The sequence below is a fragment of the Macaca nemestrina genome, chromosome 9 (assembly GCF_043159975.1).
Source record: "Macaca nemestrina isolate mMacNem1 chromosome 9, mMacNem.hap1, whole genome shotgun sequence".
Taxonomy (NCBI): Eukaryota; Metazoa; Chordata; class Mammalia; order Primates; family Cercopithecidae; genus Macaca; species Macaca nemestrina.
Genome location: NC_092133.1, coordinates 112,915,793 through 113,204,150, shown reverse-complemented (window position 1 = coordinate 113,204,150; position 288,358 = coordinate 112,915,793). Strand labels below are relative to the sequence as shown.

At 41.2% G+C, this 288,358-nt stretch overlaps 1 protein-coding gene and 3 long non-coding RNA genes across 34 annotated transcripts; 2 read left to right on the top strand and 2 right to left on the bottom strand.

Annotated features, from left to right (window-relative positions):
- Positions 1-63,862: 63,862 nt before the first annotated feature.
- On the bottom strand, positions 63,863-77,336 carry LOC105479947 (uncharacterized). The gene is made up of 4 exons (XR_986184.3): positions 76,757-77,336; positions 73,118-73,171; positions 64,882-65,246; positions 63,863-64,082 (listed from the first exon to the last, which is right to left on the bottom strand). It is a non-coding gene; the product is annotated as an uncharacterized lncRNA (long non-coding RNA).
- An 11,265-nt stretch (positions 77,337-88,601) lies between these two features.
- LOC105479944 (zinc finger protein 438) lies at positions 88,602-268,479 on the bottom strand. 27 transcript variants are annotated; one of them, XM_071070278.1, is made up of 10 exons: positions 247,510-251,459; positions 247,269-247,370; positions 220,668-220,725; positions 183,379-183,455; positions 153,490-153,570; positions 153,299-153,399; positions 152,067-152,149; positions 120,225-120,292; positions 92,427-94,263; positions 88,602-89,408 (listed from the first exon to the last, which is right to left on the bottom strand). In XM_071070278.1, the coding sequence occupies exons 8-10, from the start codon at positions 120,259-120,261 to the stop codon at positions 88,793-88,795; spliced, it is 2,490 nt and encodes an 829-aa protein (XP_070926379.1). In that variant the 5' UTR covers positions 120,262-120,292; positions 152,067-152,149; positions 153,299-153,399; positions 153,490-153,570; positions 183,379-183,455; positions 220,668-220,725; positions 247,269-247,370; positions 247,510-251,459; the 3' UTR covers positions 88,602-88,792. The 27 variants fall into 27 exon arrangements, with proteins under 27 accessions (XP_070926379.1, XP_070926363.1, XP_070926365.1 ...); XM_071070262.1 differs by lacking the exons at positions 153,299-153,399; positions 153,490-153,570 and adding an exon at positions 268,262-268,426 and having other exon boundaries at positions 247,510-247,603; XM_071070264.1 differs by lacking the exons at positions 153,299-153,399; positions 153,490-153,570 and adding an exon at positions 267,922-268,014 and having other exon boundaries at positions 247,510-247,603.
- On the top strand, positions 182,290-190,645 carry LOC105479946 (uncharacterized). Of its 4 annotated transcripts, none has more exons than XR_011608158.1 (5): positions 182,290-182,396; positions 184,659-184,806; positions 188,056-188,170; positions 189,541-189,746; positions 190,472-190,645. It is a non-coding gene; the product is annotated as an uncharacterized lncRNA (long non-coding RNA). The 4 variants fall into 4 exon arrangements; XR_011608159.1 differs by having other exon boundaries at positions 184,659-184,815; XR_011608160.1 differs by having other exon boundaries at positions 182,298-182,396; positions 184,662-184,806.
- A 109-nt stretch (positions 268,480-268,588) lies between the features above and the next one.
- On the top strand, positions 268,589-286,035 carry LOC112426384 (uncharacterized). 2 transcript variants are annotated; one of them, XR_011608161.1, is made up of 6 exons: positions 268,589-269,653; positions 271,457-271,546; positions 274,218-274,359; positions 278,537-278,616; positions 279,178-279,237; positions 285,178-286,035. It is a non-coding gene; the product is annotated as an uncharacterized lncRNA (long non-coding RNA). The 2 variants fall into 2 exon arrangements; XR_003017684.2 differs by lacking the exon at positions 278,537-278,616.
- The last annotated feature ends 2,323 nt before the right edge of the window (positions 286,036-288,358 follow it).

Genomic DNA, 288,358 nt, shown 5'->3' with positions numbered 1-288,358 from the left:
ATTTAGGAAGGTGCCTGCCCATCCGCTTATCAAACAGCAAGCAGTCCTTTATCACTCCAAACGCAACTCAAATGAGGCCCTGCCTCTTAGCCTGCAGGAGGCGCCTCAGAGATTGATTGGACGCTTGCTAGGAAGAGAGCCTGGCTTCTGCTAAGGCAAAAATGGGCGATTCCTTGGTACAGACTAGGGCTTTTTGTTTCCTCCTCCCAGAACAGATTTTGTGGCTGCGCCTTCCTCTGTGGGACTGGGAGGCGTGGGCAGAGCTGTCCCTGATAGGCAGGCTCAATGCCAATTACAGACCACAGAGAGCAGCACAGTGGTCATCACCCCTCTACCTGTTCAGTTAGACCCTGCCCATCCCAGCCAGGCCAGAAAGAAGCCAAGGCCCTGGCTGCCTGCATCCACAGCGTTCCCTGGTCTGGCTTTGTCGGGAAGCCCTGGAGCCACCACGGAGCACAAAGCGCCTGCAGCACCCAGCCCACCTCCCAGCACCCAGCCCACCTCCCACCTCCCACTCACTGCAGGACAGGGCTAGACTCGCTGCAGGCTGAGCCCTTTTTTGCAGAAGCAATGTGATGGATATTATAATCATTTATTCACCAGTCATAAAAATGATCCATGGCCCGTGAGAAATCAGAGCGGGCCTGGTAAGCATCTAGCAGTAGCTTAATCAGAAATTCAATATTCTCTACCTTTCCTTTGTATTCATGATCAGAGCAGCTCTCCGAACAGTGCCGGTGTCAAGTTCACAGGCTTTACCTGAAGCCGTGCGCTAAGCCTGGTGATGAGGGTGTGGGCCCGGTGTCTAATTTATCGACACTTGGGTGTCAGTGGTGAGGCCAGCCTTTCATCTTATGGGGAGTCTCCTCTGCTGTCTCGTGTCCCCACAGAGAGATGGAGTCCATCCCTGCAGGATTGGAGCAAAGCCCCCAACAGCGGCGACAACCTCTGATTTCCTCTGTGTCACTGGCAAGCCTGCTAGTTTCCTGCCTGCTTTTCTACCTCTTTATATATTATCCTGGTCTTCTAAATAAATCTAGGTTGTCTTTAAGGTGCTTATAAGCAAATGAAAGACAGATCTAAGGGCAAGAGCATTAGATTTCCTGCCTTCCTTTTCTTATTCACTTTTTTTTTTTAAAAAAAAACGGGTTTCCCATCTGCTCCCTGGGCTGCCCAGGGCATAAATGTACAGAAGATAAACTATGGCAGCACACTCTTCTTTCTCCTCTCTGTCCTCCTCCATATCAGCACCCCAGGGCTCCTGTTTCAGAGGAAATGGTCTTTAAACTCATCGGCCCTGATCACACACCCTCCCCAGGGAATTTGCAGTTCTCCCTCCTCCTTATCCCAGACTTGCAGCCAGAAGATGGGGTCACCACATTCCCCTTGGTCCTTATCTCCAGATAGCTGTGACCTCTCACACATGTGGGCACTGCAACCCTAAGACCCCAGAGAAGTGTCTAGAACACCATCCTTTGCGAGAGAACCACTCCTCCCCGACCCTCTTACTCCACAAGGCCAGTACTGTGGCCCCTGCTATAACCTGTCAAACCCTGGGTGCCACACCTGCTCTTCTGGACTTTGGAGGAGTGTCACCAGTGTCTCACAGGCAGCCCCTTTTAGCTGGTGAGCTTGCTGAAAACAGAGGCCTCGGACCTCCTGGACCAGGACAGGGATCCGCAGGAGATGAGGTAGAGTGGCCAGGAAAGCCACAGGGAAGTCAAAGGAGGCAACACAATTGTCTGTGTGCACAGGACTCTGCCCATGGAGCTCCGAGCCATATTCGCAACTTGCTGAGAAATGCCCGTGGGATTGTTCTCCAGCCATTTTACCAACCTGTATGCACCTTATGGGAGCTTTAGTAGGGAAATTTCTGCTGGAGATGCACATGTTTCTTCCTGGCTATGGGCACTGCCATGGCCTGGACCCCGTGCCCACACTGGATTGGGAGTGTCTGGTGTGTTCCCTCACTTACCCACCCCAGGGCCCCATGAGCCAGGGGTGCTATAGCTGTTTAGCAGATGTGGAAGCAGATTAACTGGTGAGGGTGGGAATTCACTTTCCACCTTGCTGAAGTTTAGTTTCCTTTTATATTCCCACCATCAGCAAGTACCTGGGATGAGCTCCACGCAGCTCTCTGAAGAGGGGGCAAGAGGAACATTAGGCCGACGGAGACAGGGGATTAGAAGTCCACCTGCTATGTTCTGGACTATTCTAACACCCAGCCCTACAGCCCACCCCCAGCCCATGCACCCACTGACTCTTGTTCCTCTGCCGTGGCCTGTGCTGGGCCCATCTGAAAGCGGAACTTCGCTCTCCTGGTACCTCCATCCTTGTGCCCCTCCTAGGAGACAGGGAATATCACCTCTCCAGGCCAAGATCCCCCTGTCTATTTCATCCCTTCAAGGAGGGATGATGAGGGTCGATGTTATTCAGGGTTTTGTTTTCCAAAGGCTAGAAGCAAAGTTAGGACCAGAGAGGCCTCCTTCTGTGAGCCAGGAACAATACACAAGTGGGCTGTTCTAATTTCATTTTTCTTTCTCTCCCAGCTCCTAAGTTCACTCACAAAGCACATGGAAAGGTAATCTGTTGCTACCCAGATCGACCTCTCTGCCCACACACATTCCCTGCTTCCTTAAAAGATGGAAAGGAAAGGTAAAAAATTGCAAAATTACTGCTTTGGGTTCAGGAAATCCCAGCTCCTGGAATCAATGGGTTAATATGGGGTCCACTTATAAATTCCAGCTGTTGAGTCTGTGCTACACGGTTCATGCTCCACATCCCAGCGGGAGGCCGTGTAATCAGCGTTGGAATGGACAAAAAGGATAATATCTTGGGCTGTTTAAGTTTTGTACCTGCTTCCCAGTGGGCCTATCCTAAGATTTCAACTCCTTGCCTCAGCTTGGATGGGCTAATGTAAAGTTACTTTCCAAAGAAACCGAGAGAACATTTCGTGTAAAGAAGGTGTGGGGCAGATGCCATTGGCTTGTATTTGACAGAGAACAAGTTTCCACTTAGGGTGGGGCCCACCCGCCTCAGGCTCCGGCTGAATGGATCCCAGCTGTGCAGCGCTGGTCACTGACTGCCTCTATCCCACTTTGGGGGAAGAACTCCTCCCTCCTAATGCTAGGGCGTTTGGGAACCACCACAGACAGCAGGTGGGTTTTTGCCAGATGCAGAAATCTGACTGTACACCAAGAGGGCCCAGCCAAGTCTAGAGAGCCCTGTGGGACTCCTCAAAATGAAGGCAGCATTAGCGCATTATGGAAGAAGGCAATTGGTAAAGCAAACAGCGAGTCTAAAGGGAAGAAAGCACAGAGCCGTCAGAAAGGCTTGAGAACTCTCCAGGCTCTAGGCTTCAAAGAGGCCGCTCATGTTATTAATTTCCCAGTTACCTTGGCCAGAACCTACACCAACAGTCTTAGAGTTCTAAGAAGTGACGAATCTAAGTTCCAGTCCAGCAAAGGCCAGTAAGTAGCGTTACCTCAACTTCCTCTTTTTATCTTTTTTTTTCTTTTGAGACAGGGTCTTGCTCCATTGCCCAGCTAGAGTGCAGTGGTGTGACCACAGCTCACTGCAGCCTTGACATCCTGGGCTCAAGTGATCATCTTGCTTCAGCCACCCGAGTAGCTGGGACCACATGTGCACACCCCCATGCTTGGCTAATTTAAACAATTTTTTTTGTTTTTGTAAAGATGGTGTCTCACTATGTTGCCGAGGCTGCTCTCAAACTCCTGGTGTCAATTGATCTTCCCACTTTGCACTCCCACAGTGCTGGGATTATGGGTGTGAGCCACTCAGTATCCTCTTAAATGAAGACGTTGGAATGGATGATCTCTAAGGTCCCTGTATTAATCCGTCCTCATACTGCTATAAAGAACTGCTTGAGACTGGGCAATTTATAAAGGAAAGAGGTTTAATTGACTCATAGTCCAGCATGTCTGTGGAGGCCTCAGGAAACTTACAAGCATGGCAGAAAGCAAAGGGGAAGCAAGGTACCTTCTTCTCAAGGCGGCAGGAAGAAGTGCCGAGCAAATGGGGAGGAGCCCCTTATAAAACCATCAGACCTCATGGGATCTCACTCTCACGAGAGCGGCATGGGGGAAACTGTCCCCATGATCCAGTTACCTTCACCTGGTCTCTCCCTTGACACGTGGGGATTACCAGGATTATGGGGATTATAATTCAAGATGAGATTTGGGTGGGGACACAAAGCCTAAGTATATCATTCCCTTTCGGGTCATCTCTTTCTGAGACTCTCTAAATTTGGTTGTGATCCATTTGACCAATAAGCATCTTTCTATGGTGATGCGTTAACATATACTAACTCCCTTGAATAGTACTTGACTCACTGTCTCCCCAGAAATGAAGAAGTTGAGTAACAACAAATAAACTACTGTGAACGTTGTTTGAATTGTTAGTACTCAGTAGCAGACAAATAAATGTGTCTTCAGAACTGGTGGAATTTTGTTAGGATAATTTCTAAGCAATGCCCTGTAAATTCAGCAAAGACTCAACAAAACACTTCAGTCCATCATTTATCTACAAAAACTTCTAAGCAATGCCGTGCAAGTAATTGCTGTATCAAATACTCACAGACTTGAATCTTTTGGGGGTTTCAGTTGGTCACTCAGTGGACACAACTCAGTATGAAAAGTTTCTACCTGAGTGAACAGGCCCAGGCCATGCCTGAATCCACTTCACTGAGGACCAAGAAACCCAGATCATGGGACCTCTTTGCCCAAGTTAGCATGGATGGGTTCAAGCAATCAAATCCACCTTTTCTTTTATCACCTATATGAAGCAGTGGTGGGTCTAGACATTACAGCCAGGGATGGCTACTCTACGGCCTTTACCAGAGAACCATGGGTCCTGCTTGCCTATGATGCTACTGCTCCCTTAGAAGCTATATCTATGCCGGGTGCAATGGCTCCTGTCTGTAATCCCAGCACTTTGGGAGGCTGAGGCAAGCAGATTCCCTGAGGTCAGGAGTTCGAGACCAGCATGGCCAACATGGTGAAACCCCATCTCTACTGAAAATACAAAAATTAGCCAGACGTGGTGGCACGTACTTGTAGTCCTACCTACTCAGGAGGCTGAGGCTTGAGCCTGGGAGGTGAAGGTTACAGTGAGCTGAGATCGTGCCACTGCCCCCCAGACTGGTGACACAGCGAGACTTTGTCTCAAAAAAAAGAAAAAGAAAGAGAAGAAACTATATCTGTGCTCTTTGAGGCGGGGCTCAGTGGCTCATGACTGTAATCCCAGCACTTTGGGATGCTTAGGTGGGTGGATCACTTGAGTTCAGGAGTTCAAGACCAACCCGGCCAACATGGTGAAACCCTGTCTCTACTAAAAACACAAAAATTAGCAGGGTATGGTGGCACATACCTGTAGTCTCAGCTACTCAGGAGGCTGAGGTACAAGAATCACTTGAACCCAGGAGGCAGAGATTGCAGTGAGCTGAGATCGCACCACTGCACTCCAACCTGGGTGACAGAGTGAGAATCTGTCTCAAAAAATAAAAAAAAAGAAAGAAAAAAACAAACAAACTATGTATGTGCTTTTGATTTGGCTATACAAAGAGGATTTTAGAATTCCAGTAAATAATTTCCTAAGCTTAGTCCTGTGATGCAGAATGCTATTCAAATCATTTATTCAACACATTGATCAAATACCTATTGCTTGTCTCACAATATTCTAGCCAAAGGTACCACCCACACTAATGAACAAGACTGATAAACTTCCTGCCCCATGAAGTTCACAATCTAGCAGAAGAGACATTGCTAACTGTGAGTGGGCTGCCCATAACCAACTCCAGGGGAAAGCCAGACTGTTATCTGGCTGAGGGCAGAAAAATTCCCTTATGCTGAGATGGGATTCTGAAGTCCAGTGGGGAAATAGCTAGCTAAATTATGACCTGAGGTCATCTGAACTGAAGTGCTTATTGAGGGCAGGGCTTGGGGGACTGGGCTGAGTCTGCCAATGAATGATGTGCAGGGCACAAAGGATTTCAGGGATTCTAGGGTGAGGTGGCTGCCTGTAATAGAATTGGACAGTTTATGTGAGAGGAAAACAAAGTTAAATCACTAACGTTGCTCCTGTGTGTGTGTGTGTGTGTGTGTGTGTGTGTGTGTGTGTGTGTGTGTCAGAGTCTTGCTCTTGTTGCCCAGGCTGGAGTGCAATGGCACGATCTTGGCTCACTGCAACCTCCGCCTCCTGGGTTCAAGTGATTCTCCTGCCTTAGCCTCCTGAATAGCTGGGATTACAGGTGCTTCCGACCATGCCTGGCTAATTTTTTTTTTTTTTTTCTTTTAGTAGTGATGGGTTTTTACCATGTTGGCCAGGCTGATGTCGAACTCCTGACTTCAAGTAATCTGCCTGCCTTGGCCTTTCAAAGTGCTAGGATTACAGGCGTGAGCCACCGTGCCCGGCCACTAAGTTTGCTTCTGAAGGCATTGACTGAAGCCCCAGGTTTAACTCCTGAAGGGGTGAGCCCCACCGCTGAGCCAGTTGAGAAAGTGCTGTGGAAATGGCAGTTTTGTGACTCCAGGATGCCTACGACAAGGACCCGCTAGTGGAAATGAACACCCGCAACAGGACCAAGTCCCTGTGGAGTGAACTTGCTCCCCCAGCCCCTCATTGCTGCTTATTTCCAGAGTGTGGCTCTCAACGCCTCCCACAGATGCTGTCAGGCACCGCACATCTTCCCATTAAATGTATTTTCTTTATAAACTCACCAGAGTTAGTTTCTGCACTTGGAATCCAGATCCCTAACTGGTGCAGAAATTGGATATTCCATAAAACACTACAAACATTGTAAAAGACTTAAGGACATGCAGCAAGGGAGTGAGTAATGAAAACATTATAGTATTTCCTGTAACCTTTCTGGGCAACTTTTATTTTCAAGACAGGGCTTCCATCAGGCCAAAGGTTGGATTGCACACCTCCCGTAGGCCCAAGTTTTGGTGTGCCCTATGATGGATGCAAATGTAGCTCGCGACACCTCTCTAAGTGCTATATAAACAATCCAGTGAGTGAAAAAGATGCGCATGTATGAAACTGGAGAAAAACAAGCATCTCCATATAACCAAGTGTGCAGTGCCAGACCCTGGATCTTCTTTATTGCTAAAAATGCTCACAATCATCTGATCCTTCAGCAAGTTGTAATCTTCTTTCTGGTGGGGGTGTCTTGTCTCGATGTTGATGGCTGCTGAGTAATCAGGGTGGTGGCTGCTGAAGTTTGGGGTGGTTGTGGCAATTTCTTAAAATGAGACAATAATGAAGTTTGCCTCATCAATTGACTCTTCCTTTCGTGAAAGTTCTCCCTGTAGCATGTAACACTGTCTGATAGCATTTTACCCATGGTAGAGCTTCTTTCAACATCAGAGTCAATCATGTCAAACCCTGATGCTGTTCTGGTAATTGCATTTCTAAAATTTTTTATTTCAATAGTTTTTGGGGAACAGGTGGTTTGGGGCTACATGGAAAAATTATTTAGTGGTGATTTCTGAGATTTTGATGCACTCATGTGTGTATTTCTTTCTTGTTTTTTTTTTTTTTGAATTTTTTTCTTTAGATGGAAAGTCTTGCTCTGTCACCCAGGGTGGAGTACAGTGGTGCGATCTTGGCTCACTGCAGGCTCCGCCTCCCAGGTTCAAGTGATTCTCCTGCCTCAGGCTCCTGAATAGCTGGGACTACAGGTGCCTGCCACCACACTCACGTAATTCTTGTATTTTTTTGGTAGAGACAGGGTTTCACCATGTTGGCCAATTTGGTCTTGAACTGCTGACCTAAAGTGATCCACCTGCCTCAGCCTCCCAAAGTTTTGGGGTTACAGGCGTCAGCCCCTGTGCCCAGCCTCATGTGTGTATTTCTATGTAGAAGGCATCTTGTAGGCATCAACTCTTAGGTTCTCAGATCTAGAAAGAACTAGAATTTATTTAATCTGAAAATTATTTATCTCATCTCACTCTATTTTCTGTATCTTAGGAATCACCTTAAGTGCTTTCTAGAAGTGGGTATGCAGAAGACTGGACCAGGTCTTATGAGGTTGAGAAGCGAAGGTGAGGCAACAACAAAAAAATGAACAGGACATGGTCTCATAGAAAGATATGACAGTCCCCAGACAGTGCCAGATCCCATGAGAAAACTGTCCAAGTGGTAGCACCATGGTCTGAATGACTGTGTCTCCCCAAACTTCAAATGCTGACATTCAACCCCCAAGGGGATAGTATTAGGAAGGGGAGCCTTTGGGAGGGGACTGGGTCATGAGAACAGAAACCTCATGAAAGAGATTTGTTCTGTATCCATCTATATGCATTACTATAAGGGAATACCTGAGGCTAGGTAATTTATAAAGTGGTAGATCACCTGAGGTCAGGAGTTCCAGACCAACCTGAGCAATATGGTGAAACCCCGTTTCAAGTAAAAATACCAAAATTCTCTAGGCATGGTGACACATGCCCATAATCCCAGCTGCTCAGGAAGCTGAGGCAGGAGAATCACTTGAACCCAGGAGGCAGAGGTTGCAGTGAGCCTAGATCGCACCCCTGCACTCCAACCTGAGCAACAGAGCAAGACTCCATCTCAAAAAAAAGAGGTTGATTTGGGCCCATAGCTTTGCAGATTGTATGAGAAGCATTGTGCTGGTGTCTGCTTCTGGTGAGGCCTCAGCAAGCTTCCAATCATGGTGAAAGGCTCAGGAGGAGCCGGTGTGTCACACAGCTAGAGAGGGAGCGAGAGAGCGGGGAGGAGGCACCAGACTCTTTTAAACAATCAACTCTTGCATGAAGCAATAGAACAAGGACTCACTCATTACTGCAAGGAGGGCACTAAGTGATTCATGAGGGATCTGCTCCCAGGACCTACCACTTCCAACCAGGCCCTACCTTCAACACTGGGGATCACATTTCGATGTGAGGTTTGGAGGGGACAAACTATATCAGTTCTCTTATAAAAAGAGTGTTACCTCATCCTTTCCACCATGTGAGGACCCAACAAGAAGGCGGTAGCTGTCAATGAACCAGAGAGCAAACTCTCACCAGACATAGAATCTGCTGGGGCCTTGATCGGGACTTCCCAGGCTCCAGAATCATGAGAAATAAATTGTGTGTGTGTGTGCGTGTGGTGTGGTGTGTGTGTGTCCATGTGTGTGTGTGTGTTTTGTTTTGCTTTGTTTTTGAGACAGGATCTCACTCTGTTACCCAGGCTGGAGTGCAGTGGTGCAATCTTAGCTCACAATAACCTCCACCTCCCGGGTTCAAGCTATCCTCCCACCTCAGCTTCCCCAGTAGCTAGGACTACAGGTGCACACCACCACACCCAGCTAATTTTTGTATTTTTTGGTAGAGACGGGGTTTGTCCATGTTGGCCAGGCTGGTCTCAAACTCCTGACATCAAGTGATCCTCCCACCTCGGCCTCCCAAAGTGCTGGGATCACTGGCATGAGCCACCATGCAGGCCAGTTGTGTTGTTTACAAGCCATCCAGCCTATGGCATTTTGTTATAGAGCCCACTAAGACAGCTAGCTATGACAACAGACAAGGCAGGACTTGGAAGATGAGAGCTCTGGGATGGTCAAGGTGATGTCGTAGACACTGCAATGAGAGGGCCAAGGGACCATTTAGATCTCTCCGACCTGCCTAAGAGGTACATGCTGATGTGGAGTGACATTTATTAACCTCCTGTAGTACACAGAGCTTCCATGGAAGAGCTTTCTTCCATCACTTCCCGCCTTCTCAAGGTCTGGCTGAGGGCTGTGCAACTGTACTAATGTAGAAAAACAAAAGATAGGAATTCTAAAGAAATGGTAAATTTCTGCACTCGGGGAGCCATGCAGAGTTCAGTGTCTAGAAGACTCTGAGCCATAATCTCCCTCACATCACAAGGGCTTTGCATGCCTTCCATGGCCCCAGCAGACCCAGAGAGCTCTGCAGAGAGAATGAGTCTGCAAGGCCGTCCCGCTAGGGCAGCATCCAACGTCCGACAGGCATTAGGATCTGAGCCCCAGAAGGAGGCGGGGTGTCCATGGGGGTCACTGATGGAGTCAGATCAGAGAGCCAAAAACACGCTGGCAGTGAGCCAGACAGGGAGGCTGAAGGCACAGTGTCTACCCTGATCAGACCAACCCTAGTAAAAACTCTCCATCATTTGTTGTTTTTGTTTTGTTCTGAGACAGGGTCTTGCTCTGTCACCCAGGCTGGAATACAGAGGTACAATCGTGGCTAATCGCAGCCTTAACCTCCTAGCTCAAGTAACTCTCCCACCTCAGCCTCCCAAGTAGCTGGACCTACAGGTGTGCACCACCATGTCCGGCTAATTTTTATGGTTTTTGTACAGCCCAGGTTTTGCCACCTTGCCCAGGCCAATCTGGAACTCCTGGGCTCAAGCAATCCTCCTGCCTTGGCCTCCCAATGTGCTGGGATTACAGGCAAGGAGCCACTGCACCCAGCCACTCACTTTTTTTTTTTTTTTTTTTTTTTTGAGATGGAGTCTTGCTTTGTCGCCTAGACGGGAATGCAGTGGTGCAATCTCAGCTCACTGCAACCTCCAACTCCCGGGTTCAAGAGATTCTCCTGCTTCAGCGTCCCGAGTAGCTGGGATTACAGGCGCCTGCCACCACACCTGGCTAATTTTTGTATATTTGTAGAGATGAGGTTTCACCATGTTGGCCAGGCTGGTTTTGAACTCCTGACCTTAGGTGATCTGGCCACCTCGGCCTCCCAAAGTGCTGGGATTACAGGTGTGAGCCACTGCACCCGGCCACTCCCTTGTTTTTTAAGAGGTTCCACCAAAGGGAACACCCACCCAGGTTGGTAGGACGCATATCTGGAACCGGATCCTCACCACAACCATGTTAAATCCCCCTGAAGTGGGGTTAACCACCAGAAACTTCCTCCTAAACACGTGGCCTTTGGTAGCTTTGGATTATATGTGACTCTTACATTAAGACATTTAAAAATTTTTTTTTTCAGTGACTTTTTCCTCTTTGTAATTAGAGGTAAGGAGGAGGATTTTGTTCCCATTGTGGTGTCGCCGTCCTCCCCTGCCATCAGCAAGGTTTTCTCATGCCTCCTGCCAACACAAACTCACTCTGGTGTGATGCATTTTGCCGACCATCCAGGGACAGCCTTTGCCTCGTGGGGAGCCTGTGTGCACCCAGACACACCCCAGGAAAGAAAAGGTTGCAGAAAAATGGTTTCCAGCCCTGCTCAAAACTCTTCTCAGATTCAGCGGTTCACAGCAAAGGGACTTTTCCAGAGGTTCCCAAAGGCTCACAGGAGGTTTTATTTTGTTTTTTCACAATTACCAAGGAAAAGGAAAATAAATCAACTTGAGTGAAAGCAGAAACCCCTGCGCCCTGACACACTACACAAACCAAACCAAACCAAACAGGGAAGCGGTCACGCGTTTTCTTGTAGCCATGCCGTGCCCAGCACCGGAGCTGTCAAAGACGCAGCGTTGGTGCAGTGGGCCTGGTGGACACTTCTCTTTGGTCTGCTCAGTGGCCCGTACCTGTTCCTCAATGAATAAACTTTCTCATGAATTAAGGTCTTGAAATTAAATCTATCGATCCCAAAGGGCAGCTTTCAAATTAACTAGTCAGAGTCTTACACAACTACTGGTTTTCAACAAGCTGGATGAAGGCCACTCAGCCCCAGCCCCGTGTTATTAGTGGGGTTCAGGCCCGTAAATGGTCAGGGACACCCTGGATGCCTTTAATTTATAATTCAATTCCCCCAGATCGTTTTAACAATCACGGCTCCTAGACAACATGGAAGGGGCTCATTAGGAACACTCCATGGACTTCTTTAATCATCTATTATTGAAACAGTTCATGAAGTGTGTGTGTGTGTGTGTGTGTGTGTGTGTGTGTGTGTGTGTTTAAAGTTGGAAGGTTTCCCAATTTTCCAGCAATAAATTTCTCTTCCAAGTTATACCCGAAAAAATTACCTTTCATGGAAGCATCTGTCAATACAAAAATATATAATATGTGACTGGAGGAATCCTAAAAGACTAGCTGTGTGCTGATGATAAGTTCCAAATGACAGCTCCGAGTCAGGGTCAAGATGGGGAGGCTCAGAAGTAGAAGACAGCGGAGCACCAGGTGAGTGGGCCAAGTCACTTTGCACCCAGGCCTGAGATGAGACTGGGGCCACCTAGAGCAGAGCTGGACCCTGATGTCAGCTCTGCCATGGACAGACGTGGGTGCCTGGATGGGCTGTGGGACTTCCAAGAACAAAGTGTGCAGTGTCTGTGGCCCACCTTAACCTGCCTTCCAGATGAAGAGTGAGCCAAGAGGAGAGACACAGAGAGACAGAGAGGAGCTCTCCCGAAACGTTCTGCCGGGCATGGTGAGAGAAACACCTTTCCCTGGACTCATCTGCCACGTAGTCAAAGCACACATGGCAACTGGAAATTACTGAGAATCAAGCCTCAATATTTACAATTGAGGTAACTTCACGTTTGAACCCTGAGCGTTTCCTAAGCCATTTATCTTCCCCTACGATGACGAGGCATTCGGCCGGAGAGGGAGACAGAGAGGCGAGTTGCCACCTGGACCAAACTGCAGAGAAAGCTAAGAATACTAGGTAGGAGCCACGAAGGCTTCCAAGCCCTTAAATGGACCAGCTGGGTGAGATGACAGCTCAAAATGGGATCAAACAGTTGAAGCTGAAAATGAATGCTGTCATTTGCTAGATTTATTGTTAGCTCAACTTAAAAGCGTAAGAAAGACTAGGTTTTTACATTTTCAAACTTTAATAAATCAGATACTCCTTTGAACATATAATCCAGCTGAGTCATGTACCACCCCGTGGTCCTGCCGTGCTCACCAGCATCTGATGGGGGTAGTGAGAAACGGCTTCTTCCTTCCCCAGATCAGACCCCGGTCACCAATTGCAGGCCTAAGTAGAAAGCTCTTCTAGGGGCTCTCATTCAAATGAGCTCCAAGTGAGCCCAGAATCAGAGCTCCCCAGTGGGCACTCAGCTGCAGCCCAGGCCCTAACTGGAAGCCAAGAGCAGCCCCAAGTTCACGGCCCTGTCGGGGAGGAGCATGTCATAAAGCGCTCATCAGCCCTTGCGGTAACTGGCCCTGTACACCGTCCTGTGCCTGACCCTGGAACTGATTAGCAGGACATGAGTAATTTTCCCATTCGACCACCTCAGAAGCAGGTAGGGTGGAGAAACCAGTGGGCAGAGACAAATAAAAGTGTCCATGTTCACGATGTGAAGGCGGCACTTAGGCAAAATGAGGGGTGTTTTTTTTTAGACTTCTTTGAAATGCAACCAGGGAGAACCAAACTTCAGCCTTTCTGTTGGCAAACAAAAGGCCTGTGGTTGCTTTTCTGCTTCCACCCCTACAATTAGGGGAGAGGCCACGTTTCTTCCTGAAACGGGATCTACAGAGTGGCCCCTTGTTCCAGGCAGGATGTGCCCCCTGCCGGTAGCACTGTCAGGGGGACAGGACAGCCCATGGAGGCAGCCGGGGTTAAAATGTGAGCAGAGACACCAGGAGGCTGGGACCCTGGGTCTTCCCCAACCCAAGGTGACAGGTGACCATTTTGGGGCTCCACCACACATTCTGTCTGAGACCCAGTGATCCAGAGAGAATGATCGGAGCTTGAGGTCCCTGGACATCATCCAGATTTGGGAGACCAACCCAAGGGAGAGTGGCAGACATGGGCTCATCTGCTGTAGCCCAAGAGGGTCAATGCTCCATCAGCACAGAGCTGGCAGAGGGAGGGAAAGTTCTTGAGCAGTGGCAGCCTGGGATTATTTGTTTACCTGTTATAATGGGAGCTCACACCTAATTTTAAGTAAAAATGTGTGTTTTCAAGTTTATGGCCCTTCTTTCCCCAGCTTCCTTAACTGTGCTGGTGGTTTTAGGGGGAATGATGAACCGTGTTGCCTTCTGGCCTGTGCCAGCTCCCGCCCTGTCCCCTCCCCAGCGCCAGCTGCCACCTGCACCTTTAATCATGTCAGGAGGATCCAAAAGGCTGACATCTGCTTCTGAAGTTCGGTTTTAAGTGCTTTCTCAGAAATGCAGTTCAATGGACTCCACCTGAAATGTCATTTGGAAAATGCTTGACATTTCTATAGCAGGGCATTTGTTCATTTTAGGAAAAAATTATGAAGACAAAATAAAGACTAGACTTGTGGGCTAATTCTTAATGCGACCACTCACTAGCAGGAACAGCTCTCCTGCCTCCTCGTTCTCCTCCATCCTCCCTTTGTGGCCGCAGTCCTGGGCTGTCACACTTCCACAATAGGGAAAAACAGCCACCACTCGCATCTGCATATTTGACAGCTCCAGCTTTTGTCCCCATAAGGAACCTTAGTTCCAGGCACTTAAATTGGCACCCTTTACTTTACTTTCTTTATAATACCTAGGCTGTAGAAAAGCAGTAAAACGTGTTTATTGTTTAACTTGAAGCAATTATGATTGTGTGCAATAGAATCCATTTAGTTCAGTTACTTAAAAGAAGAGTTTAAACAAATGACCAAATTTCTGGCAAATGGAGAGTGTGCAACAGGGAATTTCTGGGCCAAAGTGGCTAAAACAGCATTTAGGGACTGTCTCCTACATATGATCACCCTCCTTCACAGTGGAATTCACATAGGCCGTGAGCTTGGAATCCCGGTGTAATCGTCATTTCTAAACAGTGGCTAGGACACAGAGATTAGCATGCCTTTAGAAGAACAGAAGAGCAGATAAAATTGGGTGCAGGGCTGGGCATGGTGGCTCACACCTGTAATCCCAGCACTTTGAGAGACCAAGGCAGAAGGAAAGCTTGAGGCCAGGAGTTCCAGACTAGTATAGACAACATAGCAAGGCTCCCATCTCTACGAACACACACATACACACACATCACACACAATTAGCAGGGAGAGGGGGTGCATACTGTGGTCCTAGCTATTCCAGAAGCTGAGGCAGGAGGATCACTTGAGCCCAGAAGTTTGAGGCTGCAGTGAGCTGTGATCGTATCACTGCACTCCAGCCTGGGTGACAGCAAGACCCTGTCTCAGAAAAAAAAAAAAAAAAAAAAAAAATGGTGCAGTCAGAGAGCTACAAGAAAAACATAAGGTGAGAGTACAGAGTGATGGAAGAGAAGAGGACTTTGAAGCAGGGTCACACAAAGGTCCCCAGCCCCGGGCCAACCTCTATGTGATGCTTCACATGTGGCCTCCCATGGGAAGAGCTCAGGGGCTGGAAACCCAGCCCATAGCAGGAGCCCCATCTCATTACCTGCTCCCCAGCTCTCTGCTTCCTGCCTGCATCTCTCAAGCCCCTGCTGCTGGACTTGTGGTTCCTCAAGAATCATATCTGGGTCTATTAGGTTGAGTCACCTTCCCCAGTGAGCAGCACCTCCTGGAGCCCCAGTGGAAAGCCGAGCTGGGCACACACAGACTTGGGGTTTGGTCACCCCTTTTTTTTTTAGATTTCATTTTATATTTTACCTTCACACCACAGTGAAGTCCATCAGTCACTCTTCTATTTGGTGATTCTCTCTCTCTCTCTTTTGTATGCAACGTTGTTGACTTATGACTCTCAGAGCCAGCTTGGGTTTTCTAGAACTGAAGTTCTAGATTATCAATAGACCTCAAGGATTAACCTATAATGCTTTCATTTGCATTTAAACTGGGCTATAAAGTCACCTCAAATGCAACCCCATCAAATCCAGTTAGTTTGGGATCCACACCCCGAGCATAGTGGGTGAGTGTCAGAGAACTCACTCTTCTATTTAATCCACCAAGGCCACTCTCTGTCAATAACGGAAAATTATTTACATTATTTCCACATATGAAATACAAACACTCTCTCTCCTTTCCAAGTCTCTTCCCATTACAGCTTCAGGCTCAGGCTCAAGGTCCAGGATCTTATTTCCTAAAGCAGGTCCAGGTCCATCTGGGTGTGTTTCTTCAGGAGCAGCTCCTCAAGTCTGGTTCTGCCTGTTCTGAAGACCTGTGAGGTAGATAAATAATGACATGTCCCTGCCACCCCACACTCCATTTAACTACAAGGGTAATATCTGGATAGGGAAACTCCAATTAACACTGTCTATTCAAAAGGGACAGGGAGAGGAGGTATTAGCCGTGATTGGTCCATAGCAATTTGGAAATCCGGTCAGCCCATGTCTCCAGTTCCTTGATTAAAGCAAAATCTTGCTTTCTGGGAGTGACTCCCAGTGGCTCCTGACTGTTTCTTCATAAGAAATGGCAGCTGAAATAAGAAATAAGAAGTGTTCACAGGGAAGTAGCCTTCTCAGACTGTTCTGAGCTGAGCTGGATTCCTGCTGGAAGGTTGTTAGCTGTGTGGTCAGGCGCATCATATGGCAGCTCATGGCTTCCAGAAAGAATGTTCCTAAAGAGTGTGGAAGCTGCCATTTTCTTAAGACTTGAGCTTGGAAACTGGTATAACATCACTTCTGCTGTCTTCCAGTGGATGAAGTAGTACAGATTCAAGAGGAGGGGACATAGACTCCTCTTGTCAATAGAAAAAGTGTCAAGGAATTGATGGCTCTCTTTAGTCTTCCATACTCCTTCTGCTTCATCCCTTCTTCCTTCTTGTTGCCTGAAATGGGAATGTGAAGACTGGAGTTGCAGCAGCCATCTTGGACCATGAAAAGCCATTGGGAATAAAAGGCTCAACAGCAGGATAAAATTCATTTTGTACTACATTTATCCTTTTAGTCCAAGCTAATACAATTCCCTTAAAAACTCTGTGGGTTACCCATATACCAATCAGTGGTCAATTCCATTAAACAAAAGTCACATTTCTTTCCATGTCAGATCTTTCTCCACCTTTAGCAATAGGCGAAGCTATTGTGAGCAATGTTATTAAAATACTTTAAAGCTGTATTGTCTGAGAAAGTCTATAAAGCATGACTTTAAGACTATTAGAAGCCCCCACCTTCCAATATCCAGGCATATCATATCCTTAAATATTTTGGCAGTTATTAAAGTCTTACAGTCATGCTCAATGAAATCTTCACTCCAAGGTCATTCTGTACAAATATTTGATCTTTCTTCTGAAGCCATTTCTTACTGTGACACTTTTGCTGAGAAGGAATGGAGATGAGAAACAGGTTTGTTATCACGCCCAGAAGGTCCTGGCTCCTTTGCACTCCCTCTGAGCTCAGCTCTGCACCCTGGTAGTTCTTTCCTTAGTTCACTCTTAGTTCCTATAGTTTATCATAGGCAGCTACGAGAAGCCAGCAGTGTCTTCTATCTCTGCCTGGATTCTTCTCCGAAGATCCCTGAGTTCATCAGGTACTTTCCTGCTTTCCAGTTTACTACAGGTGACAGTGTGTCCAAGCTTTCTGTTCAGCCTCCAGTAATGTTTTCCTCACTCTCCTCTAAGCTCTCATCAACAGAGTCCTCTAGCTTTTATTAGCAATCTTTGGCCAGGCATGGTGGCTCACACCTGCAATTCCAGCACTTTGGGAGGCAGAGGCAGGTGGATCATCTGAAGTCAGGAGTTTGAGACCAGCCTGGGCAACATGGTGAAGCCCTGTCTGTACTAAAAATACAAAAAAAAAAAAAATTAGCCAGGTAATAGTGGCACACGCCTGTAATCCCAGCTACTTGGGAAGCTGAGGCAGGTGAATCGCTTGAACCTGGGAGATGGTGGTTGCACTGAGCCAAGATTGCATCACTGCATGCCAGTCCGGGCAATAGAGTGAGACCCTGTCTCAAAACAAAAAAACAAAAAACAATCTTCATAAGGTCCTCTCAGCTTTTGCCCAGTGCCTCATCTCAAAACCAAGGCCATGTGTTAGGTTTCTGTTATGTCAGCAATCCACTTCCATCTAGCAAATTCTCTTCAAATTTTTGAAGCTTGCTGCAAAGCTGAATATTCCAAATTCCATTACTTAGTGGTTTAAAATGCCAATCGTTTTTACTGTTTTTCACAATTTTCTGGGTCAGACACTTGGTTAGGGCTCAAAGAGATGATATGATTTTTTTCCTCCACTGAGGTCACTTGGTGACAGATGATGGATGGGCTGGTCTACAAGGGCCAAGATGGCTTCATGCACATCCCAGGCACTTTAATGGGGATGGCTGGAAGGGTGGTCAGGTGCATCACGCGGCACCTCATGGTTTCCAGAGAGAATGTTCCTAAAGAGTGTGGAAGCTGCCATTTTCTTAAGACTTGAGGTTAGAAACTGGTATAACATCATTTCTGCCATCTTCCAGTGAACCAAATAGTCACAGACAGATTCAAGAGGAGGAGACATAGCCTCCACTTGTCAATGGAAAAAGTGTCAAGGAATTGATGGCCCTGTTTAGTCTCCCATACTCTTCCTGCTTCATCCCTTCCTCCTTCCTGTTGCCTGGAATGGGAATGTGAAGGCTGGAATTGCAGCAGCTGTCGTGGACCATGAGAAACTGTTGGGAATAAAAGACATGCACTACAGACCCACAAGCCGGAAGTATCTGGCTCTCCAGTGCCACAGAATACCATATCATCTCTAAACTGCCTACCCCTGAACTTTCAGAATGTGAGAACAAATAAACCTTAAGGCATTATTATTTTAGGCTTTTATGTCATCAGTAGCGTAATACCAAACAGTAGCTTTTGGGGGTGCAGTGTGTCCTCCAGTAGCTCAGAATTGCAGACTGAGGAGACTGTTGTGCATCTCAATAATCCATCCTGCACCCCGTAACCAGAGTTCCCTGATGCATCACACATCAGACTAGCAGACGCTTCTCTATGGTCCCTTCCATTGAAAGAGCCCTGGAATCACACCCTGATCTCATCATTCCTTCCACACAAGGTTTCCATCAGATCAGAGTCCACCCTCCAAGGACCTCCATGGGCTGGCCCTGACCCACCTCTCCAGCCGGATTCCCACCATTCCTCACACCCCCCACAGGTGAACCCACTGCCCTGACACACCTGTGCTCTCCCCATGGGCATTTATACTTGCCTCTCTATCCCTGTCACACACACACACACATATATTAACACACACACATATATACAGAAGCACACACATATACATAGACACAGACACACACAAACACACACACACAGACACACATCCATACAGACACACACACATACACACATAGACACACACACATACACACATGCATATGCATACACACAGACACACATGCACACAGACACACACATGCACACAGACACAGAAACATACACACACACACACACACAGACACATACACCTATAGACACACACTTTCACACAGACACACACACATACAGACACATGCATACACATACAGGCATACACATATACACACACACACATACACATACACATATACACACATACACATACACATATACATACACATACACACACACATACACATATACATACACATACACACACACATACACATATACACACATACACATACACATACACATATACACACACAGACACACACACATACACATACACATATGCACACACAGACACACACACACATTCTTCCAAATCCTACCATGCTTTTAGGACAAAGCTCAAATCTGATTTCCTGCGTGAAGAATTTCCAGGACCACAAGGTACGGGCTTTCTTCCTCTCCTGAACTTTTACCAGAATCCAAACCCCTCACGGGACGTCATAATGGGTGTCCTCAGTGGAGGGCTTTTGTTGTTTACATTCCTCACATATGCATACATCTTATTTCTCCAGCTGGACCAGGAGCTGCCTAAGCGGCGGGCCTGTGTCACAGCTCTTTGGGTCTCTGGGTTCTCGCTAGTGACAGTGGCTTTGCTCCCAGGAGGCACAGCAGAGTCCGGCACGAGCACTTGGCGATGTAAGTCCATCCTCAGAGGATCACTGTCCTGCCAGAAACTTCCAGAGGACAGAAGCCCAGAGCCCAGCCTGCCGGGCGGACCACAGACCCCAGAGAGCATCGGCTGCCACTTTAAGCATGGGCTGATGCTGAACGACTGGAAAGCTGCCCCGGCTGCTTGGATTTTTATTCTCACATCAGCATTTTGCCCAACAATTAACAGAGACCAGGAGGACACACGCATAGAAATGAGAATTTCTCAGCTTTGCTTTGAATCTCTGAAGGAGAGACACAAACCCTTCCCCCAACTCCTTCTGAGAATCCTCCCCTACCTCACCCCACAATCCCAGCCTGTAGGTTCTCTGCAGAGTCCAGACTCTGCTGGGACATCAGATGGCCCAGGGATCACAAAAGTAGCCGGAGATGGCAAGAATTCCGACTGGAAGCTTTGATCAAAGTCAGCATCCTTTTCCCCAGCGCTGAAAGCCTGACAGTGAGCAGAACTGGCACCAGGGAGATTCCATTTAATGAGTTATTTGGCAAGGGCTATTTCTGAAATTAATTATCAATCACTTCTAATTATTTTTAAATGGCAGTTACTAATCTGAAAAGGCTTGGGAAAATGCTTGTGTTAGGGTGTATTCCCTCAGCTGCCCTCAGGACCCACGCCGAGAGGCTGATGGGGCCCTGGGTAACGCTGGTGTTTGGTAAGAGATCAAGAAGGGGCACTGCAGCTCTAGGCCCGCGGTGCGGCCCCGGGGTGAGGCCAGGGGCCAGGAGGGCAGCTCCAATACTCATGTGTCTTCCCAGAGCAGAGCAGTCAGCAAGAGCCAGGAGAGGAAGCTTCTGGCTTAAGCCAATCCATGCCCAGCACCAAAACCTTGATCTCCCCTCAAGCCCAGCCTTGGCCTCCGGTCTCACCAATAATTCCATCTCATTTAATCTAATAAACCTGAAAGCTTGGAATCCCCAATGCATGCCTCACCTGAGGCAGAGGTGCTCAGGAGGGAGGAAGAGGTGCTGCCTTGAGGATGCACCACCTGCTTAGCACACCTGCCCAGATGAGGGGGCAGGCCTCCAGGTGCTGCACCTGTCTTCTGAGAACTCAGGAGGTGACACCTTGGGAACTCTACAGGGCCTGAAAATACCTCAACGAGTGCTAAGAAAACAGGCAGGCACACGCACATATGGGAATCTGGTCAAAGATCAGAGGGACAAGAAGCCCAGGCCAACACCTCTGCCCCTGATCCCCTGTTCTCTCCTGAGTGGCCCAGAGGAAGAGGCTGGAGTGCAGTGGCGCAATCTCAGCTTACTGCAACCTCCACCTCCTAGGTTTAAGTGATTCTTGTGCCTCAGCCACCCAAGTAGCTGGGACTACAGGCTTCCACTGTGCCCAGCTAATTTTTGTATCTTTAGTAGAGACAGGGTTTCACCATGTTGGCCAGACTGGTCTGGAGCTCCTAACTTCAAGTGATCTGCCTGCCTCAGTCTCCTAAACTGCTATCATTACAGGCGTCAGCCACTATGCCCTGCCAGGAGTTACTGCTTTTAAACTGGCTGCAGCCAGCCTACAACATCTGGAGCTGAGGACAGCGTGAGCCGCTTCAGAAACCAGCACTTGCAGAGTTATATCTTTAGACAGACAAACACTAGAGGGTGGGCTCAGGGCTTGGGAACCACAAATTGTGGGGTTTAGGTATAGCACTAGGCTCTGGGCACCCTTCTCAAAGAGCAAACTGACCATTGAGCACTCAGATCCGAGCCTGGGCCAGGCAGCCCTTAGTGCTCCCATCACAGCATGCTCTGAAATTGGGCATCCTGCGTGGGGAGGAAGGGGCTCCCTCTCAGCCCTGGGTCTCACTCCATTTCCCTGCAAATGGTCTTCATGGCTCTTGTTATCACCATTTCTAGCTCTACTCTCACGTTTTATGTCTCAGAGGTGGTGTTTATTGATACTGAACAATGCTCCTGCCACTATGCAGAACATCTGTGCCGCAGCTGCCACGGCCCGGCTGAGATTTTTGTAATAGTTTTGGGATGATTCGCTAGCACAGCACATACAGTGCTGAGAGGGCTGTGTTCTGCTAGTCAAGAGGATTTGGGATAATTGGAAATTTCGGGGTTTTTAAGGTTGTTACTGGGTTTGGTTCCAGCGGGGAGGTTTTGCTTGTTTAGGTATATAAATATTAATTGGAAACATTTGTTTGTAAATGTCAGAAAGAAGACTTTGTAGAGACTGACCCTCCCACTGCCCCCACAAAATAAGAATTATGCTGGAAAAGTGTAGCTCAAGGCTGGGGGCAGTGGCTCACACCTATAATTCCAGTGCTTTGAGAGGTTGATGCGAGAGGATCGTTTGAGGCCAGGCATTCGAGACCAGCCTTGGCAACATAGTGAGACCTTGTCTCTACCAAAAAATTAAAAAATAAAAACAATAATGGGCATTGGTTGTATGACTTGTAATCCTAGCTACGTGGAAGGCTGAGATAGGAGGATCGCTTGAACCCAGGAGTTCAAGGTTACAGTGAGCTAGGGTCAGACCACTGCACTCCATCCTGGGCAGTACAGTATGACCCTATCTCTAAAAATGAAACAAAAAACAAAAAACCCAAAAAAAAAAAAGAAAAGAAAAGAAAAATAAAGAAAGAAGAACGTAGGTCTCTGCAGCAGCTTAAGTCTGGCATGGGAGGGTACTTGTTCTCCCCCCGTCTCTATTGTCCAGCTTTTACCCCATCTCCACCACTGCCCTGGGGAAGGATTAAGATAGAGGCAGAATGGCAGCCACCTCAATAGGGCAATGAGGTTAGGCGAATACATGAGATCGTGCTTCCCAAAAGTAGCATCCCATAGAATGTTCACGCATCTTCCCTTTATCCATAAAGACCCAGAAAAAATGAAATAAATATTCCTTTAGTTTGCTGCTGGAGAAACAAGCTTAGAGAGATTCAGTGACTTGCTCAAGTCCACAGGGCAAATTACTTGTTCTAGTCTGTTTGGGCGGCTTTAACAAAATACCTTCAACTGAGTAATTTATAAACAACAGAAGTTTATTGGTAACAGTTCTGGAGACTGGGAAGTCCAAGATCAAGGCACCAGCAGATCTGGTGTCTGGAGAGGGCTTGCTCTCCACTGCATAGATGGTGCCTCTTGCTGTGTCCTCACATGGCAGAAGAGCCAGGAAGATCCCTTCAACCTCTTTTATCAGGGAACTAATCCCATTCATGCAGGCGGAGCCCTCATGATGTGACCAGTTCTCAAAAGGCCCTGCTTCTCAATACTATCACATTGAGCATTAGGTTCAAACATGAATTTTGGGGGGACACCAACATTTAGACCACAAGCAATACTGGAATGTTCTAGAACCAAATCCACTGATAACTAAATTACCAACAGGTGAGACTATCTCTTGAGTTAGACAACAAAAGCAAACCTTTTATGCTAAAGGATTTTCAAAAGCTACTCTGAGAGAAGAGCTGTTGAGGAAAGAAGTTCTGACCCATCCTTCCTTAGCATGTCTGCACATCACATTAGTTGTTAGGTTAACAGCCCTAAAAGATTGCTATGGTTTGAACAGCCCCTCCAAAACTCATGTTGAAACCTAATCCCCAATTTGGCAGTATTGAGGGGTGGGGCCTTTAAGAGGTAATGGGATCATAAGGGATCTGCTTTCATAATGGATTAATCCATTAATGGATTAATGGATTAATGGGTTATTATGGGAGTGGACCTGGAGGTTTTATAAGAAGAGGCAGAGAGACTTGAGCATAGCATGTTAGGACACCAGCCATATAATGAGCACACCATGGGATGCCCTGTGCTGCCTTGGGACTCTGCAGAGTCCCCATCAGCATGAAGACCACCATGGGGTGTGGCCTTGACTTTGGACTTATCAGAAGTAATGATGTTTTTCTCCGTAAATTATGCAGTTTCAGGTAGTCTGGTATAATCAATGAAAAAGAACTGATAAAGTTTTAGATAAGGAATACATACCTTCGGTGTGTGGTACCCTGTGTTTTCCTATTAGATTTGCCTAAGGCACCCAGGAGAGCAGAGTAGAAGGCTGCAAACACTCAGCACCCAATTATTTACATCTGAAAAGTTGCCAGGACCTTGCCCAGAACACTCAACTACTAAATCCTGGTGCTCCAGCTTTTGCAGGTCTTGCATTTGCACCTGCGTATGCCTGTGTTTGTGTGCCTGCTGTGTATTAAGAACTGTCTTAGGATCACAATGATAACAAGTCAGAGAAGGCCTCTGGTCTCAAAAGTGACATTGAATACACATATATGAAAAGGAGGAGGAGTGGGAGGATGGGGGGACAAGGATGAGGAGGAAAGGGAGAAGGAGAAGGAGGGGGGAAGGGGAAGAAGAAGAGGAGGAGAAAGAGGAAGGAGAAGATGAAGAAGAAGAGAAGGAGGAGGAGAAAGAAAGAAGGAGAAGGAGAAAGAAAAGGAGACGGAGGAGAAGGAGAAGAAGAGGAGATGAAGGAGAATAAGAAGGAGAGGAAGAAGGAGAGTAGGAAGAAGGAGAAGAAGAGGAGGAGGAGAGGGAAAAGAAGGAGCAAAAGAAGAAGGCAAAGAAGAAGGAGGAGGAAGGGGAATAGGGGAGGAGGAAGGGGAGGAGGGGAAGGAAGGAGGAGGAGGAAGAAGAAGAGGAGGAGGAATAAAATCAGATGATGATAAAGGCTCTACAAGACTGAAATAAGATGCTATGAAAGAGAATGATTGGGGGGGTGCATTAGAGTGGGAGATCCAGGGAAGGCCCTGCTGACACTGAACTAAGATCAGAATTGCAAGAAGAAGCCAGTCATTGGAGGAATAAGGAGATCAATGATCTAGACAGACAGAAAAGCCATAACACTGGGTAAAGTTTGGCTTGTTTGAGGATCTGGGGTTGGAGCACTGCCCCGCTGCAGGGCAGGGAAGGTGAGGGCACTAAGGTAGGCAGGACCTCTGTGAGCCAGGTTATATTGCCCCGAGGGCAAGGGGAACCCAATGGTGAATGTAGAAGCCACAGGGGCACTGCTCAGCTCCCACTTCAAGAGAGGACCTACTGGGACCAGAGCAGGCAGCGGACAGCCTCCAAGTGCAGTACCACCAAGATCCTCCTGCAGCGTTTGACCTGCAGCCACACTCTGCCCAAAGACCAACCTCTACAGGGGTACATGAGCCCAGACTCTGATGGGAAGCTCTTTGCTGGGCTGGCCGGGCTTTCTCAGAGCTGCACTGTGGCCTGAAGCTCTTCCTCCACCATCCTCTTTCCTTCAGCTCTCCCTTCTCAGGGGTCAGACCCGCATGCTGGTCTGAAGGCTCTCCCTGCCTACTTGTGCTTCCTCTCTCCTGCATACTCTGCAGGTCTCCCCTGGTAAACTCCTTTCCTTTCCAACTGCATCCTGCCTTCTGCTTCCCAGACAGCCTGGCCTGACAGAGCTGGTTTTAATTGGCATGCTCTGATTATAGGGCTTCAGGTGGAGAAAATGCATCAGCAGCTGCTCAGGAGCTGGAGAGAGTAAGGTGGCTTGAACCACACCGTGGTAGAGCAAGGGGAAGACGGTGAGTCGGGGGATGCAGCGTGCTTTTTGGGTGTAGAGTTGACAGGGCTTGCTGATGAGATTTGGTGTGGGGTAAAAGAAAGAATGAAAAAATGGCCTCCAATTTTTGGCTGAACATCAGGATAGATAGTAGGGCTATTTCCAGAGGTGGGACGACTCCATAAAAATGAATTGGGGCCAGATCCTCAAGTCTTGGCCATACTTGAGGGGCGTATTAGACACTTGGACAAAGTCCTAATTATCCTCAGGACCCACGGGGAAGCTGTTCTTCCCATGAAACTGTCTTGGACACTGCAGTCAGAATTAACAACCGCTGCCATTTAGTGAGCATGTGGCACATACCAGGCATGGTGCTAAGCACACCTATACCAGGATCCCAGACTCAGACTGGGTAACTGCGCCATGCTAACAGCTCTGTGGTGGAGCTACAGATGCTTAACCTGTCCTACAGCAGGGCATCTGTCTTTCCAGCTAGTTTATATCCAGCGGGGTCTCCTACTCTAAACTCTTTTCTAGTAGGTGGGGCATGGTGGTGCGCACCGGTAATCCCAGAGACTCAGGAGGCTGAGGTGGGAGGATCTCTTGAAGCCAGGAGCTCAAGACCAGCCTGGGCAACACAGTGTGACCCTCATCTCTAAAATAATTTTTTTAAAAATTAGCCAGGTATGGTGGCATGTAGCTGTAGTCCCTGCTATTTGGGAGGCTGAGGTGGGGAGTACTGCTTGAGCCCAGATGTGGAAGCCTGCAGCAAGCTATGATGGCACCACTACACTCCAGCCTGGGTGACAGAGTGAGACTTCATCTCTAAAAATAATAATAATGATGGTAAGCTCCTTTCTGCTGGAAACCATGTCTGGCCTATATCAGAACTCTCAAGTACGGACCATGGGGGCTTTGTCTGCAGCACTGCTCATGCAGCACAGGAATTCCCAGGAGCTTTTGGAGCCACACCCAAACTCCAGAAAGGGCTGCCCTTTCCAGAGCTCTGCCCTGGCATTCCAGTGCTGGGTGGGAGGGAGCCCTCAGCCCTCCTGCGGCGCGGTAGTGAGGTGGGTTTCTGAGCAGCAATCCTAACGTCATCTTTCTCATGAATCCCTGTTTCTGCCCTGCTTTGAGAAGGACAGGTTGAAATGCCATCGCCCATCGCTGGGGGCCACAGCCTTCACCTCTGCCCTGAGGAAAAATGCTCCTTCCCAGGGGGCTACTAACATGGACTATTTGCCTGGTAGAACCAGGGACCCCGGGGTCCTGATGTCAGGGATCTGCCGGCCCTATCCCCTCCAACCTGCGGAGTGAAATAAATCTGCAGCCCTCCTCTGCTTCCCAGGCACTGAGGCATCTTCTGCAAAAATAACATTTTCTTCTCTTTCCAGAGCTACAGGCGCATGAACCGAAAGGAGGGCCAAGGCCCACTGGCCCCCAATCCCACTGGGAAGCTCGCCTGCAGGATCCAGAGTGCCTCGGCACCATCCTCCCCGGAAGAAAGCTCCCTTGTTCCAGGCACACAAAGGATGGGCGCTGGGCAGGCGACAGGCCATGAATGCTAATGGCCCAGGCGCTTGCAGGCTCCAGCTCTGCCTGGCGGGAAGGCCAGCCTAGTGCCTCTGCCACTCTTCACCCTGAGCCAGCCCTGGCCTGGGGCTGCAATGCAAGCGGCAGCTCCCTTTCCTGGGGACCCCATTTCTCTGCAGTGAGGTGGCCCTGTCCCAGGCCAGAGGCGTGGAGCCCTCCCGTGCCTATCACGTGGGAGTGCCTGGGAACCCAGGCGAGCATCTGTTGCAGGCTGCATAAACGTCTAAACATCCGTGCAAACTTGGACCAACAGGTCCTGCCGAAATGTGCTAACCATCTGCTTTTCCTTAGCTGTTTTTGAGCAAATTATGTTTATTATGTTAATTTATTTTACTGTCAACAACACAGAATGACACAGTTGCTGCTAAATATCATTATATATCTCAGCCTGGCATATCACCAGCAGGGCTTTTTTATTTTTTATTTATTTATTGTTTGTATATACAACAAGAATAAATACATATTGAAATGTCGATCTATTTAAAATGGAGTCCGGGATGGTAAAGTCATCTGTACCGAAGGCCCTGGTTGCTCACCCTTCCAGGGAAGGCTTTTGCTAGGAGAGGCACCACAGCAGCTATCTGGGTGGGGGCCCAGGCCTGCAGCCCGCCCAGGTCCCTCTAGACAGTTCCATGTTTGGCCAGGAACATGGGGTTTCTCAGAAGTTTGTCGGGTTAGGAGAGAGAGGGAGAGAGAGAGAGAAAGAGAGAGAGAGAGGCTCCCAGGCGCCCGTTTTTTTCCCCAAACGTCCTCCTCCCTTAAAAAATCCTCCCATTTTCCAGATGGCCAAGCCTCGGGGACCCAGAGGAGCTGGGCAGAGAGAGGGTGTGCCCTAGTGACTCACTGGGAACCACCCTGAAACCCAAACAGCTGGCCAGGGGTTGCAGCTTATGATAATTACGTTTTTGATCATTTTCCCCCCTCAGAGACCAATATAACTCCACATTTCCAGAGAAAGAGAGAGGAGAAAAAATAAGGGCTGCTGAGCGGGAGGGAGAGAGCCTGACAAGGAGAAGATCCTTCTGGAAATGTACTGAATCATTGTGCAGGGCGTGAAGGTACTGCTCTCCACAACTTCCTTAATGCTCAGCTAGTGGCCAAGCTAAGGAAGCTCAAAGTAGCACCATGCAGACTCAAATAGTTCATCAATTAGGTAATAAGCAACAGAAGGTAAGTGCAGTTTCCTGGGAGGAAACCAGGGCCTCAGACAGAGACCAGAGTGCCTGCAGAAGGGAACAGACTTTCATTCTGCTCACAGGCCCGACTGAGATCTCATCTGCACACCCCAACTGGGGGGACACAGGAGAGGCTGGTGTGGGCTTCCCTGCATGGTGGAGGGGAAATTTGCCTGAAGACCCCTCGGAAGCTGAGAAAAATCCCTAGGCGGCGTTTTCACAGCACAAATGACCTGCCTGGTCAAAAGATGTGGTAGCCAGGTAGCTGCTGGCTGTCCCTGCAAATATTTGGTTTCAGAGAATGAGTCGCATTACACAGTTTCATCTTTGGAGGCTGAGACAGCAGCGACCGTAAGCCTCCATCCTGGCTTGTGTGCAGCCACCAGTAGACAGCCCATAAAAACATGGGGCTCATGTTCACACAGATGGCTGTTGGTTTTACAGGCTGGGGGAGAGGAGCAGAACATGGTCATGGTGCAGCTGCCTGGGACTCTCAAATGGGTCTCAGCTGCTGGGGACACAGTGACCATCGAGGGCCACCTGGGTCCTAGAGGCCCCACGAGGTCTGGACATTCTCAGAAGGCTCCCCCACACCCCCTGAAATGTGTTCAGGACTCTGTCACTACCCACCTCCCAGAGCCACCACCCGACCACCTCGCAGTCCCACCGAATGAATCACCAGGGCCCTGGCTTGAAGGATGGCCACAGTGCTGGCTCCTGTCCCTCTGGGTCTCAGGCTGGGCCTCTTCCTTTCTCTAGGAGCCCATTCAATCCTTGGGAAACAGTAATACACTGTTTCACCCTAAATTCGGTGCCTAAATTGTATCTCTGCAAGGGCATCTTCCGTTTCATTGGGAGCTAAGCCTTGAATCAAAGAAACGGATCTGTCATTGCAGAATGTCTTAGTAGATGGCATGAAGTGAGAGCGTCAGGTGCCCTGTGTGTTCAGCGCATTGCAGGGAAGAGAAGAAAACGGGCAGGGACCATCCCAGCCCCGCTAAATCCACACTACGGCCCAGGAGGATCCCAGAAAAGGGATGGGAAGAAGCTTGGAGAGGGAGGCAGGCCACACGGTGGTGCTATTGCCCACGGCGGTCTAGTTGCCCTCCGAACCAGGGGTGGAGGGTGGGAAGTGGCTAGAACCATCCCCAGCAGAGAGAAGAGAGTGCTGACTTCAACTCAGTGGCACCCCGGGGGCATAGATGAAAAAAACAAATAGCAAATTCTTCCACCTCGGCCTCAATCGCTGTGATAAAACCCTGCGGGTCTCTGATGATTTCTGGGGTGATGGGGTGGGGCTGGGTTAAGAAGAGACTTACACTGTGACTCCGGGGTGGGGGCGCGACGCTGCGACTCTAAGGTTGTAAGCAGTGGTCCCAGCAGGTTAACTGGGGCAGTAAGTGCTGTCTTTCTCGGGGAGGGAGTGAGTTCAACTCCAAAGGCGGCCTGGTTCGCAGGCTCCTTTCCCTAAGATCCTTTAGAAATCGTTCCCATCCCAGAAAGGAAGCTGCCGGCGCAGCTGTGGGCGCCCCCTGGCCGCCCCCACCCCCTCTGAGCTCCCCGCTTTGCTCTGAAAAAAAACCAAAGCATCTCTCGATGTTGGGGTTTCTTCACATAAAGTGATTACCACGTGTCAGAAATAAACTGCTGTCCCCTTTGGAGAACAGTGAGGTTGGATCAAAAAGGAGAACTATTTCAAAACATGCTGCCAGCTCGTCTTTTTAAAATTTCTTTCTTTTTTTTTTTTTTTTTTTGGATGTGGGAGGAGGATTTCAAAAACAAACAAGAAAAGTAAGTCAGTATCTTCTCACAACTGCAGCTGATTTCCTGTGTAAACGAAAACCATGTGATATTCCATAAATGCTTCCAGCTCTAAATTACAGGAAATGAAAACCATCATGGAAAAGGAAAGCTTTCAGAATAAATCCCCAGTTCGGATCCCGCCGCGGCGACGCTGCGCTGGGCCGCCAGCACACACCTGCGGATCCCCGAGCGCGCCCGGGCGCCCCCGCCACCGTCCCCGGAGAGCGCAGGGAGCGGGGCGCGCGATCACACCCTCCGCGCAGCGCCAGACAACTCGGGCTTTCAATTAGGAGCCGAGCTGAGAAAAGTAGGCTTTTCTTTATACACGCCTCGCCGAGGTCAGGTTACGACCTCTCAACCATCTTCAATCGGCGGTGGCATCCATATTCATGAAGGCTAATTAACTCTGAAAGGCCCTGCGGGGCTGGCCCTACCGGGGCCGCCCAGCACCGCCCCCCGCGGTGCAGGGGTGGGTGAGTGGGGGCACCGAGCCCAGTACCCTCTCCTCCCTCCCCCCACAACCCGCCAGGCATCTTCCCAGGGCCGCCCGGCCTCCGCAGCTGCTCCGGGGCCGGGCTTCTGAGCGCGCACTTGTGCGCGGGGACACGGGGTCCCAGGGCGCAGGGACCAGCCAGGCGAGGAGAATTAGCCGCGTCATTTGTCGCCAGCCTAGCAACTCGAGCTTACTTCTCCCAATAGCTCCCGCCTGGCCGCTGCTCCCTGGGGCCAAATGTGGGAAAGGGATGCTAATTCCAAGTGAGAGTTCAGGCTTGGGGTTTTAGGCAGCCTTGCAGCTGGGAGGCCCCGGGACCTGGGTTCTAGCCCTAAGCCAATGGACTGTGGGGACGCAGGGAAGTCACTCCACCTCTCTTGGCTCTTTGCGTTTGCTCTGAGATGACAAGAGTCTGTTAGGCTGGAGAAACTCCTTTCCACTTAGGGACGCGTACCAGGAGGTCTCTCCTGCAGCCTGATTTCCCCAGCTCTGCATGATAATTTTTAAGTTTCCCAGTTCTGCCGGAGCCAACAGGTTCTGGGGTTCCCAGGAGGTGCCAACGTGTAGGGCAACCTTTTCTACTTCTTCCTGTATCCATCAAGGTCCTTACATTTTAGATATTACGAATGGACTTGAACTAGTTTAAGCAAACTAGAAAACTCTGTTTTGTGGATAGACTTTGCTCATGGACCCATGGGCCTGAGATACCTCCAGGCTCAGAAAGTTCTTCCACCTTTCGCCTTTTCTTCTGTATACCTGCTGCTTTGTTTCTATTGGCCAACTGACTGCCTTGAGGCCTGTTTCTCAGTCCACACGGGACAGAAGATGGTCCTGCCACTGTTTATCAGTTTACATCTGCTCTATTCAACAGGGGAGCCCAGCCTGCAACTGCATCTCCAGAATTCAGGCACAAAATATGCGGCTGGCCCAGCTTAGATCACATGCCCAGCTCTGGTTCGGCCACTTGAGAGCAGAGGGCCAGCCACAGGATACTCACTGCCACCATAGGACTGCCCTGTGGGTAGGGGTGAATCAGGGGTGAGCTCGCCAGAAATGGCTAAGAGCATCTTCTGCACGAACTCAAGCCTGATTTCAAGCAGGTACAAGGTAATTTCTTTCAGAGATAGATAGCTCTCTGGGCTCCTGACCCAGAGTTGACTTCACCTTTTTTGATTTCTTTTGTTTCTTTTCAGAGATAGGCTCTCACTCCGCCACCCAGACTGGAGTGCAGTAGCGCAGGCCACAGCCTCGAACTCCTGGGCTCAAGGGATCCTGCAGCCTCAGCCTGCTGAGTAGCTGGGACTACAGATGAGTGCCACCACACTCGGCTTTTTTATTTTTATTTTTTGTGGAGATGAGGTCTTATTTTGTTGCCAGGCTGGAGTGCAGTCATGTGATCATAGCTCACGGCAGCCTTAAACTTCTGAGTTCGAGTGATTCCCCAGCCTCAGCCTCCTGAGTAGCTGGGGCTACATTTGGGCACCAACCACGCATGCTAATTTAAAACAATTCTTTTAGCAGTGGGGTCTCACTGTGTTGTCCGGGCTGGTCTTGAATGCCTGTCCTCAACTGATCCTCCCACCTTGGCCTCTCAAAATGCTGGGATTACGAGTATAAGCCACCACACCTGACCATGGCTTCACCTTATAAGAAAAAGGAGGGGGCTGGGAGCTGTTGCTTACGCCTGTAATCCCAGCACTTTGGGAGGCTGAGGTGTGTGGATCACGAGGTCAGGAGATGGAGACCATCCTGGCTAACACGGTGAAACCCCGTCTGTACTGAAAATATAAAAAATTAGCCGGGCGTGGTGGTGGGCACCTGTAGTCCCAGCTACTCAGGAGGCTGAGGCAGGAGAATGGTGCGAACCCAGGAGGCAGAGCTTGCAGTGAGCCGAGATCGTGCCACTGCATTCCAGCCTGGGCGAAAGAGCGAGACTCCGTCTCAAAAAAAAAAAAAAAAAAAAAGAAATCTACTTTAGTTAGTCCCTCAGAAAATGGATTTCAGTGTACTAGTAGAGATGCAGTAATCCTATAACAACTGCAAACTCCAAGTGGCTTAAGACAATAAGAGGTTTATTCCTTGTTCATGTCACCATGCAGGCTAGTGATCCAAGAGCCCAGGCTCCTGTCTTCTCATGGCTCCAGGGCTCTTGTCATCTCCCAGCGGATCCTCTGCGCCTCGCTAGGTGATAAGAGTGTGGGTGACTGCGAGAGGCTTTAGGGACCAGGCATGGGTCTGTCGCTTCTCTCCACGTTCCATTAGTTGGGACTTAGTCATGTGGCCACACCGAAGGGCAAGGAAGGCTGGGAAAGGTGGTTTGGCTCTGTGTGTGCCTGACAATGGGGACAAAATGGGACTGGTGAGCACTGAGCCATTCTCTTGGGAGATCGGAGCAGGCTCACAGAGTCGTGGGCAGCTGGGAGTCAGAGTTAAAGCTAAACGTCCAGGAGTGATCCCCAAATCCCGTCACAGAACTTGCTGAGAAAACGGTTGTGGCTCATAAGCACGAAATGCCACAAATCTGCTTCATCAGAAATGCCACATCTGCTAGATCTAATGATACTTTAGTCCTGGGACATGACCTTGCACTGTCTGGGAAACAGCCTAAAAGCCAATGCCTCTGCTGTCACTCAAAACAGAAAATTAATGCACCAGGCAGATTCCTTCCTGCACCTTTTTTCCCTTCAGGTTATTAACTCCCAAATTCAAGTCTTGCACAGGAGCATATGAAAGATAGACAGGTCACAAGACTTCCTCTTTCCTGCAAGGGAGCCTGGGATTTTGAGTTCTGACTTTTACTTTGGGAAGTCGGGACTCACATTGTGAGCTTGTCCTGTAGTCAGGTGATAGATGGCATCTGTGAGCAAGACAAATGTCCCCCATTGGAGGTGAGCAAAGAGGGAGGCCCCTGGCTATTGCAGGTCTGGTTGGGCCTAAGTAAAATGGTGTTGAGGATGAGTTATAAACTATGTCCAAGCTTGCACAAACAAAAGGCCAAGTGACAGAAACATAGGTCTTTAGAGTTAGGAGGAAAAGTGAAAGGTTATCAGTCCAGTTCCCAACCTCACACAGGCATCCCCTTTACCAAAAGTGCCCTGTGACGGGTCAGCCCCACTGAAACATTCACCAGGATGGGTGACTCAGCGCTGCCTTACAAGGCAGCCTCGTGGATCACTTTTTGTTCTTAGGAGTTGCTTTTTTTAGGTGAAGCAGAAACCTGGCTTTCTAGAACTTCTGCCTCTGGCCTGAGTTCTGTCCTGGGAAGCCACATAGAACGAATCTGCTTTGCATGCGTATGACAATTTTAATGTTCCACTCTTCTGTGGTTTTTCTCATCTTCTTGAGGCTGAACATCCCTTCTTCTCTCCACTCTGTTCCCCATATGGTGATCTCTTAAGAGAGACCCACAGGCAGAGGTTAGAGGGATGGATCCCCAAATGGCAGTGCTGTAAATTTCACTACTCCCTGAAACTGTCTCAGAGGGGTGCATGCACATTCCAATGTGATTGATGGGAAAACGGAGAAATCAAAGCAAGAGAAGAAATCCAGGGTCCAGATCAAGACTTGGAACCACTGTCCCTGAGTTTCTGCGGATGCCACTCCCGTGAGATCTGTCCTCCCTGGGCCCATTTAACGCACCACCTATCCTTGTGCTGGGAACCAAGCCTGGGGAGTTTCATGTTGACACCTTCAACAGTTAACTGTAAACAGTTACAGATGCTTCAGGTGGGACAGAGGTAAACAAGGCCTCTTGTAAGTGCCTCTAAGTTGTTGCTCTGAATGCGAGCGTGGTGACAGTGCAGAAAAGGGTTGTTTACCCTGAATTTTTCTGTTACAAAAAAGAAGGAAATTTATGTCGTCTTTATGAAATCCTACCTGTCATCTCTGCTGCGCTCAGCCTAATGGGTCCCCATGAGAAAGGAAGGGAGCTCTTATTAGAGGAATCACTGGCGATTGTGGAGAGCCGGTCTGGAAATGATGGCTATAGTAGATATCCATTGTGGCCAAGTTCAAATGGAGATATTTCACAGGATGGCCCGACCATCCAGACCTTAGACTTAAATCATGGTTCATTCCAGAAGTCCTGGATCCTTTGCTGTTTCCGTCTCTCTTCACTCACTGTTTTCACGATTATGAAGGAAATGGAAGTTTATTGTAAATATCTGGAAAATATATATGTGTATAATGAAAAAACTAAAATGGCCAGGACCAACCACTACTAACAATTTAGTGCCTCTGGTCTGGGTTTTTACATGTATTTGTGTATAGTCATGTTAATGTCATGCTGTGTATACAATTTTGCAGACTTTTTCTCATTTAATGTTGGGTTGTGAGCATTTTGCCATATGGATTCTTAGAGAATATGGTTTAAGACTGGATCACATCCGTTCTTTGATGTGCTTATTCTTCAGTCAGGGAATATGGTGTGCCAGGCACTGTTGTAGGTTTTGGGGACATTCTGGGGGACACAATAGTAAACAAGACAGCCGGCGCCCTAGCCCTCATGGGACTTATAATCTGGAGGGAGGGGCGGAAGTGGAGAAGCAGTCATGACACGGGGGTGAGTGGGGCGGAACAGGAAGAGTGTCACACCAGCGTGTAGCAGAGTCAGAAGCGGGCACGTGGGTGACTTCCCAGAGGAAATCACGCTGAAGCAGAGGCCTGAGGGATAAATGCAGAAAGCGGTCCGACTCCTGACAGAGGAGGTAGGAACAAGAAACTTGGATGTGAGGGGGAAACACCGGATGACTTCAAGGTTTCTTTTTCTTTTTCTTTTCTTTTCTTCTTTTTTTTTTTTGGAGACCGAGTTTTGTCCTTGTTGCCCAGGCTGGAGTGAAATGACGTGATCTTGGCTCACTGCAACCTCCACCTCCAGGGTTCAAGCAATTCTTCTGCCTTAGCCTCCCAAGTAGCTGGGATTACAGATGCCCGCCACAATGCCCTGCTAATTTTTCTTTTCTTTTTTTTTTTTTTTTTTTTTTTTTGTATTTTTAGCAGAGATGGGGTTTCACCATGTTGGCAAGGCTGGTCTCAAACTCCTGACCTCAGGTGATCTGCTCGCCTTGGCCTCCCAAAGTGCTGGGATTACAGGCATGAGCCATCACGCCCGACCTCAAGATTTCTTATTTGAGCAACCAGGCAGTTGATCTTTAACTAAGTTCCCGGTGTGGGAACTTTAGGTTGTTTCTACTTTTCCTTATTTTTCAATTTTAATTTAATTTTTTGTAGAAACAGGGTCTCACTCTGCCCAGGCTGGAGTGCAGTGGCACAGTCATAGCTCATGGCAGCCTCAAACTCCTGGGCTCAAGCAATCCTCCTGCCTCAGCCTCCTGACTAGCCTGGATTGCACCACTCCCAGCTAATTTTTAAATTTTTCTGTAGAGCTAGGATCTTACTATGTTGCCCAGGCTGGTATTGAACTCCTGGCCACAAATGATCCTCCCACCTTGGCCTCCCAAAGTGCTTGAATTACAGGTGTAAGCCACCACTCCTGGCCCACATTTTTTCTTTAAAAAGTACCCACCCTGTGGTCTTCCATTATAGCAGCAGAGAAGGGATTAAGACACACAGAAAACACTCAGTGAAAGCCACATATGATCACGAGTCCACATTCTCAGGACGCCTCATTGTCCCAGGGACTATCTCTCCATATTGAGTCCCACCTAGGGTCCTGGCAAAACTGGAGAGGGGGAGCCTTTGCACCGCTTGGCCTCCTGGAGTGTCACTTCCTGGATGGTAACTCACAGAAGACTTTCTGGCCAGGGCGCAGGGAAGGGTCACCTCTGATAGAAACTCTGGAGACTGCGGGGCATTGTCCTGCCTGGAGAAGGCTGATTCTTGAAATAGGCTCTGTCACTTCTGCCTCTGCTGGGGAGGGAGTGTAGGGAAGAGAACTTAGCCCTGGACAAAAAGTACAGTTGTAAATGGAGTGAATCTTTTTATTTTACCAGAACCAGATGTATAAATGTACCAGGAAAAAGAGAAGCCAAAGGTTAGAAAAACAGACTACTGCCATCAGGAACAATGAAGTTTTATTGCCATGCTTGTCAATGGTGTGGAGTTTACAAGTTAAAAGCCTGTGCTAGACACACTGTGGGACATTGGAGGGCAGAGGCGCCTCCTGCTGAGGACAGGAGAGCATGGACAGGAGAAGCATCTCCATGCCTGAGTCCAATGCCAGGGGTGGCCAGGGCTCCCTGTGTGCCTCTGGACATCTAGATCCCGCTTCATAGACCATCTGCAGTTTGGAAGGTCCTCTGTGACTTGGATTCTCCACCATCAGCCATGTCTCCTCTGTGACCAAAATCTCATCATTGTCTAAGCACCCAGATGATGACCCTCAGTATTGCATTCTGTGGTGGCTATGTTTGCTTACCACATCCATGGATGTCAAACCTGCAGAATATCAGACTCAGCCATGTGGGGACCTGGCTGTGTTCACGCTGATGTGTGAGTGTGTACACAATTCATGTATTAGTTTGGTGCAAAAGTAACTGTGGTCTTTGCTAGTTGGCAAAGACCGCAATTACTTTTGCATCAACCTACTTTAATTAATTCATTTTAATGGCAAAGACTGCAATTACTTTTGCACCAACCTAATACAGGGAGAATGTCACCTTTTCCTTTGCTCCAAACTCACCAGTGTGTGCCTTTCCCCTCCCTCCAAGTAAAAGCAGAGACATTCCTATGGTTCTCAGGTGCCACACGCCGTGGCCCTGCCAACCCTCTGGCTCAGATTCCTGTTCCACTTCAGCCACTGACCATTATGGCACTTTTCCGCCAGCAGGCAAGGGCCATGGCCCTTGGTCCTTGCATTTGCTATGACTCTGCCCAGAATGCTTTGTCTCCAGATATCTGTTTTTCTCCCCCTTCAAGTCTTTTCTCAAATGTCACCTTCTCAGGAGACCGTGCCTGAGCATCCTGTTTACAACATCGTCCCCTCCCACCTCTACTTCCTACCCTCTTCCTGCCTTAAGACCTCTCCATAGCATTTCTTACTTTCTAGTGTACCATTTAATTTACTTGTGTTATATATTGTCTCCATTACCCATATTATAAGCTCCCAAGAGACTTTTTTTTATTTTGTTCACTGCTGTAATCCTAGTGTCTAAAACAGTGCTTAGCTGTTGAATGAATGAATGAATGACATATGGATTTCTGTGCAGAGCATTTCAAATAGTGGGCTGGACTTTCCTTCCAACACCCATCCCGGCTGTCTGGGTGTATTTAGGGAATGCAATCTCATTCTGATATTAACCTGAGCTAAGCAGAATTTTAAAGGCAGAAGTTATAGAAAAATACTAAATCAAATACAATCAAATACACCAAAATCAAAACTGCACCAAATCAAATACAATATATTGTGATGGCGTATTTGCTCATGCTAATGGAGTTGTATCAGACATCCCTTGTGCATACTTCAAATTCTCCTGGCCCTGCTGCAGTGGCCAATTCCAGGTAGACTCTGACTAGCTTTGCCAGGAACCCACCTCGGCCTTCCAAAGTGCTGGGATTATAGGCGTGAGCCACCATGCCTGACCCTCACACTGCTATGAAGAACTATCTGAGACTGGGTAATTTATGGAGAAAAGAGGTCTAATTGGCTCACAGTTCTGCAGGCTGTACAGGTAGCATAGCTGGGGAGGCCTCAAGAAACTTATAGTTGGCCAGGCGTGGTGGCTGAAGCCTGTAATCCCAGCACTTTGGGAGGCCGAGACGGGCGGATCACGAGGTCAGCAGATCGAGACCATCCTGGCTAACACGGTGAAACCCCGTCTCTACTAAAAAATACAAAAAAAAAAACTAGCCGGGCGAGGTGGCGGGCGCCTGTAGTCCCAGCTACTCGGGAGGCTGAGGCAGGAGAATGGCGGGAACCCGGGAGGCGGAGCTTGCAGTGAGCTGAGATCCAGCCACTGCACTCCAGCCCGGGCAACAGAGCAAGACTCCGTCTCAAAAAAAAAAAAAAAAAAAAAAAGAAACTTACAGTCATACTGGAAGGCTAAGGGGAAGCACACACATCTTACGCTTTGGGAGCAGGAAGAAGAGAGAGTGAAGCGGGAGGTGCTACGCAGTTTTAAACAATCAGATCTCATGAGATCTCACTATCACAAGAACAGCAAGGGGGAAGTCCGCCCCCATGATCCAGTCACCTCCCACCAGACTCCTCCTCCAACATTGGGGATTACAATTTGACATGAAATAGATTTGGGTGGGGACACAAATCCAAACCATATCAGGTGGAGCATGATAGGATTCTGGAATGACAGAAACGAGGTGAATGTGGTGAATGTAAATCCCTTAACAGTCCATGAGGCCAGAGGCAGGCAGGGTAACTTGACCCACAAGCCAATAAGCCCTGGTATTCTGAGGTCAGCTACATGCATAGCTGCCTACGGGGTTGCCTGAGAGGTGGCAGTCAGGAAATTTACATCATCCAGCCCTTCCCAAGTCTCTGGATCTGAGTTGGTTCACAGATCCAAAGCCCAATAATTAAAATTGAGGCCAGGTACTTTTGAAATAGGTCATGGCACCACCACCCCAAGTATAAGCAATAAATATTCCCCTAAGCCTTTCCCAAAAGGGCTTTTACCAAGGTAACTGTGCACTGCGGAAGGGGACTCAGTCTTTCAAGGACTATTGGACTATCGGGTCTGGAAGCTGGGCTGATGCTGATACCAAGGAAAAAGGAGAGCCATCAAGTTCCTCCAACCAAGGAGGGGAGTTATGGAGGTCAGGCAATCAATGGAGTCCCAGCTCAGATTGACTCATATCCAGTGCACTCAACTATCCATCCTACAGTTACTTTCCCAGCCCTGAGTAGAGTGTCTCCTGCAATAAAGCCACATGTGTTGTTACAGCCTCTGACCCTTTGTTTGTTGCTCTTTCATCTGGCAAATTGCATTCTTTTCCATAATAACCAGTGAGGAAGAGCAAAATTGGAACTATGTGAACTCTCCATCTTTCTGACACAGCACAGGCCAAGGGGACTTTGAGCTTCTTGACATCCCACAGAACATCCTGAGGCTCCACCATGTTGATGACATCCTACTAACTGGACCCAGTGAGCAGGAAGATGCCAGAGAAACAAATATTCAGGATCCTTTCGCATTGGTGAGGCTTTCATAGTCCTTAAGTCCAGTGTATCTCCCACGAGAACATTCCTCTTAAGATAAAGGACAAATGGTGGCACATTGCACCCTTTACCATTAAGACGGGGCTCCATGCTTGATGAAGCATTTGGTGGGCCGCTTTGGATTTTGGAGATGGCATATATTGCATTTGCAAATCCTGTCTGCCCCTACAACTCACTCACAGGTTTGCAGCCAGCAGGTGTAATGCTGTTTAAGGTATCCGGGATGGAGAAAGATGCTGTTTGGAGCCTCCGCCAAGCGCCAGTAGGAAAGTCACAGCACAGACCACTAGGGTTCTGGAGAAAGGCAGTCTTCACATTATTCTCACATATCTTTATTTGTTTCCTCCCCAGAACCTACCAGTCCACTCCCTTACCCTCACCAGAACCTACCATTCCAGCCCTACCTCCAACCACCAAGAGCTATCTTCTGGTGTCAATGGTACACCCAATGACAGTCCATAAATTTGGTCTCCTATCCACAGGATAAGGACAAGTCCCTGTTGACACCCAGTATGCCTGGCACCTCTGACAAAGCTCTGAAGATCAGGGGGGCAATTTACTGGCCACAGTTGATCGAACAGTCTGTGATAGCAGAGAATGCAGTGCAAGAGGTAAAGAGGCTTCCGGGACCTCACTCAAAGACACCAAAAATATTCTAGCTTGCAGGGTGCCCTCAAATCCTTGGATCGTGACAACAGGATTACTGAAAGACTTGCACAGGCCCAGGGGGTGCAGGTGAGCCTCTCATATCATCTAGTCAATGAAACGCCTCCAGCCTGAATCCTCTAAGTCACAGGTTTTTCCAATATGGTAGTGATGACGCTTGTGTGTATACCATTGGATCATTTCCATGAATGCAAAGAAAAGCACCTGCCACTCTGACCGACAGGAGCAAAAAATGTAGCTCAGCATACAGTAATGCTAGAAGTAAGTGAATTGACACTGTGTGGGAGCCCAAACTCACCCTGCTCAGAGAGACAGGAGGTGGGAAGACGGATGGGGTCAGCCTCGAGAGAGGAGCACCCACAGCCTCTCCGTCGCCCCCTTACAGCACTTGGCTCTTTAGAGTGCACAGATTCCATAAGTAGCTACAGAGGACCTTACTTTATGTCTGTATTTATTTATTTTTGATGCAGGGTTTCGCTCTGTCATCTAGGCTGCAGTGCAGGGGCATGATCATAGCTCACTGCAGCCTCAAGCTCATAGGCTCAAGGGGTCCTCCCACCTCAGCCTCCCAATTAGTTGGGAATACAGGTGTGCACCACCACGACTGGTTGCTTTTTAAATTTTCATTTTTTGTAGAGACGGGGTCTTGCTATGTGGCCTAACCTGGTCTGGAACTCCTGGCCTCAAGAGCTCCTCCCGCCTCGGCCTCCCAAAGTGCTGGGATTACAGGTGTGAGCCATGGCACCTTCCCGAGGGCCTTACTTTAGAGCCAAGCAGGACTTTCATGCATCACGTCTTCTTGTTGAAGACTTGGCCACCGGATTTGACTCCAGGCTGATTATGGCGGGTGGACATGTCTGGAGTGTCCCCCACACAGTCCTTTAGTCCGCTGTGGTCCCCCTCAGGCAAGCAGAGGAAGGTGTGACGAATCACCCACATATGTGCAAGGCCTTGTGGTGAGACACAGGCCTTGCGGGGCCTGGCAGCTGCTGAATCCAGCTGCCCCTTATTTGCTCCCAGCCAGGCTGTGTACTGAGGAGAGCATGAGCCTCGAGGCCCTCTCCAATAACCCACATCTGAAATCCCCTCTCCACGGCCCCACTTCTCCCAGCCTGAACAGCCAAGACAAATGCAGGGCCCCATCCTGAACCTGAGACGGGGCTGGAGGTGAGCGTTGTGCATGGAATGGATCACTGAAGGCAGAGTCTGAATGTGCTGATGGAACATATTCTCATAACTTGGAAAGGAAAAATCCATATTGCAAATCACCTTACTTAGTTTGGCTTTACAAGAACTATTTATTCCAGGGGAACTGCAGCGCATTCATCATTCTCATTCTCCTCAAAGCAGCATGAAACAGCACATGGATGAATTAGAGAATTTTCGCCTCCTAACTATAAAAGGAAGCCAGGACAGAATGTGGATACCCTAGAATCCTGTTAAAATAATTGATTCAGACAGTGGCTTGGTCATTATGTCTGAGTACTCTCTGCCCTTGGTGACATTAAGCAGGGACCCCCTCCTCCCTGGGACAGGGGAGAAGGAGGTCATCTGTCACCTGGTGGCAGGAGGTCCCTGTCTATCCGCAGGGTGTGCAGGCTGTGCTGGGGGAGATGGAGAAGTCAGACCAGGAGGGGTTTCTGCCCACAGGGGCCTAGCCAATAATGAAAGAGAGTTGAAAGGCAATGTCCTCTGGAAATTCAGATGTCAGGGTAATTAATTACCTGTCTCTGAGAAATAAAGAGAAGAGGGGACGCACACAACACACCTGCCTCCCTGTGCCCGCAGTGCGCCCCTCCTCGGGTTTAGCCATGATCTAATGAGGTTGGCATTAGCATTCTCATCTAGGGTTAGGGTCCACAAGTGCCACTCCTGAGAGATTTGATAACTGGCTCAGAGTCATAGTGGCTGGAAAATGGGAGATTCAAACCCAACTCACTGAGCTTGGATCTACTTCCCTGTTGCTTGCCCTCCATGCTCTGGTGGGGAGAGAGGAGGAAGAAGATAATTTTAAGACAGACACACACAACATAAAGAAGGGAGATAAGATGGCTCCCAGCAAAGAGGAGACACCTGAGAGAGGCAGTGAGCGCCTCCTTCCCACAAGCGCTCCTGACTCCAGAAAAAAGGCAACAGTGCAGGGTCATCGTACACTGGCCCTGAGCATCATTAACTTCTTCTTTTTTTTTTTTTTTTTTTTTTTTTTTTTTTTTTTTAGACGGAGTCTCGCTCTGTTGTTCAGGCTGGAGTGCAGTGGTGTGATCTTGGCTCACTGCAAACTCCATCTCCTGGGCTCAAGTGATTCTCCTGCCTCAGCCTCCCAAGTAGCTGGGATTACAGGTGCTCGCCACCACGCCCAGATAATTGTTGTATTTTTGGTAGAGATGGGATTTCACAATGTTGGCCAGGCTAGTCTCAAACTCCTGACCTCAGGTGATCCACTCGCCTTGACCTCCCAAAGTGCTGGGATTACAGGTGTGAGCCACCACACCCAGCCGTATATGGAATATTTTGATACAGCCTGTAATAATCGTATCAGGGTAAATGGGGTATCTGTCACCTCAAGCATTTATTGGGTAATGATTTTAATTTGAATGATTCTCTTTTTCTTGAATGTGGAGAGAACAAGCAGGGTAACTCACAACAAGGCTTGCTTTGGGTTTTCCCATACAGACATCTCAACTTACCTGTCTCAAGGAGAAAGGTTTTTGGCATTTTAGAGAGACGACTCTGCCTTCTTCTAGCACCTCTTCAAAGAATCCACAAGATACCACCAACGTGGGTTGGAGACAGGGGAGTATGACAGGTGCTTCTCAGGGGCTGAGCCCCAAGAAGGATAACAAGAGGAGCCCCTGACAGCTGTGGTGCAAGTCAGGAGGTGCTCAGATTATGCCAGGAGCTTCTCAGGGGACAGGGGCTAAAAACTGCAGGGCCACATAATGGAGGATCACATTTGGCTGATGGATAAAAAATCAAGCCTCAATGGGGAACAGTGTCTGATGTTCACAGCAGTATGATTCAGAACAGCCCCAAAGTGGAAACGACCCAAATGTCTATCAACTGATGGATAAGGAAAATGCATGCAATAAACAGCCATAGACAGAAGCAAAGCGCTAATCCATGCTACGGTGTGGAGAAATCTTGAAAACACTAGGAAAGTGAAAGAAACCAGAAACAAAAGACCACCAGCTGGCCAGGCGTGGTGGCTCACGCCTGTAATCCCAGCACTTCGGGAGGCCGAGGTGGGCGGACCACAAGGTCAGGAGATCGGGACCATCCTGGCTAACATGGTGAAACCCCGTCTCTACTAAAAATGCAAAAAATTAGCCGGGCATTGTGGCAGGTGCCTGTAGTCCCAGCTACTCAGGAGGCTGAGGCAGGAGAATGGCGTGAACCCGGGAGGCAGACCTTGCAGGGAGCCGAGATCGCACCACTGTACTCCAGCCTGGGTGACAGAGTGAGACTGCATCTCAAAAAAACAAAACAAAACAAAACAAAACAAAACATCTGTCGTGTGATTCCATTTAGAGGAAATGTCCACAATAGGCGAATCCATAGAGATGGAAAGAGGAGTGGTGTCTCCTAGGACTGGAGGAGATGGAGGGCTGGGGAGGGGTGATGGCCACTGCTTGCAAGATTTCTCTCGGGAGGAAACAAAAGTGTTCTAAAATTGATTGATGTGGTGATGGTCTCATGACTCTGTGAATATACTAAAAGCCATTGAATTGTGTACTTTAACCAGGTATATTGTATGGAGTGTGGTTTATATTGCAATAAAACTTTTTTTTTTTTTGAGACAGAGTCTCCCTCTATCGCCCAGGCTGGAGTGCAGTGGCACGATCTTGGTTCCCTGCAACCTCCGCCTCCGGGGTTCAAGTCTTTCTCCTGCCTCAGCCTCCCGAGTAGCTGGGATTACAGGTGTGCACTGCCACGCCTGGCTAATTTTTGTATTTTTAGTAGAGACGGGTTTCACCATGTTGGCCAGGCTGGTGTCGAGTTCCTGACCTCAATTGATCTGCCCACCTTGGCCTCCCAAAGTGCTGGAATTACAAGTGTGAACCACTGTGCCTGGCCCACAAAGCTCCTTTTAAAGCAGGTTAACATTCTCTCTCTTCTACTATCCCTCCTCCTCACAGCTGCCTGCACCATCTTCCCCAAATGCAAGTCAAAGCTGGTGCGCTCCACCCGGTCCCTTTTGCCTAGAGAGAACCCTGCAGGCTTCAAGGCCCTCTTGGCATTGGGTGGACGTGGACTACTCTCCTTCCCAAATGTGCCAGACATGTTCATGCCATGTGCTGTATTCATGTTCATTCGTCAGCCTAGAATGTCTTCCTCTCCGGTTAAAAAAAATCACACCCAAGGCGTAAGTGAAATCACTCCCTGTCACGGTGACCCCAGATCTCCTGGTAGCCCTAGATCACACTTTCCTCTCTGACCCCACAGCATTTGCCTGGTGCCTCCATTATAGCATTTGTTTCATTTTGTGTTTTGGTATTTGTTTATATTTATTTGGCTAAAATATATGCCTCTTAATGGCGAGAATTGTTCCTTTAAATTCTTTGGATGTTTGTTGGGTGTTACATGCACAAGGCATAGAACTCAAAATTGTGGGAGAGACACATTTGAGAAGGCACAGGCCCTTTAAGAAGTTCGGAGTTCATATTTTTAACATGTATGATAGAAAGAGATTTAATACTCTAACTATATATAACAAGAGTTCTTAAAAATCAATAAGAAAAGAGAAAATATCTCTATAAAAAACAAAAGCAATTTCAGATGTCACTGGTATGAGTGTTCATTATCCCCACTTTCCTGGAGGGCAGTTTGATAAAACACGTGAAACTCTGTAAACTTTTGCTCAATAATTGCACCCTAAAGACTTCACCTCAGTATGTAATTAGAGATGTGCAGAAAGCTTGAGTACAATAATGTTAGCAACAGCGTGATTTGCAATACTAAAAATATGGAAATGGCTCATCCAGAGAATAGAATATTTTGCGAAAATATAAATTATGTTTTTGAAAAGTACTTAATGTCTACAAAAATATTTAGGAGAGAATACAGAAAAAGCAGAATATATATTTAAAATGCTTTGATACCAAACATATCAGTAAAAGTATTATTCTAGATTTTTTTTTTTTTTTTTTTTTTTTGAGACAGGGTCTCGCTCTGCTTCCCAGGCTGGAGTGCAGTGGCGCCATCTTGGCTCACTGCAGCCTTCATCTCCCAGGTTCAGGCGATTCTCCTGCCTCAGCCTCCCAAGTAGCTGGGACTACAGGTGCCCATCACCATGCCTGGCTAATTTTTGTGTTTTTAGTAGAGACAGCGTTTCACCATGTTGCCCAGGTTGGTCTCCAACTCCTGGGCTCAAGTCATCCACCCGCCTCAGCCTCCCTAAGTGCTGGATTACAGCTGTGAGCCACTGTGCCCAGCCTAGATTTTGATTTTATTCCTTAAAACCTTAAATAATAATTCCATATTTATTTTAAAATCAGAAAAAACTAATTTTTGAAGGAAGAATATTTAGTCTAAAAGGAGATCTAAGGCAAATACAAAAGTGACCAGGACTGGGATTCAGCCAGTACACACCAGGGGACTCCAACATGTCCCAAGGTGGCCAAAATGACCAGTAGCTATTTGATGAGCTGGACCCCTGACCAATCATTAAATATATTTAATATCACTCATGCAAATAACTATGGTCAAAGGCAGGAAATGACAAATTTCTTAAAGCCTGGATAAAGTGTTTTTAAAAATGACATTCCATGAAAAGAATTGTTTGGAGACCATTGACAGTGAGAATGAAATAGATCTTCAGGCTGGGGGCGGTGGCTCACGCCTGTAATCCCAGCACTTTGGGAGGCCAAGGCGGGTGGACCATGAGGTCAGGAGATCGAGACCATTCTGGCTAACATGGTGAAACCCCGTCTCTACTAAAAATACAAAAAAAGTAGCCAGGCATGGTGGTGGGCACCTGTTGTCCCAGCTACTTGGGAGGCTGAGGCAGGAGAATGGCGTGAACCCAGGAGGTGGAGCTTGCGGTGAACTGAGATCGCGCCACTGCACTCCAGCCTGGGTGACAGAGCGAGACTCTGTCTCAAAGAAAAAAAAAGAAATAGATGGTCATACTCTAAAGACTTTAAAAGTGACTGTGCTTAAGAACTAGAAAAGAATCTTAAAAATCAAAAATGTCACAGGTGGAGAAAAGAAATATTCACCCACTCGTCCAAGGTCTCATAGATAGGGTGGTGTTATGTAATTGCATCCCCCAAGTTCATATGTTGAAGTCCTAACCTCCAGTGCTTCAGAACATGACCTTATTTGGAAACAGGGTCACTGTTGGATGTAATTAATTAAGATGTCATTAGGACGGGCCCGAATCCAATTGACTGGCTGAATATGACTGGTGTCCTTACAAGAAGGGGAAGTTGGACACAGACACAGACATGCTTGCAGGGAGAACATGTGGTCCCGAAGCCAGAGGTTGGGTTGATGCTTCTACAAGCCAAGGAATACCAAAGATTGCCAGCAAAGTACCAGAATCTAGGACAGGGGCATGAAACAGATTGTCCCTCACGGCTCTCAGGAGGAACACACATGCAACACCTTGATCTCGGACTTCTGGCCTCCAGGATGCTGAGATGATCAATTTCTGTTGGTTAACACCCTGGTCCCTGGTGCTTTGTCATGACCGCCCTAGCAGATGAATACAGGTGGGAAGCAGAACTGGACTCAGGTGAGCTGACTCTTATTCCAGCATGGAGGTCTTCGAACATACTGCAATGTCTAGTAGACATTTCCTGAGTAAATAAATTCTTGAACCCTCTCCGGATGGAGATTTTTGTGGTTTTCATGTTCAGGACAGAACTTACTCTGAACTCCAAGCCAGGCTGAAATCGGAACTTGGAGTGGGATTCAAGGGTCCTGTGGGGCTTAGATCGCCAGGTTAACCCATGAGGGTGGAAATGGTGCTAAAGGTCCTCTCATCTGAGTGAGTGGCAGCAGGAGGGCAGCCCCTGAGGCTGTGGGATGCGGCCTTTGAAGCGTGCAGGGTGCAGGTTGCCCTCCAGTGTAGGGGTTTCTAATGAAGACTGAAACAGCAAGTGTTGACCACACTCTTCTCCCAGGCACTTGGCAGCTGTGCTTGCATTCCTCCTCCAGGCCCAGATGTCTCAGGCAGGAACGCTGGGTCCTGGACTTTTAATTCAATCCAAATTGTGTATCGAGTCCTCTTACCATTTGGGCATAAAAAGGAGATGGAAGGGACGGTGTCTGGCTTGGTAAAGCTGACCTTCTGCCTGTGAAGCAAGACCCATCGCCCAGCCTGATATGCAACAGCAACACATCACATACGGAAATCTCACCTCCCACAGAACAGGAAGAGGACGGGACGTGCAGAGGCGTGATATGTTGGCATCACCAACAGGAAATTGACGTTCCTGCCCTTGTGGCTTCCTGATACTGTACACCATGCTCCAAACTCCCTTCGAAGCAACTGGAGACCCAGAAGGTCAGAATCATTTATGAAGTTCATGTCTAAAGGCCACACTGGAAGGTTCACTTTTTAGGATGAAACAAAACCAAACCAAACCCTAGGACCCAAATTTCTTTAACTTGAAGCCAGGGAGGGAGATGCACCCAGCACATATGAGGGGCTGGAGCTCCATGATTTGCAGCCTCTGGGCCGCCCCCGGCAGGGCCCCGTCCCCATCAGGCAGCCTCCTGTCTGTGGTGAGGACTCCTCCGCAAAGAGCATGTGCTCTCCAGCGCTCAACCCACGCCTGCGTCACCCAGGGGACCCAGCCAGGACTCAGACCAACTGTTTTATGACCCACAGAAACGTTGAAAACAGAGTGTTTCTCCAGAGCAGCTTTAAATGCAAACAAAAGACTCTTCTAGAAACCACCGCCTCAAGCTATATGAGGCAAGAAAAAAAAAAAAAAAAAAAAAACAGAACAGCTCTCAAATTAAAATCCATGATACATTTTGTACATAGTTTGTGGTTTTATAGTCACTTTAATCTTCCTCCACACTAAACTCCTCCAAAGATTTGAACATCAGCTGAGCCAACACACAGTTGCACTTCTAAGCAACACACTTGTAAAACCAGACCCTGGATGGTGTCCATAACAGGTTTGTAACATCTCCAAAGCAAAGGGTGACATGATACATTGAAACAGACCCAAGTAGCCATTACTGTGTTTTGTGTCAAAGAGCTGCATCATTAAAGTCTTGCAACTATAAATCAGAACAGTTGCATGTTGGGGCTTCCTGCTCATCTTCATGTCCCAGGTCAGCACAAGTCATTCCAGGGGTCCAGGAGGCTGCCCTGGGTCCACCCAGCATCTGCTGGACAGCTGAGCCCACGGCCTGCATTGTTACTGCTGGGGTGGTTGGTGTGGAGCCGACTGTGGCTCTGGTGGATCAAGGTGGGCTCTGGTGGATCAAGGTGAGCGTTCTACAGTGCCCTGGCACTTGGTGCAGACTTCACAACACCAACACTTTCCAGATTCATCCAGTCCCCCGTACCAAACTCTCAGCATGCGGCTGACCTAAGACTGATGGGAAAAGGCATTTTTTGGGCCAGGCATGGTAGCTTGCATCTGTAATCCCAGCACTTTGGGAGGCTGAGGCAGGAGGATTGCTTGAGACCAGGAGCTGGAGACCAGCCTGGGCAACAAAACAAGACTTCATCTCTATAAAAACTAAAAAAAAAAAAAAAAAAAAAAAAAAAACTAGACAGGTGTGGTGGTGCGTACCTGTAGTCCTGGCTACTCGGGAGGCTAAGGCAGGAGGATGGCTTGAGCCCAGGAGCTCAAGGTTGCAGTGAGTTATGATCATACCACTGCACTCCAGCCTGGGAGACAGAGCAAGACCCCATATTCCCCCCCTCCAAAAAAAAAGGAGGGGGGGCATTATTATTATTTATTTTCAAAGTCTCGAGTTCAAAAGAACTGTGATTCTTGGTCTGACCTTTGCTCCTTCTCTTTTTTGAGGCAAGCCTGGGACCCATGGGCCAGGTCAGCTTAGCAAAGCACCTGTTGGACTAGGGAAATTGGAGTTCGTCTAATTGCTTGGCATCATAATCTAAGGGAATCGTGTTAGCATTTCACTAAGAGCTAAAACATGACCTGCAGGTGGAGTGAGTTTGTGTGCCCCTCAGTGAGAGAGCAGGGGCTTGGGAATCCAATGCTGGGGTGGAGGCCTGACTGTCAATTTGGGGAGTCACCTCCTCATTCTCTCAACAAGCCCCTGGGAGGCACACACCCTTCAGTAGCAAGGAGGGGTGGTCACTGTAAAGCGCTGTGGAAACACTTGTCCGAGGTCCTCCCATCGCCCCGGAGCTGACCTTTGTTTCATTTCTGTGCATCTCCCACTCTGAAAGGCCCAGGACATGGGTTCAAGCTTTCCCACCCATTTAAGCACGACACAATGAGGTCTCACTCGGGAGTGGGCCTAAGTGAAGTAGCGACATCACGTTTGTTGTCCCTGACAGAGCATGAAACCACCTGGGATACTGGAAGCACGTGTTTGCAAAGGGGCCTCCTCACCCCAGGAAGAGATCGGGGCAGGCAACAGCCCAGCCTGGCAGGGCCTCGGTGGGGTTCACGGCGAGGCACTGGGAATTTGAGGACAGAGGTCCCCTATGCTCAGCCAGCTGGAGACACAGAGGGCAGAGGGGGTGCTGCCTCAAGACAGTGACAGGTCACAGAGGGACAGATTGACCTGTCCCCTGACCGCCCGCTCCCACCGGGCAAGTAGAAAGCCTCACCTCGGAGTTCTTGAGCTGTTTCCAGAACATTCCCGGTTAAAAATCACATGAGGGCAGTGGGAGCTGTGGATGCTAAGACGCATGAAAACGGAGAACCTGAGAGCTGGTGTGTTTGCCTGAAGAGAACTCCCCACCTTGGGGAGGGAGCAGAAGACGGGACAGCACCTTTGTCTGTCCAGAGTCAACCTGTATAGGGCCTTGGGCCCTGCCAGGAGGGTACAGGCTCAGCTTCACCCTGAGAGGGTGGATGATCACTCGGGGAGCACGTCCTGGTAGTGAACAGGCATCTCCTATACCCTGGCCGACCACCGTGGCCAGCACAGGGAAGCAAGCAGCCAGGACAGCAAGGACTGGGATGCTGGGGAAACCAGTATCCCCAGCATTAGGAGTAGAAGGTGGGCCTCCAGGGACCCCGCATTCCTAATGAGACACAGCTCCCTCCTCAGTTCTCTTCCAGTCCCCCTGGTGACATCAGAGAAAAGCCTCTGTCTCATACTAGTGTGTCCCTGGCCAACCTTCCTCATCACTGGCAGGAGCAGATCCTGGGCCTCCAGGCTTCAGTCGACAACAGCCACATTTGAATGACATTGTTTTATCTTCACTGCATTTTTAAAAAGCTTGACTGAGGTGTAACTGACATATGAAAGAACTGCGCATATTTAATATGTGCAATGTGGTGAGTCAGAACATACACAAACACCCGCAAATCATCACACTCAAGGTCATAAACATCCATCACCTCCAAAGGGTTCCTCGTTTTGGGGGGCTGTGTCTTGTTCTGTGTGTGCAGTAAGAACATTTAACGAGAGTACTTTCTTAACAATTTTTTTTGACCGAATCTCACTCTGTCACCCAGGTTGGAGTGCAGTGGCACGATCTCAGTTAACTGCAACCACCGCCTCCCGGGTCCAAGCGATTCTTCTGCCTCAGCTTCCCGAGTAGCTGGGACTATAGGCACCTGCCACCGCGCCCGGCTAATTTTGTATTTTTAGTAGAGATGGGGTTTCACCGTGTTGGCCAGGCTGCTCTAGAACTCCTGACCTCAAGTGATCTGCCCGCCTTGGCCTCCCAATGTTCTGGGATTACAGGCATGAGCCAACGCGCCCAGCCTACTCTCAAGAATTTTTGTAAGTGCACAATGTATATTATTAACTCTAAGCACTATGTTGAACAGCAGATCTCTAGAATTTATGTTGCATTTGTAATGGTCTGACAAATGACATTACTTTTCACATTTAGCATATCATAGGAAACTTTTAAATAAATCTATTTAAGTAAAATGTCAGTCATTTTGTTTAAAGGTTGAATAAACTACAGACTATAGGTGGTAGTGGCCATGGCGAAAATTGTTAAGACTGTATGTGGTAGAATGAGGACAGGGCACAAATAATGACCCTGAATGAATGAGGTTTGGCAAAGCTCTGTTGAAGGAAGGTTCTGGAACTGGAGGCAAAAGGCCTGATGCAGCTCTTTTCTGCAAAGCCCCCACGGAAGGCCTGATTTCTCTGGGCCTGGAAGTTCATTGTAAGAATGAAACAGGAACGTGGCCTTTGCATTCTGCTGGCAGAATGACCAGCCTGCATCAGGAACTCCATCTATGTCATTTAATTTGAATTTATACCAGTTACTGGGGTCTTGGTAGCTGCTGATTGATAATAGGATGATATTGACAATATGAAGCGAAGTAATACAAACACCAATGTTGAACTGGTCCTCTGGTCTCCAGGGTGGCTGTCAGGCTGACCACCTTCTAGCTGGAAACTTCAGTCACACATGAACACCTTGGGTTGGCGAATTATCTCCCAAGGCACAAGCTGCAACACCAGTCGAGAAATACAAATAACTGTTATATCAGGTATACAAGCACAGAAACCCGACCAATGTCCCTCCCTTGAGTAAAGAATCTGAGGGAGAGGAGATAATGATCTAATCAAAGAAAACCAGCCAACAGCCACACTGTGCAGAAGGAAGCAGGATGCAGAGAGGTCTGTCTGCTTTCTTCTTTCTTGACCCCATAAAGAAAATAAAACACACGTGGGAAATCTAAGCGGGACTACCAAGTAGCCTGCGTTCCAATTAAGGATGTAAATCTAATGCTTTTTGGGTCTGGTATTGAAGAATTTACGATGTTCTGAAGACAAGATGTTGATCATTCCTGTTAATCCCTATTTCCCCCAGGAGAATCCAATGGTCGGTTACAGAACAATGTTCCCTGTTCCAAAGGGTCCTAGTGACTCCACCAAAGGAAAAAAAATGGTTGAAACAACAGGTGGCCTATGGGATTTGCCTTTAATTAAATACTCCAGAAGGCAGGAATTAACTTACGATTTGACCAAAATGAAAGAAGCTCTAGTTTAATTGGATCCACATGATGTGTGCCTTTCTTCTTTTTGTATGAGCCTTCTCTTGGTTTCTGCTGTCTTCGCTTCCTTTTTTTTTTTTTTTTTTTTGAGACAGAGTCTCACTCTGTCATCCAGGCTGGAGTCTGCACTGCTGGTGCCATCTCGGTTTGCTGCAACTTCCGCCTCTCAGGTTCAAGCAGTTCTCCTGTCTCAGCCTCCCAAAGTGTTGGGATTACAGGCGCATGCCACCACACCCAGCTAATTTTTGTATTTTTGGTAGAGATGGTGTTTCGATATTATGGCCAGGCTGGGATCGAACTCCTGACCTCAGGTGATCTACCTGACTCAGCCTCCCAAAGTGCTGGGATTACAGGCATGACCCACTGTGCCTGGCCTGCTTTCGTCTCTTCTTACCCTTTCCTTGTAGGCTTCAGTTTGGGTGCAGTTTCTTCTGGGAGTTCTCCAAGTCTGGTCTCAAAAAGTCCTGTCCAGATCCCTGGTCCTTCTTGGTCCCCTCCAGGACTATAAGCTCTGTGCAGGCAGGGCCAGGGCAAGGACAAGGCCTGCCAGCTTCATGTGCCGGGAGGGGTCCCTGAACTCAACACACTGAACACTTTACATGGGTGTAGTTTGCCTGGGCATAGCGGTTCATGTTTGTAATCCCAGCACTTCAGGAGGCTGAGGTGGGAGGATTGCTTGAGCCCCAGAGTTTGAAAACATCCTGGGCAACACAGTGATACCCCATCTCCACCAAAAAAGTTTTAAAAAATTACCCAGGCCTGGTGGCACACCTGTAGTCCCAGTTACTCGGGAAGGCTGAGGCAGGAGGATTGCTTCAGTCCTGGAGTTTGAGGCTGGAATGAGCTATAATCGCACCACTGCACTCCAGCCTGGGGAATGGAGCAAGACACTGCTTCTAAACAAAATTAAATTTTTTTTAAAGTATATAGTTTATTGTGTGTTAATTATATAGCTGTGCTTTAGTAAAGCTGAGAAGAGGGCAGGGAAGAGGAGGAGGAGAAGAAAGAAGCCCCTGTTCCACTTCAGGTGGCGAAGCAGACAGTAGGGTCGTGGAATGCCAAACCCCTCCCAGATATGACTCAGTCCTGATGCACTCATCAAATAGACAAATTTCACAGCCCATAGGAGCTGGAGTGTGAGCGAAAGACACAAGCTTTGGAGTCTGCCTGGATTTAGTTTCCAGCTCATTCACTTGTGGGCAAATCTCTCTCCTCTCTTGCTCTCTGCATTCCCCCACCCCCAATGCAGAAGGCACTCAATAAACCTGAAGTGGGCCCACACCCAGCCATGGAGCACAGGGGCCCAGCTGGTGGCTTTGCCCACTGCTTTCATGGGCTCTGCAAGGAAAAGCGTTGATAGAATTTCAGATAAGAATTTCAGATTTTCCAGGCTCCCTAGGAATTGGAGAAGTGGTGGGCGGGGGGTGGGAGGTGGTGGTCTGTAAATGCAGGTGAAGAATCAGCAACATGAGGTGACAACTAGGAAAAGTCTGTCTTCCTGCTGGGGTGACGGCTCCTGTGCCTGCAGCATCCCTCCCTCCCAGCTTCCCGCCACAGCTGAGCATCCTCACCTTTCAGGCGAGGCAGTGGAGGCTTAGAGAGGTTGGGTCATCTCTAGTGGCATGACTGGTGGGGATGGAGACTAGCCCCGGTGGTGAACAGGGCAAAGACAGGAGCCCTGGATGCAGGAGGGCACGTTCCCGCTGCAGAGGCTGTTCTTGGAGAATTTGGTCCCCTAAACCCCACAGACAGGGAAAGGGAGATTTCACTTAAAGGGGCCTGGATAGAGGTGGCTTTCTTAGCTCCTTACATGGAAAATGGGGGTGAGGCTGTCTTCAAGCTAAATACCTTTTTGGGAATGACTAAAGAATCATCACTGTGCCCAAGGGAGTGAGTGACCCTGGAATGGATGTGAGGGAGGCTTGTGATCTCCTCTCTGGAAATGCAGAGCCCCCAGGGAAGCTGGCTCCGTGCCAGGGGAAGCTTGTGTAGGGACCGAGTGAAGTGCCCTGTCCAAGTCTGAGCTCCCTGGTCCCATCTGAAGTCTAGCCAAGCCAGGAACAGTGGCTCTTGAAGGGCTTTTTCAAGTCAAGCTCATTGCCCTGGCTGGGGGCTAGCACAGGGAGCAATAGCAGAGCCTCTGATCACTCACAGGTGGAGGGCACTGGAGGCAGAGCAAAGAGCTGTGCAGAAGAGGACAGCATTCTGTAGACCCCGCTACTGTTCCTGTGGCACGTGGGCCTGTATCCCCAACAGTCACTAGAAAAGCACAGAATGAGCACGTCCTTCCCTAAAGCAAAGAACGCAGCCAGGCAGCTCCACCTTCAAAGCTCACCTTCTCAGGTACCAGCCATGGGCCCCGGGCATGTGAAATTAACTTGCCTGCTTTCCTCATCTGCAAAATGGGATGACAATCACGGCCTTCCTTTCAGCATTGCTGTAAACATGCAAAGAGGCAAGCGCTATAAAATCATGAGCACAGAGCCCATCTCGGGCTAGTGCAGGATGTGCGGTAGATGCTGAAGAAGGGGATCATCTGTATGTTCTGCTTTATGGATCTATTATGCGTTTCCATCCCTTCTCTTACTTCACCTTCCTCATGTTAGTAGATAAATATCATTATACCCATTTTACAGAAGAGGAAATAGAAAGGTTAAATAGCTTGCCTCCAAGCTAATCTTAAGACGAGTGCCCATTCTACAACATTACAACTCTTTTTTCCTTTTTTCCCTTTAGGTTAAATCCAGCTTCCACTAATAAGCCCCCTCCCCTTCCAGACCCTCAGCAGCCAGGCTACAGGCCACTAGCTGCATCTTCTCTCAAGGCGAACAAGATCCCTTTCCTTGCTGGTCTGGGCTCCCGGGAGACAGGCAGTCCTGTTGTCTAAGCTCCTGTAGCCACAGGATCTTGAGCACAAGCAACAGTCTTTAATTTTGTACTGAGTGAGTCTTTTGTCTTTAGTCCTATTCCAACTCTTATTAACACAATTAAAATGCATTCCATTGCCTAAGGTGTAAATGTGCTCCCCATGGTGGGGGATTGTCTGTGGAGAGACGCATGGAGAATGAACAGTCTTCTAAGTGGCTTCCAGGCTGCAGCCGAGCGGAAGGCTTGCTTTCATCAGTTGAGATGTTCTTGCCGCATAAATCTCCCGCGACTACTTGGTCTCCGGTAAACACCACGTTGGCATCAAGATCAAGGAAACGGAAGTGCAATGATGAAGTTCGCAAAGATGGGGGCGGCCTGTGTTCCCATGCAAACATCTTGGCTTGGTGCTCTGTAAGTTGGAGAGCTTGATGCTGAATTGCATGAAGAGGCCCACCCTGCTTCAGTTACTACATCAGGATCCAAAAGAACGTCCAGCAGCCCCTGCCTCCCACTCCCCGGTTCCAGCAGACCCATGCATCAGGACAAAAGCGGTCGGCGGCGCTTCCCCCACCTCCGAGCCAAGAATCACCTTAGCCTTCTTCGCGTCTGCTCCATTCAGTCTCCACTCTTACATTCTGCCTCCACCTTCAAGGCCTGGCTGTGGTCAGAGGTCGCTGAATGAATCATGCTAAACAAGAGCTTTGCTGATGTTTTAGAATTTCTAGGGTGACCTAATTCCCTGTATCTGTTTTTCACAACTTTTCTATTTTTTTTTTCTTCTCCTCTGTTGTTTATAGGAGCAAATCACTGGACGGAGATCAAGCAGTTTATTGTGCCAAGAAACCAGAGAGGCTGCAGAGGCTCAGAGCACCATGGAATAAAGCTTTCTGGCTGCCAGCACCATCCCCCACTGCCCCTGCTGAGGGGCTGCCTTTGGAGCTGGCACACAGGATCCCTGAGGTCAGCACAGGGTGGCCCATGCATGCACCCAGGCCCAACAGGACGCCTGGCTCAGTGCTGGCAACAACTGCCTCCCCAGGAACCCCTCTATGCCCTGGCCTGGCTGCCTCCCCAGCCTCGGCTCCAGTTGCGGGGGGGGGGGGGGGTTCCTTTTGTTTCAGCGTGCAGGTGACCTCATGCTGGTGTCCCATAGAATAAAGAGAACGTGTTCGTGGGAGAAACACTGGCAGGATAAGACTTCCTGCCTTGCACTGTGCTCTTCAGAGAGCATGTTCCTATTTTGAGCTCTTTCTTTCTCACCACTGCCCTGCCCCAGCAGGAAAGGACCTCTGCACGTTCTCACTCTCCAGTTCTGCAGAGGCTGAATCAGAGACTGGAAGGCTAGGGCACCGGTTGTGCTTCTATTTGCTTTTAATGTGAGCTCCAGAAATTTCCAGCCCTCGTATGCCCACTGTCTCCCGTGGCCCTTCTCCTAGATTCCCGCAAGTTAGACAGGGCAGGATTCCTACCCCACCCTGGATGAGGAAAGTGCAATCAAAGCTCTGAAGGACTTGCCCAAGGTCATGGAGCTCATCAGTAGAGCAGTCCAAGCAGAAGCAGATTTTTCTAAGTCTAAAACAAGTGACAATGTAAATCAGAAAGTTTAAATGGCATTCGTTCTTTCCATCACACTTTAAGTGTGGGATTATTTGCAAATCACCTATGGTGACTCTCTATTACTCCTATTTTATCTGTTTGATAGACCCAGATTTTCCTTTGTACATTCCTTGAAGTGAAGCTCTTGGATGAAGCTAGCGCCTACTGACTTGGGAATAAAACCTCTTACCAGGTACCTTGTGATTCTAAGTGCCTCTGGCCCATCCAGGTATTCAATGGGTACTGGTACCATAATCGCCACTATCATCATCATCATCATCATCATCACCACCACCACCACCACCACCATCATTTCATCTCCTACCCCTGTAGACCTATGAGGATAAACTGGCAGAGACTTCAATTAGCCTGTGCAAGGTCACCAGAGGAGAGGCAGGAATGTTGAGGCTCAAACCCATGGCCTCTGCTCACAGTCTCAGCTTTACTCTCTGCCTCGTCCCAAACACACCTTGCTGCTTCTCCCGCTGTGTCTGTGAAGGGAGAGGGAAGGATTAGATTTTACAGGCGAGAAGCACTGAGCCAATGACATGACGATCCTGGATTACCCTACTTAGAGGCGTAGATGGGTTGGAAGCCTAAAATTTTCAGACTAATTTTCAAGAAGCTTCATCCAAGTACTTAGGATGAGCCAATGGCGGAAGAAATATTCAGAAGTAAATCCCCTAGACCTGCTTCTTTAATTTTAATGTACATGCAAATCCCCTAGAGATGGTGTGGGAATGCAGATTCAGATTCAGCATGTCCGGGTGGGGCTGAGGCTCTGCATGGCTAATCAGGGTGATGCAGAAGTTTCTGGTCTGTGTGGACCGCACTTTGAGTAGCAGGGCCCTAGACCACAGGTTTCCTGACTAGATTCCTGGGTTTCCTGAAGATGACTCAGGTGCTGGCCTGGGGGGCTGTGCAAAGGGGTTTCTGAATCAGATTTCTCTTGGAAAAAAGGGTTTATCCTGCTTTGAAAGGAAGTTTGAAAGCCACAACCCTAAATATAATACCCCATGCACTTGGAGGTACTTATTTTAATGTGTGGCCAGAAATTTCTGTCCCCAAAGAGAAATTATTTTATATGCTTTGCTGACTCAGGGGAATCGGTGCCCATATTTGGACAGCTGGCCTTACAGTGACCTCACTGCTACCTAATGGGAAATGTTGAAGGTACTCTACTTAGAAATAATTATATCTACATAGCCTCTGTGTCCTCTCCCCCCAGTCTCTCTCTCTCTCTCTCTCTCTGTCTCTCTCATAGATTCTTGCAGAAAAAAAGAACACTTGCTTCTGGAATTCATCAGTTCCAGCTGTTTACTTCCACTGAGGCCAGAAACTTATTTTTTTCCCCTGTGTTTAAGTTTTTTATGGGAGGGAAGGGTAAGAAAGGCTTCCAAGATTGCAATCATGAAAAATTGGTCTATTGAGTGAGAGCTCACCACCAGACCAGAGAAAACAAGATATTGGGGCATTGAACTGGAAGGTCCTGAATATAATCCTGTGTTCTCCCTATGTGCTCTACAAGAAAAGAATTCTGTGATCAAGTGTGTTAGGAAAATGCAGTGTTAAACAAACTTCTCTTCTGTAGGATTTCTTAGAGCCTTTTATGAGATAATACGGTTACAACTCCCTCAAAGGTAATAAGCGTCTGAAGTGTTTCCCAAACTTCCTTAGAGTCCATTTTCATGGAACATCTTGAGAAACTCTGGAAGTTCATGGAATCTGACTTCTGCAAGCAGCTGATCAAACCCCAGCTCTAGAGCACTGGATTCAGACGAGATCGGGCACATTCAGGGTGGTATGACCAAAGACTAGAAGGCCTGATTCAATCCCTAAACCTGGGAAAACACCTTCCTTGTGGGCTGGTTCCCCAAATGATCAGACACCAAGACCTTCCATCTCTGGAATTACAGTTCTAGAAATTTCTAGAAAGTTCTGGAAAGGTTTTGGCTAAGACTTGGACCATCCCTGGGGGTTTGGTGCAGAGGTTGAGCTACAGAGTCACCTCAGTGGCCAAGACTGAGGAATCATCCCACAGTCCTGCAGGTGCATGGTGGGGACTCAGTTTCATTCTCCATGTGTCTCCAGAGTGACCCACAGGGAGTCGTCTACACATGTGGGTTCAGGTGAATGTGGGGAATCAGCAAGGAGGGGTTGCCCCTGTTAGAGGGTGTGCAGAGCTCCCAGGAGCCCTCTGCTTGTGTGGGAGGAAGGAGAGCTCATGGGGAAGGGCAATGCATGGATGTTCCATGCAGGCCCAGACTGGGCAAGACCTAGATGTGCATCTAGTCCCCTTCAGCTTCCCTCCTGCCTCAGTCTACCACTTCCCAAACAAGGTAGTGAGATGGCTCTAAGGACACTCCAGGTCTGACCGTCAAAGCCACTAGCACAGCATGTCCTAAGCGTGATGCCATCACATTAGAAGTCTAGGTGCACACACATTTTTTTTTTTAAATTTTAGTGGTTATGTACTTGTTTTACCATTTATAAGAAAACAAAAGTGAATGGTCCCCCGAGCCTCTGCTTTCGCAGATGTTTGTGCTTTGAGGGAGGCTAATGCAGGCAGACCTGGGGCTCCTGGCTATGTTCAGCTACAGAATCATGCCCAGGTGGGAGCAGAGGAGGCAAAAACTGTGAGCAGGTGTGTTACTCTGCTTGGCGTGGCTGTCAAGGCATAGCTGACACTGGGTAATTTACACAGAAAAGAGGTTTATTTAGCTCCTGGTTCAGCAAAGAGTATAAGAAGCATGGTGCTAGGGCTGGGTGCGGTGGCTCACGCCTGTAATCCCAGCACTTTGAGAGGCTGGGGCAAATGGATCACTTGAGGTCAGGAGTTCAAGAGCAGCCTGGCCAACATGGTGAAGCCCTGTCACTACTCAAAATCCAAAAATTAGCCTGGCATGGTTGCGGGCACCTGTAACTCAGCTACTCGGGAGGCTGAGGCAGAAGAATCACTTGAACCCAGGAGGCAGAGGTTGCAGTGAGCCGAGATCACGCCATTGCACTCCAGCCTGGGTGATAGAGTGAGTGAGACTCCACCTCCAAAAAAAAAAAAAAAAGAAGAAGCATGGTACCAGCACCTGCTTCTGGTGAGGCCTCAGGAAGCTTCTACCACTCATGGCAGAAGGGGAAGGGGGAACAGGCATGTCACATGACAGGAGAAGGAGTAAGAGAGACGAAAGGGGAGGTGTCAGGCTCCCTTAAACAGCCAGCCCTCATGTGAACTAATAGAGCGAGAACTCACTCATTACCGTGGGAGGGAGGCATCTGCCCCCATGATCCAAACACCTCCCATCAGGCCTTGCCTCCAGCATCAGGGATCGCATTTCTGCATGAGAACATCCAAACTGTATCAGCAGGTAAAGGAGGACGGAACTTATAGACTCAGGGAAATCCAGAATTCTTGGAAAGTACACCTCCTGACTGCCAGACAGCAGGTCGCTGGGGCTGGGAGATGGAACTGATGGTCCCCCAAAGTGACAGGCCTGCGGACATGTAAGAAAGTCAAAGGATGAAGAACAAATAGGCTGTGCGGAGCTCCCTGCCCAGCCTTCCCATCTGGCTTCTTTCTCCTTGCATTCCAAGGCCTGGATTTAATCCGCTAGATGAGATTATGTTAATACGTCCTGTTCCCAAGTACACCTTTGGCAGAAGCTGTATTTAAACTAAAATGTAAGAGAGAACTCCTTCAGTTAACTCAAAATAGGTCTCCCTTTGACCCCTTAATACTGCAGTTTGACACAAGACTCTGCATACGCAAGTGGCCAGGCTTAAATAATGTAAAACGTTCTATTTTCTGACTATGGCTCCAATCTGGTTTAGGCGAGAGGGCTGTGCACATTTATCACTCTCCTGCAGAGAGTAATAATAGTCCCTGGGACTTGGTGAGGGCTCATTATGTGTCAGGCACTATTCTAAGAACTTGACGTATTAACTCGTTTCTCCCTGGGAGCCAGGGACTTTACTACTCCCATTTTACAGAGAGGCTAAATCACACCCAAGGTCACACAGCCAGTGAAGTGTAGAGCTGGAGTTTCAAATCTTTAACAACTACACTGCCTCCTTGGGGGAAGGTTAAAGACCTGTATCCTTTCTGGTCATATGCTCAGAAAACAAAACAAAACAAAGCAAAAACAAAACACCAGATGTGTGGATTTTCAGTCAAATATTTTTCAGTATGGATTTATGGATTGAGATGACCAAAAAGTTCCCTCTAGAGGCCGGGTGTGGTGGTTCATGCCTGTAATCTCAGCACTTTGGGAGGCCGAGGTGGGTGGATCACCAGGTCAGGAGTTCAAGACCAGCCTGGCCAACATGGTGAAACTCCGTCTCTACTAAAAAAGACAAAAATATTAGCTGGGCGTGGTGGCAGGTGCCTGTAATCCCAGCTACTCAGGAGACTGAGGCAGAGAATTGCTTGAACCCGGGAGGTGGAGGTTGCAGTGAGCCGAGATTGTGCCACTGCACTCCAGCCTGGGCAACAGAGCAAGACTCCATCAAAAAACAAACAAACAAAGTTTCCTCTAGAATAACATGGGAATCTAAAAATCTAGAGGACTCTCCAGGTGGCTGGGTTTTAGGTATGTGACGATGGCCCTCAAAAAATGAGACTGAGGCATGTGTCTGTGATCCCTGAGCCCCCCACTGGGGAGAGGGCCGGGAGAGAGGGAGAAGGGAGCTCAGGAGTTGAGAAATCCCTTCTTCAATCTTCATCCTAGGGTTAGATGCTGGAGAGAGAACCAGTCCAAAGCTGTGTCCCGTGAGCAGCCAGGGAACCGCATGCGTGGTACTGGGGTATTGGAGGGAAGCTCGTTTGACCCGATCCTCAAAGTCAACCCAACCATGGTGCAGAGGGACCCATTTTGTGCGGAATTGCAGTGCTGTGAAGTTCTGGACTGGTCCTTTGAAATCAAGGCAGGCTGTAGAATCCACTCTGCAAGCTCTGGTGTCTGTTCCTTGAGTTATCGATAGTTTCCTGCCACTGGCCCGTGTAGCCCTTGGTCAATAGGCCATGACTAGAGCTACTGGCCTGCAGCCAGTGCTGTCGACAGGAGGAAGTGGGCTGAGGCCGGGCTTCTAAGGCCGTAGGAGCTGATAAGTGGCCAAGCAGGACCTTGCTCATGCAGCCTTGACCCAGAGGCATCCCTGCAGGCTGGCAGATGGAGGGGCTGGCCTGACTGCCCTCGGGACTCACCTGGCCTCCTCTGGCCTCGCGCTCTCTGGGGGGGTCCCCTTCCCTCTGGGTGCTCGAAGTGCTGGTGAATCCAACCTGCTCTCTCCAGCCAACCCCTCTCCTCTCACCTCCTGACATACAACTGTCCACCTGACACCTTCAAACATCACCAATGCACCAGGCCTGCTCACCCAGCAAACTCCCCAGCTCAGCTGATGTAGGCACTGCTTTGCTGACCTCAGCTGCAGAGGTGGCGGAGGAGGAGGGTCAGCTAGGGAAGCCCCAGCTGTGACAGAGACACTTTTTTCTCTTCTCTCTAGATCTCAGGAAAGCTCAGAGAGCCAGGAGCCACCTAGGAAGGTGGCTCTTTTCAAGGAAGAGGGGTGGTTAGTAATTTGCCAGTCACAGACTGGACTAGAGGGGAAAGGCTGGAAACTCCTGAGCGACGGGCAGGTGAGGGGTCCCTTGGCCTCCCCCAGCACACAGCAGACAGCCACCCTGGTGTCCTCTTGTGTCTCTCTGCAATACAGTGAGCTCCTGAGGGCAGGACCTGGGTCAGCTGAGCTTGGAACCTGGCACAGGGCAGATGCTCGTTAAGGGCTTGCAGGCAAGCTAGGCAATGGCCTCTGGGGACACTTCCTACACCTGCACTCTTTTAGCAATGAGGAAACACTCTGTAGGGGTGCCTGAGTAGAAGCTGTGGGCTCCCCAGATCTTGTCGCGTTTGGTTGGTTTCTTGGGATCCGCCAGTTCTGTTCGAGGGCAGTCAGCCGCGTCTGCCGCAAGGCTATTCCAGAGCCGCCCCACCGCTCCACCCACTCTGGGTAACCCATGGGCACACCCTGGAAACCAGAAAAACAGTGGAGCCCTGCCGATCCCCGAAGGAAAGAATTACATTGCCACAAGCAATTTGGAAAGGAGCAAGGAGCTTGGAAACTCGGAGCAAGCGGAATCATCTCCTACCGCCCCCCTTCTGCTCGGCTCAGGGGGCATGAGGAAAAAGCTGGATTTGTACATTTCCCCACACTCAGCCCCAACAGGCGATCCCAGTTGTCTCTCCCTCTGGAGGAGACCCCTTCCCCTTCACAGCTCCCTTGCAGCTCTCTTTTTTCCTGCTGACTTGCAGCTTTAAGGGGTTGGAGTCCGATTCTGAAGCTTGAAGCCTGGGCCACTTTTCCACATGGTGCTTGGCATTGCCGGGGACCAGAACTGTAAGCGCCCGGAGTTGTGTGAACCTGCACCGTCTCTGCCCAGCTGCCCAGAGTCCATCCCAGCCTTTCTCTCGGGTTTCCTCCCTTCGTGGTCCCAGGCTTTTTCCCCAAAATGAGAGCAGTCCCCAGCTTAGAATCCCAGAGACCTCCAAAGCCATGAGGAACTGCTCCATTTTGCATGACAGCTAGTTAGCGAACAGATCACTGGAAAACTCAACTACATTTCAAGCAAGCAAGTTGGAAAGAATGTCGAGCTTCACTGGGATTTAATATGACAGGTTTCTGGCTCTGTGAACTTGGATAAGATTAACTCTTCATTCTTAAGGAGAGAAAAAAAACCCCAGCTCTCTGCAGTATCAGTTTAGGGGGAAGATGTGCCGCTTTGAAAGCATCGAGGGCAGTCCGATTTGCACGCCCCCTCTTTCTGGGGCTGCATAATTTCTGTGTCTGATCATATGTTTGCTATACCTCGTCTCTGCCAGGGACACATACAGTAAATTGTCAGCTCAAACCATGTAATCTCTTAACCGTAAGGTTCCAACATCTGTTGGCCAGTTGTTGCATGGCTGAATCATTAACGTGGCTTCTAATTTTACTCTTTGAATTTAACATAAAACGTTTTAATGAGTATATGTAATTCATACTTTCCAACTTCAGAGAGTCCTGAAAGAGAAACCTATGCTTTTATAACCCAAGCCTCTGAAGTAAACAGTTTTATTTTTAAATCCCATTTCCTCCCCCGTTCCCCTTACACAAATGCATTATAAAACAGACCCATTGGACGTTATCTCCCTTTCCAAAAAAAAAAGTGCATTCAAACATTTGTCTAGGTTTCGGTGAAGAGTCCCCTAAGCTTTGTGCTCATAGGATATGTCAAATGGGCCCATTCTTCATCTGGAGATTAGATAAGGCTGTGAGACCCCATTCCTCCGTCTGTAAAAACAAATTGAAAACTGGCATAAGAAAGACAATCCCTGAGTCATGCTGGGAAAATTCGGTTTTAAAACTTGCTTTCACTCTCATGCCTGTTTTTACTGAAATGAGATGGATTTAGTCATGGTTCGTTCCTGCCAACTGAGTTCACTTTTCCCATTTCCCCCTTCTCTGGGTATACCTTCAACCTCCAGCCTCGAAAGTGACTGCGTTTGATTAAATGCAATTTTGGATTGACCTTTTTATTCAGAGACATGCCTCTATTACAATATTTTGAGGTACTTTTTTAGGAACAGACTCCAACAGGCCAGAGCAGAAATGTTCAATCCGATAACGTGTGTGACTGATAAAGCCTCCCTCTAACAACCCCTTGCTATAGCTGTGTTTATCATTCACCAACTCCTGGAGAATTTCAGAAGGAATCCCATGTTAGCATCTGCTTCCTGCTGGGGAATCTCCTTTATTTCTATTTTTTTATTTTTATAGAGACAGCATTTCACTCTAAGCTGGAGTGCAGTGGCATGATCACAGCTCACTGCAGCCTCGAACTCCTGGTCTCAAGTGATTCCCCCACCTCAGCCTCCTGAGTAGCTGGGACTACGGGTGTGCATCACTACATCTGGCTAGTTTTTAAATTTTTTTGTAGAGATGGGGGTCTCACTATATTGCCCAGGCTGGTCTCAAACTCCTGGGCTCAAGTGATCTTCCCGTGTCTTGGCCTCCCAAAGCACTGGGTTTACAGGTATGAGCCACCACGCCCAGCCCATGACACTTTCAAAGCAAAAGGCCTGGAACTAACCTTGCTAGTGTGACTTCTTAACTCCTGTTGGAAGTCTCTCGCTTAAGACACCTTCAACAGCGACGTCCCTGAAGCATGACCGGAGTGAAATGCCTTTTGCTTGTGACAGGAGATTAAAGACACAGCTTCCCTTTGAGTCTCTCAAGTTCAGGCAAGTTCAGAAGCAAGATCACAACACAGCATTTAGTGTGTGGCCAGAGATAAGGCGAGGCTGGACTTGACCCCAGTCAAGATAAGGCTCTTCCGTGAATTGGTGGCTTTGTAGTCAGTGCTACCAGTGACAGGGGTACTTTCTGGAGTGTTACGAGTGACATGGGTACCTTAGGAGCGAAGCAGAAGAGAAGCGCTACCTCCTCAGCTCTCGCCTAGCCAGGAAAGAAAAATGACAAGCAAGTAAATTGGGTGCCCATGGCAGTAAAATTATCCTACCAAAAAGCTGAAGAAACTTTTCTGGATATTTTAGGGGAACTAGGGATTTACTACGAATCTATAATTATTGGGGGACAGCACTTGTAAAACATAATTTTGGAGCTAGGGGCTAGCGAGGGGGCGGGGCTCCAGCAGGGGTTGGGTGATGGAACTGGGGAGGAATTTAGAGCTGATCTAGTCCAGAGGTTTGCTTTTAAGATGAGGAAATGGAGTGTGCATGAGACGTGTCACCCCCAGCAACTTTCCGTGTCAGAAATTCTCTAAAGAAGATTGGGCCGGGCGCGGTGGCTCACGCTTGTAACCCCAGCACTTTGGGAGGCTGAGGCGGGCGGATCACAAGGTCAGGAGATGGAGACCATCCTGGCTAACATGGTGAAACCCCGTCTCTAATAAAAATACAAAAAAATTAGCTGGGCGTGGTGGCGGGCGCCTGTAGTCCCAGCTACTCGGGAGGCTGAGGCAGGAGAATGGTGTGAACCCAGGAGGTGGAGCTTGCTGTGAGCTGAGATCGCACCACTGCACTCCAGCCTGGGCGACAGAGCGAGACTCCGTCTAAAAAAAAAAAAAAAAAGGAAGAAGATTGAGGGAGAGAAGAGAAGAAACAGGGTAGCCACAGGGGAAGGAGGAAGAGGGATTCAGAGAGGGGGCCAGGAGGAGAGAGGGGGGCAGGTGGGGAGAGAGGAACGAGCCAGGGATGCCGGCTGGGAGGGAAGGAGCCACTCCCACCCTCTGCAATCCATGGGCAAGCTTCAAGGTGGCGTGGGTTATTTCAGTTCTGTCGTTCCTGAGCTCTTTCCCCATCCCTGCCTGGTGGCAGCGCAGGCTTCCTCAGGAGGAGTTCTGTCTCCCTCCAGAGGAGCAGGCCTAATGCAGAAGCTAGAGCAGCGCATGTTTCAACAGAACACAAAAGCAAATCTCTGTGGAGATTGTACATGCACAACGACACAGCCCATAAACTGCTCCAGTGCCCTCCCTGCTGAAGGTATAAAGCCCCATCCTTGGAACAATTCACGTTTTTAAATAAACCCACGTTGGGTGCCACTGTGACCATCTGTTGCAGCCTCTGTGCTGTCCTCCCTGCTCTGCGGGACTCCTCAGCCACCCTCTGGTCCTGCTGGCCTCTCAGGGCTGGCCGGTGTGGGCACAGGGCTTCTCGGGGCAGGAGGAGCAAACAGTGGGTCCAGAAGGGGCCGCGGCGCTCATCACACTAGGAGGGTCCTGGGAGGCGCCCGTGGCATCCACACCAAGCCAGATAATGGAGTCCCCCTCACTCTGTACACCCATTGCCCCTTCTGAATCCCTCCAAGGGTGGCATTGACAAAAGGGTGACAGATGGATACTGGAAGGAAAGAGAATGCAAAGGAAAAAGACGATCTCTCCACCCAGATGACCACGGGCACCTCAACCTCATCATGTCACAGGCACTCTTGCCAGCCTGCTCCTTGCCCAGTAGCCTCTCGGACTGCGGGTCTTTGTTAATGGTGTCACTATCTGCATGGCTGGATATGGGGAAGTGGGACCCCTTTCCTTCCTCTCCTTAATTCCTGAAATTCAGCTGTCCCCAGGCCCTACCGAATCCACCTTCAACCCTTCCCACCTGTGTGTCCTTTTTGGTGTGCATGGCCCATGCCCAGGAATTGTTAATCGACAATGTGTCCAATTCACCTCTCAGTTTAGGCCTCTGTCATTTCTGGCTTGGACTAAAGTAGCTGCCTCCTAAAAGCTTTCCTTGCCTTTGATGATCCAACCTTAACATTGTCAAGGGCAAACAAACAAATTAATATATTTTGGGGTCAAAATATATTTTGGAACTGGAAAACTTTAAAAATCACAGAAGCGCAGGCCGAGTAGATCCAAGTCTCTGAGGTGGGACCAGGCTCAGTGTTTTGAAAGCTCCGCCGGAGATCCCCGTGTGCAGCAAGGCTGAGGGCCTGTGCTTGGAGCTGTCTGCAGAGCCTGCCTGCTGACCCAGACCCCAGGACCTCATGTACTTAGCTGCTGCTAACATGGGTGTTTAATTTCATTGATTGATCTTTTATTTCAATAGCTTTTGGGGTACAGGTGGGTTTTGGTTACATGAATGAATTTACAGTGGTGAAGTCTGAGATTTTAGTGCAGCTATCACCCATATAGTGTACATCATACCCAACAGGAAGTTTTTATCCCTCCCCTCCACCTCCGCCTGCTTCTGAGCCTCCAATGTCCATTATGTCACTGTATGTACCTGTGTACCCAGCGCTTAGCTCCCACTTAAAAGTGAGAATATGCGGTATTTGGTTTTCCACTCCTGAGTTACTTCACTTAGAATAAGGGCCTCCAGCTCCATCTAAGTTGCTGCAAAAGACATTACTTCGTTCATTTTTATGGCTGAGTAGTGTTCCATGGTGTATATACACCACATTTTCCTGATCCACCATTGAGCACTTAGGTGGGTTCAATATCTTCACAATGGTGAACTGTGCTGTGGGTGCTTTTGACCAGGGATCGACAGTGAACGTGCACTGCATGTTTGTGCGCATTTGTGTCTTTATGTGTGAAGGAGTGGTGTGGGACAAGGAATGAGGTCCGCACCTGCAGTTAGGAAACCTGCATTCTAGACCTGGCTGTGTGAACAAGGGCAGGAAAGATGAGCTCCTCTTGCAGGAAATCTGTGTTAGATCCAAGAAGGCAGGAGGACACGTAGGGGACTGTGCTATTGGAAAGGAGCTCTGGTTGCGTCTGTTCGGCCTGTCTTCCTTGAGGGAGCCCAAGCCCTCTCTCCATAGTGTGTATGTTCCCGTTGGCTTTGAGTGGGGCTCTCTTTGTTCTAGTGAACAAAATTTGAGTGAACCCAGGGTGGGCCTGTGACCTAGACTTGGACAAGAATGGGCACACCACCTGAACTCATGATCACCAACCCCATGTCCTCCCTAGAACTTTGCTGGCCACTGGGGATGCCATCTCCCCTTCTGTGTAGTTGTGAGATACAGGACATGCTTGGCACCGCCAGCATCCATCCCATCTCTGCATGCAGAGTCTGCTTGGAGAATAGACCTAACACAGCCCAAACTTTGTCCCAAAGACGTTTGGAACAAGAGATGGGACCTTGATAACATCGTTTGAGTGTGTAGAGGCAGTTGCCTAAACATTTTGGGTGGGGTGGACCAACCTCTTGCCCACCCCTACATTACTTTTGGCTTGAGATGGGCTGAATTGGTTTGTTGTCATTGATAACCTGTGTGGACTGATACACTGATCCTTCTTAAGAAGCTCATGGCAAGAGAGATCCCTTTATTTCTAGCCATGGGCAAATGATGACAGTCCCTTAAAAGATGCCAAAACAGACCACTGGGAAGGAGATTGAGATAAACAACTGTACATTACATCAGCCAGTGCAGGATGAGACAGAATCTGGAGTTAGGATCAGTGAGCAAATGGAAAACCTGGAAAGGAGGGATGGTGTCTAAATGGAGTGAGGAATGATGGAGTGGAGACAATATGGCAGCATTGAAAGAGGCAATATGGCGGCATTGAATAAGGCAATATGGCAGTATTGAAAGAGGCAATATGGCAGCATTGAAAGAGGTAGTAAAGAGATACTTTATTCTGACCTTTTAAATTGTGCATTACTTGTGGCTCCTGGGTTGATGGTTTAGGTCTGGGGATGATTATAAGAGAGAATTTTCCTTTTCTAAATATCTGCCGGTGACCCGTTTTCTGTCCTTTCCCATTCTGCCATTTTAATCTCAGATATCACGTAAAGCCTTATCTTCTGGTTAACAAGCACTTTCTGAGCACCTCCTCTGTACCAAGTTCAAAACCAGGTCACCAAGATGCAAAAAATGCATTTCCCGAAGGAGCTCATTGTCTTGCAGAAGAGGTCAACACACAAATGGCAACCATGACAAAGGACCCTAACTAAGCACAAGTCAATGTTTAAATAAATACACAGGCCAGTGTGGTGGTTCATGTCTGTAATCCCAGCACTTTGGGAGGCCGAGGCAGATGGATCACCTGAGGTCAGGAGTTTGAGACCAGCCTGGCCAATACGGTGAAACCCCATCTCTACTAAAAATACAAAAATTAGCCTGGCATGGTGGCACACACCTGTAATCCCAGATACTCAGGAGGCTGAGGCAGGAGAATCACTTGAACCCGGGAGGCGGAGGTTGCAGTGAGCCAAGATCACGCCATTGCACTCCAGCCTGGGCAACAAGAGTAAAACTCTGTCTGAAAAATAAATAAATACACAGAGAAACACAGAAAACTTATTTCGAAGTGTAGTCATCAAAAATGTAAATTGCACTACTCTAGAAAATTACTCAGGAAAGCTCAGCATTGTGCAGAACCAGCAGGAAGAGGACATTTCCCAGCTCCGTGATGCAAACAAGGAGCTGTTCCTACGCTGTGGTGCACCATCATAGGTTCACTGAGATTGCAACTGGAAGCTGGTAGGTCACTTTGCAAACACCTGCCTCCCCTTCTCACTCCCCACACCAGGTCATGGCAGGGTGCAAGCCCCTGCGGAGGGATGGATGAACAGATGATGACCTGGGAAAAAGACATGCAGGCCAATTTAGAGTTGTGTGTCTGTGATGTTGAGTAACTTCAGGTCGGGTGGCAGTGGGAGAAGGCAAGGAGGACATGTCCCCAGGTGGCAAGAACACAGTGACAGGCCTCTCAAACCCCGGTCAGGCTTTCCATCCCAAGATCCCTTCCCTGGCCCCTGCCTGCTTGGAGACTTAGACTTTGGAAACAGCTGCAGACCAGCAAGTATGCGGCATCAAGAGAGGGCGTTTTTGTTGGGGAGGCTTCACTATAATAACAGGCATATCTGTACAATGGGCTCTTGGGTTTGACTCTAGTAACAACTACGTAACCTCTCAGTGCTTCAGTTTCCTCATCTGTAAAGTGAACATAATAACAATAGCTACCTCCTTATAACTCCAAGAGACGTAGTGAGATGAAAGGAGTTACCATACACAAAAAGCTTAGTCCTGTGCTTCAGCACTCGTGAAGTGCTAACCAAGTTCTCTATAATGACCTCTGGGGCGCTCTTGGACCATGCAGAGTAATGACCACCCTCTTCTATTTTTGTTGTTGCTTATTTTTGAGACAGAGTCTTGCTCTGTTACCCAGGCTGGAGTGGTTCAATCATAGCTCACTGCAGCCTGAAACTCCTAGGCTCAAGTGATCCTCCTACCTCAGCCTCCCAAGTAGCACCGACTACGGGGGCGTGGCACCACACCCAGCTAGTTTTTAATTTTTCTGTAGAGATAGGCTTGTGCTATGTTACCCAGGTTGGTCTCAAACTTCTGGCTTCAAGCGATCTCCCACTTCAGCCTCCCAAAGTGCTGAGATTACAGGTGTGATCCACGCCCAGCCACCTTCATCTAGTATGAAGGGTGCGATGTGGTCATCCATTGTGAGCAAGAGTAGTCACTACATGTGCATTTGTGATGGCCACTCTGGACACTGGCCAAAGTGGGTGATTCCCTTCGTGTTTGTAAAAAAGCACTGAAATACCAACACCAAATGGTTAAACAAACCCAGATTGTTGTTGGGGATTTTGACGGAGAAAGGATTAAATCACTTTCAAGGGCCTTGGCTTCATACCAACATTATTTACTCAGCTGAGAACTGCCTTTCAACACCAGCCAGTGAGGAAGCCAGGCTGAGCGCCGGGGAGGCGCCAGGGGAAGAGAGGGGGCCGACACGGATGCAATGCACAGCCACGGCGAGGTTCTCGGAGGGGTCTCTTACCCGGCCAGCCCTCTAATTGGGGCATGAGAGATGGGGGGCTTCACTTGTATTCTGTACCTCATCAGGCACATAATCAGCAGCCAATGTTGCTCTTGGGCAGCAGAGGCTTCCACCTGCTTGCTTTTTCCAAATAGTTAATAGTGATTATTACGATTTAAATACTTTTCTTGCATCCCCAACAACTGAAGTGCAAATGTGTTAAGAAATGTTCTGGTGCCAGATCCCTGAGTTTCCAAAGAGGCTGAATGCGCTTCTTTTCATATGTGAAGCCAAAACATATGGAACTGGACGATTCTTTCTGCAAACTTGATAACATGCCCACCGTGGATGGACTTGCCCATGGTGTGTCTCCGTGAGCCTGGTCCAAGGACAGTTGTCACGGTACAGGCTCTACCACCCGTACAACAGTGACCCTGCAGATGTGACAGCCTGCAGGGAGCCTCCACAGTGCAACCTCGATGGTACTAAAGTGACAGGGGTGTGGCTGCGCCAAGCATTCAGTCCGGTTCATTATTCATCAGACTGTTAGTTAGTGGAGCTCACGTTGGGTGTTTCCTCTCAGCTCTTAAGAGGAGATAGTAAAATGCGAGGCTTTAATTTTTAGGAAAGATAGAGGAGCCCCAGAAAAACACAAAGTACCCTAGGATTATTGCCAGGGTTCACTGAGTACTGACTGTGGCCTTGAATGGTGTTTAGAGCTGGATATCCAAAGCTGAAACAGCCTTCATTCCTTGCCTTCAAGGAACCTGTAGTCTGTGGCACTAATAAATAATCTCAGCCAGAATGAGCACTGCTGGAAGGAGAGAAAAAAGCGTAACAAGTGTGGGGTGCCTGCCAAGGGCTGGGTTTCTCTCATCTCCCCACACAACAAACTCTGACTAGTGCAGCCTCACCCCAGCCTATGTGAAAAAGTGGAGGTGTACGAAGGAGAATGACTCCCAGTTCACATGGATAGTAAGTGGCAGAGCCAGAATGCAAATCCAGATCTGTCTGTCTGTCTCCTGGGCCAGTCAGCCTTGCACAGGAGTCAGGGTTCCCAGAGCAAGGGGAGACGGACTCCCTATCTAGGGAAGTTGGGGAAAGCCACAAAGAGAGGGTGATGGTTAAACTGCAACATGAACCGATTCCCTGTCTCCAGATTCCTTTCCACTCATTTCCCATCTCCTGGAGTCATAGTGGTCGCCCTCGGAGAAGGCGCTGGAGCACACGCCAATGGCCTGGTCTTGGATACTGAGGGACGCTGCTAGACAGGTGAGGTGCAAGAGATGCTCCTTAAAAGATCCATCCCTTCAGCCCAGAAAGAAAGGAAAGGCCATGAAACCTGGGCTTAAGCTCTGGAGAAGGAGGTTGGTGGCTGCTGGCTGGGCTGCTAGGCAGGGGAGATGAGGAGGGGTGACCCTCGTCGCCATGACTGCATTTCTGGGCACAGCAGATGTGTCAATCCAGAGATTCTGAAAATGATCAACAGCGTGTGCAAAGGGGTAAGGGCTTTCTTGCAGCTCTGACAAATGATTCTTGAGGGATATGGATCGGAGCATAATAAATTCCACACAGATCACTCTGATCCATATAAGGCAACTGCCATCATCCTGGTGGACAACATCTCTCCTGTGGGTGCTGAAATGTGCCAGGTGCTTTTCATGGCTCTTGACTGTGTTTTCCAGGCCTTAGCCATGGAGGACACTCAGCTAATTGGTTGCCTGAGCCCCTGAATGAGAAAATGGCATTTTTCCATGAGGAGCTGTCAGCACCTGAGAGAAGATGGAACACCCAGGTGGGTCACAGGGTGACTGCCTGCCAATAGCATCCTCTAGCAAGGATGGTGCAAGCTGCTCCCTTTGGTGGGCAAATGCCACCCAGGGTAGGGAGCGGTGGTACAGACCGAGTGACTAATGAGGAGAAACAAGCCAAAAAAAAAAAAAAAAAAAACCCGCTCCAAGAAGGTGACATTGGGGTTCACTGTCCTGGGCTTTAGCTCAGTGTCTTCTGAATGTCAACCAAAAATTAAAAAATAAGATAGCAAGCAGATATCCACCAGCACACAGAGCTACTAAACATGACTCACCTTTAGAATGCAACTCTAGAGCGTGTCCCATTTGAAGACTCTGTTGGTAGTTATCTGTGAGAGCAACAAAATATCTGGCCTGATGTTTGATGTTGAGAGCCCCAGAAGGAACAGAACAAGTCCATATTGGAAACGCATTTGAGGTCTGCCCTTAAAATTCCGTAAGGGAGGCCCCCCCTCGAAGGGTCTTCTTCGGTGGCGTTTCTGAAATGACCCAGTGGTCTCTTTCTCCCATCTTTCACCTTCAGTATTAATAACAGTACCATTCCTATCTGAAATGTCTTTTATAATTGTGTAATTACACACCTCATTTATCCAATTGTTAAGCCAAGAGACTGATTAAATATTAACAACTGCTTGGTTCTCGCGGTGTCATTAGTTGGAACACAACCCTGTAATCTCAGGTAACACACGATGGTAATTATCCTTCACATTCACACTTAGCTGAAAACCCGGAGCAGTCAATCCAGATAAGGTTGCCCAGTTGAAAATGCATTGCCTTTAAATCCTGTTTTATCTCCGCGGTCTCAGAGCAAGGTGCATTTCAGACCAGTTCAGGGGTTTTGAGAGTAAACCTGTCGTGACGGGGTGATGGCTGAGGGAGGGAGGCAGGGCAGGCATAACAAACAGCTCAATTCCCACACATGCAGCCCTCTCCAGTCATAAATCTGACGGGGCTTCAGAAGTTATAATGGAATTTTTACCCGAAGCACCACGATGGAGAATCTGGTTTAGCTCAAGCATCCCTTACATTCGAGAAGAGTACTGAGTGGAGCAGCATTTGCTTTTGTTATTTCCCTGGGTGGAGGAGGCGGGAGGGGCGTTTGCAAACCTAGCGGCCTCTGGCTCTGGCCATCAGCGCCTCTGCCTGAACCCGCCTAGGGCTGAGCCCATTGCAGGGCTTGGGGAGGGTCCCTCCTTCCAAACTGGTCTTTTCCTTTCAAGCCATCCCAGCTCTCTTCCAGGCAGAGACCCCCCAACATCTCTAACCATTTTTCTTTCTCTTTCACAGCCTCTGGCACCTCCCATCACATTCCCGCTGGCCCTGGGAGCTCTGGACACTGAAATTCTCAATGGTGCCTGCTCTCAGGCCTCAAGGCCTCTGCCTGGGTGGTGCCCCTGCTGGGGACGCCACTGTGGCCAGCAAGTTTGGACAGAATGGAGCTGGTTGATAAAGAGCCTCGGGTCTCGGGTCAGCCTGGGATCTCTAGGCTGGGAGGCCTGGGCCACTCCCACATTTTAAGATGCTGTGGTCTGGAAGCACAAAGCCAGAGCAAGGCCAGGCACTCCCCACTTGCCTAGGGCACCTGTGCAGGCACTGGCTTCCCCAACTTTCCTTCCCCATCCATTTGCTGAACTTTGGGGAAATGTCTACAAGGATTTGTGCTCATCTTAAAAATATGTGAGTATGTTAACAGATGTTGATGTGAACAGCAAACGGAGAAAGAAGAGTTGTTGATTCTGGGGAACAAACCTCCAAGCAGGGTGGGAGCCTGGATGTCAGGGCATGAATGCAGGGTCCACGGGCTCCTTCGGATTTCATCACAATGGTCTCTGACACTAAAACCTGAAGTTGGATTGCTTTATACATTAAGAATAAAAGATGTTGGCCTCTATATTACCTATCAAAGATCTCTTATTTTAGGTCAAAGAGGAAAATGCAAAATCTCTTGAGTAAGAAAAATAAATCTGCGTAGCAAATTCGGGGTTTGCATGTATTGCTCAGCAGGGAAGAGCTGTTTAAAATCCTCCAGAGCAAACAGGCTGGCACCAGTCCTCCTGGGAAGAACAGTTTTCTTTTGGTAACTCATTTGCTAGATCCTAATTTACTGTAGGTTTTGGTGGTGGTGGTTGTTTACTTAATAAAAATAAAAAGTCAGATGGAGCAAAATGACACAACATTCAATTCTCTACAGAAGACACTCAGGACAATAACATTGTTTCTCTGCATCATCTGGGGAATCATTCAAACTAACTTTAAACATACAGAGACTTGGTCAATGACTCCTGCTTGCTAATTTCTTATTTGATGGCTTACCTAAGGATATGCTCCGGCTTTTCATCAGCCCAAAGGCTAATTTTGTTGGAAGCCTTTCTCCCCTTCTGACGTTTAAGAATACAATAGTTTCATTTTTCTGCTCCACAACTTCCTAGCTATCCACCTCTTTCTGACCATCAGTCTCAGATTCTTATGCCCGTAGGCAGGGCTTCCAGACCAGGACCAGGCCACCCTGATGCTGAGTAATCGTTGCAGCTCAGAATTACCCACTGTGGCCCCTGCCTTTGTGGATTTATCATTTTCTTCCCTATTATGCGCCTGTACCTACAGAATACTCTTCACAGCTGGCAGCAGGCAGGCAGTGCCCAGGGGCGCTGAGCCCCAGAGACCTGACAAGCCTGTTTGAGCCATGCCTGAAAAATGTGGCTCATCCTCAGGCTGCAGTGGGGAAAATGGAAGAGTTTAATTGGTTCTGACTTCAGGATTCAGATCACAGTTTTCCCTGGAGGTGTGCATTGCAGGAAACAATATTACCAAAGCCAGGTCCTTTCTAAACGGCTGAAATTAATCAAGTTCCATGATCATTTGTAATGGGAAAACAGAAGAGAGCATTCGAACATTTAATTACAATATTTTGTAATTGTTAAATCACCAGTGACATTACAAAAACGCTCTTGGTGAGCAGATACGTGATGTATTTCTGTTGAGAAGGCAGAAATACTCAGCAGAAATGAAGAAATTGTAGCTATCTTTTCTCCTTCTTTATCTTCCCCTAAAGGGAACAATTCAAATACATCATTTGACTTGATTGTTTTTAATTACATTGTAAACATTTGAAAAAAAAAATCTGGGATAAAGATGAACACACAAGTCAGTTGGTAATAAAAACGCAGGCTCCAATTCTTCTTGGATGACAGATGAAATGAGTTTAATATATTCTTGTTTTGGGGAAAGCATGAACATTTAAAACTGCAAACAACTGAATTCAATTAGCAGGCCTTCTTCAAAATGGCTTGGAGAACTGGAGGGCAAGGAACTCCTATTTTCCGCCCATTGTAGAACTAGGGGGAGTATCACAGTTCATGGCTGGTACGAATTGGTGGAGAAACAATGTAAAATTGGTCCCCGTGTTTTTCCATACAGCCATATCTGGCAAGCAGATCTACTGAGAGATTCATCTGCTAGTGTTTTCAATCCCTCACCTCACATAAGCGCTTAATTCATCAGAAAGATATAAAAGCAGAGAAAATACATTCAGTGTTGAAAGATGGACTGCTAACTGCATTGCTTTCAAATGCAAGTAAATCCCAACGGTAAAGTCCAATTCCAAATTTTCCTCCACTAATAAATCACAATTGGCAATTGTCGCTGGGCCCCACGCACGGCTTACCTGCCTAGAGAGGCACTCCCTGCGAGAAACCCGTCCTGTGCTAGCTTTCTGAGGTAGTGGAGGTTTTGATTTTGGAGAGGAGAGTATCTGTTCATTTGACAGAAGAGGGTGTTTGCTGTGGTGTTCAAGGCATATATATTTTTGGTCTCTTAGCACAGACATGACTTTTACAGCCCTGGAAACTCATAAATAACACAGTTCACACATTTAATTGCTTTGACCAGTTTGGTAGGAAGAGCAGGAAACTGACCTGAACAGGAATCCCGTTGTCCCCTGAGCCACACACCCGGTCTGATCTTTCCTTTGTTTTAGTTGTTAATCATGTTCTGTGAAAGAAACAGTGCACGCTGACCCTCGACACCAAGGAGCACGATTCACTCCGACAATTAGAACCTTAGTAGTTTCTGCAACCTTGAGAGTGCAAGGACTGCAACAGAGACCATCGGGGGAGAACCATCGCCCCTGCCGTGTTTTCAGGAGAACTGAACTGCATGTGATTGGACAGCAAGAGAGTGGGCAAGCCAGGGACAGCCACCACAGTTAAAGTACTGTGGGCCATGCCTTTGTGCCCCACTCACCCATGGAACTTGTCTGGACTGAGCCAGAGCCTGGAGAGGTGGCGCGGCTGTTCCCTGAGTGGGGTCCCCCTACCTTTCACTCAGGGAATGTTTAATGTTTTCCTTTTACAGTTTCATTCTTCAGCCTCCCTCTCTCCTAATGATGAATCCTGTAAACTTCTGCTTTGCCTATGTTCTGCAGGAAACCATGTTACTGTGTACTTTGAAGACATTACTCTGTAGCAGGAGGCAGGGTGGGAGGTGCTCTGGGGAATGAGAGCAGGCGTTGGGTGGGAGAAACTGACACCAACTGGAGGAGACAGCCCCAGGCGGGGGATCCAGCTGCAGAGAGCTCGCCCCAAAGCGATGAAGGTTGCATGGAGCTTGCAGGCTGCTGGGGGAGGAATGTGGTCACAGGGCCTTCTCACCAAGCTCCTGTGGAGCTTAATTTTGGGCAGAAAAAGAGGGTAAACAAGGAACAAAAGGTTGTTGTAAGAAATTGAGGGCTACCTCCAAGTTTGGGGCCCAATAAAAAAACTGTCCCGGTTTGAAGGGGAGGACTCGGCCCCATGTGATTGAAGTGGAGAACAGCTGGGACCTCCAAGGGCCTGGGGCCTCCTAGGGAATGGGAAATGACAACACAAGTAAGCAAATGAACTGGGGACATGGGAGAGGTGAGGTGGCAGAGTGGGGCCAGGGTAGCCCCGTCTCCAGAGGAGAAAGCTGGCAGGACTGGGCTGGGAGCACAAAAGTGGACAGCTCCAAGGTGAGACCTCGGCACAAGAGGACTGCCATTTTCAGCCCTATTCCCTGGGCGACTCACATTCAGGATGGTGTGGCCGGTAGGGCTGTGGTTGCACCATAAATATTAGTTTAAAATCGGGGGAAATAAGATAGCCCTTGGAGTGGGTGGGGGGAGATTTTCTTCATGCTTCAGGGACAACTGACTTTTCAGCGGTTGCCCATCTTTTCTGTCTTATTTTAATCGTCTTCTAGAAGAATTGTCCATTTAAGACATTTTCACAATGCTGTTGATGAATCTGACAGAAAATATTGGGATGATCTAAGAAGCTTGCTCCTGGTGTACTGGCACCAATGTCAGCCTGCACTTAGTAGAAAATTGGCAGGTATTAGCTAATGATTGGATGTGATTCAGAATGCAGTGCTTCAGAGTGAAAGGTTTAATTCAAACCTCACAATGTGCCAGAGCCTGCTCCTTTACCTAGGACTAATGTGGTCCCTGCAAATCACACCTCCCAGCCACTTCATGTAGAAAGAGAGCAGCCAGCCTGTTTTCCTGAAAGGTAGTCAGTCTCACATAAGGAGAACGAGCTTCTCATCTACACCTCTATCTGGTTTGCCACCAACTGAAATTCAGCGGTTTCTTTCCTAAGTTAAAAGAATATTAATGCTGGAGTAGCTTAGGGTCTTGCCGAACATATTATAAGTTCCTTGTACTACGAGAAGGCCTTTTGCTATTTCTGAATCAATTACCTGCGACACTGACAGCCCTGCAGCCCAACACACTCTCCTTATCCCTGGAAAAGAGCAAACTTAGGGTTGCAGCAGCATGATTTCCTATCTACTGTCTCAACCCTTTAGCAAATCGCTCAGTTTTAGGGCTCTGGGCTTTGTCTTCTGGGACTGTCAACAAGGAGGCCAATTAGTGTCCATTATAGCAATGGATTTTGTGATGTGGAAATTTCCCCAATTGTGACTGGGCTGAAATCCCCAATTAATCCCACAGGACCCAGGAAAGCATTTGAGTTCTTTGTGATAATTGCCTAAGCTTGCTCTCTTCAGCAATAAAGGCCCTCGGAGTTATAACAATTATTATTACTATAATTATTATTTCCCATATAAGACGATGAACGTTTGAGGTAGTATTTCAGCACACTGATGAAAATCAAAGCAAAATGAAAACATTCAATTATTTGTTAATACCTGCCAATTTCCTTCTCCCATAGTGCCTTTTATTATCATTGCAAGAGCCAGATTCTATTCTCCCATCAATGTGCAAATGGAAAAGTACGGCTTAGCAGCAGCAGCTCCCAGGTAAAGCCATCTGCCCGGAAGCCTAGAGGACCCTCCCAAGGCCAGCGCGGCTCTGTGCCAGGCTGGCTCTTCACACCCGGGACCCCCAGGTGGGCACTCTAGTGATTCTCCACGTGACCGGGGCACCCAGGAGCTGCATGTGGATTTGGGGAGATCCCTGGAGGACCTGTGAGTCGTTTCATAAACAGTCTTTTGGCGACTTGGGATGGACTTAAGTTGCCATTAAAAGGGAAACCAGACCTACTTTCTTTAAGCCAACACACTAACATTGAAAAAGGGGGACCTCGGAGGAATCCACAGGGGAGAATGTGAATTAACTAGGTGTTACCTTTGACTGGTCTGGGCCAAGTGACAGCTAAATGAAAAGCGGAATTTTCTCTTCACAGTGGCCCTGGGCATCTGACCTGAGACAGTAGTGTCAGCTTCCCTCAGTCAAAGTTTCAGACTCATTTCAGAATCTGTCCCTGGAGAGATGATGGAAAGACAAAGATCACCTTGAAGCCTAAGAGCCCTTTTTGACCATGTTCTACCTTTGAGACCCAGCAGGCCTGGTGAACAGCAAAACATTCCACAGGAAAGTGAGGCCGGGAGAAGGAAGGGGTCCTATCCATACACCCAGAAAAACTGCTCAGATGTGGGCTTCGTAGGAAAGCGGAGGAGGAGAAGGTGGAGAGTAGAGGAAGGCTGCTGGCTCCAGTGCTGCCTGAATTTGCATCTTCTTCTGAGGACTTATTGTCTGCCATACCATTTGGTTTGAATTAGGATAAGAAATGAGAGACAAATTAGGCTGGGCACGGTGCCTCACACCTGTAATCCCAGCACTTTGGGAGGCTGAGGCGGGCAGATCACCTGAGGTCAGGAGTTCAAGACCAGTCTGGCCAACATAGTGAAACCCCATCTCTACTGAAAAAAAGACAAAACAATAATTAGCCAGGCATGGTGGCAAGAGCCTGTAGTCCCAGCTACATGGGAGGCTGACGCAGGAGAATCGCTTGAACCTAGGAGGTGGAGGTTGCAGTGAACTGAGATCCCGCCACTGTACTCCAGCGTGGGCGACAGAGCGAGACTCCATCTCAAAAAAAAAAAAAAAAAAAAAAAAGAAATGAGAAACTATTTCAAACCCAGCCCAACCCCAGAGAGTTGGCAACTCTAGTCAAGTAAAACTTTGAAAAGGATTTCAAGGCCTGGCAGCTTACTGGGGTGAGTCCCTAGATGGGTGGCAATGTCTCTTTTACAAAAGGGCAGAGGAGAACCACCAGGGCATTAACTGAAGTAGCCCCCAGAGGCCTTACAGTCGGCCACGGGATGTCTGAAGTTCCAGTTATCCCTTTGGCGTGAGGTCATCCTTCAGAAGGTCTATGAAATGTAAGTTTGTGGGGAGAGATGAGCGTCACTCATCAAGCCTCTGATAGCAGGGATCTGAGAGACTGGAAGGCCATGATGTAGGGGAAGGGTTAGAAAGTCAAAAGTCTGTAGCCGAATATTTCAGATTTTATTTGCTCATTAGTGGGTCATGAAATCAACTTAGTGCAAGGTATCCAGCCTTTAAAAACGAATTAGAATAGGACATACCAAAATACAATGTAAATTATTTTGAACACTGTATTATTTTTATAAAATAAAACCTTTTGTTTCCATTGCAGGTATCTACCTGTGTATAGTACATGTATGTATGAATGTGTGTCTTGGGTTGCAAATATATCTTTTTTATTTGTGGGTCGTCATCTTCCTGGGACTGTCAGGCAGTAGGGACTCAAGTGAGAAAATGCATGGGGGCACCACAATTGAGGGACTAGGACAGATGTTCCCTCCTTCACAATTTTGCTGAGGCCTACCCTAATGAAAACAGCATGACTTCAGCTTGATCTGGTAAAGCCAAGTCTGCACACCTACAACTTGCTGATCTTCGACAAAGCTGACAAAAACAAGCAATGGGGAAAGGACTCCCTATTCAAAAATGGTGCTGGGATAACTGGCTCGCCATATGCAGAAGATTGAAACTGGACCTCTTTCTTATATCATATATAAAAATCAACCCAAGATGGAGTAAAGACTTAAATGTAAATCCAAAAACTATAAAAACCCTGGAAGACAACCTAGGTAATACCATTCTGGACATAGGAATGGGCAAATATTTCATGACAAAGATGCCAAAAGCAACTGCAACAAAAGCAAAAGTTGACAAATGGATCCAATTAAACTAAAGAGCTTCTGCACAGCAGAAGAAACCATCAACAGAGTAGCAGACAACCTACATAATGGGAGGAAATATCTGCAAACCATGCATCTGATAAGGGTCTAATATCCAGCATTTCTAAGCAACTTAAACAAATTAGAAGAGAAACACAACCCCATTAAAGAGTGGGCAAAGGACATAAACAGACACTTTTCAAAAGACATACATGTGACCAGTAAGTATATGAAAAAAAGCTTAACATCACTGATCATTAGAGAAATGCAAATCAAATGAATGCCTTATGAAAACCACAATGAAATACCATCTCACACCAGTCAGAATGGCTATAATTAAAAAGTAAAAGAATAACAGGTGCTGGCAAGTTGCAAAGAAAAAGGAACGCTTATACATTGTCGGTGGGAATATGAATTAGTTCAACCATTGTGGAAAACGTATGGTATTCCTCAAAAACCTAAAAACAGAACTACCATTTGACACAGAAATCCCATCACTGGGAATATAAATTGTTCTATCATAGAGACACATGCACACATTCATTGTAGCACTAGTCACAACAGCAAAGACATGGAATCAACCTAAAATGCCCATCAATGGTAGACTGGATAAAGAAAATGTGGTACATGTATACCATGGAATACTATGCAACCACGCATACTAACACAGGAACCAACATACACAGGAACAGAAAACCAAATACCACATGTTCTCACTTGTAAGTGGGAGCTAAATGATGCCAGCACATGGACACATAGAGGGGAATAACACACACCGGGGTTTACTGGAGGGTGGGATGGAGGGTGGGAGGAGGGAGAGGATCAGGAAAAATAACTAACGAGTACTAGGCTTAATACCTGGGTGATGAAATAATCCGTACAACAGATGCCCATGACACTAGTTCACCTAAATAACAAACCTGCACATGTACCCCTGAACTTAAGGTTAAAAAAAATGAAGGAACTTGCCAGAATTACAGAACTAAATAGTTGGTAGAATCAGAAATGAAATCTAAAACCATAAGACAACAAAGCCAGCCCATGTTTCTAACCAACTGTGATATATAAAGGAGACCATAATGGGCTGGGCACGGTGGCTCATGCTTGTAATCCCAGAACTCTGGGAGGCTGAGGCAGGCAGATCACGTGAGGTCAGGAGTTCGAGACCAGCCTGGCCAACATGGCAAAACCCTGTCTCTACTAAAAATTCAAAAATTAGCTGGGCGTGGTGGCACATGCCTGTAGTCCCAGCTACTTGGGAGGCTGAGGCACGAGAATCACTTGAACCCAGGAGGTGGAGTGAGCTGAGATTGCGCCACTGCACTCTAGCCTGGGAGACACAGCAAGACTCTGCCCCCCCCCCAAAAAAAACAAAACTATAATGATACTAGACAAAAATAATTATAAACACTTGAGTAAGCATTGGAGTTTCTAAGCATATTACCAAATGCAAAGGCCATGCAATAAAATACTGCTAGATTTGATTGTAAATAATGTTAAAATTCTGCTATGTCAAGCATATATATGAAATATAAAGAAAAGTTTTTAAAGAAAATGCAACAAAACATTCCAATAGTGCAGTCACCTTCTGTAAATTTTCTGTGCATATAGGAGCACACATATATCCTTTCTCTCCCTCTTTCTTCCCCCTTTTTAAACAGCAAATGGGGACACAGTATACATTCTTCTGTACCTTGCTTCCTTCACACAATACTTATTCCAGCACATAAAGTGCCACTTCAGTCTTTTCGACCACACCATGGTACTCCATTATATGGTGTACTGTCATGTTTTTTACCAGCTCTGATAGACATTTCCGTTGGGTCTAGTCTTTTGCTAACTATAAACAATGCTGTAGTGAACATCCTTGTTCCTCTACCTGTGTCCTTGTGTGGTATTATCTATAGGATAAATTCTTAGAAGTAGAGATCCTGGGTCAAAATGTGCATTTTAGATTGTGATAAGCATTGTCAAATTTCTTTCCATTACAACAAAATATTAATGACATTGTGCTACCTGGACACTAGAGACATGTTCCCCCCTACCCTTACAGTGCCCCATTGGGCCTTCCATCATCAGAAAGCTCATGCCACATCTTGACACACTAGTCCCGTCCTCCTGCTTCTGTTTGCCCACCCTTTACTTCCAGAAGGAATAAAGACCATTTGAAAGACTCAGTTTTCGTGGACATTTTAGAATAACTTTCCTAGAGTGTAACCATTGTCAAAAAGGCTTGGTTCAAATGAATGCCTTATGAGAACGTGAACTGTGCTTTAATTTGCATTAGATTGGGAGAAGATAGTATGTTAGTTTCCTAAGCACAAAACCTTAAATATCTTTCCAAGACAGCCAGAGCTCTAGGGGTGGTTATGCAGTGCATGTGTTTGAGCTACTTGGATCTCTTCCATGGGTGAATTTCTGTAGTAAGATATGCATTACAATTCAGGCAGCAATCAGACTAAATTCGGTGCTTTGTCTCTGCAAAGACCTGGTGGTCTCCTTGCAACTCCTAGGCAGAGATTAAATTCATATTTAATGAAAGAAGGCACAATCTTTTTATTGAGGAGTGCTCAGTGGCTATTTATTAAAAAATATGATCTATTGTAATTCTAGTAAGTTGAGATTTTGTTTTTTGGAACATACTTAAAATGGCAAGAATTGCCATCCTATTGTTTCTTCTTAAGCTAAGGGGGTGGGGCAATTCTGAAGATATGAGCAAATTTAATTGAAAAAGAAAATTTAGCTTCACATTAAAATTAGAAGGAATAATGTGTACATCTCTTAGTTGTCACATTTGGTTTCCTTCAATGGGTAGCATTTTTCCTAGAGTTAAGCAATGCATTGAAATATTTTCACACTTCAGAGCATGGAAAATGTGATGTACTCCTAAGCCAAGGTCTGCATACTAAACACAAATTTAAAATGTGCTCCCAAAATTGTGGCTATAGTTTTATTATAGGAATAACCATGACCGTGACCGTGACCAAATATAAGACACAATAAACAGTTCACCTCTAGAAGTAATATTCCTGAAGAGGTGGATATTGTTCAAATATACATTAGGTTAAACCACAAGCCTAGATAAGCTTCTGATTGTCCAACGTCATAGAAGTCAGAATAAAGCTGAAGCTAAAAACCTGTTCTGCTAAATTCCAGGTCATACTCACCAGGACACTTTTTCTCAGGAGCCCAGTGAAAAGGGGAGATGCTATAAAATATGTACCTAACAAAGCTTGTCAGCGGCTTGAATGGAGCAAACCAGTCCAGATCTGAGAATTCTAGGAAATAAATGAAGTTGAACATTTACTGCCAACAACCATGTCACTGGGGCCACAGACAACTGGAGCCGCGCAGCTGGGGAGGGGAGGAGTCTGTAGCCAGAGAAGGCAGTGGAACGCACCCAGGTTGGATAATTTATGGTGTGCTGATGAAGAGGCAACCTTCCATATGAGGAACAGCTTAACAGAGGAACAGTCAAGCTAAACTAGGAAGAGGTCCAGTGAGAGAGAGAGAGAGCAACAAAAGCGGACGTGAATAAAAATGACAGGTAATAAAACAATACAAATCTAAAATGCTGTAACTTTCAGAAATAATTTAGGGCCAAAAGAAGAGGAAAAAAGAAACTAGTTTTGCTGGCGTTGGGACAATTTTCCAAGAAGCAAAAGACATGAAGCAAAATGAATGTGCTGAATTTAAGACCAAGTTTGCCTCCATGCCTTTCTAGCTACAAGTTTCGTTGCTTCTAAGGCTGGTTTATCCATAAAAAGTGTTAATTTTGTTTTTACTTAGCTGATGTATCTTTTTTTTTTTCCCCCCAACAAACATCTGCTGTGCACTATTCCATGTCAGCCACTGGACCCTCTGTGGCTCTGTGCTGAACCTCTGTTCACAGGCACAGTTCCTGCCCTCAAGAGGCTTATTATCTAGTGTGAGAGGTGGACAAGTCCACCCTCAGCTTCTGGACAGCAAGGTGGGTGCTATGACAGCTAGAACAGGGGTAAGGGAAGGGCAGAGGGACAGCCGCAGGAATGAGGTGCTGCCTGGGCTGAGACCTAAGGAATATAAGCCCCAAAGTGAAGCCTGGCATGGAAATAATTTAGTGAATGTTGCTTTCTATTCTGATTGAATAGACACTTACCAAACCTCCATGCAATCCAAACCCGTTTTTATTTAAAAATTAAAATGCATTTCATGGCCAGGTACAGTGGCTCATGTCTGTAATCCCAGCACTTTGGAAGGCCGAGATGGACCGATCATGAGGTCAGGAGTTCGAGACCAGCCTGTCCAACATGGTGAAACCCCATCTCTACTGAAAAAAAAAAAAAAAAAAAAAAATATATTAGCCAGGTGTGGTGGTGGTACATGCCTGTAATCCCAGCAACTCGGGAGGGTGAGGCAGGAGAACTGCTTGAACCGGGGAAGCAGAGGTTGCAGTGAGCCAAGATTGTGCCACTGCACTCCAGCCTGGGTGACAGAGCAAGACTCTTATCTCGAAAAAAATATATAAAATAAAAATAAAATGCATTTCATGCAAAAATACCAACTTCTGTGGTTCCTAGTAGTTTCCATCCTTGAATTCTGCACTTAAGATCTGTCTACTCGAGCTTTTTACAATCCTTTATATGGTACAAAATACCTCTTCTCCCAAGTCTGGCCAAAAGCCTATTAAATACCAGCTACCAGTTACCACACGGCCCACAGGTGCCAGGAATTTCATGTGTGTCTCTTTTACTCTTTGCAACAGTGCCTTGAGGTAGGACTGTCACCCCCATTTCACAGAGGAGAGAATGGAGTGTAACAGAGGGCACTCTCTCAAGGCCACACACAGTAAGTACTGGAGCACTTTGTTCCACACCACACCACCTCTGGCCTAAGTATACAGGTTGGGACTGTTCCAATAACATTTCTACACCCAAGAAAGGCTCTGAGCTGTTCCCAAAGTAACTTTAGCTAAGTACTTTCTCTTGTCTTCCCACCATTCTCGATAAAGCACTACTAGTAAGGGCCAGAAACTCCTTATTTTGGGTGGCACTGGGGATGTTTGCATTGTAATGCAGGGGAGTTTTCAAAAGCTGAGAACTGTAACATGGTACCACAAATGAATCCATACACACTGACATCCAGGGTGGGTCCTATGCCCCACTAACCTTCCTTATCTTAAAAAAAGAATTTTTGGCCAGGCGCAGTGGCTCACACCTGTAATCCCAGCACTTTGGGAGGCCAAGGTGGGTGGATCATGAGGTCAGGAGATTGAGACCATCCTGGCTAACACGGTGAAACCCCGTCTCTACTAAAAAAAAAAAAAAAAAAAAAATTAGCCGAGTGTGGTGGCAGGTGCCTGTAGTCCCCGCTACTCAGGAGGCTGAGGCGGAAGAATTGCTTGAACCCGGGAGGCAGTGCTTGCAGTGAGCCGAGATCACGCCACTGCACTCCAGCCTGGGCGACAGAGTGAGCTCCGTCTCAAAAAAAAAAAAAAAGAATTTTCTTAAAGATGAGCGTAACTTTTCCATGGCTCCCCACCTGCACCCTCCCTCTCCCCATGGATCAGTGTTCCATTGAGTCATCTAAATTTAGTTAGTACATTGGGGCCGCTGCTCTGAAATGCTCGGAAATGCAGCTGCTCTGAAATGGGGATCCAGCCAGAGTGCTGAATCATGAGCCAATCATATCATCTCTGTACCTTTGCTCTTTCCCCCATTCCTCACTGTACTTCTTTCCGGAGACTGCCTATGGCCTTGCTGTAAGAATATGTGGGGAGACACAGGCCACAGATGGGCTCCTCCACAACCTAGGGACTTCAGACTTTCCACGAGTGCTGGGTGGGTGTATTCTGTCCCCACACCTTTGTTTCCATACACACTCCACACCCACTACTCTACCTTGGCCAACTGGCTAGTATTTCTAAAACACGACTTCGTATCTGAGGATTGAGCAATCTATGAATTATTTCATAGTTTGAATTCAAGTTTCATGGTTTGAATTCAAGTAGTATTCTTTGTAGAAGTCATTTGGTAATGTCTTTGAGACCAGTCTTTCAAAAAAACAAACTGGGAACTGGTTTGAATGGTAAAGCCTTTTCATTATTAACCAAAAAGTTCTAAAACTATCAAACAGTAGAGGTCTGATATTCCCTATTTGAAACTGGGTAAAGTGTGATCAACTGACAAACCACAACACAATCTTTCAGATATTTCTATCCCTACTCTCTTATTCTCAAATTTACAAAACTATTTGCAAAAAGACAAATACTAGTTTTCTCTTTTACTATTTGAGGCAAATCATGTCTACGAACACTGGCTTTTAAAACCAGACATTAAAAACAGATGATGTAAGATCCACTAGCTTATCAATTAGAATTCCGTTCTTTCTCTGCTTAGGCAACTTCCTTGAGCACAAAATATTAATGCCTGGGCTGAGCTGGCCACATGCGTGGTGCTTTCATCCAAGGCTGAGATTATCAGTAGGATGAGTGCTGAAACTCCACTTTTCTAAGAAAATGATTTTGCAGCCAGGATGGCCAGAAACTTCAAATGACAACTTTACTGATTTGAGGTAATTTCCCAGGAATTTAAGAGGCAATCATTTACTCCTGGCTTTCAGAGAGAACCTGGGCTTGAAAAGCACAGTTCCATCTAAAATTGATCAGCTGGCGACAACCCTCTGAAGTCACTTGGGAGTGCGGGAACGCAGTTGAGACCCCTACACATCTGGACTGAACTATCAGTTCACTTTCCAGGTTGTAAATTTTCTGGCCCCAAAGACTACTTGAAAATAACTTTTGACCAAGCAAGTGGATTTTTTATTAGCTGAAGTACTAAATTTAAAAAAAAATTATTTTGATATGGAACACTACAGCTCTCAGACTTGCCAACAACTAATCTTCAAGGAAATGTGCATTTAAGAAAATAGCAAAATTACGAGAAACAAAAATCTGAGTCCTGAAAACATGGATTTTAAATTATTGTAGACGACAATCTTATTAAAATACTGCTCTATATCATATTCAAATAAACCAGAGAATTTAATAAATATCAGCACTTACCATCTAACGTGATACTATGGTTGAGACTAAAAGGGTTTTGCTGCCTGGACATTTTTGACATTTGTCAATCTACATAAGCAGAAAACATCTGAACAAAAGGAAGGACACACACACGTTTTCACTGAGAGCTATATTTGAAGAACAGCCTATATCCCTCTAAATTTCAATCTCCAAATTTTGATCTTTTTATTTATTCTGAAAGTCTAAGACATTAAGAATCAGTACATATGATTTTAAAATAAGACTGCATATAGTTAGAAAAATGTTTCGAGAACATATATTTTATTTCATAAGAAAATAAAACCATGTACAAAAATCATTTCTGTTCACTCACGCCAATCCTGTTGTTTGATCTTTGTGACTAAGCACCACCATAAAGCACGAAGCTCTGAAGGAAGGCGGCGGCAGAGCTCTCTCCTTAACCCCGGCCTGCCTTGGGGTCTCATTTCTCAGCTTCACTGGAAAGTTCAATCACTCCCTGGTTGGAGACCGTATTTAAAACAGCCCACAGTTTGGAAGGGTCCTCACAATTATGCTGGTGCTTCCAGTGGCGGAGGAGGTCCTCTTTCCGTCCCAGCATCTCTGCACAAAGCAGGCAGTTAAAGCCTGAACGGGACCACAAGAGAACTGTGTGGAGGCCAGGACACTCAGGGCCCTGGCAGGTTTCCCTTGGTTTGTTGGTTCCTGACTGGGGTCCTTCATTTTCCATGAGCATTTCCATGCCATTCTGATGATGAAGGTGGAGCTGCCTTTTCAGTCTCGGACATGCGTGTGAATCCTCCTCGGAGGAATGAAGCTTCTCCGGCTTCCCTCTCTCAGGATGCCTTTTCCAGTCAGGGCTAGTGTGCTGCACCAACTCTTCCTGAGTCCCCTTGCTTCCTAGGAAGGTCCCTTCTTGTAGCCTGCCCTGAATTTCCTCTCCGTGAACATAAAGTAAATGAAACTTTATTTCCGCAAAAGACTGAGCAGTAATCTGACAACGGCCACATTTGATTTGTAATTTGACTTCATCTGCCTGGTTTAGAAGGAAGTCTTCTTCCAGGTTGGACTTGTTTTCTCTGAAAAGGGCAAAAATAGTGTACATAAGTTTCATGGAAAAATGCAATTGGAACCGTTCCTCTTAGCTCTCAGCCTTCAGGGATCTAAAACATACACTGACGAGAAAGACAAGGGCTGGGGTAAACAGAGAGCGCCTGGGAAGACCTTCCGCAAGGACCGCGGTGAATACCAACTGTCACTCCTGCTTGCGGCCACACATTTCTCCAGCTACCAGGGTTCCTTTAATCAACAGTCCTTCTCTTCATGCATCTGTCCCAGGTGAGCTAACTTATCTTTGGTTACCACAGGGACAGGAGCAATCACGTGGAAGAGTCACGTAAGAGTGCGTGAAGGGCACAGGAACACCCTCAGTTCTGTTGAAGGTAACGGTCCCACCCTACCCACTGTGGCTCTCCCTAACCTTGAGCACCAATACCTTCTATTCAATTTTGGCTCACTCTGTTATGTTCAGTAAAAATAAAGGGTGCCTATCCTATTTCTTCCTTGCTTTTCTATAGTTTCTCCTTTTTCTCAGACGTTTCTGTCCCCTTTAAGACCTCTGTGCCTTTCACTAATGAACCATGAAACCTCACTTCTTCCTTCTTTTCCTATAGTTAGATTTTGATTTTTAGGTAAAATGTCCAAACTACATTTGGCAAGAGCGTCTGTTTTGATTTGGGGAAGGGGAAGATTTCACATTCAGAAAGGAGCCAGTGAGCACCCGCCTGAAGGTGCAGCGGGGACTTGTGGGGCTGGCCCTGAGTGTCGGGTTCATTTGTGCGGGGCTGGCCAGGGCCACTGCGCCACCTGCACCTTGCCTGCTGTTGCTGCTGGGGAAACGTGGAGAGGAGGTGGGCAGTCCCTGAAACCTGCCGCCCTGAGAGCCGCTGTGATGGGGCCAGGCTGAGTCACCTGCTGGCCGGGGAAACAGCACACTAGGGCATGCAGGAGCGGGTAGAGAGGGGCCCTGAGGCGGAGATGGGCCAGGGGCAGTGCCACGCTTCATGGAGCCGGGGAGCTGGGGACAAGCAGGAGCCCTGCCCTTTCCAAGTTGGCGGGGTGGGAGCTTCCCAAGCGCAACAGCCTGCAGCTGCCCAAGCCGCAGCTGCGACCCAGGCATCCCTGTGCTCTTGGAAGCTGGGAGCAGGCAGGAGCCCTCCTGCCCTCCCAGGCATCACTGTAGTTACCCTGCTGTGGCTGCAGATCCAGGCATCTCTGCACTCTCAGGGGTCCGGGAAGGCCCCTTCCTCCCACAGACTCAAGAAGCACCTGCTCCTGCTGACTGGCTTCTCCTTACTGTCAGCACCTGCTCCAATCTCAAAGCAAGGCTGGGGCTGAGCCTGGGCACTGTTGTAACCTGGCTGGGTGTGCACACGCTTGAGGCAGTGCTGATATGCCCACCCCCTACCACCCTGGCCCGCTCCAGACTTTGGGTGCCGATAAGCATGGGAGGGAGGCTGACGAAGGGGCGCTGAGGACAGCTCGGTGCCGGCCTGCAGGTGCCCCCTCAGCATGAACAGCCTGGGTGCCATAAACAGAAGCAGGAGGCAAAGAAGCTTCTGGGCAGAAAGGGGGAGGTCCCCGGTGAAGCCCCGCCATCAAGCTGGGGAAGCCCTGAATCCTGGGGGCCAGGCTGCCGGCCACGTGGACTGGAGTGGGAACTTGTGGTGCTTTTCTGGGTCTGTCCATGACCACCCATGGACCAACCGCACGCCACTTCCTCTCCTCTGAGGCACATAAAAGCCCCGGACTTAGCCAGACTTGAAGAGACAATGGGATGACCAGTGGCAGAGAGGGGCTACCCTCTCTGCTGAGAGCAGAAGAGATGACGGGGATGACTGGCCTGCAGAGAGGAGCTACCCTCTCTGCTAAGAGCTGAATGTTAGTTGGGACAACCTGGCTGCAAGGAACTGCCCCCTGCAGTTCAACTCTGAGCTGTTCTATCACTTGATAAAGTTCCTCTTTATCTTGCTCACCCTCTACTTCTCTGTGTAGCTCATTCTTCCTGAATGCAGGACAAGAACTCGGGACCTGCCAAATGGTGGGGCTAAGAGAGCTATAACACAAACAGGCTGAAACACGCCCTTTGCTTGCCACACTGCAGGTGAAGAGCTGTGGTCCTTTGGGGAGCTCTGACCTGGGAGCCCCCTGAGCCAGGGCAGTGACTCCCTCCTGGGGCCATGCAGTTCCTGGAGTCTCCAAGCTTCCGAGCAACATCATGTTCCCGGTGCCAGCTGTGGAAGCTGCTTGTGATGTGCCTGGTCCAGACACAGCCTTGCAGGGAGGTGGCATCTGGAGCTGCCTAGCCTGCAGCAGCAGCTGGCGTGCCTGCCTATGCGCAGTGGCCAGACCCCATGCTCGCTCACACATCCCTCACCACTCTGTGCCTGGCTTGCCCTTGGAAGGCATGGGATCTAGGCCAGTAGCATGAGTTGAGTGCAGCCTGCCAGGCCCAGTGCATGGAACGAGCCTAATGGGCCAGAGAAAAACTCACGCCAAGGTGCCACTGGCCACAGAGGTTTCCGGCTGATGAAATGACACCCCAAGGATCCTGTAACAGTAATACTAGGAAGCAGGGCTTGCAAAAAGGAATGACTCCAGAAAGAGAGAACCTGACCTGATGGGAAAAACATGGCAAACGAAGAGGGTGGGGTCTGGGCACCTTAAGGTAGGGCCAACATGACAGACACACCACTCTGAGTCCCCATCATGGGTCATGCCGCATTTTGGGGCAAATGATGCTGTTTAAAATAGTGCAAATTCTGTGGATGTGATTTTGGGGGAAATTACTTGTAAAGACCACTGGAACTATATACAATAATTTACTAGAGTGGTTAAGGTAATTCCAAATATGGATGATCAGAAACCAGAGAAAAACGAGATTATTCTTCACAGAACTAGGAGGTATAGATAACTACCTTATGAAATCTTAATCCAAGAGATGTTTTATAAACTCTCCTTTCTGAACATGAAATCTTCCCGTCTTCCCCAAATCAAAACAGACTCTCTTGCCGGGTTTCCATTCCATCGACACTCACCTCTCCAGTGATCCCTCCGTGCCTCGCACACTCATGTCTCTGTTCTTTGGTATGTCTCCTGGCTGCAGTTCACTGGCGGTGGGCTCAGTGCTGATCACAACCCTATGCACTTCTTTCAGATGGCCAAAATAGACTCGGACGTGGCCAAACACTTTTGCACAAAACTCACAACACATGGGTTTCTTCAGACGGTTCTCACTGTGATGAAGTTTCATGTGTGTGCTCAGGCTGCCAGGACGTACGTAGGACTTCCGACAAATCCGACAACTGTAAGGCCGTCTGTTGGTATGTGTATTCATGTGGTCTCGAAGGTGCTGTTTGAACTGGAAGTGGTGGTTGCAGACATGACATCTGTGCCAAGGCTTCTTAATGCCAGAGAATCCACTTCTGAACATGGAGCTGGGCTTAGGGGAAGAGCTGTTGTCTTGCTTACAGCCAAGATATTTAGGAGTGAGTGAATTATTTAACGAAACATCCTGTCCTAGGCCCCCAAGCATCTGGGATTGTAGTGTAGCTGGAGAAGCCAGGGGGGTCAAAGTGGGTATGACCATGATAGGTTTGGGCATAATGCTACGATATTTTTTCAGGGTCCCCGGCTTTTGGTCTCTGAATTCTTGGGGATCATTTTTTACTCTTTCTTTACCATCTCTACACTTATTAATGACACATTTCCTCCTTTTTCCCTGAAATGCCAAAATTTCATCTGGTACCTTCCGTTTCCTTCCTCTTCTCTTTGCGGTTCCACTGTTCAGTTTTGTTTTGTGGTTGAGATCAAGTTTGGTGGGTGGACAAAAGGCACTTTCACAGGGACTCTGCTGTGACACTTGTGGAACAGGCAGCTTGCTTGCCACCTTGGTGGCTGCATTAAAGCCTTCTGTGGTGGAGGATACCTTATCACAGTCGGCCTTAGGTCCTGGAAAAGAAAAACCTGCAATGCTAGCATCTGATTTGATTTTGTAAACCTCCATTGTCTTCATTCTTGAGTAGGGTGGGATTGGCAGTTTCCCTTTGGGGACTGAAGAGATCAACGGAACTGCATTGCCAAGAATGGTTGGTGATAAACTGGTCATGGTTTTTGCAAGATCAACTTGTTCTTTAAACTTTTCACTGGCAACAGCAGAAGGCTTACTAGATGTTACCTTGCTTACAAAGTGTGGTTTCCCTGAAAGACCTGTGAGGTCCTGCTTGGCAGGCCCCTCTGGTGTGGATGATGCTGGGGTGGCAGGAGGGTTCAGATTGCCATGGGTGTTGGTCACTGGTGGTCTCAAGTCCCCATGGTCACTTCCATTAGTCAGCGCAGCTGTGCCAATGCTGGCTGGGGCTTGCTCTAGTGATGGCACTTCCTCAAATGGGCTGGGTTTGTACAGGAGTTCAGGGTGGTGGGGTGGGGAAGGGGATACCTGAGGACACATTTGGGTTTGGGCAGGAGCTTTGCTACAGCCACTCTTAGGAAAGATCAGGATGGGTTTCTTTCTTGATCCTTTGCTATTTCTTGGGGGTTGATATCGAGGAATAGGAAGTTTCAGGTTTTCAGGTAGGGACATTCTGGGTTTCTGAATGGGCTGAGCTGACGCAACATGTGGCAAAGCAACAAGAGAAAATGTCCCCTCCTGGCCAGCAACCTGCATCAGAGCATAGTTCTGGGTGGACATCCCCAGTGGCTTAGAGTTGATGGAGGGTCCCAGATTCACCTGATCAGAGCGTGATGGTGAATGACATGGCAGCATTCTGGATGTTAGGACTTTGGGCACAATTTTTGGTGCGATGGTCCTAAACTGACTCTTATTCTGCAAACCTTTCCTACTCTGTCTTGTTCCAGAAGGGATGTTTGATTCACCTGCAATGACAATAAAATATAAAGAGTTATTGTATGTAACTGTCCTGTTAGTGATACTTCAAACAACATGCATCTTATTTACTCTGCCCAGAAGAGATTCCTTGACCTACCTCCAAACCTTCTGGACAAACTCTTGTGTCCCTCAAGACCAGCTTGAAGATCAATTCCTGCCTACCTTCCCCAAGGATTACTATACTCATCTATGGTTCCTTAGCTCCTATTATGTTATTTACAATTTTCCATAATAATTTTTGTGTTTATGTGTATCTCTACTACTCAACACTGCTTGACAGCGAAGATTCTGTCCTTCTCATCCATGTATTCTGCAAGTCTATCTTCTCCATTTAACCTATCCCCACTCATCTTCACATGATGTCTGGTGTGTTCTGCTATGTAGTTTATTATTTTATATTCATGTTCTGCTTTCCCTATTAAGCTTGAGCTTTGTGAGGGTACAGCCTATATTCAATTCATCTTGATACTTCCCACTGCATCCTTTGTATGAAACAAGCATTTCTTGTATCAAACTTATTTTTCACTCAATCTCAGGATACACCATTTGACCCACTAGCAGTTGAGTTTGTTTGGCACAGTGGATGCATTCCAGACTGAATGCTAGCTTTGTTGCTGTTTCCCCATGTGACTTGCGAATTTCTTCTCACACCTTTCAAACTGTTTATGTGTGCTTTTGCAATTAAATCACCAGTATTAAAAAAGCTGATGTGACACCTTTAAAAAATGTTGAACAAAAACCAAAAAGATACAAAGTGATAAGTAAAGATACAGAGACAACATGAAAAATATGTGAATGGCACAAAAAGCACCTTCTAGGATACTAACAAGAACAATTTTGACTGCTAGAATAACACTTCATTCTTTCTGGATTTATTAACCTGACCTAAGACCAATTACCACTACCTTAAGAGAACAATTGTGGTGTCCTGCTTCTAAAGACTGAATTATCTATTTTATTTTCTGAGGTCTCAAGGTCACAAGACCCAGGTGCAGAAATGTTTCTAATTTCTAAGTATCTCATATTAATCAAACTTCAATTCACATTTACTAGGCACCTACATTATTCCAATCATTATTATTCCAGGATTGGCTACTGCAAGCCCACGATCCCTTTTCTGAAATATTTGGAGGAAGACGTGGTTTGGAATTTATATTTTCAAATTTTGGAAAAGTAATAAGATGCATATACTAAATGTTACATAACTCCCAGCAGAATCTGCAGGGCACCCATAATTGAACCTATTACCACTTGTGTAGCAAAACATGCAAATATTCACAAGTAGGACAAACGAAGATTTTTAAATTGTCTTTATTTCAGTTCAAGTTTTTACTTCTGAATGAGTTTGGAACTTAACTTTTCATAAACTTCTGTTTTCAGAGTTTTTTAGATTTTAGAGTTGGAGGTAAGGGACTGAACACTGTGTTAGAGGATACAAGGTAGGTAGCAGACAATCTAGTGAAACAGACAATCGAAAATGTACAATCAGCTGGGTGCGGGGGCTCACGCCTATAATTCTAGCACTTTGGGAGGTTGAGACATGCGGATCACTTGAGGTCAGGAGCTCGAAACCAACCTGGCCACATGATGAAACTCCGTCTCCACTAAAAATACAAAAAAAATTAGCCAGGTATGGTGGCGGATGCCTGTAATCCCAGCTACTGGGGAGGCTGAGGCAGGAGAATCACTTGAACCCTGGAGGCAGGGGTTGTAGTGAGCTGAGATCATGCCACTATACTCCAGCCTGGGCAACAGTCTGAGCGAGACTCCGACTCAAAAAAAAAAAAAAAAAAAAAAGAAAATGTAACATCAACCTTGATTTTCTTTTTTCTTTTTTTTTCTTTTTTGAGATGGAGTTTTGCTCCTGTTGCTCAGGCAAGTGCAATGGTATGATCTCGGCTCATTGCAACCTCTGCCTCCTGGGTTCAAGCGATTCTCCTGCCTCAACCTGCCAAGTAACTGGGATTACAGGCATGCGCCACCACATCCGGCTAATTTTGTATTTTTAGTAGAGACAGGGTTTCTCCATGTTGGTCAGGCTGGTCTTGAACTCCCGACCTCAGGTGATCTGCCCACCTTGGCCGCCCAAAGTGCTGGGATTACAGGCATGAGCCACCGCGCCTGGCCCATCAACCTTGATTTTAATGCCTACAGTGAGTGAATTAACAATTTTAGCAGGAAGTTGGTTCTTTCAGCAGAAATGACACCCCCTAAATAAACAAGCCACTTAGTAGAAATAAGTTGACATTTACATTGACCACTTTATTTTTAGAAAGTAATTGTTTTGTGAAGAAAAAGGATGTTATGAAACATAGTTCACAGAATAGCCTGCACTAGAGTAAGAAGTATAAGGACTAGTGCTATGCTCTGGAAAAATCAGAAAAAGATAATTATTTGTTGTTTTCCTTCTGAGTCTGATTACCATGAATTCCGCTTGTGGGTAAACTGAGTGGTAAATCACTTCACAATAGTCATCTATATGGATTGCTACTTCTTCCTACACAATTTTAATTTTTTAAGTTTTATTTTCATAGCCTTTAAATGTTTTTCATTTTAAACCTCACCTTCTCATCTTTTTTTTTTTTTGGAAGAAGTACCAAAATAAGTTGTAAATAAATACTTTAAATCAGGATCGAGAGACTTTGCAGAAAGCCTGAAATTACTGATGGCTTTTGCTTACTTAGAGATGTGGCTTAATACATAATTACATTAGCAGTAATAATGTTCTTTGCATTTACACAACAGATCTGGGGTATGGAAGGGAGAGAAGAGAAAATATTGGGTCATTTATCACTAGTTCTTCCTCCTAATTGGGCAGAAAATATTTACTGCAAGAAGGGCTAGAACAAAGGCTTAGTAATACGCCCTCTTTAAAGAATATGTGACAATAACACATCATAGCCCAAGATCTATGACTCCCTCATCTCAAATCTGTCCAGTGGCTCTTCATCTCAGAGTAAAGCCAAAATCCCTGCAATGGTTTAAAAGGCCTCATGCTTTAAAAGGTCCCTGGCAGTCTCTCTGACCTATTTCCTCCACTTGCTCCACTCCAGCCATGGTGGCCTCTTTGCTCTTCTGGGCATGCACCTCCTGAGAGGTGGCTCCTGGCTGGGAGGAGCACTGGCTACTGCCACCTGCCCAAGACATTTTTCCCTTTTATGCCCAAGACAATAAATCCCCAGTACTTGCTGCACCATTTCCTTCAAGGTTTTGTACAAATGGCTTCTTCTCAACGAGCATCTTCTCTGACGACCTTATTTAAAACTATATCCCATTGTGAACTCCCTGCTCCCTCTTCCTGTTTCATTTTCTCTAGATCACATGTTCCATCTATGGCCAGATGCGGTGGCTCATGCCTGTAATCCCAGCACTTTGGGAGGCTAAGGCAGGCAGATCACTTGAGGTCAGGAGTTTGAGACCAGCCTGGTCAACATGATGAAACCCTGTTTCTACTAAAAATACAAAAATTAGCCGGGTGTGGTGGCAGGTGCCTGTAATCCCAGCTACTTGGGAGGCTGAGGCAGGGGAATTGCTTGAACCCGGGAAGTGGAGGTTGCAGTAAACTGAGATCATGCCACTGTACTCCAACCTGGGCAACACAGTGAGACTATGTCTCCAATGAATGAATGAATGAATGAATGAATGAATGAATAAATAAAGTATCACATATATCGCCTGCTTTCCCTAGAATTCCTAGAGGACAGGGAGTTGGTCTGTGTCTTCAGGGCCTACAGTATCCAGTACATGACAGAGATTTACTAAATATTTGTTGAATTTTTTAAGCAGTAATAAAGTGATCAAAGAGAAAAATAATTTAGAGGTTGAGCCTTGGAAATTTTGTAAACAGTGGGAAAAAACACAATGTAAAAATGACCTTTAACATTTCAATATTTTGAAAATTTAAAAGGAAACAGAGGATATTTCTCAGAAACATTTTTAAATGTAATTTTATTTATTGCCAGAATAAGGAGTGAATAATCAACTAACCACCTGAGGAAATAACAAAAGAGAATGGTAAATTATGCTGCTGGGGCATACACTGAAATAGTCAAAGAAACAAGCAAGCTCTACAGAAAACACACACACAGAGAGGAAGAGTGGGGGGATTAGAGCGAAGACAGAGGAACAACAGAAAGGGAAACCAAACCTCAGAGGCAGAGCATGGTAATGTCAACATGAAGAAAGGCAGAAATAACAGACAGCAGAAGATGCAGCTGAAGCAACAACAGTGGTCAAGGTCACCTTGAAGTCTCTAAAGACTTAAGTTGGGAAGGAGCTTCCTATTTTTTATGACCAAGTGTGAGAAAGCAACCTTCTGACAGTTAAGGTTTCCAGAAATGAAACCAGATATACTTCATACAGCCACACCAAAAGGGAGTGAGCTAATTATGATATATTTGAAGTTAATGTGCTTCAACTGATCTTCAAATGTCTCTACATTATAGCGGGAATAAAATCACATAGGAAGAGCAAGGGCATTCAAAGGAAAAGGAGGCCACTGTGGTCTGAAAACAAAAGGACACTCCTGAGCTCTGTCCCGGCTGCGAGAGCACCGATCAGTGTCAGCCGTGTGGGCAACCTGAAGTGACAGAGGCCCAGATGACTGATATGATGTCTGCCAAACTGAGTCCGTGCTCCTCAAGGTCCCTGCAACTTAAAGAAGTGGATGCTGGGGTTGAAAGGCTTATCAGGTGGTTCATGATCAATATCACAAGCTAATCACAAAGAGTTTGTGGGGTGAAAAGATAAGGTCTTGTTGAGTACATTTAACATACTATGCTTGTCTGGCTCTATCAGGAAGTACATACAAAGGTGATGGTCTCCATGAAAGTGGCGCTGAATCCAGTTTCTCAGAATCATTAAGGACAGGAAACGAAACCAATGTGTTAATAGAAATGCAAGGCAGAAGAAAGACAGCAAGGCCACAGAAACAGAAGGGAAAAAACCCTGGTAATTACTTAAGTGTCCACCAACAGGGTGCTAATAAGATAACCATCCAACCATACAATGTAATACCATGCAGTAATAAAAACAAAGAAAGAATCAGGGTGATCTGGAATACTCTCCAAGATGGGAGATGTACAGTATGCTATCACTTGTCTTAACAAAAATGAGAAGATACACACACAAATATATCCTGTATATGTGCAGAATATCTCTGAAATGAAACAAAAGAAATCAGGATTATGGTGGCCTTTGTTGGGTGGAGGGACCCAGGGGAACTAAGAAGTCAGGAATGGGATAAGTGCTAATTTCCCACTGAATACCCTCTGTGCCTGGCACACAGGAGGTTCTCAGACATATTTGTTTAATGAATGAAAGGAAAATGAAAGTTTCCCTAGTTGAATCCGTTTTAAAAAGCAGTATCTTTTGGGATATTTGTGATGAGTGTGTGTCTATGCATAAATGACTGTCTAGATGTACACACAGAGAATGGCTCATGTCTTTTATTTTCCTTGACTACTTAATGACAAGAATTGCTAACGATCAGGGAAGTAATCTAGTAAGTAATCCGACAGGCAGTGCATAACTACCCAAAAAAGTTAAGCACTGAGAAGTATTAGAGCTCATTACCTCCCAAGGACAAGTGGAGTTGTACGAATTGTTCCTCCAAACATTTGCTTTATAAGATAAAATGAGGCAATTTGCAATAAAGGTCAGTGATGCTAGAATAACACTTTTTTTTTTTTTTTTTTTTTTTTGAGTAGTCTGAACAACAGGAGTCCTTAGAGAAGCTGAAAATGCCATTAAGTTTTTAAAAGCTCTAACATACTAAGATAGTATGACTGCAGAAAGTCTTTCTTGGCAATATAGTTATACAACAGTGGTTTATTCCACTACACATTTACAAGGCCTTTCACAGATGGTGTGATCTAAAAACTCTCACCTGCACCCACTATATTACAGATCTTACAGAACTGTGCACTAACTAATGAGAAGTAAAAATTTCCACTGACATTCATAATTTCTGGAAATCCTGCAAAACTACCCGTAACACAGTTAAAGAGACTCACAGGACTCTTGGGTACTAAACATGGACTTTTATTAACTGAAGACATAAAAGGGTCGCTCAGTAAAATTAATTTTGTACAATTATTCAACAGGAACACTTAATATTAGGATCTTAAATATGGGCTGTTTTTAATATGTTAAGCATACTAAAATAATGATTTTGAAAAGTGACATTTACAGTTGGTGAGAAATTGATCTAACTGGGATTAAAGGGAAACTAGGAAGTGTTGAGCCCTTATTATGGTCTAGAATTGGTGCTAGGTCTTTTAATTAAATCTTCATCCAAACTCTGCAAATAGGTATTACTGTTCCCCTTATACAGATTAAGCAAAATGAGGTTTGAGGAAGTTAAATAATCTGCCAAAGTCCACACAACCCAGAACTGTCCCATTCCAATGCAAAGCAATGACCTTTTTCTTCATTTTCCTTCAAAGGGGCGGGGGGATTATACGTGAAGTTGTCCAAATTTATCACAAAATATAATACCATATCTAAATTTTAAATAGAAAAAAAAAAGAAATTTTGAAATAGAAATAGCTTGTCATATTCTAAACTTTTTTTTTTTTTGAGACAGAGTCTTGCTGTCACCCAGGCTGGAGTGCAGTGGTGCGATATTGGCTCACTGCCACTTCTACCTCCCAGGTTCAAGTGATTCTCCCGCCTTAGCCTCCCGAGTAGCTGGGATTATAGGCATGTGCCACCATGCCTGGCTAATTTTTCTATTTTTAGTAGAGACGGGTTTCACCATGTTGGCCAGGCTGGTTTCGAACTCCTGACCTAAAATGATTCACCCACCTTGGCCTCCCAAAGTGCTGGGATTACAGGAGTGAGTCACCGCGCCTGGCCTAAAATTTCTATTACCATTAAATTATACTAATTTTCTGAAAGCCCACTTATTAGAGATAACTCACAGAAAATTAATAGGCATTTGAAAGCAAAAGCACATTATATTTGAATTTGCCACTTACTATCCATAGGACTCTGAGAAATCCAGAAAGGCTGCTGGATATTTGGAGAATGTGTAACGTGTGTCCTCCTCCTCCTCCTCCATTGCCATCAAAGGATTAGAGATTAGATCTGATGGACATCATTTACATGTTAAAGGCAGTGGAGGAAAGAGTGAGGGCTCAATAGCACTAGGTGCCAATGTCTTACCCAGCTTTATTAAACTGTTTCACAATGCAGCTACCACAAATAGTATTAAGAGACAAGCACATGAGGCAATTCTCTAGATAGCCACAAACAGCTCACTTCCTGATTTCCACTGGCAGAACCAAGGCCTGCTTTGTTGCTTCTGAATAAAGTTGTTCAACCTCATCTGGTTGCTGGTTTGGGCAAAGTTCCATTATTCCATCTGAGGGGACCCACAGGCCTACTGCTAAGAGTGCAGAAGGGAGCAGGCAGAGAAAGAGAGGCGTATCCCTGCTCTTGAAACAGGCCCCTGGATCCAGGCTCATGAGGGAAGTTCTGCCAAGTCTTGGTCACTAAAGAGCCAAAAATTTTAGGTGTTGTTTTGGTTTTAATTTTATTAAACTGAAATACTCTATTTTCAGTTTTATTCGTTGTTATCCCTGTTTTCTCTGCCACTTGGCTTTCAAATAATAAATTCCAGTTGGGGTTCAAACTGTTTCCCAAGATGGTCTCTAGTTAAAATAAACATGGTAAAACCCTGGAGAGGTCTGGGATAAAAGCAATGTCTCATAACACAAGGGAGTGCAACTTAATTTTGTTGAAAAGCCTATAAACACCCTTAGCCATTACCTACCCTCTCCCCAAGCCACTGTCCAGGGTCTGCAGCAGCAGTCAGAGTCAACAAGAATTTATTGAGCATTGACTATAGAGTGTGCGCTGTAAAACGTGCTGGCAATAGGCACAAGTGTTCTTTTGTTTCTAAGGACTCAGGATGCCAAATGCATTTCTAGTCCACATATATGCAGCACGGAGACCTCCTAGAGTCATCATGTCTCAGACCTAAATTTCAGGAAATCTGAGACAATGCAAAGGAAACAAGCACATTCCTAACTGGAGATGTTGTATCCTGAGTCTAGTTTAGTCCATTCTCCTTGACAAGACTTGTAGTGTTCTGCTCAATTATTGCTCTTAGCTAACTCCCCTCTCCCTCCTTAACAATACCAGTGACATGCAGGCAACTTCCACTCAGCACAGGCCTTTGAGATTTGTCTTGTCAAACAGTCCATCCATCACCTCACTTAGCGGGGAAGAAATTCTCATTTTCTGAGGAGCTGAGCTTCTTTATCAATACTGTTTCTTTAATATTATCCCAACGATAAGTAGATTTTATGGGTTAGGTACTGTGCAAAATATATAACATGCATTATCTCACTTAATACCCAAAAAACCTGAATTAGGAACCACTGTTGTATCTGTTTGTTTTTGAGACAGGGTCTCACTTTGTCACTCAGGCTGGAGTGCAGTGGTGCAATCACGGCTCACTGCAGCCTCGAACTCCCCAACCTCAGGTGATCCTCCTACGTCAGCCTCCCAAGTAGCTGGGACTACAGGTGCACACCAACATGCTGGGCTAATTTTTGTATTTTTTATGTATTGTTTTGCCAGGTTATCCTGGCTGGTCTCGAACTCCTGTGCTTAAGCGATCCACCTACCTCAGCCTCCCAAAGTGCTGTGATTACAGGCGTGAGCCACCGTGCCTGGCCAAGTCTGTTTTACAAGGATTTCTAAGCTGGTAAGTAACAGTGCTGGAACTCAAATCCTAGCCCATTTTATTCCAAGAGCTCTTTCTACCTCTGCACGCTGACTGTAAGCTACTACATGTGGTTATGGCCAGCATCTGATCTTCAGTAGAAAGACTGTGTGTTTTGGGGTTTAGACAGATTTGGTGTCAACTCCTGGCTCTGTCATGTACCTGTGGCTTTGGCACTTCACTCTCTGTGCCTAAATGTTAGGATCTATGAAATGGGCATAGTAATAATCTGCCTACAAAGGTCCCCGTCAGGATTAAATGAGAAAAATACCCACGATGGTGCAGGTAGTTCCTGCTACATGTTAGATGCTCAGCTGATATACTAGTTTTCCACTTTCTCTTGCTAGAGAGTATCAGATTGTTGACATTTATTTTTGGTGGGAAAAAAGGGCACAAATTTTGAATGCTCAGCATATGGAAGTAGTTCTGAATTCTTAGTGTTTCTATTTTGAAAGGTCAATGAGGGAAAGAGAAAAGAAATGGTATTACTTGTGCTGGCCTCAAAAGATAATTCCCCAAAATGAAGGCCTCAGAAGCAAAAATCTCTCTCTGCCCTTCTGTCTCTGGCCCTTCATTGCCCCCTGAGACTGGGCATAGACTCTAGAATCCCTCTTTCCCAAGGTGAGTCATAGAAACCAGAACCACTTTTCCCCAAAGCCAGCCATAAAACCTAAAGTTATTACTCTAACCCTGGCCATAAAGAAATGATCTGACTTACTTGTTTGATTGTAGGTCATCGGACCCCCATTCCAGAGAGGGTCCTACCTCATACCCAGAAGGAAGGGATGCTGTGCAGAGAGGTCAGACAAGCCTTGCTGGGTTTCCTCACTCACTCCATTAGCATCAGATCACATCCCTTTTGTTCAGTTATATTTCTCCACAGCTGTCCATATTTTGTTGAACCTCAGCATGAAAATGGACAGTTTCCCATCTTTGGGTCTGCATTCTGAAGGTTCTCTTGTCATGTAACACACAACTGATTCAATGTATATGCCTTTTCTCCAATTAATCTGCTGATCTGTCAGCTCATTATCAGTGAACCTTCAGAGGGGTGAAGAGGAAGTTTTCCTTTGCCTCTATGCTTGTAAATAATGAAACTGTATTTTAAATCTTGTGCCTCTCTCCTGACACTCACGCTGGTAGCTCAATCTTTCCTAACATCTGATCCAATCTGTCTTGCCAGGCTCTCTGATTCCCTATCCACACCCCACTCCCACTTGCCCTTCTGTAAATTTTTGTATCCCAATTGATAAAGTGCTAATTGGATTAACAATTTGATGTGAATAGGGTTAACATACATGCATTTTAAAGAGCTACTTTATGGAGACTCTCCTTTCCACTTTAGTTTATACCTAGTAAGTAGTGAGGCCAATTGTTGCTCTTAAACCTAGTAGGGAAGAAAGCAACTACCCTAGTAGTTGTTCAGAAAGTGGGGGTAAGTACAGGTCTCAGTGGCCCTGTGATGGGGGATGGGGCCCAGAGTGGGGTGAGGGACACTTGCCTTGTAGACTTTAGTATTTTGCCAAATAAATCATTGTAAGTTTTAAAACAGCCTGAGTACAGAAAGAAAAGTGAGGCACCGAAAGAACTATAGCCCCTAAAATAGACTAAATGATATATATAAACACAGTTGTCCCTTACCATCTGTGGGGAACTGGTTCCTCCAAGGGGCAGTGACCACCTTCGGACACTCAAATCCACAGATGCTCAAATCCCTGATGTAAAATGGTACAGTGTTTGCATATAACCTATGCATATCTCCTCTTGTATACCCCAAATCATCTCTAGACTGCTTTTAATACCTAGTGCAATGTAAATACTATGTAAATAGTTGTTTTACCATATTGTTCAGGGAATGATGACAAGGAAAAAAAAGTCTATACATGTTCAATACAGATGCAAATAAAAAATTTTGTTTCAATCCGTGGTTAGTTGAATCCATGGATGCAGAACCCACAGATGCAGAACCCAGGATGTGGAGGGCTGACTATATCATGCTGCAAGAGGAAACAAGCATTCTTTATGAAAGAATTTAAAAGCCAATTACCTAGAATATTAGTGGCAATTAAAAAAAAAAACCACAATATGGTTGATAAACTGAAGTAACTAATTACACTTTCAGGGCCATGTAATTAATATCCCAAGTGAAAAGTACATTTAAAAAGCTCTACCATTTAAAATATATTTTAATGATTCTCAATTTCAAATAATTTCTTCTTCATTCTAATTATGAAGCTTTTATTGGTTCTTATTTCTGGAAGGAATTGTTTTTTATTTGGAATGATTCTGATAAAACATGAAAGCTATATGAAATATGTTTGCTTTTAATACATTTAGAAAGATAAAGTTGTTTATTTTTTGGCAAAATAATTTTGTAGCAAACATAAGATTTTATTCATTATTACAAAACATTCAAGCCAGTATCTTTACTCAAATCTAAGAATGACTGAGGAGCATAAGAAGTTAACTAAGAGCTAATGACCTTCCAAGGACACTAAGCTAGACAAACGGAAACTTCTGAAATGCTTTGTTAACGCCATTCTCTCAATATTCTTTTTGTTATTATTATCACTAAAACTGTTAATATTCAGTTGAGTCACACAGTTGAAATTTGGACCTTGATAACTGAACTCCAACATGGTGAAAAGCAGCAGGTCGTTTCATTTAACCTTCTATCACCATCACAAATACTTGTGCACACTCTCTTTCCACGACATTCTGACATTCACCGAGTCAGCTGTTACTCAATAGAGCTGGTGAACAGGGAAATATCCCGCAAAAGAGGTTTAGTGACCTGCACAGATAGGGCATGGCAAGAAATCTTCCACAACAAATTAAAAATGGGCCCTTCTTCTTTATAAATTTTCTTTTTCTTTTGAGACAGGGACTCGCTCTGCCACTCAGACTGGAGGGCAATGGTATGATCATAGCTCACCCTGCAGCCTCAAACTCCTGGGTTCAAGTGATCCTCCTGCCTCAGCCTCCCAAGTAGCTGGGACGACACAGGCACACCACCATGCGTGGCTAGTTTTCAAACATTTTTTTGTAGAGTTGAAGTCTCACCATGTTGCCCAGGTTGGTCTCAAACTCCTGGGCTCAAGAGGTCCTCCTACCTCAGTTCCCTAAGTGTTGGAATTACAAGCATGAACCATAAATGGCGCCCGGCCTACTTTTATTTTTCAATAGCAGTTGGAACAGTTAAGTATCTGGGATGACTAACAAGATGACAGTTGGTGAAGAAAACCTTTTCCTCAGTGGGATAAACAGAAAGATAGGGTTTCAACATCAGAATGTAAAGTCAGTTGGGAACAATTAAACCAGGACACACGCAAAAAGATGGAAGTTTCTTGCCTTTAGTCAAAACACTATGATTATGAGACTAAAGTGGTAAAGATCACAATGTTTCAAAAAGCAGGGAACCAAAATTACAAAGGTATCATTTTTATACTGTAATTTCAAAAGTAAGTTCACTTTATCTAAAAGAGGTATTTCTGAGGAATGTGCAAACTACATTTTAAAAAATGAATTGTTTCACTGCTTTATAGTAGAGTTTTACAGATGCTTTACCTTCACTGCTGATTTATCTTTAACTCACAGTGATTTATAATTTTTTTGCTGCACGTTTTTCTACACCTCAGCTTTTATGTCAAATAGTTCATGATTTGTAAGTACAAATGCATAAGGTTGGACAGCCACAGATCTTTAAGAAGTCAAGTATTCCCTTGTTATGCAGATAATTATTCCCTAACATTTCTGCTGGTAAGTCTTGACTGTTCCTTGTTTCTTTAATGAAGACACACCTTTCCTGAACATAGAGGGACCATCTACAATACTGACACTTCGAAGAAAATAATAAAAAAGAACACGAAGTCCCAGGCACTGGCAGGTACTGAGGTGACTGGTTTGTGCTGGTCACCTTTGAGGAGCTGACCAGATTAGCTGTCTGTGAGTTAGCTGGCATCTACAGATCCTGTCGTGTGACTGATGCCATCAGATTCTGACCTGAGCCAGTACCAGGAGTGAAGGCAGCGGAGTTTGAAAGCTGTGGTGACTACTTTGGATTCCTTTGCCTTTGAATTCTGCCATCCTTCTTCTCCACCAATATGTTTATTGTCTTTTGGTGATGACTACGAAACCTGGGTTGAAGGGAATATCTACTCTCATCCACAGATGAAGAGTATGTCAGTTATCTTTCCCATCTCCCTGGAGATGGGGTCATAACACAGCCCACTGCTTCTCCCTGCCTCGAGGCTATGTGTGCCTGTGAGCGGTCTCCTTAGGCAGATCCTCCCATTCCAGAGCCGGCCTCCTGGCTGACCATCCACACACACTCCCCTCAGATTGTAGGTTCACCCACTTGCTGTCTTCCTACAGAACCTTGCCCAGCTGGCCCCACCCTGTGCTCTCTACTTCCACCTCCTGTTATTTGGTGCTGGAGAAATCCAACCATTGTGAACGCTGGACAATGTTGTAAGTTCAAAGTTTCTAGTTCAAAACCGATTCCACAGTCTATTTACTTGTCCCTAAGAGACTCTTGGTGGCCCAGGTTCCTTCCCCTGCTCTTCTGAGGCACTCTCCTTCTGCCGCACCCCTGCCCTATCCCCAGGGCCATCTCTCTCTTACCAATGATTTTTGACACTGACTTCATGGAAAAAAGAGAGGCTATTATGTGGGAACTCATTCATTATCCCTTTTATATGTAAACTCCCTTTTTGTCTTTGATTATGCCACACAAATGAGTTTATAAAAACCTTTTCTGTAGTGGGGAAAAGGAGGAGAAGTACTATAACTCTAAATATACAATGCTCAAGTCTTGATACATTAAAATGTACAAAAAGGTGCATCTGAAAATAAGGAAATGGAGTATTCCCAAACCTTGTCTGGAGGCTACCCTTCCTTCCAGGCCCCTTGTGCCTCGGGGATCCTGCACCACTGGTGAGCTCCCCAGCTCTCAGAGAGGCTGGCCTGTGACCACCCTATCTAAAAGGAGCTGCTCAGCCCCATACGATCACTTGCTGTTTTCTTTTTCTGCTTCATTGTCCTTCGTGGTACTTACCTTCATGATGATATTACATTATCTGTCTCCTCCCTAAAATGTCAACTCCAAAAGAGCAGGGGCTTGTTTTGTTACCGCCAGGGCCACAGTCTCCTGATCAGCAGCTGGCAGTTGTACAACATATTTTTTACCAAAGGAGCGAACTATTAACTCTCAACCATATTGACATGCCTTCTTTCTGCTATGCTATTGCTGAACACAAAAACAGAAAAACAACAGCAACAAGAAAGAATCATTAGGCCCTATCTCCTTCCTTTTCTTCCTGAGACAATCTACGGTAGATATGTACATATACACTGCCTCTACTCATCCATTTCTATTCTTCCCTCAAATCTCTAGAATCCTGAAGTTCTATTTCGAAGAACTAAAATGCCCCTCAGTCAGAAGTCAGACTGAATGCTTAATCTGCTATCTGAAGTCCTCCACCAATTCTTGGTATTAACACCTCCAGTCCATAGACGTGAAAACAACGTTTCTTGCAAGATCACAAAGCAGGTATTGAGAGTTGGATTTTCACCCAGGTCTATCTGGCACCAAAGCTGCTCTCCCTCCATTCCAACACACTGAACTTAACTAAGTTGTTTAGCAATTTATCTGTTTACATGTCAGTCTCTTCCAGTGGCCGGTGAGTGCCACATAATCCATCTCAATGTTGAGGAAAGAAAGATCATTTTGAACAACCTTTTTCCAATCAAAGTGCAACTGTTAGGAGAGAGAGACATGTCTTTCTTCTAAGAGAAATCTACAGCATGGTCACTGGAGAGGTAGTTAATGAACTCACACATAGCAACACGCAATGCCCTATAGAACTGTATCTATGGCCTTCTTTTAACAGAGCTTCTGGTGACCAAATCAGGCTTACACCAGAATCTGACTTTATTGAAGCAACAATTACACAATAGATTTAATGACACTTTTAAGCAGTGACAAAGTAATTTTTTGATGAGTAAAAATGAAGAAAAAAATGACTAAGGTCTTTCATAATTTTAAAAATAATACACATTTCTTAGCTACTTCTTAATCTTACACCACCTTCTTCTAAAACTGACAACACTAAAGAACATTAGGACTGAAAGAAAAGTCTAAAATGCTAAAGGAATTTCTAAATTCCTCATGTGGCAAGTCCTGCTCCTTTAGTAAACTTGAGAATACATCAGTGCTGAGGTGTAATGATTTGGATCTGAGGAATTTTCTTTTTGTGGGAGGCTGGGGGAGGAGTTCCTCAGAGAAAACAAGACAAACTGCATTACATGTATGATAGAGAGTAGACGTCTGGCTTTGTTGTTTCTATTTATTATACTGCTGGAATGAATTTGAGCAAGATAACAATCCTTCAGCCTTCCTGGTCATAGTTTCCTGTCTTTAGCAAGAGAGGATTAGATTAGATTAGTGTTTCTCAAAGTAGGGCTTGCAGAACCTCAAGGAGGGTCCCAAATACTCTTTTCATACTCATATCAAGATGGCCTTTGCCTTGTGACGACATTTGCACTTGTTGCGCTGTGGGGTAAAACTTCTCTAGCAACTTAGCCAAGTAAGGTAGCGCCCACAAACTGTTCAAGCAGTCCTATACTTCACTGTGGCACTCTCACAGTGGAACAACAAAAAAGCAGTACAAAATTTTAGTTTTATAAAATTTTGGTCCTTGAGTACATGCCTTTTTAACATTCTGTGATGAAATCGTTTGCAGTCAAAGTACACGTCTGCTTCATATGGAAATAGGACTGTTGTCCTGAGGACAAGCACTCGATTCAGCCCTGAAGCTGACCTGGCTAGTTTTTTCATGGAATACCATTTTTACTTGAAAAAATGGCTGACAGACGTATGTTGAAATATGTTGAATGAACATATTAAGACTTGGGTATCTGGCAGACATTTTCTCAAAAGTGAATGAATGGAGCTTGGCATTACAAGAAATAACTTCTAACAGTATTTGTTGCCAATGATAAAAGTCATTTTCTTTCAAGTGGCAATTGGAATTTTGGAAAATCTGAATTCACCACCAGCAGCTTGAAGCTTCCCAGTAGTTACTTTTCAGATAAATCTGGTGCTTATGGGCGCGGTGGCTCACGCCTGTAATCACAGCACTTTGGGAGGCTGAGGCGGGCGGATCACGAGGTCAGGAGATGGAGACTATCCTGGCTAACACAGTGAAACCCTGTCTCCACTAAAAATACAAAAAATTAGCCGGGAGTGGTGGCGGGCGCCTGTAGTCCCAGCTACTCGGGAGGCTGAGGCAGGAGAATGGCGTGAACCCAGGAGGTGGAGCTTGCAGTGAGCCTCGATCGCGCCACTGCACTCCAGCCTGGGCGACGGAGCAAGACTCTGTCTCAAAAAAACAAACAAAAAACAAAAAAAAACTGGTGCTTACATTAATGAATGCTTTTTAAAATATTGTACAATGAAGTATATGGGAGATTTGCATAACACACTGAACTAGTGTTTTCTAAATGACCAGTTTAGTTTAACGTCACATGCATCAATAAAAGAATCACTCAAGTATGAGACCCAAAATGTAATAGAATACAAAAGTACATGGACAGGGTTTCAAATTTCACAGTACAACTAAACTGAAAGAAGTTTACGTCTGACAAATTTTGGCGTAGCATCAAAGAAAAATATCCATGATTATCTGAAAAGCCTACCAAAATATCCCCTTCCTTTCTGACTATTGGAAAGTCAACTTTTTAAAAAACATGTCAACATATACAATATCACAACTGACTGAATGCAGGACTAGCTATGTGACTCAAACTATGAGTCTCTTTAATGAAGCCAGAATTTAAAGATATTTGCAGAACATAAATCAATGCCAGTCTTCTCATTATTATTATTATGTTTTTACCTTGGAAAAATATTTAGGTTGGTGCAAAAGTAATTGCGGTTTTTGTCATTAGTTTTATAGTATGGTCAATTTCATTAAACTAGGTTATTTTTGTTAAGATGTAATGAGCTTATTGTTATTTCAAAATAAATCCATAAATATATTTTTCTTTTTATGATCACTAAATATTGACAGCTACAACTCATACAAGCAAATGCTCTTTAGAGTCCTCAATAATTTTTGAGAGTGTAAAAGGTCCTGAAGCTACAAAGTTTGAGAGCAACTGAATTAGATGAAATCTAACTTACTACGTCTTTTGAGATTCTATAATTGTGTGTGTGTATGAGTGAGTGGGTAGGTTTGTGTGAATGAGAATAGAAAATCAAATCTAGAAATGTTTTACTTTTTGTTGTTAGGTTTTATTCCCTTCACCTTTGTTTCCTTGAGAATATAACATGGCAGATCAATAGGAGAGAGTTTTGATAATAAAGTATTAAAAGGCAATTCATCCTAACACAAATATTAATTATAATTAAAATATCACTAGCTGTCAATGTTAGACTATGAACCAAATAAAATGCTTGACAAAAATGTTATATAATGTTTCAGAAACTTATCTTATTTGAATTTATATTTATGGAATATCAGATAAGTTATATTCAAATGACATTTATATTTTCCCCCAATTTTAAGAAATATCATCACAAGATACTCTTGGTAGTATATAATCTTTTCAAAAAACAGAGCAGTGTTTTTAAAGAATTTGTTTTTGTTTTTGTTTTTGAGACGGAGTTTCGCTGTTGTTGCCCAGGCTGGAGTGCAATGGCACGATCTCAACTCACTGCAACTTCCGTCTCCCCGGTTCAAGCAATTCTCCTGCCTCAGCCTCCTGTGTAGCGGGGATTACAGGTGCCTGCCACCCCACTCAGCTAATGTTTTGCATTTTTAGTAGAGATGGGGTTTCACTACGTTGGCTAGGCTGGTTTTGAACTGCTGACCTCATGTGATCTGCCCACCTCAGCCTCCCAAAGTGCTGGGATTACAGGTGTGAACCAGTGCACCCGGCCTGAAGGATTTTTTTAAACAAAAAGTATTCAAAATCATTTAAAATTATTTTATCCAAACAAAAGTAATCACAAGTTGCTCTTCCTTATTAATACAAGTTAGATGCTGGAATCTATAAATGTTTTTAGGATTTTGGTGCCCATTAATTTAAAGACAAGAGCAATATGTTTACTCTATTAAAAGCATTACTAGATTTATGAATTTCTATTCCTATTGCTATTGGATTTTTAAAAACAGAAAATGCCTATCCTTTATTTTTGGCTGCGTAACATCCTAAATACCCCGGTCAAACTACTTTGCTTTTATCCCTGCTCGACCCACCACGCTAACCATCTGCATAAATAAAGATGCAAGCATCTGCCATATTGCAAATGGTCTCAGGGGCAGATGTTTCCATCCTTGTGTTCATGTCACTGGGGCTGGGTACATTATTTGAACAGATGTACACAATCTGAAAGTGTTGTGTCCCACAGTGAAATGTCTCCAACTGCTTTCTATCACAGTACATAAATGCTATTTGCACCTGCATTTATGTTAATGATATAAACGCAGCAGGGGTTCTGACAAAGTGAGATGTGATGCTATGAAATATATTTACATGGTTAATTGGAATTTCTGAGAGACTCTGCTGCCAAACGGCCACACTGGCAATGATACATACCCAAGTAAATTATCTGATTACCAGCCTGCTTTTTAAGCCACAGAAATACAGCTATTTCGGCCGGCCACAGTGGCTCACGCCTGTAATCCCAGCACTTTGGGAGGCAGGCAGATCACCTGAGGTCAAAAGTTTGAGGCCAGCCTGGGTACCACAGTGAAACCCCGTTTCTACTAAAAATACAAAACATTAGCCGGGTGTGGTGGTGTGTGCCTGTGATCCCAGCTAGTTGGGAGTCTGGGGCAGGAGAAACGCTTGAACCAGGGAGGCGGAGGTTGCAGTGAGCCGAGATCGTGCCATTGCACTCCAGCCTGGGCAACAAGAGCCAAACTCCATCTCAAAAAAAAAAAAAAAAAAAAAAAAAAAGAAGAAAGAAAGAAATACAGCTATTTCAAACAACAAAAATAATCATAATCTAAATTTACTAATATTTTAAACTCTAATATTTTATTTCAACTTCCATATATGGCTGGTCTACTTTATGGTTTTAGGCCACCCAGGTCATTTCCATTTATTCTAAAAGGATATTTCTACAGGCATGTGTGTGTTTTCCATTTGTTCTTCTGTCAACAGTATAACATACTAATAATACACAATGGTATTTTGTAGAAGTTATTACATCGGAAAGTTCCAATTTCCAACATTAAGGAGTTAACCAAAACCAGCTTGCAAATGTCAATTTGTACTTGCTCTGCAGCATAAAATGGTACCAAAAGTCCAAGAACAGCATTTACACTACTTGTTAAGATCAAAATGTTTCCATATGAATATCACATATTTGGAAACATAATATTTTGGTAATACACAGGGAATGATATTTTCCCCCAATAATGAGGTCATAAAGCAATGTTAACCACTAAATTCAAAGCATCGAATTACAGTGGTACTCCTTGCTACTGTGCGTTCAATGTGAGGGCTGGAGAGTCACAGATCTTGCAACAGCAGTTTTCTTTGTAGCTTTACCGAACTAAGAATTTATGGTCACCTTCAAATAATATATTACTTTATTAACTTGAAGTTTATAATATTAACTATGCACAAAGTCATTTTATCTGAGAAAAAATCATAAAAAATAGTTTTTATTCTGCACATTATCCTGATGCTTCTACTGTGCTTTCAAAGTTTTTTACAAGGCGTATTCATATACAGTTGATTCTCGTTATTTGCAGATTCTGTATCTGTGAATTTCCCTAATTGCTAAAATTTATTTTTAACCCCAAAATCAATACTTGTGGTGCTTTCATGGTCATTTATGGACATGTGTGGAGAACAAAAAAGTTTGAGCCACTTGACATGCAAATTCCCAGCTGAGGCAGAACAAGATGATGTCCTGCTTTCTTCCTTCAGCTCTCATACTGTAAACACACATACTTCTTGCATTTCAAAAACTGCCACTTTTTTTTGCACTTTTTGTGCTTTTTCTTGGTGATTTTACTGTTTACTTATGGTCTCCAGCACAGTGCTGGGTGCTGTCTAGTGCTCCTACACACAAGACAAGTGTGATGTGCTCTACGGAGAAAACACTTGTATTAGAGAAGCTTTGTTGAGGCATGAGTTATAGTGCTTTTGTCTCTGAGTTCAATGTTAAAAAATTAACCCTGTCTATTAAAGTATTTTTTTTTTTAACAGAAATACACTTATAACAAGGTCATGTATCAGTTGTTGACAAAAATGTTGTGATTAGAGGCTCACAGGAACCTAAACTTGAATATCCCCTGGGAACAAATGGCTCAGTATTTGCTAATTCAGTATTCCTAATAACCTTCTAGAAAATAAATACTACAAATAATGAGAATGAGAATCAACCATACCTACTGCATTTGACCGTTACAGGGCAAGAATTACTATCCCCATTGGAAAGACGAAGGGACTGAGGTTTACTGATTTGGCCAAAATCACAGAGCCTAAAAAGAAGCACATAACAATGACCAGAGCTCAGCTGTCCAGATCAGTGTTCTTCCACCAGATGGAGAGGAAAGGGGAGATATGGGCAAGGAGGAAAAGAAAAAAATAGAGAGCTTAAGAAAATAGCTTTCATACCATGTTCGAAACAGTGAAACTACGATTAGATAACAAGAGTAAACCACTTTCAGGTTAAATCCCCATAAAAGGAAACCCCTGCTTGGATAGGCAGCCCAGTGTTATTAATTACAACAGCTGCAAGAGAGAAGAGCTTAGTTTGGTTTTACTTTCCTCCGCCTTTGCTTCTTTTGCTGTCTCTTCAAAGGCAATAAATACTTGTTAAATGAACATTTGCTTTCATTGGCTTTAGAATTCCATCCACTTTGGTGCTTCATTAAAAAAAAAAGATTACAACATTTTCACAGCATCAGATGTAATTTATAAAAACTGTTTCAGGGTTTAAGACATTTTATACATAATTTAATATGCATTTGAGAGACTACTACATGCAGGGGTGCTTTAAACCCTGCTAAAGACAGAAAATTCATCAAGAACTTTATAAAAGACCTAACTGATACTAAGTCCAAAATAAGTAAGATCTTTTCCCCAAACTTTAAAAATGATATGAGTATTAACTAGCTCCTCCCTAAGTGTGCCTTACATGAGTTCTAATATCCTATATTCATGAATACCAAAATTTTAGGTCTGTAAGCTATAAGTATATACTTTTATGTCTGCAAGACATAGAATACATTTTTAGACAGTATCATAACTATTTATTTGTTATTGAATCAGAAAATCTAGGGTTTTTTTAAAGGATTCAAATATGAATTCACATGATAGTAATGGCCTTGGCTTTGCAGTCCAATCATGTACAGATTTGGGAAATCAGTAGTAGCTGTACAGCACATGTCCAGCTAACTGCAGTGGGTCCAGAGGGGGCCGCCTGTGTATCTGCCTCAAAGCATTTGCTCTCTCTCCATCCCCATTTCTTACTTTTATGAAATAGAAATAGCACTCACAATTTGAAAGCTTCCTTTAAATAATACAAATGTTATGACAGAGTTGAGAAAAGTGGTAGAAGAACTGTATAAGAAAACTTTTCTACCTGCAGAAGATTTGTCTAGGAAGTGGCAAACTTAACTGTAAGGCTGACAAGTGACTAAGAATTGAGAGACTCGGTGGGGCGCGGTGGCTCAGGCCTGTAATCTCCGCTCCTTGGGAGGCTGAGGAGGGCGGATTACGAGGTCAGGAGTTCGAGACCCAGCCTGGCCAACATGGTGAAACCCCGTTTCTACTAAAAATACAAAAATTAGCCAGGCGTAGTGGCTCGCTCCTGTAGTCCCAGCTACTAGGGAGGCTGAGGCAGAAGAATCGCTTGAACCTAGGAGGTGGAGGTTGCAGTGAGACAAGACTGCACCACTGCACTCCAGCCGGGGTGACAGAATGAGACTCTGTCTCAAAAAAAAAAAAAAAAAAAAAAAGGAATTGAGAGACTCCACTAAAACAGACTCTCACTTGACTTAAATGAAGACTCCTTCCTGACCAATGAACAATGGGGTTTGCATTAACCAACTGTGTAGGAACTTAAAATTCATTCTGACTACCCAAGATACAAACTTCAATGATCAACTGGCATAATCACAGTGAACTACCTCTTCTTAGCACATAAAACACATACATTGTCCCTGTCAGAGAATCATTTGGTGATACTGCTCACCTGTGTGAGTTTTCTTATATGGCACGTAAATAGATTCACTTGCATTTTTAATTAGTGTGGTGACTGTCTTTCACCAAATCTAAATAGTTGGCCTTATTATGTTGTTTTCATGCCTCTTTTTTGAAAAACACAGTTTAGTTCATCATTTGAAAATATCAGACAAAAAAAGGAATATGGAAAACTAAATCATATCCCTAAATCCTGAAAGAATGATATAGAAAACTACAACAAAATAAGTCTCATGAACTTCTCAAAATTCTATAAATTATATTCTCACACAGAAAGGAATAACGGTGACACTAGGTTATAATAGAAAACCTATAATATAGTATAACTTATCATTAGAGTGATAGCACAATGTTAAATCTCTTTATCTGAAATTAGATAACATTTAAGTAGAAGAAACCAGAATTTTAAATTTGTTTTCTCCGTTAATAATGCTGCCAGTTCTTCCTAGCTTTAAACCCCCTGGCCTAAATTCCACTTGCTTGACTTGTACATATATGTTAATATCCTGAACAAATGTCATCTCTTCCATTGTGTTTCCTGACCAGCCTCAAAATCTTTAGCTTAACCAACTGTTCTTTCATTCTGATTTTCAAAGTAGGTCATACTCACTTCTAGTACAGCATTAGTCATGCTTTATTCTAGTTAAGGACATGCATATATGCTGTTCCAACAGGATTTTAGAGCCTAAAAGCTCAGGCTCTGTATGACTTACCTTTGGATTCTTCACAGCATCTGATAGTTCCTGGTACAAATTACCTTGGTGATCATTAAACCTGCTTCTACCATATGAACTTTGTTTGGGGACAGTATGTTGGTACAGCATATTTTCCTTAATTTAAGGCTCACAACTCTGTTGGTAATGTCTTATCTAAATTTTATACAGAAATGCATATAATATGTGTGTATGTGTTTATAAGTTGGAAATTCAAAGGTATCATAATTTATAGCTAGCCATCAATGGTTTGTTAAATAAATCAATCTGCATTTAATAAATAGCATGTGCCCAGCAAACTTCTCATGTCACACAAATTATGTACATGTAATTAAACAAATATATATGTAATATATATGTATATGTGTGTGTGTGTATATATATATCAGACAAAATATATATATATATTTAGAGACAAAGTCTTGTTCTGTTGCCCAGGCTACAGTGCCATGCATGGCATGATCACAGCTCACTGCAGCCTCAAACTCCAAGGCTCAAGCAATCCTCCTAGCTCAGCCTTCCAAGTACCTGGGACTATAGGCATGAGCCATCATGCCCAGCTAATTTTGAAATTTTTTTTGTAGAGATGGAGTCTTACTATGTTGCCCAGGCTGGTCTCAAACTCCTGGCCTCAAGTTATCCTCCCAACTCGGCCTCCCAAAGTGCTGGGATTATAGGTGGGAGCTGCTACACCTAGCCATAAATTATATTTGATCATAAACAGAATCATAATAAATGTGATGCTTTTGTTAAAACATATTAATATTAACCTAAGACATACAGAAAGCATTTGAATGAATGAATAAATTAATGAATAACTGGGCAATTCTTAGGCGTTACACATATTCATATACCTAATTTTTCCTTATAGATGTAATTTCCCATAATTTAAGTTATAATTTCTGCTCACTTTGATTTAAAATGGCTTTAAGCATTCATATGTGTAATTAAGCATAGTATTTTTGATCAGAGAAGAAAAAGGAGATGATAAAAAATTATTAGAAATATTCTTTATAAATTTTAAATTATAAATTATTCTAAATTCTTATAGAAATATTCTTTATGAATTAAATATTCTTTATAAGTATTCTTTATAAATATATGTTCTCTATAATTTATATAAATATTCTTTATAAATTTTTTGATAGATCTGGGTTCAAATCTTGGATCAGTCACTTACTTGTTGGTGGTCTTGGCAAAAAATACCTAATCTTGAACTTGTAAAATAAGGTTTACGTCTAACTTATTGTGAAGATTAAATAAAATAAAGGATGTAAAGTTGTAGGCAGAATGATATCACACTGGAGGCACATGATTTAGGTTTTCTAAGGCTATTACATCTCCTCTGTCAAATTCCAGGATTGGGCTTAAGCATCTTTAGTCCCAGAAAAGATTGGTGAGGAGGTTCACTTGAGCTCTGGGTAGGGCAAAGGGGTCTTACTTTCTGGTCAATGGAGGTATCCAAGCTTATGTTATAGCCCAGGGAGGTAGACATCAGAACAAAACAAACTGTGATGAGAATCAAAGCAGCCAAGAGGTGTGAGTGCTTTCTCCCTCTGTATCAGCCAGAGCCAAGTGGCTCGTTGTTTACTCATATAGACTCACCTTTTTAGAGCCTGAAAGGAACACTTAGTCATTCTCGATTTTTAAATGAGAAAACTGAGGCTCAGTGGCAAAATAACTTTGCCTGGGGTTCCACAGCTGTTTGGAGGCAGGTCTGGAATGGAGTCCAGCTTTCCTGATACTTGTTCCATTATTTTTACTGCTAAGCCTCTCCTCGCTTACTTGGATAAAAGAAGGTAATATCAGCTTGGACACCAAATATCAAACCCTTGATCAGCTACCTAGGGCTCCACAAATCTTCCAGAGAATATATACCAAAGAACACTCAAGGAAAACACATGCTCTTGATTTCTAGTTGGGGTTTCCCATCTCCTTCCTTGCCCTAGTGTTCCCGGCTGGATTTTGTGTGAGTCTCAGGGACTCTCACTCTCCCTTGGGATAAATTCCTGGATAACAATCAAACCAAGCGGTCTGCTTCCTGCTTACTCCTCATGGGTCTCCTTGGAGCATGTTTGGCCTTCCAAGGTCATTAGGCATTCCCAAGCAAGAGGCAGCCTCATGGCCATCTCACTGACCAGTCTCAAAGATGAGGAGGTCCCAGATATTAATAATAGTCATTAAGAACGGTAGTTTTATCATCATATCAGTGCCTACTACACAAACAACAATATGCTGGGTGATTTACATATGCTATTTCCTTTAGTCTCCACATATCCTATAGAGTGGGACTTATTATCTTCATTTTATAGATTTACAGATGTGGAAGCTGAGGTCAAGTGATATACCTAAGGTTTAACAATTAAGTGGTAGGACTGAGTTTCAAATCCAGATTCCATGCGCTCAAGAGTTATGATACTACCCTTCTCACTGACAGAGATCAGAGTGTCTGCTCTATTTAAGGGCCCTTCATAACAAGTTCCCTCCTTTTACTAAAAGCTACATGTTCCACTAAGACAGCCTAATTTTGCCTCATTAAAGATATGTCTTTTTTCTCACACACATCAGAACTTCTCTTCCGTGTGGAAGAAACTAGATAGGGCAGGGAAAGACTGGGATTTCTCCCTGGGGTTAGAGTGTATCCTTTATGGTGAGGATAATTTAAATACTCTTGATTAAGAAAGGACTCTACCTCCATCTGGAGGTCCAGGTTCTTCTGGAAGGTCCAGAAGTGCCTGTTAAAAAATCATTATTTTATTTTTTATACATTGTATAGAGTAAAAGAGTTTTTCTATTTCTTTTAAAATGGATTATCAGGGGAAACAGGTCAAAGAAATGTATACATAAATTCTATATCCTCTAAGTGTATGTCTACAGATGTGTGTATGAATATGTATGCATATATTCTTCTACTCACTAAAATACTTGTGTTATTTTGCTTCAATAAAGCCAATACTTTTTAATTTCATTGATATCTGTTAGTGCCAGTTAACTGCCAGTGAATAAGCAGGGCTCTGTGAGTTTTGGGTGGAATGAGATGGCCCTGCTCTCAAGGAGCTACAGCCTAGAAAAGGAGACAGGTCCTTAAACCTCAGGAATCCATATACACTCAAATTATTTACCAAAAGAAATGAGTTTTCATATATAATTATAATTTTTGTTTTTAATTCTAAGAAATAAGTTACCTTATGATTAGAGGTCAATGATATTCAATGTATTAAATTAAAACTATAACAGACACATCACCATTTTCCTCAGCAGTTTATCTTACCTTCATCTTTTGGTGGTACTGCTAAAGAATTCTGCATTATGATGTACTGGACTTGAATAGTATCTTTCCTAAAAATAAGCAAGCACAAATAAGTATTAGAAAGTAATTGAGAGAGCATGTTAATGCATACTAAATATAGAAATTCTAAGCTGTTTTTTAAAGTTTGTTTTATAACTACACGAGTAATAAAAAATGCATTGAGTTATTAAGAATTGATGTTTTTATTTCTTCTCATTTTTCTACAAACAGGATTTTATTGGATGTACTAGAATGGGCTTGGAGATAGATGCAACGACACATCAGGGGCCTTACTCACATTTCTGCTCTCATGGGGTCATGTGTAAGTAGGCAAAGTTAGGATTCTCTGAAAATGTACCCTCTGATAATTGATTCATATACTTTAAGAACAAATAGCTAAAATGCTTAACAGTTTAAAGGTACTATAATTGCAATATAATCATTTGATGAAATATAACTCAGTCATTAAAATGCAACTGTGAAGATTACGTAGCAACATAAAAAAGGTTAATGATGCGATGCACTGGATGAACATGCTAAATGACAGACACCAGCATTACAAATATACAAAAAATAAAGGCACAGGAAAACACACGGAAGAAAATATGTCAATATATAAATTTACAGTGTGTTTGGTGATGGAATTACAGGTGTTCTCCCCCCATTCCCCACATTTTAGCTATTTTCCAAATTGTGAGTAATGTAGTATTCCATATTAATAAAATATCTGAATAAGGCAACTCAAATCTTTGAAAAATAGAAGTAATTTTTTTATAAGTTCTTAAACAAAAAAGAGTTTCTAAGCATGACACCAAGTACAGAGCCCATTAAGGTAAAGACTGATGAATTTTTTGGTTTAAAATTTTAAATATTTTTAAAGTAAGAAAAGTGGACAAAATTAAAAGGCATGATTACTACTTCTAGCCAAGATGGAGTAACAGAGACCAGATTCATGCTTCTGCCTGAAACAACCAAAACACAGACAGAATATATGAAACAATGTTTTCAAAACAGTGAACATCAGTGGTAAAAGCAGGAGGCAGAGAAATTCTAGGCAGACAGGGGCGGGTCCCCCGTGAAACGGCACCTTCAAGACAAAGTAGCCCGAAACCTGCGACCCAAGGTGAGAACTTCTATCCCTGTTTGCCTGTTCTCTCCTGATTGGTTCTTTCTGAATAATGTCTTTTCACCAATCGAATGTTGCCTTTTCCAAAACTACCCATGGCTTGCCCTGCCCCCCATTCTGTGCCTATAAAGACCCTGGACTCAGTCAGTAGAGGAGAGAAGCAGCTTGACTGAAGAGAAGCAACTTGACTTCAGGGGGACGGCTGCACTTCAGAGAAGAGACAGCTTAATTTTGGAGAGACGGTTTGACTTCAGGGAAGACTACCTGACCGTCCCGTCCTTTCCAGCTCCTCTCTCCGCTGAGAGCCATCCATCGCTAAATAAAATTATCTGCCTCCACCATCCTTCAAGTGTTGGCACGACATCATTCTTCTTGGACACCACACAAGAGCTTGGGACCCACTGGATGTAGGTACCCAAAAAGGCTGTCACACTAGTCCTTGCTGGCGGAGTATAGACGCCCCACCTGACAAGACAAGGGGCCCACTGAGCTGGTAACACACTGCGGTCCACAAATGGCAAAACTAAGCTAAGAGAGCACTGCAGCATGCCCTTTGGGATTTCGGGGATCACAGGCACTCCCACCTGGGCACCGCCGCAAGGTGTGCATGGAGCGTGCTCCTGCCAGCACCCAAAGCAACCAGCCTGATCCTGCTCTCATTTGCTCACGAGCTCCCTCCCACCTGCAAGGGGTTGAGTGTGGTGGGCTGAGTAAATAGGGCATCCCTATTGCAAACCTGACAAAGGGGTCAAGAAAAATCCTGCATCATCATGTCAAGAAAAACTGATCCCTGAGAGCCAGGAAACAATTGCAATGAGCCCTATGGCAACAACTGTGATGAGCTCTATGTGAGGAAAGATCCTTGCAGAGATTTCCAGAATACTGGAAAAGAGGGCTACACACAGAGCACAACAGAGAGGGTCCTTGCTGGGTTATTTACCTTTGTAATGATCAACACAGGCAAGTGAGGAAACACCCCAAGACCAGGGAAAGGTTCAAGGTACACTACAGTCACAGAAGAACAGGAATATTGCCTGTTGCCATTAGCTAGGGTGAAAAAACTCACAATTCACAAAGGAATGGGTAGAGTTCACAGAAGGGTCTTGCCTTAGTAGGGGGGAATACTTAATTCTAGACTGTGTATTTCTCTGGTTTCATATAAATCTTAAATCAAGACATGAAAAAATCAAACTGTTTCAAATTATTTTAACTATGTGCCAGAACAAATCACAAAATATTTATAGAAATACAAAAATATCTACCACCAAATAAAGTAAAATTCTTAATGACTGACATTTAATGAAAATCATCACGCATGCAGAAATGCAGAAAAATATGATCCATAATTTAGAAAACAATCAAAACTGACCAGGACTGATACATATGAGAATTAGCAGACAAGGACATTAAGTGTATAACTGTATTTCATACGCTCAAAATGTTAAGTACAGGTAGAAAAGATATGAAAAAATTCACATAAAATTTCTAGAGATAAAAACTATAATGTATAAGATGAAAAATATACTGCATGAAATTAATGGTACATTAGACATGTCAGAAGAAAATATTAGCAAATCTGAAGACACAGCTATCGAGACTACACAGAATGGAGAAGACAGTAAAATTAAAAAAACAAAAAACAAAAATCAGAATCGAGAGCATCAGTGAGCTGCAGGCCAACTTTAAGAAGATTAATATGCCAGTATTTGAAGAGGGGAGAGATGGAAGGGCAAAAAAATTATTTTTAAGAAAGAATGGCAGAACATTTTCCAGATTTGATGAAGCTGTGAACACACAGATCCAAACATCTCAAAACACCGATTCACAAGAAACATGAAACCATACTAAGGTATATCATTGCCAAACTGCTCAAAACTAGTGAAAAAAAAAGTTTTCAAAGGCACCCAGAGAAAAAGACACATTGCATATAAAGGAACAATGATATGGGTAACAACAGATTTTTTACTATTAATAAAATGATGCAAGTCTGGCCAGGCGCGGAGGCTCATGCCTGTAATCCCAGCACTTTGGGAGACCGAGGTGGCACAGCACCTCAGGTCGGGTGAGACCAGCCTGACCAACATGGAGAAACCCCCGTCTCTACTAAAAATACAAAAATTAGCTGGGCATGGTGGTGCATGCCTGTAATTCCAGTTACTCGGGAGGCTGAGGCAGGAGAATCACTTGAACTCAGGAGGCGGAGGCTGCAGTTAGCCGAGATCGTGCCATTGCACTCCAGCCTGGGCAAAAAAAAAAAAAAAAAAAAAAAAAAGAAAGAAAGAAAAAAGAAAAAGAAAACAAACAAAAACAAAAACAGTGCAAGTCTGAAGACAATAAACAATAAGAACAACTGTAATCTAGAATTCTTAGAACTCCAGGCCCTGATGTCTTCTCTAGTGACTTCTACTGAAAATCCTTCCAGAAAATTGAAAAGGAGGAAATGTTACTATCTAAAAAGTCAGCATTATCTAGATATCAAAACCAGACAAAACTATTACGAGAAAAGATTCCTATGGCCCAATATCCCTCATAAGCACATATGCAAAAGTAATAAACAAACTTCTAGCAAATCAAATCCAACAATATGAGAATACACCGTGATCAAGTAGAGTTATCCAGGAATACACAATTGGTTTAACATTCAAAATAAATGTAATTTACCATCTTATTATGTTAAAAAAGAAAACTACACGATTATTTAAACAGATACAAAAATTGCATGTGATAAAATCCAACATCCATTACTGATAAAAATAAATCCTTTATAAATTTAGAAAGGAACTCCTCACTATGGTGAAACACATCTATTAATATGAGAAACTAAAGCTAAAATCATGCTAAATAATGAAAGACTAAATGCTTTCCCTCTAAGTTCACAAACAAGAGAAGGATATCTATTCTCACCACTTCTATTCAACCCTGTATTGGAAGTTCTAGCCAGTGCAATAAAACAAAAATAAATAAAATGTATTCAGATTGTGAAGCAAGACTTAAAATGGTCTTTATTTGCAGATGACATGATTGTCTAATTAGAAAATTCAATAGAATCTACAAACAAAGCCCTTCTAACTAATAACTGAGTTTAGCAAGGTTATATAATACAAGATCAATATGCAAAAATAAATTATATTTTTGTATCCTAGAAATAATCAGCAATTGAGACAAAAAATCAGAAATTGAGACACCATTTATAACAGCATAAAAATGAAATAATTAAGGATAAGACTGGCAAAGTATGCAAAAGACCTATACACTGAAAACTAAAAAACACTCATAAAAATTTTAAAAGATCTAAACAAATGAAGAGATATACCACATTCAAAGGTTGGAAGACTCAATGTTGTTAAAATGACAATTTTCTTCAAATAGATATATAGATTCAATATAATCCTCATCAAAATCCCAGTAGACTTTTTGTAGAAATTAACCAATTTTTAAAATTCACATGAAAATAGAAAGAGCTCAGAATAATCAAAACTTCCTTAAAAAAGAAGAAACAAATTGGACTGATGCTACTTTAGTTTCAAGAAAGAGACATATAGATCAATGCAACAGAATAGAGAGTCCATAAATAAATCCACACAGATATGTATTTTCATGAAAGTCCAAAGGGAAAGCTGTGGAACATGAATAGTCTCTTCATCAAATGATGATGCTTTCTCTATATGCGAAAAACAAAAAAAGAACTTTGAGCCATACCTCACACCATATACAAAATTTGAAATGCATCATATACCCAAATGTAAAACACAAAACTTCTAAAAGAAAATACCGTGCCCTTTAGTCAGGCATAGGTATCTTAGACATGGCATCTGAAACATAATCCATAAAATAACAAACTAATGTGCTAAACTTCATCAAAATTGCAAACTTCTGCTCTTCAAAAGATACCAATAAGAGAATGAAAAGACAAGCCATAAATGGGAGAAACTATTTGAAAATAATCTGATAAAGAAATTGTATATAAAACTCTCAAAACTAAATAAGAAAACACATCTCCCAATTTGTAATGGGCTAAAGAGGTGAACATACACTTCTCCAAAAAAGATACATGGCTTGCAAATAAGAACATGAAAAGATGTTAGGCCGGGCGCGGTGGCTCAAGCCTGTAATCCCAGCACTTTGGGAGGCCGAGACGGGCGGATCACGAGGTCGGGAGATCGAGACCATTCTGGCTAACCCGGTGAAACCCCGTCTCTACTAAAAAATACAAAAAACTAGCCGGGCGTGGCGGCGGGCGCCTGTAGTCCCAGCTACTCGGGAGGCTGAGGCAGGAGAATGGCGTAAACCCGGGAGGCGGAGCTTGCAGTGAGCTGAGATCCGGCCACTGCACTCCAGCCTGGGCGACAGAGAGAGACTCCGTCTCAAAAACAGAAAAAAAAAAAAAAAAAAAAAGAAAAGATGTTCAACATCACTGGTTATTAAGAAAAGATACACCTGCCTTAGGATCCAGCTAATCCCTTCCTACCACCCCAAGAGAAACGAAAGCATATGTCTACACAAAAACTTGTACAAGGAATGTTCACAGCAGCTATATTTGTAGTAGTTCCAAGCCAGAAACAACCCAAATGTTCACCAACAGATGGAATATATAAACATACAATGGAACATTACTCAGCATTTTAAATGAACTGTTGATCTACATCACAACAGAAATGAATCTCCAAAAACATGATGCTATATGAAAGAAGACAGACATTAAAGAGCAATACTCTATGATTCTACTTGCATAAGATTTTAGAGACTGTAAACTATAGTGGCAGAAAGCAAGATCAATGGTTGCCTGGGGACAGGGGAGACAGAGAAGGTTGGGGGAGAGACTCTACAAGCATACACCCATCCACTGAGGTGAAGAATATATTCATTATCTTGATTATGATTAAGTTCCAAGGGTGTATACGTATGTCAAAATTTATCTCACTGTACTTTAAATATATGCAATTGACTGTATGCCAATCATATCTTAATATAGCTGTTAAAAATTAAAAGGTAAATATTGAGAAAAAATTTAAAAATTCTAATAGACATACAGACATTCATTTAACAGATGTTGTTTGTAGTGTTACTATGCACTCTGGAAAAGATATAGTAGACATGGTTCTTGTATTCCTGTCTAATATAAAAGAAATAACAATGAGATAATGCTCCACTATAAAAATGAGTAAGGACTTAAAAAATTTATAAAAGACAACATTTAACAAGTAATCATCAGAAAGAATGTTAAGACTTACTAAAAATCAAAGAATTGCAAATTTCTAAAATAATACTACTTTTTTGCCTCTAAATTGGCAGAAAAATAATACAAACTTTTGGAGAAGTCTGAGGAAAGGGGTATGCTCATTTACTTCCTGTATTATAGTTGGTACAAACTCTCTGGCAATGTGCATCCTGAGCCTTACAATTCTGCATTCCTTTTGGCCCAGACCTTCCTTCCTTCCTCATGTAGGAATTTTGCTCAAAAAATTATCATTGTAATGTGTAAAGCCATCATCATTATCATCATCCTCATTACCTTTAAAGAAATGTTAAGGGTGCTGTTTAAAATATACAAAAAATGCAAAACTTAGAATTAGGGTATATTTTTATAATAAAGCTATTTTTAAAAATGTTTCTTAAAATATTTAAAAATATAAAAAATGCTTATGACATGTTTTTGTATAAAAGGGCTGGTTATAGCGATGCGCTGTGGTTCACACCTATAATCCCAACACTTTGGGAATCAGAGGTGGGAGCATCGCCTGAGCCCAGAGTTTGAGACCAGCCTTAGCAACACAGTGAAACCCATCTCTACAAAAAATACAAAAACTGGCCACGTGTGGTGGTGCGTATCCATAGTCCAGATACTCAGGAAGCTGAGGTGGGAGGATCCCTTGACGACCGGAGGTTAAGGCTGCAGCGAGCCCTGACTGTGCTACTGCACTCACTGCAGCCTAAGTGACAGACTGAGACCCTGTTTTCATTCCAAAAAAAGGGTTGGTTACAGAGCAGTATGGTTCAGTTATTTTTTCATAACTCAAGAGAAAAATTACCCAATAATAAAAGTATGTATCTCTCAGTGGGGCATTAAAGTGCTACATAATCTTCCCTTTTATGCATATAAAGTGATACTACATAGTTTCCCCAATGAATAAATACTGCTTTTGCAATTAGAAAAAGGTTTTAATTTTCATTGTTTTGAAATACTATGTTAGAAAAGGAGTGCCATCAAAATAATTTTAATTGTATTCCTAATATCTTGGTTTTTCATGTAGGACACCCACTCAAATGAAATTGTATTGTCTTTTGCTGTGACATAAAGCACTGCTGCATTTAATTCTATTATAATTATTAAACACGAATAAATTATGTAATAAATATACCTAACACCTGTTAAAAAACGTTTGGATAGTTACAAAATATTGCATCCTCTGATTTGACTGGATAATAAGATAAATACGCTGGTGGAAAATATGCATTAAATAGTTACATAAAATCTAACAGTATTTAATAAATCTTATACTATGATTCCTTGGGTAAGTGTGCATTTTTACTCAAGGAATCATAATATAGCACTAACAGCCACTGCATCCTTCATAGTTTATAAGGAAAAACCTCTGAAAATTATAACCTGACTTTTCTTACTTAAATTGCTGAAAAGTATATTAAATAGAAAAATCTATCAGAAAGGAATAAAAGAACGCAAACAGCGAATACAATCAATTATAGCAAGATCTAATACAATGTGCTTTATAAATCACTGTTACATAATTTTCGTTTTAGTTAATAAGCCATATTTAAACACAGTTGTTTAAAAATGAAAATTAGGTGAATTGGTTACTTGACAAAGTGACAGCTTGATGGTGTTATAAATGAAAATTTTTCCATTTATTCCTTGTTGAAGAAACCTAAGGCAGACACTGCTTTGTCTCTGTTATGCTGCTTTGCTAAGGTTCCTAAAAATAAATGTAGATAAAGAAATGTAAGAGAATAAAAGAAAATAATTTGCTTCATGCTCAACATGCTGATTAACTTTAACCCATGTTGTGAGTACGTGTATAAGTGCATGCTCTTGCATGTGTATGTGGCCACCAGGCACAGAGTTGCGATGTAGATGTCAATGTAGATGATTATTTCTAGGAAACTATTTCCTAGGGAATAAACATGTCATATATCATCACACTGACATACTATCATTCAGATAAATGCCATAACATAATAAATCTGGCCAGGATAACTTAAAACATGGAAATATAAAAAAGGTAATGAGTCTTTTAATGTCTCAGAGCTGGCAATTCTTAACAGGCTTTTCTTTATATATTAAGATAATGTTACTAACCTACCTTGATTGGGCAGCTGCTCTTTTGACAGGCCATCTTCTAGTTTTGATTCTACTGTTATTCTGTGCCTCTTGATTTTAAAGTCTAACATGTTGATAGTCACACAAGATCTTAGTTTCAGGCTAGAACCAGAGTCAGCAAAGCCATAGATGACAGCTTCACCTAGATTGTATTCTATACTGTAGCTCTTCTGCAACAAATGCTACTGTGTACTAGACCTATCACTAGGTAATTCACAAACACCTCATCCTCATACGAGGATCTGCACTGTTATCATCAAGTTCAGAAACTGAGGTGCTCAAAGAAAATTAAGAAACTTGCTCAAGGTCACTCAGATGGGCCAGAATTCATTCCCAAGGTATGTCTCATTTCCATATATACCCTCTTCATGCTCTCCTGAGTGCAGCTTCTCCCTCTCTGCCCCTCATCCCTTTCCCATGCATACATGTACATATATACAAGTGTGTTCTGATGGAAATCAATGTAGAATGTCTCTGTGCAACTATTAAAAATAAAGGAAAGTCAGTAAAACAAAGAATGGCCAGGACAAAGTAATAAGGAAAAATGAGTTTTAAAAGCTGGGAAAGGAACAAACCTGGGAAATAAAAAAATTCAGGGGGAGATGCTAGCCATCTTCAAATATCTGAAGAACTGTTATTTTGGAAGCAGGATTAGAGGAATTCTACATAACTCTAGTGAACAGGACTAGGACCGGTGAGGAAGACAAAGTTACTAGGAGGCAAATTTCAACTGGATATAAGAAAGAACTTTCTCACGATTACTGATACTCAGCTATGGACTGGATGTTACACAACTTCATCACTGAAAAACTTGAAGAAGCTGAGTGAAGCCTTTTATTGTTAGCTATCAAAATAAATACATATTAGTATTCCTTAGGAATATGGCAGGAAATAACTCCAAAATGTTGTATAAACTCAGACACCACATAACTGAAAATGCCAACTTTTTCTTTTGCCATAACATGAAAATGATCAGGACACATGGAACGAAAATAGGAACTGCCTGGATGAACTTGTAATTCTCAAGTATTCAATGCTGCTCTTTGCCTTTATATACTTAGGTGTTGTTTGAAAATTTTTAATGCACTTGAGGATGAATTTTCCTGGCTTGTTTTAAGTAATTTCATGTACCCATTTACAGATGTCCCTTCAACTTATGATGGGGCTACATCCTGATAAACCCATCCTAAGTCTTGAAAATAGCATAATTCAAAAATGTGTTGAATACATCTAACCTACCAAATGTTGTAACTTAGCCTACCTTAAACATGCTCAGAATACTTAAATTAGCCGACAGGCAAAATCACCTAACACAAAGCCTATTTTATAATAAAGTGTTGAATATCTCATGTAATTTATTGAATACTGTACTAAAAGTGATAAACAGAATGGTCGTATGGCTAGTCAAAGTACAGTTACTACAGAATGCACATGGCTTTCGCACCATTATAAAGTTGAAAAATCTTGAGTTAAACTAAGGTACATCAGGGACTGTTGGTCCATTTCATTAACTTTTTTGTTTTTTTACTTTTAAAGTAACATTGTTGAAGGATAATTTACATTCAACAAAATGCACCCCACTTTAAGATGAGCTTTGACAAATGTATACACCTTTACAGTGATCACTGTATCAGTCATGGCTTGTTGTAATATTTTATGATGATGTGACTTCTTCGAGGACTTGCTAGAGGGGAATATACTGTCCCTTCCAGGGCTAATTCCTATATATTGCACATGATTCCCTTGTGAGCATGTCTTTCATATGCAAACCAACCAATCCAAAGCCCATATCCTCAATCACCTCCTTTATCTAACTAACACACCAAGCCAATATTTCTCCAGCCGAACTCACTGGAGTGATATGGACTACCTTATAGGCCCGGGACCACTGAAATTATTCAAGCTAGCCAATGTTAAACAGCTTTTCATGTCCTACATTGTCTTTCCTGGGGAAACTACAACAAAGGCTCTGGGCCATGCTTTCCCCTGGCTCCTTCTGCCTCCTGACTGATGCAGGCGCTTCTCCCAGTGGCATTGAATGGTATGGTGTGTCCCCTCCTCTAAGGGACTGTAAGTAATAAACTCTTCTTTTTTTTTTTTTTTGAGATGGAGTCTCACACTGTCGCCCAGGCTGGAGTGCAGTGGTGAGATCTTGGCTCACTGTACTCCAGCCCAGAGTCCTCCTCCGGCTCCCAGGTTCAAGCGATTCTCCTGCCTCACCCTCCTGAGTAGCTGGGATTACAGGTGCCAGCCACCATGCCCAGCTAATTTTTTGTATTTTTAGTAGAGATGGGGTTTCACCATGTTGGCCAGGCTGGTCTTGAACTCCTGACCTCATGATCCGCCACCTCAGCCTCCCAAAGTGCTGGGATTACAGGCGTGAGCCACCACGCCCGGCCTAAACTCCTCTTTCAAAGGCAGTTGTCTCCTGTCACTTTACCATACCCGACTAAAACAAACCCAAGTACATTTTAAAACAATCACCCTATTGAAAATATATATCATCTCAAAAAGTCCCCTTGTGCCCTTCTGTAATACATTTCCATCCCTCACCCATGGCCCCAGAAAACCACTGATGCTTTCTGTCACTATAAATTAGTTTTGCTTGTCCTAGAATTTCCTGTCATTTCATATACATCAAACAGTAAATATTCACTTATTATGTGTGTCAGTAGATGATTCCTTTCTGTTGCTGAATCATATTCCATTATATGCATATAACACAATTTTTTAATCCATTAACTGATGGGCATTTGAGTTGTTGCCAGTTTTTGGTTATCATGAATTAATATAAATATAAATGTGTGTGTCCAAGTTTTTGTATAGATAAAGGTTTTAATATCTCTTGGGTAAAAACCTAGGAGTGGAATTATTAAGTCTATTAAGCATGGACCACTTAACTTTAGAAGCAATTGCTTGTTCTCCATAGTGGTTGTACTATATTTCATTTATTTAAAAAAAATACCTCTTCTAAGCAATGATTGGAATTTATGTTTCTCAAGAGCAAGAGAACCCAAATACCTTCAGGCCCACTTTAGTTATATAATATTATATACATACACACACACAAACATACACACATTGAGCTTTTAGGTTCAGGAGTACATGGTGGGTTTGATATATAGGTAAACTCATGTCATGGGGGGGGGTCTGCTGTACAAATTATTTTGTTACCCAGGTACTAAACTTAATACCCAATAGTTATTTTTTCTGCTACTCTCCCTCCTCCCACCCTCCCACCTTTTCACCCTCCACCCTCTACCCTCAAGTAGGCTCCAGGGTCTGTTGTTCCCTTCTTTGTGTCCACGGGTTCTCATCATAGCTCCCACTTGTAAGTGAGAACATGCAGTATTTGGTTTGCTGTTCCTGCATTAGTCTGCTAAGGATGATGGCCTCCAGCTCCATCCATGTTCTTGTAAAGGGCGTAATCTCAGTCTTTTTTTACAGCTGTGTAGTATTCCATGGTGTATATCTACCACATTTTCTTTATCCAGTCTACCACTGATGGGCATTTTAGGTTGATTCCATGTCTTTGCTATTGTGAACAGTGCTGTAATGAACATATGTCTGCAAATGTTTTTGCAGTAGAACGATTTATATTCCTTTGGGTGTATACCCTGTGATGGGATTGCTGGGTCAAATGGTAGTTCTATTTTTTAGGTCTTTGAGGAATCACCACACTGCTTTCCACAGTGACTTAACTAATTTACACTCCCACTAACAGCATATAAGCATTTCCTTTTCTTTGCAACCTTGTCAGCATCTAACATGCACACACATATATACAATAATATCTAATAGAAGCTTATAGTACATAAATCCTGACTAATAATAGTACTCATCATTTGCTCAATTGTAATAACAGTATTCTTCATTGGCTCAACTGCAATGCTTATTCTTATCTCAATCTGTCCTATTTCAGAAACAAATAACAAAATTCTCAAAATGTTACTAAAGCTTTAGAGGAGCTAAAACTTAATCTACAAAATAAATTTTAATCCATGTAGTAAATTCTTAATGCTTATATTGATATTTGCATTAATACAATGTATCAATGTTTGGCAATCATCTTCCTTCCCTAAATGGCTGCATGCTGCTAATGACTTTGATTTAAAAACAATCTACCCTCCCTTCCCTTCCCCCTCTCCCCACTTCCCTCCCCTCCTGAGTCTCACTCTGTCACCCTGGATGGAGTACAGTTGCACGATCTTGGCTCACTGCAACCTCCACCTCCCGAGTTCAAGTGATTCTCCTGTCTCAGCCTCCCCAGTAGCTGGGATTACAGGCATGTGCCACCACATGCGGCTAGTGTTTGTTTTTAGTAGAGACGGGGTTTCACCACGTTGGCCAGGCTGGTCTTGAACTCCTGAAATGATCTGTCCACCTTGGCCCCCCGAAGTGATCGGATTTGCGGGGTGAGCCACTGTGTCCGGCATCAACACATATTTCTGAATGTCAGTCACTGAACTATACTCACCCTTAATTTTCAGGATCATGTTCCTGCCCAATCTCAGGTATACAACGAGTTAAAAACCTGGGGAACTGAGTGGGGAGATGTACATTTCTAACTGAAACTTCTTACTGTATGATCTTGGACAAATCATTTAATCTTTTTTTCCATTTCAGTTTCTGCTTCATAGAAAGTAAGAGATAAAATACTTAACTCTTTTTGCTGAAGAAAGGATTAAACTGGATACTACATGCTGAAAATACTTGGTAAAAAAATTACTCAAAAACCAGCGTACTATATTACATGTTAATAAAGTTCTCCAGAATTCTTTCAAAATAAAACAAATGTTTATTATCTTTGGCATTTCCCAAAAAAAAAAGTACTAGAATATACTTAGAAGTACAAAATACATTATTTCCAATTGCATGATCTAAGCACTGACTTCTATAAACACATGCACATACAGGCACACGTGTTCCTTAACATGTGCTGCACGTATGACTGAACTCGGTAGGTTAAGAATGTTTAAGATGGCATTTTTCTGCCTTGATAAAAATCTATTAGGAAAATACGTTCTAGCCTAGATCCTTATTTTTCCTTCATAGGTTTTCTATTCATTTTCTTCCAACTCATCTGGGTCTAACTACAACTGCAAATTTATATTTTTAGTTCCCAGGTTCCAGGGTGAAATGTTCTCTCCTTCCTACGTATCTCTCAAAGGCTACCTCCAAACTCAAGGCAGCTCCTGCCTCCAAATGTTCTCCTCCTCTGTTTTCCAAAGCCATTGTCTCTGCTCTATGGGCACCCTTACTGCCTTAGGTCAGGTCCTCACTGCTTGTTCCCTGTATTACAATAGCCTCCTAAATTGTCTTCCTGCCTCTGGTCCAATCTATTCTCTCTGATGCAACTAGAATAATCTTTCTATTTCTACTTTGTTATCTAAAAAATTCAAGTCGAATAAACATTTCTATACATCTTATTATTTTGAAAATGCAGTCATCATGTCCTCTTCCTCAGAGACATGCACTCTCAATTCTTAGAGTTGATTCTCCCAGCATTTATACTTCCATTATCGTTAATAACATGCTTATCATTTCACTTCTTGATTGTTCAATTTTAGGCATTATCAACTGATGTCCCACAATGGAGGATGAAGATTTACTTTTTCTCTCATCAATAAAAATGTCTGATAATTTTTGTGAGTACACAATTCCAGGTTGAAAATTAAAGGCAATGTTCCACTGTATTCTGGTTTCCAATGTCAGTGTGAAGAAATCCAAAGCCACTATGAGTAGTCCTTTGTATATAATTTGCTTTTATTGTGGAAACAATATTTATAAAATTCACAGTAAAGTGTCTCAGTCTATTTTCTTAAACTTGCCAGGTGTTTGTGGGGCCTCTTAATCAGAAAATTTGTGAAATTCAATTCCTGGGATATTTTCGCCAATTATTTTTCTAAGATTTCCTCATTTACTTTGCTCTGCTCTCTTTTTTTCCTCCTTGAATTCCTATGATTGAAATGTTGAGCTTCCCTGGCTGGTTATGCTTGTCTCCACTTTACTATGTTTTGTTTTCTATTTATTAATTTTTGCTCTTTTTGGAAAAATTCCTTAACTTTACCTCCCAGTATTAAAAATGTGTTCCATCTGTGATTTTTAAAATTTGAAGCAATGTCTTATTAATTCTGCCATTAATATACTTTTCCATAACTAAAAGTGACAGATAATTAAGTATAAGTTTATTTGATTTCTATAGACTGCTTGGTTGTGTTTTTAGAAGGACTGTAGCACTCTTAAAATAATTTAAGACATTTATTTTATGTAAAAGTAAAAATTGTCTCAGTCTCTTGAATTTATGTAACATCAGGTTTGGGGGCCTTTCAGATGTATCAATATTAAGTTTCATTATCTGAAGACAACAAGTCCTAGGAAACACTGATTTCTGATATTATCTGTAAATGCAATACAGTGCCAATGCTGCCATAGTGCATTTTAGTTAAGTCTAGAAAGACCCACGTTTGCGGTAAATTTTAACAAACAGGCCTATCCTCTGTTTTCTTATTTGTTCAAATGCCTAGGATACAGATATAAGAAAAAGATGTGATTCTTTCTACATCAAGCAGAACATGCTTGGAATTTCTAGCCTGGATTTCCAATGCTAACAGAATGTTCAGAAGGCATTCAGGCCAGTGAAGTTACCATCACAACAAAGATGAACGCTTTTCAAAAGAGAATTGCATTATTTGCTAATAACTGATACTTAGCAGAAAAATAAAAACCATAAAATAAAGAGGCTGTCATTTACACTTCCATAATATAGACATGTACTGTGAAATTGTTCATTATTTTGTTTTCCGCAATCAGTCTGGCTGGCAGTGCTTCAATCAGGTTGGATTTAATTCACTGCTTTTGAAATGATCACATTTCCACCGTTTTTGCTCTTCTCTTGTCTATATGCAGTGACAAAATCATTTAAACTAAGCAGGTTTACAGAAAGTTCATACAATTTTAAGATCATTTGGAATTCCCCACATTCTTTTTCTCTCTTAAGTCTTATTTGCTGCGCAAAACACCTCGTGAGTTCTGGTTTCATCCACATAGACCAATCTGTGCACTGGAAACAAACTATTTCCACCTCTCGCCTTTATTCCATTCTAACTGATGCACATTTCTGGTTCCACCCATTTTTCTCTCAGGTCTGTTGACATCAGTAGCTTTTTTTCTTCTTTACAGTTTTTGTCTTAAATGAAAATTCCATCAATTAGCATTATAACGACTATTCAATTTTTTAAAACTCGATTCTGCTTCTCTGCTCCACAACTTAATCTATGTTTTATATTTTCTTGTGTTCTTGTGGGTGTGGAAATTGCTGCTTAATAAATGATCGATAATTTTTCTTCTTCATTAAAAATAATTCAAACTTTCATTTTTTTCCTGAAGTACTCTAATCACAGATTTGCCTTTTCAGTATCACCCAAACTTTTTTGATTCCATGCCCCTAATGGCTTCTGACACTTACATTATTATAAAATAATTATTTCCAACATAGAAAAAGCTAAAGGAAATGAACAAATACGAAAAAAAAAATGGGACAAACAGGTCGGGCGCGGTGGCTCAAGCCTGTAATCCCAGCACTTTGGGAGGCTGAGGCGGGCGGATCACAAGGTTAGGAGATTGAGACCATCCTGGCTAACACGGTGAAACCCTGTCTCTACTAAAAATACAAAAAACTTAGCCAGGTGTGGTGGACGGTGCCTGTAGTCCCAGCTACTTAGTGGGAGGCTGAGGGAGGAGAATGGTGTGAACCCCGGGAGGCGAAGCTTGCAGTGAGCTGAGATCAAGCCACTGCACTCTAGCTTGGGCGACAGAGTAAGATTCCGTCTCAAATAAATAAATAAATACATAAATAAGGGACAAATAGCCAGCAGGTGAGAAGGAAACATTCTGGAATTCTTTTTGCTTTCACTTTTCAAAAATCATCTATTACTGTATACTAATGCCGTGAAGACATTTCTGAAAGATGAACATGACATAACTGTGACAGTATTTAGATAACTAATTTATATATATATTTACTAATTTATATTATTTAAAGCACATGTATATCATAGTATTTTAGAATTAGAGAAACCTGGGTACTTTTTATATTTTCCACTAATGAAATATCACCTTAATGAATTTGCAACAAAGAAAAAAATCCACAATTCTAATATTCTAACATAAATACTATTAGGATTTTGGTGTATTGTCTCTTAATTTCTTTCCTGTGCTTTTTGTTTGTTTGTTTTGGCTTTTGTAATACCTGTAATCACAATGCATGTATAATTTTTATTCTGCTTTAAAAATGTAGAGTAGTCCCTTCTTACCCATGGGGGATACATTCCAACATCCCCAGTGGATGTCTAAAACTCTGGACAGTACCAAACCCTATATATACTGTATTTTTTCCCATATGTACATACCTATGATGAAGTTTAATTTATAAATTAGGCACAGAAATTGACAATAACTAATAATAAAATACAACATTATAATAACATATAATGTGTGCATGTGAACACATATATAACAACATATAAAGGTTATGTGAATGTGGTCTCTCTATCAAAACTCTGTCTTATTGTACTGTATCTCAGGTAACTGAAATGAGAAGAGAAACCACAAATAAGGGAAGACTACTGCATTTATATATTAAGCATTTACTTACATTGTCTTCAAAAACTTTTTTTTAACATTCTGTTTGTATATTGGTTAAAAAATATAAGTACCAGGTCAAAAAAAAATTCAAGTCCTAAAAAAAAGAATAAATTGAAAAATAAGCCTCCTTCTCATTCTATTCCCCCAATTCCCCTCCTCAGAGGCAACAGCTATTTGCACTTTTCTGGGCATCCTTTCAGAAACGGTTTTGTGTTTACAGAAACTAACACACAGAAATAAGCTCTGTTCCCTGTCCCCATTTCCATACTGAAGCAGATTATACATGCTGTTCTTTTTTCACTTAATGTATTTTTGAGAGTTTGCTATCTCAGCACTTAACAAGCATCTTCATTCTTTTTAAAGGCTGCATAGTATTTGATTGCATGGAACCATTATTTTTTAACCCACTGGTTGACAATTAGATTGTTCTTAGCCTTCTGCTCTTACAAAGCTACATACAGTGTGTACCCCTGTATGCACATTTTTGCTAACATGTGGAAGTCTATCTACAGGAAATCACAGTAAGAAATTTCTGGGTTGACTTAACATTTTTCTAGATTTTGCCAAACTGTCCTTCAAAGAAGTTGCACTGATTTATCCAACAATGCATGAAAGTGCCTCAAAACCACCACTTGCAACAACTGCCATAGGAATTTTTCAATCAAATACTCAAAACATTTAAGGATCCTAACATGCCTATGTAACTGTCTCAACTTTAGCTGAATATACAAACACTGCATTTTACTGAAATATATAAACCATGAAAACCAAGTTTCCTGTCTCCAGGAGTTAGAAGGGTGATTGTTTATGGGAAGTCCCACCAACAAACTAGAAATGGGAAAAGGAGTCCGTTGCAAGGGACAGTGCTGCTGCCCAACATCACCAAAAGGAAGTGTGCATTAGTGTTCATGCAGCATGACTCATTAGTTTGTATCAACATTTTCTTGCTATGAAAATGAAAACAGACTGATTTCCTAATTGAAAAAGTCAAACCAGATAACATAATAAGAGAAAACATTGTTACATATTTGAAAAAGTAGCCCTTTAAAAGTGTTTTTCTCTTTAAAACATTACATGTATAGTTTTAAAATGATTTTATAGTGTAAAAATCATGCTTCTTTATCTACGATGAAATGGTGTCTTGACTGAGGTGCTACCAGCTGAGGATATGTGAACCCAATTAACCCAATTTTTAACTTGTCCATACGAAGTGGTTTATTTTAGATGTACACTGCTCCCTAAATCCTTTAGGGTACAACATGGAAAAACCATAAACAGGCTATAAAGGTCATGACATTAATTTTGCTGTCATTATCATACCTTCAGAAGGCATTCAAAACTAAAAAAGTCTTATCCTCTGGGAAGGAAGGCAAATTTGAAACTAATTATGGTAGTTATTATTGTAATATTATTAAATTAAACACTGTGACCCTAGCTAAATTTATTTTGGTACATTTTGTTAATGAATAAAACTACTCAAATAATACTGTACTGTTGCACACAGCAAAATGGTACATCAAAGGACTAGAACAAAGTAACCACTCAAAAACTTGAATTCTCATTAACCTAGAGCTTAATGGAATGTTTAATGTATTAATAAGCATCCATAGACTCTCTTTGCAGAAGATGCTTTATGTGTTATACAGGTTTATTTAAGAACTAAAAACTTCACATGGGTAGAATAACCATTACTATTTATTTAAACCCAAAAGAAAATAAAGAGGGAAAATATCTCAGTAGCTTCTTTTTCTGAATACGTTTTTAAGAATCAAACTGCTTTTGGTGTTTGGAGGACAAGACGGTCCAGAGGCAACATCTAAGCTTAATAATTTCCTGCCAGTTCAGGTTCCTAACATCTTACCAACACCTGGCCTGAGCACCAGGCGGGAGAGGAAGCCGCCGACCCAGCACCTGGGGAGTATTTAATGTGTGTGTTCTCTAGTGTCCTGAAACCAGAATCATAGCCACACAGACTCTGGCGGGTTCATTTTAATCCTTGTAAATGCTGGAGGACAGAGATCAGGGATGAGGACAGTGAATAATGAGTCTGGGTGGGTGGGGAAGAAAAATTAGGCAAGGAGGAGAACTATCAACATCTGTGTAGGATTAACGATCAAGAGAAAGATGAGTAAGTAGCAATCACAAAAGAAAGAAAAAGTGGGAAGAAAAAAAGGAACAATGACAACATTATTATACAAGGAGAAATAGCATTTGAAGAAAAAAATCACTTAAATTCCAGTTTCTTTAAATATCTCAGAAGACACAGAAAACCATTCAAGCACTGGTTCATATACTCTTGCAGTTAGAAAAGATGCTTATAGTACTTTTTGTGCATGGCTGATAGTCTTTGATAGTCTATAACTACTAATTGGTATAAATGGCCATGCTGCTAGTCAACTGCAATAGTTTATTAAAATTTATGTTGGGATAAAGTTAAATATTTGAAGAGCATCTTTATTTCTCTAAATTTGAAAGTTAACCTTAGAACAAGAATTTCTAATTGGTCTCTGTTTAGGGGTGTTAGCTGACTATGAGGCATTACCACATAGGAAAGATGAGAAAAATCAGAATGCAGAAGGCCCTAGGGGACCATTTTTTTCTTGCATGGATTTGTTAAATAGTTTAATTGTGGATACTCAAGGATCCCAATTAAAAGGATACAACTAGGGGTGCTTTCCTCTTCCTTTGTTTTCCTATATTTGCCCATGTCCCCACAATCTATTTCTAGATCCATACTTCCAACTGCATTTTGTACTCCAAATGTGTACATTTTCACATTAGCTGATGAAGCAACACTTCAAGTTAGGGCATGATGGTGCTAGCCAAGAGTTCACTTTCAGGAGGTAGTCATCTTTGTCTTTGCAGTAGTTATTTTAGAATTATTTAAATATTTAATTATATTTTGTTCTTACTTTAGAAAAATTAGTTTGGGTGTTTGGAGATGAAAAGATTAAAAGTAAATGTGACTGAGATGACACCAAAAACATAGGCAGCAAAGGTAAAAATAGATAAACTGGACTATATCAAAATTTAAAACTTCCGTGTATCAACAGATACAATCAACAGAGTGAAAAGGCAACTTATAGAATGAAAGAAAATATTTGAAAATAATTATCTGATAAGGAATTAATATTCAGAACATACAACAAATTCCTATGACTCAACAAAACCCAAATAACCCAACTTAAACATGAGCAAAGGATTTGTATAGACATTTCTCTAAAGATGATGTACAAATGGCCAACAAGCATATAAAAAAACGTACATCACTAATTAGAAAAATGCAAATCAAAACCACAATGCGATATCACCTCACATTCATTAGGATGGCTACTATTTAAAAAAAAAAAAACCAGAAAATAACAAATGTTGGTGAGGATATGGAGAAATTGAAACTCTTATTTACCGTTGGAAATGTAAAATGGTGCAGAAACTATGGAATACTGTACAGCAGTACCTCACAAAATTAAAAATAGAGTTACCATATGGTCTAGCAATTCCACATCTGTGTGAATATCAAAAATAACTGAAAGCAAGATCTCAAAGAGATACATGTATATCCATGTTCATAGCAGCATTTTTTATAGCAGCCAAGAGGTGAAGCAACTCAACTGCCCATTGACAGACAAATGGATCAACAAAATGTGATATATACATACAATGGAATATTATTCAACTTTAAAAAGAAAAGAAATTCTGACACACGCTACAATACGCATTAACCTTGAGGAGACTATGTTAAATGAAATAAGCCAATCAGAAAAGGGCAGACATTGTAAGATTCCATATATATCAGGTATCGAGAGTAATCAAATTCAAAGATAGACAGCAGAATAGTGGTTTCCGGGGGCTAGGGGGTTGTGGTCGGGGAGGAGGGCAGGCCGGAAGAGAAGAAATCAGGGAGAAATAGGGAGTTGTTTGATGGGTATACAGTTCCAGTTTTATAAGATGAAAAATTCTGGAGTTTGGCTGCACAACAATGTGAATGTAATTAACACTACTGAAATGTGCAATTAAAAAGGGTTAAGAAGGTAAATTGTAGGTTATGTGTTTTTTACCACAATAAAAAAAGTAAATGTGATCATAGTAGTGATATGTAGCATAGGTACTGTAAGCAATATAAAAGTAGGCAAAAATGGCAATCACTCAGCGTGCTTTATGTGGCAAGTCTTTAACTTTTAATGGAAGCATACTTGACTTAAGCCAGGTATGTGCTCAACTGTAAAGAAAAATGATAAAACTAAAGAATATTTACAAAGTATACAATATTTATACTAGACATACATATCTGTCAAAAAGAATGACATATTCTTTTTGAATTGTATAATGTTTTACTAGTTCTGTGGTAAAGGAATATCTTCTTAGCATATGTCTTTTTGTTTGTTTTACTTTTACACACTGTATATCTGGGTAGTTTTTTGAGGAACATATTTTATATAAAAGTAAATACTGCCTATAAAAAGGAAGTACTAGCCTAGGGCTCTTCAGGCCATAGGATATCAACACAGCCACTCTGAAGATTGGATCTGGTTAATTTCTTTCTATATTCCCCCCAATACTATCATCCCATGTTCTCTGGTGAGTTTATCAGAAAGGCAGGGAGTTTCAGGCAATCTTGTTCATAAGGCTACCTTAGTATTAGCAGCTGACAAAAGATCTAGTGCTATAGAGCAAGTGCTTCAACAAATAACATCTTCTCAGTCGTGGTCCTGGCAGAGGAGATTTCTGACCTCCCTTAAATCTACCACCACCCAGGCACCTCCACTCCCCAGGCTCTGGCATTAACAAAGTCGACCTGAAAAAAGCAAGTTAACCCAGTAGTTCCAGATTACAATCATCAGGTGAAAATATGGCATCACAGAGATGAGCTGTAAACCCCTAAATTAGCTTTGAGATTAAAGCAGCAAGGTCATTTCCTCCTGGGGTCTTCAAGACCTGGGTCTGTACTCACAATACTGACAGTGAGACAAGCAGATATGGGTGAGGACATGGGGCAGTGCTCTGGGGGCACACAGAGCACTGTGGGGTTGCTCCTGAAACAGTTACTTTAAGGTTTCAAACTGGTGACAGAGATTGTTGACCTCCAGACTGTATCCTCTAACAACAATCATACAGCATTAAACTTAAAACTGAAATACAATGAATGGGAAATCTGTTACCATTTTGGTATACAATTTTAAATACACTTAAATACAATATTAAATATAATATTACAAAATCAATTGGTTGCTGCTGTAAATTCACTAAGCATTTAGTTTCTTCATGAATGATTAGTTTGGGGGGTTAACTTTAGTCTAAGTAAAGGCAAATAACTGTAACAGGATGATTTCAAGAGGTAAGAAATTGTTAAGGGTGGTAGCCTCTGGAAAAGGAAGAATTGGAAAGAAAAATGACTTTCTACTGTATATTTTTTTGTAAACCTTTTGAATGTTCTACCTTACTTAAAATAGTAGTATTAACAATAAGAACAACAAGAATAAAGTAGAACCTGGGAGAGAGGTGGTTCTCAATCAACACTGCCAGGGAAAGATGTCCATAACATCATCATAAGTGAAGCAAGCTGGGGAACAGTAGGTATATTCTGATCTCACTTGCCGTTAAAGGAAAAAAAGTGGTATTCTCACAGAGAAACATCAAATTATCAACAGTGGTTACTTTTGGGGCTTGACTTGGTGGCATTTCCACCTTTAATTGGGTATAATACATGTATGTGTGTGCATATATACATACACATATAACTATATTGTATATATTTATATAATACATATGTAACTACATAACCATCTATTTTTATACTAAAAATAATAACCGTTCTAAAAGGGGGGAAATGCCTAGTTAGATTCCACTTTAAAAATATATTTCTGTTTAAGAAGAAGAGATACTTTGATTTTCAAGTAGTCTTTTTTTCACTTTTGATATTTTCTGCATTTGAATTCCACGGTGACCATTACACTCAATACATAATTTCCTGGCAAAATCAAATGTGTAAAGTCCATCCATCAATCATCCAATGTAGCAATTTAGTAGATTGTGCCTATATCAATGAGAGACACTGTATGTAATTTCTTATAATTCTCATTCAATACTTTTTCTAAACACAAAATAATTTCAACTCAGTAACATCTTCAGTTAAGGATGGATTTTCAAAATCATCATGCATTTTTTAAAAAATTCAAAGAATATTCTCTGCCTTCTTCAGATTAGATAAGGTCTTGTTATTCTATATTTTCTTTGCACAATTTAATTCTCCTTTCCCAACACTGACTACACCTATATTAACTTCACATCTATCTTCCTCACCAGACTCAAAACTCTACAGGGGCAAGGTGCAAGTCTGTCACATTCTTAGCTTCAGGACCTTGGACGAAGTCTTTCAAAATATTTGATGAATTAACTTTGAATGATACAAAACCTTAAAAAAAGGAGTTACAAGATTTTGCAGATATTCAAGGTGAAAGAAGATGCTAAATAAAAATTATATAACTAACCAAATAAGAAAGATCCACATCATACTTAAAAACAGCACATAGATAGAAGAAAAGGTTATTTGCCTAAAGGATTGGTATGACAAAATTAAAGCACATGTTCTCCAAATACAACTGCTAAAAGCCTCCAGAGTTTGGCTACCTTATAAATATCAGGCTTTCAGTCACAAAAGCAAAGGCTTTAAAGAAATAACCACAAGTAACTTCCAAAATGGGATTATACTACTATACTCTTAAGGTACATTATCATTTAAAAATTCATCTTATTAACAGGTTGTTTCAGAATTCATTATATTTCAATAATCTTTTAAAAAAGAAATATGGAGGCCAGGCATGGTGGCTCACGCCTGTAATCCCAGCACTTTGGGAGGCCAAGACGGGTGGATCACGAGGTCAGGAGATCAAGACCATCCTGGCTAACACAGTGAAACCCTGTCTCTACTAAAAATACAAAAAATTAGCTGGGTGTGGTGGCGGGCACCTGTAGTCCCAGCTACTTGGGAGGCTAAGGTGGGAGAATGGCGTGAACCTGGGAGGCAGAGCTTGCAGTGAGCCGAGATCGTGCCACTGCACTCCAGCCTGGGTGACAGAGCAAGACTCCATCTCAAAAAAAAAAAAAGAAGAAATATGGAATAGCAAATGTACTGAACCTCCTCCTCACCCCCCCAAACGCCCCCCCACACACAGGGCACACAGAGTCAGACTTTTGTTTTGACAACTCTTGAGACGAATCCAAATCTTAATACTCAAGTGAATATGTCTAGTTTTTGGCATGTATATACTTACACATCTACTAGAGTTGAATTAACTCTACACATGAACTTGTACGCCAGTTTCAAGAAAAATTTAAACCAACGTAGAAAATTATTCTTTTGAAAACAAAACAAAACAAAACAAACAAAAGTTTTCTGGCCACAAGGATAACTAATTAAAGTTATACACTTTCTTATGCAACCATCTTTTATCAAAGTAAGGCAATATAAAAGGTAGGCATTCACTGTAATCAACGTAACTGATAACCCCACAAAGCAGGCATTGGAAAACTTTTTCTGTAAAGTGTTACATGGTAAATATTTTCAGTTTTGTGGACCCTACCATCTGTGTCATAACTATTCTACTAGTATAGTAAGAAAACAGTTACAAGCAAAATATAAGGTTATTTACGAAGTTTCAATAAAAACTATGTATGGATGGCCGGGCGCCGTGGCTCAAGCCTGTAATCCCAGCACTTTGGGAGGCCGAGACGGGCGGATCACGAGGTCAGGAGATCGACACCATCCTGGCTAACACGGTGAAACCCCGTCTCTACTAAAAAATACAAAAAAACTAGCCAGGCGAGGTGGCGGGCGCCTGTAGTCCCAGCTACTCGGGAGGCTGAGGCAGGAGAATGGCGTAAACCCGGGAGGCGGAGCTTGCAGTGAGCTGAGATCCGGCCACTGCACTCCAGCCTGGGCGACAGAGCGAGACTCTGTCTCAAAAAAAAAAAAAAAAAATATGTATGGATACTGAAACAAAATTTTATATCATTTTCATTGATCACAAAATATTGTCTTCCTTGTTTTTTTTTCAGTAATTTAGAAATATAAAAATCATTCTTAGCTTGCAGTCCACACAAAACCAGGCCCAATTTGGTTTGCTAGTCCCTACTCTAAATCAATGACTTAGTAAACCTGGTTTATACCACTTATGAGCTATGTAACCTTGCCCTTACTCCACCACAATAGCCCAAACAACAAAGAAAACCACCACCACCAATAACCGTAACTGAATTAACCTCTTAATTTTCATGTGGGAGTTAGAGAGCTATTTTATTGGTATAACAGCAGCAGCAACTAACATTTATTTTGAGATTTCTATGGCTCCAAACAGTGTTCTCGGCATTTTAAGTATATGCTAATTTCTTTAATTCTCATCACAGCCTTGGGATGGATATTTTATGATCCCCATTTTACATACAAGGAAATTCATGCACAGAGAGATTAAGTAACTTGTCTAAGCTCACCCAGCTAGTAAAATGTGGAGCTGAGGTTTGAAGACAGGTACTGGGTTCTGTCCTCAGTATTCTCAGAAATTAAAATGCACAACAGAATAAGTACACATGAAAAACAATGATAGTTAATGCTCATCAATAATAAAACACTAATTTTTAGATGGCCTATACTCCAGTGAGAAAAACGGAAACTTGTTTCAAATAGATGTGAGTGTCAGTATTCTCATTGAAAAATTAGGAACAGTAGTCCCTGATTCCTTCCTGTGTGTGCTGGTTCATGAGAACAAATGTTAGTGAAAATGCCCCAGGAGAAAAATGCAAAAGGCAGGTCACTATGACTTTCTCTAAATGACTGTCCTGATTCTAACACAAATTTGCCTCTAGCTTTCCTGTGTTTGGCATTTACAGATTTATAATATTTGCCCATTACTGATACATTAACAATAAACACCAATAATCAGGAAGTCACCTTTCTTACAACAGTTATAACTGAAACTATAACCCATTTGCATACTCTCTTTCTCATAAGATCTTTACAGGTCAGTTGGTTCTGTGTGCTGGCATCCTAAATGCAAGTGGATGCCTAATAACTAACTCTTCAGGGATCATATGAAAATGATTTTAGGGTGTAAATTAAAATTTATTTCAGTGTAGTGTTAAATTGCCAGTGTGGCTTTTAGAAGTTATAAGAAAACACCATCACTTCTACATAACTGGAGAATAAAAGCATCCCCAAAGAACTTGGCATTTTAAGACTTTGGCTGGCCAAGGAAATAAGAAATTGCTAAAACTACATTCAGTCCAAATATTTCTCATTGGAAGGTAGTTACTTGCCAGAAAATTATTTCAGAGTCTACTTTCATTACTTACATAAAAATGAGGAGGCTCACATGTCAGATGATCTCTACAGCACTGGGGGAGGATCGGCAAGGCCAAACACATTTTAAGAAGACACAGGACTTTTGCTTGTAAGTTTATTACTGCTTGAGGTTGAGCCTTTTGGGTATTAAAAAAATATATACCAACAGAACTACTCTCCCAAGGAAAATAGTGCCACCATTTGTAGACCATGTAACCTTCAAGTATGTGCTACTTTTTTGTCCCTGTATCTAACTTAAATCAGGAACTGTATTTTTTTAATGATTTGCTTTTGAAACTTGAAGTCTTGAAAACAGTGTGATGCAATTACTGCTGTTCTAGCCCCCAAAGAATTTTCTGTGTAAAATCTTGAGAATCAATAAAGATGGAAGGGAGAAATTGGAATGTTTTAACTGCAGCCTTCAGAACTTTAGTAACAGCACAACAAATTAAAAACAGCTCATGCACAGTAAAAAAAAAAAAAAAAAAAAAAAAAAAGACACAGGAGACAGACTAGGACAACAGAGACTCTCAGAGCAAAATTCATCTGGCAAATTAAAAAAAATTGTCTAATTTTCAGAAATTTGTACTCTCCCCAAATATTTGCTATCAGCAAATCACATAATTCTGTATTATATGTGACTGCCTCAGTAAGAAAGAGATACTTGTCAACAGAAAAAAAATCCAATCATGTTACTTGAAGTTGTTCATAACAAAGTGTATCATGAAGGAAAATCTCTGGCTTAGAAACAGCCCTCCAACTCATTCACTTTCCAAAGTCCAATGTCTGGGAGCCATGCCTTACACCTCTCTCCCTTACTTCCCCTACCTTGGCTTTCGCCAAATAGTATCAATTTTATCTTCCAAAAAGCCCTCAGATATGTCCACTTTTCCTCGTCTCCACTGCCAGCTGTCTGGTGCAAGTTGCTCTATCAGTCCCTGCCTAGACCATGAGTACTCTTCACTGGTCCCTCCCACTTCCACTCTTGCCCCTTTTCTAACTGACACAGCCAGAGGGATGTCTTCAAAACACGGATTAGAATGTGTCACCCCAGACTGAAAACCTTTCAAAGCCGTAACACATTGATGAGGTTGTGCACAGTCTGGTCTGGACCTTCTTCTCGGATGCACTCCTCACCCCCTCATTTTCTTTGTCTCATTCACGCTGACCTTCCTTCCATTTCCTGAAAACCCTGTGACTCTCTTGACAGAGTCTTTACACGAGTTGGCCCCCACTTCCTGTAATCCCTCTTATCTTATGCCCTTTTTGCCTTGATAGCTTGGATTCATCCTTTGGATCTAAAGGGAAAATCACCCCCTTAAAGAGAACTGTCCCTGACCTAGGTTCAGATATCCCTGTTAATAATCTTAGTGGCCCCTGTATCTTTCCCTGATGGTACTTACCACAATTGTAATGCCTCATACTCCTAACAGACAAGAAGCTCTAGAGGGTTGGGTTCACACCCCTTTATGTTCATATGGTACCCTAAGAATTTGACATAGTAACAGACCACCTAGGAGGAGTTATTTGTGATACACTTCACATACGGTACCATTTACCCCTTTAGAGTGTTACACACAGGAATGGAAGAGGTTTTCAATATAAATACTGGCTGTGTCTTAGGGTAACTCTCTGTTTAACCTTTTGAGGATTTTCCAGATTGTTTTCCAAAGAAGTTTCCCATTTACATTCCCACCAATAATGTATAGGGTTTCCAATGTCAACAAATCCTCACTAATACTTGTTTTTGTCCATATTTAAATTACAGCCATCCCACGAGGCACGAAGCGGTATCTCATTGTGGCTATTCCCTAATGACTAACAATGTTGAGAATCTTTTCATGTGCTCATTGGCAATTTGCAAATCTTCTTTGGAAAAATGTCTATTCAATTTCTTTGACTAGTTTTAATTGGGTTATTTTTATTGTTGAGTTGTAAGAGTTCTTTATATACATTGGATACAGGTTCTTTATCAGATAAAAGATTTGCAAATATTTTCTCCCATTTTGTGGGCTGTCTTTTCACTTTCTTGATGGCGTCCTTTGAAGTACAAAAGTTTTTAATTTTAGTGTAGTCCAACTTACATAGTTTTCTTTTGTTGTTTATGCTTTTGGTATCAATCTAAGAAACCACTGCCTACCACAAGGTTATAAAGATTTCAGTCTATGTTTTCCTCTAAGAGTTTTATATTGTTTTTATCTCTTACATTTAGGTCTTTGATCCATTTTGAATTAATTTTTATATATTGTGTGAGGATATCCAGTTGTCCCAAGACTACTGGCTGAAAAGACTATCAAGAGTGTCTTGGTACCCTTGTTGAATATCAGTGTACCACAGATGTAACAGTTTATTTTTCGACCCTATTCCATTGATCTGTATGTATATCCTTATGCCAGTACCACACTGTTATTTATTATAGCTTTGTAGTAACTCTTGAAATTGAGAATGGGGAGTTTTCAAACTTTGCTTTTCTTTTTCAATACTATATTGGCTGTTATGGATTCCTTGCATTTCCATATTAATTTTAGGGTCAACTTGTCAATTTCTACAAAAGGGGGAGCTGAAATTTTCAGACTGCATTGAAACTAGAACAATTTGGGGTGTATTACCATCTTAACAATGTGAGTTTTCCAATTCAAAGACACAGATGTCTTTCCACTTATTTAGGTCTTCAATTTTTCACAACAATATTTTGTAGTTTTGGTGTGCAAGTCTTGCACTTCTTTTGCTTATTTGTAAATACTTATTCCTGAGTATTTATTCTCTTTGATGCTACTGCCAATGTCATTGTTTTCTTAATTTCTCAGTTTTATTCTTAATTTCCAGATTGTTCATTGGTAGCATATATAAATACAATTCATCTTTGTACTGATCTTGTATCTTTCAGACTTGCTGAATTCATTTATTAGTTCTAACAATTTTTTTAGGGGATTCCTTAGATATTTTTACATAAAAGATGTCATCTACAAACAGAGAACGTTTTTCTTCTGCCTTTCCAATCTGGATGCTTTTCTTTTTCTTACCTAGCTGCCCTGCTTAGAACCTCCAGTGCAATGTTAAATAGAAACAGCAAGATAACACATTCTTGTCTTGTTCCTGATCTTAGAGGGCAAACTCTCAGTTTTTCACCATTAAGTATGATGTTAGCTGTGTAGTTTTTGTAGATTCTCTTTATCAGGGTGAGGAAGTTCCCTTCTATTCCTAGTTTGTTCAGTGTTTGTATGATAAAAGGGACTTAGAATTTGTCAAGTGCTTTTTCTGTGTCTATTAAGATGATCATGTGACTTCTGTTCTCTATTCTATTAATGTGGTGTCAACACAGATTTTCATATGTCAAAGCAATCTTGCATTCCTGACATATATCCCATTTGGTCTTGATGTTAATGCTTTTCATGTCACTAGATTTAATTTTCCAGCATTTTGTTGAGAATTTTTGTTTGTTAAGATGGAGTCTTGCTCTTGTCGCCCAGGCTGAAGTGCAATAGTGCAATTTTGGCTCACTGAAACCTCTGCCTCCTGGATTCAAGCTATTCACCTGTCTTAGCCTCCAGAGTAGCTGGGATTACAGGCACTAGCCACCACGCCCAGCTAATTTTTGTATTTTTAGTAGAGACGCAGTTTCACCATGGTGGCCAGCCTGGTCTCGAACTCCTGACCTCAGGTGATGCACCTGCCTTAGCCTCCCAAAGTGCTGGGATTACAGGTGTGAGCCACCACACCCGGCCAAGAATTCTTACATCAGAACTATAGACCAAAGATACTGGTCTATAGTTTTCTTGTGTTCTTGTTGTCTTGTCCATTTTTATCAGGGTAATACACTCGCCTTACAGAATCAGTCAGGAAGTATTCTCTCCTCTTGTATTTTTTTGGAGAAGTTTGTAAAAGATTGGCATAAATTCTTTTCTATATTTTTGGTAAAATTCACAGTGAGGACATACGGACCTGGGTTTTTTGTGTGTATGAAGGGGGAAATTTTTAAAATTATAATTCAATCACTTAACTTGTTATAGGTTCATATTTTCTCTGTCTTCTTGACTCCGTTTTGGTAGTTTTTGTTTTTTAGGAATTTATCCATTTCATTTAAGTCACCAAATATTTTAGCATATAATTACCTTTTTTAAATTTCTGTAGAGTCGGCAGTGGTATCCGCTCTTTCATTGCTGATTATTATTTTATCCTGGTTAGTCCAGCTAAAGGTTCATAAATTTTGCTGATCTTTCAAAGGACCAACTTTTGCTTTTATTGATTTTCTCTATCGTTTTTATTCTTTCATTTATTTGCACTTTCATCTTTATTATTTTCTTCCTTCTGCTTGCTTAGGTTTAGTTTGCTCTTCTTTTTCTAGGTTCTTAAGGTGAAAAGTTGGATTATCAATTTGAGATCTTTCTTTTTTTGAAAAAAATAAGCATTTATAGCTATAAATTTCTCTCTAAACACTGCTTTTTAAAGTTGCAGCCCATAAATTTTGGTATGTAGTGCTTTAGGTTAATTTATCTCAAGACATTTTCTGATTTCCCTTGTGATTTCTTCTTTGACTCTGATTATTTAGAAGTATATTATTTAATTTCCACATATTTGTGCATTTCCCAAATTAGGAGTATGTCATTTAATTTCTATATATTTGTGCATTTCCCAAATTTTCTTTTGTTACTTATTTCTAATTGTATTCTATAGTGGTCAGAGAACAAACTTTTGTATTATTTCATTCCTTTTTACATATATTGAAGCTAATTTTATGTCCCAATAATCTATCCTGAAGAGTGTTCCATATGCACTTGAATGTGTGTTCTGCTCTTTAAGTGGAGTATTCTACAGATGTCTGTTAGGTCTATGTGGCTTATAACGTGGGATCTGGGAATGGAGCCCAAGCTATTCTGGTGTTTTCAGGAGGGTGTTTACCTTTTTAAGGGCTCACCACGCCATTTAATATCATCCTAATGTTAAGAGGTATGCACAGTAAGATGCTCACTTTGGATTTGCTCTTAAACACATCTATTCTGAAGAACTCCAAGGAGAGCAAAGTAGGAAATGAACGCAGCTGTCCTACGTTTCCTGATTAATTTCATATCTGTCTCATGGGCATGTTTTAAATACATGACTACATGTACTCTGCATATAAAAAATATATACACGTGCACAGTGAAAATAAATGATGCTATTTCATACTACTAATACTGAAATTTTGTCTGCACAAGCACTTTCTGAAAGAAGTATCATATGACTTGGTACAGAATAAATATATTTTATGATTAAGAAACTTCTCTTACAAAATATATTCTGTGAAGTAGTATCCACTGCAGTTGATTTAAGGTAGGCCTTTGTGAGGAAAATCTAGAAATTAAGAGCACTACATCAATATGCAAAAATTATTTAACAAAATACCTTTTACTGTTCTTGCATGAGGTTTGTGGTTAATTCCATCAAAATGTTCAGAAGATAAGATGTGTGTACTTTCTTCAACACACCTAAAAAAGGAAACTGAATTTACAAACTTTTAAGAGAAAATTACAAAACAGTATTATTAGCATAATATTAACACCACATCTACATTTTTTTGAAAAAATAACACAGTATTTAGGATCTTATGCAAAAGTCATAAAGATATTTGCCTTATTGAACTGTGTAATATGAAAGTTTACCACTTTAGTAAAGTACTAAAATTTTTTTAACATATACATGAATATGACTTAAATACTATCTCTTGAATTATATGAAGTTACAAAACCAAAGAAATACTTAACTTTTGTTTCTATGATTATGTAATAAATCATTCAGAACCTTCGCACATAGTCTCCATAAGCTTCTACTATGGAATCATGGCCATTTTTACTTGGACAACAGGAAAATTACATGACTTTCCAAATACATCAAAACTTTCTAACTGAATAAAACACAGAACTCCTGATTGTCGACTGAGATTTTACCGTCTAAAATATGAACCCAAAATCCAAAAATAGTGCCAGAAATAATAAATCTCAGAAAGTAACTTTTTACTTTAATTTTCTTTTCCTACTCACTTTTTCATCTTCATCCTGAACAGCTTACCTTCGTATCATATGGCCTCTTCATGAAAGTAATAAAAGCATTTTACTTTTTAATATGCATGGTGAATCATTTTCAAACTTGTGAGGGACAGTAGTCATGACAGAAGGGTGCTTCCATCCCAAATTAATGACACTAACTATATGATCTAATTAAATTAGAAAAAGTGAAGTATGGCAAAGGTGTTTTAGAAGCAGCTGTGGCTTAAGCAGTCACATGGTAACCACCATGGAGCCTGAATCTAAAAATATTCTTTCAAGCTGGTATGCCATGCCTTCTTCCAATTCTGATGACCATATCACAAAATATCCACACAAGTAGGGTACGTATAGTGATGCAAAGAGACTTCTGAACTATCCTAATAACCAATGTAAAGGTCATGGCAGGTAAATGTATTCTTTTCACAGTTTGTCTAGCTAGATCTTCTTTCACATTTGTTCCTGAGGACTGAAGCTCCCTAGGTTCAGCTGGGCACTTCTTGAAAAGCAAGCTCCTGAAGCTCTCTGTCCTTGTGCAGGACAGGCTGGCTGCACAAAAACTTCAGGTTTTTCTAGGTGTTAGAGTACAATTACCTTGTGTGGGAGTGGGGAAGAAGATTCACCTGAGACTACAGGTGCAGGGGAGAGGAAAGACCATATTTAAAGTGATCATAGATTGAAGGAAGCAAGGAACCCTGGGAAAGATAGAGATAAGGGTCGATGACAGTAATAATGAATAGGTGCTTACAAACAGAAAAGAGTACTATGTTTCAGCAAATGCTTACATTCCTATAGTCCTCCAGTCTATGTCCAGAAGAATGTGGCAATGACAAAACATCTTTTCCTCCACTCCCAGGATAAGCTTCCTACAGCCATAGATGGACAAAGAGGCAAATATACAGTAGAAAAAAAATGTGAACACTTCCAAACCCGACTGGAGCAGAAAACAATCTAGTCAGTATGAAGAGAGTCTCAGCAGGGGCTTGGTAGCATGAAGAACGGAGACACAATCTTGCAAAGGGGCAGAAAGCAACTTTATAAGTTAGTATTGATATACCACCCCTTTGGAGAACCACTGCTTTAGATGAATCTTTATTTGTATTTTGGCCAAAAAAAAAAAAACCCCCAAAAAAACCCACCTATAGTTAGAGAAACTCATCACCTTTTTACCTATGGTAAAAATAAAATATTTCTTAGTGTGTTCTTTTTTTTTATGTAAGAATTTTTATGTAAGCATTGTCCCTAGGCCAATCTAAATTAGTAGAGTTAAAATTAAAGCTATCATATTCAATGTATCTTTTTATGAAAAATCAAAACTAAAATTTCATATTTTCTGGAATAGAAAACATCCAGAAGAGTCACTAAAAAATGTATCAAAATCTTAGAATACAGTAGTTCAAGCAAATACATTTTCACAACTTAAAAAATATGAAAAATAAATACATATAATGTTTCATTTATGATTCACACTTCTCAGTTACATTAAATAAATCAAACTTTTAATTGGGTAAGGGAAAATCACTCTCTTGGCACGTTAAAAAATGGAGATCATTATAATTTCAAATGAGAACATCTATTTAGGTTTGCAAAAAACATAAAGCAAAAAAATCCCTTGGCCAAATAAAATGTAGCCACAGTACCAACAGAGTTGTAATATCTAGCGCTTTTCTCACCATTTATTTAGCAAATACCTGTGGGACACACACTCAGTTGCTTGCTTAGTGAGATAGGGGTCCTGTCCTCAAAAAGCCAGTTGAAGAGCCTTGCTGGTGAATAAACTGTTTTCTAAAATAAGTAAAACGTAAGATAACATGTGATGTGTCAGAAGACTCTTTCAATAAAGTAATTTAAATCACTACAAATGTTTGCCTTAAAAAATGTGTTTAAAAATTTCCACAGACCATCTCATGCCTCCCATCTCCTTCTCAGCTTTAATACTGACCTTACTCTCAGGAGAAATGGACACACACAATACAGAAACCACATTTAGAGCAGCGTAAGTCTCTGTGTCCTACAAATTCCCATCTCCTCAAACTCTGCAACTGCTCCGAAAAGGGTGTTTGTGTTCAACTAGGAAACTCACTGCACAGATTATTTTTGGAAACACAAGAGCCAGCCTCTTTGATGCCTGACACTAAACCTGTTCTCCTTAACTCCTCAAACCTTCAGTACTATTCTCCTCTTCATGCTCTCTCTAGATTATTTCACCTTCATTTTCCAAAGGAAACAGAAGTTATCTGATGGAAAGTCACTCTCCTTCCTGGTATCACATACAACTTACCAAAGTGGCTGCAGTCCTTCCTACTCCAGACTTGACACACCAAAGTGGTGCCCCTCCTCCTTCCAAATGCCAGACTCTCTGCATATGCCTAATCCCATTCTCTCCTGTTTTCCCAACAACATGAAAATATTATTCCTTCTCTCATTTACATATTCAACCTCTTCTTCTTATGCAGATCTTTTTGCACTGGTTTTTAAACAAACACCAGTCTCTTCCTTTAAAATAACGGCAAAACAAAGCCGCTTGGCCTCACATCTCCCTCCAGCTATAGCTCACAGGCCTATCTAGACACTTCCAGCTTCAAATAAACTTCTCTACAGAGTTGCCTAAATGTTCTGACTTCATGTCCTCATCTCCTATTCACTTCCCAAAGTGCTTGAGCCCCACTACACCACTCCTCCAAGACCCTTCTGTATTGGATATGTTAGCAGTACAATCACCACTGTTCGTTATCTCCTTAACCTCCCCTTTTTCTCTTATATCAACCAGAAGCCCATGGTCTTTCCCTCTGCCTATCTTGCTATCGTTGGCCATTGAATGCTGAACAGCCTCAAGGTAAACATCATGTCTCACTTTACATTCTCTCCCTAGGATATCTCATCCATTTCAGAGACATAAATAAAAATATATTTTTTTGTTCTGTACTTTTAATCTCTAGTCCAGACCCCTTCTATGAGCTACACACCTACATATCTGTAGGTCCACATCTGTCTACACAGGCAGCATACAGAGTGGTAAGATGCATGGGCTCTGGAAGTGAAGTATGTAGATTCAAATCCCATTTCTTCCACTTACTGTCTGATATTGGACAAGTCTCTTAACATCTGTGTTTCCATGTCCCCAGCTTAAAAAATGCTATAATAACTGTAAATGCTCAACAATATTAGCTATTATCATTATTACTATTCGACCTTTCCTCTTGTGTGTCTCAAAGCCATCTGAAATTTTCTGCCTCTGAAATGCATGATGTTCCCAAAATGTGATCTGCTTCTGGGATTCCCTTGCTGTCTAAATGCTGTAATCAGAAATCTAGTAGTTATTTTTCACACAGTTCTCTTTCCCATTTCTAATACAACATATCTGTTGAGATTTAAGAATTATATCTGTTATCTTTTCTATAACTGCACCACTCTATCTCAAGCTCCATCCTCTCCAGTGTACCCCACTAAAATGGCCTGTAACCAATCAACACACTTCCATCCTTTACCACAAAGTACCATCCACGCTGCAGCCAAAAGGATCTTTACAGATTGCAAATCTGGTCAACTTCAAGCTTAAAACCTTTTATTTGTTTCTCCTTGGTCTTAGAATAAGCACTGATCTTTATTAAATATGACCTAAAAAACTCTATAAGGTCTGAACTCTGCCTCCCTTTCCAGTCTAATTTCATACCATATATTCCCTTGGTTCTCTCAGCCCATTCTCCACTTGGCTTGATTCCAATTCTTCCTGCTTGCTTTGCTCCTCCCTACCACAGGGTCTTTGCCCATGCCCTTTCTTTCCTCTGTTTGAAATGCTATTTCTTCCTCCTCTTCTCCTAGTTGACTCTTAATCATCCATCAGATGTCTGCTTAAATGTATCCTCCTTAGGGAAGCCTTCTCTGGCCTCCCAGATGAAGTCAAATACTTTTATTCTTGGTACTCATCATCTTACCCCTTTCTTTCAGGGCAGAGAAAGAGTAAGGAAATTTAGGGAGGAAGGAGGAAAGAAGTATCTTAGCCTAGAAATTAAGACACTAATCATTTAGTTGAAAAAGCAAACACAGGCACAAGGGGAAGAATTACTTAGGTAACAATAGGCTATATGAAGAGAGTTAGGTGGGTAATCACAGGTTGTAAAAGGAAAGAAAAAACTAAACAGCAAATCTGCTGGAATCAGAACAAGGACTTCTCTTGTATCTCCAACCTCATGGTTTTTATTAAAATGAGTTAGGGAACAGAATGTTCCCACCGGAACTATATGTTCAGTATACAGGTGATGATTCATCCAGTCTTAGCATATTAAGCCATAGACAAATCCAATCCAAATGACTAAAATGACAAAAAAAATGTAATTTTAATAGGTTAATTTCAACAATGTCTTAAACACCTTTTAAACTGATATTCTGCATTATTGCTTCACATTTTATGTTTGCATATAAACTAAAAATCAAAATTGATTTTAATGGAATACCACTTAGTAATCAAAATGAACAAGTTATTAATAAACACAAGTTGGATGAATCTCAAGGAAATATTAATCTCAAGAGATAATCTCAAGAGAATGAAAAAGTTAAATTAAAAAAAGTTAAATCTAAGGATCTATTTAAATAACATCATTAAAATGGAAAAATTATGGAAGTAGGGGACAGATTAGTGGTTGCCAGGGGTTGGGGACAGGGGTGGGAAGTGGGAAGGTAGATGAGTGTGATTATAAAAGGTCAACATTAGGAATCTTTGTGATGGATATGTTCATCTTGACTGTAGTAGATACAAGAAGCTACATGTGATAAAAATTAGAAATAAATAAATATACACACAAATGAGTTCAAGAAAAACTAGGAAAATCCGAGTAAGATCTAGAATGCATCAGTGTTAATATCCTGGATGTTACCACTGGGGGGATTGTGTAAGCAGTGCATGGAACATATGTTATCTTTTGTAACTGCATGCAAATTTACAATTACCCTAAACTTAAAAGTGTCATTAAAAAACAGCTTTAAAGTGGTTTCACAATATTTCTCAAAGACATTGGATTATACATACTTGACTACAGAATTCCAATTTTTTAAAAGCAGGTTTCCTCCAGTTTCTCCATGTTCTACCTTTGTTGCTGTCAGCCCATGAATAAAGGGAGATTTAAGTAGACAGAAGAAATATCTTGAGGTTGTAACGAACACAATAAAAAAAATCAATATTTTTAAAAAGTAGATCTTAAAATGTACTTGAAAGTTTGAGATCATAATGACATAAACAACTATTTATGACCTAAGAAAAACTACCTACTTTGGTACTTTGAAGTATTAAAAAAAAATCACACAGAATTAAATTACAAAGCTCAAAACTTGTTTATGCAGCTGGTCTTTTTTAAAATCAAGGAACTTTAAACCTAAAATTCTAATAGGCTTACTGGTGACACCCCAATCCTTTGAAAAATAAATGAAATATCATAAATCATTTGACAGTTTTTAAGCTTAGATTTTTATCATCAGTCAGACTCTTTAAAAATAAAAAAGCAATATGAAAGGATAGGATCTTGCTTTGTGCCCTATAAAGTTTAAGATAGAAAATAAATCATACTATTAAATGTCATTTAGAACCTTAACTTCAATACTTAGGATGAAATTGGCATAATATTCATGGTCATTCCTATGAGAATTCATGCAAGTCGAGTAGCTTTTCTTACAAAATTGCAGAACTCTGGCACTTCCTGTGATAAATGAAGCAATAAGGCTTTGGAATTGCAATTGTGTATATTTAAGTACTTCATATAAGCAACCAGACTGTCATCTTGCTGGATATCTAGCACTATGAATTTATTATTTGTTATCCAAAGGAATGTTTGAATACTTATAAAGAGTAAAGGGTTGGGGTAAGCCCTTAAAATTTAAAGCTACAAATGTAGGAACTATATTGCAGCCACACTGTCCAACCTTCATTTTCTTGGCAAGTTAATTTAATGAAAAATATTCACAGATTTTTCAGGAAATGTAGAGATGAAAAAATCTATAAATATCTTGAAAATGTTTAGGATTCAACATAACTGTTAAGATCTAGATATTAGCTACAGCATTCTGAGAATTTTTATGACAGTCAAGTTGCAAGAAAATATATTATGGGAGACATTCTCCATGACCTGGTTTTAAGGTAAATTCATTGATGGGTCAATAATGGTTCAACTCATAAAGTGTGCTTTGAGAAGTCAGCTGAACCAGCATTAGGGGAAGGAGGTCAAAGCCGGGCCCTCTCGGTTATCTGGCCCATCCTATTTTAAAAGAATTCTATTGAAGGAGATTCATTCCAAAGGCTAAAAAAATTACTTCTGTATTTTCTGATGGTTTCATTTACCCATCACATAAGTGAAAATTCATAATTTTCTTCCCTTCTTGAAGCAATAATGGCAGAACTTCTGAGAAACAGTCTCAGAAGATTTATCCTGTACCAATATAAATCTCAATCATTTTAGATTTCAGTTTTTCTAATTCACTTTTAAGATACAGCCACCAAAACTGTGGCCTCCAAATAAGGCCACTAATGTCACATCCATATCAAGCTGTACACTTGAATGACTGAATTAGTGACAGCGGAAAGCCTACTTCTCATATTTTGCATATTATTGCTAATGAAGTATCCTTAAAGATTATTTAAGTGTATCTCTAATTTCTCAAGAAATTAAAATTAAATACTGAATACACACCAAATAGTATTTTCAACATACGTGCAAGTTATAAAGAAGAGTAAAATGAACACTTGTTTTTCCACTAGCCAGTTTAGAGAACACATTACTTATAACTTTGAAGTCCCCTTTATGGCCTTTCCCATTCCAATTCCAATCCTTTTTCCCATGCATTCTCTCCAGCTATCTTTTGTTGTTGTTGTTTTTGCTTTCCTTTATGGTGTTACCATATGTATCCCTCATCAATATCTTGCTTAATTTTGCAAGATTTTGGATGGAATTATATTGGTTGGAATCATATTGGAAGTATTCTTAAGTTTCTTGGTTTTATTCTGTCCATGAGACTTATCCATGATGATATGCTTGAATGTAGCACAATTTTTGTCTTCTCTTATTGATGATATCTGAGTTGTTTCCAGTTTTCTGGAACATATTATGTATTTCTCTGTGTAGATTACCAAGAGTTTCTATGACTCAGAGTGGAGTTGCTTGGTTGATATACGCACAACTTATTAGTTAATGCAAATTAACTAATGTATTATTATTAGTTAATGCAAATGTATTATATGGTTGATTCAATTTATACAACCACTAGCAGGGCAAGATAAGTTCAAGATGCTCCAACATTTTTGCCAATCTAATGGACATAAAAAAGTACTTCCTTGTGATTTTTTAAAGCTGTTTTTTCTTTCTTGGGGCAAAATTTACATAAAATGAAATGCACCAATCTTAAGTGTACCATTCCATAAGTTTTTTACAAATGCATATACCTTGATTCCCAAATCATTACCACTACGCCAAGTTAGTTCCTTTAAAATCCTTCCCAGTCAGTTCCTGCCCCATCCCCTAGAAGAAACAACTTTTCTCATCCTTTTCCCTCACAGATAATTTGTCAGTGTGTCATGTTATGAATAACCACAGTCTGTTTATCCATTCTCTTACTGATGGAAACCTGGGCTATTCCAGTTTCTGGCTAGTATGAATGAAGCTATATTATGTACGCATATTATGTATGTATTTCTCATAAAAATATTTTTGGTGGATTTTTATTTTCATTTCTCTTAGACAAATATCTAGGAGAACTGCTGAATCATTGGGTAAATGTATATTTAACTCTGTAAGAAACTCCCAGATCTTTTTCCTAAAGTGGCTGTACCATTTAACCCTCTTACCTAATGTATAAGAATGCCAGTTGCTCTAGATCCTATCTAATTTTAGACAGTATGGTGGTTTTCTCATTCTCATTTTAACCTGCATTTCCCAGATGACAAATGACATTCATCACATGCTTACTGACCATTTTAATATCTTCCGTTGTGCAGTGTCTGTGTTACAAAGTTTCTTTTAAAATCATTTGTTCCCTATTCCTCCTTTTTAGTTTCTGGTTGTTCGGTTTTTTGTTATGGAGCCGTATAAATTAGCTATATATTCCTTTGACAAATACACATTTTGCAAATACTTTTCTCAGTCTGTGGCTTGTTGTTTTCTCAGTGGTATCTTTTGATAAATATAAGTTTGTTTTTTTTCAATGAAGTCTATTCTTTAAAGCTTTTCTCTTACAGTGATTGCTTCTACATCCTCGGAAATCTTTGCCTACCCCCAGTCATAAAGATATTCTCTGATGTTTTCTTAAATTCTTACGGCTTTAGCTTTTATATTTAGTAGTATGATTCATCTCAAATAGATTTATATGCATGATGCAAGAGAGAAATTGAGATTTATATTTTTGCTTGTGGATATCTAGTTGACCCAGCACCATTTACTGCAAAACTTTCCTTTCCCTACTTGGTTGCTTTGGATTTGTTTGAAATCAGAGGCCTATATAAGTGGGTCTATGACCTCTGTTCAATTCCATTAATTTATTAGTTGATCCTTATGGCAATACCATGCCATCTTGATTATTGCAGCTTTATAGTTACGGTACAAAGTCAAGTCTTCCAGCTATGTTTTCAAGATTTGTCAGATTTTCTCAGTCTTTTACATTTCCATGTAACTTTTAGAATTAGCTTGCCAATTTTACAAAAAGGTCCGTGGATTTATGCTAGGGATTATGTTGAATCTACAGATCAATTTTGAGGGAAATGTCATTTAATTGAGTCTTCCAATCATATGGCATCTCTCTTCATTTATTTATATCTTTAATTTTTCTCAGTATAGTTTTGTTGTTCTTATAGATTTTGCATGCCTTTTGTTGAAATTATTCCTAAATGTTCTACTTTTATTAGAAATAGGAAATAGGTTCTACTAATGATCATCTCAATTCAAAAATACTCATTTCTCACGGTGCCTCCATCACATTTTCACTCCTTGGAAACATTAAAACATCAAAATCGTGAGAAAGTTTGTTTAATATTAAATAGTATATACTATATCCTGTATGGTAAACAAGAATTTCTAAAAATGAATGGAGATTCTACAAGTTGGCAGTAAAATAAAGGAATGGATTAAAGTCTAACAATACACATGCTGGAAATCGGGCTGGGGAATTTTTATAATCCACACTCATTTCAAGTAGATTATCTGACAGGGAAGAAGGATGTCAGACATACCACTAACTCAGTCTACAGATGCACTGATCTTTTAGGAAAGGGACTTTTGTTACCTAACTAGTCCAAAGCTTTTTTGACATCTGGCCCACACAGTGATGAGCACAGGTTTCAAGGAGAGGAGAAGAGCAGGAAATATTTAGCTTTGATTTTGAGCAGATATAGTTTAAGCTCTCAAATAAAATTTAAGCTCTTTGTCTTCTGCTGAAGACAGAACTGTATCCAGAGACTCTGAGGATTCCCATTTGGCCTTCTTTCATTTGCAACTTGTTATAATAGTAGTTTCACATTGTTCACTTTACTGTGGCTCCTTTTCTTCCTTCTATGCTTTTTCCTGGAACTACTAATTTTATTTTCCGTATCTTCACTATCTAATTCTTCAGACCTCTGTATGTGCAAGGATCTGAGAATTAATCAAATTTCCCATTATTACCACTGAGATCCTAAAAGACATTCCCATCATCTTTGGCCTTCCTGGCTTCTCCTTTTGCTTCCCCTTTAAAGTCTTTTCTCCATATGCTTTGTCTTAACTTTTTTCCTCTACTCTTCTTTGTCAAGTTTTTCCACTTCCTGAAGCCTTTCTTTTGATTTTTCAAGGTTTATACCGCTACAATCCTCTTCCTTAGTATCCTTTAAGATGCATTTCTGCATCGTTGGCCACCGCTGAACCTACTTCCCTTCGTCAGTAAGAATTACTTTCTTATTCACTTAAAATTTCTCATTTCTTTTGCATGTGATTTTGGTCACTTTTTTCTTGTCACTGGATTTAGCCAATTTTTTTAGTTTTATATTTATTTATTTATTTATTTTGAGACAGAGTCTCGCTCTGTTGCTCAGGCTGGAGTGCACTGGCGAGATCTCGGGTCACCACAACCTCCGCCTCCTAGGTTCAAGCTATTCTCCTGCCTCAGCCTCTGGAGTAGCTAGTGCTACAGGTGCATGCCACCATGCCCGACTAATTTTTGTTTTAGTAGAGACGGGGTTTCATTTTGTTGGCCAGGCTGTTCTCGAACTCCTGACCTCGTGATCCACCCACCTCAGCCTCCCAAAATGCTGGGATTAAAGGCGTGAGCCACCACGCCTAGCCGACAATTTTTTATTTTACAATGTATTCTCTTCAAGGTCCAACCAACCCAAGCATACAGTACTATTTCTCCTTAAAGAAATCAGCATCTGGGCCACCTTCAGCCTCCTCATCTGTGTTCATGAACTTCATAGAAATGTCCTTGGTTTTCTATGCCTTATCAGTATTAGGGGCAGACTGAGTGTTGAGGTTCCTCTGTTTTCACCACTTTCTCTTTCATTTTCTGTCTCATCTGTCTCTTTCCTTCTCCTCCTCTCCCTCTTCATTACTAACACCACTGGCCAGCGTGTACTCTTCTCTCTCCTGCTTCTGGTCTCTTTCCATCTGACTGAACGATGAACAACATATTGTTATTGAAATAGGCTCTAAATTCTTCCATGTAATCATTGGTGAGAGATAAGAGCTGTATTCTCATTAACAACTCTTTGGTCAGTTGTTTCTGTATTTTCTGCAGAGACCTTATCCAAAGTGTCATAGCAAGACAAAGAGACACAGCATATTCAGGTAGAGGTAACTTGTTCAAATCAAATACTTCAAATCAAATACTCAAATCAAATCAGATACACTAACGTACATAGGAAATTAAACACCTTTGAGGTCTTCCTTTTAATGGTTGATCTTGGGCTAAAAAGGACTCTAGTATTTTCTGGACGTCCCTAATTTTTCTGGATTGATTTTTCCTTCTTTCATACGTACTCTCTTCTTGAGAGGTAGCTACACCATCCTTTTCTTCTTCTGAGAGAAGTAAAATTAATACAACTTCACCATCCTCATTTTACTTGGCAGTTCGATCTGCTCTGGGAATATGAGTTGGCATCCTCTGGGCAATCGAACTAAAGAACCCAATTCATGACCTGGGTATCCTGCACCCTGGCTGCAGGATCAGTAATAAAGAGCACTGCAGCTCTGTTATAGACCAACTTATTACAGACTTCATTTTTCTCATCTGCTGCTGTCAACCACAGAGGTCAAGAAAAGAAATAGCAGAGTGTAGCCAGTAGAAAACTTGGCTTAGGTACTGCAACTCTTTACCACTGAAGAAAAACATAATACTCTTTTTCAGATGGTTTCTCAAAAAGGAATATATGACATATTTTACTACAGTTCACAAACTATGTCGTTTTGTTCCAAAGTGGCAGGGGTGTTATATTTCACTTTTGTCACCAACCCAAATATATTCAGGGTTTTTCTAACTCAAGCATATAAGATCTTTTACAGATTTAACTTGTTTTACCTAGAATGAGGCAAAGTTAATGTTTCTTGGGAAGATTTTTGGTAACAGCATTCATGGTATCAACCAAACACCATGCCCAAGATTCTATTTACTTCATCAATGAATTAACCTTTGGAGATGGGTATCATGATAACTTATTGCTTTATCTTTGTGCTGAAGAAGTTGAACCTGTATACAAACAAGTGTATTTATGTGGTTAATCAGCAGCTTCAAGTACATCTTTACCTTTCAACGTCTGGTAAAAAAGGTCTGTCCTCCCGTGTTGCCTCAATAAAGGCTCAAATAAATCATTTTTATATTATTTTAAATTTAAACCTATTTGTCTATTGACTTATAGTTGAAGGACTATTTGGACAGATATAAAAATCCGTAAGTTACCTATTCTTTTCTTAAAAGTCTTTTAAGTATGGCCTATTTTCTTGCACTGAATGAAATCTGAGGCCAACATAATTTTCTCATTTATAAATATCTTGACCTATTTTTCTGGTTCCCTCCCAAAATTTTATCTCTGAGGTCCAGCAACTTTACTAGACCCAGGCACACAGTGAGTGTCCTTTCAATGTTTAGATTCAAGTTGTCACTTACTTCAGAAAACTTTATGCTCTAAACACTGGTTTCCTTTCATTAAGTTTGGACTTTTCATTGGGTCTACGATTATGCATATAATGGATCTACTCAGCCTGTCATCTATACCCACGGTCTTGAAACTGAGGAACATCTGAGGCTGCTCTAACTTAAGAGAGATGCTTAAGAGAGATGCAGACCTAGATAGTTTTAAGGCAATCTATTTCCAGGTCCTCAACTCTCATTTTTTCCTAATACCGATCTTTCTGAGAGTGCACTGGCAGCTAAGGCGTCACGCAGCCTCTCTTCTCACTTCACAAAAGAAATGCATACCTCTTGGGATGCAAAGACCTCCAGGGTTCCAAAAACGGGAAAAAATTTTAACAATGCTATCTATGAAACCTCCTTTAATCAAAGCACTACAGTAAGGCCTTGTTCTTTCCATGTCTCATACAGATGTTTATTAAAAAATGGAGTACTTGGCCCATATTATGATGATAAATTGAGTGTATTGTAGAATGAAGCAGTTCCACAATACATAGTGACGACATTTTACTTATAGGGATTACCTCTTCCATACTCTTATTAGTGTTAAAGACGTATCTCTCTGGAGGCTTTAGTGAGCCCAAAGCAAAGAAACACTGAAGGCAGCAGCACCTTACTGTATCCAGGCAACACATGGTAAGGCTCTGTGCCTTATCTACTTAATCTATATTAGAATTAGAATTCAGCCATGTGATGGTTGTCATGGAGGCATATATTAACATATTTATTTGAGATGAAAAATCAAGTGGGACTTTTACTGACAGAAGGATGTCTGATTTAAAGATAAGTTTGAAAATAAATACCAGCTTTGTCAATTAGATTAAATGGCAACCATTTTCCCTAAATTGAGTGATCTACATTTATAGCTGCAAGGTTTTGATAAAAATATATTTGAGGCATAAATTAAGAAAAACCACTGTCAGCCAGGAGCAGTGGCTCATGCCTGTAATCCCAGCACTTCGGGAGGCCGAGGCGGGTGGATCACCTGAGGTCAGGAGTTTGAGACCAGCCTGGCCAACATGGTGAAACCCCTTCTCTAGTAAAATACAAAAAATGTAAAAATGTAAGAAACACAAAAAATGAGCCAGGTATGGTGGCGGATGACTATAATCCTAGCTACTTGGGAGTCTGAGGCAGGAGGATCACTTGAACCAGAGAGGTGGAGGTTGCAGTGTGCCGAGATTGCACCACTGCAATCCAGCCTGGGCAACAAGAGAGAAACTTTGTCTCAAAAAAAAGAAAAAAAGAAAAACCACTGCCTAAAAATTGTACATTGCCAAGTATACAAAGGAATTAATAATTTTAAACAATCCTTTCTAAGTATGTTAAGTTAAACAGGGTGCCCCTAAGTAAAAGAATAGTAAGTGTAACGGTCATTTGATAAGTCTCAGTTAAGCCTTTTTGATAAATTTTCCCAAACTGAGAAAGTGACAGCACATCCCTCTCCAAGTTAAGTGATTTCCAGTCCTTTGCTTTCTACAAATGATAGTGTAATTGAGTTGTCAGTAGAAACATCGTTAAATAATCTGTAGATCACATTATGATTTCTGGCATGTAACTCAGCAGGATGAGCAAAGTTAATAAGTGATGCAGTGTTTCTGTCATATTGTAAACACTGACATTTTAAAGCTGAGGTGTTATGTCACTCTTTTAAATGTATATTTGACTTTGCTCACCTCTCTCATGTCTAATTTCCATGACCTCACTGTTTTTCCTGTATCATCTTTTTCTCCTGTACTCCTTCTAATGTTGTTTTCATTTGACAGTTTCATTTTCTTCTTCAAGTTCTTTCCTGAGTTCTGCTTCTAAATGCATAATTTTAGATTTTATAATTAAACTATAATTACTAACATAACATTTTAACTTTTTCCATTTTGTGTATGATTAGGTAAGAATCCACTTTCCATCTTTTTCATATGGACACTCTATTGCCTCAGCACCATACACTGAAAGCTATATGCAGCCTTTCCCCCACTGATATTCAATACCTGTTTTGTCATAAATCATGCTTCCACATATAGGTGGATCTGTTTGTAAATTTTCTATTCTTTTCATCTGCCAATCTATATCCTTACACCATATGCTGGATTAACTACTATAGTTTTATATTGTCATTATATAAAGGCAGCAAAAGCACTTCCTTGATAGGAGGAAAAACACCTTCTTTAGGAATATGTATGTGATTCTGGGATGATTGCTCTTCCATGTAAGTTCAGAATTATAATGTCAAGTATCATCCAAATAATAATATTAATAGTAATCACACAATCTCAAAATCTGTTAGGGATTTGATTCTATGTGCAATGAGAGAGAATTAACATCTTTGCAACATTAAATCTCCTAATCCATTAATGTCTTTCAATAAAAGTTTGTAACTTCTCAATAAAGGACTTAGACATTACTTGTTCGATTTCTTCAAAAGTTATTTGAAGTATGTTGCTATGTAAATTATATCTTTTAAAAATTACATTTCTGTAGTAACTTCACTGTGGAAAAATCTTGCAGATACCATCTTTTTTTTTTTTTTTTTTTTTTTTTTTTTTTTTTGAGACAGAGTCTTGCTCTGTCGCCCAGGCTGGAGTGCAGTGGCGCGATCTCGGCTCACTGCAAGCTCCACCTCCCGGGTTCACTCCATTCTCCTGCCTCAGCCTCCCGAGTAGCTGGGACTACAGGCACCCGCCACTGCGCCCGGCTAATTTTTTGTATTTTTAGTAGAGACGGGGTTTCACCGTGGTCTCGATCTCCTGACCTTGTGATCCGCCCGCCTCGGCCTCCCAAAGTGCTGGGATTACAGGCGTGAGCCACTGCGCCCGGCCGCAGATACCATCTTAACCAAGTGATCAAGGTTAGCATGACCAGTAACCAGTCATATTGTTACTGAAACACCAGAAGTTTGGTCTAGGTCCTGCTGCTGCACTGTACAGCCAGTCAATGACTGAGACGATGAGAGATGCCAAGGAAGAAAGCTTTAATCAGGTGCTACAGCCAAGGAGATGGGAGCTCAGTCTCAAATCCATCTCCCTGAGGGACTAAAACTAAGGGCTTACATACCAGGGAAGAAATGTAATAATGTGTGAGAAAATAGGAACTCTGGAGGGGCAAGGAAGCAATCATGATGAATGAGGGGTCCAGCATCTCCGTGTTTGGATGTGGTGATCTGGTGAGTTTCAGTTCTTTGATACTTATTTTGAGAGGTCTGAAGTTCATTTCCTGAGAAAGGAACTCAGATAAATTAAATATGTTTCCAGCTTTAAGACCAGAAGGGTCGATTTCTGTTTATCCAAAAAACTATCTATGGGCCAACTGGGTGGGTTTCAATATTGATAACATTTACTGCCTGATATGATGTGAGATAATAATGAGAAAACACCAAACTCAAATTGATATCCTTTCTACAAAAGACCTGACCACTATTCTTCAAAAGTATCAAATCCCTGAAAGACAAGAAGAGATCAAGAAACTGCCTTAAATTGGTTAAGAGACAAGGCTACCAAATGCAATGTGGTATCCTGGGTTAGATCCTGCAACGAAAAGAGAGTATCGGTAGTAAAACTGGAAAAATCAAAATAAAAGTTGTAGTTTAGTTAACATCAGTATATAAATGTTAATTTCTTAGTTTTCATAAATATACTACAGCTATGTAGGATGTTAATTATTTCAAAATAAAGTGGTTTTTAATTTTCTGTTTTGTTGTTGCTGCTGGTCTATAGAAATACAACTGGCTTTCCTATGTTGACTTTACATTTTAAAACTTTGCTAAACTCTCTAATTTTAAGAATTTAACTGTCGAGTTCTAGGATCTTTCTATACAGACAATTAAGTCATTTTAATAATGACAGTGTTTTTCTCCTTTTCCATTCCTACATCTTTTCTTGTAGTTGTCCCCCACCCATCACCCCCAACCCTGACTTACTCTGCTGGCTAGGATCTCTGACACAATATTGAACAGAAATGGTGATACCGGGCAGCTTTGTCTTTTAAGAGTCAGATTATATCTGTTGATATCCAGAACTAATTTTAATTTCACAGAATAATCTAGGGAAGATTACTTGCTTTTGCTTTGAACATTTCTACCACAGAGATAACAATACTGTTTTTAAAGTTTCAAATACTGAAAATGTTTATCCAGAAAGGATAAAAGAATGTATAATACAAAGACTAAGAAATAACATGAAGACAAAAAAGGGATGCAATATAGTATTATTTTATTAAAACAAAATAAAAGTTATCGTATTAACCTGTCCAAACTTTGCTATCCCCTTTACAGTGTGGGAGCTGTCACTGGGAATTGGTTGCCAGTCAAATTTTACCCTTTCCAAGCCTTTCCAACCTTGTATCAGATGTGGCCTTGTGAGTAGCTCTCCCCAAAAGAATGTCAGTGAGAATGACTGAATGCCAACTTCCAGGTTAAGGTCCCTCAGAAGCAGGCAAGGTATGTTCATGCTCTCTTTCCCAGCTGCTAGAGGACTCCAAGGCCCACATTATGGAAGGTCACCAAATAATCAAGAATGATTTTAATGCACTGCTTCATTAGCAATAAATGCACTTTTAACTGGATTTAAGCTATTATACAAGTGGGGTACATTTATCTTAATAGCTGGCTTTTCCTACCACAAAAAGATGGTATTTTTGAGGGAGATGCTGACTTTAAAAAAACTAAAATATATGGTGACTGCTTAGCAGCCAAACAGCAGGAGATGAAGAAACTGAGAAAAAGATAGAAAGGTACTTATGTCACACAGTCATAAAACACTTATTAAAAATACTGCTTGCCAAAACCAATCCTTGGTGATTGAAGAGAAAAAGTGGTTGCCCCCAGAGGTTTAAAGTAGGCAATTAACTAGAAATGGACATCCATCTTGGGCAATGGAAATGTTTGATATCGTATTTTGGGTAGTAGTTACATGGATGTACATAACTGTCAAAACTGGCTGAACTCAACACTTAAGAGTTGTGAGTTTACTGTATGTAAGTTATAGCTCCATTTAAAAAAATGCCTGATACAACTTCAAGAGCAGAACAAGTGTCTACCAAGCCTATGTCTATGGAAAAAAGAGATGAACAATATTAGCATAACAAAGTATGGCCAGGTGCAGTGGCTCACGCCTGTAATCTCAGTACTTTGGGAGGCCAAGGCGAGTGGATCACAAGGTCAGGAGTTTGAGACCAGCCTGGCCAATATGGTGAAACCCCGTCTCTACTAAAAATACAAAAATTATCCGGGCGTGGTGGCGGGTGCCTGTCGTTCCAGCTACTGGGGAGTCTGAGGCAGGAGAATCACTGGAACCAGGAGAGCAGAGGTTGCAGTGAGCTGAGATTATGCCACTGTACTCCAGCCTAAGCGACAGAGTGAGACTCTGTCTCAAAAAAAAAAAAAAAAAAAAGATTAACGCAGTACTACTTGTTGCACTTATCAAAGATTATAAGAAAGAAATGTGCACAGGCAAGCACTGACAGATTTGAGAGCAGAAATGAATGGAAATAGAAAACTCAGAAATTTGGGGGGCTCCCAGGATTAGAGGAGCTGACTGCTTCTGGATTTCATATGGTAAAAAAGAAGACTGAAAAAGACTGAAAAAAACTGGCCCATTATATTTTCTCAGGCAAACAGAGGGACTCAGCCTTGCTGCAAATCAAGTTAAGTAGGTTAATTTTCCACAAAACCCATTTCCGATGGCCATAAAAGACTCCCCAGCAAGTTGAGAGAGAATAAAAATAAGGAAACAAAGAACTATATTAGACTTGGGAATTTTTGGTGTGCTTATTGGCTAGAGTGATCATAACACACGTTGTCTAAACTGGGGTAGTTTTGAGAGTGGAAGAGAACATCATTACGTAATGTGTCAAGACAAGAGATATCAGTTAAGACTGCCCTTGCCAGCCTGGTCCATGCAGTCACTCTAATGTTAGCACATGATAATAACTACAAGATAGGTCAAAAGCCATCTCAGTTTCGGAGGAATGGCATTGCCAAAACCCCCTCAAGTGATACCTATAAGCCTTTGACTCTTTGATCCTTAAAACAATGCTCAAGCTCCCTGAATTTCAAGAACAGAAAGAAGGAAACAAAGGCTATACAGTCTCCACAAAGGGCATGTTCTGTGATGTCTACATATATGTGACCTTGGAGGAAAATGGGCAAGGAAGAACCTTCCAGAAGGCAGAATGAGGTCCTGAGAACAATAAACAAAGAAGTTCCTCCCAGACAGCAGGATCAGAGGCTAATGAAGGAACACTTCCCACCCTAGCTAAAGATTCTTCAACATGCTTCCTGCCATCCATGATTTTTATCACTGTCAGTATTCCTAATCCTAGATGTTCCCTTAGTTTTAGCAGATTAAACGCAAACTTAGAATGTGCTAACTGGCCTAATGCAATAAATTACAGACACTGCACGTAAAGTGATGGTTAAACTAAACCAGAAGGGTCTTTTACAAAGATCACTGAACTGATGGCCAGGAGGCTCTCATTTCATCCAACCTTCACCATTAACTGTGTGATCCTGGATAAATCATGACTTCTCAGGACTTCAGTTCTTTCATTTGTGATAAGAGGATGCCTTCTAGTTCTGTAATTCTAATTTAAAATTCTTGACCTCACTGAGCCAAAAAAAAAAGTACAGAAATTCTCTACAAAATATCCATAATAGACTAGTTGGTCCAGTTTTTATAGCAAAAGCAACTCAGCATAATTCTAAAAATTTATATTGGCAAGAAAAAATTCTGGCACTCTTATTTCTGATTTATCTTTTTTATTCCGGTCTCAGTACAATAAGGAATAAAATGTAACCTTTTTTTCAGCGTGAAAAGACACTTGCTTTCCATTTCATTAAGTTTTAGAAACTAACCCAAAGAGAAGGGAGGGAACTCCACTCACTTCCAAATTTCAATACTTTTATAATATTTACACACCAGAATTTAGAACATCCGAAAAACCAAAATGCAATTTGGAATAGACTTTTAATCTGAAAGTACCATAATAACATTTTATTTGTTACATAGTCAATAACAGTCATTGAATCCTAAAAATATTTTTTCTAGTAATTAAAACCTGAAAAACATGTCTGCTAAATTTCAACTTTTGATGTCTCCTCTAACTTTCAGAAGAAAATAACATTCAGTATTCTGTCTTCTTCATTGATGAAAGAGAAGACAAAAACTAACATTCTACGTTGAAACTTTGTTATTTATCATGATCCAGTGGTATACTTGTTTATAAACATAAATATAAGAGCCAAACATTCAAAGAGAATACGACCCAAACTTTGTCACTTCAAATCACAACATGTTTGGACAAAAAAAAAAAAAAAAAAAAAAAAAAAAAAGCAAACATTCTGTAAACCCTGCTATCAATTTGAGTACTGATATTTAAAAGTCTTATTTGTTTTTCTTCAAAGCACTTTGCATATGACATTTGTTTTTCCTGCTGCTCTAAGATCAGACCTGACTTTCAGTTAACTCTACCCTCCACTGTCACCAAGTCCTGGTCTAGATTCTCTGTAGTTTCAGAGAACAAACCCCTCTTCTCATGGATTTGGGGAACATTGCTGTCCAGTTGGGGTGAGGTAAAGACCTGGGAGTTCAGCTGGTCCTTTTACAGACTTTCAGCTGATCATCTGTTTTTAGCACCATGCCTCCCTTTCAACCTCCTGATATCACTGTCATCTCCTCTGCAGGTGCTTTGGTTTTTCCCTTCTGGTACTAAGTGATGGTATCATATACTTTCTGTTTCAGATTTTATGGTTTAAGGTAACTGATGAAACCTACCTCTGACAAAAAGAGTTGGAATTTTTGTTTCTATTTCCTTTGTTTTATGCTAAGATTTTAATAGAAGAAAGCAGATGGTGGCTGGACGCGGTGGTTTATGCCTGTAATCCCAGCACTTTGGGAGGCCAAGGTGGGCAGATCACAAGGTTGGGAGATCAAGACCATCCTGACCAATATGGTGAAACCCCATCTCTACTAAAAAAAAAAAAAAATTAGCCAGGCATGGTGGCAAGCACCTATAGTCCCAGTTACTCAGGAGGCTGAGGCAGGGAAATCGCTTGAATCCAGGAGGCAGAGGCTGTAATAAGCCACGATCATGCCACTGCACTCCAGCCTGGTGACAGACAGAGACTTAAAAAAAAAAAAAAAAAAAGCAGATAGTTCTTTCTTAAAACCAGAAACTGCAATCTGAATGACTTCATGTACCATTTTTAATGGTTTGAAGTCATGACACTTTTGGTCTGCTAAGCACACATTCCCATTTCTCTTCTGGTTCTTTTGGAGAAAGCCTCTCCTACTCCATGAGACCCTCATGGGGCCTGCACTCACTGGGCTATGCCCCTCTACTGGAGCACTGGGAAAACATACCAAGGCTGGCCCACCAGTATACCCCATTCCCAGGCCACAGTGACACATGAGATCAAAGAGAGTCAATCCACATCTTCTCTGAGGCAGGTAGCTAGACATTTGGTGTGACAGGTTCTCTTTCTGTTGAGATTGCTAAACTAGATGGACAATCATCTTGAGCTGCTAGTGGTCATCTTACTGACCATGCCTGTCTGAAAAATGACAAATAAAGAAACCAGCAGAAGAAAAGGAGTCCAAATGAGATCATCTGAGTTCCTGGCTGAAACCATGCCTGAAGCCAGATGCACCTCCGGAAACCATAGTTACAGAAACAATCAAGTTTCTTTTTTTTCATAAACTAGTTTGAGCTGGCTTTCTTTCCTTTGCAACTGAAGCAGTCCTGATGAACACATCATTGAATCTAAATGTTCCAATCACTAATACTTGAACAACAGAAATAACACTTCTTTGCCCCAAATTAAATACCCTAACTTTTTTTATTCAAATAAAATCGCAAATCAGAAATAAAGTTCGCACATGTGTCCCTTTCACCATTTAGGTCAAATACTTTGACTTTAGTTAAATATTCATGTATTCAAGGTAGCAGTATCTTTGAGAATGAAGTGTATGTATATTTTATAGTACTAAAAATCCAATAGTCACTAACCTACTGAACAGTTTTCTTCCAGGTACTTCGAACATTCTTGCCAATTTTTTGTATCTTCTCTATCAGAGGTCTCAGATTCTTAATAAAGATCAAGTTGTAGAATTATTTTATGTAAAGTCTATGTGGAAAAATGAAATAATACACCTTAAAATATTTGTTCCCTTGGGAGGAAATGTATAATTTAAATTCAAAGAATTATTCAGTCTCAATCTCTGACCCAGAGACTCGGGACCAGGATAATTTTAATCTAAAGATTTATAAGGAGAAGGTAGACGGTAATAACGTGCTCCCAAGGACATATGTAGGAAGGTTTCTTTAGAAGTCAGTGTTCCTTGGACACTGTCCCTGGAGTAACTTCCCTATTATCTACAGGCCATTGTGCTCAACAACCCAACAGGTAATATCTAAGCTTCTGGGTGTGAAGTTCTTCGGGTCTTCAGTTAGCTTCAAGTGCATATAAGGGCCAGGCAGGTAATCTAAAAGAGTGAGCATGCTAACATTTTTAAAGTATTACAGTTGCATGCATTAAAAAAAAAAAAAAAAACATATTAAAATTCTAGTCTCTCTTTATTTTTTCATGCAACAATTCTACCTACTATCCCTGGTTTTTCCATGGTTTGTTTCATAATGCTATCTTAAATAATAGTTTTTGGCACTGGTACTCTTTGCATACATTTAAATTATATATGAGTAAGAGCTAATAATAACCACAGTTCAGTTTATTGAGCATATAGTATGTGCCAGGCAATGTAATAAGTGCTTTATGTATGTTAACTTATTTTGTCCTTACTGCAATTCTATAATAACCTTACAGGATTGTGCCACTATCCCATGTATAGATGAGAGCACTGAGGTATTGGGTAATCAGCTCACCCAAGATCACACAGCAAATAGGTTGTGAATTTGAATGCAGGCACTCTGCCTCAAGGCACCCTGCCCTTAACCATTACTCTGTACTCTACAAAGAAATATGCCATCAGTTATGGGTTGAATTATGTACCCCAAAATGGTATGTTGAAGTCCCAACCCCCAGTATCTGTGAATATGACCTTATTTGGAAATAGGGTCTTTGCAGATATAATCAGGTTAAAATGAGTTCATACCAGATTAGGGTGTGCCCTAATCCAATGTACTGGTATCCTTACAAGAGGAGGAAAATTTGGATGTAGACACACACAGAGGGAAGACAGCCATGAGAAGATGGAATCAAACTGGCATTATGCTACCACAAGGCAAGGAATGCCTGGGGCTACCAGAAGCCAGAAGAGGCAAGGCAGAATCTTCCCCATGAGCCTCTGAGGGAACATGGTCCTGCCAACACCCTGACTTTAGATTTCTAGCCTTTAGAACTGTAAGAGAATAAATTGCTGTCATTTAAAGCCATCCAGTTTGTAGTACTTGCTTATGCAGTCCTAGAAAATTAATACCATCTCTCACTTGCATTAAAATATGTCATCCAATCAACTTGCTATTTCCAATTTTAACACAGATGGTGGTATGAGTAACATTTAAACTTTCCTCTAAATTCTGTTTAAAGAAAAACAACAGCCAGGTGTGTTATAGGTTACAACCTATAATGTAAAAGCACAGCCTCCCATCTAATAGAGGCAGCTTCTACTTAGCTCTAGCTGGTTACTGCCACATGCAAGAGCAGGATCAAAGTTGCCAGTTTCCAAGAGAATGCAGAAATCTGGATTTGTGCATTAAATTAGTTAACAACAAATTATATCAGTTACTAGTTAAAATAATACCTGTTAACAAGCTATTTATGCTTTAAAAACAAAAGAGCCAGGCATCGTGACTTGCACCTGTAATTCCAGTAACTCAGGAGGCTGAGGTGGGAGCGTGGCTTGAGCCAGGCAGTTCAAGGCTACAGTGAATTATGATAAGGCCACTGTACTTCAGCCTGGGTGACGGAGTGAGACCCTGTCTGTAAAATTAATAATAAATAAAATAAAAAACATTATGCATGCTATGCAGGCTACGCAAAACACATTTATGAACCAAACTTGTCAAGAGGTCCAGATTTTTGCAATCTCTGTTGTATGTTTTCTTTGCTTTCCATGTCTACTGCCCCTTGCACTTCACTTGACCTGGCCCCAACTGCAGCTTTCCATCTACCAGATGCAGAAAGCAGGCACAGTGTGGGCACTGGGAGCCATGCTGAAATCAGTACTTGAGGACAGGGGAACCCTCTTTGGGATATACTGAGTTGGCAGATGCAGAAGAGTTGCACACACTCAGGAATCCAAGACCAAATGGGTGTGCTCTCCTTGATCTGCATGTGTGTATCTGAAGTCTGATACTGCTCCTCTACTCGTCAGTTGGTGTCCCATGTAGAAAAAGACTTACAGCTTTAACTGGGTAAAGGTTTTGTGTAAGGCTAGGAAATGACTTTAATATTTCTCAGGCTCACTGTCACTTCATTCACAGCCCTATCCTTACAATTTATTGAGTTCCCCAAACTTCTTACCTCTTGTATATACATACTTGAAGGATTTGTAAGTTGATATTAATAGCTCATAACTGTCTTTCAGTATTCACCATATTGTAACCTATAAAAGTTGTTCAGAAACTTGCAAACATTTTTGAAAAGCAGTTTTGTGAAAAGTTTTACAAAATGTCTTTATTCCTCAGGTTTGTTCTAAAACTTCAAAAATGTAAGAAAAATTGTTCTGAGAATGTAAATATCAACTCTAGTCCAATAAGCCATATCGCTAGTTAGTAGCCTCATTGGCTATAAACATTTATTCAGTATCTACCAGAGTTCAGACCTATTTGCTATGGTATAGAAACTAATGATTGCTTCTGGCAAGTGAAAACAGGTACTTGATATGTTGCCAAGACACTCTCTACTACAGTGAGGTATTAAATGCACAGTGAGACAGCTTGGAACACCACAGTGTCTAGAATTTACAAATCTGACCAACATTATTTTTAGCACGTTTGTAGAGCAACGCTAAGAAGTAAAATACCATAAAACATGTCCAAATCATCTCATTTAATCTTTATTGTTTTTGTTGTGTTTTGCTTCAATGTTGTTGTGTTTTGCTTGAATTAAACATCTCTGAAATTTCTATTGGTTTTTATACCTATGAAATCATTTGGAAACTCCCTAGCTTATCATTCTCACCACAACCCCAAATGGTTGGTAAAGCAGGTTTTATCTCCATATTACATATGAGGAAACTCAAGCTCAGTGATGTTAAATAACTTGTTCAAGGTTGTTAGTGACAAGGTTGCCTCAGTCCATTTAGTGTTGCTATAAATATGTCAGGCTGGGTGATTTATAAAGAAAAAAGGGCTTCTTTGGCTCATGGTTCTGCAGGCTATACAGGAGGCATACAGTTCCAGCATTCGTTTGGCTTCTGGTGAGGGCCTCAGGTTGTTTCCACTAATGGCCGGAGGCAAAGGAGAGCCACAAGTGCAGAGATCACATAGCAAGAGAGGAAGCAAGAGGGGAGGAAGTGCCAGGTTCTTTTTAATAGCTCTTGATGGAAACTAACAGAGCAAGGAGGGCACCAAGACATTCATGAGGGATCCGCCCCCATGACTCAAACACCTCCCATGAGGTCTCACCTCAAACATGGGGATCAAATTTTAACATGACATTTGGAAAGTGTATTAGTCTGTTCTCACATCTCTATAAAGAAATACCAGAGACTGGTTAAGTTATAAGGAAAAACGGTTTAATTGATTCACACTTCCACATGGCTAGAGAGGCCTCAGGAAACTTATGATCATGGCAAAAGGAAGCAGGCACATCTTACATGGTGGCAAGCAAGAAAAAGCATGAGGAGCGAGGAGAGGAGAGCCCCTTATAAAACCATCAGATCTTGTGAGAACTCACTCACTATCATGAGAACAGCATGGGGGAACTGCCCCCATGATCCAATCACCTCCCACCAGGTCTCTCCTCAGACATGTGGAAATTATGAGAATTACAATTCAAGATGAGATTTGGGTGGGGACACAGCCAAACCATATCAGAGGGACAAACATCCAAACTATAGAAGAGGTGAAGCCTGTACTCAAACCTCCTAATTCTGAGTTCACTGATCTTACCCCACACATAAAAGCCATGAAGATTTATAAGACCAGGATGATTAGACAGTCAGACAGCCAGACCTGTAATCAAATCCAGTTTCTATAGCCAACTCGACTTTTGACTTCGGATAAATTTTTTTAAATCTCTAAAGCCCCATTTGCTCATTTGTAAAATGGAGTTAAAGTGGAAAAACACATGTAAAGAACATGGCACAGAGTGGGCACTTGATAAATATTACCCCCCTTTTCCTCCCTCTCTACTACAGAATCCCTCAAATCTAAGTAAACCACCCACTCTCTGGTTAAACAATTGGGTGATTAGCAGAACTCTAAATAGCTATTAGAAATGCAACTCGGCCGGGCGTGGTGGCTCACGCCTATAATCCCAGAAATTTGGGAGGCCGAGGCGGGTGGATCACCTGAGGTCAGGAGTTCAAGAACAGCCTGGCCCACATGGTGAAACCCCGTCTCTACTAAAAATACAAAAATTAGCTGGGCGTGGTGGCAGGCGCCTGTAATCCCAGCTACTCGAGAGGCTGAGGCAGGAGAATCACTTGAACCCAGAAGGTGGAAGTTGCAATGAGCCGAGATCATGCCATCGCACCCCAGCCTGGGGGACAAGAGCAAGATTTCATCTTAAAAAAAAAAAAGGAAATGTAACTCACAGAATGTGGAGATACTGATAAAACAACAATAAATGCATTGTCATGGACAAAGACCATGGTAGAAACTGTTGTCACATGTGTACTATTAAAGAACTGGCAAGAAAGTTATTGTTTTTAAAAGTTATGATGTTGAGCTTTTTTTAAAAGGAGGCAGGCCATGTCAAAACTTTATGCTTTGAACTTATTCTCTGCTCTTGAATTAATGTGGTTCATTGCCTCCAAACATAAAAAAAATTTAAACACATCAAAGAGATATGAACTGTGGTGAGACTTGGGACTCCTCAGTGTGTATACCTTAGCAGCTATCATGTTCCTCTTGGGCCAGAAGCAAAAGAGCCACAAAGATCCTTTGTGTGTCTGTGCCACAAGAGAAATTCTGACTCCTTTACAACTCCTCTCTGCTGGCCCAGTTATCCCTTTGGATGAGGCTAGGGCAGGGGTGCTCATGGATTGACATCAGCAGGGGATGGGCCCAAATGTGGGGTGAGGAGCTGCACTCCTTGCCAAAGAGAAGCATAAACTCAGACTAAGAAAAGGTGCTAGAGTCCGGAGGCATGCTTGGGTCTAACATCAGAAAATTATGCAATTATCAAATTTAATGCTAAAAATATTAAAATACATAACATGATTTAGAACATTTCTTCAAATTTCAACTTAATGCCAGGGAACTGCGTGCTAATAACTACTTTATACATGTGATTCTGGCTCTTGGCACAATCATGCAGGACTGGGGTTGTGTTATTGCATATGTGGGAGGTTATTAAATGCTTTATAATGATTATGTTAAAGGTCATATTCCTCATACACATAACTTCACTTACTATTATGAGTTAGACGGGTCCATGAGTAGACAATGGTCTTCTTCCATTAAATGCAAACTCACTGAAATTACTATTTAAGTTGCCAGGCCGAATAAGTAAAGAGATCAAATTAATGAGGATGAAGTTGTATAATCAGTTTATAAAACAGATCATGCTGAGGTCAAGGCTGACATCACCAGCTCCCACACATCTAACTACACTTAAAAAGGTGGCTCTTCTCTTTATTACCACTACCACTGCTCTAATTCAAGCTGTTTCTTACTTCTCTTCCATTCACATGTAGCTGACAAATCATTTATCTCGGCAAACACCAATCTGATCCTGTCACCCATCTCAGAAACTTCTGCAGTCTTCCCACTGCTTGAGGGACAGAGGCTCAACTCCTCAGGAGGGCATTCATGGTATTCCTAAGTTTGGCCCATTCTTCTAATTCAAGGATTTTCAACCGTGGATGAACATCAGAACCATGAGGGGAGCTTTAAAAAATAAACAGGCTTATGTTCCACACCCTGAAACTCTATTTACTAGTTCTGGGCTAAGATCTGGGGAGTTAATATCTTTAAAAATATCTATGGATGACTCTTACCTACTGCCAGGATTGAACCAGTGGTCTAATTCCCCACTGCCCTCCCATTGTTTCAGCCAACATGAATTAACCCTTCTGCTCCACTCAGTAATGCTTTGTTTGCTTGTGTTGCCAGTCCCCTATTCATGCTGTTAATCCAACCTGGAATATCATTTCCTCTCTAGCTGTTTCTTTTTTTTTTTTGAGATGGAGTTTCACTCTTGTTGCCCAGGCTGGAGTGCAATGGTGCAATCTCGGCTCACTGTAACCTCTGCCTCCTGGATTCAAGTGATTCTCCTGTCTCAGCCTCCTGAGTAGCTGGGATTACAGGAGCATGCCACCATGCCTGGCTAATTTTTGTATTTTTAGTAGAGATGGGGTTTCATTATATTGGTCAGGCTGGTCTCAAACTCCTGACCTCAGGTGATCCGCCCGCCTCAGCCTCCCAAAGTGCTGGGATTACAGGCTTGAGCCACCATGCCCGGCCTAGCTTTAGTACTATTCTTCTAAAACTAAGTGAAATCCCACCAGTATCCTTACAACCATAGGGATATAATATTTCCATTCTGAGAATCCAAAAGGCATTTTGTATGTTTATGAAGCATTTTATGTCAATTAATCACATATTGTTTTCAATGTGAATGTTTAATATTATGCTCTCTATATTTCAGACTTCCCAGGGAAGGCAAACTTTATTTATTTTTTTGAGCTAGAGTCTCACTCTGTTGCCAGGCTGGAGTGCAGTGGTGAGATCTTGGCTCAGTGCAACCTCCGCCTCCCAGGTTCAAGTGATTCTCATGCCTCAGCCTCCTGAGTAGCTGGGACTACAGGTGCCTGCCACCACGCCAGGCTAATTTTTTGTAATTTTAGTAGAGATGGGGCTTCACCGTGTTAGCCAGGATGGTCTCGATCTCCTGACCTCGTGATCCGCCCACCTCGGCCTCCCAAAGTGCTGGGATTAGAGGCATGAGCCACTGCGCCAGCCTGAAGGCAAACTTTATATAACATCTTTTGTTCCCACTTCCTAGCCCCTAGCATTGACCACAGTATTAAGCGTAAAGTAGACACTCATGTGCTCAATACTTATGACTGAATAAATTAAATTATCTGAAATTTATGAAGTGTTTTTTCTTACAGCCTGACAACCTTAACCGTCAACCTTGAGGGTTGTTTATGTACATACTGACGTTTTTCTTACCAGAAGCATTATTATGCTTATGTAAATGAGAATCACTTGTCCACAAAAACTGATGTGATGTCAAATACAGGGGTGATACCTGTAAATGTGTTTTTTTCCTATAGATAGAAGTATTTTCTATGTTTATATATTCAATTCCCGTAAGTTTGTATCACATCCAAAAGGAGGAAGCAGTAAAATAGTCCCTGATCTGTCAATACCTGACTTACAAACAACCCACTCATGTGAAAGGATAGAGAAAACCCTATTTACCATCCTAATCAACTGTGGGAAAGATCAGAAGAGCAAGTGTCCCTTTGCCCTCCATTTAGGTGACATGAGAGTAACAGCAATCTATAGGTAAAAGTCTCTCCTGTAAATACTGAAAACCAAGAAGCTTCTGATGGTAGAGTAGCCAACACTGTCAGAGCCCCAGCTCAGACTCTCCTACTGTTCAACCTGCCCAGAAACTTTCTGTCCTGTTCCTAGAGCATGGGAGATATATTTCCATATCCAGAGCTACAATCTCTCCACAAAACAGCATTGTACACCATGGCTGCCCATAGTGAAAGGAGTGCTGGTACTTGTGAGTTAAATAGTCTTGGGAGGGCTGGCTGAGAACCTAACCACTATTTATAACATTGTTTTTGTGGAAAAACGCATTCTGCATTCCAAACAACAGAACTAGACTTGAACTTTTGGAATACAGTGTATTTCTTCGGTCAGGAACTGACTGTATCTTGTTAACTGCACTAGGGTCAGTATTTTCCTAGGGTAAGATGGCAACTAGGAGTGCAGAACAAGAATGGTTGCCAAGAATATGGAATATATGCATTTATATGGATGAAAGACAAAGGAAATGATGAGAGAAAAAGCCAAGCACACTCTTATTACGTAAATATTTACTAAGCATTATTAAAGGCTATGGTGAAAGCTGTAGGAGACAAAAATCAGACAAGATCTTTGATTTTATAGTTCTTACAATGTATGGTGGGAGATAAGACAAACATAAACACAAACAATAAAGCTGCACGGTAAAATATGCCACAATAGTGACACAAACAAAACATCAGATGACACTGGCAGAGAGAGAAAGAACTAGTGCTTCTAGCTGGAGTAATCAGGGAACATGTCATAGAGAGGCTTGCACAGGGTTTCAATGTGCAGAGGAAACAGTGTCAGGGCAGCAGGGGACGTCACAGGCAGGAAGGCCAGTACAAGTCAAGACAGATGCATGAAGAACAAGGAGACTTCAGAGTACAGGAAAAGCCCAGGTGGCTCAAGTAGGGTATGTTTTCAGGACCTTGGTGGGGGGCTTTGAATGCCAGGCAAAGGAACACAGATTCCATCCAAGAGGGAGTTGGAAGCCATTAAAGCATTTTAAAATTACTAAAAGTGGTTCTATATGCAGGTTTATCTAACAATGAACACAGGACAGGGGAAGACAGAATGAGTACAGAAAGATTATTAGGAGATCACTGTAAGAGTTGAGGGTGATTAAGATGAACTTTCAAAGATTTTTTTACACAAATAGTTAATAAACATTTAAGGTTCAAGTGCTAGTTAATTAACAAAGTACTTCTTTAAATAAGAACATATAAATAATTTAGAAAAGTTGCATAAAGACTTAAAAAACTAAATATATATATATATATATTTAGTTATATATATATATAAAAGCTACAATACAAAAGCATTGTTTAGCACTTAGGACTTTTCAACTAGACTTGATACAAATACAAGGATGATTTTAATGTGTTAGTCTCATTTAGACAAACAACACCATGAGTTTAAAACTGAACAATTTATTTTATTTTATTTTTTTGATATGGAGTCTCACTCTGTTGCCCAGGCTGGAGTACAGTGGTGCAATTCTCCTGTTTCAGCCTCCAGAGTAGCTGGGACTACAGATGTCTGCCACCATGCCCAGCTAATTTTTGTAGTTTTAGTAGGGATGGGGTTTCACCTTGTTGGTCAGGTTGGTCTCGAACTCCTGACCTCAGGTGATCCACCCACCTCAGCCTCCCAAAGTGCTGGGATTACAGGCGTGAGCCACCACGCCTGGCCAGAACATTTTATTTTTATAAACATGTGAAATTTAATAAGAAATCATTTTCCCACTATTTCCCAAGACCAGTGATTCAACATACCAGGTGACTAGAAGATATGCTGAGAAATTTGAGAGTTGAGATGTCCAAGTTAGTGAACTTAATTCTTTGCATTTTAAATAAACCTTAAGCTGGTACCAAGCTAGATGTAAGCAGACTTACCTGAAGTGATTTGACTTAGCAAATGTCTTCTAACTTTAACACTTCAGTACCGGATGGGAAATGGCATTCATTTCTATCTGAAAACAAATGCAGTGGAAATAACAAAATTAAAAAGAATTTCTAGGTACCTTATAGAAGCCAATCAGATGATTGCACCTGAAAGACCATAAAAGAGTTATATGAAGTTCTATAAAATTTACAGTTCTGATACCATGTATAATTTGAGAATCTAAAATAAAAATCTCAAGCTGTGCTCAAAGACTTCTAAAATAGGAGATATATTGTCTTCACTTATTTTTATGTCAACCTCCTAAAAATTTTAGAAAACATATTATTAGATATTTAACCCTGATTTAAACTGAATTATTTAAAATTTAGCTGGCATTTGTGCCCTACTCAGTATCATAGGGAACAGGGAGCCATGAAGTTGAATAAGAGACAGTTCTTGTCCTTAAGAAATACAAACCGCCATAAGAGGCAAACACGAAAAACTCTATATTGAGGTAGATGTAGTAAGTGCTACAAGTGACACAAGGCACTGTGGGATTTTGGAGTACATTAATTACTATAAGGAAAATGTGGGAAGGCTCTGACTTATGGACTGAATACAAACAGAAAGAGGGAAATGGGGAGGGAAGATCTATAAGGACTGGGATTTGGGGCTGAGATTATATTGTAAGAAGCTGCATGCTAGAGTCAGTACATGGGGCTTTATTTATATATAAAGAGACATCAAGGGTGTTTGGCAGAAAACACATTCAAATTTGTATTGTAAAAGATGGCTCTGGTTTTCAAGTGTAAGTTACCATGAGAAAATTCAAAAAGCAGTAAGATCCATTTTGTTACTACAGTAGTCAAGATGAGAAGAAATCAGAGTAACTGCAATAAAAGTAAAAAGTTTAAAATTCTCTGAAGATATACTTGAAAATGAGAAGCATAATGACCACCTAAACAATTATGCAAGACTGAGATCTGAAACCATCACCAACATTCAGTTATACGGTTACAAACGTAGGATTCTTAGGCCACAATAGACCTTTCTTTCCGATCAGAACCATGCATTGTTTACATCAACCATGAACTTAAGAAATCAACCAATCCAATGACTCGCTTCATTTCTGATAACCTGTCCTAGAACTTCGGAGCTCCAACCTATAATAAAAATCTTACACAAATTTTCTCTAAGGAGGTATCATTTCAGAATCATCCGTGTAGTCTTATTTACTGCACTAAGTCAATAGAACAGTTTGCACATCTCCTAAAAGGTTTATTTATTTCAGAAGGGGCCTTCCACAAAATATGGATATCTATCAATGAAGTCACGAAAGAAGAGCAAAAGAAGAACATGCCCAGTCCTGTCTTTTCAGGGCAGAAGAACTGAGAAGAACTTACCAGTCACTGGGAACCTTCGGAATACGTTTCAGAAAGGCAAGAGAAGTAAACAAAGACTTCCAATAATTGGCAAATTTTTTTAAAGGAGAAAAAGTGGAATTAATCAATAAATTTTAGTCTTCTAAGAAGTCTGGCATACTTTGAAAGTGAAGCTGAATCTTTAACAAGGTTTTCATCGTTGGTGGTTTTTTTTTTTTCTTCCATTTTTAATGCTAGTAACAGGAAGAAATATAAGGGAGATTGCTAAATAATGGAACAAATTCAAGAGAAGATGGGAACAAGAGCTTTAGTGCAGTTAATCACGTTAAAGAGGAGAAACAGTTGTTTCTCTACGGTTAGAAATAGAGGAAAGGATGGGTGACGAATATAAACATTTTGTGTGTAAGGGAGTAAAGTTGAGGGAGTTCAGACCCAATCGCAAGACCATCTATTGAGACAGAGGGAAAGAGGGAAAGGGAGGCAGAGAATGGAGAAAAAGAGATGGAGAGAAAGTATATGAACAGAAAAAAATATTTGAATTTAAGAGTTTAAAAGAAAAAAATTGCCAGAGAATAAGAAAACAGAAAAGAGGGGCTTTCAGTATTTAAGATACTGAAACAATTCTGGCTGGCAAAACACTGTGAGTTCTGAGTATCAGAAACTCAAAAATATGAATTTGGAGAAACAGATTATAGTCACATGGTATGGGTTGACATTACTTTCAAGCCCGGTGGTGACACCACTGAAGAATTTGGAGCACTGTCCTGGAAGTCAACCAGTAACAGGAATTAGAAAAGGGAGATGGTAGTGAAAGAGTTACAAGAAAAGGAACTAATGAACAAAGGTGGCATGCCGAGCCTTGAATTGATACTGGTAAGCAAAGGTACAAATCAAGCCTCCTTTAAAACCTAGGATTTTTAAAATGCCATGCTTTTTCTTGAGATGGTAAAAAAAAAAAAAAAAAAAAAAAAAAAAAAAAATTACAGCCTTTGAATGCCATGTTTAAATTTCTAGGGAAGAGAAGGGAAAACAGGTATGAGAAAAGATCAAAGTTATAAAACTTGTTCACAATAGAGCATAAGGTCCAAACAACATAAGGAACTGAAAGTAAGTCAGCAGTGGACTAACTGTAGGTTCCATCTGAACTGGGAAGGCATGACTGCTTGGAAAAATGGACCATAATAAGACTAGGACGTCATCTAAGTTGTAGGTGACAAAACACCAACCTTTCTCCCTCTTTCTGACACATCTGTTTGGTGAGAAAGGGCAAAAGACTGGCCACATGTGTCATCAGTCTCTGACTCTCAGAACTTGCTTGCCCAAATGCAAATACATTGTCCAGTCATCTACATAGTAAACACTACAGGAAAAGTTAAGTCTATCCAATTTGAAGGGGTAGGAAGACAAGATGCAAAGCTAGGTGTATTCTTTTACCTAGTTTCTCCATAAACAAAACTAACATTTTCATTCTCATCTTAAGTCTACTTCTTAAAGAGTTCAAAAGAAAGAATAAAAAAGTGATATAATTAATTGGTCCCTTCAAACTCCAACAACAGGGATGTAAAGTAAATAAATGGAAAGTATGAAGAAAACTATGGGGGGGGGGTGGGTTGAGGGGAGAACTCGTCAGCTACAGTGATTTTAAATTTCTAGACACACTCAAGGACTTAATACTGAGACCCAATTTAGTTGATGAATGCCACTAGAGGTGGGGAGATTTCTAATTAAGGAGTCGATACCTCTAACAGATATAGCAGTATTCAGATTTTTTACTTCTGTCGCCCAGGTTGGAGTGCAGTGGCGTGATCTTGGCTCACTGCAAGCTCCGCCTCCTGGGTTCATGCCATTCTCCTACCTCAGCCTCCCAAGTAGCTGGGACTACAGGCGCCTGCCACCATGCCTGGCTAACTTTCTGTATTTTTAGTAGAGATAAGGTTTCACCCTGTAAGCCAGGATGGTCTCAATCTCCTGACCTCGTGATCTGCCCACCTCGGCCTCCCAGAGATTTTTTACTTCTTTTGAGTCATTTTTATGTTGTATTTTTCAAGGGAAAGTGCTAAATAATGGAACAAATTCAAGAGAAGATGGAATAAGAATGTTAGTGCAGTTAGTCATATTAAAGAGGAGAAACAGTTGTTTCAAGGAATCTGTTTATTTCATTAAACTGTCAAATGTATTGACATAAAATTGTTCATAATATTTTCTTATCCCTTATATATTTCCTGGATCTCTATTAATGTTTCCTGTTTATTCTTATATTGTTAATTTGAACTTTCATTTTTTTTTCTCAGTAGGGGTTTATTACTTTTGTTAATCTTTTCAAAGAAACAACTTTTGGTTATGTTGATTTTTTCTACTTTACACCTAGTACTCTTCCAGACTCTTTTTTTTTTTTTTACTGACATTCTGCCTACTTGTTCTATCAATTGAAAGAAAAGTGAGAAAGAGAAGTGTTGAGATAACTAACTGTAATAGATTTATCTATTTCTCTTTTCTGTTCTGTCCATTTTTGCTTCAAGTATTTTAAGGCTCTGTTATTATTAGGCTTATAGACATTTAAAATTATGTCTTTTTAATTAATTGATTCTTACATCATTATGAAATATTTCTCAATACTGCTAGTATTATCTCATGTTTTGAAGTTTATTTTATTGGCTATTAATATACCTCCCTCCAGTTTTCTTAATAATTAGTATCTGCATGGTATCTCTTTTGATTATTTTACTTTTAACCGCTTTGTATATATTTGAAGGGAATATTTTGTAGACAGTATAGTTAGGTCTCGCTACTTTATCCAGCCTGATGATTGCTGTCTTTAGAATATTTAGATCATTTAAACTTAATGTAATTATTTATATGGTTGGATTTGAATGAATTACCTTGTTATTTTCTATTTGTCCCAATCTGTTCTTGTTCCCTTTTCCCTTTTTTTCTGCCATATTTGAAATAGAATATTTTTTAGTTTTCCATTTTATCTCCACTACTGGCCTATTATAAATATACTTGCATCTTTGTAGTTTTAGTGATTGCTCTCATGTTTAAAATATGCACATTTAACCTGCCACAACATAACTTCAAATATTATACCACTTTACACACAAAATATAAAAACTTCATAATAAAATTTATCTATTTCCTCCTTCCTGTCTTTTGTGCTACTATCATCATAGTCTAACTACTGTAGGACCGTTATAGTAGAGAAGCTATATGCAGGTCCTCGGGTTGACAGTCTCAGATAAAACTAGGTTTTGGGTTATCTTTGCCAAAGTGCCAGAAATGTGATTACAGCTGTCTTCAATCCTCCAGACCCCACTGAGCTCATTCTCGAGTTGAAGGCCACCAAGTGATATCAGGTGATGCTACATGAAGAAGAATAACCACCGGCTGAGCCTGCCCTTTTCTCTGGCCCACAAATTGTGAGGTACAATAAAATGGCTGTTGTCTTAAGGGGATGTGTTTAGGTAATTTCTTACACAGAATTAGAGAACCATAACAGAATCTAGTAAAGGGAAGTGGAATTCTGTAATAAAATCTTAAAATATGTGGCATTGGTTTTGGGACCAGAGGTGAGCAGAAGCTGGAAGTGACTTAAGAAGACTGTTAGTGAAGGTTTGAACAACATTAATGAAAACCTTATGGAGGATAGAGGAACAACTCTTCTTATGCAGTGGGAAGTAACACTGTTCCTCACATGAAATAGAAAAGACAAAATAAGCTGGGTGCGGTGGCTCACGCCCGTAATCCCAGCACTTTGGAAGGCCGAGGCGGGCGGATCACAAGGTCAGGAGTTTGAGACCAGCCTGGCCAACATGGTGTAACCCCTTCTCTACTGAAAATACAAAAAATTAGCTGGGCGTGGTGGCAGGCACCTGTAATCCCAGCTACTCAGAAGGCTGAGGCAGCAGAATCGCTTGAACCCGGGAGGCGGAGGTTGCAGTGAGCCAAGATCGCACCACTGCACTCCAGCCCAAGCAACAATGTGAGACTCTGTCTCAAAAAAAAAAAAAAAAAAAAGAAAAAGAAAAAATATATCCCCATAAAGTGGTACACTTGGCTAAGAAGATTTCTAGGCAAAAGGTTGAAAGTGGTGGTCTCTTTTAGCTACCTATAAGTTATGCATACACAAACTGATGAAAGAACTGTTTCATTTTCAAGTAGAATTTGGAGGAAAATTTTTAAAGAACCAGGACTTGATCTTTTCAAAACTAAACAGTTTCTCATCCCCATTATCTCTAGAGAGAAAAGTAAGAAAAAGCTTCAGAGTTACAGAATTACCATTAAGACTTGGGGCCTACTACCAGTAAAACATGATTTCAGGATTAAAAATCTCTACAGCATGGCTGTAAAGTACCTTATTGAGACAGAAAAACTAAAATCGTATCTAGTTTGGTTCTAAGAATCTAGTTTGGTTCTAAGAATCTTAAGAGTATGACACTTAGATTCTGTTGTAAGGCAAAAGGCCTCCAAGAATCTTGATGATGTGCACTTTGGACTCTTAAATAGACAGAAAAGTTCATAGGAATATTATGGGTGTTGTTTCAAAATACCTCGACTCAGTGTGAAAGAAAAAAAATGCCTCTCTAAAATAAATGTGGGTGGGCCTCTGATTAATGGAGTGGGCTACAATTTGATACACAGGAAACCCATAAAGTTTTAAAAAATATTACATCAGCTTGCGCTGAAAGGGACAGAGATAGTGCAAAATGAAAACAGGCTTTTGGACTCTCAAATTTCTCCAGGCAGAAAGGCTGAAAAGGCTACTCAGTTGCAAAAAATGACTATTTCTTACAGAAAAAGGATGACTCTAAATTGAGAGAGCAAAACCTGGAGCCAGGGAGAATCATTATCAGGAGGCAAGAATAGCCTAATAAAAGAACTAACATCAGGATATCAAAATTTCTATGGACCAGTGAAGCTATATGTCTCCTGTTTCCCTATTTGTGGATGGAAATGTTTACTGCAGCTATTCTATGACTGCTTCTTCATTGTATTGTTGGGTAAGTGTCTCTTCAGCTACACCTGAGGAGATTCCTGAGCAGTATACTTGTTGGAAATAACAAGTTCTTGAACTTTAAGATTCGGGGTAAAGAAGAGTTGGAAAGGAATTTTGGGATTCTTGGAAGTGGGTGAGTATATAAGGAACACAGGAAGAGACTGAATCATTTGTGACCGGATAGTGGACTGTGGCAGATTAAAGATGGCCACAAATGTTTTGATACTTCTTCCATTGAAAGGTCATGCCTATGACTTCTCTCACTAAAACTGAGAGGACTCTGTGACTCCTTTGACCAACAGAACATAGTGGAAGTGATATGGTACCATTTTTCAGTTTTAGGCTTTAAGACACTGGCAGCGTCCACTTTCTATCTCCAGGAAAATTCTCTCTAGAAGCCCCAAGCCACAATAATTAGAGGTCTAACTATGCTAAGACTACCATGCTAGAAGGTCATGTAGACTTAGCCTTCCACCTCTGCCCAGGGACCCAGTATATATGTACCTTGAATCCTCCAGAGCATTCCATCCACGAGCAGAATACCACCCAATGATCTCAGTCAACGAGACATGCAATCAAAAATCACCAAGCTGGCACCTGCCTGAATTTTCAACCCATAGACCCATGAGCTAAATGAGACTTGTTTCACACCACTGAATATTGGGGCATTTTATTAGGTAGTAACATATTATTACAACGTTGATTTTTGTAATTTGTTTTTTCTTTTAGTTGTTCCAGAAGCCACAATGTCCCACTACCACCTTCTACAACCTAACTGAAAGCAGAAGCCTGAACCTAGTGATTTTGCAGAAGCAATTTGCAAAGTTCATTATACAGTAAAATTATTTCTGAGAGGCCAATTTTCTCTGAGATATTATAAAACAAACAATTTTCCAAACACAATATACTCCAACTAAATCATTGCAATTATAACCAACCATTTTCGTCTTACTAAACTATTGTACATAGATAATCAAGCCAAAGGATTCATGCTCAGGCTCTCCTTCAGTTCATTTAACACAGTTATTTAGTCACTTTCTCATGATTGAAGCAAGAGTGGGATTACAAATACAAAATTAAGACCCTTTATGGTACTCTATAGCAGTGATTTTCAAACACAACATAAAAAATACCAATGTGAGATAAGTGATGAAATATAAAAGAGGGAATACTGTTAGTGAAATGAAAAACTATGTTTACATAAACATGTGTGTGACCAAACTGATATCTTTTTAAAGTTTTATGTTTGACACATAATAATTGTATATAATAATGGAATACAGTGTGGTATTTTGATACTTGTCATTTTTTGATGAGAACATTCAAAGCCTCTCTTGTATTCTGAAATATATGTTATTATTAACTACAGTCACCCTACTGTGCCATAGAACACCAGAACTTATTCCTCCTATGTGACTGTAGGTTTGCACCTGTTGACCAACCTCTCTTCATCTCTCCTATCTCTTCCCCAGCCAGTGGTAACCACTATTCTACTTTCTACTTCTATGAGATAAACTTTTCTAGATTCCACATATAAATGAGATGCCTGGCTTATTTCACTTAATATAATGACCTCTGGGTTCATCCATGTTTGCTGCAAATGACAGAATTTCATTCTTTTCTATGGCTGAATAGTATCCCATTGTGTATATATGACATATTTTATTTATCCATTCACACACAAACACTTAGGTTGATTCCATATCTTGGCTATTGCAACTAGTGCTGCAATAAACACAGGCGGACAGATATCTCTTCAACAACATACTGATTTCACTTATTTTGGATATACACCCAGTATAGTGAAACTGTTAGATCATATGGCAGTTCTTTTTTTAATATTTAAAAAAAATACCATGCTGTTTTTTATTATGGCTGTACTAATTTACATTCTCACCACCTGTGTAAATTAAGAATTCCCTCTTCTCCACATCCTTGCCAGGATTTGTTATTTTTTGTCTCTTTGGTAATAGCCATTCTAACTAGGGTAAGATGATAATCTCATTACTGTTTTGATTTGCGTTTCCCTGATGATTAGTGATGTTGAACATTTTTTCATATACCTGTTGCCATTTGTATGTCTTCTTTTGAGAAATATCTATTCAGATCTTATCCCACTTTAGCATTCCAATTGTTTGCTTGCTTTTTGCTAATGAGTGGTTTAGATTCCTTATACATTCTGGATGTTAACCCCTTGTCAGATGTGTAGTTAGCTAATATTTTCTCCCATTCTAAGGTTGTCTCTTTACTCTTTTGCTTCCTTTGCTGTACAGAGCTTTAAGTTTGATGTAATCCCATTTGTCTATTTTTGCTTTCCTTGCCTGTGCTTTTGAATTTTACCCATACAAACCTTATCTAGACGAGTGTCATGAAGTGTTTCTCCTGTGTTTTATTCTAATAGTTTCATAGTTTGTCTTTAATCCATTTTGAATTGATGTTGGTAAGAAACAGGTATCTAGTTTCTGCACATGGATGTCCAGTTTTCCTAGCACCATTTATTTCAGAGGATGTCATTTCCCAAATGTATGTTCTTAGCATGTTCATCAAAAAATCAGCTGGCTGTAAATACATGGATTCCTGGGTTCTCTATTCTGTACCACTGTCCTATGTGTCTGTTTTTATATGTGTACCATGCTGTTTTGGTTACTACTGGTTAATATGGTTAATATTCTTTGGAATATTTTGAGGAGAATTGGCATTATTTCTATTTTAAATGTTCAGCAGGAAAAGCATCAGGGTTTGGGCTTTTCTTTGATGGACTAATTCTTATTACTGATTCAATTTTGTGACTCATTATTGCTGTACTCAGGTGTTCTTTTATGATTCAGTCTTGGTAGGCTACATGATCTTTGACCTTCCTGTGCCTGGATATTTATACTATTCTTGAGGTTTGGAAATGCTTTGTAATATAATCTGAAGTCAGCTAGTGTGATGACTCCAGCTTTGTTCTTCTTCCCAATGTTGCTTTGGCTACTCGAGGTCTTTTGTAGCTCCATTTTTGGGACTGAGTCATACGACCAAAGACTAGCATTCCTGGCCTTGTACTTTTGCTGATCTCCTCCCTATTCACCCCACAGGGCTGTATTTATCAATGTGCCTTCGATGTTAGGCTACCATATTGTACAGAAAGGGGGCTCAAGAAACAAGTCTTCAGAAGAGAGTCTTCAGTTATTTACTATGAGGATATTGTTTAAGGACAGACTTGATTACACTGCACTGTAACAAAAAGGATATATTTTCCTTTGAATTGTAATTATTAGGCTTCTAAAATATTGATAAATTTTGATCTTGTGAATAGAAAACAAATTTCATTTTGAGAAATGTCTTCTTAGAGCACTTAGAACAAAATCTGTGATCCACCTCAAGCAAAATATAGCTTTTATAAGATGTAATATGTGTCCCATCCTTACTCCATTTGTACCACTTTTATAATTTTGATATGGATTGAAGTGCAATGTATATACCATAAAATTAAACATTGTCCATTGAACAGTGGACAGTTTAATGAAGTTTTAGTCCATTTATAGAAAACCAAAATGGACTAAATGGATGCAATCATCACTACAATCCAGTTTTCCATGATCTCTCCCAATTCCCTTGAGTCCATATGCAGTCAATTCCTGCTCCTATCCCCAGTTCCCCTCTAATCTCCTAGCTAACTAAATCAGTTTCCCTTTCCTAGAAATTTCATAAGTGAAATCATATAAATATGTAGTCTACTGAGTCTAGTTCCTTTCACTCAACACAATATTTTTTAGTTTCATCCATGCTGCAGCATATATTAATATTTTCCTTTTTCATTGGTGAATAGTATTCCAATGTGTAGATATGCCTCATTTTGTTTATCCATTTACCAGGTTATGGACATTGGATTTTTTCTTGTTTTTATTAATATCTATTATAAATAATGTTGCCAAGAGCAATTACATACAAGTCTTTGTGTGAACATATGTTTTCATTTCTCTTGGGCAGATTCCAAGAAGTAGAATTGCTGAGTTTATATGGCACAATGATTAAAAATCATGTATCGATTTGGCTGGATCACAGCACTCAGATATTTGGTCAAATATTATTCTCAACATTTCTGTGAGAGTAATTTTGGACAAGATTTGCATTTAGATTGTTAGACTTTGAGTATAACAGATGGTCCTCCATTATATGGGGGGGCTTCATCTAATGAGTTGATGGCCTGAATAGAACAAAAGGTTGACCTTCCTGGGCAAAAGGGAATTCCCCAACAGACTTCCTGCAGACTTCATCTGCAACATTGGCTCTTCCTGGTTTTCCAGCTGACTGCATTTGGACTCAAACTGCAACTCTTTCCTCAGTCTCCAGCCTTTGCTGCTTTCCTCCATCAGACACACCAAGACTTCACAACTGCATGAGCCAATTAATTCCTTAAAATAAATTTCTTCACACATGCACGCACGCGCACACACACACACACACCTGATGCGTTCTGTCCCTCTGGAGAACCTTACTACATATGGTAAGTTGGTTTAACTTTAAAAGAAATAGCCAAACTATTTTCCAAAGTGGCTGCTAACAATTTACATTCCTACCAACAATATATAATATGAGAGTTCCTGTTTCTCCACATCCTAGACACTATATATTTTCTTTTTTATTGCAGCCATTCCAGGGGATGTAATCTCATTGTGGTATCTCATTGTGTTTTTATGTGCATCTTCCTAATGATTAATGATGCTCACTGTGCTTACATGTGGCTATTAATCATTCTCATGTCTTTTCAGATGAAGTGTCTATTCTGTTCTTTTGCTTGTTTTTAAGTTGGGTTGTTCGCCTTATTGTTTACTTAAAATTCTTTACATGTTTTGAATACAAGTCCTTTATCACACGTGATTAACAAATATTTTCTCCCAGTCTGCAGTCTTCTTTTTAGTTTCTTCCCGATGTCTTCTGTAGCATAAAAACGTTAATTTTAATTAAGTCAAATTCATCAATTTTTAAAAAAAATTATACTTTAAGTACATGTGCAGGTTTGTTACACATGTATACATGTGCCTTGTTGGTGTGCTGCACCCATTAACTCGTCATTTACATTAGGTATCTCTCCTAATGCTATCCCTTCCCCCTACCCCCTCCCCACAATAGGACCCGGTGTGTGATGCTCCCCTTCCTGTGTCCAAGTGATCTCATTGTTCAATTCCCACCTATGAGTGAGAACATGCAGTATTTGGTTTTCTGTTCTTGTGATAGTTTGCTGAGAATGATGGTTTCCAGCTGCATCCATGTCCCTACAAATGACACGAACTCATCCTTTTTATGGCTGCATAGTATTCCATGGTATATATGTGTCACATTTTCTTAATCCAGTCTGTCACTGATGGATATCTGGGTTGATTCCAAGTCTTTGCTTTGTGAATAGTGCTGCAATAAACATACGTGTGCAAGTGTCTTTATAGCAGCATGACTTATAATCCTTTGGGTATATACCCAGTGATGGGATGGCTGGGTCAAATGGTATTTCTAGTTCTAGATCCTTAAGGAATTGCCACACTGTTTTCCACAATGGTTGAACTAGTTTACAGTCCCACCAACAGTGTAAAAGTGTTCCTATTTCTCCACATCCTCTCCAGCACCTGTTGTTTCCTGACTTTTTAATGATTGCCATTCTGACTGGTGTGAGATGGTATCTCATTGTGGTTTTGATTTGCATTTCTCTGATGGCAAGTGATGATGAGCATTTTTTCATGTGTCTGTTGGCTGTATGAAGGTCTTCTTTTGAGAACTGTCTGTTCATATCCTTTGCCCACTTTTTGATGGGGTTGTTTTTTCTTGTAAATTTGATTGAGTTCTTTATAGGTTCTGGATATTAGCCCTTTGTCAGATGAGTAGATTGCAAAAATTTTCTCCCATTCTGTAGGTTGCCTGTTCACTCTGATGGTAGTTTCTTTTGCTGTGCAGAAGCTCTTTAGTTTAATTAGATCCCATTTGTCAATCTGGGCTTTTGTTGCTGTTGCTTTTGGTGTTTTAGACATGAAGTCCTTGCCCATGCCTATGTCCTGAATGGTATTACCTAGGTTTTCTTCTAGGGTTTTTATGGTTTTAGGTCTAACATTTAAGTCTCTAATCCATCTTGAATTAATTTTCGTATAAGGAGTAAAGTAAGGATCCAGTTTCATTTTTCTACTTATGGCTGGCCAATTTTCCCAGCACCATTTATTAAATAGGGAATCCTTTCCCCATCTTGTTTTTGTCAGGTTTGTCAAAGATCAGATGGCTGTAGATGTGTGGTATTATTTCTGAGGGCTCTGTTCTGTTCCACTGGTCTATATCACTGTTTTGGTACCAGTACCATGCTGTTTTGGTTACTGTAGCCTTGTAGTATAGTTTGAAGTCAGGTAGCGTGATGCCTCCAGCTTTGTTCTTTTGGCTTAGGATTGTCTTGGCAATGTGGGGTCTTTTTTTGGTTCCACATGAACTTTAAAGCAGTTTTTTCCAATTCTGTGAAGAAAGTCATTGGTAGCTTAATGGGGATGGCACTGAATCTATAAATTATCTTGGGCAGTATGGCCATTTTCACAATATTGATTCTTCCATGGTATGTTCTTCCATTTGTTTGTGTCCTCTTTTATTTCACTGAGCAGTGGTTTGTAGTTCTCCTTGAAGAGGTCCTTTACATTCCTTGTAAGTTGGATTCCTAGATATTTTATTCTCTTTGAAGCTATTGTGAATGGGAGTTCATTCATGATTTGGCTCTCTGTTTGTCTGTTACTGATGTATAAGAATGCTTGTGATTTTTGCACATTGATTTTGTATCCTGAGACTTTGCTGAAGTTTCTTATCAGCTTAAGGAGATTTTGGGCTGAGACAATGGGGTTTTCTAAATATACAATCATGTCATTTGCAAACAGGGACAATTTGACTTCTTCTTTTCCTAACTGAATACCCTTTATTTCTTTCTCTTGCCTGATTGCCCTAGCCAGAACTTCCAACACTATGTTGAATAGGAGTGGTGAGAGAGGGCATCCCTGTCTTGTGCCAGTTTTCAAAGGGAATGCTTCCAGTTTTTGCCCATTCAGTATGATATTGGCTGTGGGTTGGTCATAAATAGCTCTTATTTTGAGATACGTTCCATCGATACTGAATTTATTGAGAGTTTTTAGCATGAAGGGCTGTTGAATTTTGTCAAAGGCCTTTTCTGCATCTATTGAGATAATTGTGTGGTTTCTGTCTTTGGTTCTGTTTATATGCTGTATTACATTTATTGATTTGCGTATGTTGAACCAGCCTTGCATCCCAGGGATGAAGCCCACTTGATCATGGTGGATAAGCTTTTTGATGTGCTGCTGGATTGGGTTTGCCAGTATTTTATTGAGGATTTTTGCATCGATGTTCATCAGGGATATTGGTCTAAAATTCTTTTTTTGTTGTTGTTGTGCCTCTGTCAGGCTTTGGTATCAGGATGATGCTGGCCTCATAAAATGAGTTAGGGAGGATTCCCTCTTTTTCTATTGATCGGAATAGTTTCAGAAGGAATGGTATCAACTCCTCCTTGTACCTCTGGTAGAATTTGGCTGTGAATCCGTCTGGTCTTGGACTTTTTTTGGTTGGTAGGCTATTAATTATTGCCTCAATTTCAGAGCCTGCTATTGGTCTATTCAGGGATTCAACTTCTTCCTGGTTTAGTCTTTATGGCTCATGCTTCTGGTGTCATACCTAACAATTCTGCCTAATCCAAGGTTATAAAGTTTCTTCTATGCTTTCTTTTATAAGTTTTATAATTTTAGCTCTTACATTTAGGCCTATAATTCATTTTTGGCTAATTTTTTTGTATGGTGATTGTGAGGTAGTTAATTTTTGTATATGATATCCAATTTTTCTAGCACCATTTGTTGAAAAAATAACCCTTTCTCTATTTGTCTTAGCAGCTCTTTCAAAAATCAATGGACCAAAAATGTAAATGTTTATTTCTGGACTCTCAATTCCTCTCCATTGATTTATATGCTTATCCTATGCCACGGCCATGTTGTCTTGAATACTGTCACTTTAGATAGAGTTTTGAAACGGGGATTTATAAATCCTCCAATTTTGTTCTTTTACCCATTTATTTTAAATTGTATTTGATCCCACTGTACTAAGTGTACTTATCAATACCACCTTAAATCCTTTCTTAGACAAGATAGATATAAATACAAAAATAAAATAGGCTATATTTTAAAGATGTTTTCAAAAGAACATAATCCTTTTAAGATTTCAACCATTAACATATTCCCCTAGGATTGACTATAAAATTCAGTTTTCCCACCCCCCACACTCACATCAACAAACATTTACTGAATGCCTACTATGTACCAGGCACAGTGCAAGGTTAGGTGCCAAAAATACAGAGAAAAATAATATACAGTTGCCCACTGAGCACATAAATAGACAATGATGGCAGAGTATATTAATAACAGGTATGTACAAGATAAAGGACGAAAGATATTATTCTTATCTTACCAGATTTATCTTACTTTATATAAGCCTGTTAAAAAAAAAAAGTTTTACAAATTTTGGTACTTTCTAAACAAAATGCATTTAAAACTACCAGAGAGGCTAGTACTTACAAAAGCTTGAAATAAGAAATTATGTTGTAAATTACTGGTTCTCTCCATCAATTTAGGTCTTTTAATTTGCTTTTTCTTATTAAGGTTCCAAAAGGAAAAGTCTTATTTCACCTCCAACCCACCTTACTCTTTCCCATAGAGGTAACTTCTGTTATGCTCTGTCAACTCCTGCTTGTACAGAGCAACAAGCTATAGAAGACACAGAAAGTAGGAACTCTTAAAATACTCAGATCATTCTCAAACCTTATTTTAGATAGAAGCTTCAGCTCCTTCCCACTAAACTTGACATCAGAATAACTAGTAAAACTTATAAGTTACTCATTTTCCTTCTTCCTCCCAACCTATGCCCCAGAAAAGGTGGAGATTAATAGAAAAAGACTTAAGCAACATATCTAAATAACGTGCATGTGTGTATGAAAGTTTCATAGTGTACTTTCCTGAAACTTGTTCTATAAGAGATTTTAATAAGCATTCTTAAAAAATAAAGTAAGAAAGGAAGGAAGTTGGAAGGAAGAAAGACAGTGGGTGGGTGTTTCTAAGTTCAAATACATTTGGGAAACACTGGGTTAAATAAAATACCAATATACACTATGTAATATACATTGTGATGGTTCCCACCTTTCCTAAAATTAGCAAACCACCAAAACCTTTAATCATGGATCACTTAGTAATATCTTGAAAGAATCTAGGTCTTTACAAAAATATAGTGTGAGAAGCAAGCTGGATATAGCTGCCGGCTCATTGTCACACTGGCAGCAATTCATACAGTTGAACAAGTGTAGATATTCAGAGAAACATGCACAAGGTCACATCAATTTGCTACTGGCCAAAAGACTAAAATATAAAATAAAAATTAAAGTGAGCAGACTGTCTCAACATTCTGTCTTTACTGTTTTGGAAAAACTGGTTTCGTTTCTGTGCAGCATTATTTTTCCTTTAGCTATATAATAAAAGAATACAAGTAGACAGATGTTTGACTCTAAAATGCACTAATGGGTTTGCTTTTAATAAGTAAATATAATCAAAGGGTCTCAATATAAATTCTATTCATTTTAAAATCTGCTTTACAAAACAAAATACAGGACTAAAATAGTTTGTAATACTAGTAAATGCTTTATTGTGAAAGAAATTTTAAGAGGTTGGCCAGGCACGGTGGCTCACGCCTGTAATCCCAGCACTTTGGGAGGCCAAGGTGGGCAGATCACCTGAGGTCAGGAGTTTGAGACCAGCCTGGCCAACATGGTGAAACCCAGTCTCTACCAAAAACACAAAAATTAGCTGGGCATAGTGGTGGGCGCCTGTAATCCCAGCTACTCAGAAGGCTGAGGCAGGAGAATTGCTTGAACCCGGGAGGCGGAGGTTGAAGTGAGCTGAGATCGTGCCACTGCACTCCAGCCTGGGCGACAAGAGTGAAACTCCGTCCCCCCAACAAAACAAAAACAAAAACAAAAACAAAAAAAAGCAAAAAAAAAAAAAAAAAAAAAACACAAAAAACAGAAACTTTAAGAGGTTAATAGAAACTCCTATCAAATTATGATATATATCTATAGTGATAAATATCAATAGCCACCCATCTATGTGTAAAAAAATAGTGAACTTGGAAATATCTCCTTATGTTAGGATTCAAATCAAGATATAACTCAGCAGTGAGCGCTAGTATATATGCCAATGAGGCCAGGCCCCGTGGCTCACACCTGTAATCCCAGCACTTTGGGAGGCCAAGGCGAGTGGATCACAAAGTCAGGAGTTCAGGAGTTCAAGACCAGTCTGGCCAAGATAGTGAAATCCTGTCTCTACTAAAAACTACAAAAATTAGCCAGGTGCGGTGGCAGGTGCCTGTAATCCCAGCTAATCGGGAGGCTGAGGCAGGAGAACCCCGTGAACCCAGGCAGCAGAGGTTGCAGATCGCACCACTGCCCTCCAGCCTGGGTGACAGAGTGAGACTCCATCTCAAAAAAAAAAAAAATTTTTGCCAATGAGATTGAATCAAGCCTTTATTATCAAACTGTAGTCATGAACAATAACTTTTCAATATATCTTATTCCTGTCTTTCTGCTGAAATTTTACTTGGGTGAAAAGTCTGGGAGGATTTCCTACTGAAGTGATCTTTATAGTAGCTAAAATAGCTGCTGTATGTCCTAGGCAGAAGCTTTTCTGAAATTCTACTTTAGGAGAAAATAAGGAACAAATAAGTCACTGATGAAGAAAAGGTTCCACCATACACTTAAGCTTTTTTTTTTTTTTAGTTGTTTCTTCATTGCTCCTAGGCACAGGAAGTGTGATAACTGTCACCCTTACTTATAAATGTCAGATAGCCTTATTCCTTTATACTCAAACCCCAACTATTTGTTTAATGCCCTAGTCAAGCTTCCATTAAATCTTTCATCACTCTCTAATTCAAGTAAAAATGATTTCGCCTTCCTCTAAGCTACTTGATTCTCGTCCATGCCTCTCACTTGGCTCATAACTATATTTAACGTACTTTAGGTGGTTGTTTAACTTGATGAGTGTCCATATCCTCTTTGTTGAGAAGTCTAGGACACTTCAGATGGCAGGAACAGGGTGGTGCACATTTCTGGAGAGCCCACAATACCAGGCACAATGCTGTTTACACTAGCATTCTGCAAGTATTTGTTGACTGATGGACATTAGTATTCAGCGCTCTTCCTAGGAATAGTTAATTCTTGGGGGAAAATGTATTTTTCCATTATGAGAACAATGAATTTGCTTATTAGTTTCAGGAAATGTTAACAGATTATCTTTAATTGATAACTAAATGTAATTTTTTTTTCTATGACCAAGCAGTGTCACAGTTAGGTCAGCCAGGTATAGATCACCTAAGGACTTGGGCACAGAATGTTGTGAGGAAATTAACTGTTCAATGATAAAAGGACTCTGAACAGGATATACCATTACAGATTAATAGGAAGGATGAAAGTAATATTTGTAGACATGCACACAGTCACACACATATGGAACAATGACCTCAAACTATAAAAATCCTAGAAAAAAACCTAGGAAATACCATTCTGGACACTGGCCTTGACAATGAATTTGTAGCTAAGACCTCAAAGGCAACTGCAACAAAAAAAATTGACAAGTGAGACCTAATTAAAGAGCTTTTGCATAGCAAAAGAAACTATCAACAGCATAAACAGACCTTATGGAATGGGAGAAAATATTTTAAAAAACTATGCATCTAACAAAGGTCTAATATCCAGAATCTATAAGGAACTTAAGCAATTCAACAAGCAAATAACCCCATTAAAAAGTGAGCAAAGGACATGAACAAACACTTCTCAAAAGAATACATAAAAGCAGCCAACAAATACATGAAAAAATGCTCAACATCACTAATCATCAGAGAAATGCAAATCAAAACTAAAATGAGATACCATCTCACACCAGTCAGAATAGCTATTATTAAAAAGCCAAAAAATAATATGCTGGTGAGGCTGCAGAGAAAAGGGAATTCTTATGCTGGTGGGAATGTAAATTAGCTCAGCCATTGTGGACAGCAGTTTGGAGAGTTCTCAAAGAACTTAAAAACAGAACTACCATTCAACCAGCAATCCCATTTCCTGAAGGAAAATAAATCGTTCTACAAAAAAGACACATGAACTCCTATGTTCATGACAGCACTATGCACAATAACAAAGACATGGAATCAACCAAGATGTCCATCAAAGAAAACGTGGTATACATACATCATGGAATACTATGCAGCCATAAAAAAGTAAACTCATGTCCCTGGCAGCAACATGGATGCAGCTGGAGGCCATTATCCTAAGTGAATTAACTCAGGAACAGAAAACTAAGTACTGCATGTCCTCACTTATAAGTGGGAGTGAAACCTTAGGTCCAGATGGACACAAAGATGGCAGCAATAGACACCGGGGACTACTAGAGGAAGGAGAGAGGGAGGAGGGAGGCAAGAGCTGAAGAAGTAACTACTGGGTACTATGCTCAGTACCTAGGTGACAGGATCATCCACACCCCAAACCTTAGCATCACATAATGTACCCATGTAACAAGTCTTGTGGCACACGTAACCCCGAATCTAAAATAAAAGTTGAAATGATTTTTAAAAATACAAAGATGTACGTACTAAATGAATCACTCTTTACTATTAGCAATATTGTAAAAAAAAAAAAAAAAAAAAAAAAAGAATCTACGAAAGTAATCGAGCAGTCTCATTCATTCATTCAATAAATCATTTTTGAAAACCACTGCCTAAAATTACCCAGCACTTTGGAGGCCAAGGTGGGAGGATCACTTGAGAACAGGAGTTCTAGACAAGCCTGGGCAATATAGCGAGACCCTGTCTCTACAAAAGAAAAAAAGAAAAAAATAAGTAGGGCTTAGTGGCATTTGCCTGTAATCTCAGGTACTTAGGAGGCTGAGGTGGGAGAAGCACTTGGGCCCAGGAGTTTGAGGCTACAACGAGCTATGATCATGCCACTGTACTATGGTCTGGGTGACAGAGTGAGCTCCTGTTTCAAAAAAAGAAAAAATGATTTTAAATAGGCAAACTTTTGGTCTTAAAAAGAATCAAGGGGCCGGGCGCAGTGGCTCACGCCTGTAATCCCAGCACTTTGGGAGGCCGAGACGGGTAGATCACGAGGTCAGGAGATCGAGACCAACCTGGTTAACACGGTGAAACCCCATCTCTACTAAAAATACAAAAAATTAGCCTGGTGTGGTGGCGGGCACCTGTAGTTCCAGCTACTCAGGAGATTGAGACAGGAGAATCACCTGAACCTGTTAAGTGGAGGCTGCAGTGAACTGAGATAGCGCCACTGCACGCCAGCCTGGGGGACAGAGCAAAACTCCATCTCAAAAAAAAAAAAAAAAAAAAAAAAGAAAAGAAAACCTACTGTGTGCCAGGCTCTGTATTAGGCCACTGGGGAACTAAGGGCAAATGATTAATATCAACAATTCATGTTGGCTCTCTAAAGCGGATTTAAACAGATTTAATCCAAAAATTCATCTACCCACCCCCTATAAAACTGTATTCCAGACAGTTAAGGTACACTGGAAATATTTAATCTCATTGCTTAGAGCAATGCAGACAGTTTACTTTGCCTAAACACTAGCAAACTTAAAATTACCCTATAAACTCCTTCAAAGAGATACTGTTTCATTTCAGTCCCCAAGCCCCTAGGTTCCCAAGGTGTTGACTGAGACACAGAGATGTGCTATAAGCAGTAAGAGTAAACTTACCCTTGGAGCCTTGTCCAAACAGAAGCTCTTTACCTGAGATTAAGGCAGCATTGGCAAAAGTACTCCTTGTCCCTGTAAATTAGCTGCTGACCCATTCTTATGCTTCATGGTGTAATATTTTCTTCTAAAACTTTAGAGAAAAAGGCAAAAATAGAAAGCCTTTTTGCCAACCACAAAAATTTATATATTTTAAATTGCAGGAAAAAAGATGAGCCGGTATATACTTTCAAAACCAGAGAAAAAGGAAATAAGTATCTCCCCAATGCTCAACTATAAACTTCTAAGAGCTGACTAATAAAGAAAAGCAGAAATATTGTAGTTTCAGCTAAGCTGCTTTGCATCTGAGGCAACTTAAAATGATCTACTGATAAGTAGGCTAAAAGTAAGATGGTAGGGCCAAAATTTTATCCTTTTAAAATTAAAACCCAATTTTAAAGTGTGTTTTAAGAAGAAAGGATGTAATCTTTAAAGTATCAATACGGTTTCATTCCACCAGAAACTCACTAAACCACCAATGAACAGATTCAAAAATCTACAAAATTAACCTGACAACAAATATGGCTGCTAAATTTTAATTTTAAAACTAATATGTTACTGCTCTGTTGTTGTTTTAAATTAAAGGATTTCTTCTGCGACTGCAAAGGAATGAATATTTAGCCTATCTCATGAAGGAAGGAGCGATTTCTTGTCTTAAAAACAGGAGGTTCGCCTACATGATCACCTGGGACACACTTGGCCAGCGCAAGCAGGCCAGAGGTTATTGGAGCCTGGGAATGTTTAACATCAAGAAAGGAATTACAACTCAGTAAGATCAGAAGGAACTACACAGGAAATGTGAACACTAACCCTTTCATATCTCTGTACCCTCTCCCACCGCCTGTGATAAATGAAATCCTGCTGCTGCCCAGTTACATGAATATACAAGCCAAGAGCAGAGAGGGATTGAGAAAAAGGGAAAAAAAAGACTATACACACACACACACACACACACACACACAGAGCACAGCATAAATTTATAATGGCATGATAAAATCATGCTGCTCCACAAAACAGCCTCTAGCCTAACTGCTACATATGTACTATATCACTGCCTTACCCAACATCGCCCTAAGTAAAAATTCCGAAGACACTTGAAGGATCAGGCAGGGGTAGGTTGATGGGATAGTTGGCAAACTCATCCTAAGTAGGGAAACATGGCTCCTATAAAGCTGACCAAACAGGTCTCCACCCTGGCTTATGTTTAAACATCTTGTTCCTAGTCAGTCTGTAGGGAAAACATTCTTTCCACAAGAACACACAATCAAATCAGAAATTCCTACTCTACCCTTTATCTACTCTATGTAAAAGTTTCTTCAGTATTCTAAGCCAGAAGCTTAGAGAGAATTTAACTGATTGTAAACTTTTTTTTTTTTTTTTTTTTTTGAGACAGAGTTTTGCTCTTGTTGCCCAGGCAGGAGCTCAATGGCGCGATCTCAGCTCACCACAACCTCCGCCTCCCGGGTTCAAGCGATTCTCCTGCCTCAGCCTCCTGAGAAGCTGGGATTACAAGCATGCACCACCACACCCGGCTAATTTTGTATTTTTGGTAGAGACAGGATTTCTCCATGTTGGTCAGGTTGGCTCAAACTCCTGACCTCAGGTAATCTGCCCGCCTAGCCCTCCCAAAGTGTTGGGATTACAGGTGTGAGTCACTGCGTTCGGCCTCTGATTGTAAACTTTATTATAGCCTAGCTATAGTGAAGGCCAGGTAAAATATTTCTAGCTGTTACTTGGAAAAGCAGATGTGACCGTACAGATCTTAGATACCTTTAGAGACCCATGGTTGGGATCTGAAGAAAACAAGATACTTTTACCACAACTGCCTCTGGGTAACAGGGAAATGCTCAGTTTCCACAAACCAGTGAGCATGAGAGCTATTAATTTTAAAAATATACAGTCCTCAGATGGTGAGGGCACGGGTTAGGGTAACAAAATACAATGGAGAAAAAAGTGGCATTTCCAATGTGACACGTTTAAAATATAGAATGGAATTTCATGGGTCACTTTGAAGTAAGATTTTTTTTCATTGATATAACTGCAGGCTAGAGATGGTTTACCACAGAGTAAGTAAAAAAAATAAAAGAATATAGAGATGACAATGACAATTGCCAATAAAAGTCAAAAGGACAGACTTTCAGAACTCTCCAGAAGAGGGAACAAAAAAACCAAAAGATTTCTTCCCCTAGCAAAGTGCCCCCTCACAAAGCACACATAGTCTGCTTCAAGAAACAGCCTATACCCACAGTGTTTTCATATACTAAATGGCGTATCACTAAATAACAGTAAATGAGATTAAACTGTAGACTTCCTAGTTGCCTTAAACAACTGATGTTTAATTTCTTGAACACTGAATCACAAATATGCAGTCTCATGACACTGTAAGAAGCTAAAGGTGCTCATTCTTTCCATGAATTCTAAATTGCTATAATACTTATATTAGGAAAATAGAACAGTGGGAAGGAAAATTTTAAACAAACCCAGAATAAACCAGACTTCTGATTGGGTTTCCAGCAAGAATCAGTTCCCCATTAGAATGTGGACCCCGAAGTACACCAAATGCAGACTCAGTGGAGCTCAGTCTCCTCAGCTGAAAATGAGAGCATACTCTGGAAATGAGCACTTCTTAGCATTTTTAACCCATGTTCCATCCTATTAAACATAAAAACCTCATACTCCCATTGAATGTAATTTGTGACTTCAAAGCTATTATAACCAAAACCAAAACCAAACCAAAGCAGGTAAGGTTTTATCAGTTTTTTTAGTGTCTCATCATAACCATTTACAAATTCATTTACTTACAAATACTTGCATAAATGGACAGATATTATTAATAATCATTTTTAAATCTTGAAGACAAAAAAAGATTTTAAAAAGCCTATGAAGACTAATGATGACAATGAAATATTCACTGAGACCGTTCGCAAATGATATTTATTGGGACCTTCTCCTCTCCTCCAGAGTTATTATTAATATAAATGATCTTTCTTTTACTAGCATTCAGCCAGAAGAAATGCTGGCTGACACACATATATATATACACACACACACACACACACACACATATATATACATACACACACACACACATATATATACATACACATACACACACACATATATTAGGCCTTCAATATTTGTTCAATGTTAAAAGGTGATACGTCCTCTTTTACTCTTCTGAAAATAACAGAATCCTAATATAGTAACCTTTCTCAAGTAATAAAGGATAGAAGCAAGTAGGTTAAGTCTTTGGTATAGAGGTGAACTGTAGAAGATTTTGACAACAGTTATGTTAATGAAAACAGTAAGAATACCACCTAATACTGGCACATTTATAGAACACTTAGCAATGTCTAACGTACTTTATGTAATTTCTACCCTATAGTTGTATGAAGTGAGTATTATTATTTGATTAAAACAGTGTCATGGAGCTGTTCAAAGTCACACAGTTAGTTAAGCAGCAGAGAGACTTAAAACTTTCTGAGAGCTCTCCCATTCACTAACAGCTCTTTATTTTGTCATGAAATGTGGAAAATATCCTCACCCAAACTCCAAAATCAGCATATACATAAGCACAACCTTTTTTTACTCTCAATCTACCCAATACCCCTTTCTACCAATTCTCATAAAAATTATTGGAGTTCCTATTGCAGCAGCCTTTATTTCTTCATACCAGTATAACCAAGGGCACAATGAAAGACTTCCTTCGAAAGGGAACCACCTTCAATCTAAGTCTTGTATCCTATAACTGTCCCCAAAATGGACATCATCACAGGCATAGGCTTTTTAAACCATTAACTAGTGAGGAAATGTCTCGGCCTGTCTGTTCCTCATTTAAAATCAGTCAAATAGGACACATACTACCACTTCATTCCTAAAAGTTGAGCAAGAATCACCTTCATATCTCCAGCTTTCTGGTTTAGCAAGCAGACACCTGACTCTGTGGCCTTGGTAAAGGCCAACCACACAAGAATAAAAAATGTAACAGAACTAGCAGTTACAGTCTTAGCAATTTTAAAAAATCATTCCAAATGTTTTGGTATTGAAATCTAATTAAAGAATGCTAAACTACTGGCATTAGTAATTTACTGTAAATGAAAGGTATATTGAAGGTAGAATTTTATTCATATAAAACCAACTATTTTACTTCTGAAGGTTATTATGAAGATAAGGCTAAATTATATGAAAAATGCTAAGCATCCTGCCTAGCCCATAGTAACTACTCAGTAAGTGTCAACTGCTATTAGTAATACTGCAGAAGTATTAAAAATAAAACATAACAATGGAAGGTCATATTTAAAATGAACCAGCAATCAACATTCTGTGTTTAAACATCAACAAAAAACATATACCTGTGGTATGTAAACATATATATGCTTAAAAATATTTAGAAGATGATTTTGAAGGACAAATAGCAAAATGATGATCTCTGGGAAGACAGAAGGGTGGTAGTCAAATGGAACTTTAGCCTGATATAAACGTCTTTTGTTTTTTTTTGTTTTTTAACAAAGGGAAAGTATTCACGAATTTCCTCTATAAATAATTTTATTTTAAAAAGGAAAATCATAGTAAGTTTGTTCAATTCCATAGTTGCTTTCAGTATTACATGAAAAAAAGTTTACTGTTTTTTGTAGTTAACATGTTCCAATTTCTAAAACCTCGTTTTATTTAGTAATACTATCGAAGGCTTATGTTACAAACTGCTTTAATAATCTTCTTTATGATATTCCTAATTGCTATATTAAAAATATCTGCTTATGCCACCCCCCAACAATTTTATTAAGTTTTAAAACCACGCAAAGTGCAAAGAGGCTTTCAAAGTCTTGGAAGCCATAAAGCAAAACAGTTTCACATAAAAAGATTACCTTTTCCCCTTAAATTTTGTATGTGTTTACATTTAATAAACTACACACAGAAAGTAGAGCCCTTGATTCTTTTTTTTTTTGAGATGGAGTCTTGCTCTGTCACCCAGGCTAGAGTGCAGTGGTGCGATCTTGGCTCACTGCAAGCTCTGCCTCCTGGGTTCATGCCACTCTCCTGCCTCAGTCTCCTGAGTAGCTGGGACTACAGGCGCCCGCCACCACGTCTGGCTAATTTTTTGTATTTTTAGTAGAGATGGGGTTTTACTGTGTTAGCCAGGATGGTCTCAATCTCCTGACCTCATGATCCACCTGCTTCAGCCTCCCAAAGTGCTGGGATTACAAGCATGAGTCACCGCTCCCAGCCCCTTCATTCTTTCTAAGACCAAAGGTTTGCCTATTTTAAATCATTATAACAATTTCAAAAGTCTTAAGGGGTGCTATAATTTAAAAACCTCTGCTTCTATGCTCTTGCTAATGTCTAATTCTTGTTTGTACCATTTGTGCCAGTTTTCATATTTTTAACTTTTCTTCTAGTTCACAGCCATAACTTTGACTTTTGCAACCTATTCTTTTTTCCTTCACATCATCTAGATTTTAGCCAATAAAGTGTGTATAAACTATGTCACAAAAGCTCTTATTAACTCCCTGAAAACAGCAAATAGTGGGCCTTTTGTGGCTCAGGCATGGAGGTAAGCCACATGCACCATGGGCTAGACTCAGCCTGGGCCCCTTCAATTTACAAATCCAGCTTAAAATAAATTACAGGCCTCTACTGTTGTCCAAAAAGACCAACACTTCAATGATGACAGAGAGAAAGCAGCCTCGTACTTGAACAGGAGGACACTGGGCTGAATGAGAAATCCCTACCTCAAAGAGCCGTGGGATTCAATGATTATGGGAAGCCATGCAATCTCTTTTAAATAGATTAAAAGTTCAAGAAAGACTTTTACCGTAACTTAATAGGGAACAATGTTTGATCAAAAGGTGTCTCCCTATAATTTCAAATTTAAAATTGTAGATATAATTTGCAGCTAGTAGAGGGCAATTCAGTCATCATCATCATCATCATCAGCTGAAAACAGAAAGCACATGTATCAACAATTTTTTTTCCTTCCAGATGCTCAGCTATGGATCATTAATATACAGCAGCTATTCCTACAAAAACATACAATAATGTTTCCTCTAGCAGTTAACTCTGTAGTTCTAGAAGACTTAAAGATTCTAGAAATCTGAAAGGATAGGCACCTTGAGGCTGCTTCATTCTAATCTCAGAACACAGTCAATCCCACACATTCTAGTATTCTCCCCTGTATGCCCTCATGTACCTGGCCCTCTAGTTACCTATTTACTCGTATCCCTCAGGACCATAAATGCCTTGAGACCAGAGACTCGATCTTCTCTGCCTTACTTTGTAAGTCCTATTGCCTGGCATAGAGTAGATGCTCCACAAAAACTGAATGAAACATAATAAATATTAGCCGTTTATCTGTTGGCCTCACCGAAGTTCCAGAGGGCAGACTTTAATGAATGCTGATCTCCGCATCCCTACCAGGGCCTAACATACAGTGGCACTTAAAAGCCTATCACATACATTTTTAAATTCAAGTTTCTAATTTATTTTGAATTTTATTTACATTTATTCAACTCATGATATGTGTTTACTAAAACGAAACACATTTCTGAAATGAAACAACTCTCTCCCACCCCTGGAAGCTCTTGATAGAGGGAAATAAAACTTTTCAACTATTTTTTAATTCTCAATGTGATAACTACAGAGAAGAAAAGCAACCAAAGTCTGCTGTCCAGTCTTTTCTGTGCTGTTCTGGATGGAGCCTTTGTTGGTGGCTCTTCCTCCAGAATCCGGGCAGAACAAAGCCTTTCTTCAAAAAGAGTCACCCTTTGCTGCACAGATTTTATTCAGTCAGCACTCGTCCCCAGCTCTTTCACAACTGTGACATGTTCATTATTTGAAAACTCTCTCTGCCCACCCTGCGTGTGACCATGCCCAGCTCCACTTATGACAGATAGCCAGCTAGGGCAGCATCCTGTTACTGCCCTTGTGAAACATAACTTTAGTGCTAGCAGCCGTTTCACCACTCAGGAGTTCAATGAAAGATGTTCAGTGTGACCTGCAGCCTGATAACTGAGTGGTAGCATACCACAGGCCCACCTCCCAGCATCCTCAATTTTGAGATACACACATATCCCAGTGGAAAAGGTGATAACCTTCTGGGAATCTAGATAAATATTTTTGTCAACTTTTCTCCAGGGAAAAAATGGTGATTTAACATTCCCGGCTAGGTGCAGGTGCTCAGGCCTGTAATCCCAACATTTCGGGAGACCAAGGCAGGAGGATTGCTTGAGACCAAGAGCTTGAGACCAGCCTGTGTAAGACAGGGAGACCCTGTCTCTATAAAAAATTATCCGAGGCTGGTGATGGGCGCCTGTAGTCCCAGCTACTCAGGGGACTGAGGTGGGAGGATCGTTTTAGCTTGGGAGTTCAAGGCTGCAGTAAGCTATAATCAAGCTATTGCACTCTAGCCTGGGTGATGGAATAAAATCTTGTTTCAAGAAAACAAAAACAGAACAAGCAACAACAACAACAAACATTCCTCTGAGTCATTCTAGTACCAGATTATTTCCATGTGTTACAATAGGGAAAACTGATTGCAACATGCGTCATGTCACTTACCTAATACAAGGTCAGAACATAGACACATGAGCCACATATGATTCCTTCTTCTAATCCTCCTGTTCAAAGCAGTAAGATAAATGATTTATTCCTCTTGACTTTACAAAATGAAATTAAAAATAAAAATGCTATCGAGTAGAAACCTCCTTGTTCTACCCTGGTCCTCTGGTCAGACACAGAATTTTAAAGTTAGAAAGGATCTTTGAGTCAGATTCCTCATTCAATAAATCTAGTCTGAGACTCACAAAAGTTAAATGGTTTGCCACAGTCACAGAGAACCAAAGCTAGAATAAAGGTCTCCTGCCTCCTCAGCCCATGTGCTTTCCAGAATACCACACTAAATCGAGTCTCTTGCCAAGAACTTCATCCTGACCTCATAATCCTGGAGAGGCTGTTCTCAGCTTTACTTCACTCCCTACCTCTTGGTAGACTAGCTACATAATCATCCACTAAAAAAGAAAAAGAAATTAAAGAGAAACCTTCTATGTCTAAAAATAACTTAGCAACAGCATTGTTTTCTTAAAGATATAATATTACCCCTAGCAACCGCTACAGAGTTCTTCCTTCCCCACTGTTTCCAAGACAAGATTGAATGTCCTCTGAGACCCTCCTTCCCTAAATGGTCCTCAAGCATGTTCTGAAAAAAAAAATAGGAAAGCCCCATACGAGGTCCCTTATTATATCGAGAGAATGAAGTTGGTGCCCATTTGAGAGGAGGTCAGATGACTAGGCACATTCAAGATGGGGAAAACAGTCTTAGAGACTCGAAAGCAACAGAGGACAGTTCCTGTCACTGAACAAATATTAATGAGAATCTGAGTGCCAGGTCCTGTGTTACCTGATGCAGTAACTGACAGGGACATCCTAGAAAACAAGCTTATGAAGCTACTAAATAACTGGTAATTCTCCCCATAAAACCCATCACCATAAAATCTGTTAATCCAATAATCCAAAACATGTTCCAGACCTTAGACTTCGCTATAGAAAATACCAAATACATAATTTGGTATTTTAATTTCAAATCTGACTATTTCTACTTCTTTTCTCCTAGACTAAGGAGCAAAGAAATAGTTCAAATGTGGGCAACAGGAAAAATGAAAACAGTATTTTTTAAAGAGATAATATGAAAATAAATCAAGAAGATAATGAGTAATAGGATATCAGAGTATAATTTTGATGGTTTAAGACTCCTTTTACTTGAAAAAGTGGAAATTAAGGTTGTGACAACTTAGGGTTCTCATAATCTTTATACCCATATAAAAGTTAATAAAAGAAATTGTGCATAAATTTAAAATTATAATTTAGTAACAGTCTGAGTTAAAAATCTTAGATCATATTAATGAAAACAGAGAAGCAGAGAAGTAAAACATATTAAATTTCTCATTTGATACTGAGGGAAATCAAGAGATACCATCCTATTCTTGACTGTTAATGATAGGTATCACATAAATTTAAAGTTAAAAAAAATCTTTAAAATAATCCTTGGATTTCAAAGCCTCTTAGATGAACCAAAGTTAAAAATGAAAACCAAATTAAACACAAAACTTTAAATTAAAACAGCAAAAAATTCAAAACACAATGAAAACAAGGAAGAATTTCAAACAGAAAGCTGAAAAGAAGATCAATAAAATAAAACCAATTAGAACAATTTGGAAACAAATTTAAATGCATTAAATATTTGTTAAGGGACAAAGGACATAGTTCTTTTTAGGATAAAAAATGAAATCTAACTATGTTCTACTTTTAGGAAACATACATAAAAGTAATGACAAAGAAAGTTGAAATATAACAGGAAGCACAGATTTATGGAGAAATATAAACTAAGGTAGCAATATCAATGTCAGCTAAAACAAAACACAAGTCATAAATTAGAAAGTCATAGCTGGGTGCAGTGGCACACAACTGTAATCCCAGCACTTTGGGAGGCCAGGCCAGAAGGACTGCTTGAGGCCAGAAGTTCAAGACCAGCCTGGGCAATATAGCGAGGCCCCGTCTCTACAAAAAATTAAAAAGAAAAATTAGCCAGGTGTAGTGGCACAACAATAGACCCAGCTAGCCAGGAGGATTGCCCACTTGATCCTTAAGAGTTTGGAAGCTGCAATGAGCTATGATCATGCCTCTGTACTCCAGCCTGGGTGACAAAGCAAGACCCTTTATTTAATGAAAAAAAAAAAGAAGTCATATCACTCTAATAACAGCTATAATCCTCAATTGAGATGTTGACAGTAAATAACACATTAACACACACACCAAAATAAAAACTTATAGAAATATAAATAATTAAAATTAATGGAAGAAATCAGTGATTTACAACTTTAAGCGTTTGAGAGATCAGACAAAAAAAATAATAAAGTTCAACAACATAGTAAGTATTTAGGTATCTCCTGAAGGAAACTTCTTTAAAAAGGTCTGTGTAACTTTACCAAAACTGATCATAAACTAGTCCAGAAATACAACCATAAAAATCTAGAAAAGCAGAATGCCATATATTAATAATCATTCTATTAATAATTAGAATGCCATACATTAATAATCATTTTATTAATACTATTCTATTAATAATTAGTACCAAAAGCTTAAAAGTAACTTGAAAATTTGCAAAACATTCTCCTAAATTATCAATCAAAAAGGAACTCATGGCATGTAATCATATGCTATTTTAAAAACTACTTTAATTGAGAATACCATACCAATATATAGAAAATACAGCCAAACAGTATAAAGAAAAACTTAAAACTCTGAAATGCTTTCCATTTTATATTAGTGTATAAATTTTCTGCCATAACAAAGAGACTCAAAAGTAGCTCAAGTGAGAAAGAAAATCTTCTTTTTCATGTCAAAATACAGGGTGACAGGGGAAGGTTTCACAAGATCATTTGTGGACCCAGGCTGGCTCTGCCATCTTCCATGTGGTTTCCAACGTAGTTCCCAACTAAGATGGCTACTGTAACTGGTGTAACATCCCAGCCAGCAGAAAAGGAAAAAAGAAAGTCTAGGGTAAGTGGCTTGTCTTAAATGAGGTGACCTTACACACATTACCATTCACCTCTCATTAGTCACACAGCCACACTTTGCTGCAAAAGAAGCAGAGGAGCACAGTTTCTAGATGGGCAGTCATGTGCTTAGCTAAACTCTAGGGGATCCATTCCTAAAAGAAGGAATAGATTCTGGGCCGGGCGCAGTGGCTCACGCCTGTAATACCAACACTTTGGGAGGCTGAGGCTAGCAGATCACAAGGTCAGGAGTTCAAGATTAGCCTGGCCAATATGGTGAAACCCTGTTTCTACTAAAAATACAAAAACTAGCTGGGCATGGTGGCAGGCGCCTGTAGTCCCAGCTACTTGGGAGGCTGAGGCAGAGAACTGCTTGAACTTGGGAGGCAGATGTTGCAGTGTGCCGAGATCATGCCACTGCACTCCAGCCTGGGTGACGGAGTGAGACTCCATCTCAAAAAAAAAAAAGAAAAAAAGATTCTAAGGGATACTGGTATGTCTTCTAACCAGTTTTTCTAGTTAAAAAACAAGAAATAAAATTCAACTCAAGAAGTTAAGAACAAGAAAGCAGAACCAAGAACACACTGTAATTATTTCATTTTATCTGGCTGCTTCTTAGTGTCAAGGGTATTACCAAACATCAATTCAAGAAACTGGAAATGTACATCAGTGCATTCTGAGGATTCCAATACATCAAACCACAGACTAGAAAGTATACTGAGAATTCATCTACTCTATACTTACTTTCCTTATTTAAGGGCTTTTAATTCATTTTTTAATGTATATTGTATACACTGATTTATCTAAATGGATTTTTCAGGGTGACTAAGTTTTAGCATTACACAAAGGTCTTCTAACATTAGACAGAAGTTAATCTTTTGCTAGTAAAACAACTTTCAAAATTTGTGTACCAGGTTTTTTTAAGCAATGTTACTGAGATAATAGTTTATATACAATAAAATACATAAATTTTAAGTGTACCTTTCAGTGGGCTTGGACAAATTTATATCTCCACATAATTACTGCCAGAATCAAGATATAGAACACAACCATCATCCCAAAAAGTTCCCTTGTACTGCCTCCAGATCAATCACAACCCACCCTTAGCTGCATGCAACAACTTGTCCACTGTTCGTCACCATACAGTAAATGTATCTTTTCTCACACTTCTGATATACTAACCTAGAGCAATAAATGGAATCAGTTGTGGTGTTCTGTATCTGGCTTATTTTACTCGGTATAATGATTTTGAAGTTTATCCATATTTCTAGTATATACGATTTTTAAAATGGTAAATGAACATTGGCTTCGACTTCAAGTCACCAGCTGCATTAGCCCCTAGTAAGAGAGTCAGCTTCTCTTTGAAGCTTTGAAGCCAAGCATTGACTTTCCCTCTCTAGCTATGGAAGTCTTATATGGCATCTTCTTCGAATATAAGGCTGTTTCATTTGCACTGAGGCCATTAAGAATTATACTAGGGCTGTGAATACTTATGCTAAATCTACTCTGCTCTGTAAATGGAACAACAAAGCCTGGATGACAGCATGTCTGCTTACAGTATGGTTTACTGAATAGTTTAAGCCCACTGTTGAGAGTCACTGTTCAGAGAAAAAGATTCCTTTCAAAATATTATTGCTCAATGAAAATGCACCTAGTCACCCAACAGCTCTAATGGATATGTACAAGGACATTAATGTTGTTTACACGCCTGCTAACATGATATCCATCCTGCAGCTTATGGAACAAGGAGTAATTTCAGCTTTCATTCCAAGCTCATGGATAGGAAGAATCAATATCGTGAAAATGGCCATACTGCCCAAAGTAATTTATAGATTCAATGCTATCCCCATCAAGCTACCACTGACTTTCTTCACAAAATTGGATAAAACTACTTTAAACTGCATATGGAACCAAAAAAGAGCCTGTATTGCCAAGACAATCCTAAGCAAAAAGAACAAAGCTGGAGGCATCACGCTATCTGACTTCAAACTATACTACAAGGCTACAGGACCAAAACAGCATAGTACGGTACCAAAACAGATATACAGACCAATGGAACAGAACAGAGGCCTCAGAAATAACATCATGCATCTACAACCATCTGATCTTTGACAGATCTGGACCACTTGGTCTAATATTGATGGTGGGGTGTTAAAGTTCCCCACTATTATTGTGTGGGAGTCTAAGTCTCTTTGTAGCACTCTTTAAACTGAGCAGAAATCTCTCTCTGTAACTTTTCCCCATTGATTCTAGCTATGACTTTCTGTAGCTCTAAATCCAGTCCCTCTTACACTTGAAAGCAATTCAAATTACAGAAACTAGGAATGCTAAAGCTGTAATATTTTTATTGTGACTCTACCACTGCATGTGCTACAGAGTCTTGGATGTGCACTTTTCTTCTCTCTAAATCTACCTCCACTGGTACCAGGCTAGACTGGTTGGAGTGAGGGGTGTGGAATCACGGAACTGGGGGAAGTTAGCTGATTACAAATGGACTTGGGAGTATCTAAGGAACAGCAAGAAGGCAAGTGTGGCTAGAGGAGAGTGAGCAAGAGAGTGAGTGACAGGAGATAAAGTCAGCAGGTCTGGTAGAACATGTGAGACAACATTTTATACTGTGTGTGCTGGGTAGCCACCGAAGGGTTCTGAACAGAGGAATGACAGAAACTGTTTAACATTAAAAAAAAACAAAAAACAACAACAACAAAAACACCTTTTACTCCTATATGGAGGATTAAATGGAGAGATACAACGAGGAGATAAGGAAGGCCAGTTAGAAGATGATTATTATCACCTAGGCAACTTATAATAGGGCAGTAAGGGTGAGGAGTGGGGTAGGGGTAATTTGGGATACATTTTGAAAGGAAGGCATATAAGCCTTACTAATGGACTGGATATGGGATATGAAAGAAAAAGTCCAACATGACTTTGAGTTTTTGGCCAGGAATAACTGCGTATATCATCTACACAGGGAGAAAAGTTCAAGATTTACATTTTAGACATATTAAGTTTGAAATGTTTATTAGACTCCAAAATGGAGATGTTGAAAAGACATAAAAATAAGTCTAGAACTCCTGGGAGAGACCAAAGTAAAGAAATTGTAAATTTGGGAGAACAGATGGCATTTAAAACAAGGGATCACATGAGATTGTGTGGAAAATAAATACAGAAGGCTAAGGACTGAGCCCTGAGAAATGTCAACTTTTAGAGATCATAAAGAGAAGATAGTGAAGGAGATTTTGTATTTTTATGACTCTTCCTCAAAAAGAAGTTAGAATTATTTTGTCTACAAACTATGAAGTCCATAGCCAACCATCATAATCCTCTTCAAAAACCACTTTTTAGAGTCACATGCCTACTCTATTTCTGACTCCTGACCAACTAACAATCTGAATAGCTACATTTCACCCGTCAGCTGCTCAACTACCCCATCCCTGGTCTCTGGCATGTGTTGCAGGTTCTGGATCAAAGTTCTCACAACAACTAGGAACTTCTAGTTGTCCAACAGTTACCAGGAGGCACGTGGAGAGCATGTTCCCAAGAGCTGCCAAAAGTTCTTGGCATGTGATCAGTGAAGCACACAATGAGTGAGTGTTCAGCAATTAATCAGGTGACAGGGAACAACTGACATGTTAGGGGACTGCAGAATGAGCCAGAACAAAGCTAGACAAGAAACACAAGTCCTTACTCCAGGCTGTTCACCCCAGGAGAATCCACTCTAGGTGACCCAGTGTGATCAGATACTCTTACCTAGAAAAGCTGAAGTAATCTGAAGTTTACTACACATCTATGGAAACATGATGGCATTTCCTGGGAGCTGCTTATAAATAAACAGCAGGTACTGTACTATATTATAACTATAACTATAAATAAACAGCAGGTACTGTACTATATTATAAATAAACAGCAGGTACTGTACTATATAATAGGCACTTGTTCTGTCCACCTCCCCATCTCAGAATTAGACTGGAGACAGCTGTTCTCACTCAGCCTCATCTGTAAAGGGAATTCCAACCTATCTCATAGGTAATTGTGAAGATTACATGAGATAATGTAAGTAAAGTGCCTAGTACATAGAAAATGTTCAGGCCAGGCGTAGTGGCTCACACCTGTAATCCTAGCACTTTGGGAGGCCGAGGCAGGCAGATCACAAGGTCAGGAGTTCGAGACCAGCCTAACCAACATGGTGAAACCCTGTCTCTACTAAAAATACAAAAAAATTAGCTGGTCGTGGCAGCACATGCCTGTAATCCTGGCGGCTCAGAAGGCGGAGGCAGGAGAATCACTTGAACCCAGGAGGTGGAGGTTGCAGCGAGCCGAGATTGTGCCATTGCACTCCAGCATGCGCCACAGAGCAAGACTCCATCTCAAAAAAAAAAAAAAAAAAAAAAGTTCAACATATATTAGCTATTCTTATTTACACTTTGATGACCACAAATTACAATCAGCTGAATGGTAAGCATGTCCCTAAAAACAACACTTTTAATGCTCTTCTAGCACAGAATAACACAAGTTTTTCTTGTTTGCTTGTTTTGTGTGAACTATTACATGATCAATGTAATTTAAACTTGGCCTAAGAAAACGATCCTGTCTTTTTCTAAACTTCCCAACCAAGGTTAGCACAATCATGTTAAACAACTAAAAAATAGATTATAATTCCATTAACTGTAATTCTATTAACATGAGACTGTTAACACCAATTCTGACTAAAGACTACCAAGCAACACAGAAATTTTGAAGCTGGACAATTATTCTGCAAGAGTTATTCAGGCACGGGTCTGCTCTTTTAAGTGTCTATATCCTTTAAATATAATATATTTATATTTCCCTTTATGAAATTTAACTAAAATCATTAAATTTGGCAGCAGAAGCAGGAAACCATCCACAAGACCTGCATGGCTACTTTACTTTTATTAATGAAAAGTTACATAAGAGTTTTGGCAAACTACAAAATTTCCTTCTTATAAGTCTTTTAATATTTATAGAAATTTAAAATACTTATCATGCTAGAGTCCATTTTAGAAACTGAGAATTTTATTATCTGACAGCAATAGATTCTGTATTATTTTAGCTCAATTACAGAAATGGCTATGTAAGAGTTATGCTCATCTTTATTCATACTCATTAACAATAGGTCTACTGTGTCTACTACTTTACCTAGAAGCTCCAGTAGTATGACTGAACAAAACTATACTAACGGGGTCTCCAAACCACTGAGTCACATTATTGGACTTTCGTCTCTAAACAATACACTAAAGAAAAGAAAAAGAAGTGTACTGGGAACCATTTAAAGGGCCTGCTTGGAATAACAGAAAAAGTTACACAAAAGGACCAAAAAACACAAGTGGCTGAAAGCATCAAAGAGAAAGCCTGTAACCGAGTACGAGGAGATGTCCACAAACACCATGCCCATTATAGCAGTCTTTTCTTGCACTGTTATAAAGAACTATCCAAGACTGGGTAAGTTATAAAGTAAAGAGGTTTAATTGGTTCATGGTTCCTCGAGCTGTATAGGAAGCACGGCTGGGGAGGCCTCAAGAAACCACGGCGGAAGGCAAAGGGGAACCAGGTACGTCTTACATGGCCGAAGCAAGAGGAAGAGTGTGAAGGGGGAGGTGCTACACGCTTTTAAACAACCAGATCTCATGACAACTCACTCACTATCACAAGAACAAGAAGAAAGAAATTCGCCCCGATGATCCAATCACCTTCCATCAGGTCCCTCCTCCAACACTGGAAATTACAATTTGATATGAGATTTGGGCAGGGACACGAATCCAAACCATATCACCAATGTTAAAAAAAATAAAATTGCATACTTCCTATAAATTGAAAAATGAAACCTATAGCCATGTATTTCCTTGAATCATTTTTATGTAATCTGGATTTTTTAAATTTTTTTTATTTTAGTCCAGAAAATCTACTTCTAAACTATACATTTTGAATCAATAAACTCTGACTTTTGTGCTTCAAGTAAATTTTTATTGTGAAATAATTTTAGATTTAGAAGACAGATACAAAAATACTATAGCGTTCCTATATACCCCTCATTCAGTTTTCCATAAAGTTAAACATCTTACATAACCACGGGACATTTGTCGAAACTAAGAAATTAACACTGATTAATTTCTAATTGATTACTATTAACTGAAATATAGACTTCATTTATATTTCACCTGTTTTTCCACTAATGTCTTTTTTTAGTTCCTAGGTATAACCCAGGGTACCATATTGCATTTAGTTATTTTTTTTAATGCTTTAAGTTTTGCTACATGCCATACTCCTATATCTTATAAATAATATCCTCATTATAATTATTATAGAAAATAGGCCTAAAATTCCCTGAGAAATATGATTTTTTAGCTATTAGGGAAATGTTACATGAAGATTCATGTAAATGTGGTATTTCTACAAATGTTACATTGAAGAGAAAAGAGGTAAATTGCTGAAGTAAGATATGCCCCACTGTCTACTTTGCCAGGAACCTGTGAGATCAAATTACTTAATGTTTCAGAAATGTCTCTTCAAAAAATGCTTGTCACTTACCTATATCCCAAGGCTCCTGTAGAGTCATAAGATATACCATAAATCCTTTTAATTAATTCTGTAACAGAATACAAAGTATTATTATAATCATATTCAGATAATCCATTTTTATCAAATATATGTAAATAGTACCTTATTTTCAAGTTTCATTTCTAATTACTGTGTATTTTTATTAAGATAACAAAAGAACTAATGTAGAAGAAAATAATTCCATAGTTGATTACATGTCTTTAGTTTAAAAATGAAAGCATGCAAAATTTAATAAAAGTTTTAAGATAAATAGAAAATGTTCCAGAAAAAAAGAAATGCCGCAATGAATAAAACTGGCTAAGAAGAATGCTTCACATTCTTTTCCATGTGCATAATGCTGTGGAAATTACTAGTCACAAACAAGTGATTCATATTCAGGGCACAGTCTTTTTGACAGGAAAACAGTAATCAAGAGTTTGGGATTCAAAGATTTTTGAAAGGACAAATGTCTGGTAAAGTGTGTTAGTTTGCCTGAGACAGTCCCAATTTATGGCCACTGTCCCACTGTCCCACCAGTTTCATTTGTCCTGGGTTTTTCATTTTCTTTCTTTTTTATTTTTTGAGTCGGAGTCTTGCTCTGTCACCCAGGCTGGAGTGCAGTGGCACAATCTCGGCTCACTGCAAGCTCCGCCTCCCGGGTTCACGCCATTCTCCTGCCTCAGCCTCCCGAGTAGCTGGGACTACAGCCGCCCACCACCACGCCCGGCTAAGTTTTTGTATTTTTAGTAGAGATGGGGTTTCACCATGTTAGCCAGGATGGTCTTGATCTCCTGACCTCGTGATCCACCTGCCTCGGCCTCTCAAAGTGCTGGGATTAGAGGCGTGAGCCACCGCGACCGGCCGGGTTTTTCATTTTCTAATGATTTGTTTTAATGATACCATTAAAATAGGCTAGGACTTATTTGTACTTTTAGGCTCTGCCATAACCTCATTAAGCCGTGTGAGACACATGTGCAATGAAGCCTATTGTCAATTTCACATGTGGTTAAATCTGAAAGACACCTAGCAGTAACCCATTTCTAAACATACTGTTACTGATACTTCATTCTTTTTTTTTTTTTTTGAGGCGGAGTCTCGCTCTGTCGCCCAGGCTGGAGTGCAGTGGCGCCATCTCGGCTCACTGCAAGCTCCGCCTCCCGGGTTCCCGCCATTCTCCTGCCTCAGCCTCCCGCGTAGCTGGGACTACAGGCACCGCCACCACGCCTGGCTAATTTTTTGTATTTCTTAATAGAGACGGGGTTTCACTGTGTTAGCCAGGATGGTCTCGATCTCCTGACCTCGTGATCCGCCCGTCTCGGCCTCCCAAAGTGCTGGGATTACAGGCTTGAGCCACCGCGCCCGGCCACACCCAGGCACCTCGCAGAAAAAGTGTTCTCAGGCAGGAGCAGGTAAGGACAGCTAACTCCTCCAGCCTTGAAAGGCTGTAGAGGAAATACTGAGTACTGACTGCTGTCCCTGCTCATGGCTAGCTTAAAGACACAGATTTAATGAAAGCAGATAGAGAAAGTGTTTTACATATTACTCTCTAAAGCATGACTTTTCATCTAGATCAAATTACTTTTTTAAAAAATGCACTTAGTTCTGATTCTAAAGCATCTTTTTTACATCATCAAAGTAAAGTGATATCTGGTTGGCTCCATTAACAGAAAAACTCACAATTGAATGTTGCCAGCTTTCTGTCAGTATCAGGAAATGTACCAACTAGAAAAATCAGTTAATTCCAATAATGGTTTGATGATTTCATCTAATTCATGAAACCAAAGTAAAGCTGTTGGAAGTTCATTCTGTAGAATATGAAACACCTGACACTGCTTTAATTGCTACTTAAAAATCAGTTTAGAAGTTCAACAACAAAAACAAAATTACTGTTGGTTCTCATTCACAGTAGTTATGGTCTATGAAAAAGTCACCATGAATACTGAATTAGGGAATACCAAATTATTTACTCATAAGGGAAATTCAGGGTTGGGTTCCTGAGAGCTCCTGAGAGCCTCTGATTACATTTTAATTAGCTGACCAAACATAACCTCATTTTATGTATAGTTCTGTTTCAAGATACCTGATTAATATATAGTCATCCACTGCATGATGTGTCAACAACAGACTGCATCTACGATGCAGGTGGTCCCATAAGATTATCAAGCTATATTTTCGCTGTACATTTTCTATGTTTAGATACATAAATATTTACTATTCTGTTACAACTGCCTACAGAATTCAGTATAGTAACACACTGCACAGGTTTGTAGTCCAGAAACAATAGCCTTTACCACATAGCCTACATGTGTAGTAAGCTATAGATTCATATAAGCACACTCTATGATATTTTCACAATGACAAAATCACCTAATGATACATTTCTCAGAATTTAACCCTGTTGTTAAGCAATGTATGGCTGTTTACTGTTGAATCACTATGAGTCACTGAACTCATAGCCAACAGCACTATAAGTTTATCTATCATGTGTATTTTCTCCTTAAGGCACATCACAGCCTTCTTGCACTTAGGAGCAATATACAGCACTTCAGTTCCACACTGAATAGTCATTTTAAACACAGAAATCACAAAGAAGCCTAAAAAAGCAAAAATCATGGCACTATATAAACCCAAAAAAGGAGACTTGTTTACTGTATGAGAGCAGAAGGAAATCAGCCTGCCAACTAGGAATCTGTTGAGCAATCCAAAATTTTCACCATTCTGTACCATTTGTAGTCATGCATTCAGTTGAATGACTAGTGTCATGAGTATTGATTTTGCAGTAACAAATAAATTTGACAGGTTCAGTATCCCTTACCTGAAATGTTTGGGGTCGGAAGTGTTTTGAATTTGGGGTTTTTAAAAATTTTGAAACATCTGTATTATATACTTACTGAGTATCCCTAACCCAAAAATCTGAAATCCAAAAGGCTCCAATGAGTATTTCATTTGCTCATGACCCTTGAGAATTGTGTTGAGCATCATGTCGGCACTCAAAAAGTTTAGGATTTTAGAGCATTTCTGATTTTAGATCAGAGATGCTCAATCTGTAATAGGCAGACGAATTCATGAAAGCAAAATCTGTGAATAGTAAGGGTCAATTCTATTTGTTTTTACAGTGATAACACAATTACAAACTTTGAGCACAGCATCATAGAAAGAACAATGTTCTTATTAAATTTTAAAAATGATGTAACAGAAATCAACTTGGACTTGGCTGTGGTTCACATATAATTCACAACTGTGCCCATATAAACTGCAATATATTACCAATCAAAATTGGAGGAAACATATTTCACAACTGCATCCACAAAAGATGTGACATTCTACCAATCAAAATTTACAAATGTTTATACATACACATAGGGTTAAAAAAAATTGAACTAAGGCTGGGTGTGGTGGCTCACACCTGTAATCCCAACATTTTGGGAGGATGAGATGGGAGGACTGCTTGAGCTCAGGTGGTCAAGGCTGAAGTAAGCTGTGATCATACCACTGCATTTCAGCCTGGGCAACAGAGTACACCCCCATCTAAAAAAAAAAAAAAATGAACTAAAATATTTGTGACAAAGCTGATGCTGAATTTAGAAAAATATTTCAGCATGACAGTCCATGTTTTCTCTTTTTGTTATCTAGCTTAGAATTCTTTGAGGCTTAGACTTTGTAAAATCATCAACATAACGGATGATTTTCATTCAAACATTACATTCAAAGTCAGTTGAAAATAGCTATAGACTAAACGTTTGTATCACCTTAAATTCTTATGCTGAAGCGCTAATACCCAACGTGATGGTATTCAGAGGTAGTGCCTTTAATTAGGGTTAGATTAGGTCATGTTGGTGGGGCCCTCCTGATGAGATTAATGCTGTTATAAAAAGAAACAGATCTCTCTCTCTACCCCCACCACCCCCATCCAAGTGCACACACCCAAGAAGGGCCATGTGAGGACATAACGAGATCAAATCAGGTCTGCAAACAAGGAAGCAGGCCCTCACCAGAAACTGATCTGCTGGTTCCTTGATCTTTGACTTTCCAGCCTTCAGAATCGTGAGAAATGAATTGTTGTTTAAGTCACCCAGTATGTGGTATTTTGAGACAGCAGCCCAAACTAAGACAGAAATCTTTCATTCAAGATTTAATTTTTATGGAGAACTTATTTTTTTAAATAAGTTTATATTATGTACTAGAATAAAATGAACTTGAGAATGCCTACAATTTAGCAGCATCTAAATTTGGTTAAGATGTTTAAAAGATTTCCATAACAGACACAATTTATTTGACAAGCTTTGTCATAAAAATTTTGTTGAATAAAAGTGCTGTAACAGACATTTCTCAAAAGAAGACATTCATACAGCCAACAGACACATGAAAAAATGCTCATCATCACCGGCCATCAGAGAAATGCAAATCAAAACCACAATGAGATACCATCTCACACCAGTTAGAATGGCGATCATTAAAAAGTCAGGAAACAACAGGTGCTGGAGAGGATGTGGAGAAATAGGAACACTTTTACACTGTTGGTGGGATTGTAAACTAGTTCAACCATTATGGAAAACAGTATGGCGATTCCTCAAGGATCTAGAACTAGATGTACCATATGACCCAGCCATCCCATTACTGGGTATATACCCAAAGGATTATAAATTATGCTGCTATAAAGACACATGCACACGTATGTTTATTGCAGCACTATTCACAATAGCAAAGACTTGGAATCAACCCAAATGTCCATCAGTGACAGATTGGATTAAGAAAATGTGGCACATATACACCATGGAATACTATGCAGCCATAAAAAAGGATGAGTTTGTGTCCTTTTTTTTTTTTTTTTTTTTTTTTTTGAGACGGAGTCTCACGCTGTTGCCCAGGTTGGAGTGCAGTGGCGCGATCTCGGCTCACTGCAAGCTCCGCCTCCTGGGTTCACGCCATTCTCCTGCCTCAGCCTCCTGAGTAGCTAGGACTACAGGCGCCGAGTTTGTGTCCTTTGTAGGGACATGGATGCAGCTGGAAACCATCATTCTTAGCAAACTATCACAAGAACAGAAAACCAAACACCGCATGTTCTCACTCATAGGTGGGAACTGAACAATGAGATCACTTGGACTCAGGAAAGGGAACATCACACACCGGGGCCTATCATGGGAAGGGGGGAGGGGGGAGGGATTGCATTGGGAGTTATACCTGATGTAAATGACGAGTTGATGGGTGCAGCACACCAACATGGCACAAGTATACATATGTAACAAACCTGCATGTTATGCACATGTACCCTACAACTTAAAGTATAATAATAATAAATAAATTTTTTTTAAAAAGTGCTGTAAATAGAGTTTACTGTTTTTTTTAACAGTTGCTGTGAAAATACATGTGCCAGAATATTTGCATATTAAACTATTACAAAATAAAAATATAATAGAATTTGCTTTGAACTTACCAGGTACCTCATTATCAACATAGAGGTTACATTCTCAAATTTAAAAATCACAATTTATATAGAAAATAGTAACTTGAAAAAATCAATAATTTCAAATGTAGCAATCACAAAATGCAACTTGAAAAAGACTGATTTTATGAAGCAATTAAAGATAATACAACTATATTTTTAAAATATTTTTTCCAATACAGAGATCTTATATATTAGATACAAATTATAGCTAAGAAACTAATGTATATGAACTTTTACTGAGAATTATATTTATGTTATTTTCAATGTTAAAACAGTTGTTTTGCTTTAATGAATATAGCTATATCTTAATATGTCTTAGAAATAACTTTATTTTTAAAATAATTCCTTAATAGGACTATTTTATAGGTCCGCCAATATGATGAAACCAATTTGTCAGTCAAGTAATGAAATTAAATAATTTTATTGTTTTTCAGAAAGAATATCAATTTGGGCAATAAACAGTTAACCTAGATGTGCTAGTTAATTTTATGAGTCACTTTGGATAGTTATCATGGCCAGCTGTTTGGTATAATACTAATAGAGATGCTGTGTGAAGGTCTCTGTGGATGTAATTAACATTTATAATTGGTTGACTTGAAATAAAGCAGATTCCATACTGTGGTGGGCCTTATCCAATCAGATGAATGCCTTACCAGCGAAGATAAAAGTTACCTGAAGAAGATGCAAGTCTACATCAAGATGATAACATAGAAATGCTGAGTTTCCAGCCTACTCGCCTATTTTGCAATTTTTACACTCAAGACTATTATCAACTCTTCCTTAAATATACAGCCTGCTGCTGTATTCTACACAGTTGCTTTGCCAACTCCCAAAATTCTGTGAGTCAATTCCTTAAAATAAACTCTGTATCTTTCTCTTGTTCTCTGTTTCTCTGGAGAACCCTGACTAATGATACACTACGTAAGGAAGATTAGAAAGTATTAACGAGCTCCACCAAAAGGAAGCTGCTCCCTGATAAGAGTAGAGAGAAAGGGTTTTAAGAAACATGCAAGTAAAGAAGAATTAACATTAACTTCTTTTAAAGAAGAACAGAATCCCAGATTCTATGGCCACATCTTCCTATACCAGAATGATACATAACCCAGTAACCCTGACCCTTAGCTTTTAGAGAACAGGGACGTATCTTACAACTCTTTGTATCCCCTTTCTAGCAGTGAGTATGAGACAGAGAAGATGCTTTAAATGGTTGCTGAATAAACTAAAGTCTCAGAAGACATCCCCAGTCCTAAATGCAATTAAGAGGGTGAGAATGTATGCAAAAATATGCATTTTAATGTTTTGAGTAATACTGTAGTGTTGTCATTCTGAGACTGTTGTGTGTACACTATAGGATAAAAATAAATGAATAATTGTGGAACTTTCCAGTTCTATAATCACTCATATCCTTGAAAGCAGAGGAAAGAGATACAGAAAGAAGATTTAAACACACTATCGTCTCCATCATAGTCTCAAGTTTCAATTGGAAGCATCAATATCAATTTATGAAATACTTTTATTTTATCTTAATATGTGCACATACTTCTGATCTCTGTCTACAGAAAGGGCTGAGAGAAAACATGATCACCCCTTAAACAGTAGGGCTTCTAAGAGAAACAGCTGAATCTAGGACTCAGGAGCTAACTTTAAGAGGCTTCCATTAGCCAAAGATGGAGTCATTTGAGCTTCAATGATGGTAATACTTGAAATGGATTAAACTAATACATTAAATTCTAAAAATTCATAATAATATTCTTAAAAAACTGGTCACCTTTAAGAGATGATAGAGAACCAATTTATTATCTTAAAAAACATATATCAAAGGGAAAAAATCAAGAATTTATGTTACCTTTCTTTTGTGAACTCTATCACTGGGTAACCAAGTAGGAGATAAGAACATGTATCTCTTTATAAAAATATTCCAATGAATAAATGAAAAAGAGTAAAAAGAATTAGAATATTACTATTTTTCAAACCTTAATGAATGAATAGATACAAATAATACATATAAATGGCTGCTAGGATCACAAAAAAAGATGCAACCAAACATTGAAAGTAGGTTATCCAGATGAGCAGCCTCAGCCTCACTCAGATACTTGCCAGAAATACAAACCCTCAGGTCCGACCTCCGACCTCCTGAATCAGAAGGTTTGGGCATAGGACCCAGTAATCTGTGTTTTATTAAAACAAGCCCACCAGGTGATTCAGAGGTATCTCAACTTCATTAAAGTCTATGTATAGCAACAGAAAACAGACTGAGACATAAAATTGGTACCAAGATGTAGGACTTTTGCTATAATATCTGAAAATGAAGCAGCAGCTTTGGAACTGGGTAACGGGTAGAAGCTGGCAGACTATGGAGGAGCTGGATAGAAAAAACCCGTATTGCCATAAATGGAGCATTAAGGGTGATTCTGGTGAAAGGTTCTGAAAACAACTAGAGAAACTCTGAATCTTCTTTTTTTTTTTTTTTTTTTTTGAGACAGAGTCTCACTCTGTCGCCCACGTTGGAGTGCAATGGCACAATCTCAGTTCACTGCAACCTCCGCCTTGCAGGTTCAAGCGATTCTCCTGCCTCAGTCTCCCAAGTAGCTGGGATTACAGGCATGCACCATCAAGCCCCGCTAATTTTTGTATTTTTAGTAGAGGAGGGGTTCTGCCATGTTGGCCAGGCTGGTCTCAAACACCAAACCTCAGGTGATCTGCCTGCCTCAGCCTCCCACAGTGCAAGGATTACAGGAGTGAGCTACCGCGCCCAGCCTGAATCTTCTTAGAGATTACTTAAGTGCTCATGACCAGAATGTTGACAGAAATATGTAAAGTTCATTCTGAAGAGGCCTCAGATGGAAATGAGGAGCAAGGTACTAGAACTTGGAATAAAGGCCACACTTGTCACAAAGCAGCAAACAGCCTGACATACCTCAAGGCTATGTCCATGCCCTAGGGGTTTGTGGAATGCTGGACTTGAGAGTGATGAACTAGCATATAGGGTGGAAGAAATTTCTAGCAGCAAAACACTCAAGACACAGGTGAGATCTGGGAGCAAAGGGATGACAAAGACAGAATTTATAATCAAATGAAAAGCAAAGTGGAAAGATTTGGAAAACTCTCCTCAGGCTGGCTATGTAGAATTTAAAAAGCTTGTTTAGGAAAGGAAACAAGAATGTAGCCTAGGAACCATTTGCTAAAGAGATTCATATTGATACAAGGGACCAAGAGACTATTTATCAGGATAATTAGAGAAAGACTCCAAAAGGCATTTCACACATCGTCGAAGCTGCTCCTCCCATCAGAGGCCCAGAGGCCTAGGAGTGCAGAATGATTTTGTGGGAGCCCATGGCATCCATGGCATTCTGCACAGCCCACTGTCCAGGACTGCCTCAGGACTCTGCTCCCTGCTCCCCAGAGCAAGGCTCTGTGGTTGCCCCAGCCATGACCCAAGTAGCAGCAGGTGTGGCTCAACTCACCACTATGGAAGGCACAAGCTATAAATTTTGGTGGCATCCACAAGGTGCTAATTCCGCAGGTATACAGAATGAAAGAGATGTGGGGCTATGGTAGTTTCACCTAGATTTCAAAGGATATACCAAAAAGACTGGTGCCCTGGCAGAGACTTGTCACAAGAGTGAACCCATTGCTGAGAGCCCCCACTAGGGCAATGCCTAGTACAGCCAGAAGCAAGGCCATGGCAGAGTCCCCACTAAAGTAATGCCTAATGGAGCTGTGGGAGCAGGAATGCTGCTGAGACCTCAGAACTATAGCATCAGCATGCAGGTCCAACCTGCAAAAGCCACAGGCACCCAACTGTAACTTACAAGGGCTGACATATGGATTGAGCATAGTAAAGCCGTGGGGGTGGAGTCACTTGAGGCTTTCAGGTCCAACCCTGCACCCGTGTGCCCAGGATGCAGGACATGGAGTCAAAGGAGATTATTCTCCAGCTGTAAGATGTAACGCTGTTTTCCTTGTTGGGTTTTCGTTTTACATGGGACCTGTTACTCCTTAATTTTTTCCTGTTGCTCCCTTTTGGAATGGCAATGTCTGTCCTATGCCTGCTCCACCACTATATTTTGGAAGTCGGTAACTTGTTTGATTTAATAGGCTCACAGCTGAAAAGAATCTGCCTCAAGGCAAATACACCATGTGTCTCACTCAAATCTGATTTACATGAGACTTGGAACTTTGGGTTTTTGAGTGCATGATAGAATGAATGAAGACTCTGGAGCTACTGGGATGGAATGAATGTATTTTTAAACACCAGAAGGACATAAATTTTGGGGGCCCAGAGTGGAATGCTGTGGTTTAAATGTGTTCTCCAAAGGTTCACTGTATTGGAAACTTGGTCCTGAATGCAGAAGTATTGAGAAGTAGTACTTTTAAGAGGTAACTGGGTCATGAGGGCTCTGCTCTCATGAATGGATTAGTAGACTAATAAGTTACTGGATTGATGGGTCATCAAGCAGGTAGGTTAGCTATCACAAGAATGCATCTGTTATAAAATCCAGTTTGGTTCTCACTCATGTGCCCTCTCAGCATGTGATGCTCTGTGCCACCCTGGGACTCTGTAGAGAATTCTCACTAGCAAGAAGGCCCTCACCAGAGGCTCACACCATGCTCTTGGACTTCTTAGCTTCCAGAACCGTAAAAAATAAATTTCCTTATAAATTAACTAGTCTTTCATATTCTGTTAAAGTAACAGAAAATGGACTAAAACAGATGCCATTAGGATAAAAAAGAGGGAGAAATAATATTTAAAGAAATAATAAGGCTAGGCATGGTGGCTCATATCTGTAACTCGAGCACCTTGGAAGGCCGAGGTGGGAGGATTGCTTCAGCCCAAGGAATTCAATACCAGCCTGGGAAACATGTTGAGACCCTGTCTCTATAAAAAAATATTAAAAATTAACCAGGCAGGGTGAAACACACCTGTAGTTTCAGCTACTCAGGAGGCTGAGGTGGGAGGACTGCTTAAGCCCGCAGTGAGGTGCAGCCTGCAGTGAGCTAAGGTCATGCCACTGTATTCCAGCCTGGGTGACAGTGAGACCCTGTCTCAGAGAGAGGGAAAAAAAAAGAATGAAAGAAAAAGAATAAAAAATACATAAATAATGGTTGAAATCTTTCCAAATTTGATAAAAGAAAAAGAAATATTAATCTACACATCCCCCAAGGAGCTCAACAAATTCTAAATAGGATAAATACAAAAAGATATACTTCCAGACACATTATAGGCAAAATCTTGAGAGCCAAAGACAAGGAGAAAATCTTGAAAGCAGCAAGAGCAAAATGACCAGACAAGCAAAAAGGAGTCCCCAATAAGATTAACAACTGACTTCTCATTAGAAACAAGTGAGGGCAGAAAGCAATGGAATTAAATATTCAAAGTGCTAAAGTAAAATATTGTGAATTATGACTCTAATATCCAGCAACACTGTATTTTTAAAATAAAGGTGAAATTAAGGCATACCCAGGAAAATAAAAACAGAGAATTTGTTGCTAGAATATCTGTTTTACAAGAAATACTAAAGGAAATTCTTCAGGCTAAAAGCAAGTAACACCAAACAGTAATTGGAAGCCCCAAAAAACAAAGCGTGCCAGTAAAGGAAATTACATACATAATTGCAAAAGACACTGTAATTGCATATTTCTTCCCCTTTCTTCTCTTAACTGATTTAAAGAATAATTCAATAAAACACTGTAGCTATAATTTTATTATTGGGCTAACAACATTCACTGTTACATATTTAGACAATAACAGTACAAATGAAGCAGATGAGAACAAAGTTCTATGGGAGTAAGAAAATGACCCCAGAGCTAACTCAAATATGCAGAAATATGTAAAGAAAATGAAAAATAGAGAGGTCAATACAACTAACTATAAATATGTACTTGCTCTCCCTTGTCTCAGTTTCTTCAAAACACATAAAGTAAAAATTACAACAGTGTATTGTTGGGTTTGACATAATAGGTACATCAATAATAGCACAAAAAAGTTGGGGAGGGAAATGGAGCTAATAGAGGAAGTCTATTTTGCTGAAAGTAAGTATAAATCAGAAGTGAAATTCTTATAAATCAAGATGTACACTGTAAACCCTGGAGCAACCAATAAGAAAATAATTCAAAATATATGTTTTAAAAAGTAGCAAAGGAATTAAAACATCACACTACAATATATCTACTTAACTCAAAAGAAGGCAAGAAAGGAAAGAACAAAAAAGACTTGAGACCTATGGAAAACAAAATTCGTAACTGCATAGAAAAATCCAACTATATCAGTAATTACATTAAATGTGAACAGATTAAGCAATCTAATCAAAAGAAAGATTATCAGGCTGTATTTTTTTAAAAGAAAAAGAACAATGATCCCAACTACATATAAAATCTATATAAAACACATTTTAGATTCAATCATACAAATAGGTTGAAAGTAAAAGCTATACCATAAAAACAGTAAACATAAAAGAATCAGGCAAAATAGATTTTAAAACAAGAATATATTACTAGAAATAAAGAGAAACACTTCATAATGACAGAAGAGTCAATCCATCAGGAAGATATAACAATTAGAAGCATATATGCACCTAACAACAGAAGGAAGAAAAGACAGAGTTGAAGGGATACACAACTCAAAAATAATAATTGGAGACTAACCCTCTTTCAATATTAGATAAAACCACCAGGAAGAAAATCAACAAGAACACAGAAGATTTGAACAACACAGTAAGACAACTAGCCCTAAAGACAACTATATAACACTCCACCCAACAAGGCAATATGCATTCTTAAGTGCATAAGAAACATTTTCCAAAAGAGATCACATGCTAGGCCATAAACAACCTTCAATAATTTACAGAGATTAATCACACAAAGAATGTTCTCTGAAACAATGGAATGCAATTATAATACAATCAGTAACAGAAGGAATTTTAGGAAATTCACAAAGATGGGCGGGGGAACCACACTCCTAAATAACCAATAGGTCAAAGAAATCAGAGAGAAAATTAGAAAATATGTTGAGATGAGTGAAAACTAAAACACAACATACCAAAATTTATTGGATACAGCTAAAGAAAACAGTACTCAGAAAGAAATTTGTAGTTATAAATGCCTATATTAAAAAAGAAAGATCTCAAGTGGATAATCTAATCTTCCACCTTAAGAAGACAGAACCTACAAAAAGAAAAGCAAACTAAACCTAAGCAAGCAGATGGAAGGAAATAATAAAGAATAATGTGCAAACAAATGAAACAGAGAATAGAAAATCCAGAAAACTAAAGACACTGGCAAAGGATTTGGGAATCAGGTGGTCATTGTTGTTGACAGAAAAGGAAGGTTTCTTATTAGAAGGAACAAAATCCAGATTGCAAGGAATTTAAGGAATAAATGGGAGGGGAAAAAATGAAGGCAGCATATGTAGACTCTTCTTTCAATAAGCTTGAAGAAAAAGAATGAGAAGACTGAAAATGAAGGCAAGAAGAAATGATTAACAAAGTCTTCTAGGAGGCAGAAAGGAATTAAGAGTCTAGGCAAATAAATTGGCCTTGGAAGGTATGGCAGACCTGGAGGTTGCCTACTTAGTCTTCCCTTCTTTGTGGATAACAAAATCTTATTTATTTATTTATTTATTTATTTATTTTACCTTGGGAAGAGTGGAGGGCCATGAATCTAGACTAGTCTAAGCCAAACATAGGACTTCTGTACCCCTCCCCACTGACTGGCTTAGAAACAGTATAGGATGCAGTTTTGGCTAGTGAGGTCATGTTTTCTAGGAGGCTTCTAAGAAAGTTTTCTTCATTTCTGAAAAAGACATAAGAGAGACACCTTTTCTTACAGTCATGGATGCTTTGATATGAGTATGTCATTCTTGGAGTTAAAGCTGCCATCTTGAGATGAGGAGGGGAAAAGTCTGAAGACAAAAGTCAACTTATGCAGGATGGTAGAATGAAAAGACAGAGCCAGAGAGTCTGATGATAACGGTTAGCTGCTATGAGCCAACTAAAAAACCATCTTTCTTCCAGATTTCTAGTTATATGAGATAATAAAATACAGTTATTACATATGATACTTTCAGTTGGGTCTCTGTCACTTACCAGCTGAAAGTATTCTAATTGATATAGAAGGAAAGATACTTTCACAAGATAGATGTGGAAGAAATTAACTTTGCATATTGGAGATAAGGGAATTGGAGAGTTTCAGCCTAAAGTTTCATTTATTAAAGAAAGTGAAACTCATATAGATCAATTTTACAAAAGGAGTGACCTTAACATTTGCTGTTTCCTGCTTTAAAATATCAAGTATTACTAATGATAACAATAGCTAGTAATGAAGATGATTATGACGATAAGCTCATGGTTATTAAAGTATTTTTAAAGCTGGGTATTTTATCCTTTATTGTTTACCTTCTACATACTATTTGACTTCAATAGTGAAAACATACCAATCTCTTCTACTTTCTGTTCATAACAATTTTCATGGTAGTTTAATTTTTCATACTTTCATGGTATATAACACAGTATACCACAATATAGTTTACAGAGGGAATCCTTAACTTTGAAGAATAAACACTCTGAAAACTAAACAATTTATAAAAAGATTTCTCTATTTCCATACACTTTCTGAATCTGGCCAAGAAAATAAAACAACATTTCAACTGCATCTGTGCAATGATAGCTTGATTCATATCAGAAGATGGAAAATCAACACTGTAGCCACATAGATACACACCAGAGAAAGCACACTTTTAGCAGAAATAACAAAAAGCAATAGAATTGTGCTCTTATCCAAGCGGTTCCCAAATGGGAAAAAAAAAAAAAAATTTGAAAGTTAAATTATAAGACAGCTTTTGAAGCACAAAACATTTTTCCTACAGAAACATTACTATGAGTCATGTCCTTAGTAGGCCCGTCCATAAAAGCCATATGCTTGTAAAACCATATGCATAAGACTGTTGTTTGAACTATACCAAAGCAGGATAATAGTTTTTCCTTGGGAAGATACATCATTTTCTCCCTCTTCTCTCTACTAAGTCCCAGAGGAGTGGGCCTCACCAGGGGCTCTGTCCACCTCTGGAGCTCAGCAGTCATCCCCCTCACTCTGCACACTCCATGGTCAGCCACACTGAACTTCTCCAACCTGCAGGGCCTCTCCCCTCCAAGTCATTACTGTTACAACCTTCCCTTCTTCTTCCTGTAGGTCACCTCCACTCAGCCTTCTGGTCTCAGCTTAATGCTACTTCCTCAGGTAGGCCATCCCTTGTCTCCACACTGAGTCATGTGTTCCTGATGTGTGTGCTCTCGCATCACACTATACTTTCCTAACACAGCATTTGTCAATCTCCCCGATAAGCTCCACTGTTTCAGGGATTCATTTCATTTGCTATTAATGTTAAGGTCAGAAGACTGCCTGGCATTTTGAAGATTCTTTACACATATTTATTTATACGAATTATTTCTCATAAGATACTTTAATGCATTTTTAACTTATCTACAGTCATTACCAAGGAAAAGGGTGGTTTTCCAAAGAACACTTCTCCTTCCCTCAATTTACACCTAGAGATTGTTCATAGGGAGGAAGCTACCTATCCAATTTCTTTCCCATTGCTGATTTATAGTCACTTAAATGGACATTAAAATTTTAGCAAATAGATACATTTTATTTTTCTTTTTAGAAGATGAGGCCTTTGAATGATGAAGCAATAAGTATATTTTCTAATATTAACTTGATCTCTTTTTTGTAGGTAATGTCACTCATTCTCATGACTTTTACTGTCAGCAATGAAATGCTTATTCCAAAATCTGTATCTCTATGCTTGATTTTTCTCTCAAGCTTAGAATCCAAACTTTCAGCTGTCTACAATTTTTATATCCGAATGTCCCACAAAAACTTCACCCCATTCCCCCACCCAATCTTTCTTTTCTGTGGTATTCCCCATTTCAGATATTTCAGATAATGACATCACCATCTAGTCAGTGGAGTCTCACACCCATGTTATCTCGTCCTTGTTAATTATTCACTGGACCATGGCCTCACAGTGGTGGCAACACTTGGGAGCAGAATCTGAGGCCCCACCGCAGACCTACTGAATCAAAATCTACCTTTTAACAAAATCCCTAGACAATTCATATGCACATTAAAATATGAGAAACACCGATGTATAATTCCTTTTTCTCTCTACCCCACAAAACTCTGATACCAAGTCTATATAGGCAAATATATTCCCTCCCATCCATTTCTGTTATCATGGCCCTGATAAAGCCATCACTTCCTGTGGTGATGTGGACACTGAAATGGCTTCTTAGCTGACCTCATTCCTGCAGCCCACTGTTAACCCAGACTTTTAGAAGGGACACTCTGATGTACAGCTATGAGAGGACATATGGTTGGCTGGCCAGTACTGTGCATAATGTAAAGTATGTCCTATCTATGTTGCAATTTAAAATCTGGGGATGCTCACAAAATTGTCACATAGAAAAGCATGCAAAAAAAAAGAAAAAAAAGATTAACTTTGCTTGTGTCTCCTTGTTATAATCACTGATCTCAATTTTCTTTCCAAATACAAACCTAACCATGTCATATCCCTCTCCAAAATCTTTTAGCGGCTTCTGAACACATCATGTATTTCTACACTTCTACCTTTCTGTTCATGCTTTTTCCCTTTTCTCCTATCCACCTTGCAAAAATTTTGCCCATCTTCTGAAGTCCTGCTGAAGAGTTATCTCTGGAGAACAGTCATCTCACCTCACCAGCTCTCTAAGAAATAACTGCTTCTCCATTACCTCTACAACCCACTGCACTCTGTTCAACACACGATTATGGCACTCATCTCGCTGTATGAAAGGCCCATGGATGTCTGTCTTTCCTGTCAGACAAGGACTTCCTCAAAGGAATTCTGTATTTCAGTCACTGGCAGATGGTAGATACTCAAAAAATGTTTTAAACAATCAATTACCATTTATATTTGACATTATTAAAAGCTGTAGAACTTATCATTGATAACATGAATATATTTATAAACTCTACAATACTAAGTACCATATCTCTCAAGTTATATGCACCCAGGCACAGTAAAAGTTTAAACATGCTTGGGGACCTAATTCAGCCACTTAAATGCAGCTATCCTTAAAAGCCCACATTCTGGGGAGGCCCACCTTATTTCCTGAGAGTTCAATCAGATAACTGAACAGGGCAAACAGAGGTTAATTTCTGATGAGAAGAGAGGGAGGTCAAGTCTGCCAACTGATTTTAAAAATTATATATTGTGCCATAAAGATTGTAATAAAGAAATAAAAGTTTGTTATCTATAACTTTAAAATATTTAAAAATTCATTTTCTGCATATTATCTTTCAAAAGCAGTTGAAATTACACTAAACATATCATTCTGTATTTGGTTACAAAATTTTGCCATAAGTTACACTTATAATTACACTTTAGTGATCAAATTATTCCATCACCCTAACAAATGTTCATTAAAACATTTACCAAAGTCCAATAATTTAGTTCAATAGTTACTGAAAAATTACTTGTATGCCAGACCCTAATGCAGGGCCTGACCTGCCCTAACCTCAAGAACTCCCCAGCCAAGTGGTAGGGACTGATTCATACACCCATGACTGTGGTGCAGTACCGAATGCAAACCAGAGTGCTCACTGGCAGGGCTGACTCAGAAGGGATGCCCCCAGGATCTGACTGCTGCTCTCAAGAGATAGAAAGTCAACACGAAGAACAGGGGAAGGACCCATAAAGATGAGACATAAGAATTTCAAATGGCACAGCATGTTCAGGGAAAGGCAGTGGCTGGGAGTAGCACAAGAAACACATTAGAGTGAATGGGTCCATTTCCTTAAAGCCTCTCCAGAATTGGAAGTTATTTTAATTTTCAGTGCTTTCGGGCGAATAGAAGAGGTAACTCAAGGTTAACTTAAAAGGCATTTCTTTGATTACCAGTGACGGTAAACATAATTCCACCTTTTTATTAATCATTAACTGCTAAAATACTTTGTTTACTTATGTATTAAAACTTCTTCATTAGGTTTGAGAGAACTTCCTCTTCAGATATTATAGATGTTCACCCTTAGTCACATTTGATACAAGCATTTCCTCCAGTTGTGTTGTGTTATTTTTTTCGTTGTAAATAAACCTTACATTTTGTATGTTCAAAACTATTAGATCTTTTCCTTGGTGAGCATTCCAACACTGAGTCATCAATCCTTCACAAATCTGATGAATATTGTTCTATTCTCTACTACTTTTCAAAAATACGATTAAAAAATATTTAGCTCTTTATACTAGCTAGACCTGATTATAAAAACAAAAACAAACAAACAAAAAAACATGATGTGCATAAACATTCACATACAGGCCAATATCCTCCCTCTTCCAATCTTACTCCCACTCCCTTTGCTAAGATGGCTAGGGAATTCCTTTTCATACAAACTCTCGATTCATTTTCATTCAGGCTCCCTTACATAGCAATGCTGGGAAGAGAGCAGCTAGAGCATGTGTCCTTTGCAGTATCTTTAGAGATGGCCCTGAAATCTCTACAACCTCTACGAAAGAATTACAAATTAGTATTTTAAGGTACATAACATGGACAGAAAACATTTATGGGATGTATCAGCAATAAACATCAATGCTAATTTAAAGTACTAGCGGATCCCTTCTAAGTCCCCAAACAAGTAATGCAGTTTTTCTTTAAGGGCCTGGAATGTATAGCCTTTTTACTAACTTCATATTACAGAAGGCAGTTTTCAAATTAGCAAAGGGGGCTCAGTCCAGTGGTATACAGTTGAACATGTCTGACTCCCATGGGGAGTCTGGAAATGTGGGGAGGCGTTTTTTAGATGTCACAATGAGAGAGCACACTATTGTGAATCTTGCGACATGTAGGGCAATCTTGTACAACAAAAACCTGTCCTATCCCAAATGCCAATAGCTACCTCACTTCAGCTAAGGGCCTTCCAGCCCAAGATGATGTGCTTCCTATATTTAATGAAGGAAACTCCTGACTTCCAATTGTTCTATCTACCCTGCCACCCAGTACATGTTTTACCAAGGGAGGACCAGCCCTAAGTAAGATTGTGAGGTAGAATAGGCAGTACTGGATGTCTTGCTTACTCCTCCTATTGGGTCCTTTGTTTTAAAACCCTGTTGTGGCCTGAATCCCTGCAAGTAACATCCCAGGAAGTTCTGGCTTGGAGGAACCCAGGAACTTGGCTACTGTCCTCTCATTCTGATCCACCAAAACCTGTTCCCTGCAAGTTCTTAGAAAACATCTGAAGAACAAAGCATACTCTGATACTAACTTCATGAAGGTACAAGTGCATTCTTCTTCTCAGGGATATTTGTGTTTAAGCACTAAACCAGAGATGCCACTCCTTACCTTATGCCCTACTGCCATCCTTGTGTAAGCTACTACCATTTTTCACTGTGATTACCACAGTAGCCTCTTAACTGGTCTTCCTGCTTTAAGTCTTCCAAGTCATAGTCTATGCTCAAGAAAGAGCTGACCTAAGTGAGATCATGTCCTTTCTTGGCTCAAAACTCTCTGGTGGCTCCCTAGTTTACTCCAATAAAAGCCTCCAATGTCTTTTATTGGTACCTCCAATGCAAGGTCATAAATAATCTAAAATCTGAAAATCTGAGGGGAGAGCACATACGGGAGAAAAAACAAGAGTCCATTTTGGTCACGTTAAATTTGCAATGCCTAAGAGACATTCAAGTAGAGATGTCAGAAAGGTGTTATCCCCAGATCCTCAGAAGAGAGCTTCAGGCTAGATAAGTAGTCCTCAACAGGTGGTGATTTTATGTACCCCGGAGACATTTGGCAATATCTGGAGACATTTTGATTGTCACAATAAGGGTAGAGGGAACTCTATTAGCAGTTACAGCGTAGAAGCCAGAGATGCTGCTAAGCATCCTACAATCCACGAGACATCCCCCGACACTGAAAAAATTTTCCAGCCCAAAATGTCAATAGTGCTAAAGATGACAAACTCTAGGCTAGAGATAATCTGAAAGACTTACACAAAAAGATATTTAACCAAAAGTACAAGATGAAAAACAAGGGAACTAAACCTCTCCTCTTTTAGATGTCAGGTAACACAGAAGACAGAAAATGGTCAACTAGAATGGGAGAAGGAAAACCAGGGAAGGGTTTGTGTCAGAGGCCAAGAGACAAGTGTTTCCAAAAGGCAGCAATGGTCAATTGTGGTCAACTGTGTGGAAAACTGCTAAGACGTCAAATAACCTGATAGGGGGTTAAAAGGTTTGAGAAGAATGAAGGCAGTATGCTGTGGGGAGTGAGGGAGTGAGATAATAGACGTGTTGGAAGACTGCTGGACAATTTTAAGGCTGCTGAGTATAACATTAAAGTGAAAAAACTGGCAGGTAGTTGAGCTCACCCAGTTCTGAGATTGGAGAGACCAAAGAGGTACAAAAGAATTGAAAGAATTTGCCGGAAAATAATTTGAATCAAAGCATCTAGGCTGGATAAGGAAGGAACTGGTAACAGAAAGGAAGTGATAAGTAGAAATCTGGGAAGGGCGCTGGAAGTCATGATGAGTCATAAATACTTTTCCCACATCAATAAATATATTTCCTATATGCTTTTAACTGTTTCATAATAACATAGCCTATTGCTTGATATTATTAAGCAAATGTGATTATTACTTTAATAAGTTACAAAAGATAAGTGTTGGTGATGGTGTGAAAAAGAGAAAACTCATACACTGTTGGTGGGAATGCAGATCAGTGCGGCCATTGAGAAAAACTGTACAGGGGTTCCTAAGGAAATTAAACATACAACTACCATATGACTCAGCAATTCCTCCAGCGGGTAGATAGCCAAAGGAAATGAAATCACCATCTCATAAAGATACCTGCACTCCCATGTTCACTGTAGCATTAGCCAAGATTTAGAAACAATAGCCAAGATATTGAAACAACCAAAGTATCTGTCAAGAGATGAATGAACTGTGAGGTATGTGTGTGTACATATGTGCATGCGTGTATATATATATGTACATGCACATACATAAGTGGAATATTATTCTGCCTTAAAAAGGAGACCCTGCCATTTGCTACCACATGGATGAACATGGAAGACATTATGCAAAGTGAAATAGGCAAGACACAGAAAATGCATGACCTCACTTATATGAGGAATCTTTTTTTTTTTTTTTTTTTTTTTTTTGAGACGGAGTCTTGCTGTGTGGCCCAGGCTGGAGTGCAGTGGCCGGATCTCAGCTCATTGCAAGCTCCGCCTCCCGGGTTTTTACGCCATTCTCCTGCCTCAGCCTCCCGAGTAGCTGGGACTACAGGCGCCCACCACCTCGCCCGGCTAGTTTTTTGTATTTTTTAGTAGAGACAGGGTTTCACCGTGTTAGCCAGGATGGTCTCGAACTCCTGACGTCATGATCCGCCCGTCTCGGCCTCCCAAAGTGCTGGGATTACAGGCTTGAGCCACCGCGCCCGGCCATGAGGAATCTTAAAAAAAGAAAAGAAAAAGAAAGTTGAGCCGGGCGCGGTGGCTCAAGCCTGTAATCCCAGCACTTTGGGAGGCCGAGACGGGCGGATCACGAGGTCAGGAGATCGAGACCATCTTGGCTAACACGGTGAAACCCCGTCTCTACTAAAAAATACAAAAAACTAGCCGGGCGAGGTGGCGGGCGCCTGTAGTCCCAGCTACTCGGGAAGCTGAGGCAGGAGAATGGCGTAAACCCGGGAGGCGGAGCTTGCAGTGAGCTGAGATCTGGCCACTGCACTCCAGCCTGGGTGACAGAGCGAGACTCCGTCTCAAAAAAAAAAAAAAGTTGAATACTCAGAGAATAAAATGGTGGTAAGCAGGGGCAGGCGGGGGAGAAAATGGGAAGATGTAGCTCAAAGGATACAAAGCTGCAGATACGCAGGATAAAGGGGTCTCCCTGTCTAACATACAACATGAGGACTACAGTTAATACTGTATTGTATTTGAGATTTTTGCTAAAAGAGATTTTAAGTGTTCCTGCCACTAAAAAGGGTAACTATGTGAGATGACTGATGTTAATTTGGTTGACTGTAGTATCCAGTTCACTGTGTGTGTACATCAAAACATCGCATACCTTAAATATATACAATAAAAAGGAGGTATTTACTATTTGAACAATGCTCATCATCCTATTTACTTTTCCAGAGTGGGATCAAATGGCATTTGTGGGAAAGATCATGTTATTGTGAAAGATATGCATATGATAAATAACAGACCTGGGTTAAAATATCAGCTCTTTCATTTACTATGTTGTGACCATGGACAACTTACTTAACCTCTCTGAGCCTAAATCTCTTCAGCTAATTAACAGATGTGGTACACAGAATATTGGCTCCCTCAAAGGATGTCCATACCTTATTCCCTGGAATCTCTGCCTACCCTATATTACATGGTATGATATTGTGAAATATATATCTGGTCTACATCCTCATTTCCTGGCATACAACTGCTAAAATCCTTAGAATCTCCAAAGTGATGCCTTTTGTATGCTAATGAGTTACTGATGGTTGGTAGTCTCTAGGTAGCTTCAGGATGGAGGATGGTCACTAGAAAGACCAAAGCACAATTAGAGGGTTGGGACGTTCAGCGACACCCTCCAAGCTCTAGGAAGGGGAAAGGGTCTGAAAGTTAAGCTGATCACCAACAGCCAATGATTCAATCAATCATGCCTACCCAATGAAGCTTAAATAGAAACCCAAAAGGACACAGTGTGGAGAGCTTTCAAATAGCTGAACACATGGAGGTTCGCAAATGGTAGTACACCCGGGGAGGGCAAGGGAGCTCCTTGCCCCTTCCACATGCCTGGCCCTGTGCACCTCTCCATCTGTATCCTTTATAATAAACCAGTAGATGTGTTTGCCTGAGTTCTGTGAGCCCTCTAGTAAATTAAATGAACCCAAAGAGGTGGCTGTGGGAATCCCAATTTATAGCAGGTCGGTCAGAAGCACAGGTAGAGCCTCCTGAGACTTGCTGTGAGACTGAGGCCTAAAGATGGGGGATCTGACACTCTCTACAGGTGATGTCAGCATTGAATTGAAGGTAACCCAGGTGGTGTCTGTTGCAAAATGGCTTGGTGTGGTGGGGAGGAAACTCCCACACGTGTCATCACAGAAGTCTTCTGTGTTGATTGCTGTTGGCTGAGAGAATACAAAAAAAAAAAAAAAAAAAAACATTTTGAATGTGTTTTTTCCACTCATTTGGTGAGGGGGAATTAAGGTTGCACACAGAATTAAGGCTGGTAATCAGTGGACCTTAAAATAACGAGAGTATCTGCATTATCCAGATGGGCCCAAAGTAATCACAAGGGTTCTTAAAAGGGAAAGCGGGGGCAAAAGAATCAAAACCAGAAAAACAGCACTGTGAGAAAGATTTGCCCAGCCACTGCTGGCTCTGAAGATGGAAGGAGACTAAAAGTGAAGGAACGCAGGCAGCCTCCAGAAGCTGGAAAAGACAAGAAAATTGACTTCCCCTAAGCCTTCAGGAAGAAGGGCAGCCCTGCTAACAGGACGTCAGGTCCATTTTGGGCTTCTGACCTCCAGAATGTAAGATAAGAAATTTGTGTTGTTTTAAGCCACAAAGGTTTTTTTGGTGTTTTTTTGTTTTGTTTTGTTTTGTTTTGTTTTTTTGAGACAGAGTCTCGCACTGTGGCCCAGGCTGGAGGGCATGGAGTGCAGTGGCGTGATCTCAGCTCATTGCAACCTCCTTCTCCTGGGTTCAAGCAATTCTCCTGTCTCAGCCTCCTGAGTAGCTGGGATGACAGATGCACGCCACCACGCCAGGCTAATTTTTGTATTTTTAGTAGAGATGGGGTTTCACCATGTTCGTCAGGCTGGTCTCCATCTCCTGACCTCGTGATCCGCCTGCCTTGGCCTCCCAAAGTGCTGGGATTACAGGCGTTAGCCACTGCACCCGGCCAGATTTTTTGTTTTTTTGTTTGTTTTGTTTTGTATTACAGCAACAATACAAAACCAATACACAGGTAAAATGAACTGCCTTCATAAGCTTTGTGTAGCTTAACCAAGATAACGTATATAAAGTACCTGAGTGCCTAGTATATAGGAAGCATTTAAATAGCTATTAAGAGTGTTAGTTCTTTAATAGTAGAACACTCTTAACAGCACTGAAACCAAATAGTCAACAGAAAGAACACTGAGTTCTAGAATTTACTCAAAGCTGCGACATAAGACATCTTGGCCTCTCTATGACAGCTCTCTCACACAGCAAAATGAGAGGGGACTAGATGACTTTTGAAGTTTCTGCCAGCTCTAAAATTTTACGATTCTAAAATCTAATTCCTTAATGATACATTCTACTTATTGCTAATTAACTGATTGAGAAAATCCTATTAAATATAAACAGTAGACCAAGCAGTTTTCATTTTATGTTTCAACATTTTCAATATTTTATATTGCTGAGTTACAGCCTTATAAAGTTGAGTCATGGCATAAAAATCACAGGCCTGCAAGCAAGGAAAAATATCTAAGTCATCCTGCTATTACTTAATAGCCTTACAGTCAAACTGAAATAATAATAATAATATCTTTTCAAATAGCTCAAAGTATATTCCCACATATTACCTCACTTATTCTTTTTTAACAGCTTTATTGAGGTATAATTCACATACCATGCAATTTACCCTTTTGAAATATACAATTCCATGGTTTTAGTATATTCAGAGTTGTGCCAACATCACCGCCATTTTAGAACGTTTTTATCATCCCAAAATGAAACTCCCTATCCATTAGTAGTCCTTCCCCATCTCTCTCCTCTAACCCTCTCAGCTCATGAATCTACTTTCTGTCCCTATGGATTGGCTTACCCTGCACATTTCATATAAATGGAATCATACAACATACAGCCTTTTATGTCTGCTCCTTTCACTTAGCATGTTTTGTTATGTTACAGCATGTGTCAGTACTTTATTCCTTTATGCTTTTAATGCTAAATAATATTCCATTGTATGGATGTACCACATTTTGTTTATATATTCATCAGCTGATAGATATTTAGATTGTTTCTACTGTTTAGCTATTAGGAATAATGTTACCAGCATTTGTGTATAAGTTTTTGTGTGTACGTATGTTTTCATTTATCTTGCACAGATACCTAGGAGTGAAACTGCTAGGTAACACAGGGTAACTCTATGTTTTAACCTTTTGAAGAACTGTCAAGCTATTTCTAAAGTGGCTGCCCATTTTAAATTCCTGCCAGCAATGTATGGAGCTTCCAATCACTCCACATCCTCACCAACACTTGTTATCTTCTTTAGATTACAGCTAACTAGTGGGCATGAAGTAGCATCTTATGTGGTTTTGATTTGCTTCTCTCTCTGAGTGACAACGTTGAGCATCTTTTCATGTGCTTATCGGTCATTCATAAATCTTCCCTAGAGAAATGTCTATTTAGATCCGTTGCCCATTTTAATGGGGTATTTTTGTCTTTTTAATATTGAGCTACAAAGGTTCTTTACAAATGTGGATATAAGTCCATTATCAGATATATAATTTGCAGGTATTTTCTCTTACCCTGTATACCTCATCTAATCTTAGTGCAGCTACTTGCACTAGATAGATTGTGTGTTGCCATCCTCATTTTGCAGACAGAATTGGCATATGATTAAACAGACCTGATAACTGGCACTCAAAAGAAAACATATAGCTGTGCCTCTGCTTCTATTAATTTAAAAGAGTATATTGATAGCAACATTGTGACAACACATCCAGCAAGGCTGCCTTGTTCAACTCAATAGATGCAGGGAAGCTATCCTGTATCTATTATACAACCTAACAATATTTTCCACAGTTACACCAAGGATAGTTCATTCCTTCACTCAAAAAATACTGAGTATTACATGTGAGGTGCCACACTACTCCTAGTTCACAAGCATCCATGAACATGATGAAATCCTTGCCCTCATTAGTCTTATAATTTGGCAGTGTCATGCAAAACTCTTAACCTTAAATTCCTTAGTTGCAAACAGTCCTGATAAAGAAATGTTTTATCTTAAAGATCCACTCTCAACTCAGAGGAAGCATTATAGAGCTTAACACAATTGATACTCTTTTTTTAAAAAAATGAAAAGCATCAAACTTACTTTGTGTCCTAGGACAACCTTGTTGTCCTAGTATTGTTGTCCTTGTTATCGGAGTATTGCTCCGATATCTAGGCCATCACCTGGTTCTTATCAATTCTTTTTTTCTTTTTTTTTTTGAGATGGAGTCTTGCTCTGTCACCCAGCAGCCTGGAGTGCAGTGGCTCAATCTAGGCTCACCGCAACCTCCACCTCCCGGGTTCAAGCGATTCTCCTGCCTCAGCCTCCCGGGTAGCAGGGATCACAGGCACATGCCAGGACACTCAGCTGATTTTTGTATTTTTAGTAGAGATAGGGTTTCACCACATTGGCCAGGCTGGTCTCAAACTCCTGACCTCGTGATCCACCTGCCTTGGCCTCCTAAAATGCTGGCATTACAGAAATGAGCCACTACACCCAGCCTTATCAATCCTTTTTATAATGCAACAATGCTTACTTTAATGACATTTGTTAAAATGAAACATGGCTAAAAGAAGAAAATACATATGTTTACCTTTAACCAGAAAAACCTGATGATTCAGAGACTAACTCATGGCCAGTTCCTATTCCATCCTGAATAAAAACATTACAATAGCTCCATTAAACAAAACGAAAATATAGAGTTACAAATCTGACAACTTAAACAGGTAGTTCTAACCTTTTCCATCAAAGCAGTCCTAATTCAGAGCTGAGGGATCTAATCAACCCCAGAAGACTAAAGGCATCACCATAAGTGTCCCAGGCAAACTTTAAATGTCTTTATCTTATTTTTTTCCTTAAAAACTGTACACAAATATTACATTCTAAACTCTAACACATCTATTTCCTCTTGGTGTAAAACATTTAATATGTTTAATTAGGGTCAACAACAAAGTTGTTGGCTAGACACAATGGCTCATGCCTGTGTTTCTAACACTTTGGGAGACTGAGAAGGGAGGACAGCTTGAGGCCAGGAGTTTTAGATTAGCCTGGGCAACATAGCAAGACCCTGTCTCTAGAAAAAAAAATTAAAAATTAGCCAGACACAGTAGTGCACATCTGTAGTTCTAGGTACTTACTTGCATGGCTGAGGTAGGAGGATCACTTGTGCCCAGGAGTTCAAGGCTGCAGTGAGCTATTATTGCACCACTGCACCCCAGCCTGGGTAACGAAATGAGATCCTGTTTTTAAAAAAAAAAAAAAAAAAAAAAAGATTTTGTTGAGAAGGATAGACAGAACTTATGGTGTGTAATTAGAACTATGTTAATTTTTACTATAAAAATGTAGTAGATTAAATAATAGCAAGTGAGGAAAACTCACACTCAGGAAGATGCAGCATGCATGCCTCATGGTTCTGAGTGCCTTCTGCACACCACTTCATATTGCACGTACCACTGTCAGGCAAGCCAGGTCCCTGAGGATTAAGAAGGCACAGGCTGAGCAGGGAGAGCATGGCCTGGGGTGATCCCAGGGATGAGCTGCTGCAAAAGAGCAACAGTTCAACCTGGGGCTTTCCCACACTGTGAGCTGGCAGGCTAAAGGTTCTCAGAAGGCGTCTCAAAGTTGCTTTGGAGGTCAGAGGACAACTGCAAGTGGGCAGAGCACTGCACTCCTGACCCCCCTTTCACTCAGTTTCCCCTGGCTGACACACGGGGCTTCCATCAAAGTTTTCTGCAGACTGAAGTATGAAGTCAGACTGTGAATAAAAGGTCTGAAAACCTAGATCTAGAGGAAGTCTTGGCCAGGAAGACAACCATGTACATCAGATATGAAAGACAAGGTGAGGACAAAATGGGAGAATGAATAATGGAGCTGGAGAGGAAGAGAGTCAAAAACAGGAAAGGGTGTGGTATAAGCCAAGGGTCAGGGTCAGGCGTTCGTCCACAGAAAAGAATGTCTATTGTGGAGTGGGTGTGTCTGCTTAAAGGAATAGCAACAAGATTCTCATCCAGAAGCACTCAACTGCTGAAATCTCAAATTCCCATATGTTACATGTGGACCACCATCTCTTGTCCTTCTACCCCTCTGGATTACTTAATTGCCCACGGCCAATCAACTCTCCAAAAAGCAGTCAGTGTGAGCCTTCAGAAAAGTACTTCTCTGACTCAAACCTTTCAATGGCTTTTCATGACCCTTGAATAGAATCCTAGGTGCTTACAGTGGCCCTAATGTATCATGGCCCTAATTTATTACCACTGTCCTCCTCCTCACTCATGCTCCCCAGTGCCACGGCTGTTCCTCATACAAGCCTCTGTCAGAGCTTTGCACATATATGTGCTATTTCCTTGTCCTGGAATGCTCTCAGACATCTGCATTGCTGTGTCCCTGATGACATTCATGTCTTTGCTCAGAGGTCACTTCTCAGAGCCTCTTCCCTGATTTCATTTTCTTTTCGACATTATCTTACCATCTGGAATTATACATACAAGTATATATATATGTTTATACACATAATATATGTTAATCATCTACCTCCCCATTGGAATTAAGCTCTACAAGGGCAGATTTTGTTTTGATCACTGTTTTGATCTAGGGGGCCATAGCACCTAGAACAGTGTCTAGAAGATAAATGCTCAATACACATTTATTGAAGGAATGACTGCATACACCAACTCTGTCCTTAAATATGTTACGCTCGGTCTTTCCCCATTTCACTCTCTATCTTTCCTAATCCATTAACCATCCTCCAAGCTTCACTTCTTATCCGTTGTAACCCAGAATCTGATCTCCCAGAAACAGGGACACTCTTCCCCACAATGCCAGAAAGGAGGTAAGAATGTGTGTGTGGTTACTGGTCAGTGAGGGTGAAGGAAACAGAGGGAGTCTGACCTAATAACCCCTGACTCCCTGGCCTAAATTCTCAACTGTCTTACTGGCTTGTCCTTCCACATACACTCCCTAAACCAATCTAAGAGTCTACTTCTTTAATCCCATACCTGGTCTAGACAGCACTCTCACAAAAATCCCCAACCACAGAAGCTGGGAATTCCACAAATACACGGCTTCCCACCTCAGCAGACCCTTCTCACTGCTGCCATCAATCCTCTCTTAGGCTCTCTCACATCCCACAGATTCAATCCCAAACGTCCACCACTTTCAAGCTTCCTACTCCCCCTTCACTCAGAAAATGACATCACCTCCACACAAACAAAAGAGGGGTTATTAGGTCAGACTCCCTCAGTTTCCTCCACCCTCACTGACCAACAACCACACTCACATTCTTCCCTCCTTCCTGGCCCTGTGGAGGAAGGTGCCAGGAAGATGTAGGAAAGAAACTTCCTGCTCAAAGCAAATCTGCAACTTCAGGTATCCACCTCCTTAGGGCTCTGATGCCATCATTTATCCACTTCCCCCTCCACATTTTCTCTCTCTCCTTCTCTTCTTTTACCCCGCTGCACATAAATGCTTACATTTCTCCCATCATTTGGTTCATTAAAAAAAAATGAACCAAACTAATATACATCCCCAGACTTTATGTCTCTCTTGCCACTTCCTATTTGCCTCTTTTCCTTCACAGCCAAGCCTTGAAAAAAGAGTTTAAACTGTTTTTACTGTCTCCCCTACCCCACATCATTTCCTACTTAACCCTCTGCAATCTGGACTGCAAACACAAAACTGCTCTTCCCAAAGCACAGATGACTTCTTAAATGAACATTTACTCAAAGTGTATCAATTTAATAATGATATCCTTGATCTTAAAATGCCCGTCTCTTGGCTTCAGCAACATTATTCTTTCTTAGTGTCCTTTCCACTTTTTTGGCCCCTTCTTTGCAGTCCAGTTTGCTATACTGACTGTGTGATCTGGGGAAAAAAACAAAAAACAAAAAACCTCTAATCATGTCATGTCACAGTTAGGAACATGGGCTTTGTCTCTGTCTGAGCTACCACAACAACAGAAATTTAACTGGGTGGCTTAAACAACAGAAGTGTATTCTCTCACAGCTCTGTAGGCTGAGAAGTCCAAGATCAGGGTGCCAGCATGGTCACTTTCTGATAAGGGCCACTCTGGGCTGGCAGACAGCCACCTTACACTGTGTCCTCATATGGCAGCAGAAGAGCAAGAGTAAGCTCTCCGGTGTCTCTTCTTTTAAGGGCACTATTCCCATCATGAGGGCCCCACCCTCAGGCCCTCATCTAAACCTAATTATCTACCAAAGGCCCCATCTCTAATTACTATCAACATTGAGGATTAGGGCTTCCACATGAGTTTGGTGGCAATACAATTCAGTCCATAGCATGCTCTGTGGCAAATAAAGCCTAGCAAGAATCTACACTTTACCATTAATCAGCTGCGTGACGACGGCGAAGGTACCCAACCTCCCAATGGCTCACTTGCCTTATCTACAAAACATGAGCAACAGTATTTACCTCATAAATCTGTTGTAAGGATCAAATAAGATAAACCCTTAAAACAGTGCCTGCATGCAGTAAACATGCAATAAATATTAGTCATTGTTCTTACTGTTATAATTATATATAAATGTGTGTGTGTGTGTGTGTGTGTGTGTGTGTATATATATTTTTTTTTAGGGACAGAGTCTGACTCTGTCACCCAGGCTAGGGTACAGTGGTGTGATCATAACTCCAACTCCTGAGCTGAAGCCATTCCCCCACTTCAGCCTCCTGAGTAGCAGAGACTACAGGCATATGCCACCATGCTCAGTTAATTAAAAGAAAAATTTTTTTGTAGATACAAAGTCTTGCTATGTTACCCAGATTAGTCTTGAACACCTGGGTTCAAGCAATCCTCCCACCTCAGCTTTCCAAAGTGCTGAGATTACAGGCGTGAGCTACCATACCCAGTCTGTTACTGTTATTGATCTTGTCATTCTCATAGCTGTCTTTATTAAAATCATCATTGCTGATTGCCATTGTTATTACTATCAATATTGTTTCTGTCATTATTATCAGTGATAAAATAAAATTATTCCAGCTCGAGTTCTATGTAAGATAATTTAACAAATAAATAATTTTTACAAGAATACAGCATTATGGCCGGACGTGGTGGCTCACGCCTGTCATCCCAGCACTTTGGGAGGCTGAGGCAGGCAGATCACCTGAGGTCAGGAGTTCAAGACCAGCCTGGCCAACATGGTGAAACCCCATCTCTACTAAAAATACAAAAATCAGCCAGGTGTAGTGGTGTGTGCCTGTAATCCCAGCTACTCGGGAGTCTTAGACAGGAGGATAGCTTGAACCTGGGAGGCTGAGGTTGCAGTGAGCTGAGATCATGCCACTGCACTCCAGCCTGGGCAGCAGAGTGAGACTGTCTCAAAAAAAAAAAAAAAAAACAAAAAAAACCCGCATTATTTATAGAAAGAAAACCTGAAAGCAATCTAAATGCCAATATACTATCAACTTCGGCTGCAATAATGACATACCATGACTGGGACTTCCTCACAGTTCTGGAGGCTGCAGTTCTAAGATCATGGCGCTGGCACTGTCAGATTCTGATGAGAGCCCTCTTCCTGGCTAGCAGATGGCCATACTCTTACCGTGTCTTCACATAAGTGAAAAGAGAGCTCTGGTATCTCTTCCTCTCCTTATAGGGGCACCAGTTCTATCTGATCAGGGCTCCATTCCTACTACCTTACTTAACCTTAATCACCTCCTTAAAGGCCACTTCTCCAATACTGTCATGTGGAAGGTTAGGGCCTCAACATATGAATTTTGAGAGGACATAACTAGTCCACAGGGACCAATAATAACAAAATTTTAAGTACAGTAAAACTGAGTGTTATACAATAATAACCAGGCAATATAAGAACTCTAAAGCAAGAAAGAAAATAGGTATCACATGAAAATATCAGGATATAAAATTTTAATATAAATATGTAAAGCATATACTTATGAAAATAAAAAGAAATATAGCATAATTATAACAGGGGTGATGTTAAAGTAAGAGCTTTCTTTCTAAACTGTTGGTATAATTAGACAATCTGAAAAATAAATTTTCATAGAAAGAATACATAAATGAAAAGCTTCAACTGAAAAAAATCAAGAATAATTTCCAATCTAACATTCTATATTTGTTTCCTGCTTACATCATTGCCATCTGTATTAACTAGGATAAAAGCTAAACTCCTGTAATAAGACCAATATAGTGGCTCAGATAAAAAAAGAATTTATTTCTCTCTCATGTTACAGTCAAGAGGCAGACAAGTGGTCAAGGGAAGGTAAGTAGCTTTGCTCCATAACGTCATCCAGAGACTAAGATTCCTCCTGTCTTCTCTTACCACTCCTTGGGGCACTGCCCTCAGATGCATGATTGAAGCTAACTCACCAATGCTTCATTTATGGGGATGGGAGGGAAAAGAATATGACTAACAAGCCGCTTTTTTAATACAAATATGCTTTTAAAAGTAGCATATGTCACTTCCACTCTCATCCCTCTGGTCAAAACTTAGAAATGTGGCTTCATCTGGCTACAAGGAGCGTTAAGAAATACAATTTCTATGTAGGGGTTATGTGCCTAGCTAAATACGTATCAAAGGTAGGACAGCATCCTTCTTCCCACTCTGGAATAGTCATTTCCTTTCTAAAGGGATAACTTGAAGTCTCATCCAGTTATTGGATTTAGCTTAAAGTTTAGGTCTCTAGGCAATACACAGCCCTCTTCAACCCATGCACATCCATGTAGCTCCTTCCTAGTGCAGTGGCCCACAAACTAACAAAAGAGTATGACCTCTGCTCTCCACCACCACCATCACACCCAAAATACAACTGTGGAATACAAATGAGATTAATGCAATTAAGTCTCCCATTCTGAAAATAAAAGAATAGCAAACACCTATTTTTATCAAAGATGAAATACTTCTAGAAAGGAATTGCAAAGTATCTCTGCTCTAGCAAGAAGGCAAGTCCCTTGGTTCATTTCAGATTCTATTCTCTGAGGGGAAGACCCTTGTCCAGGTGTCTTGGCAGTCTTAGCTTTGCCTTTGGAAGATTTTTTTCCTTTCCATTATCACTTCTGGTCATACATGAAGCAGACTTGGAAGAGTACATGCTCCAAGAGGACAGCAAAGATCTAATAGCCTAGTTACTGCTGGTGCACATTTGGGACCAAGGGTTGCTTTAGGTGACAAACAATATCAAACCATCAGAGGCTTTTGCAAGCCAAACTTATGGGATCTTTGGCAACATAATCTCCTAAAAATTTCAAAAGGTCTGTTTGCCTCAGTCAGTTCCACAAGAAAGTAGTAACCACAACTAAGGATTTAATCTGGTCATAGATATTAAGCTTGTCAACTCTCTTGTTTTGTGACACAGCCATTCCTCCCTCTCTTCAATCCTCTCTTGATTGAAGGTTAGCTACCTTGAGATTATCTGATTCACATCAGGAGGCTTATACTACTCCAACCCACTGACATCAGGACAGGCCATGTGACTTGAGATATCCCTTCTGACCTGATTTCAGGCTTAGCCATTTGACTTGCTTTGGCTGATAAAATATGAACAAAAGTAACACGTGCCACTTCTAAGACACTGGTTCTGCCATATCTCTTTTGCCTGTCACAAGAAAGGCAATGTCCCAAACAGGCTTATTCCTTTGGCTTAAACACTAGAGTAACAAAGTATGTGGAACACAGCCACAACTAACATGTCATGAGTAAGAAATAAACCTTTGTTCTTGTAGGGAACTGAGATTTTGTATTTATAACTGAAGCTTTTACATAGTTGAAATGACTGGTTGAGGTGGAAAAGCAAATCCTTAATTTGAACCTTGCCTGGACTGTCTGCCACTGTCAGGCCAAGAAAATCTAACAGGAGATTCCTGAGAATGACTATCTTACCTCTTGCTGTTTGGCATAGAGAAGCAATTTTTTCCAACACTGCAGTGCCCCATATTACTGGCCTCTCAGTCAATTCAGACCACAGGCCATTGGCAGAGAGAACCTCCTTTAGCTATATAACTAAAAACTATATACTCCCTTTCAACTCTAATTGCAAACTGGCTAATTGTTCTCTCATTTGACGCCCTCTTGTAGTTACTGGCAAGGACTAATCAACTCATATTAGCAGTCTGATTCTTTCTAACTACCTCCCTGGAGGTACAAACTGGGTAGACAAATTGACTCTCCTCCAAGTTATTAGAGATGACAGTCTCACTGAACATTTTGCCACCACGTAATAAGGGTCACCAGTTTTCTAGCCTATAACACGTTTTCTACTGTCTGTCGACCAACCACTTAACCAGTGCTATACATTTCAGCTTTTTAATTCTGGAACACCATTTCGGGTGCCAATTTTTGTACTATACAGGCTATGGGCTAAGCTGCTGTAATAAAGTGATGCCAAAAACCAGTGGCTAAAACAAGAAAGAAGTTTATTCTCTTCCTTGAAACAAGAGACAGATAGGCAGATGGTCAGGGAGAAGATGGAGAGTAGTCATTGGTTCTGCTCTCCAAGGCCATTCACGACCCAGGCAGAGGGATCTTTAGGTTCAAGGTAACTGTTGCCATTCTAGCTGCTGCAGCTTTCAGTTAGGGGGAAAGGGAGTGAGGTGGGCAGACGAAGTTCAGGACAAGCACCTTATATTTACAAAGATAACTCAGAATTTTCACATATCACTTGTGTTCTTATCTATCTGGCCCAAACCTAATCACTAAGCCATACTTATTGTCAGGAGGAGTTTAAAAACAGTCTCTATGTGCATAGCCATGTATCTGGCTAAACCAACAGGGTTCTGGTAGTAAAAGAAAGGAGGAATTAGATATTGGAGCAGAATTAGCAGTCTTTGCCACACTCTCATACAATCTATTCTCCATAGTCATCAGTTTCTTTAAAGGCATGGTTCAGACAATGGCACCCTCTGTTCCAAACGCTCCAGGGGCTTCCTATTTCACTTAGCATAAAAACCAAAGTCCTCACAATGACCAACAAGTCCTCACACAATGTGCCCCTTCATTGCCTCTCTAACCTCATCTCCTAATATTCTTCCCATAAAATAAATACCAAATGTATTAAAAACCAATGTATAAAACTGTAATGCTAATGAAAGAAAAAGTTAAATAACATATTTGCAACCTTGGGATGACGAAAGATTTATTCAAGATCTCAAAAGCATAAACATAGACAAATTTTGATGGCATCAACTTTGATGAATTGGACACCACAGACAAAATTAGAAGATAGGCAAAAGACTGGAAGAATATGTTTGCAACATCTAACAAAGGCAAGGGATTAAAATCCAGTGTATGCCAAGAACTGTTGCAAAAACAACAACCAAAAGATAGAAAGTGCAAATGAAAATCTGACAAAAAGGCAGAGGCAGACAATTCACAGAAACTGAATTTAAGTTTGCCAGATAATATACAGGATGCCCCACTGAATCTGAATTTCAGATAAATTATTATTGTTTTTTGTAGAAGTATGTCCTGCATATCGCATGGCCCACACTTACACTAAAAAATTATTTGTTACTTACCTGAAATTCAAACTTAACAAGGTATCTGTATTTTTATTTGCTAAATTTGGAACTGTAAGTGAAATCCATAAAAGTGAATGAAGAGAATCTCACTCTCACTCACTAGTAGTTAAAAAAATGCAGATTAAAATTTGAGCTACCATTTTACCCATTATACTAGCAAAAACTAGAAAATAAGTCTTTTATTGAAGAACATGTAACTCTTTTTTTTCATTTTACTACAAAAGATAACCAAACCTAGGATTCTTTATCATATCACTAGGCAAATAAGAGCCCAACTCTTCACTGCATGTACACAGAGAAAAACACATTTCAAATCCATTTATTTCATACTGCAGATAACAAGAATAATCCCAGTAACCATATTCAGGAATCAATTTTTTCCTAAGAATTTTAAGTACATATTTAGTGTGAACCTAAAATAATCAAAAGGGTCAGACTGTAGTTTCGAGTTTATTCAAGCACAAAGGTTGAGGACTGCAGCCAGGGACTAAACTTCCAAGTTGCCTAGCTGAGTGCTCCAGAAAACAAAAGAGAGTCTCAAGTTTTTAAAGAAACAAAGGACGAATCAGGAGAGGGGGCAATTACAAAAGCTGTTCATCAGAAATTTTCATTGGTTTACAAAAATAACATTGCTTGGTGATTGGGTATATGTTGTTGAACTACAGCATACATGGCATTTTATGGGTACTTGGCGTCAGTTAGTCTGGAGCCCCAATAGCAAGCAGCTTGAAGGGGTCATTATTTAGCTCTATGGGGAATGAGATGTACTGCTGTTACATTTTAAATGCCTTTCTGGGCCTGAAAATTTAAAGGGGCTTGCATTCCCAGATAAAAAGGTTTTTATTATTTCTCCTTAGTATAAATTTGTAAAGTTTTTAACTGTTAAAGACAACAATGTCTCAATATCTTTTAGTAGTTAAACAACAGCTCTGTCAAAAACAATATTACTTATTGTTCATAATGTCAATGTCATAATATATAAGTAATTTTATAATATATTAACTATAGTATTAATTTTCACACTAGGCTAAGATTAACCTCTTAAGGTTGACTATCATACAGTTCAGAAATTTGGTCTGTCAACAGAGACAAGAATCAGACTTTACATTTTTAAAGAGTTTTCCCATAAAAATATCTAAATCACAAACATAGTTTTAACAGTGGATTATTCCTACCTGGAAGGCAGGAATGAAGGTATGACACAAAACCTGTAGATTAAGGAAGGAAATAGAGGCTGCATATAAAAACAACAGGAACATTTTTTTTTTTTTTTTTTTGAGACAGGGTCTCAGTCTGTCACCCAGGCTGGAGTGTAGTGGCGTGATCTCAGCTTACAACAGCACCCATTTTTTAACATGTTATGAGCTTATTACATATGTAAATACAGACAGCACTTAGGGCATTTAAAAATAAAACTTCAATACAAAAAAGAAATTACACCAAAAACTCATTCTGACTTCTATAACTTCTAAGATAATGAATGCCCTAAATTTATTTTAACATCTCCATAGGAAAATAATAATTTAAAATATTACTGTGAAAGATCAATTTAGAAAAAGTTTTGTCACAGAGTAAATAGTTATAGATAGTACAGCAGTTCTTTATTTCATTCTGAAAAAGAAAAATATTCTAAATAAATGTTAAACAACTGAAATATTGGGTTGGTGCAAACATTAATTGCAGGTTTTGCATTGCTGGAATTTGCCATTTGATATTGGAATACATTTTTAAAATAAATGTGGCTATGTTACATATCATTTTAATGGACATTTCTCACTTTATGTTTTTGTTCCTAATGATTTATTACTTGCTGTTTATGTTTATTTTAGACTATGGAAATGATGTTAGACAAATAGCGAATTCCAGTGATTTTCTTATTCGGGATCAAAATGGTTCATAAAGCAGCAGAGACAACTTACAACAACAACGCATTTGGCCCAGGAACTACTAACAAAAGTACAATGCAGTGGTGGTTCAAGAAGTTTTGCAAAGGAGACTGAAAATGAGGAACATCATTGCCGGCCATCAGAAGTTGACAACGACCAATTGAGAGCAATCATTGAAGTTGATCGTCTTACAGCTACGTGAAAAGTTGCCAAAGAACTCAATGTTGACCATTCTATGGTCGTTTGGCATTTGGAGCAAATTGGAAAGTTGAAAAAGCTGGATAAGTGGGTGTCTCAGGACCTGAGGGAAAATGTTTTTAAATCGTCATTTTGAAGTGCCATCTCATCTTATACTACACAACCAATAACGAACCATTTCTCAATCGGATTGTGACGTGTGACAAAAAGTGGATTTTATACAACTGGCGACGACCAGCTCAGTGCCTGGACCTAGAAGAAGCTCCAAATCACTTCCCAAAACCAAACTTGCACCAAAAAAAGGTCAGAGTCACTGTTTGGTGGTCTGCTGCCAGCCTGATCCACTACAGCTTTCTTCTTTTTTTTTTTTTTTTTGAGACGGAGTCTCGCTCTGTCACCCAGACTAGAGTGCAGCGGTGCGATCTCAACTCACTGCAACCTCTACCTCCCAGGTTCAAGCGATTCTCCTGCCTCAGTTCTCAATTAGCTGGAACTATGGGTGTATGCCACCATGCCTGGCTAATTTTGTATTTTTAGTAGAGATGGGGTTTCGCAATGTTGGCCAGGCTGGTCTCAAACTCCTGAACTCAGGTGAGCCACCCACCTCGGCCTCCCAAAGTGCTGGGGTTACAGATGTGGGCCATCACACCCGGCCCACTACAGCTTTCGGAATCCTGGTGAAACCATTACATCTGAGAAGTACACTCAGCAAATCAATGAGATGCACTGAAAAGTGCAACACCTGCAGCCAGCGTTGGTCAACAGAAAGGGCCCAATTCTTCTTCATGACAATGCCCAACCGCACGACACACAACTAACGCTTCGAAAGCTGAATGAATTGAGCTATGAAGTTTGCCTCATCTGCCATATTCACCTGACCTCTTGTCAACTACCACTTCTTCAAGCCTCTCGACAACTATTTGAAAGGAAAATGCTTCCAAAACCAGCAGGTTTTTGGAAAGCAGAAAACGCTTTCCAAATCCCAAAGCATGAATTTTTAAGCTATGGGAATGAACAAACTTATTTCTCATTGGCAAAAATATGTTGATTATAATGCTTCCTATTCTGATTAATAAAGATGTGTCTGAGCCTACTTATGATTTAAAATTCATGGTCCTAAACCGCAATTACTTTTGCACCAACCTAATACTTTATATAAATGGTACTATGATATAATAATTATAGTGACATGATTTGCAAATACTAAAATATTTTGCTTGCCTTGTTCTGTAAAATATATGCAATATAATCATTAATCCTTCATAATGTTGATAAGAATAATTTCCAAGTAACTTTCAAAAAGTAATCACTTCTAGATGTATCTCTAATAACAGCAAAAACAACACACTTCTAGATCTATAATTGGCATCTATCAAGACTAATTTTGGCAGGCACATAATACAACACACTCCCACAAGAGGAAAAAAAATAGACATAAAAGCAACACAGCTTTCACCATAATTTTTAAAGCATTAATATATTTCCACAAATAATATATTACCTTTTGAACTATATATAAAAATAATCCTTGAGGCAGCCTGGGTTCCAAATATACTATCCTGAAATTGATAGAAAACAAGTGATAGTTGTACATCCAATTTTCTTTTAAGTTTCAGAAGAAAAGGAAAATCAAAAGTATGTTATATTAGCGCCATGGCTAACATTAACATGTTTGACATAAAAAGTACGTATTCTTCAACTTCAAGAAAGGAAAAGATTGTTCTTTGGCTCTAGTCGTGAGCTGGAAACAAGTAACCACAAAACCAGTTTTAACTCTACCCCAATCAATCCTTAAAGTCTACTCAACATTTCCACGTAAGTACTTTGTCAACAAAGTAAGCCAATCAGCAACTGCCCGCTTCAGTACCTTTGCTCCTCAAAGCCCGTCAGTCTCTAAACTCTAACTTTAAAGCTGGCTAATCCTTAAATTTTTGCACTTTTCAAAATCAGCCAATCTCAAACACTGTGCTTCCTCAAAACCCTATATAAAAACATCTCTGCGTGTTTAAAGGACCATGTTCTGCAAGCATGGTTCTCCCCTACTCAGCAAGTACAGTTTACCAAAACTCAGATAAGTTTCTAGTTAAGTCAAATTAGAATAGGCTTACAAACAATGAATTACCAATGATTCAAGTGGCAACATAAGTATCAAGAGAACTAAAATTAAGTTAGGCAAAGACTTTGTGAATTTATCCAGAAATTGTCAGATTTATTTATTGGAGAATATCTGAAGACACAGAACAGCTCAGTGGAAACAGCCAAACTACATTATGAGTTGGGTGACACTGAATAGGTTATTTAGTATCTCGAAACCAGTTTCCTTTTCTATGAAATGAGAGTAATAACTCTATTTCACAGTACTGTCAAGAAGATTAAATGGGATAACAATAACTGATAACTTTAAAAGATTGCTAGGTATACAGTTCCAGATTTGCTTTCATCACTAACTTGCTAACACATATGGAAAGTCATTTAACCTAAGTCTGTTTCTTCATTGGTCTAATAGTGAGGATAATACACGCCCTACACATTTTATGGACTGTTCGTAACAATCAAAAATGAAAATTAATGTGAAAAGGATTTTGATAGATATAAACCATGAAACTCCGAGATAGCTAATTTAACATATACAACAATAAAGGGAATTCACACTAGGAAACCTGTTACAATCCAGGATTATATAAAGTCCAGATTAAGTTAATTTTAGTAAGAAATATATTCATAGCCAAAACAAATGTAAAAACACTAGACACACTGGCAACCAAAAAAATTCAAGGCTACTATTATTAGATTCAAGAATTATTTCCCATTCAGTAAAAGAACCAAATTAGCTCAGCTATCCAACAGACTAAAAGCAGTACAACACAATCCTTTGTCCAAGTCAGGCATTTGCCACTTAAACCTACCACCTCCATTTCTAAAGTATTAAAAAAAAATAAAAAACATTAAAAAAAAAGAAGAACGGAAGGAAGGAGGGAGGAAGGGAGGGAGGGAAGGGAGAAAAGATATTACAGGATTTCTCAACATCAGGAGTACTGACATTTTGAACTGGATAATTTTCTGTTGTTGAGAAGTTGTCTCGTACATTGTAGGACATTCAGTGACATGCTATAATGGCCTCAATCCACTAGATGCAAGGAGTAATGCCCCTACACACAAATGTGACAACCAAAAATGTTTTCTAGACATTGCCAAATGTCCCCAGAGTGTGTTGGAAAGTAAAAAATCATTCTGAGTTCAGATTCATCACAGTATCATCTTCCAGTATTTATTTCACACTGATTGGTGGCTTGCAATGCAAATTGAAATTAACAGCTTTGCAATTTAAGAACCGAATAAGCAAATACTCCCTGTAGAATGGTAACAACTTGAAGAATAATAGCTACGTAGTTATGGTTAAATTATTCCTTTCATCAACATACTGGTTTTGCTTAACATTCCCTAAGAATTTTCTTCTGGGTGTTTTGGGGTTAAAACTTGGTTAACCTGTCACTAAAGCTTAGTCTCCACCTAGACTTACTAATTATTAGCCATTAGTGTTATGTGTTAAAATCAAACATAAAGATTTTAATTTCTTTTCTTTTTTTTTTTTTTTGAGATGGAGTCTCGCTCTGTCGCCCAGGCTGGAGTGCAGTGACTGGATCTCAGCTCACTGCAAGCTCCGCCTCCTGGGTTTACGCCATTCTCCTGCCTCAGCCTCCCAAGTAGCTGGGACTACAGGCACCCGCCACCTCGCCCAGCTAGTTTTTTTTCTTCTGTATTTTTTAGTAGAGACGGGGTTTCACCGTGTTAGCCAGGATAGTCTCGATCTCCTGACCTCGTGATTCGCAAGCAACCAAATGTGACATGAAGCAAAACTAAGTGCTACTTATATAAATTATTTAAATATATTCAAACATTTACAGTGTAAAGTACACAAACAAGCATCCAGCTACTACTGCAAATATATACGAGTTGAAGATAATAATGCAAAAAAAAAAAAGTGACTGCAAGTAGAATTTTGACGAAAACAAAAAATGGGGAAAGGAGTCCCTATTTAATACATGGTGCTGGGAAAACTGGCTAGCCATATGTAGAAAGTTGAAACTGGATCCCTTCCTTACACCTTATACCAAAATTAATTCAAGATGGATTAAAGACTTAAATGTTAGACCTAAAACCATAAAAACCCTAGAAGAAAACCTAGACAATACCATTCAGGACACAGGCATGGGCAAGGACTTCATGACTAAAACAACAAAAGCAATGGCAACAAAAGCCAAAATTGACAAATGGGATCTCATTAAACTAAAGAGCTTCTGCCCAGCAAAAGAAACTACCATCAGAGTGAACAGGCAACCTACAGAATGGGAGAAAGTTTTTACAATCTACCCATCTGACAAAGGGCTAATATCCAGAATCTACAAAGAACTTAAACAAATTTACAAGAAAAAATCAAACAACTCCATCAAAAAGTGGGCAAAGGATATGAACAGACACTTCTCAAAAGAAGACATTTATGCAGCCAACAGACACATGAAAAAATGCTCATCATCACTGGCCATCAGAGAAATGCAAATCAAAACCACAATGAGATACCATCTCGCACCAGTTAGAATGGCGATCATTAAAAAGTCAAGAAACAACAGGTGCTGGGGAGGATGTGGAGAAACAGGAACACTTTTACACTGTTGGTGGGACTGTAAACTAGTTCAACCATTGTGGAAAACAGTGTGGCGATTCCTCAAGGATCTAGAACCAGAAATACCATTTGACCCAGCCATCCCATTACTAGGTATATACTCAAAGGATTATAAATCATGCTGCTCTAAAGACACATGCACATGTATGTTTATTGCAGCACTATTCACAATAGCAAAGACTTGGAACCAACCCAAATGTCCATCAATGATAGAGTGGATTAAGAAAATGTGGCACATATACACCATGGAATACTATGCAGCCATAAAAAAGGATGAGTTCATGTCCTTTGTAGGGACATAGATGAAGCTAGAAAATATGATTCTGAGCAAACTATTGCAAGGACAGAAAACCAAACATCGCATGTTCTCACTCATAGGTGGGAACTGAACAATGAGAACACTTGGACACAGGGTGGGGAACATCACACACCGTGGCCCATGGTGGGGTAGGGGGAGGGCGAAGGGATAGCATTAGGAGATATACCTAATGTAAATGACGAGTTAATGGGTACATTTCACCAACATGGCACATGTATACATATGTAACAAACCTGCACGTTGTGCACATGTACTTTAGAACTTAAAGTATAATTTAAAAAATAAATAAATTTAATTCAAAAAATTATTTAAATGCTCAGTATGTACTATCACTGGGCTAGACACACTGTTTTCAACAACAAACAATCTTCATATATATATAATTACTCATAAAATAGTTTAAAATTTGTGCAAATGTAAATTTTAAAAGGAATCTGACTTACTATCTAGGATGTTATATTTCACATGGTCAGTGTTAGAAACAGAGGCTCCTGTTTTCAGGTAGAACTTACCATCATTCGCCTCTGCTGGGAGCTACCTGACACAATTAAATAACCATCAACCTGCCCTCACTGAGCCTGAACTTAAAAGTCAGTATCGCCTGAGCATCAGTAGGCTACTGACTATGCAATTTTACTTTATACCATATATGGGTATCTGATGTTCCTGGGAAACTAACTGCAAATGTAGTATAAATAAAGACTAATCATTTCAACTCCATTAAATGTAGGGAAGCTACAAGAGCAGATTTAAAATGTTGTGAACTGCAAAATCAGACGGCACCCCTTTACATTTATGTTAGTAGAGGGCTCCTGTTTAGGAGTAATCATAGACTGGGTTATTTAGATACTTTCCCAATGAAAGCTTAAAACAAAATATAATTTTATATACTTAAAAAAATTCTGAAATTAACCATAAAATCTATAGCAGTGCAATTTTATACAATCCTTAAATGGTTTAAATTTGAAATACTCATGTTAGGAAGTAATAAAATTGTGACAACTGTTGAGGTTATGGTATGCCGTGAAAGATCTACAGGAACAAGACACATCTTTTTTTGTTTGTATTGTTCTAGTGTCCATGTTCTGCAATGTTCCAGCTATACAAGATGTAATCTGCAATTCCACCTATGACATACATCACCAGATCCCCTTTCTACGACAAAAAAAAAAAAAAAAATACATGTCAATGTTAGAGATGGTCAGCAGAGAAATTCAAACTTATTCCAATATGTGGAACTTTGGCATGATACACTTAAACTGGTGGAAACCTGCCTGAATACCTCACCCAGCCCCTCCATCACCCTCTATTATGCAAGCTGCAACATTTCAAGCCAACTCCCTTATTTCTCTGGTGAGCCCTGTCAACACTGAGGTAATAGAACTGAAAAAACTCATCACTTCACAAGGATAGTCAAATATCAGAATTTATTTCATTTGGTAAAAATTCTATCATTGCCAAATAAAACTAATATAAATATGGTAAAATATGCATGATTTTGAGTAATTCTTTTGTTGAAAAGGACTCTTGGGGAGCCTCAACTTCATCCTGCAACAGCTTAGGCATTCTTCTGCCCCTTTGCCCTTTTCATGCCCCATCTCACAAGTCATGGAAGCTGAGGAGGGGAGGGTGCAGAAAACCAGAATGAACTAATCAGCATGTATTTATGGATTTAGTCTACTCTAATCTTATTCCCACAGGTTTTTCCTCATACTCTGCTCCTCTAGGTAAAGAACTGTTTTATTCATCTCTGAACTTCCAACACCTAACCAAATGCCCAGCATATAAAGTCATCCCTAACATCTACTGCACAGCAGGCACTGGATTAGGGACTAGAGATAGAGAAGTTAAAGAGATAGACCTTGCCCCTATGGAACCTACAGTGGCAGAATGGGCAGGGGAATACCAGATACTGGCTGCATGAACCCAGTCAGGTACATAATGAAAGACCAGTTAGCACAGTCCCACTGCCTATAATCTTTCTCCCACAGCCAACCAAAGCTTAGATGAAAAATAAAAGCAGGCTTTCTCTTCAGAAAAATAAATGGGTATCTGCAACCCTGACCTTCCCCTGAGTTCCAAATTCACAGGCATGCATACTCAACATGTCCACTCGGAGGTGGTTACAGGGATTCAATGCATGGACTCCAAAGCCACACTGCTTAGGTTTGAATCCGAGCTACATCACTCACAATCTGGGTGACTTCAGACAAGTCACTTATAACCTCTTTTTGCCTCTATTTTCTCATGTGTAAAATGGGGACAATAATGGTTGCTTGCACATATAATTCTTATGATGATTAAATGAATTAATATAGGTAAAAGTAGTTAAAACCCTGCCTGGGACTCGGTTTACACTTACATAGTACTTACTATTTTCACTAGCACTGTTGTTATGACTACGTCTAACAGGCATTTAGAACTTGTGCAAAACTGGCCGGGCGCGGTGGCTCAAGCCTGTAATCCCAGCACTTTGGGAGGCCGAGACGGGCGGATCACGAGGTCGGGAGATCGAGACCATCCTGGCTAACACGGTGAAACCCCGTCTCTACTAAAAAAAAAAAAAATACAAAAAACTAGCCGGGCGACGTGGCGGGCGCCTGTAGTCCCAGCTACTCGGGAGGCTGAGGCAGGAGAATGGCGTAAACCCGGGAGGCGGAGCTTGCAGTGAGCTGAGATCCGGCCACTGCACTCTAGCCTGGGCAGCAGAGTGAGACTCCGTCTCAAAAAAAAAAAAAAAAAAAAAGAACTTGTGCAAAACTAAATTTGTAATTTTCCTCAGTAAACAGCACCACTATACTTCCAGTTGTTCCAGGCTAACCCTAAGAAATCACCACTTCTCCCTTTTCCTCAAATTCCACATCAGCTCATCCCGTCCGCTCTACCTTCAAAACGCATCATCAGTTCTACCGCCGACCATCATCTCCACAACCACCTACCCCAGCCCAAACCACCATCATCTCACCCGCAGGGCACAGCAGCTTTCCCCCATTTTCACTCCACCCCACCCACTCTAATCTACAGTTAATTCTCCATATAATAAAACTTAAATCAGACACCAGTCCCTTGATGCAAACCTTCCAGTGGTTTTCCACCACAGTTAGAATAACACCTTTACTTCACCACAGCCTACAAGGGACCCCACGGCCTGCCTTGGCCCTTAACCATCATTGGCCACCACTTTCCCCCTTCCCTGCTGTACTCTAAACACTCTCGCTGTGTCTGGGCCACCTCAGAGCATTGTCCTGTGCTGTTCCTGCTGTGAGGCCGAAACTACAGTAACCTGGAGCCTGGACTCTGACGTCAGACCACCCACGTTCAAATAGTCTCTACAGCGTTTTAGCTGTGCAACCTTTGGCAAATTCTTAACCTTTCTGTGTGTCAGTTGCCTCATCTATGAAATGGAGATATTAGATTATACCATGAGACTTGTAAAACTCTAATTTAGTGTTCACAATAGTGCCTTACATATGGTAAGCTCTACTTTTTTTAAGTGTTCATTGCTATTATTATTCCTCTCTGAAACCTTCTAACCTCAGGCTTTTTCCCTCACACTTCAATTGATTCAACTGTCCCTGCATTTGAATGGCTCTTCCTGACAGATCCTACCAAAAACAACTTTCCCTGTTCCCCCACTGTCCTCCTCTCTTCTTCCTCCCCTTCACTGCACTTAGGACTATCTGAAATTACATTATGCACGTATTGTTCGTTTATTTCCCACTGCAACATGAGCCCTGCTAGGCTGGAGGCTGTCTTCTTTACTGCTCTATTTCTAGAGATTTCTGACTCACATCTTATCCAGGCTAGGCGACCAATGCAAATCTCCTAATAACAATAGCACACTTAGAAAGCCTTTCATTTACACACTCGTGATCTCATTCGATCCTGGAAAAACCAGCAGCAGATATACCATCAGCTCTCATTTTAGATAAGAAAAACACAGTTCCAAGTTTGGGTGACTTGTCCTTGGATGCGAAGCTAGTTAACGAATAGAACAAAAATTAGAAGCCCTGCTTTCTGATTCAAAGGCTCCTCCCACCCGGATGAAAGGATATCACACTCCTGAAACGAATTTACAGAAATGTGAACTCTCGAGCTCCTGTATAAATACACCCTGAAGTGTGCACAGTATTCTTCCCTTCAAAGTTCCTGACAAATACTAGTCCCGGAGTTTGAGAGGCATTATAGTCTAGAAACAACTAATCGATAATGTACTACCCCTTGACCAAAATATTCAAGCAGTCGGATACGATGATTGGATATTCTCATTCTTTTAATTTTTTACAGCAATCCTTAAAACTCAGTGAGTCTATGTTGTGTATAATGTGCTAGTTCCAGCATACTGAAAGCTTCCTCTGCAAAACCCAGACAACGGGGGCATTGTAATTGTCAAGAGTACCATGCTAACGATACCTGTTATTTCTTGGGATCCTTATTCTATCAAGTTTAGTGACAACAGTTCATATCACCCAACAGGCTGCAGTGTGGTATAGGATCAGATGGATGGAAGGTTGTCGGGGGTAGGCAAAATAGTGAAAAACTTCCCCGTCTACAAGATTCCTGGTCAAATGGCCAGCGGCTACCACATTCCTCAGAATAACCAAGTGTCTGTGTATAAGCTTTCTCCTAGCAAATTTACACACTTGTGTTATCTCACGTGTTCCTAGTGCTGTGGGAACGACCATTAGGGAGGCCAGAGGCTGCTGTACCTCCATTTTACACAAAAAGAAAACTAAGGCAGCAAGTGGTTATCTTATAAATGTGTCCACGACGACTTGGTCACTTGCGAGATCCCAACGGCCAGGACATAGGATTCCTAGTCTCTGAGAGGAATCCTCCACCCCCGACTTCACGTGTCAAACTCCAGGGCTGAGAGGGAGAAGAGGAATCTAAGTCCCTTTATCACAGAAGAAAAAAAGGTACTCTCCATTTGGACTTTCCGCCCCTTCTAAGGCCTCGCTCCCAGGCTCGGGGACGCTCCCCGCCCCAGGGGAAAAGGTGCTAGCCCTGCCCCACGGGGCGCGGCCTCGCCTCCCGCACCCCAGATCCCTCCCGCCCAGCAGGGCGCGCTGCCACTCTGAGCAGGCACCTGTCCCTTCGTCACAATCGGCGGCTACCCAAGGAACTGACGCCCCTACAGCCACCACCACCGCCGGGGCTGCCAGCTGCCAGCAGGCCCCGCAAGCCCAAGGAGCTGCAGGAATCCTCGTAAACTTACAGTTTTCCTACAGCGTGCGCGTCACGGCGGGGTGACGTCACGGGCCCAGCGTTCGGGGAGGTCAGGCCAGCCGGCGCGGGCCACTGGGCCCCCCAGGCTCCGCCCTCGCCCCGCCCACGGCGCTGCGGCGGGAGACACGCCCCCGAGCTCCACGCCCCCGACCTCCACGCACCGCCCCGTCGCGGACACCGCGCGCGGGCGCAGAAGGCCTCAGAACCCGCATGCCAGTGGGCTTCTCCGGCCGGGGCGCCTGCGGCGGCCTCTCCTCTACCAAAGCCTCACTCAAAGCCCGAAGCCGGGGTTAGCGTAGGAGGAGGGGCCGAAAAAAGGGGACGGAGACCTTCAGAAATACTGTAAACAAGCTGTCGCCCTGGGGGCTGGAGTAGGACGCCTGGGTTGTGAGGTAGTTTTTCCACAGACATTGCCCGCCTTCCTCACGTGTTCGTTAAAAGTTCTCCACGTGTGGAAACAGCCATTTGCTCTCCATCAGGTACAGGCCGTTCCTCAGCCCTTAGAAGACAGCTCTCCCAGGGGTCTTCGCTCCGCCCCGGCTCGACGCGGCTCCCGGTAGACTCCGCCCAGACCCCGCCCATCTCTTGACTCGGCCCCGCCCACGCCTGGTTAGGCCCTGCCCCCTGGGTCCCGCCCTTCCGGCTCCGGCTCGTGGCGCCCGCGGGCCCCCACCTACCCCTCCTGCCCTGGTGCCGCCTCCAGCCCAGCCCGTTCCTTGCAGATTTCAGCTTCTGCCTGGCCTGCCGGATTTCCCGTTTCGGCTGGGTGAAGCTACTCACGGGTTGCTGTTCACCTCCATTAAGTTTAACAAACGGTGATCCGGATAAACATGTTCACTTCTTCGCCAGGACAAACTTTCCAGCCCCCCCATCCAGTCATCTCACGATACCTTCCCGTGTCCACGCCCCACTCTCTGCTCCCCACTTTTTTGTTTGTTTGAGACGAGTGTTTCTGTCTCCCAGGCTGGAGTGCAGTGGCGCGATCTCGACTCATTGCACCGTCCGCCTCCCGGGTTCAAGCGATTCTCCTGCCTCAGCCTCCTGGGTAGCTGGGATTACAGGCGCGCGCCACCGCAGCCGGCTAATTTTTTTTTTTTTTTTGAGATGGGGTCTCGCTTTGTTGCCCAGGCTGGAGCGCAGTGGCGCGATCTTGGCTCAGTGCCAGCTCCGTCTCCCGGGTTCACTCCATTTACCTGCCCCAGCCTCCTGAGTAGCTGAGACTACAGGCGCCCGCCACCACACCCGGCTCATTTTTTGTTTTTTTAGTAAAGACAGGGTTTCACCGTGTTAGCCAGGATGGTCTCCATTTCTTGACCTCGTGATCCGCCCGCCTCGGCCTCCCGAAGTGCTGGGATTACAGGTGTGAGCCACCGCGCCCGGCCTCTTTGCTCTTTTATGCCCTCAGAAACAGAGTTCTGGTTAAAAAAGGGGGCTCAATAGACGGAAAAAATGAAGGCTCAAAGAACTGACAACAAAATATTAACATTTGGCTTCTGAAATTCTTACACTCTCATAAGCAGAAAAAACAAATGCTATGGTAAAAAAGTGGCTCACACAAATCTGTCTTGGGGAAAAAAAAAAAAAAAAGAATGAGAAAAACAGGCTTCGGAATAAATAGACCCAAAGGAGGAAGTATTGAAAATGGCAAGATTCACTTTTGTAAACTTATTTGGAACCACGGCAGATGGCCAGGGCAGGGATTTTGCAAGGCAGCTCCAGTTGTAAGTAAAACCTGAAACAATGGTTTGTTTACACTCTCATTGAAAACGCTGTCGTATTTTTATAGGAAAGAGTGATGACGGGAATATTGGGTTTTAATTCGAGATCTGAGCTGGTTAAAAATAAAAACGTTTATTGTTCCAGAAAAATCTACGTGTTTTTAAATGTTCTGATTTGAAAAAATATTTGTATATTTTATCTGAATATTAAATAGTTTTAATCATTATCAAATGATGTAAGAGGAATTTGTAAAGGCTGTACATAATTGTAACAATGTTTTTCTGTAGAGCAGAGGTATAGAAAAATTAACGTTTTTTAACGTTCTGCATATTTTTAAAACAGTGATATTTATGTTTTTCCTTGCAAAACAATTTTGAGAAACCTTTAAATTGTTAATTTCATAGTTTACATGCTTACAAAATGTTTTATATATATCATTTCTAAAAATCGTAATTTTTTTGAGTTGCTAGGTATACCTTATGGGAGTATTTCACAGGTACATGTCATCTGTTATTTTTTGGAGTGGAAATAGGTAAGAAGCATACACCAAATGTATTAAATGTTTTTCCTATAGAATACTTTTCCCTCTGAAAGATGGCATTGTAGAATATAGTCTTCTCATCGTATTGTTCAATATACTTTCTCTTGAAATCCCAGGTATTAAAAAAAAAAAACAAAAAACGTTGTTTTGCCAGATGCAGGAAAAAAGTAAACGCAGTGAACAGAAGATAGCCAACAGTAAAGGTACCCAAGCAAGGATCACAACCTCAAGGAATGTCAAGTAGAAATTTGTGGGAAAATACACACTCACGTTCAGTCAAGTTTCTATAACAAACTGGAATTTGACCTAGACAGGAAGCGAGAAGCTAGGGCCAAAAGTGTCGTTATTAAAGAGAGGAACTGCTTTCTTTAAGAAAATAAAACCTCGGACCTTGGAGGTTTAGCACTGGAAGGACTGAGGCCCTCCGCTATGACCCTTGGGCTTTCAGTTTCCCCTTGTGATTCTTTCTCTTTGATATCTGCTGCCTGTAGCAATCTGGCTTCCAGAGCCCTCTATGTCAATACACACATCTCTTCCCTTGGTCCTACTTAGCAAGCTAGGAAAAGCTGAATTAAGACAAAACAGAGTACTTAATATTTGGGGAAAATAAAAGTGAAAGAAATATAATTGCTAATATTTCCTGAATGTTGATTCTGTGCCAAGCACTGCATTATTTCCTTGAATTCTTGCAACTAGATAAGAACTGTTGTTATCCCCATTTTAAACACAAGGTAAGTAGGTCAAGTGCCCATGTCACACAGCTGTTGAGTAACACAGTCAAGATTCCAGACTTCATACTTCAGAACCCACAGCCATAACCACTCATCTGTCTCAAGTTTCATACAACCAGGCACAAATTATGTAAGAAACAGAGGGGATTAGGAAGTCCAAAATATGGACTTAGCTCCAAAATACTGACCACAGTGTATGGGTATCTTCTTCGCTGTTTCTCATCCCATCTTTGCATGACTGCTTCTATTTGATTTTTTAAGGTGGTCATCATGACCCACTAAGTTGATTTTGTGATCCATTAAAGGATATGAAAAACACTGATCAGAATCCAAAATACAAAATATCAGATCGTATCACATGTAATAAGGGTATTTTTTCCCAAAACACAAATTAGGGGAACGTTCAGCCACATGAGTATATTCTGGGTTGCAACGTTAAATGTATTTCATACTATGGATCGCAATCAACAAAAATTGAAAAACACTTTTTTAACCACCCCTTGCCTAACTAACATGTATCATTTATCCTTCAGGATCAAGACCAAGGGAAACAAAATCCCATTCTGCAATCCCCTTACATCCGTCTCTAAGCCCCAGGATCTGGTTTGATGATCTCTTCCCAGGTAATTGACATAAAAATCAGGTCACTCCTGATTAGAGATAGGCCCTTATCTCCAGCTCAAACTCAAGAATATACTAATAACAATAAAATACCATTTATAAAACAGAGTCACACAGGTTAAAAGGGGGCTTATTCTGCCAAAGGAGCGGAGATAGAGACTTTGCTGGAAGAAGACCCGGGAGAGAAATTGGAGAGCTCTGGAGGGATGTCTGTTTAATAACAGTCTTACAAGTCTGCAGTTACACAGTTCGCACAGTATTTCATATCATTTTATCATCTCTCTTCCACCATCATTTTACTTAGCTAATTCTCCCCAATCCTTTAGGTCTCTACTTTGCAGGAACTGACTCTGAGAAGCCTTCCCTAAGCAGCTTTTGCTCTCTGCATTGCAAATTATTTTAATTGCTTCTGCTAGACTGTAAGCTCTGTGAGAATAGGGGAAATGTGAGTCTTAATCTCGAATCCTCTACATGTAGTACCCCAAATAGGTTATCAGTTAATATGTGTAGATGAATGCATGGTGAATGGATGGATGAACTCAAATTCAAAGACTGGGTAGCTTTCTTACTCAAGATGCTAGTTGCTTTTTACAAAGGGGACACTGTCAATAGGAATAATTCTGATGAGAAAATTCCTTTAGGAGACAAGACATTTTGAATGGCAATGCAGCATAACATAGTAAAGCACTGAACAGGGCCAGCTCTTGTTATTAACTAATTAACTGGGTACTTTAGTGCAAGTCCAGTAACTTCTGCAAGCCTCAAATGGAGTTAGACATACTAAATATTATTATTATTTTTTTTTGAGATAGGCTCTTGCTCTCTTGCCCAGGGTGGAGTAAAATAGCAAGACCATAGCTCACTATAACATTGAACTCCTAGGCTCAAGGGATTCTCCCACCTCAGCCTTCTGAGTAGCTGGGACTACAGGCACACACAACCACATCTGGTTATTTTTACTTTTCATAGAGATGGGTTCTAGCTATGTTGCCCAGACTGGTCTCGAACTCCTAGCCTCAAGCAATCCTGTCGCCTCAGGCTCCCAGAGTGCTGGGATTACAGGCCTGAGTCACTGCTCTGGACCTCACTAAATGTTATCTTTGATGAATGTCCTAACAGGATGTTACCCCTCTGGTAAATCTGGGAAATCAGGACAGGCCACCTGGAGCCTTATTTACATGAGGTCCTCTGAAAGACACTGACAGGCACTGGGGGATAGCAATTAAGTCTCTTAAACAAAGGATGTTAGACAAAGGCTGTCCCCAACAAGAAGAGGTGGAGGGAAGCGAGAAGGGAAACGGAAAGACAAGGAACTTGTGTCCTTGTTCTGAGAAGCCCAGTTCTTGATTGAGTACAGGGCCTGGTGCATGCTTCTGACTGTAAAACCGAAAGAACCAAACTGTCCTTGTGGGTGTATTGGGATTGGGGAACAGGGAAGAAGGTACAGGAGAAAAGATATCAAAAAGATTTCCAGCCGGGCACAGTGGTCATGCCTGTAATCCCAGCACTTTGAGAGTCCTAGGTGGGCAGATAACTTGAGCCCAGGAGTTCAAGACCAGCCTGGCAAACCCCATCTCTATAAAAAATACAAAAATTAGTTGGGCATGATGGTGTGCACCTGTGGTCCCAGTTACTTGGAAGGCTGAGGCAGGAGGATCACTTGAGCCTGGGAAGGTTGAAGCTGCAGTGAGCCGTAATAATTATGCCACTGTACTCCAGCCTGGGTGACAGAGTGAGACCTTGTCTCAAAAAAAAAAAAAAAAAAAAAAAAAAAAATTAATTCCTCAAGGGAAAAAAAACTCGCCAACTACATCAAGACATCATAGCAGACAGGCAGAATGTTCCAGAAACAGTCCTTTAGGCATTCTGTTCTTCCCTGGAATCTGCTTGCTTTCTTAGCCCTTGGAGAAGGTCTACTAATTCTTGGAGTTCAAATTCTATCATTAATTACCTCTGCTGATAACAGCCAACCTTAACTAAGCAGGTACTAGATCTAAGACATCACAGAGCACTCCATATGAAATATTTTAATCTTCACAACTCTATGAGGTAGCTACTGTTTTTATCTTATTTTACAGATGAGGGAAAAAAGTGAGATTGAGCAACTAGCCATGGGTCACTGCTATGGACTGAATGCTGTCTTTTCTGCCCCCAACCCCCCAGTTTGTGTATTGAAGTCCTAGCTCCCAGTGCGACTGTATTTGGAGATAGAGATTTTAGAAGGTCCTATGCTTTAGATATTGGTGTCCCCTCACAAATTGGTGTTGAAACTTAATCACCAATGTAATAGCATTAAGAGGAGCCGCCTTTAGGAGATGATTAAGTCATGAGGGTGGAGCCCTTGTGAATGGGGTTAGGTGGTTTATCAAAAGGCATGATAGAGGGAGTTCATCCCTTCTTGTCTGCCATGTGAGGATAGTATGTCTCCCCTCTGGAGGATGCAACATCATGGCACCATCTTGGAAGCAGAGAGCAGCCCTCACCAGACAAGCCGGTCTGCTGCTGCCTTGATCTTAGACTTTCCAGCCTCCAGAACTATGTCTAAATAAATTTGTTTTTTATAAATTACCTGTGGTATTTTATTATAGTAAGACAAATGAACTAAGGAGGTAAGATTAAATAAGGTCATAAGGATGAGGCCCTAATCCAATAGGACTGGTGTTCTTATAATAGAAAGAGGAAGCAGAGTTCTCTCTCGCCACAATGTGAGGACACAGTGAGAAGGCACTCATCTGCAAGCCAGGAAGAAGGCCTTCAGCAAGGAACCAAATCTGCAAGATCTTGATTGATATTGAAGTTTTCAGCCTCTAGAACTGTAAGAAAACAAATTTCCATTGTTTAAGCCTCAGCCCAAGCATACTAAGATAATTACATTGCTTAAAGTAATCTGACTCCCCCTTACAAACTTTACTGTATCTCCCTGCTTTGCCCAGATGGTCAGATCATTTCTTCTCCCTGTTCTTCAACACAACTTCTCCTATAACACATACAGTATCTATTCATTTAAACACACTTATTTTTTTAACATTGAAATATCTCTAAAATTAGAATTCATCTTAAAATTGAAGAATATCATAGTTTAATTTTAGGAGGTACAAAAAATAATGGTTTCTTATAATCGGTGGCACCTTAGATTGAATAACACATATTATAATTGTTTAAGCTTCTTTTGCCCCCGCTCAGCTATGAATCCTTTGAGGACAGACACCAATTTACTCAACTTTGTGTCCTTAATACCAAGCACAATTTCTGGCACCAAAAAAGGAATTTTACAAATTTCTTTAATCCAGTTAAAGAAGGAAGGTCATCCACGCAATGGAGTGACAGGTGGGTAGAACCTAGGAGTCAAGAGTCGGTACCAAGACCCTAATGGCCAATGAAGACGAAGTCACAACTTCTCTGAAGTTTATCCCAGTTAATTCTATCTGCCTCTAAAGGCCTATGATTGCTCCCCTTGGCAATTAATTCAGCATGTTCCTTCTATGCTTGACAAATTGTCATTTATTTTCCATCCTTCATGTTTGGTTCAGGCCATTTTTAATCTATTAAGGCAGTTATATGAAGGACAAATTAAAGTAAAATTTTAAAATCTGATTTTGCAAACTCAGGTCTAATTGCATTTAGACTTTAAGTGGAAGGTGGCGCTCAGTTCACAGAGGCGTTTGGTTTGATTCATGTTGTGTTTTTTAAATTTTGAAATGAATATCAGAAGAGAACACATTTGAAAAGCAAGTTGTATTAGTACATTTTCAGGATGCTATAAAGAACTGCCTGAGATTGGGTAATGTACAAAGGAAGTAGGTTGAATTGACTCACAATTCAGCATGGCTGGGGAGGCCTCAGGAAACTTACAGTCATGGTGGAAGGAGAAGGGGAAACAAGGACGTTCTTCATAAGCATCAGGAAGAAGTGCTGAGCGAAGGGGGAAGAGTCCTGTATAAAACCATCAGATCTCGTGAGAACTCACTCACTATCAGGAGAACAGCATGAGGCAAACTGTCCCCGTGATTCCATTACCTCCACCTGGTCTCTCCCTTGACACATGGGGATTATAGGGATTATAATTCAAGATAAGATTTGGGTAGGGACAGAAAACCTAACCGTATCACAAGTATTTTAGCTTTTTATGAAAAATCAGAAACTCTGACAGTGTTGGTCCCCCACTCACTCCGGGCATTTATTATTGGAATGAGGCTGCCTAGTTCAAAGGCACAGATGTTCCACATTTTCCTATAACCCCACCTGGGTATTATTTAACCTACCTACCTGGCCCCTGAAGGCCCTTGAGTTTGTGATGGTTCTTAAGTGAAGAGCTTGATCATTTAAGCCTCCAGCTTAAGAATGATCATAAAACCTGCAGCTTTGTCCAGAAATTCATTAATGTTTTACACAAATTCATGATTTTTAATAGTTACATTTGCCCCTATGAATAGATTTTTCACAATTTTTATATCTATCTTCTGGAGAAGGAAGTTTTTGTGCATTAGGAATTATCGGTTAAGGTGTCAACTTTTGATTTTTAAACAATAGAGAAAAATACTTAATAAAAATTGAAGTGTAAAATAGGAAATTGTGTTTCCAATGTGGCCCTGCATGTATAATGTTATGTTGATGGCACTCACAGAACACACAGTCTTACATAGCTAAGAGTCCTGTATGTTTCTTTTCCTGGGCCCCTCTCTTCTCACATAACACATGAGAGAAGGGAGGTGACTGTTAACTATCACATTCATGTGTTATTCTATACCACAAATAGTAATAGCAGTCACTTTTTGATTACATTTAAAACTAAACTCCAAGGCTGCATAGAATGTGGGTATCTAATCTATTATTATGGTGAGAGTCTCTTGTCTAGTCATACAATTGGCACTACTATTGATATTATCAATGTTAGTTGGGATAACTTGTTAGTGAATGAGCGAACAACAAGATAACAGGCTTAAACAAGATTCAAGTTTATTTTATTTAAGAATGTCTGGATGTAGGTGGTCCAGGATCAGTTTGCCCAGGGTGAGACCTGGGCCTCAGGCTCCTTCCATCCCGTTGCTTGGTCATACATGACCTACATTCCCAAAGTCACCAGGATTTCAGCCTAGCCCTGGTGATCCCCCAGCCTGTAGGAAGGAGAAGGGCCAGAAGATTCTGCGCTTGAACTCCTTCAATTCTACCCGTTCCAAGAATCCTTTCTCAGCTGCTTGAGAGATTAGATTGGTAATTTCACTTACAAATTAACTAGAAACTTACTTTTAGTAGAGTTTAGGCTAGGTGTGTGGCTCACGCCCGTAATCCTAGGACTTTGGGAGGCTGAGGCTGGTGGATCATTTGAGGTCAGGAGTTCAAGACCAGCCTGGCCAACATGGTGAAACCCCCATCTCTACTCAAAATATAAAAATTAGCCAGATATGATGGCATGTGCCTGTTATCCCAGCTACTCAGGAGGCTGAGACAGGAGAATTGCTTAAGCCCAGGAGGTGGAGGTTCTACGTTTAAAAACAGTAAATTAGGGCTACCTCACAGACTTTAAAATGAAAAGCATTTCTCAGGTGTTGCTATTGGTCCAGGATCCATACTTCAGGAACCATTGCATGTGTGAGTGCAGTGGCTCATGCCTGTAATCCCAGCACACTGGAAGGCTAAGGTAGGAGGATCACTTGAGGCCAGGAGTTGGAGACCAGCATAGGCGATGTAGCCAGACCTCCTCTCTAGAAAAATAATTCGTTAAAAATTAGTGACAGAGTGAGACCTTGTCTCAAAAAAAGGAAGCGTTACCAGTGGGTTCACACACTGCAGGTTTTATCAATGACTCAGTTGTACACAGGACCATAAGAAGTATGTGTGCCCAGGAAAGATGGACCTGAGAAAGGTTAGGTTAGGTTTCTGGACAGACAATCCTGAGGCCAGATCTGACCCAGAGGCATGAGGCTTCACATCTGTGAATGGACTACATGGGCCCATGGGCTAGGATGATCAGGCATGGCAGCCACCAGCACCAAAGACCAGAGGCTCTTCCCCATTGTTTATGGGTTTGTGTACAACCCCAAGGAAGGGGAATGGGAACCAGGAAAAAAAAAAAAAAACCCCATATATTGCATGACAGCCCAGTGTTCCTTCTTCCCTCCCTGCTTCTCTTCGCTTCCTTACAGGTGTTGTCCCCCAAATTATTCCCTGTATGAATTCCTGCATGCAAATCACAGAGTTTCAGAGACCATTTCTTAGGGAGTCTGATCTACTATAATCTTAAAGCTGATTATGTCATTTCTCTGCCTAAAACCCTTTGTGAACAGACTAAGGTATTAAGTCCTTAATTTGGCACAGAAAGTTTGGCTCCAATCCTCCTCTCTCTCTCCTCAGCTTCCTCTGTCACCACTGACTCTGTCCTTCAGGCAACCTCAGATATCTGCATCCCCCAAATCCCTGATCCCCATTTCTTTGCATATGATCTTCTGTCTGTCAAGGATAAATTTTCCACCTTCTGCTTATCCTTCTCTTCTTTCTTAAAGCCTTGAATCAGATGTCACCTGCTCTGGGAAGTCTTCTCATTTTTCCCTATAGCACCATACAACTCTTTATATAATAATTTGTAATACCGTCTAAAACTGAAACTTGTTTGTTTACATACCTGACACTCCTACTAAGCCATGGGTGCCTCTAGGTGGAGTTAATATCCTCGGCCCTATGCTCTCTTCTGTGCATTATAGATTCTCAATGTATTTTTGGTGAATGAATGAATAAATGCATGAATAATGAATGAATAAACACCAAGATAAGCTGGACACTGTTAAAAGTATTAAACATTTGGAAATTTGTGCCATACTTGGTTCCTGGTATCTTATATCTAGAATACCATGTATCTTCTTTTAGAGCCTATTTTTTAAAAATCTTTGAGATGATGGACTACCATGTTGACCAGCAGCAAATGTAAGTGTACATTTCAAGACAAAATAAGATCCAAACCCCAGATCTTTAAAGCTAGTTCTGTTTATAAAACACAGGGAATGAAAAGGGCTGGGTGTGGAAACACGAACGATTTCAGAAAAAAGAAGAGAAAGACCTGATTAAATTGGATTGGCTGGTGAGAGACTGGAAATTTTCTTTCCATTCCCAAGAGGCTTATTTTTTTATCTTTCTTTTTCACACTGTAAAGTGTCAAATTAAATTGCAGAGTTAATTCTCATCACTAAGGAAGGGATTCTAAATGTATTAATTAAGGATTACTGGGCATTTTAATTTTATTCATCTGAATGAAAACTTTTAAATAATTAGTTATTTTTTCACTTCTCCATATTTATTTTATTATGCAGTATTACAATTTACCATCCATACTTTAGGTTCCAAAGCCTTGGATGACTATTTTAAAATAAAAGATGTGTATATTAATATCTTTGATTTTGTGAATTATGATACTGGAGTTCCCTTGAGAAATTATGTTCTTTTTTCTTCAAAGATAAGGTTCTTAACAGGATGAGATCTTATCTTGCATGAAACCATGAATTCACTGTGGAGGAGAATGATTTGAATTTCACTGTGGTAGAACATGAAGTACCTTTTGAATCTTTTACTGTCTCAGTGATTTATCTTATGCATGAACATTGTAATCTTTAGCATCTTTCAAAACATTACTCTCTCTTTATAGAAATTGAACAGTTGTTCCAGAAGAAAATCTAATGGGAAGAAACAAAATCATTTCTTTCTGGTAAGGTAACAATGTAAAAACAAAGTAAAATGAAAATGATATCTTTGAAAATCCAAGAATTTATGATTATGTCAAAATTAATATTTTCATATATATCTATTTTTTCTTTCTTCTTCTTCTTTTTTTTTTTTTTTTTTTTTTTTTTGAGACGGAATCTTGCTCTGTCGCCCAGGCTGGAGTACAGTGGCACGATCTTGGCTCACTGCAAGCTCCGCTTCCCGGGTTCACGCCATTCTCCTGCCTCAGCCTCCCGAGTAGCTAGGACTACAGGCACCTGCCACCAGGCACGGCTAAGTTTTTGTATTTTTAGTAGAGATGGGGTTTCCCTGTGTTAGCCGCGATGGTCTCAATCTCCTGACCTCGTGATCCACCCGTCTCGGCCTCCCAAAGTGTTGGGATTACAAGCTTGAGCCACCGTGTCTGGCCCATATTTTCGTATATTTTAAGACAGCGAAGTGGTCATTGAAAAAGTTGAAAATTGTAGTTTCTTTACAAATGAATATTGACAAGATTGTAAATTCTAAATTGTGGAAATTTAATCTGAAAAACAAAATTACAATCCAATTTAAAATTACAGAATAAGTTTCTTTTTCCAAATTCACTGTCTTTTCTTGTTTTGTTTTTTGTTTTGTTTTGAGATGGAGTCTTGCTCTGTCGCCAGGCTGGAGTGCAGTGGCTCCATCTCGGCTCACTGCAACCTCCACCTCCCGGGTTCAAGTGATTTTCCTGCCTCAGCCTCCCAAGTAGCTGGGACTAGAGGCGCCCGCCACCATGCCCCGGCTAATTTTTTGTATTTTTAGTAGAGACGAGGTTTCAGCATGTTGGCCAGGATGGTCTCAATCTCTTAACCTCGTGATCCACCTGCCTTGGCCTCCCAAAGTGCTGGGATTACAGCTGTGAACCACTGCACCTGGCCTGCTGTCTTTTAACATTTAGTTGGGATCCCTCTGCAACTTTCACTCAGTAAATGAGCTATTCTAATTCAGAGATAATATTAAGAAAATATAACTCCATGGAAAGGGAGCAATGTTGGAAGTGATGATTCTTGAAGCAGAACTAAACTGTAGTGCCTCAAATGGCACCAACAATCAGTGGTTTTTTTAAAAAACATTAAATCATGGGTTTATATTAACAAAATGAAAGCTTTAGTTTTTTTATATATGGACAGAGAAAATATGTGTGCAGAAGCACAATGTCCCCTTGTCACCTTGATGGACAGAGATTATTATTAACAAAAATGTAATACAGGCATACAGAGAGTCTGGAAATCTGTCTGTGAAGATTTAGATTCTGGCAGTGGGTAGCAGCTGTTTTAAATTTAAGAGGACAGGAGTGAGTTAGCGACATTTTGTAATAAATGAGCTCTCAGCACACACCAATTGCTGGTAAATTCAGAAAATGATAAACATTCTTCTTGAGCAGGAAAGCAAGATAGGAAACACACCTGCAAAGACTCATTTTCAAAAACAGGAAAGATGTTGTTGTGGAACTGCGACATTTTCTAAAGTTTCTCCATTAGTTGATTTCACCTTTGTCTTCCATCTTTTTCCATTCAGGACCATCTTCAAATTTCAGTAGTTCTCATTAAATCTGAAATTTTGATAAAAACACACAAAACGAAAAAAAAACCTTGACAACTCAAAAGTATCAACTTCCATTTTAAAACTAGGAAAGTGTCCTAAGTAATTTTTTGTTATTTTTTGATATAATTTTCTTCCTTTCATCTATACATTTTTTGTATGCAAAAATAGCATTTTTTGAACAACCAACAAAAAGTCAAACTAGTAAATTTTAAAAACAAAAAAATAACAAACTGTAGAGAAAACTGAACAGTCCCTAAGCCATACAATAAAGGGGTTTTTTAACACATTATTAACAATAAATATGTGTTTTACGTTTTCATCCTTTGGTTGGCATTCCAGAGAGCTAGTAAGAAAACTTTGAACAGGCCGGGCACCGTGGCTCACGCCTGTAATCCCAGCACTTTGGGAGGCTGAGGCAGGCGGATCACGAAGTCAGGAGATTGAGACCATCCTGGCTAACATGGTGAAACCCCGTCTCTACTAAAAATACAAAAAAACAAAAATTAGCCAGGCGTGGTGGTGGGTGCCTGTAGTCCCAGCTACTCGGGAGGCTGAGGCAGGAGACTGAAGTGAACCTGGGAGGCGGAGCTTGCAGTGAGCGGAGATCGAGCCACTGCACTCCAGCCTGGGCAACAGAGCAACAGACTCTGTCTCAAAAAAAAAAAAAAAAAAGACGACTTTGAACAAACTTCTTCTTTTTCTTTTTTTAATTAATTTTTTCTTGATACATAATATTTGTATATACTTACGGGACAGGTGATATTTTGTTACATGCATAGAATATGTGATTATCCAGTCAGGGTGTTTAGGGTATACCTCATCTCCAGTATGTTATTTCTTTGTGTTGGTAACATTTCAAGCCCTCTCTTCTAGCTGTTTTGAAATACGCAATACATTGTTGTTAACTATAGCCATTAGACTCTGCTATGTAACATCAGAACTTATTCCTTCTATCTAACTGTATGTTCATACCCATTAACCAACCTCTCTTCATCCCTCCCACCCCACACCCTTCCCAGCCTCTGGTAACTATCATTTTACTCTCCACCTCCATGAGATTAACTGTTTTAGCTTCCACATATGAGTGAGAACATGTGATGTTTGTCTTTCTGTGCCTGGCTTATATTTCACTTAATATAATGACCTCCGGTTCCATCCCTGTTGCTGCAAATGACAGAATTTCATTTTTTATGGCTGACTAGTATTCCATTGTGTGAATAGTATTCCATTTTATTTACCCATTCATCTGTTGATGAACACTTCGGTTGATTCTATATTTTTTGCTATTGTGAACAGTGCTGCAATAAATATGGGGGTGCAGGTATCCCTTTGATATACTGACTTCCTTTCCTTTGTATAAATACCCAGTAGTGGTATTGTTAGATCTTATGGTAGTTCCATTTTTTCGTTTGTTTTTGAAAAGTCTCTGTACTGTTTTCCATAATGGCTGGACTAATTTACATTCCCATCAACAGTGTCTGAGCTCCCTATTCTATATATCCTTGCCAGCGTCTGTTATTTTCTGTTTTTTCGATGATAGCCATTCTAACTGGGGTAAGATGATACCTCACTGTGGTTTTGATTTGTATTTCCCTGATGATTAGTGATATTGAACATTTTTTCACAAACCCGTTGGCCATTTGTATTTCTCCTTTTGAGAAATGTCTATTCTTGTCCTTAGCCCATTTTTAAATGGTATTATTTGTTTTTTTCCTGCTGTTCAGTTTGAGTACTTTGTATATTCTGGACATTAGTCCCTTGTCAGATGAATAGTGCAGATGAATAGGGAGAAATATGCAAATATTTTCTCCGATTTTGCAGGTTGTTTCTTTACTCTGCTGATTGTTTCCTTTGCTGTATAAAAGCTTTTTAGTTTTATGTAGTTTAATTTGCTGATTTTTAGTTTTGTTGCCTGTGCTTTTGAGGTGTTAGCCATGAAATCTTTGCCTAGACCAATGTCCTAGTGTGTTTACCCTATGTTTTCTTCTAATAGTTTTATCGTTTCAGGTCTTACGTTTAGGTTTTTAACCCATCTTGAAATGATTTCTGTATATGGTGAGAAATACAGGTCTAGTTTCATTCTTCTACATGTAGATATCCAATTTTCCCAGCACCATTTATTGAAAAAGGTGTCCTTTCCCCAAAGTACATTCTGGCACCTTTGTTGAAAATCAATTGACTGTAAATATGTAGATTTATTTCTGGATTGTCTCTTCTGTTCCATTTGTCTGTGTGTCTGTTTTTTATGTGAGTACTATGCAGTTTTGGTTACTATAGCCTTGAAATATGTTTTGGGCTAGGCACGGTGGCTCATGCCTGTAATCCCAGCTCTTTGGGAGGCCGAGGTGGGTGGATCACTTGAGGTCAGGAGTTTGAGACCAGCCTGACCAACCTGGTGAAACCCTGTCTCTACTAGAAAAATACAAAATTAGCTGGGCATGGTGATGCGTGCCTGTAATCCCAGCTACTTGGGAGGCTGAGGCAGGAGAATCGCTTGAACCTGGGAGGCAGAGGTTACAGCGAGCTGAGATTGTGCCATTGCACTCCAGCCCAAGCAACAAGAGCAAATCTCTGTCTAAAAAAAAAAATATATATATATATATATAAAATATATAAAATATATATATATAAAATATATAAAATATATATAGAGAGAGAGAGAGAAAGAGAGAGAGAGAGAAGTGATTTTGAAGTGAGGTAGCATAATGCTTTGGCTATTTATGCTCTTTTTTGGTTCCATACAAATTTTAGGGTTGTTTTTCCTAATTCTGTGAAAAATTACATTGGAATTTTGATAAAGATTCCATTGAATCTATAGATTGCTTTTGATAGTTTGGCCATTTTAACAATATTGATTCTTCTGACCAATGAGCGCAGGATGGCTTTTCATTTGTTTGCATCCTCTTCGGTTTCTTTCATCAGTGTTTTGTAGTTTCCATTGTAAAGTTTTTTCACCTCTTTAGTTAAATTTATTTCTAGGCATTTTATTATTTTTGTAGCTATTGTAAATGGAATCCTTCTTAATTTCTTTTTCATATAGTTTGTTATTAGTGTGTAGAAATACTATTGATTTTTGGATGTTGATTTTGTGTGCTTCAACTTTACTGAATTTGTTTATTAGAGAGACCTAAGACTTTTTTTGGTAGAGTATTTAGGTTTTTCTAAATAAAAGATTGTGTCATCTGCAAAGAGGGAAAATTTGACTTCTTTTCTGGTTTGGATGCCTTTTTGTCTTTTTTTTTTTTTTTTTTTTTCTTGCTTGATTGTTCTGGTGAGACTTTCTTGCTGTGTTTAATAGGAGTGGTTAAAGTGGTTGTCCTTGTCTTGTTTCAGTTCTCAGAGGAAAGACTTTCAGCTTTTCCCCATTCAGTATGTTGTTAGCTAAGAGTTTGTCATATATGGCCTTTATTAAATTGAGGTATGTTTCTTTTATTCCTAATTTGTTGAGAGTTTTTATCATGAAGGGATGTTGAATGTTATCAAATGCTTTTGCTGCATCTACTGAGGATCATGTGGTTTTTGTCCTTCATTCTGTTGACATGATGCATCATGTTTACCAATTTGTGTATGTTGAAGTATCCTTGCATCCCTGGATAAATCCCACTTGATCATGGTGTGTTTTCTTTTTGATGTACTGTTGGATTCAGTTTGCTAGTATTTTCTTGAGGATTTTTGCATCTATCTTTAATCGGGACATTGGCCTGCAGTTTTCTTTTATTGTTGTGCCCTTGTCTGGTTTTGGTATCAGGGTAATATTGGCTTCAGAGAATGAGTTAGGGAGAATTTCCTCCTCACTCTGTCGCCAGGCTGGAGTGCAGTGGCGCAATCTCGGCTCACTGCAACCTCCACCTCCCAGGTTCAAGTGATTCTCCTGCCTCAGCCTCCCAAGTAGCTGGGACTACAGGCGTGCACCACCATGCCCAACTAATTTTTGTATTTTTAGTGGAGATGGGGTTTCACCATGTTGGCCAGGATGGTCTTGATCTCTTGACCTTGTGATTGCCCACCTCGGCCTCCCAAACTGCTGGGATTATAGGCCTGAGCCACCATGCCTGGCCCTTCAGTTTTTTTGAAATAGTTTTAGGAGAATTGAGGTTAGCTCTTCTTTATAAACTTGGTACAATTCAGCAATGCGGCCGTTGATCCTGGACTTTCCTTTTTAATCACTGGTTCAATCTCATTACTTGTTATCAATCTGCTCAGGTTTTCTATTTCTTCCTCATTCAATTTTGGTAAGTTGTATACATCCAGGAATGTATCCATTTCCTTTAGGTTTTCCAGTTTGTTAGCACATGGTTGTTCCTAATAGTCTCTAATGATCTTTTGTATTTCTTTCTTTTTTTTTTCTTTGAGACAGAGTCTCACTGTGTCACCGAGGCTGGAGTGCAATGGCACAATGTCTGCTCACTGTAACCTCCGCCTCCTGGGTTCAGGCCATTCTCCTGCCTCAGTCTCCCAAGCAGCTGGGACTACAGAAGCCTGCCACCACACTTGGATTTTTTTTTTTTCTTTTTTGTATTTTTAGTAGAGACAGGGTTTCACTATGTTGGCCAAGCTGGTCTTGAACTCCTGACCTCATGATCCACCAGGCTCGGCCTCCCAAAGTGCTGGGATTACAGGTATGAGCCACTGTGCCTGGCCGATCTTTTGTATTTCTGTGATAACTAGTTGTAATGTCTCTTTTTTTGTTTCTATTTTGTTTATTTGGGTTTTCTCTCTTTTTTTCCTTGCAAACATCTTCTTTAAGTCAATTGTGTGGATTTTTAAATTGCCAACTCTAGTATTTTTAAATAACATAATCAATGTAAATGATAAAACTTATATTTCTTAATAAACCTAATGAAAAAGAAAACAAAATTCCCCCAAGTTGCCATTTTAATTCCCTGAAATAGATGTTTGTGTCACTTAACAACCTGCCAACTATATGTATTTCTTTTTTCCTTGTCATTAAATCATCATCCAAGAAAACCAATGATAAGAAGGATCTATATAGAGAAGAAAAGTAAAAACTTGGATTAAAAATATTGGATAGTAGGCCTGGCATGGTCGCTCATGCCTGTAATCCCAGCACTTTGGGAGGATGAGCCGGGGGATCACTTGAGGTCAGGAGCTCAAGATCAGCCTGGCCAACATGGTGAAACCCCGTCTATTTTAAAAATACACACACACAAAAATTAGCTGGGCATGGTGGCGCATGCCTATAGTCCCAGCTACTTGGGAGGCTATGGCAGGAGAATTGCTTGAACCCAGGAGGCGGAGGTTGCAGTGAGCTGAGATCATGCCATTGCACTCCAGCCTGGGTGACAGCAAGACCCCATCTCAAAAAAAAAAAAGGATAGTAATATAAACTATACCTAATATAATCAAACTATAGTTCTATATCCTCACATACTTCTAAAGTTTAGATGAGTTTCATTAAAATTGCATGGTTTTATGGTTTTCAGAACTTTGTGTAGATTTTTGCCATCATGAGATGTATGATACATACACACACATTGAAACCACATAGGTTGAGGTACATAAACTGAAATGAACTGATAAAATATATTTTGTGTCACTTTTAGGATATATAATAAATTCAAAAATAATATTTTCTCAAATAATTTCAGCCTGGGCTTTGTAAAACTACTGTCTTTCAGTAATAAGGATACATAGTAATCTTTCTTTATAGTAAAAATTACAGTTATAAACCTTAGGGCTGTAAGGAAGTATAAAAACAAATATTTACATTTTTATTTTCAAAATGAATAAAATAATTCCCATTATTGTTGTTTACATTACTGCTTCCAGACATGCCTGAGGACATGAGAAAAATGTTCTTTGTTATCATGATCATAAATGGTCAGTTATTACCTCCCCAATCACATGAAATTAGAACCTGGAATTAAAGCAACTACAAAATACTACAAAAAACAAATAGAAAAAAAAAAAAAAACACCTTCAGTGTTCCCCGTAAGCACTCTATTCCTTCCATTTTGATGGATTTTTCATTTTAGTATTATTGGGACTGAAAAAAATTCTTGTCCTATACTGTTGTTTCTAATATGAAATTTGGGTTTGCATATGGTGTCTCCCTTGTATTGTAAGATCCTTGGTAATAGAGGATACATTTTTACTTTTCTTATTTGTCTCCCAGTATTGTGCTGTGTTCACAGAAGGTCCTTAAAATACAATTTTTAAAACACACTTAAATAAATAAGGACATATCTTGTCCTTAAACATAATTACAAAGACCTATTGATAGCTACTTTGAAGAGAAAGACTCAAGCAAAGCTAAATTGTAAGTAGTTGCCAATTCCTTTAGCTAGTGTCTTGAAGGGGTAACATGATTACCTTTGATGTCCAGTACAAGTCATGAATCTGCAGGAGCAAAACCTTAGAAACCCTCAAGCCCCAAACCATGGAAATCCAATTTTGACTTAAATAAAAAGCATTCTGTTGAAAATGGTTTTATACGTTAAGAATCCTTGATGCATATCTTCTATTAATTTTTCTTTAATCTTCTGGAAAAAGAACTAATTTTGATATAATCTGTGTCATAAAACATAATACAGTAACTCTTAAGTGTACAAAAGCAATTATTGCTGTTAACTAAATGGAGAATTTTTAAAATTCTGTGAAGAGACATTTAAAGAAACAGGATCTGCATTAACTTTAAAGATTTTCGAGTTCTGAAATGAACACATATGCCCAGAAAAACCTAGTTAAACACCAAATTTATCTATTGTTAAGTATTTTTATTCCTTACAAATACTTTTAATGTATGAAATTAGAATTTTATATTACAGAATAAATGCTAATTTGTTAAAAATGCTTACTTTCAGATCTATTACCTGTGTTTATTCATTCAACATGTATATCAATCATGTGCTCTGTGCAAGATACTATAATATAGACTTTGTAAGAGAAAAATATCAGTAAGGCATTGACTTTTAATGATCTTTCAATTCAACAGAGAGATCAGATAGGTAGAAAACAAGTAATAATAACAGTACAAGATAGAAAATTCTAAGTATAGTTCAATTTTAGTTATGAATATAAGTTCTAAATAAATATTTGGTAATGCAAATTTGGCAACATTAACATTAATTGTAAGTATTTGTAAACTGTATTTATAACTATATTTATAAACTGTATAAACCTATATAGGTTTATTAAGGGAATATGTATACGTATGTGTGTATACAGTTTTAGGACATACGTAGTAAGTACTACATATGTGTTATACTATTTATTAGTTATGAATTCCAGGAATATAAGGATGAGTCAACATTATGAGATGGATCTAGTTTATTATATTAACTATTAAGGGAGGAAAATATATGTATTTATAAATATACACAAGAAACACATTTGATAAACTTCAACAGTGATTAGCCAAAAACTCAAAACCAGCAACCGTAATATTAAAAGGCAAATACCTAGAGCAACTATTGTTAAAATCAGGAAATAGGTTGGAATACCTAATGTATTAGTTAAGGGTCAGTCAGGAAGCAGAAGCTACACCAGTTATTTTAGCAGAGAGAATTTAATCTAAA

Bases quoted from the DNA above. Each gene is read 5' to 3' on its own strand.
- LOC105479944 (XM_071070271.1), bottom strand. From the start codon at position 120,261: ATGCAGAATTCTTTAGCAGTACCACCAAAAGATGAAG. The intron at 94,264-120,224 runs GTAAGATAAACT...TTGTCATTGCAG, and splicing joins AGTACCACCAAAAGATGAAG to GTGAATCAAACATCCCTTCT. The intron at 89,409-92,426 runs GTGAGTGTCGAT...TGCCCTTTTCAG, and splicing joins ACGGAGGGATCACTGGAGAG to AGAAAACAAGTCCAACCTGG.